Source organism: Thamnophis elegans, chromosome 9 (assembly GCF_009769535.1).
Source record: "Thamnophis elegans isolate rThaEle1 chromosome 9, rThaEle1.pri, whole genome shotgun sequence".
Classification (NCBI taxonomy): Eukaryota; Metazoa; Chordata; class Lepidosauria; order Squamata; family Colubridae; genus Thamnophis; species Thamnophis elegans.
The window spans coordinates 43511712-43800069 of NC_045549.1; the positions used below are offsets into that span (position 1 = coordinate 43511712).

The window sequence follows — 288358 nt, forward strand, 5'->3', positions numbered from 1 at the left end:
ACAGTCAAGGACCATCGAGGGGGAATCACAGGGTCCGCTATTCCTAACCCAGCCATTCTCCCAGGTAATCATGGGTCAGTGGTTTCCCTTTCAATTTCTTCATCGCTTGCTTGCAAAGAAATCTCCCTCATTTCTTCTTGTTTGAATGAATGTTTGAATGTTTATTTCATTTATATGCTGCCCTTTTCCCCCGAAGGGGGACTCAGGGCGGCTCACAACTCAAACCAGGGAAGGGGGGATACAGACAAATTAACAACAACACAAAAACAATACATGATTTAAAAACACACAACAATCATACCATTCGAGGCAGGGGCAACGGTTCTTTAGCCCCAGGCCTGTTGGAACAGCCAGGTTTTAAGGGCTTTGCGGAAGGCCTGGAGAGTGGTGAGGGTGCGAATCTCCACGGGGAGTTCGTTCCAGAGGGTCGGAGCAGTACACCCCCCACGGAAGGTTGAAATCTCCTGGTGGGGTGCGAGTGAGATTTCGCTTACTGTCAGCACCTCTCCATTAGATAATTAGGAAAGAAGACCACAAGACTCCATGTGTAGAAATCAAGTGTACTTTTACTAATTATAAATGATTAAAGGCATAGCGAAGCGAAATCTGATTATTTAGGCGTGAAAGCGATTGATATATAGAATAGCCCATTCCCCACCCCTTGGCATCATAGTTACAGTCCAATCATAATTCTCTCAAGTATCAGGTGTTAGATAACTTCAAAAGGCATCATGAAGATGGAATGTCGGTGCCGTTAGTCCTGGCGGGAATCTCCCATGCATGCGTAGTCCGACCAGCAGCTGAACTCCAGAACCTTCCTCCAGCACAATGAGTAACCCCTCCCAAATACCATGCCCTCCCTCCCCGTTTCATGGCAGCCGAAGCAACAGCAAAGCAGAGGCTGACAGGTGCAGAATCAAGTTAGTCTCTACCACTGTAAAGTCAGTACTTATACCTAGTAAAAATAACTGAGGAGTAAACTTTATCCACCATATTTTTATCCAAAATGCCTTAACCTTTTGGCAGGTCCACCATATATGAAAATATGTAGCATCGAGAGAACCACATCTCCAACATTTAGGCTGTACATTCGGATACATAGAAGCCAGCTTTTTAGGATCTAAATGCCATCTATAGAACATCTTATAAAAATTTTCTCTCAGGTTTTGAGCTTGTGTAAATTTCACATTTCTTACCCAGATTCTTTCCCACGTATCCAACATTATTGGTTCTTCAATATTTTGAGCCCACTTTATCATACAATCTTTAACTAATTCTGTTTCCGAGTCCATCTGTATTAATACATTATATATCCTCTTTATATGCATTAAGCTTTGATCTCTTATTTGTTTAAACAGATTATCCGCAACTGCTTTGCTTCTGCTTCGGCTGCCATTAAAACGGGGAGGGGGGCATGGTATTTGGGAGGGGACTACTAATTGTGCTGGAGGAAGAATTTGGAGTTTCTGCTGCCTGTCTTACTGCGCATGCAGAGGAGGTTTCCCGCCAAGGCCAACGGCACCGACATTCCATCTTGGTGATGCCTTTTGAAGTTATCTCACACCTGACATTTGGGAGAATTATGATTGGACTGTGACTGGGATGCCAAGGGGTGGGGAATGGGTTATTCTATATATCATTTGCTTTTGCGCCTAAATAATCAGTCTTCGCTTTGCTACGGTTCTGTTCATTTATAATTAGTAAAAGTACACTTGATTTCTATCAATGGAGTCTTGTGGTTTTCTTTCCTGATTATCAAATGAAGGAATGCTGACACCAATTTTTTGATCTATTTTCCACCTGGCCTGTAATTGCCCATACTGGAACCATGTTTGAACTACCTTCTCCTCTTTTAATACCTCTAAAGATTTTAGTTGTAGTACCCCCCTTTCCAAAATGAGAAGCTGTCTGTAGGTAATTCTATCCTGTTTTTGTGCTATATTCATATTTTCAATTGTGTGTCTAGGAATTGCCCACATGGGTATCTTGTCATTTAATTTATATTGGTATTTTTTCCAGACCCGCAGTAAAGCATTTCTTAAAATATGACTTTTAAACTTCTTGTCCAATTTTTTGTTGAATAACAGGTAAGCATGCCAACCATATACCAGATCGTGTCCCTCGATATTCAATATTCTATCATTAGTTAAATGAGTCCAATCACTAATTACAGATAGCGCCACTGCATCATAATATAGTTTTAGGTTAGGTAATTTCAAGCCTCCTCTCTCGCGTACATCTTGCATTATTTTCATCTTTACCCTCGGCTTCTTTCCTGCCCATACAAATTTGTTGATACCCTTCTGCCATTCTAAAAGATTCGCATCTTTTTTAAGTATAGGTAACATTTGGAAGAGAAATAAAAATTTTGGTAAGATGTTCATTTTCACTGCCGCTATCCTACCCAGCAAAGATAAGTGCAATTTCTCCCATTTTTTCATCTCTATCTGTATACTATGCCAAAGTGGTTCATAATTATGCTTATATAGTTTCCCATTTGAAGTTAAAATATTAACTCCAAGATATTTGACTTTTTTGACTACCTCACATCCTAGTATCCCTCCTAGTTCTTCCTTTTGTTTAGTATTCATATTTATAGCTAATATTTTTGTTTTTCCTAAATTTATTTTAAAACCAGACACTTGACCATATTGATTAATCGTATTCATTAAAACCATACTGGATTCCTGCGGTTGTTCCAATATTATGACCAAATCATCCGCAAAAGCGCGCACTCTGTATTCCAAGGTTATGTTGAGCCCTGCTACTGTGGATGACCCGATGGATTTTACAATGGACATGCACCCCCGGGAGGTGTTGAAGAAGGACAGGCAGCTCATCCTGATCCAGGACGGCAGGCGCGACAGCAGCTTACAGACAGAGAGAGAGGGTGAGAGAGATAGAGACAGACAGACACACACACACACAGAGGGAGGGAGGAGATACAGAGAGAGAGAGACAAAGAGAGACAGACACACAGACACATGGACAGACACACAGAGAGAATGACAGAGAGAGACACAGAGGGAGGGAGGGAGGGACGGAGGGAGGGAGGGAGATAGAGGCAAAGAGCCACACTAAGAGTGAGAGACAAACAGACAGAGAGAGAGACAGAAAGAGAAAGAGAGAAAGAGAAAGAAAAAAGAAAGAAAAAGAAAGTGGGAGAGGGAGATGAAAGAAAGATAGATAAAGGGAGAGAGAGACAAAAGGAAGGAAGGAAAGAGAGAGAAAGAAAGAAAGAAAGAAAGAAAGAAAGAAAGAAAGAAAGAAAGAAAGAAAGAAAGAAAAAGAGAGAGTCCAAAATTTTGGTTACTAAGCAAAAGTGTTGTTAAGTGGGTTTCAGCACATTTTTCAAATTGGCCATGCTTACATGGTCACATGACCGTTGAGCCACTCCCACAAAACAAGCCACACCTACAGAATAGGTTCTAAAAAAATTTGAAACCCACCACTGCATCAGTGGTTCCATATTAAATGGAGACACTGAGCAGGTACTGCAATGCTCTTTACTATTTTTTTAATGGCATGAATGAAGAGATAGAGGGACTATTTACCAAATCTGTCAATGACACAAAATTGGGTAAGATAGACGATACCTTAGAACAGGGGTGTCAAACTTGATTTTATTGAGGGCCACTCAGGGTTATGTTTGACCTTGAGGACCCAGGGTGGGCATGGCCAGGTCAATGTCACACATGTCTGGGGTGCCTGTGCTGGCTTGAGCACTCTGCCAGTGAAAATAGGCTCTCAACCTCTGTTTCCGGCTGTGATGGTCTCCTGCAACCCTCTTCTAATGAAAACAGAACTCCCCCGTCCCGCATGCGGCCCTCCCAAGCTCTGATTTGGCTGACAGAAGCACCAGTTCTTTGCTGTTTCCAGGGCAGCCCTGCAGCCCAAATCTAAGCACCCCACAGGCTGGATTGGGCCTCTGGGTCTTGAGCTTGACACCCCTGCTTAGAAGATTAAAAAAATAAAAACAAAAACAATCTTGATTAAGAAATGAGACAAAGGTGTTTAAGAGGAACAAAAGCAACAAAATGAAATAGAATATAGAATGGGAGTAGGGATGATCCTGGCTAGGTATATATTCCTGAAAAAGTCTTGGAATACTTGTGGGATTGTGAAGTCAGAAATTCAGTGGTGCAGCTGATTGCAAAAACGTGAACACCAGTATAGTTTCCAAATCACATTAAGTAATGCTTCTACTTTATTCTACACTGGCCAAACCTGACCTTGGCTATTTTCTCCAGTTTTCAGCATCCATTTTTTAAAATAATCCAGATAAAGTGGAACAGTTTCAGAGAAGAATAATGAGGTTGATGACAGGACCAGAAACTAAAGCTTGTGAAAACAGAGGGGAAAAAATGGGAATGTCAAACCTTCTCAGTCTTGAGAAAAGAAGAGGAAAAATATAAATATCTGAAGAAATGTCATATTAGAAAGTCAAGACTTTCTATTATTTCATAATGGAGGAGACAAAATAATTGTTTTAAGCTACAGGATAGCAATTCTGATAAATATTAGGAAAAATCATCCCAACAGGTGATGGGTACAAATTGTGAGTACAAATCAGTGGTGGGTTTCAAAATTTTTTAGAACTTCTTCTGTAGGTGTGGCCTGCTTTGTGGGAGTGGCTTGCCGGTCATGTGACTGGGTGAGAGTGGCTTGCTGGCCATGTGACCGGGTGGGAGTGGCTTGCCGGCCATGTGACTGAGTGGGCGTGGCCAACTTGTAAAATGTGGTGAAACTCACTTAACAACGCTCTTGCTTAGCAATCAAAATGTTGGCTCAGAAATTCTAGCATTTGAAGCACACAAGTCTTAAAGCTGTCAAGTTACAAGATCCTTGCACTCCTAACCCTTTAGAAAAAATATCCCAGGGGTGTTCAAACTTGAAAGCTTTAAGACTTGTGGACTTCAACTCCCAGAATTCCTCCTCTCGCTCTTTATCTTGATGATGTGCAGACAGACGAGGGGAGGGAACTGGAACCGGTTCTAAACAGCACTGTAGATTTGTGGAACCTCTTCTACAGAAGAGGTTAGAACTGGCAGGAACCCACCCCTGGTACAAATTCACTGGATATACTGAAGGGGAGGCTGGACAAATATGCTGGGGATACCGTAATTTGGATATCTGCACTGAACAGTTTAGATTCAAGGGGGCCTAAATGACTTCTTCCAACTCTAACTCTTCCAACTTCTAACTCTTCCAATTCTAAGACAGCTGCTGCTTCCTGCTGTTAATACACGTAAAATGGGAGAAAACTTAAACACTGAACATAACAACATTAATATCTTATCTTAGAAGATATTCCTTACTTTAAAATAATCTCTTGTACTAAATTAAGCTAGCATTCTGGTCATTACCAAGTCAAAAAACTACAGGAACTGAAGGAATGTCCTCTGAAATATGACAAGCAACAGTAAAAAAATCAGTAGAGATTCTAACCAAGTTAGTCAGCAAATCTGGAGAATGACACAGCGATCTGCAGATTGGAAGAGGTCAATCTACATTATCAATACAAAAAAAAAGACAGAGAGTCTTAACATATTGTGCAAATTATCATAAAATATCCTTAATTTCAAATTCTAGCAAAATAATGCTTAGCCCATTCAACACAATTTAGAGCCCTACATGGAAAAGAGATGCCAGATGTTTCAGCTGGCTTTAGAAAAGGCAGAGGAACACAGACATAGCAGATGCATGCTGGATAATTTAAAAAGTCAAAATAATGTCCAAAATAAAGCGCTTCATTGATTGTCTTTGACACTGTCAACTGCATCAAGCTGTGGAATATATTCAAAAAAAATGGGAATCCCAGGAACATCTGATTGTTTTCATGAGAAACCTATATACCATGTTTCCCTGAAAATATGACTGGTCTTTTCTTTTGTGCCCCAAAATAAACACTAGGGCTTATTTTCTGGGGGTTCTCCCCCTCCCCACATATGGGAGACCCACTTTTTCTGCTTGCTCCTGTCGGGGCAGGAGGTCATGCAGCATGTTAGTGCTGCCACTGTGAGGCAATGGGGTGGACCTGCCCACAAGCCCCACATTGGCTTACCTCAGGGCCCCTGCAGCCAGGCCATCCATGCCCCAACATCTGCCTTGCCTCATGGCTGTGGCACCAATATACCACTCAGCCTCCTGCTCCGATATAACTGTGAGCAAGCAGAAGAAGTGGGCCAGCAGCCACATGGGCTTTTGCTGCATATGGTTATTAGTGCTGCCGCCGCGAGCAGGTGTCCAGCCATGGATAGCCTGGCTGTGGGGCCCTGAGGTAAGCCTATGTGGGCATGTGAGGCAGCTTCAATCCCTCACCTCGCCTCGTGGCTATGGCACCATAAGCAACCAGACAGAATGGGCTTATTAAGATCTCTTAAATAGGGTTTATTTGGGGGATAGAGCTTATATTAGGCAAACTCATAAAACATACTAAGTCTTATTTTTGGGATAGGTCTTATTTTTGGGGAAATAGGTTATATGTCAGGAAGTTACAGTATGAACATGTAGTTCCAGGTTTGCAAAGGAATGCATCATGGCTATTTGAACACCCCTTATTCATTCAAACAACATGCTGAATATATATTAAGAGAAGCTGGATTAGGAAAATATATGTGATTTTAAAACTGGAGGAAGAAGCATCAATAATCTGAACCTAATGATGTACCCTGATAGTGGAAAATGCAAAGGAACTGCAAGTGTTAGTAACAAAAGTCAAGGAGCAGAGTGAAAAAAATGGGACTGCAATTAAATATAAAAAAGACCAAACTAATGATAAGAACAACCAACCTTAGAATTGGTAGTGAAGTTATCAAAGTTATGGCCAGTTTCTGCCTTTTATGATCAACCATAAACAGTAAAGAAACAAGGAGTCAAGAAATAAGCCAGAGACTAACACTTGGTAGAGCAGTTATGACTGCCTTGGAAAAGATGTTCAAATGTTGTGAGATGTCTATATTATAAAGATCAAAATCATGTACTGTATGGCATGAGGTTCCTTGTGATGCTCTATATAAATGAAAATTGGGCTTTAAAGAAGCAGGGTAGAAAAGTATTGATGCCTTTGAATGTTAGTTTGGAAGAAGACTTGGGCAGCAAAACAAACAAACTAATCCCCAAGCAAACCATTCATTGAACAATTCAACTCAGAGTTCTCAATTGAGGCACAAATGACCAGGCCCAAATTTTCTTGCTTCAGATATATATGCAAAGACTTAACTCCCTAGTGAAGGCTCTAGTACTGGGAAAGGAAAGAGAAAAAGAGAACAGCAGCAGCAAAGTGTATGGAACCAACTATAGTGGTGATGAGTTTACAACTGGGATACTTTGAAGATTAGGTTAGGAACGAATCTATAGTATGTGGTTACTGGGAGTGGGAAATGGCTTTTTGCACATAATCAATTTTTTGCCTTGGCACATACATACATAATATGCATCTAGCTCAATTAATATATGATTCAATATATTATGTGACTTCTGGTTAAGTCAGCAAGCAGGTTATGCTAATGGCAGAAAGTGAAGAGAAACTAAAGAGCATCTTGATTCGAGTGAAGAAGGAGAGTGCAAAAGTTGGCTTGAAACTCAACATTAAGAAAAGATCATGAAATCCAGCCCTCTCAATTCCTGGCAAATAGTTGGGGAAGAAATGGAGGTAGTGACAGATTTTATTTTCCTGGGCTCCAAGATCACCACAGATGAGGACTGCAGCCAAGAAATTAAAAGATGCTTGCTCCTGAGGAGGAAAGCTATGCCAAGTCTAGACAGCATACTAAAAAGCAGAGACATCACCCTGCCAACAAAAGTGTGTATAGTTAAGGCTATGGTTTTCCTAGTTGCAATGTATGGCGTGAAAGTTGGACCATAAGAAAGGCTGAGCGCCAGAGAAAGCGGGGCTTAGCAGTGAGAAGATGGACTTTCAGGCTACTCCTGAAACTCCTTCTATTCCGAAGCATTTGGACGGTCCCTTTTTGGACCCAAGCTGTCCTGGAGAGACAGTGAAAGGTAGGGGGAGACCCAGTGGTCCCAGAGACGTTCGCAAAGTCTCTGGGGGAGACCCAGACCCAGAGACGTTCGCAAAGTCTCTGGGGACCTGGAAAAAACCTCCTTTGCCAGTGACTTCCAGATTAGCCATAAGGCTAACTGAAACTGCAGACAGCCCTAAAGAAATTTGAAAATGTTTCCAGCTGGTAAGATTATTTTATTATTCAGAGAAAAACAGACCGCCTAAAAATTCAAGCTAATTTAAATTAAAGAACAGAAGAATCTAGCGGCGATTTTGATCTTTTTACTGGTTTTTGGACTGTGGTTATCCTACCTTTTAAATGTTTTAAATGTTATTCACACAGACAAAGGATAGATTACTCCAACATCTCCTCTGATCTTCTGCAAGCGGGCTGTAAACCAATTCACTTTAATTTGGTTGTTTACAACTTGACACTTTTATTGCTTGGCTGTATTGGCTTAAGATCTGATAAGATTGCACAGCTTTCAGCCTGCCTTTATTTGCAAATACCTCAGAGCTCTCAAGAAAAAATACTAACTGTGTACAAACATGGCGTCTATTCAAGCGTCTATTCAAATGATTTTTTCAGCACTACAGAAATTGTCTGACACACAAGATAGAATTCAGAGAAAATTGGATTATTTGGTGTTTTTGGCAACAAAGTATGAGGAAAAAACTGAGAATGTTTTTCAAATACAAAATAAGAATTTCGGAAATAAAGAGCCTGATATTCGTGAAAATTGGTTTACTTCTGAGGGAGGAAAGAATGAAATGTTTGAAGAGGAATCAAGCGGACTGAAAGTTTACTTCAAAAGATGGGGCATGAGAGGAATGGGAAGCATCAAAGAACTCACAGTTTATGAAATACCATCTGCAAAACATTTGATACCACCACTGAGAATTAAAGACAAATTGATAAAGGAAATAAAGAGGGGGCGGCAACGTTATATGAGAGGCATTACAGACAAAAAAGTGCAAAGATTTCTTTGTATGAACTTGCTCATAAAGATGTTTGGTGAACTGGACCCACAAAAGGCAGCAGATATAAGACTGTTCTGTTATTGGAGAGACACAGGTTGATAGATAGAAGAGTATAACTTAAAATTAGCTAAACTTAGTTAAATTCATTTGCAATAGGTATAGATGAATAAAAATTGATAATGATAGTAATGTTGAGTTGATATGATAAGTAATAATTGGATATGAGAAGGGAAGGCTAGAAATATATTTGGACTATATATAAAGATTATTAATAACAACAATAATTATTATAAAAAATAAAATAAAACTATATACAGTTAAATCTTAACTAATAGGGGGAAATGCTATGATATAGGATATAATTAAAGAAAGGAGAATGATAATAAATTATATAGATCGAGGATGAAATTTTTGGTATTAAATATTATGGAAGTTTAGCTAAAACAGGATATGAGGACTTAATGTTAATGGAGGATTTTATAAATAAGTAAATGAAATGCCAGCATGTGATTATGGATTAAATCTTTGGTATAGTTAAGGATGAAGGATGTTTAAATAACTGTAGTCAACTAAAAGTGGAAGTATGATGATGTTAATATAGTAAACATTTGAGTTAAGACATTTGAATTAATATGAATTAATGGAAGAGATGCACAAAAACTTGTAACCATCTGATATACTTTTTTATAACATATACTTGTGTTTTGTGTGTGTGTGTGTTTTTTTTAATTGTTATAGATAAATGCATATACAATAGAGAGATACAAAGTGTGTCTGTGGGGGGGACTATAGTTAGGATAGACTACTAATGGTAAGGGAATAAGAAATGATACTAAATTATATCTGGGTTGGCGGAAGTACCATCTCAAGGAAACATAAACTGAGATTTAAAATAGAAACACCAATAATAGTAGAAAAAGAAAGGGAAAAAGAGGGAGAGAATGAAAGGAAGATGGGGGAAAAGAAAGAGGTAAGGAGAGGAGGATGGAAAGGAGAGAAAGAGGAGGAGAGAGAGTAGAAAGGGGAAGAGGAAGAGTAGGAGTAGGAGAAAGGTACGGGAAGAAGGAAGGGGAAAGAGAGGAGGAAGGAGGAATGTAGAGAAGGGAGAGAGGGAGAAAGGAAAGGGAAAGGAAAAGAAGATGGAAGGGAGAGAAATGGAAGGAAAGAGGGTAGGAAGGGAAAAAGGAAGAGTAGGAGCGAAGGAGAGGCAAGGGAAGAAGGAAGGGGAAGGAGAGGAGGAAGGAAGAAAGTAGAGAAGGGAGAGAGGGTGAAAAGAAAGAGGTAAGGAGAGGAGGATGGAAAGGAGAGAAAGAGGAGGAGAGAGGGTAGGAAGGGGATGAGGAACAGCAGGAGTAGGAGAAAGGTACAGGAAGAAGGAAGGGAAAGGAGGGCAGGAAGGAAAAAAGTAGAGAAGGGAGGAAGGGAGAAAAGAAAGGGAAAATAAGGTGGTGTTATAACAGGAGGAAGGGATGGTAAACAAAGCAACCCAAACCTATTATATTATACCTATTAAATGAATATTATATTATATATATATATATATATATATATATATATATATATATATATATATATATATATATATATATATATATATATATATATAAAATACCTATTAATATATATATATATATATATATATATATATATATATATATATATATATATATATATTATACCTATTAAATGAAATAATAAATGTATAAGAATGATAAATGTTAAAACACCTGTAACCAAATGACATGCTATATGTGATGATGGTTTTTTTTCTCTGTTTTGTTTTTTGTTCTTTTTTGTTTTTGTTTTTTTCAATGTTGTGGGTATGTGTTGTTTATGTAACAAAAAAATAAAATAATTTAAAAAAGAAAAAAGAAAGGCTGAGCACCAAATAATTGAGGACTTTGAACTCTGGTGCTGGAAAAGACTCCTGCGAGTCTCTTGGACTGCAAGGCGATCAAACCGGTCAGTCCTAGAGGAGATCAACCCTACTGCTCTTTAGAAGGCCAGATCCTGAAGATGAAACTCAAATACCTTGGCCACCTAACGAGAAGGAATGACTCACTGGAGAGGAGCCTAATGTTGGGAAAGATTGAGGGCAGAAGAAGAAGGGGACGACAGAGAATGAGGTGGCTGGATGGAGTCACTGAAGCAGTTGGTGTGAGCTTAAATGGTAGAGGGATGGTAGAGAGGTAGAGGGGGATGGTATAGGACAGGAAGGCCTGGAGGAGCATAGTCCATGAGGTCATGATGGGTTGGATATGACTTTGCAACTAACAACAACAAATCAGTGCAGTAACTGTGTAGGTCCAACAGGTAGTAAAATAAAGTATCATTTAAGTCCCAATGATTTCAGTAAGAACTGCTACAAAATCTGTCTGCATCCAATATTTCTAAAAAAATATTGTTCATAATTATACTTTCTACATAAAAAGCTTTCATAATTTTAGTTACGTAACATATTCTGGGATTGTTCAAAACAGAGGGATCATCTAAAAAAATACCAATTCAAATAACAAAATATATAAGAAAATATAAAAGCCCTAAAGAGAACATGACAAGATCAAGCTGCTACAATGATGGAAGCAATTCTTGGTTTTTGGTTCACTGTTTCTCCAGGATCCCTTTTTGGGTTTTATTTTAATTTACTCAGAGGCTGAGAAGATCATTCCTTTCATGACGGCCTTGGCATACAATTTCTTGCTCCCTTCCTTCAGGTGTTCTGCAGTCTTTTTCAAAAACAAACTCTTTTCTAGCACAAGGGAATGGGGCAGGATAACCTGATTTGTATGTGACCCAGTGCATGCATCTGCCACTTGTGAAAATGTAAATTGGGGAAATCAGTTCCACCACAAAACCGCGGTCGACTAAAGCGCGCTCGACGAAACCGCGTACCTGACGTCATCACAGCGCGACAAAAACAGCACACTGTGAGGGGTAAAGCTAAAATTAACGCGTAAACCTAAACCTAACCCCCCCAAACCTAACCCTAAACCTAACCCTAAACCTTAACCCTAACCCTTAACCTAACCCTAAACCTAATGCTAACCCTTAACCTAACCCTAAACCTAACCCTAACGCTTAACGTAACCCTAAACCTAACCCTAACCCTTAACCTAACCCTAACCCTAAACCTAACCCTTACCTTTACCTTTACGTGAATCGGCTTGCTTTAAAAGTGCTTTTTAAAGCGCCCTTTTTTCTCCGCGGTCATTGTTGTCGCGCTGCTGATGACGTCAGTGACGCGCTTTAATCGGGCACGCTTTAGTGGACCGCGGTTTTGTCGTGCCACGGGGGAAATCAGCTTCAGAGAATACATACTGGATGAGGAATATCTGAGTCGGCTACATATCTGAGGTTCCATTCACACTAGTGATGCTTGCTTTTAAAGGTTAGTTTACATTTTCATATATCTTTGCATGTTTTGGGATTTCTGCATTATAATTTACTTTAATAAATTGTCATTTGTCTTTTTGTGAAAATAACTAAGGCCAAAATGTGTGTTAACTACATTAATATGATGTAGTTTAATATAGTATTAAACTATAGGATGGGTGCAGGCTACACAGCCTTTACTTAAAGCCCATTTTGCTCCTAGCTCCTTTAATATTGTTTTTCTTATCTTATTTTAAAGTAAAATAAAATAGCAACCAGGAATTTTACAAAACCATCCTCCTCTAGCACAGGGCTGTCAAACTCCTGGCTTGCAGGCTGGATGCATCAGACTGTTGGAAGATATGTCCATCTGGGTTTAGTTCCAAGTGAGGAAAAAGAAACTGAAAATATGGAGGCTGCTTCAAAAGACGGTTTTAACGGTGGACAGGACCACATGGTTTGAGGTCCTGGAGAAAAAGTTGATCACATGCTCCAAGATGTTGGGTGAAGAAGAAAAAAGGGCCAAGATGCTGAAAGTCCCTGGTTTTATGCCCTCCCTGGCCTTTGATCTTGATCTTATATTTTGATGGTTGTCCGACCCCCTTAAGGCCATGCAAGGGCAACTCTGTAGGCTGTGCTTTGAGTCCAAGTTTGGTTGCCTTGCTGGCTGATGTAATTTTCCCGGGGGGCCTTGTGGTGAGTTTCTGTAGAAGACTAATCTTACCTTTGTTATGTAGAATAGACTGACCCAGGCCTTTAACAGCCCATTGACAAAGATGGGGGCTATTAAGAGTGAGTCTGTTTCCTGCCTTCTTATCAAGGGAAATATAATATTCTGCCTTTTTAATATTTCCTAGGATATTTCATTCTTCTAAGGGAGGAGTGGGTGCTAACTTCCTACAACACACTGGCTACGCCCACTCCTGGTTTGGCAAAGGAAAAAAAACTCCCAATACGTCACATGATGCCGCTGTGATGACTTGAGTTTTACACCCCTGCTCTAGCATCATCTCTGTGTTAGAAAAAAGCATTTATGCCCTTCACAGACCCACCAAGGAACTGGAGTCAACTATATAAAAGAATAAGCTTAACATCTCTAAGTCAATCTTGTTTTACTATGTTTAAAATTTTTTTTTTTTTTTTTTGTATTTATTGCACATTTATAGGCCGCCCTTTTCCCTGAGGGGACTCAGGGTGGCTTACAATAAAAAAGGAAAGGGAGTGTAGGACAAATACAAAAAGAAATGTGAACAAGAGTAAATTAAACAGTAAAACACAACATTCACTCGACATTCGGGAGGGGCGAAAGTAAAACTTATCCCCAGGCCTGACGGGCTAACCAGATCTTGAGGGCTGCGCGGAAGGCCTGGACGGTGGTGAGGGTACGGATCTCCACGGGGAGCTTATTCCATAGCGTCGGAGCCGCAACAGAGAAGGCTCTCCTCCGAGTAGTCGCCAGTCGGCACTGACTGGCGGATGGAATACGGAGGAGGCCAACTCTATGCGATCTGATGGGACGCAGGGAGGTAATTGGCAGAAGGCGGTCTCTCAAATAGCCAGATCCACTACCATGGAGCGCTTTATAGGTGGTGAGTAGGACCTTGAAGTGCACCCGGAGATCGACAGGTAGCCAGTGCAGCTCACGGAGGATCGGTGTTATGTGGGCGAACCGTGGTGCGCCCACGATCACTCGTGCGGCCGCATTCTGGACTAGCTGAAGTCTCCGGGTGCTCTTCAAGGGCAGCCCCATGTAGAGCACATTGCAGTATTCCAGCCTGGAGATCACAAGGGCTCGAGTGACTGTTGTGAGGGCCTCCCGATTCAGGTAGGGCCGCAACTGGCGCACCAGGCGAACCTGGGCAAATGCCCCCCTGGTCACAGCTGAAAGATGGTGGTCAAAAGTCAGCTGTGGGTCCAGGAGGACTCCCAAGTTGCGGGCCCTTTCTGAGGGGTATAAATTTTGTCCCCCCAGCCTGAGTGATGGTACGTCGGTCAAATTTTTGGGAGGAAAACACAACAGCCACTCGGTCTTGTCTGGGTTGAGTATCAGCTTGTTTGCTCTCATCCAGTCTTTAACGGCCTCAAGACCCCGGTTCATCACGTCCACCGCTTCATTGAGTTGGCACGGGGCGGACAGATACAGCTGTGTATCGTCCGCATATTGGTGGTATTTTATCCCGTGCCTCCGAATGATCTCGCCCAGCGGTTTCATGTATATGTTAAATAGTAGGGGGGATAAGACCAACCCCTGCAGCACCCCATAAGTTAGGGGCCTCAGGGACGATCTCTGCCCCCCCACCAACACCGACTGCGACCTGTCCGAGAGATAGGAGGAGAACCACTGCAAAACAGTGCCGCCCACCCCTATCTCCCGCAGTCGTCGCAGAAGGATACCATGGTCGATGGTATCGAAAGCTGCTGAGAGGTCAAGGAGAACTAGGATGGAGGCATGGCCTCCATCCCTAGCTCTCCAGAGATCATCGGTCAATGCGACCAAAGCGGTTTCTGTGCTGTAACCGGGCCTGAAGCCAGACTGGAAGGGGTCAAGATAGTTAGCTTCCTCCAAGGTACGCTGAAGCTGGAGAGCCACCACCTTCTCAACAACCTTCCCCACAAAGGGGAGGTTGGAGACTGGACGGTAGTTATTAAGGACAGCTGGATCCAAGGATGGTTTCTTCAGGAGGGGTCTCACCACCGCTGTCTTAAGCGCGGTGGGGAAGTACCCCTCCCAAAGAGAGGCGGTAACAACCGCCTGGATCCAGCCTCGTGTCACCTCACTGCTGCTGGCAACCAGCCAGGAGGGACACGGGTCCAGTATACAGGTGGAGGCACTCACAGCTCGCATAGCCTTGTCCACATCCCCAGAGGCAACTTCCTGAAACTCAACCCAGAGATGGTTTGCCAAGTCTTCCCCTTGTGTCCCGGCTGGATCTACTGGCGTGGAGTCCAGGTCCGCTCGAAACCGGGCAACTTTGTCCGCCAAGAACTGGACATACTCCTCAGCCTTACCCTGTAAGGGGTCCCCCGTCTCCCTCCTATTTAGGAGGGAGTGGGTTATCCTAAACAGGGCGGCTGGGCGGGACTCGGCGGACGCTACCACGGAGGCAATATATGTTCTTTTTGCTGTTCTTAGAGTCCGAATATACTCTTTGGTGCATGCTGTTAAAAGTGCCCGCTTCGACTCGGACCTATCGGACCTCCACGAGTGCTCTAGGCGTCTCCTCCGGCGCTTTATCTCCCGGAGCTCCTCAGTGAACCAAGGAGGCCTCCGGGGGCCGCTGACCCGGAGGGGCCGTAGTGGCGCAATCCGGTCTAGAGACCCCAAAGCTGCCGAGTGCCAGGCAGCGACGAGGGTCTCCACCGAACTGTGGGCGAGGGTATCAGGAATAACCCCAAGCTCCGTCTGGAACCTAACAGGATCCATAAGTTGCTTGGGGCGGAACCAGCTGGTCGGTTCCTCCTCCCTACGGTGGGGGTTTGGCCTCTGGAAGTCTAGCCTCAGTAGGTAGTGGTCTGACCACGACAGGGGTATGATCTCATTACCCCTCAGACCAAGATCGTAACTCCACTGCTCCGAGAGGAATACGAGGTCAAGTGTGTGACCCGTTGAGTGAGTTGGGCCTCGAATTACCTGAGTCAAGCCCATGGCTGTCATGGAAGCCATGAACTCCTGCGCTCCATCAGAGTGTTCACCGAGCGAAGGCAAGTTGAAGTTCCCCAGAACCATAAGTCTAGGGAACTCAACTGCTAGCTCGGCTACTGACTCGAGGAGCGAGGGGAGGGCTGCTGCAACGCAGTTGGGAGGCAGGTACGTAAGCAGCAGACCCACTTGACCCTTGAGGTCCAGCTTCACCAGCAGGGACTCACACCTGACAAGTTCCGGAGCAGGGATCCTACGAGGTACTAAAGACTCCCGGACTACGATAGCCACACCGCCACCCCTTCCCTGGGCTCTCGGCTGATGCAGCACCTGAAATCCGGCTGGGCACATCTCAACGAGGGGGACTCCTCCCTCCGTGCCCAGCCATGTTTCAGTAATACATGCCAGGTCTGCGCCCTCATCAGTTATCAAGTCCCAGATGAGGGGGGCCTTATGAACAACAGACCTGGCATTTAGCGACAGCAGCCTGAGACCAGGGTCCTGATCACTCGCGCCATCTGACCTTGGAGTGGGACTCCTAGGGCCGGAAGGAGGGATCTCTATGACACAGCGAGCCCTCCTTCCCCGATGATGGCCTGCCCTAAAGTCCCCGCCATATCTGCCTCTCCCTGTTATGACCGCGACGCTCCGACCCTCTCCCGTGGATATAGCTCCCCCAACCACCTCAATGGCCCCCGCATACCCCGCCAGGTCCTCCGAATCACTCATACCCAAACTCTCACACAAACAGTCCTCACTGGAAAAGTTAAAACACCAATACAACTATATAATAATAAAAACTGAGATCATTCATATCATCTCAAGCAATCCCATGCACTCAACATACCGATTAAAAGAAATATAAGAAAAAGCTGCGCAGGTTCACAGCGTCTGTGTTAAGTTCGTAATAGTCCAAAGGTGCCCTCCACCTCTCCTGAGGGGGGTAGCACCTTAATGGGGGCTCCTCTAAGGAGACCGATATCGTCCAGGGGGGGGGAGAATGGGGGACAAGGTGGATCTGGGCAGCAGCTGTAACAGAGGGAGTCAGGGGGCTAACCATGGCGAAGAAAATATTAAACAAAGAAAGCATACTTAGACTTTCACATTGCCTTTGAGAAAAATTCTTTAATAAGGCTTAGTTGTACTGTAGAATAAGAGATTTAATGCTCTAATGAATTGGTAACTGATTAATAAAAAGAACAAAATAAATAGATTTGTTTTACTTATGAAAGATGTAAGATAAAATGGAATCATATAAGGATTTATACTGTATAGAAGACCTGTATACAAGAGAGCCACTTTTATGTAATGATTAAGGTATCAGGCTAGAAAGCAGGAGACCATGAGTTAAGGTCCCTCTTTAGGAATTAAGTCAGCTGGAAGAAGGAAATGGCAAACTACATCTGTAATCTTGCTAAGAAAACTGCAGGGAGTTGCATGGACAGTCACCAGGAGTCAACATTGAGGGAGTCCCCCCGCCCCAAAGATTTGTATAGAGAGCAGCACTGTTTAACTTATCCATTCAGTTAGAGAAGTTAGAGAAAAGCCAGGTTTGCTGAAAACATCAATATAAATGTAGAAAAAGAGTTTACGAAGACCTGCAGTAGAGATGGGACACTGCAAAATTGGATGAATCAGTTTAAATATGGCAAAGTCCAATGGAAGAGAATCCAGCAATTTGGGTTTTTTCTGAAGATTTCATGGAGTAAATTCAAGATTTACTGAAGATTTCAATAAATTTTGAAGATTTGAAGATTTCATGGAGTAAATTCAAGATTTACTCAAAGAGGCTACTAGAAATTGATGAGGAATGGGATCTTGAAATCACAATAGTGGATCACTACCGGTTCAGACCAGTTTGGCTGAACTGGTAGTAGTTTGGCGGCCTGGGTCGCTGGAACTGGCAGCAACCCAGGCCTGCCATGCCCCTGAATTGGTTCTCTGGGCAGCACCATAGGCGCCACCATCTTGTTTTTCGCTTCTCTGCATCTGCAGAACAATTTTTATTGCGCTGTGCATGCGCGTCTGGTGCACATATGAGCAAACAGGTAGTAGTGCCTGCCAGAACCCACCCCTGCAATGAACGGCTCAGTGAAAATATCAAATCAAAATGCCACTGCTGCAAAAACCAAAAGTGAATTCAATGCTTGCTTGAAATATTTAAGAAAATGTTTGAAAATAAAAATGCCAATATAGCATGGCCTTGAATAGTATAAGTATAATCTTTATTGTCATTGTACTTAAATACAATGAAATTGGTTTTAACCTCACTGGGGTAAAATTATAACAGAAACGAAAAAAGAAAGAAAAAGGAAAAAACTAGCGTGTGCATGGAGTGATTGTGGTTGTATTTAAAAATCTCACAGCCCAAGGATAGAAACTATCTTTAAACCTGTTAGTTCGGCTGGCTATACTTTTATGTCTTCTGCCTGATGGTAGAAGTGCAAAGAGACACTGACCAGGGTGTGAATCATCTCTGAGTAACTTCCTTACTCTGCTAAAGCAGCGAGATCTGGTGATGTTATCCAGTGGCATCAGAGGGAAACCAATAGTTTCTTGTGCCGAATTGATCACTCTCTGTAGGGCCTTCCTGTCCGCAGTAGTTAAACCAGCATACCATACTGTAATGCAATAGACCTATGGCATGTTCATATTTGCAATAGTTATGATCACTTCACTTCAGGAGGATTCCATACTTTCTAAAAAACTGGAAAATGAAGCTAAAATAATTAAAAGTTATTATGTTCCCTGATATTACATGTAGTGATAGCACCAATTTAGATGTTTTTGTTGGAAACTAGACAATTCTAAAAATTATATTTTTTTATGCATATAAATACATTGTTTGAGTTTAGTGGCCTCATAAACCTTGAAAACTGACTAGTAGCCAATTAGTTTGATAGTTACCTCTTGTAATATAAGCAATTACTGAGAAACAATTATCCCATATGCCTCTTGTGAGCTGTCTAGATGTATTGGCTACTGTTAAACAAAATGTTGAATTAGGTCAATTTTTTTCTGATCCTGTTAGATTCCTCTTAAACTTTAACCTAGACAGTAAAATTAATAGACACTTACCTGATTCACAGGTTAAATAAAATCTATCATACTAATTCAGTTCAACTTGGTAAATAGATGTTTTTCAACATCCCAGTCTAGACTGAGAGAGAGTGACTAACCCAGCGTCACTGAAATCCGTTGTCTCCTACCTTATCCTCCCAAATCAATCACCACATTGATTTGTCTCTATTCTACACACGCACATACTGTTATATTTACATACTTTCTCATTCTGCTCTTTTCCATTATCATTTAAAAGTGGAGGTAGTTGTCGCTGGATCTTGGTTAAATATTCAGTTTAAGCAGCCAGCTTCCATAATTAACATTCTCTTTTATATATTCATGGCAAAAGGTATTATTAAAGAAACAGGACCTATGTAGGTTAACTAATTGTAACTATATAGGATACACACGGTGGCTGTATTTTTCAAGCAGATGAAAGGTAAAGAAATTTAAACATTAAACTAATTTCTGTAGTGAGCTCTATAATATAGGCAGGTTAGTATTTTAAAAATAATTTTCCTATAGCTAATCAAGGATGAGCAACCTATATAAGTGATGGGAAATCACAAGTTGCAGCCCCAGTTTTCTAGGCTTATCACAAACTTCAAAACATTTAATAAATAGGATCTATGCATCATTTAATAAATAGGATGTATGGATCAGTGAATCATTCTCTGATCATTTCACTTTCTGCTCATTGTCTATTTGAGCCTGCATATCTTTCTTTGGATTAGGTTCTACTTTTAATAGGACTTACATCCACATATATCTGCATGGAGTTAGGGATCCTGGCTAGAATACTGGCCACACTTACATTAGCGTAATGCCCATTACTTATTCCTTTGTTAAAGGAACTGACATGCAAAACAAATAAATGGATTGTTTAGAATGCATGCTTACAGTGATTTAAATCATTTACTTATTTTTCTTTATAAATGTGCTTGAAAAATTAATTGTAAGCCACCTTACATAGGCAAAAGGGCAGCATATGCATTCCAAAATAATAAATGTCATGATGCAGATTAAAATACCATCTGAATAAAAATGGTTGAGAACCACTGTGCAGCTCGCTGATCTAGGTACAAGTAGCACTACCAGATCTGAACTATAGAATCTAGAAACTTTCTGCTGCTATCTAGTGACTGACTGGATTTTTGTAGCTCTTTCTGTTTAATTGATGCAGATTGAAAAAACCAGTTTGGATTAATAGTCATTCTAAATTTATATCAATTGGCCATTTGAATAAGATAATTTGTTAAACTTCCATACATTACAGTATAGAAGCCAGAGGCATAACTATGAGAATGCTAAAAAAGCCTTGGAAATGGAACCATGACACCTCCTAAAATTGCCACCAAATTGTAAGTTTTAATGTCAGAGGAGGAAATATTAAAACACAAAGAAATGCATTCAGCACAACATTTGCTATTATTATCAGACTTTATCAGTACTACCCCTTTTCCTGGTTCCTAAAAACAATACCAGTATAGTAAGTCAGCAAAAGTTTTGTTTTTTCCATTAGGTTTTTAAAAAAAAATATTTTATAATCAAAAGTCTCCTCACTAGGCCAAATCAAATTACCAGTCTCATTCCGTATCTTAAGTCAATTCTTTGCGTAAATCCTGTGCATTTTGATTTTTCATTCCCTCCTGCACAGGCAATTTCTTATTGTCCCAGACATCCAGCAATCTTCTCAGTGGAGAAGTTGGGAGAACATGCAAAGCCAAAGTTTCCATTTCCTTTTCCCTACCTGATATGTGTGCCTGTCAGTTTGGGGTGTACGCAAACACCTGAGGAGACCGCCTAGGTGCGATGCGTACCAGTAGCTCCCCTATCTTTAGCCACCATTCAGTTTTCAAGCACCTCACTTGGGAGGACTGCTAAATTTGAAACAAAATCAATACCTCCCTAATGGTTTTCACGATCTTTCCTCACTAGGAAATATCTTTTTATTAAAAATACTCCTCTTTATACATAGAGGCTCGAGTTAGTCATTATATGATTCCTTATACAACATTTGAATACAATTTATAAAAAAGTATAGACCTTTCCCAGAATTTAAAGGAAAAGCAGAAAATAGATAACATGGAATACTGGTATGATGGAAAATCAAGCCGCTCATTAAGCTGTACTGGATGCTGCTCATTTGGGATCTTTCTTGTTACCGAGAGTTACAGGGGAGGCAAATGTTCAAAAGAAAGGTGCTACTATGAAGACACTGTGGATTATAGACATAGGAGGATCACTTAGAGACTATGCATTATGGTACTTTCTGTGTGGGCCAAAACAGAAATATCATTCTTCAGGTTACAGTATTGTGAAATTTACCAGCACAATTTTTGTGAGAGTTGTATGTTGTCATTCTGGCTGACATTTTGGCTGAAGCGGGGCTGTAGGCCTCACAATAATCTTTCTTCCATTAAGTAGACATAGGACTACTTAAAACACTCTGGACCCCTCCCCCCACCATGTTCATTAGAATGTTTCAGCATTTTTAAATCTCTTCTTGGCATAGCAGTTTAAAACATTGAACAAACAAAACAATAAAACAAATAGAAATATATAGACTGAGTTTACATATTACACCAAATTATAGTTTAGTTAATGTGCTTTGTTGAATCAGACAGAACTGGTTCAAACAATACACTAAGCCAAAACCTCTCAAATCACATTATGATGAAATGCCAAGAAACTAACAAGTACCATATCTAATGAAACCCATACACATGAGTAATTGGAGATATAAGAGCTTTCTGGGAACCACATAATAGAAGTTTAACAACTAAAAGGAAGTTACACCTGATTTTATTGTCAGCTGAACTGTGGCCAAATTCACACATCATAATCAGTCATAATATTGTTTGTTTGCTTGTGTCTTAGTTCATGACTATGATAGGTGTTTGAAATATAATATCATTAACATCTTAATATCATTGTGCAAATATGAATTATTTTGATGCTACTAAAAATTAAGGTTCTACATTTAAGCAAGAAAAATAAAATGTACAGGTATAGTATAGGTGGTACCTTGCTCAATAGTAGTAACTGTGAGGATTGTGGAGTCCTAGTGGACAATCATTTAAATATGAGCCAGCAGTGTGCAACAGTTGCCAAAAAAGTCAACACAGTTCTAGGCTGCATAAACAGAGGGATAGAATCAAGATCACGTGAAACATATAAAGAACAGTTGCTAGAACTGGGTATGTCTAGTCTGATGAAAAGAAGGACTAGGGGTGACATGTATTCCAATGTATTCCAATATCTCAGGGGTTGCCACAAAGAAGAGGGAGTCAAGCTATCTCCAAAGCACCTGGGGGCAGGACAAGAAGCAATGGGTGGAGACTAATCAAGGAAAGAAGCAACTTAGAACTAAGGATAAATATCCTGACAGTCAGAAAAATTAATCAGTGGAACAGCTTGCCTCCAGAAGTTGTAAATGCTTCAACACTGGAAGTTTTAAAGCAGAGATTGGATAACCATTTGTCTGAAGTGGTGTAGGATATCATGCCTAAGCAGGGAGTTGGACTAGAGGACCTCCAAGGTGCCTTCAAACTCTGTTATTCTATTTCTATTTGTATAATCATTCAAGTATTCTTGCTTGCTTGACTTGAAGAAATTGCATCCCACCTTTCTTCTAGCAAAGATGAGCTTCTGAACTGCTTCTTCGGTATTAAAAAAAACAATGATTGATGGGCCTTAATTTCTAATTTTGTCTGGTATATCCAATTCAACTTGGACCAATCAATGAAAGCTGTAGTGTATCAAATAATTAGAACAGTTGAAGTATTTCAACTTTAATTGAATTTAAATTTGTTTTTAAACTATACCATATAGTTAACTATAATTGGATCAGGTATTATTTTACTTGATTATGTAGTAAGTCAGACAGTAATCTGAAGTGTATGTATCTTTTCTGGTACCAGCTGTTTCTATTTCCATTCATTAGCTGTATTCTTATTCAACAAGTATTCCTCCCCCAAAGTAACCTCCAGAGATACACATTAGTCTATTAAAAAGGCAGACCATATTTGGTGCAATGTTTGTTAATTGAATGCACTCTAAACTTTAGGATGGTACATTTGTTCACTCCATTGAAACAAAAAACACTCGACCACATTTAACATATCACTTGGTTAAATCCATCCTGTGTGATTAAGATATAGTTCCATTCATGTGACATGTAAATCCATAAAAATGGGGTAAACCATGATGGTTTAAACATGTCCTATTCAAATGGTGGAATTTAATTTCCCTGTCAATCTTGCATTCCTTGTTAAAACCTAGGTGCTTTACCTTTTTCTCTTTTGTATGCTATTTTTATAAGATGCGATTACTGGAACGCAACCTAAGGGCGAAATGCTTCGCCACAGGCAATACGCATGCTCTCCTCCTTCCTGCCTCTTTCTTTCGGGTTGGGTTGTTTGTTTTTTTTTTTTTTTTTGGCATGCTCGCAGCCCGACTGGCAGTTTAGAGCAAAGCACAGCTTGCGTGGCGGCGGCAATGCGCGCTTCAAGGCCAGCTGTGGCCTCGGCGCGCGCTCCCGCGAGCACTGTTACACGTGGCAGTTCTCTGAGCGCTCCCGGGTAGGGAGAGCCTGAAGGCAGCCGGCTCGTCGCGCGGCTCTCTGACGAGCGCCTGCAGGACCGGCTTACAGCAGGGCGAGGTAGCGAATTGAAAGGTAAGGGGACCCCAGGTAAAGGAAACGATCTTCGTCAGATATTGGGGAGCCAAGAGAAATTAGAAGCCCCATGGGACGTGCAGTCTGAACACGAGAGCGCCTTTGAACGCAGCCTGTATTGGTTAGGTAGGGCAGTCAGAGATGATAGCATCCCTTTGAACCAAGGGGCATCTAGGGCTGGAGGGGGGGGGGCTTTTGAATTCGCATAGAAGAGGAGGGAGAAGATTTATCTCAGCGCAAGAGATGCACAGAATCTTCTTCGTTATCAAATTTGGTGTCTCATAGAGAACATTGCGAATGCAGTACCTGATCCACATCTGGCCCATCTGTCTAGCCTGCTTAGGAGGACTGGCTGGATTTGCTTTAAAGGCATGGAATGATTTAGTCTGCGACCTGCTCAGTTATCTTGAAGCTGTTCAGGTTCTAAACGTGCTTAATTATTTTAGAAAGTTATTCTCAAAACAATTAAAGCCCCATTCCCTCAGCTTGGGTGCAACTGGCCCTAATTTTATTGCAAGACTGAAGGATTTGTAACATATTCAAAAACAGTGAAAAATGGGCTGATTGCATGCCATACAAGCTTTTCATACTTAATGTTGAGATAATTTTCCATAGTAATTTTCTGTAAATACTATATAATAAAGATATTGGCATTGCTTTCTGGATTGGGATGAATCTTCACCGTACACACAAGCTACCTGAATCCACATTGTGTTGTGGGGAAGGGAGAGTGACCCTGCCATATTGTATACAAGAATGGGGAAATAGTTATTTTGGCATATTTTGGCTGCATATTGATGGCTGTTTTATCTGCTATCAATACAGAAGCATTTACTTTCTCTGTTGATTTGGTATAATTTAGTGATTATTTTTATTTTATATCTTCTTCGGTTTTAATAACTAGGTACATAAAATGTGCATATTCACTGTTAGTTATGATTCTCTTTGTCATTAATGTGGGAACCTTAAACATGTAGTCTGACTCGCAATCAAATCTTGGTTGACATTATGGACCATGCTCCGGGTTTACAGTCTCCAATTTCATGCCAATGTTTCCTGATGGCAGTGATCATTATTTGTTGGGGTGTTTAGATTGGGCAAGCTGTCACAAGCTATAGATTACTTCCAAACTAGACTTGGGGACTATGACTGGATTTTCAAACCAGTTCTGTCATATATCATGCAGCAAATAAGAAAGGAAGAGGTCAAGAGTACTGCATAATGGGACAAAAAGAGGTTGTAGCAAGACAGAAGAGGAAGTGATCAGCTCTATTAGAGAAATTAAGGTCCTCCCTCCATCTGTTGTTACCTAGCATCAGGTATATAGCCATTTGGCTATATATTAGAGTGCAAAAAGGAAAAATAAGGAGACATTCTGCTGACTTAGTTAAGAAAGTGTTTGTTATTTGGATAGTTTTCTATGTAGGTAGAAATTAATAACTATATAACTAAGACTTAAAATCTGAATTACTTTTTTTGCTTCTTACCTAAAAATTGTTTTCTTTGTTGTCTTGCTGGAAATCCTGATTGCAGGAATGTTTTAAACTAATATGTAAACTACTATGGAAGCTTTTTTTGGTATAATGTAATTATGATTGATGGATTATCTTCTTAGTATTGAGATGCTTTATAAAACGGGTTTTAATTTGCATCTTGTTGATACATTGTTGGAAGGAAAGGAAAGAAGGCAGGGAGACACATTTGTTAGGTTACTTTGTTTATCATGAAACTGAAAGTAGATTGAAGTCACTTAAGCAGTTATGTTTGTATTTCTTTCCTGGCCTTTGGTTTGACGTGGCACATTTTTTTTTCTGTCTCAACTGTGCAGGAAATTGTTTTATTGGCTCAGAATATTATCAACCGTAACTGTTTAGAATGAAATTCTTTATATTGACTACCAGCATGGCTTTAATATCAAGCAGTTAAATGCACCTGTTGAGATGAGTACAGTTCTAAACTGCCACGTTTCTATCCTGATAGAAAAAGGAAGTATGTGTCTGCTGGGGGGGGGGGGTAATCACTGGCAGAAATCTGATTCTTTCATAGAATGCATTTAATTAACTAGTGCCGCCTCACCAAAAATATTTTTTCCCATTTTATGTTCATGGCACTTGAAAAATCACAATTTTAAAAGTTTGAATTTAAATTACAAAAATATTTGTCTTCAAAATCTGAAAGAAATAACAGGAAAATCAATTAACGATACAGATCAGTTGTACGTGTTGGCATTCAGAATGTAGAATACTGCTGATTGGTTATTATTTTTTCAGTGTCTACTGTACAGTTTTAGTAAACAATAAGTTGTGAGTAAGTAGTCATGAATACCTTTCCTTCTCTATAAATGTCATTGTAATCAACAAAGCTTATGTTGTGTGTGTGTGTAATCATGTTTGTCCTTATGACGTACAAGATATATATATATTTAATTTTTATATACCTTTCATGCATTTCATATTTTTGCATAAATTTATTTCTAGAAATTTGATAACTTTATTTAGTACATCCACATTGCAAACTACAAATATACCACTTTGCTAGACATGCTGATGTAGGGCCCACAGCGGTCTGTCAGAGAAGAGAGTAAGGTCTGTGTAAGCCTTTCCTTAGTAATTTTGCACATACCAATTAATGGTAAAGAAAGAAAAAATTGTAATTATTCTAACTGAACCTGATTACAGGTCTACAGTAATTTTTTGTCACTCTGTCCTAATTTTTTTCTCCTGTTGTTTTTGATTTGGCACTGAAAAGGTGAAAAGTGACTGGGAGAAAGTTTGAGACAGATGCTCCTTTAACTGCATTTTTGTACATATTTACTTAGGCATTAGCCTCTTTGAAATTTGTGGGACTTGCTTCTCAGTAAATTTTTATAGGATCTAAATTTGCATTTGTGAAGGTAGAGTGGTAGATACAATTTTTTTTATCTTTCCCCCTTCTTTCTAGTTGTCTCACCTGGACTCATACCTTCTACTTGAAGAACAGGTGGCAGCTGTAGCCAGAAGGGCTCGTTACAACTGTTTATTGTGCAATAATTGTTCCCATACAAGTAGCAGCTAATGGTTGCTCATACCTCGTCACCTCCTAATTGTACCATTGCAATACACTGTATGTGGGGCTGAAAGAAAGCATAGGAAAGATTCAGTTGGTCCAGAATGCAGTGGTATGGGTGCACTTCAATAAGTCCTGTAACACTGCTGTAATGTTGGTCCAGAATGCACTGCTTCTGTTAGATTTCTGGATATGATTCAAAGTGTTGCTTATCGCCTTTAAAGCCATACATGGCACAGGGCCAAGATTTTTTGAAGGACACCTTCCAAGAACATCTGCCTGTCCCAAATGCTCCCACAGGTGACATGCTCCAGGCTTCTTTTAAATCTTGAAATCTTCTGGACCTAGAAAGCATGCCTTTTCTGCAGTTGCTTCTGTTCTCTGGAATGAAACTACCTCCGTATACTGTATGATAGGCCCCAATTTTGCTTGACTTTAAGAAAACCATTAAGACTTGGCTCCCCCCCCCCACCCCAAGCATTAGTGGAGTCCTCTTAATATATATTTTTTGGTGCTTGGTGGTAGTTTATGTTTGTATTTTATATTTTTATATCACATAGCTTTTAATGTTACTGATAGATATGTGTAGTGGTCTTGTTGTTATTGTTGTTGCTGTTGTTGTACAACCCAAAGTCACATTGTTTGATTTGGATGATGTTATAAATCTAATAAACAGAAAAACATACTGCACAGAAATTTGGGAACCCTTATGAATCGAAAACTTTCCTCTTTCAAAGTTGAAAGTTCCTAAATGTCTCTTTGCTATTTAAATACTTATTTGTTGCTACATACTCCTCTATTGTGGCAGGTGAGGGGATGTTGGGGAATTCTTGTTTTCTTGGAAAGCATATGCATTTCAGTTACTGTTGCAACACTATAGAGATAGAGATACTGTACAGAGATAGATAGAGTATTGCGTGGTATATGTATGTATGTATGAATACAAAATGATATACATAATGATATATATGACTGTATTTGCGTCTTTTGACAAAAGTAGGTATAAAAGTACATAACACTTCAATGAGACAGGGAGATAGTGAAAGGGCAGAAGAAATTGAGGAATGGGTCAGAAGAGGGATGGATATTATGTCAGTTGCACATAATTGTCCTACTTAAATAAGGTACAGAGTCTAAGTTAGGATGAATTCCTTGTGTCCTGTAAGCAACAGGTGGCCTCCAATCTTTTTCTTTATACTCTTGGGTAGTATCCTAAGACTGTGCTCCTGAATTGTAGTCACATAGTTTTACAAATTCAAAGGAAACATGTTTGAAGGTGCATTATCTGCAGTGGCTTAATGTACCAATTTTTTTAACCCATTGCAGAGAGAGTGTAAAACTGTAAATTTAATTCCTACTCTTTCAGATAATGTTGCTGTTTAAAATTCCTCATAAGAAAATGTATATTTCCAGGCACCAAAGCGATGTCTGCTCCTGAACTTTATCCAGAAAAAGTAGATTTTGAAGAGAATTTCCATGAAGGTGTTCTGGCAAAAATTCCATATTTTATAAAAGGAAATGTATATTATCCAGTTGTGTGATAAAACCACAAATTTACATCTCTATCCCTGATAAAGAAAAACTACCATGTGCTTTGTCCATATCAAAATCATCATTCTTAAGAGAGTTATCAGACTATGGACCACTTCCTTGGGTCTGATCTGCCAAAAATCTGATTCTGTTTCTTACTATTATAATATAATAGTAATAATTCAATTCACATTTTTAGTGTGTGAAAATTATAATTTTCCTATTTATTCACATTTTTATAAGGAAAAAATACCGCTGAAATGAATCACCAAGGATATGTTGCAGCACCTCCATATTCCCAGGCCCAGCCAGGAATGGGAGGATTTTCTTCTGGCTTTGGACAAACAGTTTCTTCACCTCTGCATGGACATTATAATGATCCAAATCCAGCACCTTTTACATCTCAGTCAGGTATAGTTACTTCATGTTGTATTTTGGATCTTTCTAAAAACAATGGGTTGTGATTTTCCAGATTCTCAGCCAGGACAAAGTTTGAGGGGAATTCTGGACGTAACGAGTTGGGGAAAAAGTGTTCATTATCATTAAACCAACTAAAAATAGAATAGATAAAGGTTTATCATGGTCTGTGGACTCAGATTCCATGTGATTCAGCATTTTAAACCCTGGGGAAAAAACCCAATACTTATGGATTTCTTTCACTGAGGTCTTTGTCCCTTTTTTGTTTAGTTTCCCCCTGGCCTTCCTGTCCCCTCCTCAGGCTGGCTGAGCCCCTAACTCCCAAAGCCAGACCTGGACGGAGGAGGTTCTCCCCTCCAATCCTCTCCTGGGTCTCCAGAGGGCTGGTGGGGAGAAACTAGAGGGGGAGGGTCACAGAGGGAGGGGGCAGCAGAAGGAGACCCAATGGGCTTTTCCCCCACAGACGGAGGTCATATTTCCTATAAAGTTAACTTTTTAAAAGCTTAATGCTTTCTCTTCTTTCCTAATACTGATATAAATGGAAGACACTGAATAATTTGGATTTTATTTAATTAAGTTTATTAATGTATTTCTTTGACATACATTATTTACGCTTTGTCTTTTTCCATTGTTATCAATATGTTTACTTTTCCTTTAGGTATATTGAAAACAAATGTGCCTTTTGGAGTTCCTTCGGTCATGGGATCTCCACCTCAGAGCCTCCACCCACCTAAGCAGAGTAATTTCCGGAATGGACCCAGCACTGCAGCAGCTCAACAGCCACACAGGTGATTTAAAACAAAGTAGAATAAAGCATTAGGAATATTCCCAAAGGTGCTTTTTCAAGAGGCAAGTGGACTTTCTTGTTTTTCTTTTAATATGTTTCGCTTCTCATCCAAGAAGCTTTTTCAGTACTGAACTGACGAAGCTTCTTGGATGAGAAGCGAAACATCTTCAAAGAAAAACAAGAAAGTCCACTTGCCTCTTGAAAAAGCACCTTTGGGACAAACATTAACCTGAATAACTGAGAATCTCCATAGACATTAGGAATATTTTTTATGCTTTTGAGGGCTGCATGGAGCCTTTAATGAAATTCTTTGCTCATGTGACATGAAGCTGGCTTAGAAGTTCCAGGATGCGCCTTCATTAGAGTTTTGGTTTATGCCAGCTGTCCTTCCAGAAATGCCTTTTGTGCAGAGACATACATGTTCAGAAAATTATGGGGTGGTTGGGCTGCAGAGTAGGGTACACTAAGCCTTCAAAGGGCTGGTGGTTGCTTTGTGTTTTTGCACGGTAGATCCAAAAATACTTTTAAAAGATTGGAGTTCTATGATACATCCATTCCTGAAAGCATTTTGTTAATATTTATCAGAAACCTGTTTTGTAAATTCAGCAGGCCGTGCTCAGTCCATGATGTGATGTAAGCAGTATCTACCTTCCTTTGGCAGTATGATCTTGCACAATTTTACATGCTCTTTGGTCTGGCAAAAGCTCTATTTCTCATATGCTGTGTAAGCAGCATGGAAGGAACCAAACTATTCTCTGTGCAGAATTCCAACTTAAAGAAGCACCCCCAAAGGGTAATTCATCCCTGGTTCAGCATATAGAGGAACTTACCACCTCCTTTAAGAGAGCAGTGGCTCAGTGGCTAAGATGCTGAGCTTTCGATCAGAAAGGTCGCCAGCTCGGTGGTTCGAATCCCTAGCACTGCATATTGGAGTGAGCTCCCATTATTGTCCAAGCTTCTGCCAACCTAGCAATTCAAAAGCAGGTAAAAATGCAAGTAGAAAAATAGGAATCATCTTTGGTGGGAAGGTAACAGGGTTCCGTGTGCCTTCGGCATTTAGTCATGCCAGCCACATGATCACGGAGATATCTTTGGATACGGCTGGCTCTTCGGCTTTGAAATGGAGATGAGCACCGCCTCCTAGAGTCAGGAACAACTGGCACATATGTGTGAGGGAACCTTTACCTTTATCACCTCCTTAACAATTGATTCCACTATAAAACTGCTCTAATTGTTATGAAGATTTTCTTAATATTCATCTGGAATCTGCTTAAAAACATTATTCCAAATGCAGGAACAATAGAGTATAAGTCTTTTACTTGTATGATATGACTTTCTCGATTAGAAGATTACCATCGTATTTGTTCAAGTACTTCTCTTCTCAAGGCTAAATATAAACAACTCTTGTCAATATTTTCAGATTGGATTTGCCATCTAACTTTTTCACCATATTATTACTGTTTTAAGAGTTTACGCCAGTTTATCTCAGTCTTAAAGTAGGAAGACACAAATGGAATAGAATACTTGAAGTAATATCTAACTGATGAGAACACAATGGAACCAATACTTTCTGTCAATTGGAAGCATACTTATGTTGGGTATCACTAAACTTTGATTTTACAAACTTTAATACAATGAAATTTGAATTTAACAGTGATATTGTGTTAGAATTTATGTTGTATAATATTATGTATCTAACATATATGGTAAAGTCAATATAAATACAACATTTGTGCCAATTGATATCAGTTGCATAATGACAATGTAATGCGAATAATGTAATCTGCATCACTATAATGACATACCCATTGATTTACTGAACTTTGGGGAAAAACAGAGACTCTTCTCCCCAATTTGTTTACTAAAATGAGATTTTTTATTATATTACATATGCTAAGGACACATGGTAAGATAGTCTTTTTGAAAAATATATCATTTTTGTACTTCTAGTATATTGATAAAGAAGTGCCTCTATAAATTGGATTAACCAAAAGGAAAAGCCTAATTCTTTTACTATTGTATCAAGCAGTTATTTTAATTAGAATCCAAGGCCTAATTTAATCCATATGTTTTGAGCAGCCATAATGCAGAACATATTCTGTGGGCAGAGAATCGCCTTTGACCTTTATGTTCAACTTAAAAGATCAAAGCTGAAGGTCTGTGAGCCATGAGATGAGATTTAATCTATTTCAATTCCTTTTTGTTTCTTAGTCATTAAATGAGCAGTGTATGCAAGAATTAATAATGTCGTATTTTGCAGAAGTTGTTAAGTTACTTATGCATGACTTTGATAAATCATTTTTGAATAAGGCAAATTATTCTAATTGAGCTGCCTACTAATTGAAATTCTTCTTCTCTGACCCTATTACTTTTTGCTTTGTTTAAGCCAGTTTTAAGTTTTAAGGAAAAATACGCTTAGTATTTATGTTGTATTTCATTATTAATTATTTCACTTATTTTTGTTTCAAGATTTGAAACCAAAGGGAGAGAAAATTCTCTTTATTAAGATAACTTAATAAAACATGTTTGCTAATATTGATTAAAAGAGAGAAGGAAAGATTTTTAGACTTAAGTCGTACTTTTTAGAAAGTAAAATTCACGCTAACCACAGTGTTCTTCATATTGGGATTCTGCATCATGCAAAGTTACAATGAGAATGTTTGGTCTTAGTTTAGCAAATTCTATAAATCCTGTCATTATGATTTGTAAACTATAGCTTAGGGCAGGGATGGTGAACCTTTTAGACACTGAGTGCCCAAACTGCACACATGCACATGCCCAATCTGTAAGGTGTGCACATGTGCAAACATGCACATGCATGCACGGACATGTGCACATAGTCAGCAGAGACCTGAAGACTAGCTGGCCGGCGGGAGGTGGGGCATCCCAACACCAGCAGTGTGGCAAGAGGTAAGATCTTTTTCTTTTGTGAGTTCTGTTTCATTGTTTGCAGGCAAACAGAAGCTTACGAAAAAAAAATGCTACAGTAATCTGACCTGTGGCAATGGCACGTGTGCCAGCAGAGAGGGCTCTACTGTGGTACACGTGCCCTAGGTTCATCATCACGGGCTAGGGCTTAGTCCAGTCTTAAACTAATCAAGTTGTGCCTGACTTATGTGAAATAGTTTTCACTTTGCACAGTCTACTGCATTCTGTATACATAAGGTTGTATGTTTTGCCTTTATAAATTAGAAAAAAAATTGCAAAGGAAAATGATGACCAAAAATGAAGGAGCAGAAAGAATAAGGCAAAAAGAGAACTTTAAATATAGAATTATTCATAATGTTTGTAGTTCATGGTTGTGTTTCATAGGGAATATTAACTTTTTGCAAATGGAGATCATTTGCATTAGATTGGATTTAATTGCAAAGCACCCATTTCAATTTAAGTGTTTTGCAATGTGAAAAAAGTATTCCAAGTATTCTCTTCCCGGCTGTTTAGGTTGGAAATGAATTTTGGTAAGACTGCTTCCAACTATTCAGTCTCCTAATAAAAATGGTTCTAATCATCTCAGCTCATCTCTATTGTGTTTGTAAAGAATAATGTAGTAATGGAAGCCCTTTTTTAGGAAATAAATTTCAGTTGTGCAAAATGATTCTAGCAATTGACTGTGCCTGGGTATTCATAAATTGTATTTTATTTTCCGGAGAATGAGCCTTGATGAACTTAGGACTTAAACTCTATTACTGCTGAGCAGTCAAACCTTGACATTTGATTAGCTGCAGCTTAGTATTAAGTGATTTTTAAAAACCTGATTAATATCAATGAGTGTTTTATTGAAACAACCCAGCTGTATCTAATTTTGTTTCCCAGTAAGCCACAGTAAAGGTTAACCATAGTTTATATGGGTTCAGTCATAATGATAAACTGTTATTACTAGAAGGGGAAGAAAACCTCTTATTTTGAAAGTGCCTAGAAAAAAAATAAAAGGGACAAATAATATATCTGAGGATGGCTCATCTAGAATTGTTCCCCTATAAATAATAATTAGGAAGTTGCTGTACAGCATGTGATGAGTAACCTGCTACAGACAAAGCCTCTTTTTAGTTTCCTAGACATTTTATGTGTGGTATTTTCTCTGCATAATCTACAGGAATGATTCATGCGCATCTTGGCTGATACGTTTTATGAGCAAAATAATATACTGTATTGTGATTTCCTGACTTTCTATAATGTTATTTTTTGTTTTCAGATTGCCAGGTCCCCCAGCTTCTTATCCTTCCTACCATCATTCTTTACAGTCTGGTCCTAACAACCCCCCTGTGCCTGCAGTACAGCTGACAAATCAGCTTGGTAACATGCAAATAAGTAGTTATGGTATGAATTGCATAATCCATAAAAGGTTTTTATTTTTTTTATTTTTTTTATTCAGTATAAAAACTAGAAGGAGGAAAGTCAAAATAAAATAAAATCTTTTAAAAAGAATATATATTACATATATTTATTTATTCATATTCATATTTATACATATATAAAACATTATATATTAGCATTTCAGTGAATGATGATCTTATTTCATTATAAGTATCCATAATCTATCTATTCCTTTATAAATTGCCAAAACATCAACTTTGCAAATCACTGGATAGTTACTGACTATGTATTGGTTTGTTTTAATATGAATTGGATTTAAATAAGCCTAGCATAGAAACACTAATTCCATGGAGTTCCATAGATCTCAATGGTTAGATCCAGATTGAATTGGCTAGAAACAAAGTTAATTCAATGTGGATCTAACCATTGGGTCCAATTGTTGCAAGTGGATTTTTGCTTATATTAAGGGCTTTCAATTGGACATTCCTGCACCATCACAAAAAGAGCAAGGAGATGGGATGAGTGTATAATAACACAGGGAATTTGTGATCAGAAGCCTGGAAATGAGCATTTTACATTGCACAGATTTTACATCGACTGGTTATCATATACATGTCATCTACAGGTGGTATGAAAATACTTAGAGAGACAAACCATATAGTATGGTTAAGTCAATATAGTTTTTCTGGGATTATAACTTTTCCTGCCTTAAAAATACTTAAAAGAATTAAGATGATTTATTCTACTGTTCATTTAAACATATTTTTGGTGAAGGCAAAGATCTGATAGTTCGAAAGCTTATTGGATGCTTCCAAATAATATCAATTCCCAGTACTAATGGCATGTGTAATATGAGTAAATGAATAAATACCTGGATCATGGATTTTAAAGTTACCTTCATAATCTTACTTTGATACAAGATTCCTAATACAAATTTTAACCAATTGTAAATCTATTTTAAGCAATTTTGTCAAAATCAGAGTTATTTATTCATTGGATAAAAGGGTGCTCATTTTTACAAATTTCATAAAGCAGTGACGTGCAGTCAGGGGAGGCAGAGCCTCACCACTGTCATCATGAAAAAAAAATGTAAAAGGAAAAAGGCTGAGGTAGTTGCTGCCACAGTGGATGACTCTGCTTAGTGCTTACCTGTTTAAAAAAGCCTCTAAAAAGTGCCCTCTGTAGAAGGAGGCGGGAGAACCACGTGCCTCATTTAGTCTGACTTTCTGATCACTCGAGCAGAGTTAAGCAAGGGTTAAAAGCCGAAAAATTCCTTATGTAGATGAGGCACGTGGTTCTCTTGCCTCCTCCTGTAGAGGGCGTTTTTAGAGGCTTTTTTAAACAGTTAAGCAGGTCTTCCATTGGGGACTCTAGCAGCAGCTAACCCAGCCTAACCTCAGCAGCTCTTGCCTTTTTCCTTTTATATTTTTACATTTTCATCATGGCAGGCAAGAGCAGAGTTGAAATCCTCTGTGATTGTGAAACAGCTGGAAAAGGTATGTGAGTCAAAGGGAGGGGGAGGAATTCAAAATTAATGTAATTTGTAAGTAATTGTAAGTAATTTGTGTGTGTGTGTGTGTGTGTGTGTGTGTGTTTGTTTCTTCACTCCATTCAAACAATTTGAGAGAGAGTTTGTTTGAGAAGAGAGGGAAGGGGGTAGGAGAGGCAGGGAGGGTAGCCTGCCAGCTTTCTTTCTCTGTGTCGGGGTAGCCCGCCAACAGAGGCAGATGTTTTACCTGCCTCTGCTGGTGGGCTGGCGCTTTCTTTCTTTTGCGGCAAAAGGCCCCCTGAAGGCTGCGAAGGGCTAAACCCGGCCCTACGAGCAAACCAGAAATTTGTTCCTAAACTTCCAGTTTGCCCATAGGACCAGTTTTTCGCTCTCTGGAGGCTTCAAGGAAGTCTCCGGAGGGCCAAAAATGGTCTCAAAAGAAGTCAGAAGTCAGCGCACTGGCCAGCTGACAGGGCAACGCCTTGCGTGCCCTGACAAATGGCTCAGTGTGCCACCTGTGGCATGCATGTCACAGGTTCGCCATCACGGATCTAGACTAAGGATGAAAAAAAAAGGAAAAAGTAATGGCAAACCACTTCTTTATTGTTGCCAACAGTGCTATATAAATATGTCCATGAAATCACAAGGACTCTAGTTTGAATTGAGGTGCACTATGCCTCTGTGCAGACTTTAAATATAATTAAACATGTATGTAATTCATTGTAATTTCAAAGTAATATATCATTAACAAAAATATGTATTATACATGTCTAGAAGACTAAATTACTCAGATGTGACTGCATGACAATTTTGAGTTTTAGATGCATACTTCATGATTGTATTCTTGTATAGGTCCCAGTAATGCTCAGAATCCACCTTCGTATGGACCTTCGGGCCAACCATCATGTTTGCAAGGTCCACCTCTTCAGCCACATCAAATGGCTTTGCCAACAAGTCCTCCTGTTTCTCCACCAAATAACTTGAATAGTCACTGCGCTCCACCTTTACCGCCTTCAATGGCCAGGCAGGAGGGGTTCCCTGGCCCAAATCCATTGAACACCAACTTGCCACAGCAATTTGCAGGTGAACCCCCAGGTCCTGGGTTTCCTTCTCAGCATGGTAGGTGTAGATGCCTACATTTTATTTCATGTGTTTATTATTAAATTTCTACACTGTCCATCTCACCTAAGCAACATAGAATTAGCAGGCTGTAATTTCTGTTTTGAAGATGGGGAAGGGAGTAGCATCTAATGAAAAATGAGAAAAGCATCTAAGGTTTATTTTTTTCCTGTCCATAGATTCTTTGCTGTATGTGGCATAGTGAACAGAAATTGGCTAAGTATGACCTATAGAGCTAACTCTAGACCTAATGTGTTGACTAGACTGCAGTATAGATCAAACTTATCCCTATTGCTGTTTTACTTGAGATGTGTTCCTTTTGGCCTTGAAACATTGGGACCTTTTATGAGTTCTGAACCCAGAGACAAAATGCTTGAGTGATGCAAAATGGGACATGATTTCCCCCCCACCTTTTTATAGGCCTGGCAGAAGAGGAATTAAAAAAAAATAGGTATATGTATCCAAGGCGTAACTGGAACATCACAGAACGTGTAGAACTGTTTAAATTGGACCTGTGAGATGGATTTGTTATCCGTAAATAATTTATGTTGTCTTTGAATGCCACCATTTACATGCCTTAACAGTTAGTATATTTGAGCTTTTAAGTCTATATGATCCACCTAGAGTTGCTCTTGCAGGATGAACCCCCCATACAGATTAGTTAAAATTAGTGGTGGGTTCCTACCAATTCAGACTGGTTCGGCTGAACCCGTAGTGGTTTGGCAGCTTGGGTTGCTGGAACAGGCAGCGACCCAGGCCTGCCGCGCCTCTGAACCAGTTCCCCGGGCGGCGGCGCTAGTGCCACCATCTGGTTTTTCAGTTCTGCATATGTGCAGAATAATTTTAATTGCATATGAGCGAACCGGCAGTAATGCCTGCTGGAACCCACCCCTGGTTAAAATAATATGTTTAACAGTATTACAGGAAAAATAATTGTTAGGGAGATAGCAGTTGGCTGGTTACCAGAATATTGTTGATCATACACTAAGAAAATGACCTTTGTTTGCTGGATTATCTAAATCAGATGTCCATAGGATGAATAGTTTACTGATAGGTAGCATGCATGTCGAGCAAACACACTCATCAGCACAAAGGAGAGAAAACAACTTTGAAATAGAAAATTCAATAGTCAGCAAGATTATCCCATGTTTTCATATTTGGATAACATCTCCTCCTCACTGTTTTTAAAGAAAATAATAGAAATATTGGAAAGCATTTTAGTTTACATATGTTAAACCATTCTCTCCTTTGTTTTTCAACATATTCCATGAAATATTCCCAAGAGATCTTTATTTATAAAGATCTCTCTTTATCCTTCCCCATCAGATAAGAGAGAAAATAGCCATGTCTTGTTTGGAGTATAGATTTTAAACAGGGAATAGCTTTATCACTTTTTTAAAAAAAACCTCCTTAACAAAAGTCAAAACAGATAGAAACACAGGTTATAAAATAAAGTTATGAATATTGGTGAAATTATTACATTTTCACATTTTTTGCAGGAAATTATGGTCCTCCAATGGCAGGGGGACAACTGTCTTATCCAGGTGGTCTTCCCTCAGGTCCAGCACAATTAGCTGGACCACAGCAAAGAAAACTTGATCCAGATTCCATTCCAAGTCCAGTGAGTAAGAATTTCATCCTTTTGGTTCTCTGGATGTGGCATGCAAGTTGTATCACTGTATCATGTCCCAAAACTTCTAAACCTGGAATTTTCATTGAAGTGCTTAGAGCAGGAGTGTCAAACTGGCAGCCCTCAGGCTGGATGTGTCACGTGCAGGTCACCCCCACCCAAGCTCTGTGAAGGGGAAAAACGTCGCGCAATGTCACATGATGGCAAAGTGACACAGTGAGTTTGACGCCAGTGATTTAGAGTAGCCGAAAACAAAATTCCATATTATTTTGAATATTCTACTCAACAAGCTCTTGCTTCCTTGGTTTTTTTTATCCTAGGACCACAGATGTAATTTGAGTGCTGATACTTATCAACTGACCGACTATATTTTAAAAGCACAGGGGGTAATTTAATAAATAAATAAATAAATAAATAATTCAAACAACTATGCAGGCAGACTACAAAAAACATTACTAAATTTCCTCTGGAATTTGGTTGGTATAATTCCCATTTATTTTCAAGATGTATGAATGAAAAACAAAGCAGCAAGCATTTTTACTAGCTTCTGAGATAAGACATTAAAAATAGTGGAGTTTTGTTCTGTTGGCATGCTCCCACTCACTTAAAATGTTCAGATGAGATCTTTGCATTAACCTAGAAGAATTTTCTTGGTTTATTTCATTCTAAACTTGGAAATGTACGTAATTCTTATTATCCTTTTTTAAAAAAAAAAACAAAGTTCCAACTTTCTTCTTTTACCTTGTGTTAAACTTTTTTGGTGTCATTTAACTGCTCATTTTATTTTGTTTATTGTAATTTTGTGATTAGCTGCAGAAAATCCCTATGATTGTCCATACTTTGTAGAGCTGAGGAGAACAACAAAAACTGTTCTTGAATATATGCTTGAATCTTAGTATCATGGGTGAAAGACGGGTGGGAGTTTGAATCAATTACTGTACTATTATAATGCTTAAAGAAATTTTTGAAATATATAACGTTCTTCATTTTTTTGAAATTGCATTGTAAGGTTTCTTCCAAGCAGCATCAAAACCTATTGTTTTCTTGATCTATAAAACCTGCCTTGATTTTTGAACTGTGGTAACATGTCTGTAAACATTAATTTTAAAAAATTAAAGTCTGCTTCCAATGCTTATATTGTTTATTTTATTATTTATTTTATCCCTAAGATTCAAGTAATTGAAAATGATAAAGTTTCCAGAGGAGGTCAGACCTATGCTACCAATATCAGAGGTCAAGTTCCTCCTCTTGTTACAACTGATTGCCTGATCCAAGATCAAGGTAAATAGATAATATCAGTGAACTTGAATTACAATTTGTATTGATTTGAATATTCATATTTAATTTCTCTAATATTTGTTAAATTGATCTAGAAGTCAAAATGACAGTACAATGTGTTAAAGTTTTTTTAAAAAATGGTGAACTCATGTTAATGTAGCTTCTTCTGGAAATAACTTAATGTAGTTGCATAGTAACTTGGTTAAAACTAAGCTTTAGTGAGAGAGAATTCATTTTTTTTCACATTCCTTTAGGGATTTAATATTTTTGCAACTGATTCCAAACTTCATGGTATAAAACGTAGTGTTTTCTTGGTTGCTTCTATCTTGGAAAGGAGCTCTTGGGCAATTCTTCACTCCTATGAGTGTTCAAATCTTCTCTGTGAGACTGAAAAATTTCTTTAGCTTATTGTAAGGTGACCAGACGTCCTGATTATGGCGGGACGGTCACACTTTATAACAATTTTTCCCATTTCCCGCTGCGTTTTTAAAAAGTCCCGATTTTCTGGCTTCATGTTGAAAGCCCAGTGGATTTGCTTAAGAAATCCTAACCAGGGCAAGACAAAAGACATCCTGTCTAATCCCTCTCTCTGTCTCAGTACTTTCATTGAATATATTAAAACGTTAAAGCAAAAAAATGGAAAAAAACCCGCCCCTTTTACTCACTTTTATAAGAAAAAATGACCAAGCACCATAGAGCTGAAGGAAACAGAGCTGCCTAGAGTAGTAGCAACTGTTCCTTCCTGGATTTCCCGGATGGGAGGGGCACAGAGTTTGGAGGTTTGCTTGTGTGGGAAAAAATGGTGGCTTCTATTTTTCTTTGAAAAATATTTCCCTGGGACTATTTCACCATTTTAATTTGCTCAGTTCTTTGTATTAACATCTATATCATTCTGGGTTGACTTGGAATGTCTGCCTGCTGGTAAGTGAGCTGGCTTTTTTTCTTTTATTTTTTTTAATGTATTTTAAAATAATATTTTATTTATTGTGCATAGGATTTTTTAAAATAGTATTATTCTGTGTGGATTTAAGTTAAGAACTCCCTGTTATTAAGCTTTCCTCAATTAATCTCTGAGTAGATTCCCACCAACTTCAAGATCCCAAGGGCACATCTTGGAAGCTACACCTTTGCTTAGTTTATAGATGATGCCTTTCCTTAAATATGAAAATGAATACATTGTTCAAATGTGTACATCTCAATAGAAATGACTCTCAGGGGTGTACAACAATCCACTAAAATAATAATATAAAACAGTAATTACAAAAACAGGAGCAACTGTTATGAAAATTATTATTAAAAAATAAAGAATAAAAATGGAGTTATTAAGTCTATTAATTGCAGCAACCACAATACAATACCTCGGTCCTTCTTTTCATTAAACTAGACAAAGCCAATTCCAAGGAATTAAAAGACGCTTGCTCCTGGGGAGGAAAGCTATGGCAAATCTAGACAGCATCCTAAAAAGCAGAGACGTCACCCTGCCAACAAAAGTGCATCTAGTCAAGGCTGTGGTTTTCCCATTTGCAATGGATGGATGTGAAGGTTGGACCAGAAGGAAGGCTGAGTACCAAAGAATGTGAAAAATGGTCATCAGTCACTTTTTTCAATGCCATTGTAACTTTGGTCACTATACCACCTTTCTTGCCACAGTTCTTAAGTGAATAACTGCAGCTGATAAGTTAGTAACATAAGTGAATCTGATTTCCCCAACTGACTTTGACTTTTGACTTTGTCAAAAGGTGATTATATGACCCCAGGACACTGAAACCATCATAAATACGAATCTGTTGCCAAACATCAAAATTTTGATCATGTGACCATGAGGATGCTGCAACGGTCACTAAGTGTGAAAATGGTTGCTAAGTGTGAAAAATGGTAATCAGTCACTTTTTTCAATGCCATTGTAACTTTGGTCACTATACCACCTTTCTTGCCACAGTTCTTAAGTGAATAATTGCAGCTGGTATTTTGTATTTTGGATAGAATCTTTTTTTAAATTTGTCTAAGACAATTTAAAAAAAGATTCTATCCAAAATAAATTGAAGTGAAACTATTTTTAAAAATTCTATGCACAATACTTTGAAATATATTGTGCATAGAATTTTTAAAAATAGTTTTACTTCAATTTATTCTGTGTGGAATAGTTTGAAATGTTTTACTGTATATACTCGAGTATAAGCCTAGTTTTTCAGCCCACTTTTTGGGCTGAAAAAAGCCGCCTCGGCTTATACTCAAGTCAGTGAAAAATTTGCCCGAAATGGAGGAGAAAAAGGGGCGGGGCCATGCCGCTGGGTGACACTCGTGAATGGCCCAGTGCCCCTGTGAGTTTCCCCTCCCTCTGTGTCAGTTTGCCGTGCAGCGCGCACCGCACCATCCCCCCTCCTCACGTTCTTATGTAATGCAGGGCTGTCTTACGATTCCCCTTCCTCCCCCTCCTGCCGCTCTGCAACGATGTCCCACCTCCTCCTTGTTATGGCAAGCAGCCAAATAGCGATGTCCCACCTCCTCTGGTACAGTGATCCAATGATAGGAATCACTGTGCCGTGTGTCATAGGAGGCGGGACATCGCTCCCGCGGCTGCACGGGACATCATCATCACAGCGGGACATCAGCATCATGAGGTGAGTGAAGTATTTCATTGAATACACCGCTAGTTTACTGTTTTTCTTTGAAATAAATATTCAAAAACATTATTGGTATCTATTTTTATTTTTGAAATTTACCGGTAGCTGCTGCATTTCCCACCCTAGGCTTATACTCGAGTCAATAACTTTTCCAGTTTTTTGTGGTAAAATTAGGTGCCTCGGCTTATATTCGGGTCGGCCTATACTCGAGTATATACGGTACTTCAATTTATTCTGTGTGGATTCTTTTTTTAAATTGTCTTAGACTATTTAAAAAAAGATTCTATCCAAAATACAAAATACCAGCTGCAGTTATTCACTTAAGAACTGTGGCAAGAAAGGTGGTATAGTGACCAAAGTTACAATGGCATTGAAAAAAGTGACCATTTTTCACACTTAGCGATCATTTTCATACTTAGCGACCATTGCAGCATCCTCATGGTCACGAAATCAAAAGTTTGATGTTTGGCAACAGATTTGTATTTATGATGGTTTCAGTGTCCTGGGGTCATATAATCACCTTTTGACAAAGTCAAATGGGGAAACCAGATTCACTTATGTTACTAACTTATCAGCTGCAGTTATTCACTTAAGAACTGTGGCAAGAAAGATGGTATAGGGACCAAAGTTACAATGGCATTGAAAAAAGTTACTGATGACCATTTTTCACACTTAGCGACCATTTTCACACTTAGCGACTATTGCAGCATCCTCATGGTCACATGATCAAAATTTTGATGTTTGGCAACAGTTACAATTTATATTTGTAAATTGTAGTTGTGTTGAAATAAAAAAAATTACAATACTATTTTTGCGTTGTATTAAATTTTTTGTTGCTCCGTATAAAATTTTTAATCAAGCCCCCCCCCCCCCGGTCAAAGGTGTCCCTCTTTACCAATCTGAAAATCTGGTCACCTTAGCTTATTGAGAGAAACTGTACTAGGCTTGGAAAAGAGGAGAAACCACACTGGAGGAAAAAAGGAATTTTTACTTACATAGTTCTGAATTTCACCCTATTAGGGTTTTGTTTTTTTGTAGAGAAGCACTAGAAATTTCAACAGAACCTAAGTGGTTTTATTGTTAGGTTGAACTCAGTCAAAAGATATTTATTTTGCATTCTTTGTGAAGGAATATTCTGATTTTAAGGTCAAAACATAACTGTTTTTATTATCTAACATTGTCACTATTTGAATTATTCAGGTAATTCCAGTCCTCGTTATATTCGATGTACCTCTTATTGCTTTCCTTCAACTTCAGACCTAGCAAAACAGGCTCAAATTCCATTAGCTGCTATCATCAAGCCTTTTGCCAATATTCCAGCAAATGAGGTAAGTGAGAAAGCTGATTAAAAAAAAACCCCATTGCTTCATAAATTACCTTTTTAGTGATTTTACATGTAAAGATTATGCATCTGTTTATAGCAAATCAGTATTACAGGAATGAATCAATAAAACCAGTTGTCAAGCCCAGTGATTGTTTATCATGGAGCAGCTGCAGGAGTTTGTGAAAATCTCATGAATTCTTCCATTAGCACTGTGGAGTTGATTCACTATTCAGGATTTCCACCTACTGATTGTGTAAATTTAATGTAAAGCTTTACATCTATGGCCTTTATTTGTGTGTGTGTGTGTGTGTGTGAGAGAGAGAGAGTGTGTGTGTGTGTGTGTGTGTGTGAGAGAGAGAGAGAGAGAGAGAGAGAGAGAGAGAGAGAGAGAGAGAGAGAGAGAGAACGAGAACATCCATAATAGTTACTTCTTTTATGCATAGTTCTTGGTTCTTTTGTATAATCTGATCAATCTGGCATGTATTCAAAGAGCTGTTTTACCAACCGTTAAGTTTTTATTTAGCTGATTAATATTCAGCATGAATCTTACATATGTGAAATACTACAATACATATATTATTTGTAGAAAAATCTATATTATTAGAATGATATGAAAGTTCTATATCTTTACTCCAAAGATATAGAATTTTTAGAGTTTTTAAAAATTTTATTTTTAATATATTGGAGAATGTATAAGTATTTAGGTAGTTACAGATGTTCATGAAGATTTTTGATAAGTTATGTTGTTTTATTTATTCAATTTGAATGTGCACACATCTCACTTAAGTGATTCTGAGTGGCTCACAGCTATTAAAAACAAAAATCAGATCAAGTTAAACAAGCATATAAAAATCATCAATATACACATTTTACAAAAATAACCATGATAAGTGGCAAAATCCATCCCTGTATCTCACAATATTGCAAAAACTGTAAAGTGTAAAATGGCAGATCACCAGGCACAGCTAAAGAGCCACGTGTTCCTAAGGACTGGGAGGGTTGGGATCAATCTATGGCCAAGGAGATGAAATCTTGCATGAGTACCGTGGAAGAAAAGGCTTACTTCTTACATCTCTCCCCTCCCCCCGGCCACTGTTTTATAGACAGGATCCATAACTTGCTTCTCCTGGCAATCTTGATGGAATGGGTAGATGTAAATGTAGAGAACGATCCCTCAAATAAATCAGTCCCACATCATATAAAGCCATATATTACCAGAATCTTGAACTGAACCAGGAAGCATAATGACAAGTAATGCTGCATGAAAACAAAGGTGTAATATGCATTGATTAAAGAGTACACATCTGCCACATTTTATGCTAGTTGCAGCATTTGGAAGTTCACTAAGGGCAGCACCATGCATTACATTAATTCAAGAGTTGACCAGGATAAGAGCGAATATGAGCAGGGCCTCCTAATCCAGGAATGGGCACAACTGACACACAACACAAAGTTGTGCAAAGATTCTTCCAGTCACAGCAGCTATCTGCTCTCTGAGCAGGAGCTGTGAGTCCAGGAAAACCCAGATTGCATATGCTATTCCATTAATTGCAGTGAAGACAGTTAGGATTTTTTTGGCAGAAATTCTTCATATTCACATCCTTGTGAGTTTAGGCAGATACATGCATAATCCACAATTGGTCTAAAGAATCATTTCACTGTTACGTGACATGTATTCCAAAGGGTTATATATTTTGGGATTATATTTAAATTTATCTCAATTTAGCAAGAAATAAATTCATTAAAGACTCATAAGCATTGAATAACTGTTAAAACATCCTCACATTCAGAAGAAACGGAGGAGGAATGTTTTACTCAAATATTAAGATTTTCAGTGTATAAAGAAATCAGTGAATACCATGCTCTTTCTTTTACTTCTGGGTTTACAAACTAATTATAAATATTTGAACATAGGTTGGAGTAGGCAAGCTAAACAGAAATAATTTTTTAGGAGATGATGTTATGGCAACCATCAGAACTGCTACACATAAAGATATATAACTCTGTATTTGGGAAACTGTTTTTGCCCTTAGGAAATGTGATCTATGATATTGCTTGTTTCCATCCAAGGATATAAAAGTCTAGGGATTGCTGAGGTTTTTATAAGTGTATGAAGAAAAAAAAAATCAGGAACTGATTAGTTCTGGATATTTTGGACAAGATTTTGTCCCAGATGTTACTTATGCAGATGGTTTCAACCTTTGGAGGGGCTATGCGAATGATAACAAATTTAATCAATAGCCAGATTCAAGACAAGAGAATCTTAATGGGACAACTCCACCCATAGTAAGGTCATCCAAAGGAATCTATTGAAGAGATACAGATGGAAAACCCAAGTAGGACAAAAAAGTTTGGTATCAAGCCTCAAGATTTATTAGCTGTGGAAAGGACTCTTTCTTCCAAGAGTTCAGGTATCTTGGGATCTCATAAATGGATGTGGAATGAGTCCAGAACCAACCACAGTGGAGCTTATTTTAGAAATTCACTTTCTCAAATCTGTAGTTCCCCAAAGGTATTTTTGGGGCTTGGAATAGCACTACCTTTATTCTATGTACTGATAGAGGTCCTTTAAAAAAATTTTTAATAATATTTTTTATTTATATATAAATATTTTGAAAACAGTGTATTGTCCAGGCATTTCATTTTACCAAAAAAAAACAATAAACATAGTAATAATGATAATATATATAGTAATTATAGAAATATTAATAGTTGTATTAGCTTATTTATACCGTATTTTCACCCATATAACCCGCCCACGCAAATAACCCGCCCACGCGAATAACCCGCAGGTTTTCGGGATCGCGTAAAATATTTTCCGTATACCCCACCCACGCATATAACCCGCGACGAGTAAGGGAGAAGGGAAACAGCTGAGATCGGTGGGGGCAAAAGAAACGGAGGAGGAAGCCTGCGCAAGCTGGGGGAGAGTTGGAGGAACGGAGAAGGGAAACAGCTGAGATCGGGGGGGGGCAAAAGAAACGGAGGAGGAAGCCTGCGCAAGCTGGGGGAGGGTTGGAGGAACGGAGAAGGGAAACAGCTGAGATCGGGGGGGCTAAAGAAACGGAGGAGGAAGCCTGCTCAAGCTGGGGGAGAGTTGGAGGAACGGAGAAGGGAAACAGCTGAGATCGGTGGGGGCTAAAGAAACGGAGGAGGAAGCCTGCTCAAGCTGGGGGAGAGTTGGAGGAACGGAGAAGGGAAACAGCTGAGATCGGGGGGGCAAAAGAAACGGAGGAGGAAGCCTGCGCAAGCTGGGGGAGGGTTGGAGGAACAGAGAAGGGAAACAGCTGAGATCGGGGGGGCTAAAGAAACGGAGGAGGAAGCCTGCTCAAGCTGGGGGAGGGTTGGAGGAACGGAGAAGGGAAACAGCTGAGATCGGGGGGGCTAAAGAAACGGAGGAGGAAGCCTGCTCAAGCTGGGGGAGAGTTGGAGGAACGGAGAAGGGAAACAGCTGAGATCGGTGGGGGCTAAAGAAACGGAGGAGGAAGCCTGCTCAAGCTGGGGGAGAGTTGGAGGAACGGAGAAGGGAAACAGCTGAGATCGGTGGGGGCAAAAGAAACGGAGGAGGAAGCCTGCGCAAGCTGGGGGAGGGTTGGAGGAACGGAGAAGGGAAACAGCTGAGATCGGTGGGGGCAAAAGAAACGGAGGAGGAAGCCTGCTCAAGCTGGGGGAGGGTTGGAGGAAGGGAATATCTTCCCGATTCCCCCATCTCCTCGCCCGTAGAACTGAAACGAGAGCTGCCCAAATATCTCCCGGCCCTTCAGGGCTGCCGTAGCGTGGAAGAATGTACTCCTTCACTTCAGAGCAGGGCTAGGAGAGCTTTTCCTCCCATGGAGTTCAATAAAATAAAATAAGGTAGATGGAAGGGAGGGAGGAAGGGTCCCTCCCTCTTACTTTCTGCCCATTGAGATGAACCAGAGCCCTTCTCCCCGTAAAATCCCCCATTTCTCCCACGATCCTTGCAGGCAAAGCGTTGAATTCCCTGGCAAAGAACAAATGGCAGGAAGGGAGAATCCGGCTCCTTTATCGTAGGGAGAAGAAAAACCAACCAACCCCCCAACTTCTCCCTTCGTTTTCATTCCTTGCCCTTTCCAATTGTCAAGCTTTTTGCCTCATTCTTCCTACTTCCCACGGAGAAGTAAAACTCCTTAACTGCTCAGGTTGGGAGCTCAAAAGGGAAAAATTATATGCTGGACCTTTCCCCCTCCTTTATCGTAGGAAACGTTTCTGAGGTTTATGGAGCTTAAAGGTTCAAGTGCTTTTTGCCTCATTCTTCCTACTTCCCACGGAGAAGTAAAACTCCTTAACTGCTCAGGTTGGGAGCTCAAAAGGGAAAAATTATATGCTGGACCTTTCCCCCTCCTCCCCATCAGGGCCCTTTACACATTTCCCCCTCTGTTTATGGAGCTATTGGCAAAAGGGGATCCCTCTGCGTTCTGCTGGGCAGATTTCGCACCGGTGCGTTTTTACGCATACAGCATACCCTCCCCCAGCTTGCGCAGGCTTCCTCCTCCGTTTCTTTTGCCCCCACCGATCTCAGCTGTTTCCCTTCTCCGTTCCTCCAACCCTCCCCCAGCTTGCGCAGGCTTCCTCCTCCGTTTCTTTTGCCCCCCCGATCTCAGCTGTTTCCCTTCTCCGTTCCTCCAACCCTCCCCCAGCTTGCGCAGGCTTCCTCCTCCGTTTCTTTTGCCCCCCCGATCTCAGCTGTTTCCCTTCTCCGTTCCTCCAACTCTCCCCCAGCTTGAGCAGGCTTCCTCCTCCGTTTCTTTTGCCCCCCCCGATCTCAGCTGTTTCCCTTCTCCGTTCCTCCAACCCTCCCCCAGCTTGCGCAGGCTTCCTCCTCCGTTTCTTTTGCCCCCCCGATCTCAGCTGTTTCCCTTCTCCGTTCCTCCAACTCTCCCCCAGCTTGCGCAGGCTTCCTCCTCCGTTTCTTTTGCCCCCACCGATCTCAGCTCTTTCCCTTCTCCGTTCCTCCAACCCTCCCCCAGCTTGAGCAGGCTTCCTCCTCCGTTTCTTTTGCCCCCCCGATCTCAGCTGTTTCCCTTCTCCGTTCCTCCAACTCTCCCCCAGCTTGCGCAGGCTTCCTCCTCCGTTTCTTTAGCCCCCCCGATCTCAGCTGTTTCCCTTCTCTGTTCCTCCAACCCTCCCCCAGCCTGCGCAGGCTTCCTCCTCCGTTTCTTTTGCCCCCACCGATCTCAGCTCTTTCCCTTCTCCGTTCCTCCAACCCTCCCCCAGCTTGAGCAGGCTTCCTCCTCCGTTTCTTTTGCCCCCCCGATCTCAGCTGTTTCCCTTCTCCGTTCCTCCAACCCTCCCCCAGCTTGCGCAGGCTTCCTCCTCCGTTTCTTTTGTCCCCACCGATCTCAGCTGTTTCCCTTCTCCGTTCCTCCAACCCTCCCCCAGCTTGCGCAGGCTTCCTCCTCCGTTTCTTTTGCCCCCCCCGATCTCAGCTGTTTCCCTTCTCCGTTCCTCCAACCCTCCCCCAGCTTGCGCAGGCTTCCTCCTCCGTTTCTTTAGCTCCCACCGATCTCAGCTGTTTCCCTTCTCCGTTCCTCCAACCCTCCCCCAGCTTGCGCAGGCTTCCTCCTCCGTTTCTTTTGCCCCCACCGATCTCAGCTGTTTCCCTTCTCCGTTCCTCCAACCCTCCCTCAGCTTGCGCAGGCTTCCTCCTCCGTTTCTTTAGCCCCCACCGATCTCAGCTGTTTCCCTTCTCCGTTCCTCCAACCCTCCCCCAGCTTGCGCAGGCTTCCTCCTCCGTTTCTTTTGCCCCCACCGATCTCAGCTGTTTCCCTTCTCCGTTCCTCCAACTCTCCCCCAGCTTGAGCAGGCTTCCTCCTCCGTTTCTTTTGCCCCCCCGATCTCAGCTGTTTCCCTTCTCCGTTCCTCCAACCCTCCCCCAGCTTGCGCAGGCTTCCTCCTCCGTTTCTTTTGCCCCCCCGATCTCAGCTGTTTCCCTTCTCCGTTCCTCCAACTCTCCCCCAGCTTGCGCAGGCTTCCTCCTCCGTTTCTTTTGCCCCCCCAATCTCAGCTGTTTCCCTTCTCCGTTCCTCCAACCCTCCCCCAGCTTGCGCAGGCTTCCTCCTCCGTTTCTTTTGCCCCCACCGATCTCAGCTCTTTCCCTTCTCCGTTCCTCCAACCCTCCCCCAGCTTGAGCAGGCTTCCTCCTCCGTTTCTTTTCCCCCCCCGATCTCAGCTGTTTCCCTTCTCCGTTCCTCCAACTCTCCCCCAGCTTGCGCAGGCTTCCTCCTCCGTTTCTTTAGCCCCCCCCGATCTCAGCTGTTTCCCTTCTCCGTTCCTCCAACCCTCCCCCAGCCTGCGCAGGCTTCCTCCTCCATTTCTTTTGCCCCCACCGATCTCAGCTCTTTCCCTTCTCCGTTCCTCCAACCCTCCCCCAGCTTGAGCAGGCTTCCTCCTCCGTTTCTTTTGCCCCCCCGATCTCAGCTGTTTCCCTTCTCCGTTCCTCCAACTCTCCCCCAGCTTGCGCAGGCTTCCTCCTCCGTTTCTTTTGCCCCCCCCGATCTCAGCTGTTTCCCTTCTCCGTTCCTCCAATCCTCCCCCAGCTTGCGCAGGCTTCCTCCTCCGTTTCTTTTGCCCCCCCGATCTCAGCTGTGTTTTTTTTTTTTAAACCAAAATGCTTCGGCAGTGAAGCCCTTTCACAGAGCAAAGCAGAAGAAGGGAGGTGTGTGTGTGTGTGTGAAAACGGAGCCACAGCCGCGCTGCCGCCTCCTCCCCTTCCCTTTCTGCCGGACTTCCAAGCCCAGAGAAGGCGAGGAGCTGCAGAATCCGGGCTTCCTCTCACCTCCTGCTTCTTCCTGGTCGCTTCGCCCATAGCCAGGGGTGGGGTTTTCACGAAGGCGTCCCGAAACCCAAGCAGGGAGAAAAGGGAGAAAAGGAGCCCGAGCCGCCGAGCCAGCCCACTGCCCCGAGGAAAGTGGTGGTCCCAAGCTCTCCCTTTACCGGTAGTTAATCTGTGTAAAATATTTTACGTATACCCCGCCCACTTTTATACCCCCGCAGGGGGGCGCTGTGCATGTAAAAAACGCATATAACCCGCGGGTTATATGGGTGAAAATACGGTAATCATGTTCATTATACTAGCTGACTTATACTCATAGACAAGTTCATATTTTACGTGCACTTAGCAATAATCTTTTTTCATCTAACCTCTTATGTCTAACCATTGATCAAAGCTATCCCATGTTGAGTAGTACTCTGTATCTCCTTCATCTTTTATTTTAAATCTTTTTTTAGAGAAGATTTTTCAGGAGTATCAAACCACTAACTGAAATCCTGGTGTTGACATTTAGTGATGTCAGTAACACACTATACTGTTGTGACTGCTGATTGTAGCAAATATAAAAAAGGCAGAGTTTTGCTTCAGGATCATGAAGGGATGTTGATGCCAATAGTTCACAGTTTCAGAATAGTCCGAGATTCAGATGTATATGACCAAACTCTTAGAAAATATATTGCAAATATTCTCAAAGTATCTTAATGGACTGGAATAGTAGCCACAATATACAGACCACCTTTTCCAGGTAACATTGTAGAAGTTTGAACTATTTAGTAATAAAATATAGACATATAATGATTAAAAACAACCTTCACAATTAATATCATCCAGGCAAAACATTCAATCTTAAAACATTAAGTTTCAGTAAGTAAGACCAACTGGCTCCCATCTCCACCCACATCTTTAATAAATCTCTAGAGATGTGCTATGTTCCTTCTTGCTTCAAATGCTCTACTATCATCCCAGTGCCGAAGAAACCCTCTATCAAGGAACTGAATGACTTCAGACCAATTGCTCTGACATCTGTTGTTATGAAGATCTTTGAAAGGCTGGTGCTGGCCCATCTGAAAAACATCACGGATCCGCTGTTAGACCCCTTACAATTTGCCTACCGAGAAAATAGATCAACAGATGATGCTGTTAATATGACTCTGCACTACATCCTACAACATTTTGAATCTTCAAAGACCTATGCAAGGGTCCTCTTTGTAGACTTCAACTCAGCATTCAATACCATCATTCCAGATATTCTTCTAACTAAACTAAATCAGCTAGCTGTACCTGACTACACTTGTAAATGGATCATAAGCTTCCTAACAGACAGGAAGCAGCAGGGGAAGCTAGGCAAAATCACATCTGATACCTGTACAATTAGCACAGGAGCCCCACAAGTCTGTGTGCTCTCTCCACTTCTCCTATCTCTCTGTACATATGACTGCATCTCAAAAGATCCCTCTGTTAAAGTACTGAAGTTTGCAGATGATACAACAGAGATTGGTCTCATTGGAGACAACGATGAATCTGCATACAGACAGGAGATTGAACAACTAGCCTTGTGGTGCAACCAGAACAATCTTGAACTAAATATACTCAAAAATGTAGAAATGGTGGTAGATTTTAGGAGAAATCCTCCTATACTACCACCTCTTATAATACTAGACAAATACAGTATCAACAGTAGAGTCCTTCAGGTTTCTAGGTTCTATCATATTTCAAGACTTAAAATGAACGCCTAACATCAAAAACGTCATCAAAAAAGCACAACTCGGAAAGCTCAAACTGCCCAAAGAGCTGCTGATTCAGTTCTACAGAGAAATTATTGAGTCTGTTATCTGCACCTCTATAATTGTCTGGTTTGGCTCTGCAACCAAGCAAGACAGACACAGACTTAAGCAGATAATTAGAATTGGGGGGAAAAAACCAATTACTATCAACCTGCCTTCCATTGAGGACACTATACAGCTCTGCACACCAGAACAACAAGACACAAGAACAGTTTTCCCCCGAATGCCATCACTCTGCAAATAACTAATTCCTACAACACTGTCAGATTATCTACTAAGACTGTATTACTATTCTTCTTCTCATTCTTACTAGTACCTATCTCTTACCACTTATGGCTATATCCTTGTGGCTTGTATCTTTACAACTTATATTGTTTTTATTGTTTCCTAGTATGATTTGATTGCTTATTAGTATCCTATGACTATCACTAAGTGTTGTATCTTATGATTCTTGATGAATATATTTTATTTTTCCTTTTATGTACACTGCGAGCATATGCATCAAAGACAAAGTCCTTGTGTGTCCAATCACACTTGGCCAAAAAAGAATTCTATTCTATTCTATTCTATTCCATTCCATTCCATTCCATTCTGACTGGCATCTAGTAGTCCACCAAAATTTAGAACTGGAGTCTCCTTATTTTAATTGCTCAGTGCCTACTCAGTATCTTAACTGCTTTTCTTTCCATTCATCACCAATCAGCTGGTTAGAACAGACCTTATTTATTTATCCAGTACCGACGATAATTGTTAAATAATGTGTTTTTCCTAAGAAATATTTAAAAGACTTTGAAATGAAATGATATGGGAAGGCAAGAACAAATAATTGTCATTTAACATAGTTATATTATTTGCTGTAAGGAAAACAAACAGGAATTTTAATGCTTTTAAAAATAAACATGTAGGGTGGAGATGTTAGTTTAATTGGATAGTCCCACATTTGTTAAAGTTTTATTTAGTAATCTATGACTGTGGAAAGTTTGAAAAACACTGCTTTAGAAGAAGTGGAAAGGTACTAAGCATAAAAAATATTGTAGGCTTTACCATGTTTCTAATAGATTTCTTCAGTGTGTACACACATTATTGCTTCTTATCCAAGACTATAAACAATGTTCAACTTTATACACATTAGTTGGCTGTCACATGCAAACATCTTGCCTACCACACTCAATCTATTACTGTTTCTTTGAAGAGAGAAGATTTATGGTATCACAGGGACTAATTCTCTATGGTAACAGAGTTGTTATTCCAGCTGAGATGCAACAAGAAGTACTGGGGGGGGGGAATCATTTAGGCAGCTCCAAATGCACAGAATGGGCAAGAATATCTCTTTTTGGCCATAGATGAGTCAAAATTTTGAACAGATTATAGTAGGTTTTGTTTTTCCCCACAAAACTAACTTTCTCACCAGAAGAAAAATGTGATAATTACAACAATGCCAGATAGAACCTGGAAGATAATTAGAGCTGATGTTTTTGATATAGGAGGTTGTAATTATTTAGTTGTCATGGGTTATATTTTTCATGTATCTATAGATTGCAAGTACTAGCAGGTTTAAAAACCAGAACTATAGGCAACGAACAAGAATAAAAATAATGGAATTATAAAAATAAACTTTTAGACGATAAGTGGATGAGATTATTCTGAGGGATAGAAGACATTTGTGCCTAGTCCACAAGAACTTCTAGAGATGGCTTGTGAAATAAGGTAACCAACTGACAAAAATTCCAAGACCGAGTTATACCTTCACCCGCTAGAACAGTTATTGTTCTCAAGTGAATTCTAGAACAGAATGATCTGAAACTCTACACATTGTAGAAACCAGTTTATGTATATTATTTATTAGGTAAGAATGCTGCTCAAATACCATTAGAGATGATTGGAGATCTGTACTGCAGATTAAGATTTATTTTTGGGGGTTACATATAATTCATGTCTTAAACAAAGGAAAGTAAGAGCTGAGAAATACAGCCTTCTACTAGGAAAAGCAGACTGAGGATTGGATGCAATTGTTTGTCACTGTAAATAAACTAAATGTTGCTTAAACCATAGAGCAGTTTATAAAGAGCAAGGGAAACTGAAAAAATGAAGCTGTCCATTACAGAATTTACTGTAGAGTTCTGGTAGCCAATAAACACACCTTTTTCCTGATGGTTGACTGCATTGTCAAAGCCTTACCCTCTGCTGCCTGTTTGACTACTGATGCAATAAACCTCACCTGGGACAATGGTTTTAGAATACATGCATAGGCCTGGGGGAAATAAGTGAGCATTCTATTCCCCAAAACAGCAGGTTTCAAAGCAGTTATCAAAATTGTTTTGTTACTAGAACCCACTAAGAAGGAACTGCCACCAGGATAATGGCTGATTAGCTTAAACATATTATACCAACAGAACCATGAAATAGTAATCAAAACCTTTAGTATTTAGCAGTTGTACTGACTCTCAGTTGTGATATGTTTAGGATAAATTGCAAATCATCCATTTTATTGGCAATGCAAAGAAAACATAAGACAATAGAATACACATTAAGAGATACATGTGATCTAACAGTCATCAAGTAACATAAATTCATGCAGCCAGGCATGCAGAGACTCTTCCTTGAATTGGGTAGAAATAATGTATAGAATTTTAGGGAGAAATTGAAGTTTGTAATTTTATATTTCATTGTTTTGTCCCTGTTGATTTCTTCTCCATTTTGGCAATTCAAGCTGTTTTTCTTTTCTGTGATCTGTGAGGAATATTCATAAGTTCCTTTCCTCTTTCTTTTCCTCTTATCTTTCCCCTCCTTTCCTTTCTTTTCCTTCCAGTCTCCTTTCCCCTCCCCTTTCCTTTCCCCTATCCTTTCCCCTTTTTCTTCCTCTCCTCTCCGCTCCCCTCCCCTGCCCTCCCCTCCCCTCTCCTATCTTCCTGTCCCATCCCCTCTCCTCTGCTTAAAGCAATGTAATTGTTTGACAGAATATATTTTTAGCAAATTATTGCTTTAGCAACAGATCATAGAAACAAAAGCCAACAGCTAACATGTTTGTCCAAGCACTTTGCACGTTGCTTTTTGGAATGTATTAATAATAGCCAGAGTTGGATAAACCAGATGATCTTTGTTTAACATTAAATTTGCTTGTTATTATTACCTTGGATAGATGATTTCTTTTTATAGTTTAGAAATTTCCCTGTCTTCTCCGTCTTTTTAATCTTTGCAATATCTAGAAAAATTATGTTATTTCAATAAGTGCTCTGTAGTAAATTAATATATTTTGTAATTCTCTAATAGTTTTTAGAATTACTAATACGGATTGTAGAAAATTTAAGCAGATGCTTGACTTTTAAAAGCTTCTTCAAAAATGTGGCTATAGTAAAGAATATGGTTGCAGTTGGAGGTGTGCAACCATTTTTAACTTTTTTCAGTGGGAACTGCAGGGAATTGGCAAATTTCCCACTGGGAAAAAAATGAAAAGTTAAATACATGGAGTAGAAATACCTAATTTTAAATGGGTTTTGTTTTGTTCTAAATATGTTAGACAATGGGACTTTTTTGGGGTAGGCTAGATTTGTTTGGGAAGAAGAATTAATATTATTGAAAATTACAGTAGCAATTGAGGAGCATTGTGAGATGGGGGAAGTAGACAGATCACTGTTATTATGGGTCAGAGTTGACACAGTGTGGGATAGTAGGCAGACTGTTCTAGGGAAAGGAGGGTCAATATTATACTGTCAGTTCCTATTTCCATGTGGTGGATCCAACCCCGCATCCTTATTGTCAAGTTGTTGGTGACCTTAGCCTTAGATTTTAGATTAACAGACTTCTGATAGAAGTATGACAAACTAAAATTGGCTCTGCAAAAGCGGAACCAATAGCCTCAACCAACACCATGGAACTGGTGAGCAGACTGGTTCCTGGGAACCATTCTGGAAAGAGAGAAAATGGGAGATCACACACACCCACGAGGAGATGCAAGACTATAGTTTTCCTCAAGTTTAAGCACCAGAAACAATGAGATTAGCCATCTTCTAACTCTGGCAAGCAATTTTAAAGGACTGTCAAATAGACACTTAAATTTGGATCGTCTATACCAGGCATCTCATAGATCTGGATAGTTTGCTGTGGTGAATTTCCAAGTGACTTGGCAAGAAATTGTATTGATTGCATTGTAGCAACTGTCAACAGGAGAAAACTTGGCTTCTTTCTATGGAAATGGGAGCAGCATATCATTCTCTAGTTGCCAAAATTCAGTAATCATAATCGTTATGAATTCAAGAACATGGCACAGTGCAAACTTTGACTTATAACCTTAAGGGACGTGATGCAATTTCTTAAGTAGAGTTCATTGAGTTTGAATAAAATTGAATTTTTTGATTTTTCAGAAATCATGACATTGTTGTTTTAATAAACAAAAACTATCTCAATTATTTTATACACTGTATATATTGTACCTTAAAAATTTAAATTAACTCTCGCTACTTCAATAGTTTGGCTTTAAAAAGCCATTTTAATGAATTTTTATAAAACTTAAATTGATTCTGTAGAAGTGATACTTTTAAAAAAACCAATAATTTTTAAGAAAATTGATTCCCGCCTCCTGTTATGGCAGGACTGGGCATTTCACAAGTCTCATGCAGTCCCTAGCATGTCTTGGTGCTCTATTAAGTGTCATCTTGTCATAGAAATTTATAATGTGCATGAACTAACCATTTGTCTGAAATGATGCAGGGTCTCTCCTACTTGAGCAGGGTGTTGGACTGGAGGACCTCTAAGGCCCCTTCCAACTCTTGTCACTCTGTTATGTCACTAAATTGGCATTCTTATTAGTAAAAATAATTGTATTTATATTTTCAGTGAGGGAAAACACAATTGCATCTGCTCTTTTTTGCTGAGCAGAAAATGCCGATTCACAACATGTCACTGTCAGGTTCCTCATTAGAGCTTGGCAGTAAATCACAGGTTTTCCATCACTTTTTAGTTAACTTGCCAGTTTGACTTGGATAAATCTTAATCATCTTCCATAAATCATATTACTGTCTTCTTTTCACTAACAAGGAACAAAGGAGAATATGATTGTAGAATTTTAAAGCTTTGTAGTCTAAAAATAACACTAGAATGATTTCTAGAATGGATCAATGAAGCACAGAAAAGTTTCCCTTTTCTCCTCTTTCATTCTTGGAAATTAGCCAATATGGTGCATTCAGCAGAAACTAAATACTTATTTTCCAGGACTCACAAAAACCGTTATAAAAGAAGCGATGACCAGATACATCAGATACTATTTCTATGTATGGTCTTCTAAATGTCAGTAATCTAAATGTCAGTTCAGTGCTAAGTGGAAGCTATGAAAGGCAGAAGACAAGCATGAAAAAAGCACTTTGCAGTCAATTATTTTCATGACCTTCTGACAACAAAGTTAAAACTGCTTCTCTGATATTATGGCAGTTTACCATATGTTTTGCATATTAGTTTGTTAATTTTTTCTTTCCAGTTCCTTTGTTCTGATTGCTTCTGGTCCCTGACATTTTGCAGATCCATTGTCAAGTAGAGTATTTTGATTACCATGCTGTGTTCTGATTTGATATTTGTGTTTTTATCATTGGTTAATCCTGACTGCTGACCTTCCCTTGATAAACAGCACCACCCAACTTCCATATAACAACACTTTCAAAGTAAAGAATGTCATTGGTATTCTAATATGAGCACACCCTGCTTGGTTACTATGGTTATTAGAATGGGTGGGACTCTGAATATGTCATACTTTGGCGGAAGGAGACTGGAACTAGAACTAGTACTCTTGAAATTAATGAATCCCTATAGGATGTCAGGATAATTGTTGAAAACAAACTTTATTGTTTATTTATTAAATGTCTATGTGCCCATCTTCCCTACAAGGTGCTACAGGCAATTTGTAGAATTCTTTGGTCATCATGATTTGTGGAGAGGAAAGAAAAGATTAAAGTGAGCAATGTAGTCTTTCAGAATTTCAGAAGCCAGATAATCCATGCAGGTACAATGCTGGGTTTTTATTTTTAAGTTTAGATTAAAGTTAGTTGTGGTTATGCTTTGGTATTATCTGTTTCATTCCACAAATTTTGGTAACTTAATATAATTCTTGGTCATGTAATATACTGTGCATTAGCGATCTACCAATAAAGACCAGCCTTGTAATTGCTATTGACTAGAACCAAGTACATTCCTTACTTTGTCACAAGATAAAGCAGCCATTAAATACTTAAGTCTATTATTTGGCTCTATTATGTAAAACTTGCTGAATTCAGAATTTGGATATTTTACTGTGAAAATCTTTTTAAAAATAATGGCATCATATCTATCTATCTATCTTTCTTTCTTTCTTTCTTTCTTTCTTTCTTTCTTTCTTCTATGCTATGCATCCCCCTTGACGATTTTGGATGGGTTACCTATTTAGGTAGAGTACTACAAACGAACCACTGCTGAAAGTGACTATCAATACATTCACATTCACAGGTGTATTTTGTTCCTCTAGCATTAATTTGTAGCAATTAATAACAGGTAACTATAGTCAAAATAGTGTTAACTGGTAATGGAATGTATAAAATTTTCATTTTAGCTAATGGCTAATGTCTTGATTGGTTTGGCTTAGGAGAACCTGTTTTTTCTACCTTTCTGATTTTATGATATGTCGGTAAATATTGCACTCCTTGACAACTGCAAATGTATTGACTTCCCTGGTTTGTACCTTGTTACCTGTTGAATGATACAAAAGCAGAGAACGGAAATTTATTTAACAGTGTTTAATACATACAAAGACAGACACACACATAGATATATACCACATATATTATATATATTTTATATATCCCACATATATTGTATTGTGCTACATACAGCACCTGGTTCCTGATACAATTTTCACAAATTTCATTGGATTTGCATAATATATACGGTATCACACAGAAGAGATCTTAAATTCCCATAAACTGGTAACATAACTCTATCAAAAGAATATTTGATAAATAATGCATCTAAAATCAACTCAGATCTTGGTCTGCCAAGAGTCAAACACTACTTATTTGCCCCAGAGTTAACAAAATATTTGCTTCCACTAGATCATTCTAATTAACATGTCAACATTTTAAACAATACACTAAATAACTTCATGAAACAACATCATCACCCACACTTTTTCTCTAACAACAGTCTAGAGAAATCACAAAATGGGCAATGGAAAATCTGGGATAGCAACATTATATATCATATTGACAGTTGCTTTATTATTACTTTTGGACTTCATTAGGAACAAATTTGAATTAATTAATGTTAATACTGAATGTGTTTTTCAGTTATTAACCTTAGTACATTATTTTCTTGTAAGGCAAATGAATAACATTTATTTGGTCTTTCTCAGCCTCATTGGATTTGTATTTTAGCATTTAGGGCGATTGTTCTGGTACTGCAGTCAGCACAAATCTGTTGCTTATTATGAGTGTTTTATCTCTTTGGGGCACAGTGACCGCTACAGATAGCATGGAGCACAAAGAAGGTTTTGCTTAGCTGACTCATTGCCTTTTCTTATCGTAGGCAATTATAGATGAAATCATACTTATATGACCTTCTCAGTTTTATTTTAAATAAATTGAATAAAATATTGCATTTAAAAATAATAAAATTAGTGCATATAATCTAATGTTAGATCAGGCATAAAAAAAACCCTGCCAATCTCTGTGGTGTTTTCACTTTGAAATGAATTAGCAAGCATGTTTAGAAAATGAATTGCCATAAATATAAATAAGTGAAATTGTTGGAAAAATTATAGTAAACAGTGCTAATTTAAAACTATAGAGGCATTGGAATTTTTTTTAGAAAGGAATGACATTTCAGGCAACAAGAATTTTTTAGTAATTTTTTGAAGAATGTGGATTTGATATGAATAGGAGTTTTCCAGAGGAAGCAGTATGCAACAGAATGCATTTCCTTTGAAATGTATTGTTCTTGGGAGAAATAGATGATTTCTGTAATGTTTGGTCTTTGGGTTAATTTGTATATATAAAGTAAATAAAATCATTGATGAAGTAGTTCTGATGTCCCCCCTCCCCGCAAAAAATATTAGTTTTAATTATATTTCAATTATAATATTTCTTTGCAATAGCTGTATTTAAATTCGGTACTGCTGACAATTAAAAAGGCAATACCATTCTTAAAAACATTCATTTGGTAAAACCAAAATGTTATGTTGCTAACTTGACATCAGAGTAAGTATAAAGATATCTTTTCCACTTCTAATAAGAAATCATTAGAAAAATCTATTTTGTTTTGATTTTATTCAATCTGTCTGTAGTGGCATATTAGACACAGGCAAGCAGATTAATATATCTGCAGCCTGTTAACCTTAACCAATGACTTTTATGAGTATTTCTTTGCTGATTTGAAGAAATAATTCATGAAAGATAAATTGCTCACAAATTATTTTTCTTAACATAGCCATGTTTCAATGCAAAACAATTTCATTGAAAGAAAAGGTAGATTAAATAATATAATGTTCATAAATCAAAGCAAATAAATAATTGTGTTAATGACAACACCATTTAACATTCTTTGACCAAACTACTGGCTTATTGGACACAATCCAGCTCAAACAGTCCAGTTTCATGTATTTTTATTCAAAATAATTCTTGCTGAGTTTAGAAGACTTTATTCCTTACCCTGTGAGTTTCAGTAGAAGGAATTGTGCATGTTTATCTCTTTTGTTAATTGCTATAGATTTTGAAGTGGAAAATGTTCAAAATTGACTATTCAAACCAATTTAAAAATCAGCTTTATATCTCCTGCTTTGAGATAATAACTTGTAGTTGCTGCTGCATCAGTTATCTGTTGTGGTCACCTCAGTTGGTACCCTTATTCTTACTCTGGCATGTGAGAAAGAGACACTTCCCCTTCATACAGAAATGTGCTGTATGTCTAGTGATTAACAGTCTAAATGAGCGGGGGGGGGGGAAGAATTTTAATACTCCATCCCTTGGCTTTCTCTAATCTATTGAAGTAAATTTTTTAGTGTTCCTTGTGCATGTAATGTACTAAAGTTCTGATAAAAAAATCAGGAGCCACTGTGATACAGTGGTTAGAATGCAGTATTGCAGGTTAACTCTACCCATTGCCAGGAGTTCAATCCTGACTGGTACAAGGTTGACTCAGCTTTCCATCCTTCCAAGATCGTAAAAAGATCCAAATTTGTGATGGCAATATGCTGAGATTTGTCAACTTCTCAGAAAGTGCTGTAAAACTCTATCAAGTGGTATATAAATGTAAGTGCAATGGCTATTGCTATTTATATATTCATAAGTGCATTGCACATTCTTAGTTGAAACCTTGTCATTACTTTGGCAATTATTTCCAAATGAATGTTGTCACTATGTTATACTATGCAATTATATACAATTAGTTGCTCTAATTTTTATTTACAATGATTCACCCCAAAATTAAGTACTTTCAAATCACATTCATTTTAGTGGGAAAGATTTGTACTGAACTCTCCCATAAGAAAAGCTTGAGTGATATATGATTAGTGAACTAGTTTGTGTTAGTTAAGGATAATGTAATTTTTAAAAGCTTTTTTTTTTTGCATTGTGAAATATTGATGGATGCACTTATATTTCATATTGATTCAATTAATCAACAAGAACAGTACGGTAAATTACAAAATATTAAAAGTACTATGAGGAAAGCCCACAGGATTCAAATTCAGTAAGAAAACTGGCAGTTTAAAAGCTCCCTCATATCAACATGAAACCAGTGATCCTTCAGGTGTAACTATCTATAGTTGGGACACTGACCTATTCAAGTTGCATCACCATTTTTTTAAAAATCTCTGCAGACTCCACTTTATTTGGTAAACCATGGGGAAAATGGACCAATTCGATGCAATCGATGCAAAGCTTACATGTGTCCTTTCATGCAGTTCATTGAGGGAGGAAGAAAATATCAGTGTGGATTTTGTAACTGTGTGAATGATGGTAAGTAACATTGGTTTTCTGGTTGTTTTTGAAATGATAGAAAACTCATTCTCCAAAGAAATTTTAAAATAGTTAATTTAAAAAAAAGATACCTAGAACATTTTTCTTTCACTTTATTCCAACTGGAAATACTGTTTCTTAAAAAATGTGTCACTTATGTATAAATTTCATCTAATGTAGATGAATGTGTATATCTCAGTTCTTACAAATTATGACTAGTTCTGAGTTTTGCAATTGTTAAAATGGAGCACCCCAGACCAAAAAATTGATTTGCATTCATTATTTGTTCAAATATAGGCTAGACAATATATTTCAGGGATTCTTAATTTGGATTCATGAACTGAGTACATGTTGGACATGATGACATAATAGGCCCTTTCCAACTCAGTGGTTCCAAATCAGGGGTGTCAAACTCAAGGCTCACAGGCCAGATCCGGGCCACAATGTGGTCGGATCCGACCTGCAGGGTCATCCTGGAAAGTGTAAGGAGCCGTCCTGCGTCGCTTTGGCCCTGTCTACCCACATCGCTTTGGCCCAGTTTACTTGCATTGCTTTGGCCCGGTCTACCCAATGCAAAGAGGAAACATGCCAGCAGTTTGGGGAGTGATGTCAAGCTGGCCATGCCCCCCCAGTCAGCCACGACTGCCCAGCCCCCAAGGTCAACCACAACCATGATGTGCCCTCAATGAAATTGAGTTCCAGAGAATGAAGGAATAATTACTTTTAAAAGACCAAAGAAAATGACGATTCATGCTAATCGTCTACTCATGTAAGAGCCATTGGAAAACTCTGCTGAGCTTTCTTCAGTCTCTGCCCTATTCTCTTCTCAGCATCTTTTTATTTCTATTCTAATATGAAAATACACATTACAGTCAAATTTTATGCCTGATTTTCCAAATGTGTATTTTTTGTCCATTACCACAAGACATGTAGGTATAAAATTGCAATCCTGAAGTAAGAGTCTGCATCCTACCAGGTGGAATTGGTATTTTGCTTAAACATTTTATTTCATATGAACTGAAATTTTGAATTTGTCTATTGAAAAGATTCCAGCATGCTCCTTCATCATTGCCTGATTGAAAGTAGAATTCTCAAAGCCTCGTATTATCCTGGCAATTGAAAATGTGCAATAGAGTCGCTCAGCCTTTGCTTTAGGAATTATGTGGAAATATTTCATATTGAAAAGACATAACACAAAACAGCCTATCTACAACCAAAGCTAGAAATCTTTGTAGTAAGGCTTCCCCTAAGATGTATAGATACTGGGTATGCTCAACAAAGATGAACAGTAAGAACAGTTAATCTTTTTTTAGAAAAGTACTTGATTTTTTCTGTAAGACCACATCCGTAAATAATAGCTGTGAATTTTATACTGTGTAAAATAGGCAAGCAGGAAAGGAAAGATATTATAATTAAATCAAACTGTTTTCTATATAGATTTAAATACATTTTGAACCTCTTAGAAAAGAATAAATAAGGACTTTGCCTCACTTTATGTCAGAGTACTACCATGGTTAAAATATCCATTAATTTTACTAGGCTTGGAGTTGCTTTGAACAGTAGATGCCATGCCATATTTGTCCAAGTACAATTGCATGTGACTCATAAATACAAGTTCCTGAACTTCTGGCTGAGTCCCAAAGCTTTGCCAGAATGCCTTTTTCAAGAGGCTTGCATCTAGTTGGATTTCCTCAGCTGGATCAAAGTGTCACAGAGCTTTCCCTAATACAGTAATCTTTTCAGCTGTGAAACATGAACCTTAAAAGAATTATGCCAACTCTTATTTGCCTCAAAGCTTAATCTGTGGAAAGAAAGAGAAGGCAGTTGGCTGCTGGGACTGTTTATTCAGCAGAACGTTCTCACAAATGTAGCAATGAGCTATCAAACATTTAGATTGATATTGCCATTTACAAACAGTCGCTTGCCTGCCTGCAATATTCTTTTTATTGTGCTATTTTTTTGCACTCTGATTTTCATCATAAGCAGGAGAACAATGTCCAGTCTTGTGGAGAAATTGATGGCCAAAGTAAAATAATAGAGATCTTAGTTCCAGGTTCACAGTAGCCTCCCACTCAGCTGCTAAGAAGTGAGATACAGATGATATATTTGTTTTTGTAGCCTAAAGTGTGGTTCTGAGTTAGAACTGAAACTTTGCATGTGCAAAGTGTTTGCTGGGTTCATAACACAAAGATATATTGTGCACTAATGTGTATTGTTTGAATGTTGGAAGAGGTCAGATGTTTCCACAGAGAACAGTTGTTTTCACAGCCATTATTTATCTATGTTATTTACACATATGAAATAATACAGTGTAAGATATATTGTTCCAGTATATTTTTTGTATCTTGGCTGGTGATTTTTTTTTTCAATTGCTGTCTACTGCCAGCAAGCTGCTTTTCCTCAAGGACAGATCTAAGGAAAGCCCTTTTTCTTTTCAAATCTTTAAACTCTTAATTGTACCAGATAAGCAAAAATGTAGAGGCAGACCCTCTTTACTTTTCCTACAGAGAACAAAAATCTCTTGGGTTCTTTTGAGGTGCAGGATCAGTCCTTTTCCAATACTTTTAAAGGCAATCCAAGCCCTCTTTTTTTCCTTCCCTTCCTTTGCATTTTAGCATACACTAAAGGAAATGCACTTACCATATTGAAAGCTCTGCAATGGCTATTGCAAGTGTGTAACATGCAAATGCTGGCGTAACCAGTAAGAAACTTCATGTAAGTGGTCAGAAGGAAAACAATATGAAGAAAAGTAACATCAAAGGTAAAGGTTTACTTGTGTGATGTGTACCTCACTGCCAGTCAGCATATTGACAGACTGAAACTCTCTTAAATCATAAAACTGAAAGATGTGTCTGAATTAGATTGGCAGAAAGAATAGAGATGAGATAAGTAAAATAAGTCTTTTTAAGGTGGATGTATTTGGTTGGAAATGTGAACTTTTATTACAAGTGGTTTCATCTTTGCCAACAATTGTAAAGCAAAACCAATACAAAGAGTTCCATCCCTTGCAACACTGTTCCTTTCATGTAAAATCTATTGCATATCAGGTATTAGCACTTTCAGAACAATGGTTCTGTTGAACAAAAGGAGAAAATAATCCTCTCTCTTTTTTTAGTTCCTCCATTTTATTTTCAACATCTGGATCACATTGGTAGAAGAATAGACCACTATGAAAGACCAGAGCTATCACTTGGATCATATGAGTATGTTGCTACTTTAGATTATTGCAAGGTAAGTGGAAAAAATTGTAACACGTGCTAAATCAGAGATTTACAGATTATATCTATAGAAAGAGTACAGCCTTATCTGTATGTTTAAAATTAAAATCTATACCCAGAGCAATATGAAATATAATCCAAATAAATACATGGTAAATTATATTAATACAATAAAATTTTCCTATTTTTCCCTTAAGAAATTTCTTTTGAGGAAAAAAAAATCCATATTTTTAGTTTTTACAGTTGTATAATTCATCTGGTCATGTTGCATGCTTAATATGATTGCCAAATTGGTTCTTTTGATTTTTTTATATTTGCACAGAACACTATTATAAATTGTCTCCCTTCACAGAATGCACTAAGTATCATACAATTAATTGGGCATAAAACTAACCAGGTTTATCCATTTTTATTGAATATAGCCACTATACTTGCAACCAGATAACCTGGTAAGATCAGTTCCCCCAATGATATGACTTGGAATCTCTGATGTTTCAAAGCCCATCTGTAAAGGGTCTGGTTCTCCTTTTTGACCACATGAGTAAAAAAGTATGAACCACCTGCGTGATATGACTGCTAAGAGCCAAATGCTAGGTTGGGTGCCCTAAACAGGAACCATACAATCAAGATCAATGTAACTGATTGTTCTGCTCTGCTCAGTTTTCAGTTCTGAGCACCTCAGTTCAAAAAGGACTGTGGTTAATTGGAGAAAGTGTAGAGTAGAGCTGCTAAGATAGTGAAGATTCTACAGGGAGGCATTAAACAAGGTCAATTCAAAAGTATAGGGCAATAGCCATATCGTTTGATGGTGCCACCTCCCACTGATGTGAAAATTTGGATTTTTAGAATGGTTGGAAGAATGGATGTCATTGTCCCATTGTCCCATGTTTTATAATCCTGAGCCAGTCCCTACAGTCCTTAGCCTTAGTCTAAAACCAGCCCAGCCCATTAGGAACAGTTAAAGGATGTGGATATGTTTAACCTATAAAAGAGAAATTGAGGAGAGATACAATAGCAATCTTCAAATCTTTTCAAATCCCCATCACATGAAAGAGAGAATAAGCATGTTATCTGTTGCCCTAGATAGCTGAAACTGGACCAAGATCAGGACAAGCACCTGAATCAATGGGTTAAAGGTACAAGGAAGGTACATCAGCAGGAAATTCCGAAATACAGTAGTGTCAGTCAGTGGAACTGGCTGTCACATGAAGTGGAATGTTATCATTTGCTAGAAGTCTTCAAACAAAGCCTGGGTAGTTTTCTCTTAGAGATGCTGTAATGAATCCTCCACTGAGCAATGAGTGGATCAGATGACCTCTAAATCCTCTTCAACTATAATTTTACAGTCTACGTGTTCTTCTTGACCTTGCATGAATTTCTAGATAATCCTCATGGATAAAGTGTTGTAGGATTGTTTTTTTTTCTGTCCAGTTTGTAAAATATTCATAATTAAGCTAAATGACTAACTGTCCATGCTTCTTTTATAACTGGCATTCATGTTGAAACTTTCTCACTAGTGTAGAGCATGTATAATTTGCAGGAAGATGTTTGAATTCTCCACCTCAATATCTGAGGAAAAGAGAACTTTCTATTGTGTTTATTGATGATAAATATATAGAAATATTAACCACGATGATAAATATCTAGATAGAATTTAATATACAGATATGCGTTTTGTGGTAGTATTTGGGGATTGATTAGAAAAGTTTTTAAAAACTCAGGCCTCCTCATAAAATTTGCAGTTCCTTATTTCTCTGAGGCATATGCTGACATCGTTTCTTCTACAACTGAAAAAAGAAGAAACAGTCAATATTGTTAACATAATGGCTTATGTTGCAATTACTTGGAGTTCCATTCCTAATTGAATTGTTGTTTGTTTTCAGCAAGTAACCTATGAATGTAAAGAGGAGCTTTATGAGTTTCTTATGGCACATAAGAAACCATTATCATAAACCATTCTACTCCTGCTGAGAGTTCAGGCTCATTATTTGAAAGAGGAAATAAGGGAGTCTTTTCTAACTTTATGTTTGACTTCAATTATTGATTAATATTATTACTACCTTAAATTCATGATACCTGATCATTCTGCTGTCAGAGGGAAGTAAAATTGTGGAATATCAGAACATTCCACAACTCCAGAATGTAGGGAACATATATACATGCACTTGTAAAACATATAAAAGTGAATAAATATATGAGAACATTCCACGTGGAGGAGGAGGAGGAACAGAAGATTATTATAAATATATTTTTCACCCTTCAGTCTCTTGGGCCTTGTAGCTTAAACAAGGTGTTATTAGGGAAGTGCAAAAGGGATGCAGTGAAAATTACATCTCTTTTTAAGTAAGCACATATTCTGCATCCCCATGTTACACAGCGGTGTTTATGTCTTTTCACTTTGCACCATCATCTTGATGAAAATCTCCCACTTTTTTTTCTTCTGTATTAGTCACTTGGCAGTCAAAGGATATGCCTGACTTTTAATGATGTCACAGTACAGTTTGAAATGACTATATTGTGTTATGTGGTTAGATCATATTTTCATGCATTGGCTGCATAATTATAAATTTCATGCCAGAATAATTAACAAAAGATAGATTATTAGTAGAAAATTAGCCCAATATATATTGCTAAGATTTTACAATTTTGCAATACTTTCACTGAAATGAATCTTAATACCAAAAGAGATTCAGTCTTAATTTAGCAATAAATACTGTATGTAATAGTAATAGTAGTAGTATACTAGTAGTAGTATAGTATTTGTAGTATTTCATGGTTGGTTTGAGAACCTTGGAAAAATAATCTAATTTGTCATATTACTGTTGTTTTTTCCCCTTCTTCTTCATAGAACAACAAGCCTCCTCAGCCACCAGCCTATATTTTTATGATTGATGTGTCTTACAATAACATAAAAAGTGGTCTTGTTAAACTGATTTGTGAAGAACTAAAAACTGTACTGAACAGACTTCCAAAGTAAGAAAAAAGTATTATAAACATTCAGCAAAACTAGTTATATTTTTAATTTAGAAACAACTAAGGGGTAACCGTCTTGATCAATGGATGGGTTGTTTGCTTTCCTTCTGCTTTCATTTCTGTAATGATGCATAATGATTCACATCATGTTGTCATCTTCAATCCTCTACCCTCAGTTTCAAGAAGATATTTAATGTAATAAAAAAGACCAAAACTGCCATATGTTTGTAATTTGTTTAGATTCTGCCCCCCTCCTTCTCACTCTCTTTCTTAAGCCAACTTAATAGGATCAAGTTCACCTTTGCCAAACTCCAAAATCAAAGCAGGGTTCCACCTGAATATAGTTGGGTTGGAAGCTAACAGTGAAGTCCAGGTCTAAAAGCAAATAATTTCCATATTATCAGCAAGAAAGCTGCATGGCACTCCCCATTAAGTCACTAGAGTTTTGAGTCTGAATTAAGGAGATTCTACTCCTATTTTTTTTTTTTTTTTGTCAGTAGGAGCATTGTTTAGAAGGTAGTAAGGGATTTTTATAACAACAATCCAGAATAGTTCCTAGAGGTATTAGTGTTTATCTCTTTGGTATCCACCAGGCTACTTATCCAATCTAACTTGGTTTTTTAAAGGTAGTTTTAATTAAAACAAAATAATTAAAAATACTTTTGAGGTGTACATGATTTATATAGTTACTCCTAGAAAAAAAAAATTGGGTGTCTGTAACCCAATGCTTGCTTTAAAAGGCAGTCAGTGTTCTCCATAGTTGACTTATTCTTTCTAACTCAGACCCAGATTCTACCTCATACTGTATATCCAGAAATTGATTCATTGAAAGATTCTATGAATATGTGTGGATGTAGTCTTTTATCTAATATGTGCAGATAAAATCCAAGTGTTTGGGTAAGATGAATAAAGGGGTAAAAAATTTCCTGCAACTGTATTTGCTAAAACTATTTCTCTTCAAGAGAGGAGCAAGACGTTTCGACAATTCGGGTTGGATTTGTCACTTACAATAAAATCCTTCACTTCTTCAATGTAAAAAGTACTCTTGCACAACCTCAAATGATGGTAGTCACTGACGTCAGTGAAGTATTCGTACCTTTGTTGGATGGCTTCCTTGTCAACTTCCAAGAATCACAATCTGTTATAAATAAGTAAGCAAATATTTATACATTTTTCTCATATTAATATCTACGTAGGGATTCTATTTATAAAAAAAAGCCCCATCCACTAGTTTTGAAAACCGATAATGGGGAAAATGGATGTTCATAATTTCCTGGCCTTCATAAACACTTTAATTGAAAATAAGTCCCATAATAGACAAGCTGCATTTTTATTATGGGGGTTGCAGTTTAAGAGCACCAGAGCTGGAGAATGACTATTTCTTCTGTCTAGTCCAGTCTTTTGAACAACCTGTGTTTTTTTCCTTCCTTTCTCTAGCTTGCTGGACCAGATTCCTGAGATGTTTGGAGATACAAATGAGAGTGAGACAGTCTTTGCTCCTGTGATTCAAGCAGGCATGGAAGCACTCAAGGTTAGACTCCTTTTCACCATAGAGCCTCACTAAGCTAAGAAAAGCTGTCCTTGAAAAATATTAATTACTATAAAACTTACTGCTGTTTTCTGTCAGTAGAATTTTGTACTATACCTGGGTGCTGCTTCATACATGCTATTTTTCCTAATAGAAGCCAAAAAGTAAATATAGGTAAATATTTAAAATTTATTTGAAAAGGGATAAAATCTCATTTGAATTGAGTAGAGCATCCGCTGATAGACTACTGGGCTTCCTTTTGCAGTTGGTTGGCCGCTGTAAAAACAGACTACTGGACTTAATAGGATTGAGGTCCAGTCCAATGGCATTACTGATGTTCTTATAATTCCCACACAAAATCTATAAAATATTCCATCCAGCATTCTCTTAAGTTATATTCCACTTTATCTCATCACTTTTATTTTTAATGCCATTTATATGCAGGAGGTCTCTTGTTTAGCTCTCTTCACCCATTTTCAAAACATGCTTATATACATAAGAAAATTAAAACCAAATTCCATACACTGAATACACCATAACTTCAAAGGGGATCCATCTGGAATGGTGTGTATATGTATATATTTACCATGAAAGTGATATCAGTGGCTCAGCAGACTTCTAGTCTCTCAATTTATTTTCTTTTGGTTTTTTGCTCATAATGCCAACTGTGAACAAATTCAGTAACACACGCTTTGCTACATAAATCAAATGATCACAGCATTTTTGTACTTTACCATCTTCCCATGAAGAGGAAATTGATGTTTGAATAATAATAATAAGGTCTGTTTGAAAAGGTGTGGTGGTGGAATGAAAAATTACAATTTAAAGTGCTCATAAAAATACTAAATAAGAGAAAGGCTTCCTCTCATAAAAAATTATTGAAACTTGTGTGTGGGTGGATAAAGTAATGGTCTGTGTATACAAACACACACAATAATCATACTACTTCTGTGACAAATGCAGAATTGAATCTAACAAATCTGAGAAGGATTGCAGAAGGATGCAAATTTAACTGCTTTCTTTCCAATATATGATTATGTATGTATGTATGTATGTATGTATGTATGTATGTATGTATGTATGTATGTATATTTCATGATAGCTCTTTTTCTTTTGTTTTTCTGATATGAAATATTTTATTACTTTATAATTTATACATTTTCATGCTTTACACTAGGGAACATTTGTGGTTCGCTATTTCAGTGTGAATGATTTGGGTGCTAATTTGTCTTAAATATGGTGAAACGATTATGAAAACTTAGTATTTTTAATGCTAACTTCACTTGATTCCCAATAATTATTTGGTATGCAATTTACTTATGAAGGATAGCCAATGAACCATCTACTTTGAAAGATTGCATTCAAACTCAGTAGAGTGTAATTATGATTTAGGCAAAAACATATCATACATTTTTTGGATTTTTCATATTTAAACAATATTTCAGTCCTTGATAAGATTCAGTGGTCATTTATATTTAAATAAATACATATTTCTTTAAGTATAAGCTTCTTCATTGTTCTGTGAATAACATGAAAGAACCAAGTAAACCACAATAATCAGTGATGGATAGTATATATCTATTATGTATTCCAGGTACATTAGGAAAATAACTCTGAAGTAAAATAAATGTGATTTATTTTGCTTCTTTATTTAATTCAAGTGTGGCAATCTGTAGAGAGAGTCAGAGTTAACATTGGTGAAGGAATTCAAGAGCTATTACGGTAACTGATAAAAGAGACTACATAAGAAATCTTAGCCCTGGGAAAGTAGGAAGCATAGAAACTAGTTTAAAGTCTGTAATTCTGAGTAGTATATGAGAAGACAGAGGAAAAATTGGGAAAGCTTTCAAGAAGATTCTGTTTATTACATTTACAACAACAGAACCCCACTAACTCTTGTCAATTTTCTTCCCTGACTTGGTTTGTACAGGCACCCATAAAGCTTTGGTGCAGTTGAATAAACGTTGTTATTATAGTGATGTACTTCAGCTAATTTCATTATAAAGATGTTTAAACTTCTACATTCACTCTAACAGTTTTAAGATAAGCACATATTGTTTTTCCAGACTCAAGTAAACCCTGTGTTCTATACTGAATCAATAAAGGAAAATATTTGCAGCACAGGGTTGAAATGAGGGAATTTTGGGGCCTCTCTGAGCTTGGTTGTTTTCTTACAGAATGCACTGAGGATGTTACCCAAACTAGGTAACATCCTCAGTGCATTCTAAGGCATTCAAGTTTAACTGAATTAAATTTTGCACCTGGACAGTCTCAGCTTTCCCGGTGTGCCTGTTAATGCACAGAGACATGTATCTACACACAGATGCACACAGAGAGAAAGTTTTAACTGCATAAATAACCCAGATAATACTATAGTGATTTTTTGTGTGAATACTATATCTTTTCTTTTCTCGTTTCTCTTTTCCTTTCCTTTCCTTTCTTTTCCTTTCTTTTCTTTCTTTCTTTCTTTCTTTCTTTCTTTCTTTCTTTCTTGTGGTAGTAGAGGTGAAGTTTTAGGGTATCAAATGAAGTTCAAACTATAAACAAATGGACTATTTAGTTTATAAAGTCGCTGAGAGTTTATACTGGAATAACAAAACTGTATAAGGCTCTATCTCAGAAGTTTATATCTGCAGGAGAATAAAGGTCATTTTTGTTTTTTTGCTTTTTTTCTATTTTTGTTACAGGCAGCAGAGTGCCCTGGAAAACTGTTTATCTTCCACTCTTCATTGCCAACTGCAGAGGCACCAGGGAAACTGAAGAACAGAGATGATAGGAAATTGGTCAATACAGAGAAAGAGAAGGTATTCATTAAAAAAGGAATTATTCTACAAATTGCTGTATAAAAGAGTAAACATGTTTCTGCATTTCATTTTTATCAAGTTTACAGAAATCATACAAATAGAATTTAGCATAATATAGTCAGTTTAATTCTCAGTATAGCAGAGATGGTTGCAATCAAGATGCCTTCATTATTGAATTCTAACTCAATAGCAATGACACAAACTCCAAGGGAAGCTTGCAAGGTATGGAATTCATCCAGTTAGCAATGATAACAAACTGTGAAAACAACTCTGGATAAATGTTGCATTGTAGTAGTTAGATAGTAGTAATGAATATAAAACTTAACAACTGTGATATGAATTAGTAACCTTTGGTAAGCAAAGACTACTTATTCCTGTTAATGAACATATTTGTGTTCAAAGTACATAATTTTTTCTTAATACATTTATATATTTATATATTTGATTCGTATCTGAAATAGTATATTCTTGTCAAGAAAACCTGCAACTGCCTTTTTGGTTAATGCTTGTTAAAATTGTTTAGCTCTTAAAATTATATTTTAATTTCATGTATATTTTTGTTTGCCTCCTTATTTTTTGCAACATCTTGTTCTTTTGTTTGCTGCTTACTTAACATGCTTCATTATTTTATATTCTTCTCCAGACGCTGTTTCAGGCCCAGACAAATATTTATGAGGCCTTGGCCAAAGACTGTGTTGCCAGTGGTTGCTGTGTAAATCTGTTTCTTTTCCCAAACCAGTATGCAGATATCGCTTCTATGGGCTTTGTGACTTTTCATACTGGAGGAACATTGTACAAGTACAATAATTTTCAGGTAACTGACAAAAGCTTCTTTTTTTCTTTCAGTAGTTTGCAACCTGAGGTATGTAGATTACTCAGATGATATTGTAGATGGAGCCAGTCATCCCATTGGCATATGCAACAAAAGAAACTCCTGGAATATTATTTTACCAAGAGTATAACTTTACTGATAGATTCATACAGATGTAGAAAAAGCGAAGCTAGCTCTTGAGATTTTTGTGCGAAAAACAGCATAATTAATTGCCCCCTTTCCCCATTTGGGCCACCCATTGTCCATTGCCCACCAATCCAACACATTTTTTTTGTGGGGGGGAACAGTCTGCACCTTCAGTAGGTTCCCATTGCATGGCCTTGAAGTATCAGAAGCTTCTCAGGCTGCCAACAGGTCACATATATTCCTCACCTCCCTCCCAACTGCCAATACATTCCAAGCATTTTCCTCCCTTCGATTTTCTTGTCAGTTTGCAAGTAGAGTTGCGTTAGGAGTCAGCCTTGACCATCTGGTTTATGTAACAGCTGCAAAAATAAAGTAAAACATGCAAGTGGCAAAAAAATGATTCTTTCTTGCAATCTCATTAGATTTTGCCAGGTTAAGATTTCAATACATTAGAATATCGTGCAAAAGTTCATTTATGTCAGTAATTCAACTTAAAAGGTGAAACTAATATATGAGACAGACTCATTACATGCAAAGTAAGATAGTTCAAGCCACAATTTGTCATAATTGTGATGATTGCAGATCATGAATCAGCATCGGGACATTAATTTGAAAAGGCAAACATTGGAAAATCTTATGATAAGACCTCTGAAAATGTGATGCAGTAATTAAGGTGTTGAACAAGGACCAAAGAGATAAAGGTCCAGGTTCATTTGCAGAAGAGGATTAGAGTTGAAAATTTGACAGGACAGTCACTGCCCAAACTGTTTCCCAATGTTGTGTGGAAAAATATGGGAAATCTCAAGCAATTATAGGAACAAATAAAGAAGAATGCAATACATATTTCTATAAGTAGTGAGTAAATTTTTTGTCTTGCAACCTTCTATACAACTGGAACTACATTTTTAATCTGATTTTCTTCTCCATTCCAAATAGGATAAAGAAATATATGGATTATGTCCCCTCTCTGTTTATTAGTGCTAGACTCCTACGGGAACCATTTATGTTTAGTGGCATTTCTGTCCTTTTCCTGACATTAAATAATTATAAATCACACTGTTCTTGCATTCCTATACATTCCTTAGGCTTATGATGACAATGTACAACATAATCTTGTAAGATTATGAAAAAATTACAATTATTTTATTAAACTGGGAATATAATATGTAACAAATTTCTAAATAAAGTATACGCTTACTCTAATGTTGGCTTGTTTTTAAAATGATAAAAATATTTTCCAAATATCTGTTATTTTCATCAATCTATTTTAAAAGTATAGATTTTCTTTACTAATATTGTATTTTTTTTCTATGTATAACAAGCAGTTTGATTTTTCTCTTAATCTGCATGACCATGTGAGAATGTGAAAGGCCTGCAAGTATTAACTAAATAAATTCTTATATAGGAGTGATTTAGTACTATTAATTCCTAACAATTTACAGTATAGCCTGAAACAATTTACGATATGTTGCGCTGCTGCCATCCAGTGGTAGTCATTATTTAGTCAAGTTTTTCCCAATTTTTTTTTTTTTTTTGTTCAGATACAGTCTGACAGCCATCAATTTCTCAATGACCTGAGAAAGGATATAGAAAAAAAAGTGGGTTTTGATGCTATTATGAGAGTTCGAACTAGCACAGGTAATAATGATTACTATAAAAGGTTTTTATTTGCTTTTTTTACATGGTTTAAAAGATAGCCTTAATATGTCTTTTCTTTTTTCCTGGAACAAAATGCGAAGTATTGGGAATTAGTAAACCTCAATGTAAAATCTGTCAAATCTTTCCAAATGCATGCTGGATTTGGCTTGGTTTTTAGATGATAAACCACCCAGGTTTCTTCCTGAAACATTCAATTACATAGTACAGAATAAATCCAACATTGTTGGCATAATTATAGTGAATAATTTGAAAAAAATGTCATGATCATCAGTCTTAATTTCAAGCACCTTTTTCTTTTTGAAAGTAAGGTTCCAGATTGCTGCTTCAGACTTTTTGCTGGTTTCAGGTTAATGTTTCTGATGAGAAAGGTGACTGTAGTATTTATTTTTTAACAAATCAACTTCATTAAAGAGGATAGAGACTGTTACTAAGATTAGCACTGGGTGGGTGAATAGGAGAATATGTCCTTTGAAGCTATCAGCTGTCTTACCTATTACAAAAATGATGCTGCTTGTTTTTATTAACTGTACAACTTACTCTTTTCTAATCCTGACTTAGGTTTTAGAGCAACAGACTTCCTTGGAGCTATTTACATGAACAATACCACAGATGTTGAACTGGCAGCAATAGATTGTGACAAAGCTGTGACTGTGGAGTTCAAGCATGATGATAAATTGAGTGAAGATGGTGGGGCTTTAATCCAGGTAAGAAGGTCCTGGGTCACATGCCTCTTTGATATCTTTCTGGATGATCATTACTATACATCGCTATGCATAATTGGTACATACAGGCAGTATTGCGCAACCTGCGCTACCATATGACTTCCCTAACATATGAGCAGTGGTTAAATGCAGCACTGCAGGCTACTTCAGCTGATTGCAGTTCTGCAGTTCGGCTGTTCAAATCTCACCGGCTCAGGTTGACTCAGCCTTCCATCCTTCCGAGGTGGGTAAAATGAGGACCCGGATTGTTGTTGGGGGCAATATGCTGACTCTGTAAACTGCCTAGAGAGGGCTGAAAGCCCTATGAAGCGGTATATAAGTCTAACTGCTATTGCTATTGCTATTGCTATTGCTATTGCTATTATCTCAGGGAAAATGCTATCATTCTGGCTACCTTTACTGTAATTGACATATGCAAATGCAGCATTGGAATGTTTATCATTGTGTGTTGCTAACCACAGTTAACACAACTAGCTGTTTTGTTCATGCAGCACTCTTCTGTTTTCCTGGTAGAGTGCTGAAGCTTCACTGCTTATGACAGGACTATGTATCTTTATCACAGTAGAGAAACCCCCATCCACCTTCAGTAAACTCCTGCTTCAGATGAGCACATGTTGTCTTAGCTTATTTCTTAGTATCTTTACCATATTTGCTGCTTCAGCTGCTATCATAATAGGGGAACACAGCAGCATTGAAAGCGGGCCTTTTTTAGGTCCTGATTTGTCATAGTTATGGTTTATGGCCTTTTTTATTTTAAGTGATGAAGATATCCTTTAGTTTAAGAGATAGGTAAACTGTAAACCTTCATTTGTAGCGAAGACTTACTATTATAGTTATTCACATACCTTGAAATATCAGAAGTCCTCATGTAAGAGTGGTAACTCTACCTGAATTTTTCTACTTGTAATATTTCACATCTTACTGTTACAGTGTCAACCTTGGTTGCTTTTAACCCTGTGTGTGTGATTTAAAGTTGCAATGGTGAGATAGGTGGCTGCATAAATAAATAAATAAATAAATAAATAAATAAATATAATAAATAACACCTTTTGAGTCAATGTCCCAAATTTTAAAAAGTTGAAATACTTTAGTAGAAAATGCAAGTGACTTAACCATTTTAAATTATCTATCATCTTGACTTTGTTATTGCAGTGTGCAGTTCTTTATACAGCCATGACTGGTCAAAGAAGACTGCGCATACATAACATTGGACTCAGCTGTAGTTCCCAGTTGGCTGATATCTACAAGAGCTGTGAGACTGATGCACTAGTAAATTTTTTTGCAAAATCAGGTCAGCTTATAATATGTGATTTGGGAGTGGGGAGGGAGGCTGGAAAGTGATGGTGGACATTTAAAATATGATAAAACATATGGCATTAAAAATCAGAAATAAACAATTCCTGTCTCATATACAGTATATATATACTGTATATATATATATATATATATATATATATATATATATATATATATATATATATATATATATATATATATATATATATATACTGTATGTATGTATGTATGTATGTATGTATGTATGTATGTATATGTGTGTGTGTGTGTGTGTGTGTGTGTATACGTACGTACACATACACACACCATATTTTTTGGAGTAAGACGTACCTCTTTTCCTCAAAAAAAAGGCTGAAAATCTGGGTGTGTCTTATACACTGAATATAGAATTTTATGCCTCCCGAAATCCCGCCCCTTTACCAAAGTGGCCGTGCATACCCTTATGGAGGCTTTCAGAGAGCTCCTAGGGGCTGGGGAGGGCAGAAATGAGCAAAAAACAGACCTTTTTTGCCCCCCCCCAGCCCCCAGCAGCACTCTATAAGCCTCTATAAGGCTATGCATGCAATTTTTTTTGACAAAAAAATGGCTCGTTTTTGCGAAAAACGGGCCGGTTTTTGCTTGTTTCCCCCCCTCAAACCCACAAGAGCACTCTGCAAGCCCACCCCCCAAGGCTATTCATGCCTTTTTTTAAAAAATGGGCCTGTTTTCATGAAAAACGGGCCATTTTTGGGAGGTTTGCAGTGTGCAAAAAAAATTTTTTCCTCCTGGAAAGCTCTTTAACTGATTGATGAGAATTACATTGATCAAGTGCTGTGCCAGCAGAAACAAAGTCTTAGGTGCTGCAGATTGTCAGCAATTTCCTTCCCCAGCACATGGATAAATACACCTGGAAACATCTACCTACCTACCTTTTCTCTCTCTCTCCCTCCCTACCTACTGTATTTTCTCCCCCCCCCTCTCTTTCTCTCTTTCTATCTCTTTCTCTCTATCCCTCTATCTACCTACCTACCTACCAGTGGTGGGTTGCAGGTGGTACGCCCCAGTACAGGTGTACCGGAGCCTGCCCGGAGCACCGGATACCATTCCGTTCCGGTGCTCTGGAGGGCCCGCCCATCCGCCTGAGCTCCTTACCTGTCTTTTAAGGCTTCCGCGCTTCTGCGCACGTGCATGGCGCATACAGCGCCTGGGTGACGCTCCGCAGAGCAGCTGGAGAATCGCAGAGGCTTGTGGAGATGCTAAGGTGATACACGTGCTATGTATGTATGTGCATGCACTGCACGCATCCATGTGAACGCCACCGGGCCCATTCTAACCATACCAGTTGGAACGGGTTCCGGAACCCACCACTGCTACCTACCGACCTACTCTCTCTCTCTCCCTACCTATCTACTGTATTTCTCTCTCTTTCTATTTCTCTCTCTATATCCCTCTACCTACCAACCTACCTACTCTCTCTCTCTTTCTCCCTACCTATCTACTGTATTTCTCTCTCTCTTTCTATTTCTCTCTATATATCCCTCTATCTACCTACCTACCTACCTACACTTACTCTCTCTCCCCCAGCTACCTACTGTATCTCTCTCTCTCTCTATTTTTCTCTCTCTCTCTATCCCTTTATCTACCTACCTACCTACCTAACTACTCCCTCTCTCTCCCTACCTACCTACCTACCGTATTTCTCTCTCTTTCTCTCCCTCTCTATCCCTCTATCTACCTACCTACTTTTTTAAAAAATTGCCTCTTCAAAACCTTGGTGTGTCTTATACTTCGAAAAATACGGTATATTAAATTAGTATAAGACAGTGATGTAAATTGGCAATAGTTGCTGGATGTTTTTAATATATCTAATTTAAGTTCCTGGATAAGTCACAAATTCATACTTCAGACTTTCTGTGTATTATAGTAATATTAATAGAGCACTATTGTTAAGTCACTATGATAGCATTGGAACAAGAGTATAGGCCATTTTTTTGTTGTGGCTGACCATGAGTGCAAGGTGAACAATTTTCACACAGTTTATAATTTAAACCTAATATACATAATATATAAGTTTTATACTCTGTTTAGAAAGAGTAGATTAGATGAAACTTTTTAAAATATCTGAAGTCTGGTTCTTTTCTGTGAAAAGATAATAGTGGTTAACATAACATATTTTATCACTTCTTTATATAATGATAGCTTATAAAGCCATTCTCAGCCAGCCCTTAAAGACTGTTCGTGAGATCCTGGTGAATCAAACAGCTCGCATGTTGGCATGTTACAGAAAGAACTGTGCTAGTCCATCTGCAGTGAGCCAGGTATTTTGTATTTCCAGCTATATAAGTTTGGTTTGAGCATTATTTGGGTATTATTTTAACATGTAAGCAAAAATATGTGATATCAAGTTCAGAAATATTGCATCTCCATAGGGTTTAATATGCATTTTTAATTTCCCCCCCCTTATGTAGACTAGGTGCTTGTGAACATTAATGAGCCTTCTACCACACTCCCTATAGTTAAATTAGTTTAGAGACTGCAAGCCAATATGCTGCAGAAGCCAATTATAGAATATAAGCTCTATTTCAAGAATCTGGTGCTACATTTTCAGAATGATGCTGTCAAGTCTTATCTCAGCAAATAAAGAGGCTGTTGAGGTCTGGATGGGGGGAAAATGGGCTCAGGCTTAACTCTAACAAGACCAAGTATTCAGTGGTGGGTTCCTACCAGTTTGGCTGAACTGGTAGTCGTTTGGTGGTCTGGGTCACTGGAACTGGCGGCGACTCAGGCCTGACACGCCCCCAAAATGGTTTTTCCAAACAATTTTTATTGTACTGCACAAGTGCGCACAGCGCGCCCATGAGTGAACCGGCAGTAGTGCTCCAAGTATTAGCAGATCTCTTAGTTGTGGGGTTTTCATTCTTTTTTTTCAATACAAAGAACAAAATGTTTAGAATCTGTCAAGATTGTGAGATTTTGTGCTTTGTTTACTCCAAATGTTAACTGATTTACAGTTAACATGTTTTCTTATGCTGATTTTTAATAAGCTTACAAAGACATAAATTGCAATCTGAAATAAACATCCTTTTGTGCTTACATTTTCACTTAATTATTTTTGTGGCCAGGACTGTAAATTATGCAATATAAACCACAATACAAAAATAGCACTTGCCTAAAACCTAATTATTCAGTGAAGAATTACTGCAAAGAATTCTCGTTAAAGCTTTATATTCCAGCTTTAGCTAGCACCTTTTATGGTCAGAATTTGCCCACACTGACTATGAGGAAAGATCTAAATGTTGTATTTATCATTCCTGTATGTGCTACACAATTGTGCTGCATTTTCATTAGATTTTGTAGCAACTGCTTACTTAAAATCTTGGCCTTCAACAGTCTTGGCATCTCTGTATGTGCAGGATAAGAAAATCTCTAAATGTCATTGTGCTATAAATAATGCAATACAGTTTTTAACTACATGTAATTTAGTATATAAATCTCAGAACAATTTTTGCTTTGTATGGTATATGGTTAACAGAATGTTCTTTCATAAAAGAAAAATATTTTATTATCCTATAACTGAACTGCAATTTTGAGCTTATACTTCTGTATTTTTTAAAAAAGTACAACTTTTGAAAATTATAAAGACTTTGTTCAGGCTCAAATCACTTGATAAATTTTGTAATTACCAAGATCCGACCATAAGAGCAGTTATGATTGGGCAGGCTAGATTAAGTCCTAAGTCATGTGATTCCTGATGTGTAATGTATGTATATGATACCAAAAAGCAGATTTCACCTTTATATTATAGATATAAAATGAGAATGTTTAGGCAGAGAGAACAAAATCAGAAATTGAATATATTCTCAGAGATTTTCATATTTGTTTTATTTTAATTATTGAATATACTTTTTCTCGTAACACTGATTTATGGATTGAAATATAAATTGAGTTGTGACATTTGAAGAAAGGAAAGCCATTTAAATTAAACTTCCATTTGTTTATAGAAATCTGTCAGACAAAAGCAGTTGATTGTGGAACTAATAAGATGCAAATTCTGCTGGAGAAAACTTGGAGTACATGAATGACAAGATATTTTAGCTGATACCTTTTCTTCTTTTTCAGCTTATTCTTCCTGATTCAATGAAGGTACTTCCTGTCTACATAAATAGCCTTCTGAAAAGCTGTGTGCTGTTGGGCAAGTCAGAGATTCCCATGGATGAAAGAACTTTTCATAGACAGCTGGTCATGTCAATGGATGTAGCTAGCACCCAACTTTTATTCTACCCACAGCTTCTGCCAATTGTAAGTGTTTTGCTATTAGCAGATATTGGATAATGTCACAGGGCAGTTGCTGTGACATGGAGAATATGGTAGGCTAGGGCACAAGGCTACCTCTAGTGTAGTCTTGTGGATGCTAATTAGTCCATCTGGTCTGAATTAGTGGTTCTAGCATTATAATTTCTTCAGCCCAAGGGATTGTAAAAAGCCAAGATAAGTATGATAGTGTCATGGCACTGATGAAGCACAGTTCATGTTGCCCAACCACACTAGATTAACTAGTAGCTATTGCCAGTAGGCAAGTAGTTGATGACACTCCCACCGCCTGCCAGTGACAAAAACAGACAGACAATAGTAAGTTGTGTAATATTGTTCAGTACTATTGAGTAGCTTTGGCAATTTGTACCCTTGCATAAACCTGAAAGTGATAATGGCAGTTAGATTTTCATCCAAAAATAAATTATTTTGCAAAATTTATTAATCTTATGAATATTGCACATGAGCGTGCGCACACAAACACATATTCAGAAAAGGTTAAATATAAATTTAGAACGGTATCTATAAAGAGTTAATAAAGATACCTTTATTTTCCCATAATTTCCCCATATCTTATGTTGATCTTAATCTGTTTATCTGAGTGTAGTCTGTAGGCTACTGCTGACCTGTTCAACCCTCAATCCTCCTTTGGTTGTGTCTCATTGCTTTGTGTCTTAATATCTTTCCTACATACTAGTACAAGATGGCCTATTCCAAAACTAATCACAGTGGTTTTTATGTGTACATGTGGCTTCAGGTTGCTGGCAACTATCTGGACAAGTCCATACAATGTAATTGGTATGCCATTGCCTGCTTCTTAGGGCTGAGAGATAGTAAGTGGCCTAAAGGCATCCAGCCAGCTCTGTGTACAAGGCAGGATTGGAACCCAGGGTTTCCCACTTTTGACCCTCATGCTTTAAATTGCTACATCAAATTTACCCTCATAGTTATTCAGATTTTTTTTAATGCAATGAATCTAAGAACTTAAATTTTATCTCTCAGCATTCCATGGATGTAAGTAAAGACACAATTCCTCATGCTGTTCGCTGCTCAGAAGAACGTCTCTGTGAAGGAGGAGTATTCCTATTGGCAAATTCTCTACATATGTTTCTATGGCTTGGAGTCAGTGCCCCACCAGATCTTATCCAAGGGATATTTAATGTGCCTTCCTTTGCGCATGTCAACACTGAGGCTGTGAGTATAGTCTTGTGCATTTGAGAAAGAGAGTTGAATGCTTATTTTTTTAATATGTACTTCATTTCTGAACTATGATGCAAGTGCTGGATGACATGATATGAACAATGCAGCCTTGAATCACTGCCCCTTTATAAAGATGAGTGCAGATGTGTAGAAACAGGCATAGAAAAAGTGGGTAGGTTTATATACCTAAGTTATTTCACAATGCTATTGATTTCCCAAAACAATACCTCTACTACCTTCTCCTTGAAACCAGTCCGAATTGCAAAGATGCAATATGCCAGGATTGATTAATGTGTAGGCAGGTTTTCAGAATGAAGCACACAAATTACAGTCCTGAAAGTAATGTGAATTGGATGTGCGTCATTCCATTTTTAAAAAAGTTTTATAGAGTAACAAGGGTTGGAAGGGATCTCAAAGATTGCCTAGTTCTATCATCTGCTTATTAAGAGCTGCTGAAACATTCTAGACATATAGCTAGTATTCAACCTCTGAATATTCCAGCAAAGGGAAGGGGGGGGGCATGTGGAGAGGGTGGCCTCTTAAATTCTTGGGAGTGCTCATTAGTCAAGACCTCACCTGGGAAAACAACACATCCCTGGTGGTTAGTAAGGCTCAACAGAGACTTCATTTCCTTAGAGTCCTGCAGAAAAATCAGGTGGAACAGAAGATGACTTCTTTCTATCAGTCCATAATAGAAAGTGTCCACACATACTGTATAACAGTATGTTACACTGGTCTAACAGTTGCGGACAGGAAGGCACTTCAGAGAGTGATCAACTTGGCACAAGAAACCATTGGTTGCCCCCTAACACCACCGGTTGACATCTGCAGGTCTTGCTATTTCAGCAGAGTAAGGAAGATATTTAGGGATGATTCACACCCTGGCCAGTGTCTCTTTTCACTTTCACCATCGGGCAGAAGACACAGAAGTATAGCCAGACGGACAAACAGGTTTAAAACCAGCTTCTATCCATGGGCTGTGAGACTCCTAAACACAATATAACACCACAAACAGATTAATATGATGAATTTCACTGGTGCCTGTGTAGTGTGCAATATGTATATACGATGATATAAGATACAACAGAATAATATACATGTTGCACAGAATATGACATACATATGGAAATGTATGATTCATAGGACTTGGTTTCCAGATCCTTCATTATCTTGATAACCTTCCACTGAACTGGCTTCTGTTTGTTAACATCTGTCTTATATTTGCCTTCTTATCTGGCCTGGCACATTGATCTAATAATGTCTTTATTAATGGCTGTGTCAAATTGTATGTGACTATTGTCCTATTAATCAATAGGTCGTAGATTGCCTCCAGATTTGCTAAATACTATTCAATTTTCATTGCTTTTGGTGGTTCAACTACATTAAATAGTTGCTTTGATGAAATTCTATTTTAGCTTCCAAATCTTCCTTGTAATTTATTTCATTTTTGATCACAAATAAAATATTTATCAATCGTCTTGATGAATTTGTCAATAAAATTACATTCACAGAGAATTTTAAGGAATTTTTTTCCATACCAAAAAATTTGGTTGTTTCATTGTACAAGTCAGCAACTTTTAGCTTTTCAAATCCATTGCAAGTATCCATGCGACATAGAATCTATTTTACCAGAATAGCCATTTTCATGTGTGCTAATTCTGTGTGTGTATTTATTCATTACATATAGTCACGTCTTCCAGAACTGGATAATCCCTATTCTTCAAACCTGAGGTCCATAATAGATCAGCTCCAAAGCAGAACACCCTATTCCATGAAGGTAAAAGATTACTTAAAAAGTTACTCTTATGAATGCCTATTTCCCTCCTTTGAATTTTTTTTTAATAACCTTAACATTTTTTGCTCTTCAATTAAGCTGAAAAATAACACTCAAAGCAGCATTTGTACATTTTGTTCATACTATTTGTACATTTTGTTCAACTATTTTTTTAAAGATTCTGATTGTGAAGCAACGAGAGCAAACGGAGATGGTTTTCAAGCAGTTTTTGATTGAAGACAAGAACATCTACGGAGGAACTTCTTATATGGACTTCTTATGTTGCATTCATAAAGAAATATGTCAGCTTCTCAACTAATGGATTTTGATGTTTGTTCTCTGTGCTTTTGTTCAGAACCTATTCAAGAACGGCCACCCACCATCACAAGGTGCTTTATATTGCTACCTTATTGTACAGTTTCTAATTTTGTAGATTAGTGCTTTGTTTCATAATAATGTAGCCATCTATAATTACGGTATGTAAACTAGGCTAATATTTGCTCAGGTATAACTCCTATGGGAGAGCCTTTTATCCTTCTTTAAAAGGAAGTTTTCTAATGGCAAGGTTTGAAATCCTGGAATTTGTGTAAAACATGCAATTCTCATTTCACATATTTTAATAAACTGCAAAGCATTTAATTTAATGTTCTTGTGCTTTTTATTATTTTGCTGTGGTGCTGTGACATAGTTCAAAATAGTGGACTCTTCAGCCCCAGCAAAACATCCAAAGATTGGAGCTATGGAAATTGTGGCTCTCCAGATATAACTGACCTATCTGTGCCTCCCAATCACCTGTTGATTTTGTAAATATTTTTAAAACTAATTATTTCTTGGGTTGATAAGAGGAATGAGGAATGAAGTCATTTGGGGAGGGGGGGGTTAATTCTTTTACATACAATTTATATTTAGGACCAAAAAATAAATCTTTTTGTATTGACTATGTCCAAATGCAATCTCAACATATTCACATGGCCTTTCAGTTTCCGCCAAAGGTTTGTTTAACATACTCCAAACTCCTGTTACTGTACACGAGGCAAAACAATTGAATTGTAACACTTTCTCTATGAGACAGTATTAAGGAATATGGGATAGTTTTGTTTAGGACATAGCAAAATTTAATGCCTTGCAAAAAGCAAAGTAGAAATTGCTATTACTGGAATTTACCTAAAGGATAACTATTGCAGTAAATTAACATTTAAACATTAAAACTTGTTCAACGTATTAACTTCCCAGACCTGGAAAGTGTACTATTACTTGAAAGATACTATTGTTAACTTTATTCCTAAAATAAAAGTTCTTTATTTGACTAAAACTGCATGTTTATATATAACTCTCTTTAGAATCATTAGACCATTATGTTTTTTCAGGTTTTATACTGTCATATTGGGAATCATATGATCTGGGGGTTAATGCCTGGGTTCACACTTTATTAAGCCATTATATAGTTTGACTTACAACCATTTCTTTAGTGACTGTTGGAAGTTATGACACTGAAAAAAGTGACTTACAGTTTTTAGTTACACTTACACACCATTGTAGTATTCCCTTCATCATGTGATCAAAATTCAGATGCTTGGCAACTGACATGTATTTATGACTGTTGCAGTGCCTCCGATGTCATGTGATCACCTTTTGCAAGTGTGGCCAATGGGGAAGCCAGAACCACGTAACAACCATGTTACTAACTCGATTCCCTTATTAACTGTGGCAAGGAAGGTTGTAAAAGGGGCAAAACTCACTTATCTTGCTTAGTAATGGAAATGTTGGGCTCAATTGTAGTCATCAGTCAAGGATTACCTGGTTTTCCCATATGTCCGTGGTTGGACATAGATATTGGGTATCTATTAGGATTGGCTTTCAATCAATCATGACTAAAATTCTGGCTTAAATGATTTAAATTTTTTAATCTATCTCACATCTAGGTTTCTGGTTTTCTACCATAAGTTTCTTGGACAAGCTATATAGAATTACAATATAATATACTTTTCAAAAGAAAAGTGCTTTACTTAAAGCCCTGGTTTCTTTTAAAAAAACCCTATATTGTTAATGTTACTGAAATTGATCTGATTTACTTAATGTTGTTTTATACATACATACATGCGTGTGTTTTTGCATTTTTTGTGGTTTTCGAAAATTACTATGAGATTTCCCTTAATAGGAGCACTAATTTTCAGTTATTGGAATCTAAGTTGAAATATAATTCAGTCACCGGAAAAGAAACAGAAATAGCAATATTTGTCTTAGAAATTTGTCCTAAAATGATTAATATCCAATTAAAAGGGTTTCAAAAATATTGGAAAATAAAGAAAGCATATGACTATGTTTTTGAACTATGAAACAACTTAAAATTAAAACTAAAGCTATCATGTGCTAAGTCAATTTTGATAGTAAATGTGCTTGATAGTAAATACACTCATGAAGCTACCAGTGAGGTAATGAAACAACTGCAACAAAACAACCAAGGTCAGAGAGTTCCACTGTAAATGTGCTTTATTGTAAGATCTGGATTATTATACAAGACTGGTTCATAATAGGTACAAAAATATTTTTGTGAGTAGTTCTAGAGTGAGCTGCTAATAAAGGTAACTGGAGAACTATGACAGTATTTTTTTAAACAAAAACTCAGTGGGATAAAGGCAGGAAAAAAGATGAAGATTCTCATTGCTCAGCGAGGGGGAAAGCCACCCCGATGAGTACCTCCCCGTCCCCCTCTGAATCCACCTCTTTCCCCCCTGAAATTAGTTCGGTTTCTCTCTCTGCCTCTTTCTCCTCGACCAGCTGAAGTCCCGCCTCTTCCTCCACCTCTTGGTGCACCACCTCCTCGATCTTTTGGTGGTGGTGATTTTGGTCTGAGTCTCTCAATCTCTTCTGTACAGCCAGTCAGGTGGGAGTTGGGAGCTGTGAAATATGATGTATATGTTTCGGCATTGAAGTTACTATTTGTGAGTGTGGGTCCAACAGTTAACCAGCCTAAGGGGAGGGGAGGGAACAAAAGGGCAGAGTGAGCCACATACAAAATTGAACCCCTTAATCCTTTCCTGATTGGTTCTTCAATACTACTTAAATTTAGCATAATTTGTATTGTCAAAGTAGGAGCAGAAGCAACTATTCCCATAAAATAAGAGCAAGTAGAATTACCAATAAAACTCTACATGATGTAGCTGAATGGCCTTTTCAAAAACCACAGGTGCTTAAAATTAATCCACTAGGACAGTATTTCAATGATATGAGACATTCCCCTCCTTAGCTTGCTAGTAAGACTTTTTAAAAACACAATTCAATTATTAATAAAATTATTGAAAATCAGGTATCACACCTAAAAGTCATACATTTATTTCTGCCTTTCATGTTTATTTCAACTTAGATGTCAGTTTCATACCTGTATTTTGGCCTTAGTATCTAAATACTGTAATATACAAATGGGAAATTAGTTTTGTTTGGAGTTCTGAGTGAAACAACTCTGGGGTGGCTAGTTTCAAGGATCCATTCTATGATTAGAATGGCTGAACTACTACAATATGAAATGACACAGTTGAGGATAAAGAAACATTCTAGAACGTTAGGAATACTCAGCAACAATTCTGAGCAAAAAAAAAAAAAAAACCAAATATGCCTGTCTGCTGAATGCCTATATCCCCATTATGTCTATAGTCATTTAGTTAAGAAAATGAGCTTGGTAAAGTTGTCCTTTATGCTCAACTAGACCACTATACTGCACTGGAAGCCATAACTACTCCTCTAAATTTGTAAAGCATACAAATTAATTTTATGAAATTTTCATATTTAGGTTTTGAAATGATTTAGTACAAAGCAAGACTGAGAATAACCTGGACGGATGGTACTGTCACGTCCAAAAAGATGAAGCCGCCTTCTTCCAAGACAAAAATGTTCAATAATGTGAAATATTTCCACAGGTTTTTCTATGTTACCAATTTCTGGCTCTTCTGTGATAATTAAATCAATGTCAACATTAGCATGGATAAAATCACCATCTGTACTACGGCGGACAGTTCCTTTAATGCCCATAAGGCAATGTTCCTAAAGAGAAAACAGAAACATTTTTTTCTTTTATATCAAAAAAGATGGGAGGGATAGAAGAAATTAAAACAGAACGTGACTTTTTTGTAAGTTCAGTTATGTAATTCATCAAAAATCATCATGGACCAAGATGTTCTATGGCTTTTGTACACCTCCATAAAATATTAAAACAATTAAAATCATTAAGCAGCAGTAAGAACATGAAAATCCCTATCTGAAAAGTATCACCCTAGAAAAATGTTCTGAAACAAAATATTTGCTGTAAAATCAGTAATGCCACACTCCAAGGTAAGAAAGAAGTCTACAATAAAACTACATTACATTGATGTTATTATGGTAGATACATATTTTGCCTGTCAGGTTTCCAAATAGCATCCTCTATGAAATAGCTCGAGGCAAGAAGTTCCTCAAAACACCAATTTATAAAGAAGCCATTTTGGCACATCTAGGAAAACCCAAATCTGAAAGCTTCCAGGTTTTCCCCACCCAGTTGAAAATTCAAGGCCCTGCTTCAACACCCACAAATCCATCAAATGGTCAAATCATTCACTGCCGTGAATGAAGATTCCTCCCATCCACATCCATCCAGATGCAGGGATAAGGCGACCTTGACTTTCTAAGAAGGAATGTTGTTATGGCTACACATCTCCCAAGCTCCATGCCATCCCCCCTCCCAGTTTCCCATAGTAACTTGTTGTGACTCAGCAGATGTTTGCTGTGAGTTGAGTCAGGATGAAGGAATAACAATGCAGCTGGGGCTCGTTAGTGTGGTCTTCTGGAGATAAAAGGACAGATGGTGCCACGCCCTGGTTGCAGAAGTCAACGTTCGTCGTTCGTTCATGGTTCATTGATCATCGGTCGTGGTTTGTGAGAGACACTTGGAGAAGTGATTTGCTTTCTGTAACCCTGATTCAAAGAGACGCTTAGAGAAGTGAATTGCTTTGTAAGAGATCTTTGTTTTTGCATTCTGTTATCTTCTTGCCAAAGACTTTATTTTTGGGCTCGCAGCCAGCGTGAGCCGAGGCTGATAAAGTTCTTTCCTTTTAAGTCTGTCTGACTGTCGTCTGTTAATGAGCGAAGAAGGGGGGACAGAACAGTAACTATGTTTGAATATGTGGCAGGCTTGAGGCCCTATTCCCTCCCCCCCCCCCTCAATGGCTTCCAAGCCTGACATTGCCTTTTCTCTAAAGCTCAAGAAAGTATACACAACATTCCTACAATTTTTTTCCACAATCACAAATGCATGTGGCAGGTTAAAAAAAAAAAGATCCAAAGTGGCTTGTTTTACCACCCAAATTATTGCCCTGAATAGAGTTGAGCTAAATGTTATGATAAATTTTATTGATCAAATTACTCACATCTCTGTCAAAGAACACATTACTCAACACATTACCCACCCTCAGCATTTTTTGTGTGTGTCTGTGTGTGTGTCTATACAAATTTTAGTGTAATATATATTATCTCTAACAACTCCAGAAGCAATAGAAAACACTAAATCTGCAAAATGTTTTATGAGCTACTTCAAACCCATCTTGATTTAATACAGTTTCATGCTTATATGCTGATTTGCAAATAGGCTTTTTAAACTATAATGAATACTTTCTTATAAACTATTTTCAAAACTCTGTATATTCCTTGTATATACTCATAAATCACAATTTAATGGAAGTAAACATTGAGTATAAAACAAGTATGATTGTGTTTTATTTATCACAACATGGATACAACATAAAGTTTGAACAAACAGGTTTTAACACCTCCTCCCCCACCCTGAAAAAGGAAAAGAAACAGACAATGATATTGTATATCTTCTTTTTAAAGATGATATTGGAATGCAATTGTATAAGAGGCCTTTATGTGGGAAGTCTACAGAGTTATATTTAGGGTGGATAGATTTATCTTGTTTCAGAAGAATGTGATCCAAAAGGGCAATTTCCCACAAATTATTAAATGCTGCTTTACTGAAGCCACCAGATGGTTTTTACAAAATTATGAGTAAAGATGAATAATAATTTCCAGAACTCTCCCAAAAGCTATGTTAAGTTCCAAATTCTGAAAAACCAGGGAAGGAAAGATGTCCCTTCACATATAGAAAACAGTTCACTTTTACTATCTCTGGCAAGCAACATTACTTGGATTAGGCAAGATACTGTCTTAAAACAACTTTTTCTCACATGGCAACTTCCAGATGGATTGAACTCCAATTCTCATAATCCCTAAACATCATGGTAATACATCTGGAATCACCTAGTTTGCAGAACATTGATATTGTATGTCAGTGCTAATATTTGTAGACCTTGATTTTAAAAAAAGACTAAACCACTGTGGAAGTAACTGATTAAAAAAAAGAAAAAGAAAAAAACACACAAATATATAGTGATTACTTTTTCTTTATGTTTTGAGACTTGCAGTCTCAAAAAAACCCATAAAAAGTAACAAATAATTTTAAGACATACATAATTATTTATTACTATAGAATACTTCTTTAAAATTTCTATGACAAATCCTGATATATTTAAAAATGTTAAATTTTGTTTAGTGACATAGAATTTACTATTACCAAAAATGATACTGAGTATTTCAGGAACCTAATTTTTCTTTTTTCCTCTAGGGAAAAGGTATTTTAGGAGGCAGCTTAGAATAGTCTTGAGGAAGATGCTCAAATAGCCCCCTGAAACTATTTCTAGGGCAGTGATTTTCTAAGTGTGGTTGTGGATCATCACTTACCAGGGTGGATAAAAATCAATGATTAAAAAAAAAGTCAGATATTTTTAATTTAAATCAACTTTTTTGATTTAAAACAGATTTTTTAAATTTTGTATTAAATTTATTTTAATAAAATGCTTTTGAAGTAAAAAAATCTATCTAAGATAGTTTTCTATTTAAGATATATTAATAATTTAGTTTATTCAGCATGAAATGGAGCTTAGTTATATAGCATGGTGTGCATGCTGCAATATTGGGACTCTCAGTAAGTCAACAGCTGGTTCAGAGTAGGAGGCACTGTGGGGCAGAGATGACAGCTGCTCTTTAAAAATTATGATTTAAATTGAGTTGATTTAAACCAAGCCTTTTTACTAGTGATTTAAATCATGATTTAAATCGATTTGATTTAAATCAAATCCATCCTGTCACTTACTGCAGCCTTCTCACACTCGTGGTCCACAGCCTATTTGCCATCTTAATCCTCCCCACAAATGCTGATATTTAGGCACTGAGAGCTTGCATACTTACTGCCTCAGCCATGAATCCATTTTACATTGTCCAAATAATTCTATAAACATTAGCACTAGCATTCAGAAAACTGACAATAATAAACAAGGCTCAAATGAAGTTACCAGCTGCAAGACCATATGTGTTCTGCCAAGTGGAATTGTGATTTCACCCAAGCAGTCCCCCCGCCCCAAAATGCAAATAGGAACTTAGATGAATGTCTAACATTGGAATTTCATTAGAGTAAAGATCAATTCACTCTCCCATCCACCTTGTTGTGCTAAACATATCTGACCAGCTAGTTTGTGTTTATGAATTATTATGGCACAAGATATATACAAATTTTAAATAATACTCATAATTCCATATTAAATGTTGTGATAAGTAATAGTTTGAAAATGCTTTAGAAATAGCAGAATAAAGGGACATACACAAATATAGATAGTTCTTACTTAATGACAACTTGATCAGAAACCGTTTGTAGTTACGTCAGCACTGAACAAATGCTACTTAAACTATCACCAAAAAGGCAGTGATGGGAAACATAGGTGGGTGGAGTTTGAGAGGAGCTTGAGAGTTTGCAATCAAATGTTGATCATATGACTACGGAAAGAGTACATGCATGTGAGACCCAGTAAGAAGTCACTTTTTTCAGCACTGTTGTAACTTCAAACATTTGCTAAAGAAATGGTCATATGTCAAGGACTATCTGTATTTTATTTTATGGTCCATGATTAGATAAAGGGTGAGGAAGATTCATGAATTTCTGTCAAACATATAGAAGTATCTCAACATCTGCTCTTCTTACAAAACAATTGCTCAAGCAGTAAGTATAGTTGTCAGAGCAATAGGTAAGGGTCCAAATATTGCTGAAGTACTGAATACTGGAAAGAAGTTAAACACAGCCCCACACTATCAGAAGAATTCTCCCTTGCCTCCATTTAATTTATATCTCAACATAGAACAAAATGAAAGCTAACCACATTGAACTCCTAACTACAGCAACTGTTCAGCAAAAAAGAAAACTATAAAAGATATTCCACACCTCTTCTGAAAGGTGAAAAAAGCCTAATTTTTCCATAATATTTTCATTTGCATTTCAATAAAATAAGCGAATAAGTATTTCCCAGAATTTTCCAGAGTTTCATGCTGTAGACAGAAGTTCAATACTCACTCTTAAACACATTTTAAGTAGTAAGTGAAGCCACTTGTTCTGCAAGTATTTTTGTAACACTAAAATTATCACCAATAGCTACAGAGCACTTAAAAAGCATCCACTGACATTCCATAACAGGGAGAGGACAAAGAGAAATTCAAAGATGTACCTTCGTTCTTTGAAAAACAGCTTTGGGATCCAAAGTCTTGGTCTTCCCAGGATTATTTTTATTTGTTTTAATCCAACATATATCTTCACATCTTCTGTATCCCCATTTGCGTAAACACTACCAGAGTTCAACAAAACAGAATTTTTGTACAATACAGCAAAAAATAAGAACAATGCATTGGAGACAAATTTAGACAAAGGTAACAAGGCTGCTGAAAACAAATTTCTTCTTTTCATTTTTCACTAATTTTTCCTAAAAAGAATGTTGGCAGATCCTATTGAATGGGATAGTGCATCACTAATGTACCTCTGGGCTCAAGATGAGATCACCTTTTTCCTGAACTATCTCATTCAGTAGGAACTGTGATCCTCTTTTACAGGAGGACTGAAATACAAGTACAGGGAGGATGAAGCTCCACTATTGTTAACCAACTAAGTAGGCTTAACTCTGGATATTGTCCAATTTATTAATTCAAATTTTTTAAAAGAAAAATCTGATTTCTTCTGTAATTTTCCTAGAGACCAGATTGCAATTAACAGGTTTTCAAGCAATGTCTCTATTATAGTATATATTTATTTGAATCCTTTCAACATTTTAAAAATATGCTTCATATTACCTCATATGGGTGATTTATACATTATTATCTATGGCATTAAACATACTGGTGGCACAATTTTATGTATGTATGCAATGTACAGAAGACGGTGTGATGGTTCAGCAGTTAAGATGCTGGGCTTGTCAGCTGGAAAGCCAACAGCCCAGGTTTGAGACCCGTACATCATGTGATAGGGTGAGCACCTGTCCTCACCCTAGCTCCTGCTAATCTGGTTTGAAAGCATGGAAAAGCAAGTAGATAAATAGGTACCACTTCGATGGAAAAGTAAGAGCACTCCATGACATTATCCTGGCCACATGATCTCAGAAAGTGCTCATTCAAGAGTCCTTGAAACGGAAATGAAACCCACCCACTATACTCAGCAATTAGTGGAATAAAATCCTCAGGGACAAAAATGGACCCTACAAATATATGTAGAACTTGGCTTTCAAGACTTCCTGTAGTTGATTCTTAGTCAGAATCTCTAGTCAGTGACTCTAGACTTTAGATATTTTTTATATGCTGGCCTTATCTGAAAGCCTCATTGAACCAGTTATTATTAATGTCAATGACAAAGAATTACATCATCTTACCACCCTGCCGAGATCCAGGCCCTCACCAGAACCACACCAAAGAAAGACAAATGATCGTGGGGCAGCAATTTCTTCAATGTCCAGCTTCATAATCTACAAAAAGTAGAAAATGTGTAATGTTTTAAGCAAAAGCATTTGCACAGCAGAGTTCAGTAAACACCCTACACCTGAGGGAAAGCACCAGGAAGGAATTATATAATAAATAAATGGTTTTTCTTAAATAATATACCAGTTTTATCTACTTCTTTAGATGTGTCAAAGTATCAAAAATAAAAGGCAAAGAAAATACAACTATGCAGACATTCATGTTTGATATCAGTAGTGCATAAATAGCTCCAATATAGAGGCAAAGATACTTGCCTATATAATAATAATACCACCGTGTTTCCCCAAATAGGGGCTTGGCCTTATTTTCGGGGAGGTCTTATTATTTTCCAGGTGCAGGAGGCAGCAAGCCCACCAGCCTCACCCTCTCCGTCCCACCACCTGCTTGCCTGTGGCCACAATGACCCAAGTTCTCCTTGCATCCTGGCCTTGCCTGCCCTGCTTATTGGACACTGAACAGCTGACTGTGCTGCTCTGGCCTTCCTGGGGGGGGGGGGGGGGGGGGGCTCTTCCTGGCAGAACACACACAACCTCTCCCTCCAAGGCAGTCGTATCCCTTTACTAACTTGCTTTCCAGCTCCATTCTCCGTTCCATGTGCAGGACAAGAAAAGTAGACTGTGCACCTATGGTTAAAAAAAAATACCAGAAAATACCTTCCACGTTCTCGCAAAAAAGAAAAAAAAAGAACGGAGCAGGAAAGACGGTTAGTGGAAGGATGTGGCTGCCTGGGGGGGGGGGGATCTCTCTCTCTCTCACACACACACCATCCTTTCCTTGGGAACTCTGAGGAGGCTTCGGATAGAGCATTTGGGGGATGTGCGTCTGCGCTGAGATCCCAAGGAAAGAACAATTGTCAGGAAAGGGGAGGGGGATTTTGCCTCTTATCCTGTTCTGAGTCTGTGCTGAGCTTCAGAACAGGGTAAGAGGAAGTAAAATCTTCCCTCCCCATTTCCAAGCCGTTTGCAAAAATGCCCCATTCCGAGCTTTCAATCTTGCAATCCTTGAATATGCTGAAGGTTCAAAATGGGACGTTTCTGCAAACGGCTTGAAAATGGCAGTTGGACTTACCTGAACTGCATGTTTCGAAGAAAGGTGTGGGAGGAGTAACCAATGGGTATTAACCCAGCCCCTTTGCCTAGGAGACTGAGGTAATCTTTTGAGGCCACACCTACGTTCCTCCTCTGACCTCCCCAGATTAACCGATGGTTCGTAGCAGAGCACCTGAAAGGAAGGACAGACAAAGAACAGCACAACACACATCCTTCCTGTCTGCTATTGCTTGACCCTTGAACTAACTTAGCCCCCCTTGGCGCTGGGCGCCCTACACCGGGGGGGGGGAAGTGACTCCTCCCACACCTTTCTTTGAAACATGCAGTTCAGGTAAGTCCAACTGCCAGTTTCCGAAGTGAAGGTGTGGGAGGAGTAACCAATGGGACATACCAAAGCTAGATGTCCTGGGAGGGATTAGATGGGCCTGAGCCCCCCGGAGAGTCAAGGACTCCCTGCAATACCCTCCTGCTGAAGGCAGCCTCCGCGGAGGCGTAAGCGTTCAGCCGGTAATGCCTGATGAAAGGCGAGGGAGAAGACCAGACGGCGGCCCGGCATATCTCCTCTATGGGTGCCTGGGTGGACCAGGCTGCTGAGGTGGCCGCACTTCTGGTAGAGTGCGCTGTGATGCCCTCTGGAACCTGGAGTCCCCGTGCCCCGTAGGCCTGAGATATGGCCGCTCTAATCCACCTGCTAATGGTGGCCGGGGAGACCCTGGCCCCTCGGGTGGATGGCTGATAGGATACGAAGAGGGCTTCCGACCGCCTAAAGGGGGCCGTGCGCTTCAGGTAAATGCGCAAGGCTCTTCTGACGTCCAATTTGTGCCAGGATTTCTCCCTCTCCCTGGAGGGTTGGGGACAGAAATCCGACAGAACTATCTCTAGTGCCCTGTGGAATGGGGAATTGACCTTGGGCATGAACGCAGGGTCCAGTCTGAGGATGACCCGGTTCTCTAGAAAGGTGCAGAGATCCGCTCTGCTTGAGAGAGCGTTGATCTCAGACACTCTCCTGGCTGAGGTGATGGCAACCAGGAAGACGACCTTAAGGGTCAGAAACTGGAGGGAAACCTCCCTCAAAGTTTCAAATGGTGCCTCCATTAAGGCCTGGAGGACCGTGGGTAGGTCCCAGGTGAGGAATCGATGGACCACTGGGGGTTTCAGATTCGCTGCCCCCTTAAGGAAGCGCCTTAGGACCGGTTGTTGGGACAAGGGAGCAGCATTCACCCCCCCCCCCCAGGACCGTAGAGAGGGCGGAGACCTGTCTTCTTAGGGTGCTAGTGGCCAGACTCTTCTCTAGTCCCTCCTGGAGGAAATCCAGAACCTGTGGGACAGAGGTCAAAGCTGGGTGGAGACCTTTAGCTCGGCACCAGTCCATGAAGGCCACCCAGGAGGCGTTGTAAATATACGTGGTGGACTGTCTCCTGGACGCCTCCACTGTCTTGATGACGCTCTCGGAAAACTGAGCCTCTCTCAGCTGTTCCCGCTCAATCGCCAGATGGTCAGATGAAGCCACTCCGGAGCCGGATGCTCCAGGGACCCCTGGTGCAGAGTCACCTCCCCCGCTGGGATCCTCCAGTGAGGGGCTGAGGACAGATCCACTAGGTCTACCAGCCAGGGGCAGTGAGGCCAGAAGGGAGCCACCAGAATTACCTCCGCTCCCTCTGCCACCACCCTCCTCAGGACCCCGGGAATGAGGGGAAGGGGGGAAAAGGCGTAGAGAAGACCTGGTGGCCATCTGCATCGAAGGGCGTCCATGTCCATGGCTCCCCTGGCCGGGAACCTCGATATGAATTCCGGCAGCTGGGCGTTCTCTGGGGTCGCGAAGAGATTCACTGTCAGATGTCCGAACCTCTTGCGGATCTGTCGGAAGATCGAGGGATGAAGCTGCCACTCCCTATTGTCGATCGTGTCCCTGCTGAGCCAATCTGCCTGCTGGTTCTCTGTTCCGGAGATGTGCTTCCCTCTGATGGACTGCAGGTGTCTCTCTGCCCAGTTCCCCAGTCGCAGGGCCTCGTCGCGAAGAGCCTTGGAATGGGTGCCGCCCTGCCTGTTCACATGAGCCTTGGCCGCCACGTTGTCCGTCAGGACGAGGACATGATGCCCGGTCACCGTGCTCTTGAAGTGACGAAGGGCCAGGTGGATGGCCCTGAGCTCCAACCAGTTTATGTTGTTGCGCAGGTCTGTTGGAGTCCAGTGGCCCTGGGCAATCTGGGTCTCCAGGTGGGCACCCCAGCTGAAGAGACTTATGTCTGTGGTGAGGATCCTTCTTGCTGGTTCTCTGAAGAGGCATACCCTGTTCAAAGCTGGGGACAGCCGCCAACGGAACAAGAGCAGCACCTGGGGTGACACCCGAACCTTGAAGCTGGTGTCGTTTGTCTCGGCTCTCTGGTATGGGAGTAGGAACCACTGAAGCTCCCTGGCATGTAGTCGGGCCCACGGCACAATCCCTATGCAAGAGATGAATTTCCCCAGGAGCCTGGAAAGAAGAACTACAGGGACAGAGCGTAACTTGCGAATTTCATGAACCAGTTTTACAATGCTGTCCTTTCGATCTTGGGAAAGGAAAACCTCTCCAGCCACTGAATTTATAATGGATCCTAGGTGCTGGAGCCTGGTGTGTGGGACCAGGTGGCTCTTCTCCAAATTAATGGAGAATCCAAGGGCCCTGAGGGTGTCGATGGTAGTCCCCAAGTCCTGCTTGGCAGATTCTGGGGACCTAGCTAAGATGAGGATGTCGTCCAAATAACAGAACAAACGGACTGGGAGGGAGCGCAGGTGGCCTGCGGCTGCAGCCAGCACCTTGGTGAATGTCCTGGGGGCTGAGGCCAGCCCAAAGGGGAGAGCCCTGTATTGGAAGTGGTTGCCCTCGTGGGAAATCCTAAGGAATTTGTGGTGTTCCGGGGTGATTCTGATGTGCAGGTATGCCTCTGTGAGATCAATGGAGGCCAGGAAATCGCCCGGACGGATGCCCTCTAAGATGGACTTTAAGGAGGCCATCTTAAACTTGCGGTAGACCACCCTGGAATTGAGGAGTTTAACATCCAGGATGGCTCTCCACCCCCTCTGAACTCTTGGAGACTAGGAATAGGTTTGAGTAGAAACTGGAGCCCTTCTCCCCCTCTGGGACCCTTTCAATGGCCCTGATCTCTAACAGGTGCTTGATGGCCTTGGCCTTAAGGGCCCGCTTGGTTGGATCTGTGGAGGAGGCGAAGGTGCGGAACCTACTAGGGGGGAGTGAGCGAAACTCCAACTGCAGCCCGAGCCTTACAGTCTGGAGAACCCACTCATCCGAGGTGACTCGTTCCCAAGCATCCGCGAAAAGGGAGAGGCGACCGCCAATAGGGTGATCCGTGGATGGATCACTTGAACCTGCGGAAGGGGCGACCGCCTCCTACTCGAAAGGGCCGCTTGCCCTGCTGCTGGCCTCTGAACGTGTCTCTATGGAACTGCCTATCCCCCTGCCTGTGGAACCTGGGGTTCTGGTACCTCTGGTTCTGGGTCTCCACGTCAGGCAGTCTGTACGAAGTTCTCCTGGGATATGGCGCATGCCGGAAGTCTGAGTGCCTGGAAGTCATTGGGAAGACTTTCCGCTTGTTCTTATCCTCCACCAGGATAGGATTCAGCGCAGTTCTAAACAGCTTCTCACCGGTGTAGTCTGCTCCTGTTAGGTGCCACTTCATCCAGGACTCTGCCTGCCAATGGCGTAGCCACAACAGGCGCCTAGAAGCCACTGAGGATGACATTGCCCGAGACGCATACTTAACTGCGTCCAGTGTAGCGTCCGCCGAGAACTGTGTGGTTGCCAGGGTCTTGGAGATGTCCTGCAACAAGCGAACCTCTGAGGCCGGAGTCCTGTCCCTCAGCTGTTCCAACCACAGCATCGTGGACCTGTTAAAGAAAGAAGCCGAAGCCGCCGCCCTAATGGCCCTGTTATAGCCTGGAACGTCTTGCGCAGCACAATGTCTGCCTTCTTGTCTTCAGCCTTGAGGCAGCTGGCGATGTCCCCTGTGATCACTGCTGACGCTGAAGCTAGGACCTGGAGAGCTTGAGCAAAGGTCGGGTTAAGGTTATAAAATTTCCTCTCATTTCCCCGTGGAGTGGGGAAAGACCCTGGCTTCACCCACTGAGATTTGAGCACCTCCAGAAACATCTCTGGCGTGGGAATCTCCTCCTTAGCCATGGGTGGTCTATGGAAGGGCCCCTTCTTCCTCTTGCCCTTGCTAGTGGTAGTCGTTTCGGACACAGGCTTAGGATCTGTGGGGGGGGGGGTCCAGATCCGCTGTGGCACTTGCCTTGCGGAGCAAGGAGCTAAACAAGGAAGGGGGAAAAAGACCAGCAACGGTGGAGTCGCCTTCTGCCTGGGGTTCCTCATCCTCAGAGAACCCCACCTCCTTCAACTCTCCCTCCTCTAAATCGGAAGCCTCACTTGCAATAGAGGGAGAGGGAGACCTGGCTTCTCTGGCAGCCGATGTACTGGGGCGATCCTGGTGGCCCCTGGAGTGCTCCTGGGGGGGCCCTGCTCCTGGAGCTCTGAGGCTGCTGACCCAGAGGCCATCACTTGGGCTAAGGCCCTAGCTAACATATCCTGGAAACTATTAGTGAGCTCAGGTAAGGCAGGCTGGAGCTCAGGTGGCTGGAGAGATTCCCTGGAGTCAGGGGATAGAGGAGCCAACCTCTGCCTAGCTGGACTGGAGGTTCTGTGCCCAAATGGATCAGCCCTTGACTCCGCTGGAGGAACAGGCGATGGGGGGTTGATAAGGAACTGTGCCCTCTACCTGAGCCCCTTGGGGAACCAGGGGATGCTGCCCAGGCCTCATCCAGGGCTGGAAGCCTGTGGGGAGATCGGGACCTGGAGGGGGAAGGGCTGATGGTAGCCCTGAATCTTCTGGCCGAGGCCCTGGTCGTCCTAGCCTCCTTCCTAGGGACTGCTTTCTTGGAGGCCTTGGCTTTGTCCCTCCTAGCTGGGGATCTCCACCTGGGAGCTGGGGAGACTCCCCCAGAGGTCCCCTCATCCGGATCCACACCCCCTGGGGCTCTAGGCCTAGCCTCCCTGGTCCTTGCCACCTCCACCATTTACTTACAGTTGCGGTGCCACCAACCTCCTCCTTGCTCAGCCGGCTTTAAAATGGTCGGATTCAGTCTTCTGTCCCTGAATCCGCTCTCTTCGTTCTTCTGCCGCTGATCTGCGGCCTGGACTGCCGGCAGGTACCACTCTGGAGCCCCGGATCACCTGCGGATAGGTCCTAAAGGAAGCCTCTTCTGGCTTCCCTGGTACCTTTTGAGTGCTTTCTGCATCCGTAGAACGCCGATCATGCGCTCACTCACGTGCTCAAGATGGTGGCGGCAAGATGGCGACTGCCGATCTGCGGTCCGAGCCTCCTCCTGGAGCTGGGGAGCGTTGTGTTGATCTCCGCTGGATCCCCGGGCCTCACTGGTCTTCGTCGGCCCCTTCGGAGGCCGCGCAGTCGCTCCCTGCAATGTGGAGGCTTCCTCCCCCTTTTACGCGACCGTCCGGTCGCTTGGGGTGCGCGCAGACACTGGCAAGCAGCAAGGCTTGTAATCCAGCAGTGCTGAGCACGGCAGAGGAGGGGTGAAACGCAGCTGAAGAACTCTAAGGTAAAAACTCTTTGCTGTAGAAGAAATCCTGTGGAAAAAAACTCCTGAGTCTTCGAAGTGAAGGGAGAGTCAGAGTAACACTCCTTTCAGGCCGGAGACTGAGGTTAATCTGGGGAGGTCAGAGGAGGAACGTAGGTGTGGCCTCAAAAGATTACCTCAGTCTCCTAGGCAAAAGGGCTGGGTTAATACCCATTGGTTACTCCTCCCACACCTTCACTTTGGAAACTGGGGAGGGGGATATTTCTGCCTCTCACCCTCTTCTGAAGGTCAGCACAGACCAAAAATAGGATAAGAGACAAAATCCCCCTCCTGATTTTCAAGCCGTTTGCAAAAATGCTCCATTCCGATCCTTCAATCCTCGCAATCCTAGATAATGTGAAGGCTTGGAATGGGGCGTTTTTGCAAACCACTTGAAAATGGGGAGGGGGGATTTTGTCTCTTATCCTGTTCTCAGTCTGTGCTGACCTTCAGAACAGGGTGAGAGGCAGGAATATCCTCCTCCACATTTTCAACTGGTTTGCAAAAACGTCCCATTTCAAGCCTTCAATGTGAATATGCAGGTGAGAAGCATCCTCCTGTATGCATGGAAATCCATACACTTGAGATATCGGAAAAAGCCTTGCGAGGAGACGCTGCTGCTGAAGTGCAGGAAATCTCCCCCACCCAGCCTGCAGATCGACCTTTCAAAGAGAAATTTCACCAGAACAAAGAGGGGGCTGAAGGCGACGTTTGTGTCGCCTTCATCCTAGTGAAACTCCTCTTTGAAAGGAAGATCTGCAGGTAGTGGTGGTGGGAATTCCTGCACATCAGCAGCAGCGTCTCCTCGCAGGGCTTCTTCTGATGTCACAGGTGTATTGATTTCCATGCCTTCCTTTCCTGTTCTGTGGACAAAATTGCCTGCTATGACTATCACTGTTAGGTAAGGAGGGCATGAGGCATTTGAGTTGTGTGGCTTGGCCTCTGGCTTCTTTTGCAGCTGCAATTTGCCGCAAAAGCGACCTGCATTTGCTGTAGGCAGAGGTCTGAGCGGCACCCGGGAATCAGCTGTTTTGTGAATGGAGCGGCTCAGCTGATCTGATTAAGGGGCCGAGAAGCCCTGCGGTGACTGAGGAAGGGCTGTCCCCTGTTCTGGCTAAACCCACCCCTTTCACTAGGGCTTATTTTCAGGGGAGGGCGTATATTTTTGCCCACCCCGAAAATCTGATATGGACTTATTTTCAGGACATGTCTTATTTTCGGGAAAACACAGCAATAACTTTATAACTTATTTCTGTATTACTTTTGTAATTATTAAAGATAAATGATTTTAACATATTAAATTCAGAGATTTAATATTAAAAAATCATGATCAAAGGCTACAATGCTGTTTTTATTATGAAATTCAACCAATACTTCAAATGCAAAATTTTAGTTGCTTTTTTTTCTATTATCTTAATTGTTCTCCGTAACAACTTAGAGAGCTATTTATCTGGCACATGTTATTTAGCAAACCTTGATTTTTTTTTTAAAAAGTCTTATAATTACCACCAAATATTCAAAGTTTATTTCTTTACATATTTTGTTCTAAGAAAACTAAATGAAGGATTCTTATGGCTCATATTATTTTTATGCAACAGTTCTTACTTTGTTGCTTCGTAACTGCATATTGTATAAATTGTTTCTAAATCTACCAATATAGATGATGGTAGACAGCAGCCTACTGCAGCTGCAATTTTAAAATTAGCTAAATGTTAAGACAGAATTACTAATGATAAATGGTTTTAAAAATGAAGGTATTGCTTATCTTTCATATTTTAAAAGGGTGATGAAAGAGCATTCACAGAAAATCTGAAAAGCAGTTAGATAAAAGGCATTTCAAAAGTCAATTCATGTAAAATAGTAACAAAACAAGACAGTCTTAATTTTTCTTTTGTTTGTTTTCTATAGCAAACTCACATCATCCCATGTCCAGCATTTCTCATTAGCAGTAATGCCAGTCTCTCTATAGTATTCTTCCAACGGTGGTTCTAAAAGGATCACATCAAACTTAGACTTGAGTTCACGAAGGTCAAAAGCTTCCAGTTCAGCTTGTAAATACCTATCATACAAATGAGAAATACATTAATATTATTTGATTAGTTTTCTAGGTTGACAACTTCAGTGTCCATTTTCCAACTCTGATATTTAAAACAAGTTATGCAATTGTCTTAGATTTAGATGTGCTATTTACACATGCAACACACATAGTTGTGCAGAAAAACAATTTTCTTGCTTTGAGAAAGCAATTCACATTTGTAGAATAAATAATTTGTAAATAAAATCTGATAACTGTTTAGGTTAATACTCAGAAATTAAATTCTGAAAGCTAATCTGGCTACCATTACCTTATTAAAATATACGAATACTGCTATAAAATTACTATTCTAATTAAATAAAAATTAATGTGGGATAAGCAACTTCTGAAATAAGCACAAAATTAAATTTAAAAACCCATTTTCCAAAATTAATTAAAATGGGCTGTATCCAATAATTTAGCAATCTATCACTGTTGAAACAGCATCCATTAGTTTAACAGATTCTTCCTGCTTCACTTCTACCCCATCATCTTTAAAATATTTTCTGAAGCAGTTCGGAACTTTCAAAACAAATGAGAACCAAGCATGAGGGCTGCACAAGACGAATTCTAGCTATGGAAATGCAACCTTGCTGTTTAATATGGGAGACAGTCCAATGGTTTGTAAAGTCTCTTTACATCAAGAAAGTTGTTTAGACTATGGTGGTAATCTGCGGGGTAATTGATATTGCTGAACTACATCTCCCTATCTTATTAGTATTGATTCCAAAGAATGAGGGAGTGCCACAAGTTATCTATTCCTGATTTATTAACAAGGAGCCCTTACGCCAAGAAAATTATTCTTATTTTAATCCATTGATGTAGTAAATTTGTATTATTTACACATTTCAAACTAAGGCTTATGAACTGGAGATATTTGCAAACAGCAGAAGAAAAAAAGAAAATCTGAGAAAATGGTCAAGAGCAAAAATTCATTAAGAAAGCACACCAAATAAAATAGATTAATAATTTTGAAGTTTATATATACAACTTGAAATATTCCCTTTGTCAACAGGTGTTCATAGAAAAATCTTAATTCGGAGTCAACTAAAGATAAGCCTGTCTAGACAAAAGAATCCAGTTTATTCAAAATATTTACATTGGAGGGGTGTTAGATTTAGATATTAGCTCATCCTTCAGCCTAATGAGTTCCCGGAGTTTTGGATATTCTTCAAATCTATCTGCTAAACCTAAGAGAAAAACACATATATGTTATACTACAGAAACAACTTTCAAATACATGTATCACAAAATAGGCACCCTAACATATTTGATTTAGATCACAGCTCTATTGTTTCTTTTCATTATGATTTAAGCTCAGCGCAAATTAGCCAAACATTTAATAAGAATATTTATCCAGAGTGTTAGCCATTTCAGTGCACATCTTCTAAACCCATTTATTATTTTGTATAATGTGCTTAAATTACTATGAAATGCAATGCATAGACAACGTAACATAAAATAAAATTCTTTGTATTAGTTTTTGGAGTTTAACTTGTCTCAATACAAATTAATGTCAATGTCTCTGGATTTTCAAAGAGTAATAAGAGCTCTTACTTATTTGAAACTATTTATGGCATGATTGGTATATTACAGGAACAGACCTTTCTTCTAAAACTAGGAAACTTGAACATGCAATAATCACAGCTATTAAAATCCAATTATTACTCACATTTGTCTAAGCATAATTCCCAATTCCACTGTTACTTTTCATTTGACTGATAGTTCAAATACATCTATGAATAGAAAATTGAAAGCCTGTACTTTTCTAAGAATAAATAAAACTTCTTATACCCTGTACACAGAAATCTTCTATTATAAATTCTTCTGACATACCCACATCTCTGATGAAATTTTGAGGTCTGTGTCCAGTGTCCACAAAATGCTGACAGTAATCATTATGAGGATTTAAGCTCTGTGTCCCCTAAGAGAAGAAAATCACCTAAGAATAAACATTAGCAAAATAAAGCATATCACTTATACACTGATTTGATATTATCACCTGCATATGGTTATCCATGTCTCCTAGACTCTTAACTATTATTCCAGATTGCTGATATAATAATTTATTTTAATAATGACTCTGGACAATATATTCCATTTCTCCTTTATCAACAGACTGCATTAATTATATACTCAAGATAATGTATTTTTCTTTAGCACATAAATGCCCAAAATGAGGAACAGCTATTTTTGAGTGAAATGTTTTCTCTGATTTCCATCAAACCATCATTTGGTACAGAGATGCTTCTGTATTGAGGGCAACTCTGAAATATTGTTTAAGTTAGCTACATTGAAATAGATGCATCTGTAATCAGTTTTATTGAACTTAAAAGCATATTCAAATCCTAAATTTGTGTAACCAGAGATCTCAATAATAATATTCAAGTGGAAAGTAGAACAATAAAGTTGAAATATTTTGTAAATTTATTTTCAACCCTTTTTGGTCATATAAAAACTAAAGACCTCTGAATGTAAAAATAAGATATAACATGCAATACAATACAAATTTAAAAAGTAAATATAAAAATGTAATACCTTTAAAAATCATAACCGCTATTTACCTTAAGAAATGTACTGGAATCTTTGTAAATTTCTTCTTCGTATGGTAGATTCTCTTCATCTTGTTGAAGCTCCACTTCATCCTTTGGAATAAAGCACATTTTATGTGTGTGTAGAAACAGGATGTTTCTCTTCTCATTAGCATTCCGCTTCTTAATGAAGAAAGAAGACGGCTGTCTATGAATACTGCCTCCCTGAAACAGCAGATCATGAGTAGTCCCAGTGTAAGTCTGGGAAACCAGTCAATGAACCAATTACATTTTCCCAAAAAACACTCTTTAACCAAGAAAAATAAAATTTAAAATGATTTTAAAAAACCAAATGTTTTAGTATCATATACTTTGTCTTTTCAAAGTTGGTTAATAATGCACCTAACTATTGCTACTTAAGAAGGATTTACTTATTTATTTAGATTCATCCCCTGCCCTTTCTTCAGGAGCTCAAGGCAGCATGTGTTGCGCTCCATCCTATTTATCCATACAATTTCGCAGAACTGAGTGAGAATAACAAGCCTAAAGTGCTCTGTTTAACTTCTGGAGCTGAGAGTGAGCTTCCCTAGTGACAATCCAATATCTCAACCACAATACTACACTGGAACTCATGGAGAGCGTATCAGAAGGCAAGTGGATCTTTCTAACTCTTCATGTATTTTAGATGATCACATCATCTTGTGATTTGGTGCCATAGCTGGTTGGTGTTTGTTTGTTTTTCTTCATAGTTCTATTACAGGTAGTCTTTGACTTACAACCACAATGGAGCCATCTGTTAAATGAATTTTGCCCCATTTTACGACCTGTCTTGCCAGAATTGTTAAGTGAATCACTGAAGTTAACAACACAGTTGTTACGTGACTCTGGCTTCCACATTGATTTTTCTTATAAGGAGATTGCAAAAAGTGATCACATGACCATTAATCAGTTGCCAAGCATCTGAATTTCAATCATGTGACCATGGGAATACTGTAATAGCCATAAATGTGAAAAATGGCTATAAGTCACTTTTTTCAGTGCTATTGTAATTTTGCAGCAGCTCACTACATGAGCTGTTGCAAATCAAGGATTTCCTGTATTTAAATCACCTAGAACAGGGGCCTGCAACCTTGACAACTTTAAGACTTGTGGACTTCAACTCCCAGAATTCCTCAGCCAGCAAAACTGGGTGTTGAAGTCCACAAGTCTAAGTTGCCAAGGTTGCAGGACCCTGACCTAGAATCTCTATTGTGAATGGGTGCTAATTTTTTCTATGTATGTATGCATGTACATATGTATATTCCTATAAATCAATAAATTTTATTTGTTCCTTATGAAGAATACATCATACCTATTTATAAGATTCAAAAATAATGTCCTTTCTAAAGAGAAAACCAACAAAAATGTTTATAAAGCTTTGCTAAAATACTTTTAAATATTTACAATAAGATCTTTTAATGTAAGTATTTAAGATTTTGGGCATGTAAGATGATTCTTATAAGAAAGATTCAAATCATGTGTTTCTATTTTTGAAACAGATTTGTCTTTTTTCTTTTTTAAAGTCACTTTCTTACTTTATATTCTTCTATTTCTTCTTCATCAGCTTCTCCCTCATCAGGATATCTACGTTTAGAATTTGGAGCAGATGTATCATAAGCAGCCCTAGAAATATGAATATTGTATGTTAGTTTAAAACAAATTTCATAAGATGCTATGAAAAGTTAATTTAAGATGTGCTGATCCTTGTTGTACTGCCTCTAGGACTATATTTTTTATAAAAGTATTGTAGGCAAACTGCCAACAGATTGGAGTTTAGTCTTGAAAGGACTCAAAGATCTTTACATCCTTCTGAGGTCGGTAAAACGAAGACACAGATTGTTGCGGGCAATAGTGCTATAAAGCACTATAGGGCCTTATATAAGCCTTAATGCTATTGCTATAAAAAGAATTATGGGATTCAGTAGCCTTTTAGCAAATAAAAAAGGATTGAAGTAAGGCAGTCCCTTCAAAGAACTCATAGTCCTGAAAACATTCTCCCTTATTTCACTAAGATTTCAAGATAATTGATTTCAGGAATTGAAATCATAACTCTGAAAACAAAATGACATTTTAAACTCTTTATATTATACATACATACATACATACATACATACATACATACATACATACATATATACATACACACACACACACACACACACATATACTACACACATATGAATGAATTTTCAACATATAATCTTTTCTTCTGTGTTGTTATATATTTATGATATTAACTATTGTAATTCTCTTCTGAGTAACTTTTCATTGCATGTCTGATGATACAATGGTATCCCTACATAAAGCCTTATCACAGATTTACTAAATATTTAGCTAGATATACATAAATGTCTACATTTTACTGGGGACTCAGATTGCTGGGGGCAATATGCTGACTGTGTAAACCGCTTAGAGAGAGCTGTAAAGCACTGTGAAGTGGTATTTAAGTCTAGGTGCTATTGCTATATAAAATTAATAAGATTCATATCACTATGCATTACTAGAGGCACAAATATATCAAATAAAGTAAATAGAATAGAACAGAACAGAATTCTTTATTGACCAAGTGTGATTGGACACCCAAGAAATTTGTCTTTGGTCCATATGCTCTCACTGTACATAAAAGATACATTTGTCACAAAACATAATGTACAACACTTAATGATAGTCATAGGGTACAAATAAGCAATCAGGAAACAATATCAATATAAATCATAAGGATACAAGCAACAAAGTTACAGTCTTGCAATCATAACTGGGAGGAGATGGGTGATAGGAACGATGAGAAGACTAATAGTAATACTGACTTAGCGAATGGTTTGACAGTGTTGAGGGATAAATACTCAAATTCTAGGACAGAATCTGTGTTCAAATATTTGGTTGGAAATTAAAAACTCAACTTGTGTTAAAATAATAACAAGCAAAATTAACTAAAGTTTCTTAGCAGAAACTTCCATTCTCCCTGTGATGTTTGCATGATTTAAAAAAAACAATGCAAACCTGCATGTTTCTCTGGTTTCAGCAATTTCCCTTTGCTCATCCTTGCTGTTGAGTACTGCACCGATACTATCCGCATTTTCAGCTCCCAGCTAAAATAAGGAGAAGAAAATAAAATGGAACAGAGGATGATTTACAGGGACAATATTCTACTAACTATTAGCATTATATAATATTATTAGGGTTACTATATCTACGCAGCCGCAGTAGGTCTTTACATCAAGGGTCTCCAACCTTGGCCTGGAGGACTTCAACTCCCAGAATTCCCCAGCCAGCTTTGCTTAAAGTGGCCAAGGTTGGAGACCCCTGCTTTGCATCACAATTCTGCACTAATAGACCCCCGGAGAGGCGTTTCCCCGCCCTCCTTTTAAGTCTGAGCCACGGGGCTCGCAAGGGCGGCCTTTCCTCCCAAGGACGATCTCTCGGTCACCGGGCGGCAGTTACCTGCTGAGCCAGAAGCTGCCGGCGTAGTTTCTGCCGCTCCCTGATCTCCTGCAAGCGGCTGTTCATCCTCCTCCGCCAGCGCCGTCTGCTGAGAAGTCGCCGCCTCGCTGACGCTCACTTCACGCGACACTTGCAAGTGTCGCCGACCGGTAATAGAGTATTCCAAACGTCATAACCCAGCGCTGACGCTACTTCTGCGCTCCTGGCGGAAGACTGGAAGTTCTGCCTATTAGAAGAAAGTAAGGTTCCCAGGAAGTATGTAAATATTGCAGAGTTCTTACAAATTAAGATACTATGCACAATATTTTATTTATTAAAAGCATGGGTTCTTCGTTCTTCCCAGACGAGGATGGACAACATTGTAGCCTAGGCTAATACTGTGGCGTATAATATCAGCTAATCATTCTATTTTCAAATTTTTTTGACTATTATTATTTATTTAAACACGGAAGGGAGGGGAACGGATCGCACATTCTTAGCATACCGTACCGATTTTTTGTGCACAAAAGTTATACTACGCCTATTTCTGACGGTTGAGGCATTTGTATTGTTTCGTCATTCAGCTTACAATAGATAAAATTTTCATGTACCTGTTGCAAAAATTAGGGGGGGAAATAATGAACAGTAAACTTATTGTGAAAAATAAAATATACGGTAGTGATACATCTCTGCAGAAACTGTATGATTTATAACAATTTTAGCAAGCTTGTGCAAGAAAAAAAATGCAATTTTGAAGGCCCTAAAATGAATATTACCTTAGGCTTCTCTGTAGGTAATAGAATAAGAGATATTTCTTAGAAAGATTAATAGCTTTAAAAGGAGAGCATAAGAAGAACGTACTTTAGAAGTAGAATTTCCAGGGCCCAAAGGAGGACACTGAATCAGAAAGAAGGGCACACTTATTGGACTATTAATATTTGCTATATTCATTGGAGAGGAATGGATTATAAGTGAGTACACAGGCACACAATGGAGAATGCACAGTGAGAGGAATAGGCTAGTGCCACTGATTGCCTAGCATGCTAGCTGCCAGCTGGTTAAGAAGCAAAAGCCTCCAGCATTTAACCAATTAAGGTGTTTTCAATATCTGATGGCAGTGCAAGATAGGAGGATACTAATAGACTAATTAATTAAGATTACAGAGCTGAGTTTGTTAACTTGTGGTAAGCACATATTAGGGAAGCACTGCATGTTGGAGAAAAGCTATTCAGCAATCTTGTTACTAAGGGATGCAGTGGCTCAGTGGACAAGATGCTGAGCTTGTCGATCAGAAAGGTTGGCACTTCAGCAATTTGAATCACTAGTGCCATGTAACGGAGTGAGCTCCCATTACTTGTCCCAGCTTCTGCCAACCTTGCACTTCAAAAGCACGTAAAAATGCAACTAGAAAAATAGGGACCACTTTGGTGGGAAGGTAACAGCGTTCCATGCTCCTTTGGCGTTTAGTCATGCTGGCTGCATGACCATGGAGAAGTCTTCGGTCAGCGTTGGTTCTTCAGCTTTGAAACGGAGATGAGCACCACCCCCTATAGTCGGGAATGACTACCACATATATGCAAGGGGAACCTTTACCTTTAATCTTGTTATATGCTTGAAAAGCCAGGCAATATTTGATTTTAAGGCTATGTTTGCCAGAGAGAGGACATGGAGACGAAAAAGGATATGTCCTCTTTTTGCTGTCTCATAATCCTATTTCGAAGCAGAATCTTCAAAAATTAACTTCCATGAATTTGATGTGGGTATTGACAATTTATATGTAAATAGTATACACCAAAGATACATCCTGCAAAATTTCAGAACTGGTATATTGTCGTATATTCCCAATAGTAGTTTAAAGAGCCAACCATTTTGTTTTGTTTTTTGTAAGCAGAAAGTATTGGTATCATAAATTTAGGATTTTAGATTGTTAGTTCTGTTCTATTATCCTTATCATCTGCAACAGCTTGGTGGTGAACAATTTTCATTGGTAAGTATATCAGTATATCTCCGTGATGGCAAACCTATGGCATATGGAGCCATTTGTTAGGGCAGATGAGATGTTGCCCTGTCAGCTCCAGTGCACGCTGACTTCAGCCTTCTTTTTCGGCCATTTTTCACCCTCCGAAGGCTTCCCTGAAGACTCCGGAGGGTGAAAAAAACCCAACGTGCAAACCGGAAGTTCAGGAACGTCCTTCTGGTTTGCGCTTTGGGCCATTTTTCGCCCTCCGGAGGCTTCAGGGAAGCCTCCAGAGGGCCTCTGGGGGGGGCTGTTTTTCCCCTCCCCAGGCTCCTAGAAAGCCTCTGGAGACTGGGGATGGTGAAAAAAGGTGATGTCAAAAGCAGAAGAAGGGAGGGCAGGGGTTGCGCATGCATGTGCGTGGGGGGGGTCACACACATAGCATTATGGGTGTGGGCACCCCTGCGCATGACCCCCCTATGCTACCCTCATTTTTGGCATGCGATGGGAAAAAGGTTAGCCATCACTGGTATACCTCCTTTCCTCTGGTGTGGTTAGTCTTCCCTTTGCCAATATCATGGGGTGTTGGAAAACAACTGGGTCCTTTTACCTGGACAAGCAAAGTTACTGCATTCAAGGGTAACTCTAACTTAAGATTCTAACTTAAAGGTCAGACACAAAGACAAATGACAGTAGTGAATACTGTCATTGATCAACAGAAATAATATGTGATTATATTTATGGCAGTAAACATTTGAGTAATCCAACCTACTTCCTTCAAAAAGAAGCTGTGTAGATTTATTTAATACATTGCATAACTTTCAGTTATTCAACATTTTTATTGGATGTAAACATGATAATTTTTGAACTGACAGCTAGACCACATTACTTTTAAATTATAAAGCTTTATTGTCATGGACCACTATAAAACTTGGGTTTCAGTCATTAAAAAAAAGCTGGTCATTGACTGCATGGAGGCTCTAAAACATATAGTCAAAATGTAAATTGACAAAACATGATACAAAATTAATAAAGTATATATAAATTTAAAGTGTGAATCTAAAAAGATATTTAAGTGTTATCCGAGAATAGAGAGTATTTGAGAAGTTAATATGTAGAATATTTGAGAAGTTAATATGTAGAAAACTATTATTTATATCCAATTACAGAGCACTCTAATACTGGGTGCACATTAAATCTAGTTTACAAAGCTGAGACCCAAGGACTGGTCATCATCTGATGTGTTTTTAGTATTGCTTCACAAAACCTGGGATCACTGTATGTGCAGCGGGGCTAATATCTGAAGGTGACAAGGTGGTATAAAATTGTCCTGTGTGCCCTGGGTATTTATGTAATAATGGTAAAAATAAGACTACTGCAAATTTCTCTATAATATAGACACTGATGAAGTCCATGTTTCTGTGTATTCATTCAGAGTTGTGGGGACATTGTTGCTCCAAATGGAGTGCTCCTATAAGTGCCTTCAGAGACTGCTAAGGAGAGGGCCTGACACAGTGCCACAGTAAAGCCCTGAATTTAGGTTCTTCAACCTAAACTGACGGCTGCCATGTCAGCAAATATGGCTTCATGTGCCACAGGTTCCCCATCATGGTCCTAGGGTTATTCAATCAGATGTTCAGCAAACTCTCCAACTATCTCCTTATGTCTCCTCTATAAGTTTAATAGCATTCTAAAATTGCTTTACTGAGATATCTTCCTTGTTCTCACTGTCGAACCTCCCATAGTCATAAGGTAGATAAGTATAGAACAGTAAATATCACCACAGTTCTCCAAATAAAAGTTCTTTACTTTTCTAATCAAAAATTTTCCCAGAGTTGTAGAGTATATTTTCCTTCATCAGTAGATGATGCTCTCAGCTTAGGTTTCAGCGTTGTCTCAGTTCTAATAGTATTAAATCCAATTTAAATTCAATTTATAAGAGCAAAGTCAATTAATAAAGTAGATAGATCCAGCATTACGAAATGCCTTTCCAAAATAACATCTACCCAATTTAGCCACCCAAATTTCTGTGCTTTGAAATGTTTAACTTTTCTTCTTTTAGTTCTTTTCTTTTGGGTCCGTTGTTTCCTCTATGTGATTATTTGCTGCTTTCATAAATAGTTAAGAGTCTCTTTTGAATTTTCCCCCACTTTTCTTTTTAAGTTTAGGTTTTGAGTAAAAAAGGAATAATCTCACCCAGTTCCGTTCATTTACACTGCTCCTGCACTTTCTTTGTTGCCTCAGCTTTCTCAGCTTCATGGCAGCCATTTCTGTCTGCCTCTTCTCCATGTCCTGAAGGAGAAGGAAAGAAAACCCTGGAACAAGGGGGAGAGATTGCAACTCTCCGCAACCTGCAGGGCAGTCCTCTTTTTTTCACCACCCCTCCAGGGTGGCTTTCAGAGCCTTCTAACGTGAAGAACTTGGTGTGGGAGCACGGAGACCTGTTCCTAACTTATTGTATTTCACTTTTTTGTATAAATATATACATTTAGGATTAAAATTTCAGTTCAACTAATATTTAACCATATTGTTTTTGAAAGTACTAATCTTACAGTTACTGCAGAATCAGCTCTTAAGAACTGCATAACATTATTTAAACTACGAAGATAAGTAATGCAAGAATGCCTTTTAATCAGGAATCCTGATGAAGATTAGCAGAACATCTGTTTTCAGCAAATATGAAATTATTTATATTTTTGCAAGTATACTATTATATTCTCTGTGGTAGTGATAAACGACTGAGGCGATTCTGCATTCAACTGTCTTTATTAACTCAGAATATTACTGTAACAGAACAGAACAGCTATTTATATGGTAGCTGTCAAACCATTAACCATTTAGAATGCTGCCATTCTCCCGCCAGAATGCCTCCATGCGCTAGCCAATAAATACCCTCATCCAGCTTGAGTGACACTGGCTGAGTACACAACACTTGAGCCAAGGAGAGGCTAAAGTACGAGAAATTTATAAGGGTGCTGGTGCCGGCAGTGGATAGGAGAGATATTCCTCTCCAAGGCTGCCGTTTGCAATAGACGCTGACACCGCTTGGAAGACGCCACGGAAGATGCCACGGCCCAGCTGTTCCGGGAGAGCCTCGAGCCTTGCCAATGCCGCTTTGTGAATCCCGCGCCTCAGCTGTTGGAGGACGCCGCGGCCCACGGCCCAGCTGTTCTGCTCTGTTCTGCTCTGGGGGAGCCCTGACTGCTGTGGTTGCCTGGAGAGCCTGAGCGCTGCTGCCCTGACCTTCCTGCGGCTGCTGTTTCGTTGTTGGCTGACACGACCACTGTTGTCTTGCTGGCTGGCTTGCTGGCCTGCTGGTTCGCCGATGCCGCTAGGAGAACACCGCGGCTGGGAGAACGCTGCGGTCTCAGCTGTTCGGAGGCCCGTTTTGGGGCAGCCCCAACCCTGCTACTGCTGCCCGACCGCTACAACCGCTGTTTGTGCTATTACTGGGTTGGGGCTAGGGTCAGAGTCAGGGTTAGGGTTGGGGCTAGGGTCAGGGTCAGGGTTAGAGTTAGGATTAGGGTTAGAGTTAGAGTTAGGGTTAGGGTTAGGCTTAAGTTCAGTGCTAGGGTCAGGGTTAGGGTTAGGGTCAGGGTTAGGGTTAGGATTAGGGCTAGGGTGGGGGTTGGGGTTGCTAGCCCGATGTCCCGATGGCTTGCTGATGCCGCTTTGGGAACGCCGCGGCTCAGCTGTTGAGAGGGGTGCCCCCCCTTCCATCCCCCCTCCCCTTCCATCGTGGACGCAGTTCTTTTCAGTTTGGATTCGGACTGCCGGGGGGTTGTGTTCCGACTGCTGCAATCCCAGCCGTTGACGACCATGACCGGCCTTTTGGCTCTCGCTGTTGTAGCCATTGCCACCTACGGCTATTTTGTCTTCCGACTACCTCTCCGCCTGCTTTCGTCCTCCGGCCCACCATCTTGGAGTGAGCTGGGACTTCTGAATCCATCTTCGGCCTCGCTGAGACTCCCATATATCATCCTTCATACTATTCTGCGCCTCAATCTCTGCAGAAAGAGAAAGCAGGGGACGAAGAGGACGTGGGCAGGGAGCTTGTTTTCGCACCTCCCTCCAACCGACATTAACTCTCCAACCGTTCCAGACTTTTGGACCTTGCCCTCTCTGCTGGACTTCGCAGAGGAGAAGATTAGGAACATTAGACTCCCTCTTCCACATTACTACAAGCTTTGTACCAATTTTTGCACAGTTGCGCAATTTTTAACTTGTATGGGGAGTGCATGTGATATGTGCATGATTGAATGAATGAGCCCACTCTCTTATTAACCTATTGTTGTACTCTGTGTTTTTTAACTATTACGTGGGGATTGCTTGGGTGAATTTATGTGTATGTTTGAGAGGACTGGGACTACAGCCTGGTACCTCCTTCACTGAGTGCTATTGCAGAAGTGTTAGGTGGCCCAGGGTCAATCCAGTCTTAGAATGTCTGACTTAAATGGCCTGCCGGAGAGAGTGGTGGCGACGGGGGGGGAAAGGGGGCTACAGATACGGTGGTGGGCCTGAACATTATGGTCTTGACAAGGAGGGGCAGGTACGGTGGGAATTTTAGGGCTAGCCATTAGCGGGGAAGGAGGGTTTGCTACGTCACAGCGATCCCTCCTTCCGGCCCTATTAGTTCCACTCCAAGGCCAGATGGCGAGAGTTGTCAGGGCCCTGGTCTCAGGCTGTTGTTGCTAAATGCCAGGTCTGTGGTTCACAAGGCTCCCCTTGTCCGGGACCTAATATTAGACGAGGGGGCAGACCTGGCATGTATTACTGAAACCTGGCTGGGCCCGGAGGGAGGAGTCCCCCTCACTGAAATGTGCCCAGAAGGATTTCAGGTGCTTCATCAGCCGTGACCTCAGGGAAGGGGTGGGGGAGTGGCTATCATCATCCGACGGTCTTTAGTTTCTCGTAGGCTCCCTGCTCTGGAGCTTGTCGCGTGTGAGTCCTTGCTAGTGAAGTTGGACCTTGAGGGTCAGGTGGGCTTGTTGTTAACGTACCTTCATCCCAACAGCGTTGCAACAGCCCTCCCCTTACTCCTTGAGTCAGTAGCCGAGCTGGCGGTCGAGTTCCCCAGGCTTATGGTACTGGGGGATTTCAACCTGCCTTCGCTTGGTGAGCACTCTGATGGGGCGCAGGAGTTCATGGCTTCCATGACAGCCATGGACTTGACCCAAGTAATCCGGGGTTCGACCCACTCAGCGGGCCACACACTTGACCTGGTATTCCTCTCGGAGCAGTGGAGACGTGATCTAGATTTGAGGGGTATTAAGATCTTGCCCCTGTCATGGTCTGATCACTTCCTACTGAGGCTCGACTTTCGGAAACCAATCCCCCACTGTAGGGAGGAGGAACCAATTAGGTGGTTCCGCCCCAGGCGCCTGATGGACCCTATGGGATTTCAGACGGCACTTGGAGAAATACCTGACGCTCTTGTCCACAGTCCGGTGGAGTCCTTGGTCGCTGCCTGGAATACAGCAGCGGCAAGGGCTCTAAACCAGATTGCGCCTTTACGGCCTCTCCAAGGCAGCGGATCCAGGAGGGCTCCTTGGTTTACCGAGGAACTCCGGGAGATGAAGCGCCAAAAGAGACGTCTAGAGTGCCGCTGGAGGGCCAGTAACTCTGAGTCAGACTGAGCACTGATGAGAGCCTATGTCAGAGCCTATCTCGTGGCAATACGGGTGGTAAAATGTGCGCATTTTGCCGCTCTTATTGCATCCGCTGAATCGCGCCCAGCCACCTTGTTTAGAATAACCCGCTCCCTCTTGAAAGGGAGGGATGCGGATGACCCTTTACAAGGTAGAGCTGAGGAATTTGTTCAATTTTTAGCGGATAAAGTCGCTCGGATTCGGACAGACCTGGACTCCAATTGCTCGGTGCCAGCTGAGGTACCGGGGGAAGGTCTTGAGTGGAGTTTATGGACTGAGTTTCAACTTGTCGCTCCTGTGGAAGTGGACAAGGCCATGGGAGCGGTGAGTGCCTCCACTTGTATACTGGACCCATGTCCCTCCTGGCTGACTTCGACCAGCAGGGAGGTGACACGTGGCTGGATCCGGGCGATAGTTAACACCTCTCTCCGGGAGGGATCCTTCCCGCTCCTCCTAAAGGAAGCGGTGGTGAGACCCCTCCTGAAGAAACCGTCTCTGGATCCAGCCATCTTGAGTAACTATCGTCCAGTCTCCAACCTCCCCTTTGTTGGGAAGGTTGTTGAGAAAGTGGTGGCCTTTCAACTCCGGCGGTCCTTGGATGAAACCGATTATCTGGATTCCTTTCAGTCTGGATTCAGGCCTGGCTACAGCATGGAAACTGCTTTGGTCGCGCTAATCGATGATCTCTTGAGAGCCAGGGATAGGGACCTTCCCTGGACCCAGCTATCCTTAATAACTACCGTCCAGTCTCCAACCTCCCTTTTGTAGGGAAGGTTGTAGAGAAGATGGTGGACTTTCAACTCCGACGGACCTTGGATGAAGCAGACTATCTAGATCCCTTTCAGTCGGGTTTCAGGCCTGGTTACTGCACCGAAACTGCTTTGGTCGCGCTGACCAATGATCTCTGGCGGGCCGGGGATAGAGGACATTCCTCTATCCTAGTGCTCCTTGACCTCTCAGCGGCCTTTGATACCATCGACCATGGTATCCTTCTGCGATGGTTGCGAGAGGTGGGAGTGGGAGGCACCGTTCTTCGGTTGTTCTCCTCCTACCTCTCGGACAGGTCACAGTCGGTGTTGGTCGGAGGGCAGAGATCGACCCCTAGGCCCCTCAAGTATGGGGTGCCGCAGGGTTCAGTCATGTCCCCCCTCCTATTTAACATCTACATGAAGCCGCTGGGTGAGATCATATGGCGGCACGGGATTAAATACCACCAATACGCGGACAATACACAGTTGTATCTGTCCACCCCGTGCCAACTCAGTGAAGCTGTTGAAGTGATGTCCCAGTGCCTGGAGGCTGTCAGGGTCTGGATGGGGACGAACAAGCTTGCACTCAATCCCGACAAGACCGAGTGGCTATTGATGCTCCCTCCCAAAGTTGGTCCAGTTATTCCATCTCTCAGTCTAGGGGGTGAAATTAAACGCCCCTCAGAAAGGGTTTGCAATTTGGGAGTCCTCCTGGATCCGCAGCTGACTTTAGAACACCATTTGTCCGCTGTGACCAGGTGGGCCTTTGCCCAGGTTCACCTGGTGCACCAATTGCGACGCTACCTGGACCGGGAGTCCCTTCGAATAGTCACTCATGCCCTCGTGACCTCAAGACTGGACTACTGTTACACGCTCTACATGGGGCTGCCCTTGAAGAATATTTGGAGACTTCAGCTTGTCCAGAATGCAGCCGCGCGAGCGATTGTGGGTGCACCTCGGTACACCCACGTCACACCTATCCTCCGTGAGCTGCACTGGCTGCCTATTGGTCTCCGGACACGCTTCAAGGTGCTAGTCATTACTTTTAAAGCCCTACATGGTATCGGACCTGGGTACTTGAGAGACTGCCTCCTGCCAATTACCTCCCTAAGACCCATCAGATCCCACAGACTAGGCCTCCTCCGAATTCCATCTGCCGGCCAGTGTCGACTGGCAACTCCCCGGGGGAGGGCCTTCTCTGTGGCTGCTCCAGCACTCTTGAACGATCTCCCCATGGAGATCCGGACGCTCACCACCCTTCCGGCTTTCCGCAAAGCTATTAAGACCTGGCTGTTCCGGCAGGCTTGGGGCTGTTGAAGTTTCCAGCCCCATCCGAGGTTATGATTGTTGTGTTTTTAAATGTGTTTGTCTTTTTATTTTTATTTTGTACCCCCCTCCCTTTTTGATTGTGAGCCGCCCTGAGTCTCTCGGGAATAGGGCGGCATACAATCTGAATCAATTAATCAAATCAACACTTCTTTCCCCCCGAGTTTGCACAAGTGTAGTCGGAAAGGTAGACGGATCGGCACCTGACCCTTCTGGAGTGACGCAGTTCCGGCGCCGGCAGGAGGAAGGACCAGACCCTCCTCCCCGGCAGAAGCATGACAGTCCTCGGATGGCCTCGGAGACTCCGTCCCACGTGGATCCACAGGTAAGTCAGCCGACGATCATTCAATGGGCAGAGCTTGGGAGGGGTTTGGCATTGCAAGATGGCTTGGCTGGCAGGCGGCTTCGGTTCTTTCCTTGTTGGGCTGGTCCATCTCCTCTCCCCGGTCTCCAGATGCACAGCGGTGACACAAATGGTCAATGTGGCGCCGCCACAGACCATCACTCAGAAGGACCCTGTAAGAACAGGATCCTGTTATTTCAGTTATTATGCCGGAAACCCATTTAGGTGCTCCCGCAAAGTTTTGTGCATACATAGGGTCCCCTTTTTCAAACACCCTAGCTAGGACAGGCCTTAATGGGTTTTGTGAAATACCATAATTTGGGTGCAGCCTGTCAAGTGTGGTCCGGAGTTTCCTTCCCATCAATAACTCGGCAGGGCTCCGGTTAGTTATTGGGCAGGGGGTAGAATGTTGGAACAGCAAATACCGGGTTATTTTGTCATGCAAAGATCCTGACCCCAATCTCCCTAATGCCTCTTTGGCAGAACGGACAGCCCATTCTGCTTGGCCGTTGCTCGCAGGATTGAATGGGGCTGTTAAAGCCTGGTGGACCCTCAGAGAAGCCAGGAATGCCTGGAAAATGGCTGCAGTTCACTGTGGTCTGTTGTCGGAAACTACAACATCAGGCAACCCATGACAAGCGAACAATTTTTGTAGGACCCTTATAGACGCTTCAGCAGTTGTAGATAGTGGGCAAGGATAATTGACGCGCAAAATATAGCCTCTCATTATCAAGACAACCCCTGCCTTCTCGAGGTGCCCACCGTTTTCCAACAGAAGGGGCTCTGTCAACTCTTGGGCCCAGCAAGCTCAAGTAGTACTCAGCCTAGAATCATGGATCCCGTTGATTCGGGATGCATGCGACTCTACAGCGAAGGGATTGGCGATGCCGTACCGACGCTAAAGACTTAAGTCAAGTCAAGTTGTAGATGCCATGGGTATAATTTTGACCCATTTAGAAAATGTGTCTACTACGATCATAATACAAGTCCCTTGTATAGGGCCTGCGAAATCGAGATGCAGTTGTGACCAAGGGGCGGACGGCTGCTCCCATTCCCTCGGTAATGCAGCAGGGGGAGCAGGCCTGGAAATATGGCAATCTGCACATTGTCCTACCCACTGTTTGATTTCGTCATCTAACCCTGGCCACCATACGCAGCTGCGGCCCAGGGCCTTCATGCGGCATATGCCCAGATGGCCCTCGTGCAACCTTTGTAACACCTGAGAACGGAGTGCTGTGGGAATTGCAACTCAGCTGCCCCCAGCACACACACCCTTAAGGCAGATAACTCCGTTCTCCTTCAGTTATAGGGCAGAAAATTTTCAGTCAGAGGTTCCACTGGCCACCCCCTAAGGGTCCAGTCTAAAACTCGAGAGAGCACTTTATCCCTGCTAGTACAAGTTGCTATATCCGTGGTGGTGAGTGGCAGTTCCGTGTCCTCTACCGCTAACACAAGGGAAGTAGGTGCTGGATCCTGTATCTGCAAAGGCAGCAAGCAGCGACTTAATGCATCTGCATGCCCTACCTGTTTCCCAGGATGATATTCCAATTGATAAGAGTACCCCGCTAGGAAATCAGACCATCGGAGCATGCGGGGTGACAGTATGGGCGGTGTCGACCAATCCCCCGCAAGAATTCCTAGAAGGGGCTTGTGATCTGTAATCAGGAGAAAGTGGCGGCTGTAGAGGTATTCATGAAACCTTTTTACGCCTGCGACGGCCGCCATGCCTCTTTATCAACTTGACTATAGTTATGTTCAGTGGTTGATAAGGTTCTCGAAAAATACGCTTTAGGGGCTTCTTGACCTGAGGGCAGTAAGTGAGCTGGCACAGCCCCTATACCGTGTGGGGAGGCATCACAGATCAAGGTCAAGGGCAGCCGCTCGTCATATTGAATGAGAATTGCTGATGATATCAGTAAACATTTGACAGCAGTGAAGGCATGTGCCTCCCATGGCCCCCACTGCCATACAGCCTCACCGTCCAGAAGTCTGTGCAGTGGCTCCGCTATAGTGGCCTTATGTGGTAAGAAAACTGCATGAAAATTCAGGAGACTCAGGAAAGCCTGTAACACACCTTTAGATTTAGGCATGGGTGCCTTATGAATGGCCTCAACCTTAGCCATCAATTAGAAACCCAAGGAATTCCACAGAGGGAACCCCTAATTGACGCTTGCTTCTCTTGAGTCTCAGCCCCGCTTTTCTAAAACGACGCAAGACGGCCCATATTTTGACAATTATATCAGATTGGCCATTAGTAGCAATCAACATTTCGTCAAAATAGAGGACCATCCCTTCAAGTCCTTGGAGCAGCCAAGGGGCAACACAAACCCCAAATTGCAATCTTTTGTAGCGAAAAGCTCCTTTGTGCATTACAATAGTTTGAACATTGGCAGAGGCATCATCAACAGGCAACTGTTGATACACCTGTGCCATGTCCAACTTGGCAAAAATTTTGCCGTGTCCCAACGAATGCAGAAGATATTGTACCACTGGTACAGGGTACAGGTTGACTTGCAACGCCTTATTAATTGTTGAGCGGTAATCCGCACAAATCCTGATCGACCCGTCGGCCTTCACAGGGGTGACAATTGGAGTCTCCCACTGTGCATGGTCGACAGGCTCTAAAATCCCTTATGCAATTAATTTGTTTAATTCTACCTCTACCTTGGCTTTTAAAGAAAAAGGGACCTCCTAGCCTTTAGTTGAATTGGAGCTACCCCTGGATCCAAATTAAGGGTGATGGGGGTTCCCTTATAATTACCCAAAGAGCTAGAAAACACATCAGAGAACTCAGAAATGAGGTCATCAAAGTCATCAGTCACAGTGGAATGGATGCCATCAATGGTGAGCCCTAGGGGCTGGAACCAGTCAATGCCCAGCAAGGTGGCAAGTGGTTTGGCAACTATGACTAAAGGCAGATGACCCTTGAAGGCGTGTTCAACCAGGACTGAAGCCATTCCGACGTTTGTCTCTGCTCCTCGTCGCTAGTATTATATTCTCTGTGGTAGTGATAAACGACTGAGGTGATTCTGCATTCAACTGTCTTTATTAACTCAGGACATTATCGTAACAGAACAGAACCCCTTGGTTTGACAGCTATTTATATGGTAGCTGTCAAACCATTAACCAATTAGAATGCTTCCATTCTCCGCCAGAACACCTCCGCGTGCAAGCCAATAAAAACCCTCATCCTGCTTGAGTGACACTGCCCGGTCGTAACTCGAGTATACAACATATAAAACAGCTTTTCTAAGATGAAAATGATTTGTTTACATAAAAGCTGAAGATATAGCAAAAACCATAGCATTTAAAGTAAAATAAAATATGAAAAAGCAAAGCTTTTTCAGAAATGAATATGTATAGTGATATCAGGAATAGCTAAACACAAGTATTTGATTACTTATATACTAGAAAATGTTTGATATTCCTGCTATGTGAAACACTAAACTTCACCCCTGTTTTAAGTACTTTAGTGCAAGCTGTCCTTTCTTTTTTTATTCAAATGTATTTGGCTTACTGAAATAGAACAAAGTTATCTCAAGATTGTCTTCAAAAAGTTGAAATGCCACAGCCATGAAAGAACAGTTTTCTATTCCTCGGGTTTTGGTGATTTCACTGGTCAACTCCTACTGTAATTAAGTTTGAACTAAGTCAAAGATGGAAAAGCTGTGGCTCCAGGGATGCATGCAAATCCCAATCATTCCCCCCCTGCTATTTCAAGATAATGTAAACCCTATTGTAAACTTAACACAGATTACAAAATCAAAAACCTCTCTCCGACTAAAATATTCCTGACAGTTCTGACCAAACCCATCTGAGTGCTTTTGTATTGGCCATTCTGTATCATCTGTCCCCTCACTGTGTTATTCTTTCTTCACAAAAAGGAGCCTTTAAGCTATCAAAAAACCTATTCTGTCATTCTCCTTCTCCCTCTCCTACTCTTCCAAAATGTCTTCAAGAACTAGTGTTAGGAGGCAGAAGAAAATGCTGAGGAAAAATGTAATCCTTTTCTTCTGCTGTCAGCGACATAGATTTGTGGTCCTGTTTGTGAGACCATTGAGATCAAAATCCCAAACACTAATGGACACTAATGGAACTTTTCTATTTTCATGTTTTTATACATACTGTTCTATGGTTTAATCCTTCCTCCATAACAGATGTATTACTTTTTAACAATAAAAATGTGAAGCGCCATGTAGCGAATGTTCATCTCAAACTGCATCTCTTGTGTTCTTTTGCTGTAATTAATAAGGTAGAAACACAATTGCAGTAATTTGGATAACTTCATTTTAGATTTTTTTAATAAACCAATGGACAAGAGATTTTATGTGGAAGTCTTCTGTGTTAGGACTATTGTTCACAACAATAGAAAATGTGAACTCAAGACATTTCTCCTAACAAATCTGCACTGAATTATTTTTGGCCCAGATAAACATTAAACCCCCTAGCCATAAATAGACATGAACATATTTTAATTTTCTTTTCTTAAAACTAACCAGATTTAATTTTACTTCTAAGAATAGAGCATATAAAGTTCAAAATTGTTTGACAGCAAACATACATACTGTAGTATTGTCATTAATGTCTTGTATATTAGGAGAAAGTTCCATCATATTTCCTGGAACATATTTTCTGATAAATATCTAGGGTTGCAGGATAAGATCCCATTCCTAAGTTATCTTAATATTTGAAGCAGTTGTTGGAAGAAATGTCCTTCTGGGTTCAGCTCCAAGTGGGGAAAAAGACACTGGAGACATAGAGGCTGCTTGGAAAGATGGTTTATTGGTGGACAGGACCACGTGGCTTGAGCCCTGAACAGAAAAGGTCATCACATGCTTCAATGTTGGTGGAGAAAAGAAGGGAAGGGGAAGCAAGGGAGGAAGAGAAGCTAAGTCCCTGGTTTTATGCCCTCTCTGGCCTTTGATCTTGAGCTTGTATTCTGATTGGTTGTCAGACTTCCATGGGCCCATGCACAGGCAACTCTCTAGGCTGCGTTTTGAATCCAGGTTTGGCTGAGTTCTCAGATGCCATGTGGCGAGTTGGGTAAAGGGCCAATATTATCATGCCTTAATCCCATCACTCTGGAGCTGAAGGGGAGAACTCTTTTATTATGTAAAGGGACTGGCTTGGCCTTCTTAATGGCCCATTGACAAAAAGGGAGGAGGCAGGAAACTGCAGGCAACTATTCTGTCTTTTAAAACATGTTTCTTTCTTTTCACATCCAGAGAAATATTCTGCCTTTTCAATATTTCCTAGGATATTTCATTTTTCTGGGAGAGGGCTGGGTGATAACTTCCTACACAGTATAAACATGTTTAGGATTGCACAATTGTAATTGTAACTTTGAAGTTACTATATACCCTCTGGTTGGGGACAGCAAACATAAGATCTGGTCTCTTTCAGTAACTTTCATAGCAGCTTGACCCATACGTATAGTGTTGCTGGGAAGAAAGAAAAAGCAATTCACCACGGAGAATGGTAGAAAGGGATTCAGAAGGCTTCCAAAATTAACATTTCTTTTATTCCTTTACACTAAATAATTGAGTGTTAAAGAGACAAAATTTTACTTTAGGAAGAAAAAGATTTTTCCTATTCCCTTGAAAATAGCTGAATTAGCTGGATTCAGTGGAAGTACCAAAACAAAATCTGTGAATGTGTGTTGCTTGTCAAAATATTTTTAAAAAAATCCATGCCCCCCTCTCACTTAAAGGGCTAAACTTAAAAACACTGGTGGGTAGGATTTACTTCAGAGTAAATGCATTAAAGAAAAGTTCAGACACACAATGGAAACTACTAAAACATTCTATACCCAAAGCAAAAAGACTATGAGTTGTTTCATATTAGATGTGATAGATTCTCTAAGCACTTCAGGACTTTATATAATATCAGGGGATTTAGATCAGGGCTGTCAAGCTCCAGACCCACAGACCAGATACATCACGCACTGGCCACACCCATGCCCAGTTTAGCAAAGGGGGGGGGAGTCCTGATATGTTACGTGATGCACCGTGACAACATGAGTTCAACACCTCTGATTTAGATGGTGGTAGATTAATTATATCATGTATCTCTCCCATGATTATTGCTAAATTGCTAAATAAATAGCATACAGGTCTCCTATTTATTTGTGAAAAATTTATGAACTGATGAATTGAAGACAGTTCTGCTAAAAGTGGAGTGAGGAGTCAGTGAATGGGCAGGTTCTTTGTGATACCTCTGCAGATATGGAGAGGACATAAAATTGACCAGAAGTGTTCCAGACGGTCGCTCCTTGTGTTTCATTAAAAAAAAGTGATGGAATGGGACTTTTTGAAGATTTAACATTGAGGAAACCAGAAGAATATAAAATTTACAATTAGAGGAGAACACTTAAATTTCATTTATTAATACATAATGGAGACAAATATTTTAACATTGGACATATTGAAGAATGTTTGTGAACAATGGACTCAAAAGATAATTTTAAGGATGTCTGGTATTATAGACAGACTGAGTTTATTATGGAAGAAGAACAATTCTGCTCTATTGGACAGTACTGAGACTGATCTGAAAGTAGATTTTAAAATGACAGGCTAATAAAAGTGGTGGCTAACCTTTTTGGCATGGAGTGCCAAAACAGTAGCATGTGTGTGTGTGCATCAGGGGTGGGTTTCAAAAATTGTTTGAACCTATTCTGTAGGCGTGGCCTCCTTTGTGGGAGTGGCTTGCCACCCATGTGACCGGATGGGAGTGGCTTGCCACCCATGTGACCAGATGGGAGTGGTCTGCCAGGCTGCCACCCATGTGGCCTGGTGGGCGTGGCCAAGATGATGTTATTACTAGATATTACTAATTACTAGATATTATTAATATTACTAGATCATTATTAATGCGTAGATAACTGTGGGACATTACATACACACACACACACACACACACACACAAACTATGACAGTGCCAGGAAAACACCAAAAAATAAGAATCCGCCCTCCCAAAAGACTGCCAATGAAACCAGTTTTTTTTTTCCCTAAGCCTAAGCACAGGAAAGACAAAGACACTGGAATAAAAACCATCAAGGCAATGTGGAAAATTATAAAGGACAGGCGCTCACAGAACCATCAACCACCTCAGAATTACCTAAACAATGAGGGTGAAACACACTAAATCTGGCAAAGCTGCCTTGCAAGAAACATAGCCTGCCCATAGAAAAGCAGCCACTTTGAGACACATAAACCTGGTCTGAACACTTAAAAGCAACATATTACATCACAAAGAAAACATTTGCAAAAAGGAATAACATTTCTTGTAGTAAATATATTTTATAAACACTGCTGAGAATTAAAGATAAGCTGACAAAGGAAACAGAAGGAGGGCGTCAACATTATATGAGAGATACTACAAACAAGAAGGTGCAAAGAGGACTCCATACAGACTTGTTTAAAAAGATGTTTGGAGAATTTGATCCACAAATGGCAGTAGATATAAGATTGTTTTGCTATTGGAGAGATACAGGTTGATAGATGGAAGAGTATAATTCAAAATTAGCTAAATTTAGTTAAATCCAGTGATAATAGATATAGTTAAATAAAAATTGATAATGATAGTAATGTATATAATGTTGAGTTGTTATGATAAGTAATAATTGGATATGAGAAGGGAAGGTTAGAAATATTTTTGGACTATATGTAAAGATTATTAATAACAATAATAAAAAACAAAATTAGACACAGTTAAGTTTTAACTAATAGGGGGAAATGTTATGATATAGGATATAGTTAAATAAAGAAAGGATAATGATAATAAATTATATACATGGAGGATTAGAAAATTTTGGTATTAAATATTATGGATGTTTAGCTAAAACAGGGCATGAGGATTTAATGTTAATGGAGGATTTTATAAATAAGTAAATGAAATGCCAGCATGTGGTTATGTATTAGATCTTGGTAGGCTGAAGGACATTTAAATAACTATAGTCAAATAAAAGTGGAGGCATGATAATGGTAATATAATAAATATTTGAGTTAAGATATTTGAATTAATATGAATTGTATTTGATGACGGTGGAAGAGATGCACAAAAGCCTTTTGTAACCAACTGACACACTTTCTACAGTATGTAAAGAAGGAGGATTTGTATGTTTGTTTTGAAAATAAAAAAAAATTACAAAAAAAAAGAAAAAGAAAAGGCTAGGGACACTAAGCAGGTCTCCTGGCAGGCTTAGCCAGCCAGGCGAGGCTGGAGAGGGTGGGCGGGGGGCTTTGCGGCATTCGTGAAGTCCACGGCGTTCACGAGGGAAAGGACTGAAGGCCTTCCCTTGGGAAAGGTAGGCCGCCCCCCCGCCTTCGGCCGCATAGCATACGTGAGCCCGAGGCTTTCGCGAGGAAAGGCCTGGAGGCCTTCTCTTGCAAAAGCTAGGCCACCACACCCCCACCTGCCTTCGGCCACATAGCGTACGCGAGCCTGCGGCTTTCACGAGGGAAGGCCTGGAGGCCTTCCCTTGTGAAAGCTAGGCTGCCGCCCCCCACCCGCCTTCGGCCGCATAGTGTACGTGAGCCCGCGGCTTTCGTGAGGGAAGGCCTGGAGGCCTTCCCTTGCGAAAGCTATGCCGCCCCCCCCGCCTTCAGCCGCTACCGCCCCCACCGCCTCTACCGCCCCCCACCTGGCTTTGGCTGCATGGCGTGCACCAGCCTGTGGCTTTTGCGAGGGAAGGCCTTCCCTCGCGAAAGCTGGGCTGCCGCCACCCACCCGAAGCCTCCCGAGTCCTGCTGCTGGGGCTTAGTTGCTTACCTGAGGGGGAAGCAGCAAGCTCCTGGAAGGCAAAGGCTGAAGGGAATTTTCAAATGGAGGTCAAGCACGAAAAAACTTCTCTTCACCTCCAGCCTGCTCACTGATTGGCTGGACTCCAACCAATCAGTGAGCCGCAGGCTGGGCTTAGTGCGGACAGGCGGGGGAGCGAGCAAGCTGCAGATGGGCGGGGGAGCGAGCGAGTGAACTGTGACGCGCCGGCAAAAGGGTGCTTTGCAGCGACAGGGGCCAGGACCGGTACCGGCGTTCCCAGAAGTTAATTACTTCTGGGTTCACCGACCAACCGATACGTGCGAACCGGGGCAAACCGGGAGGAACCCATCCCTGGTGTGCATGTAAGTTAGCATGCATGTGTCAGAGCACCAAAACCCAGAAGAGAGCAGCTGGCCGGTGTGCATGCTGCACTTCCAGGTTCCATCATGTGCATGCGTGCCAGCCAGCCAGCCACTCTCTTCCGGGTTATGTCACACGCATGCACGCCAGTGATGGGATTCAAAAAGTTTTACTACCGGTTCTGTGGACGTGGCTTGGTGGGCGTGACAGGAGAAGGAAACTGTAAAATCTCCATTCCCTCCACACTCCAGGGGAAGGTTACTGAAAAATCCCCATTTCCTCTCGATCAGGAACTCGGGAGGCAGAGAATAGATGGGTTGGGGCCAGTCAGAGGTGGTATTTATCGGTTCACCAAACTACTCAAAATTTCTGCTACCGGTTCTCCAGAACTGGTCAGAACCTGCTGAATACCATCTCTGATGCACACTGGCCAGCTGGTGTTCACACATGTGCGCGATGGAAACCGGAAGTGCAGCTGGCAATGCCGTGCTCATGCGTGCCATAGGTTCACCATCATGGGGCTATCAGAATGAAATGGAAAAAAGATGCTATACTAGTTATACAAATGAAACCAGCTAATGTTTTAATTATTAAAGGAATAATTTAAAAAATGATCTAACTTTCCTATATTGGATTTATAAAAGAGATTTCTTAATCTTTTGAAGAAAGGTGTGTAAGAAAGACAAAGAAAAAATGAAGAATTAACTTCTAGGACATTATTTGAAGGGATTAAAGGTAAAAATGTTTAATAGTAAAAAAAAATATGAAGTTGGTTTATTTGATTAAGATTAAATTAGATATGTTGTCTCTGGTAACCCTTAATAGTCTTTTGCTAATCAAGACTGAACAATGAAGTTTCAAATTTATTCTTATAGACAATTCTTATCTATTTGTTTATAGGTAAAAGATATGGGAAGATCACTTATTTTAAGAGACGATAATATGTTACTAAAATTGTTTATATTTGTGATGAAGGGGAAAGTCATTTTCTATATTTTTTTTACTATGTTGCTTGTTTTCTTTCTTTTCTATTTTTTATACTGTTACTTTTTAAATTTGCATTAGTTTTATTGTTTTGATTGTAAAGCTTAATAAAATTACAATTAAAAAAAATTCTGGCATTTATCAGGATGGAAATTTGTTTTATGGCACGTCTAATAAGAAAGGCTGTATCTCTTCTCCCAGAGATTTTTGGTTTTATGTCTAACCTTCCCTGTTTACTACCATCTGTTACAGGAAATGTTTCATCTGTCACCTTTTTCTAATTCCTGTCTGTAAGAGACAGAGAGCTCCCACAATTTGAACTTCCCGTCTGGTAGATAAATGCATAAAAAATTAGAAAATGAAAATTAAGGTAGTATAGCTTCAAACTTTTCTTGGTATATAGACCAATCTCATTTAGTAATTACCAATATCAAATTTTATTTCTCAAAAGAAAAAAAATACTAAAACCACTAAGAACAATGGGGAAGGGGGAGGAACTGCAATGCTCCATTCAGACCAGAAGATGGTGATGACCTATTACAGTCGGTTCTTTCTATTAAAAAATAAAAGGAGATGGACTGGAGAGTTTTGAAAGTGTATCTGAATGAACATGAACAACTTAAAAGATCTCCATAAAAGTTGCTTGCAAGTTGTGAACATTTTTACAAAAAAAATTTTATGGATGATGATAGCTTGCAAATGCTGAAGAGGTTCCATTTATGTCAACTGACCTTTGAAGCTTCTTTCAAAGGAACACGGAATCAACGCTAAATGAAAAACAGAATTGTTTGAAATAAATGAAGATTACAGTCTCAATTTAAAAAGAAGAACTGTAAGAAGTACATTGTGTTCACTGACACTGGCTTTACTCAGAACTATATGGCCTATGTTAGGAGTCAGCAATTTAAAACACAAAAAGAGAGATAACTGGAAAAATAAGAAAAATGGAACAATCATCATGTCTTAAACTTACAACAGTGATAGTTCATTTTTCAGTTTTTTAACCCTCTGAATATTTAAAATGTTCTGTGGCATTTGGCAATGCTAGTTTTTAATAGTGAACTTTCTTCCCATCTAATCCATACAGTAACATACACACAATTACACAATTATTTAACAGAATAACAGAGTTGGAAGGGTCCTTGAAGGTCTTCTAGTCCAAACCCCTGTTCAAGATTGGACAAATGGTTAACCAATTTCTTCTTTAAAACCCACCAGTGTTGGAGCATGACTTTTGGAAGCAAATCATTCCACTAATTAATTATTCTAAAAGTGAGGAGATTTCTCCAAATGCTAGGTTGGTTCTTTATAACAGAGTTGGAAGGGTCCTTGAAGGTCTTCTAGTCCAAACCCAAATGGTTGGGTTTGTCCAAATGGTTAACCAATTTAATAATAAATAGAATTTGATTAGTTTTCATCCATTACTTCTTGTTCTACTTTCAGATGCTTTGAAGAATAGGTTGATCCCCTTTTCTTGTGGCAGTCTTTCAGATATCGGGACACTATCATGTCTCCTCCCCTAGTCCTTCTTTTCATTAAACTAGACATACCCAGTTCCTGCAACCGTTCTTCATATATTTTAACCTCCAGTTTCCTAATCATCTTTGTTGCTCTTCTCTGTATTTTTTCTAGACTCTCAACATCTTTTTATATCATAGTGATGAGCACTGGATGCAATATTCCAAATGTGGTCAGCATGGTTGTTTCATTTTAAGTATTTGAAAACAAATATGCTCACCATGCACAAGAGGAAAATGTTTTACCTACATGTATCTGCAAAAACATACTCAGAAAAAGCTTTTCTCATTATAAATTCAATGTACATATTTAGTATAGATTGCAATTTTTCCTCGTGTCTGTAGTATTTTTGGTTCATAATTATCTTTATAGATCAGTTATAATTTTGTGTAAATGAATGTTAGCATGTGGGTGAAAGCATATAGAGTTATTGGTGTTCTGTGAGCTTGGTTATTTGCTTGCAGATTTCAGTATATAACTGCTGTAAATAACATCAGGGTGTGTGCGTCATTTGCTGCCTATTTATATGTACGTATATAGTAAAGTGTCCTGCTATTTTTGGTGGGGTATGGCTTTTCTCCTTGAAGAGAAGAAAGGAAGGGAAAGGAATAGAGGTTGCTTACAGGTAGATGTTCTTCAACCCTTAATGATTGCAATCTCTACTGACCTAGGGAAATGTACCTGTGACATGCCAATACTTGAATATTTGAACTATTGCAAATCCTTAAAAGAAATTCAGATGGTTCCATCTATAGAACTCCTCATTCTTAGAATCCATTCTTATCTTTGGAGTACCTACAGCATCTTCAGAGGGTATTTTTTTAATTGTAAAATTATTCCTGATTTTGTGAACTGACCATATTGTGGACTAAAAACTGATATACTGGATTCACTTTCATTTTTTGGCACATCTGATTTTGTTAAGACAGTTTCATGTTCATATAGAAATCTGGAATTGTTGCACATTTTAAATATTTTGGAGTATAAATTCTTGAGATTTTTGGTAGGATCTTATTCTGAAAATATGATACAGTAACTAAGGGACCAGGCTGGAACCCGGGAGACTGAATTCTAGTTATACCTTAAGCACAAAGTCAGCTTGAAACACTTGGCCAATCACTCTCTGTCTCTCAGTCTAGGAAGGAGACATTGGCACTTCTGAAAAATATTGCCAAGAAAACTGCAAGGACTTGTCCTGGTAGTTGCCTGGAGTAAACACTAATTTTAAAGGTGAACAAGCACATAAACAAATATTTGGAAGACTGCTGACATGACCTGGATGCCGCTGGACCTTATATTAATATTTTATACAGTGAAAATAAAAGGTAAATATTGATAATTCATGAATATGTATGTGAAACAATCTGAATTAAAGATAACAGTCCTCAAAAAGTCAACTAGATTCCTCAGGACATAAGTGATTTAACATCATGGTGATTTACTGTGCCTGCAGGGTTAAAACAGGAAGATCTGAGATTTCTAATGCATCAGCTCTTGGTATGCCATTAGGGACTACCATATATGATCAAGGAGCAAGGGTAAGTTTGCAGCAGCATGTAAGGAAAGACACAGAAGAAACAACAAGGAACAATTACTGGGGCAGCATTTTCTACTGCAATGTCTGTCAAGAGTATGGAAGCAGACAGTAGCAATAACCACTTTACCACAGTTAGAAAATATGTTTGAAAGTACGGGTAATCTTTGTTTAGTGACCACAATTGGGATGGCAACTTGGTTGTTAAGCAAAGAGGTTGCTAAGTGAAATCATGATTGTGCTTATAATCTTACTTTAGACCTATGGACTGATGAAGGTCATAACTGTGATTAAAGTTATGTTTAATCTCTGTCATAACTGATTAGTTACTAAAGAGGCAGTTGCTAAATGAGGACTGTCTCTATGGAGAAAAAAATAAAAGCTTGTCTATGAATATTTAAAATTTTTGTAATTGCTGGTCCAGTGAAAGTAGCCACGAATAAAGCAAAAGCTATGAAACTTTTTGGAATTTCCCCACTTCAACTTACACACAGTACAAACATGCCCAGGCAACATTTTTCTGCTGTGTCCTCACAATGTAGCCTTTCCTCTCACATACCCAACTTATGATTCTATTAGGTATGCTGCCCATTACCCTGGAGGAAAGTCATGTGAATGAACAGATGCAGGATCAAAGTTCTGTGCAGACAGCACATGTCAGGCCAGTTGTTTTCTGCTGATTCAGCCTTGGAGGAAAGATGGCACTATTCCATTAATTGCAATAGCTTTGCCACTTAACTCCTCTTAGGTCAAGTTGTCTATTTCTAGTTCCTGGATACTGGATGGATGAACTTCCCCAACTTCATCAGTACCCATATTTTATTGAATCAACTTTGTTCTGAGTTCCCAGGGCACTCTAAACCCAATTCACCAGAAGTTGCCTCCAACATCTTTCCCTGACTGGCTTTGGGGGTTCAAGATCTTTGAATGTAATCACAGAAAGACACAGAAAAGCAGAACAGGTCTTCATTCAAAATCCTGGTTCAGCAGAGTTTCTTATGAATGGCCGTCAACTTACACTTGTTGAAGTGTAAGCGACAAGCACAACCACTTCATAAATGCATAGCACAACATAGGAGAACAAGCCCATCAGGACAAGATTCAACCAGTCCATCTGCATTTAAAAGATGCAGGCCACTTTTTTGAAGACAGAAAGGTCCACATTTGGGACAGAGAGGGCAGCTGGTTTGAAAGGAGGGAGGTCAAAGAGGACATCTATGTCAAAATTGAACAACCCACTCTCAACAGAGGGAGGAGGGATATATCACCTATCTCAAGTCTACAACACAGTCCTTTCAACAGTTCCAAGAAGGAATCAACACCCATTTGCACTACTCAGGTGACCCTGAGGACACAGACAAACCCCCAAGTGGCCTCAACGCCTCTCTAAAACGAATGCAAATTAGAGATAGTGTTTAGCAGGTTCTGCACAGTTCTGGAAAACCGGTAAATACCACCTCTGACTGGCCCCATCTCATCCATTCTCTGCCTCCCCAGTCCCAGCTGCTTGGGAGGGAAGGGGGATTTTGCAGTATCCTTCCCACGCCATGCCCACCACGCCTACCAAGCCACGCCCACAGAACGGTAGTAAAAAAATTTGAATCCCACCACTGATGCAAATGACTAGCTTTCTCCAAGGAATATAAATCCTTCCATACCACAACAACCAGCCAGAGCCGAAGCAGCTTCTTGGATGAGAAGGGAAACGTCTTCAAAGAAAACCCAGAAAGTCGGGCTAGTTCTTGAAAAAAAAAAAAAACACCTTTGGCACAAGCGGGGAGCGCCCCGCTGGCAAAAACTCGCAACGCTCCTAGATCGGTTGCCGCGAAAAGCTCTCGCTGCATCAGAGAATGAATCCTGCCTGTCGTGTGCCAAAAATGCAGCTTCTAAGGAACTGAAACACGCGCCGCTTTTGCCGGTTCGCGGCGCGCTGGCGCTCCAATTCCAAGTTCGTGTGGCGCCAGCTGGTATCCCCGGAGGCCACGCAGATTCTCCCCTCGGGTTCTGTGTTTGTTGCCTTTCACCCTCGGCTTCAGCGGGGCCCCGAAGAGTCCTCAGAAGGACCTCATTTCTGCTCCGCTGCCGGGTTCACGACGCCTAGTCACTGAGCGTGTGTGCAATGCATTTGCTTCCTCTCTTAGGTAGCTTCGTACCTAACCCAGCTTCCCAGTGTCCCAAAAGTGCTTTTTGAAGAGGCAAGTGAACTTTCGGGTTTTTCTTTGAAGACGTTCCGCTTCTTCAGCTTCTTGTGCGAATGAGAAGCGAAATGTCTTCAAAGAAAAAACCAGAAAGTCCACTTGCCACTTGAAAAAAAAAGCACCTCTGGGACAACCATGATCTGGAGGGCTGAGAATCTCCACAGACAAATTATCCCAATCGCATTTCCCAAACCGCGTAATGATTTTAAGAGAAAGGGTGGCTGGGCTAACAGAGGGTAGGACGCCAGCCTCCCTGGTACGGGCAAATATGAGGTGTTTCCCCTCCCCCCTTATTCTTCTGAGCGCAAAGCAGCGGTTACAGAGAAACAGAACTGTGCCGGCTAAGTTTCTACCGGTCGTGGGCAGCTGCGAAAACCTCCTTCTCAACTGGGCTGCGAAAGGGAACGGAAAGAGCGGGGGAGAAAGGCAACAAATGTAAGGCGAATAGGGCTCGCCCACAGTTCACTCAATCTAATCCTAAAGCAATCCGGAAAATCTGAATAAAAAGTACCCCCCCGGCGAGTTGAGCGGGGGGGGGTGGTCATCTTCCCCGGCGCACAAGCCTGGGTGGTGGTGGGAGTGCTGCCAACGCCCCTCAAGCGCAGACGCCTTAGGGATGGAGAGCCCCATGCGCTGAAAGTGAAGCGCCACCTCTTTTTCGGCTGCAGCGAAAAAGACGGGTGTCAAAAGAGGGCCGCGAGCGAGGGGGGGGGGAGCGAAGGCGGGGGCGAGGAGCTGCGCGTCCACCCGGCGGGAGGTGGGAAAAGTTTGGCGGGCGCCGCGCGCGGCTCCGCCCTCCGCCTTCCCGGTCGGGCTCCGCAGCTGAGGGGCGATGGAGCAAACCGCGCGCGGCTGGCAGCATGACTTTCGCCCGTCTCTTTCTGGCCGCGGCGCTTCTATTTCTCGGGCCGCTTCCCGAAGCCGGCAGCTCCGCGGCCAGCCGCTTCGCTTCTCCGTCCTCTCGGGGTCCGGGCTCGGCGCCGCCGCCGCGCTCCCCGCCGTTCCACCCCCACCAGCCGGCCGGCGGGGGCGCCTGCCCGAGAAACGGCGGACGCTTCGTCAATGTGACGGAGTTGGGCACGGGATGTTTGCCGTGGGCGGAGGTGCCCACCTTCCTGGACCGGACGCCGCAGGGCAAAGGGCTGCGCGGGCAGCGCAATTTTTGCAGAAACCCGGACGGCAGGAACAGGCCCTGGTGCTTCTACCGAAACAACGGCGGCAGGGTGGACTGGGGCTATTGTGACTGCAGACAAGGTGAGGCGGGATCTCCGCGCCTGCTGTCATTTCTTGCCGGGATCGCCCTTGGCCACACATATCCGGGCGCCGAAGGGACGCTCAGGCGAAGCAATATTTCACACGCTCCCCCCACCCCCACTACTTTGTCCCTGATGTATTTTATCAAAAGTATTTTATTCGAAACCGTGCGGCGTCATCCATGCCTATCGGGTTAGCGCGTCTTAAGTTAACGCTTGCAATTAATTCTGCAGACTTTATAAAACAAAATAAAGTTAGAAATAAATGAAGCAAGAGAACTCAAGCAGACGCAAACTTACCCGTTAAATGAGGACAGCCTTTAGTGTGCGTGACTGTTTTAAAGCCCCAGTCTGATCAGTGAGATGAAAACAAAAGTTTGCTGCAATAGTCCATAAGAATGTCCTCCTTTTCATCTGTAAAATGTTGCAGGATTATGAGTTTTATCAAGAGCAGAATTATGCTTGCTTGCCCTCTTAATAGTTGCCTATGTCCGCATTGCTAAACACTTGCGTTAGAATAAACTGCAAGGAAAGGTAAGACAGTAATTCCTTCATTGTAATTTTTTCTTTTGCTTGCTTATTTCCAGTATGTGTTTGAATGTGATTCTGTTTAATCTCGCTGGCTGTCGTGTGTATGTTGGCTAATGAGCAAATATAAAGATACAAAGCTCTGCTCATAAACTCTGAAGTGTCCTTTGTGCTGATGAATTATGTACATCAGGGATGGAGAAACTATGATCTGCCTAATAATGTTTAACTATAACCCACAGTTTTCTCAGCCAGATTAGTGAGAGATATCTGGAACTTGCTTTATCAGTATCTGTAGAATTGGCCTCTGATTTACAATACTTGACTATTGCAGGCAGTGTTTGCTTGTGATACATTCTACTATCATGTATTTGGTAAAGTATGAGTAACATTTTTGTCTGTTTCATATGTCAGTGGTTCACTATTTTATAGTTCAATGCCACTTGCATGTCTGCCACATTTGTGAATTTGGGTTTAAATTTGGTGTAGAGAATTGTTTGGTTCCAGCATAGTGGAAGAAGATACACACTGGTAGTGTGACCAACACCCCTCTTCCCAGTTGGTTCAGTTACATTCAATCACTAGATTGGGGGGACAGATTTTTTTTAAAGTATTTAATTACCTAAGTCAAGAGTATATATCATGTTTGAATCCAATTCTTCCAAAGATTATGTGATGCAATGTAGTTATGTTTAAAATTTCACAGCTTGAAGATGGGTTGAACATTAGCCATTCCACATAGACACAACCATATTTTTTTAAACTACAAAGCCTGAATGGGGTAAAAATAATTTTGGAGAACCCCAAAATCTTTCTTCCTTTGGCCAGCAGGTTTGTTAGATCCTTTCTGCTCAAGATCAAGAGGTCTAGTTGTGTCTTTTGCCACACTATAGATTTGCCTCCTAGGTCCTAATCAGCACTTTGTTGATTTAAAAGCCCATTCCAGATTGAGACTTTTATATGAGATTCTATGCATCACGAAATGTCTGAAAGATATAAGTGACTATTTACTTGCTCCCCTATCTTCTTGGCAGCATCTGGTTTCATTTGGTCTTGCAACAGCATCAACATACCCTGAAATTATTGCTTGTTGAGGCTTGTTTATTTATTACTTCTGGTACAATAAGATACCAGAGGGAGGATGAGTGAGCAGGAGGGACAACAGTGATTTGATTTTAGTTATTATGGTCAGCTGGTGATCTGTTGCCATGTAAAGCCAGTTCTTTAAGTATTTAGAGTTCAACACAAATAGACTAGTTGTACATTTTGTCAGCTGAATTGTGTTCAGTGCCGTCTCAATTATTTTTAATAAACATGGTCATTTCATTCTTTACAAGGTTGAAGAAAAGTGTGTCTCCATATGCATTTTGATGTAAACCTGTAAGTCCCTTGTACATCATAAGTAAATGCTAAGGTTATTGGTCTCATATCACTTATCTCTGATATTTTACAAACACATTTCCAATAAAAGAGAATATATGTAGCTCAGTGTTAAACAGTCCTTGGTGCTTTCTGAGCTCCTTGTTTGCTTGCAGATCTATCCAATTGGGTAACATTATTAGTGCTAATTAGCATGGAGTTTACTCTCTGTTTATACATAGTAGCTTGCCTTACCAGTTTTGGTAGGGATGTGGTTTTCTCCTTGGTAGTTCCTTGACTAGGGTATTGTTTTCTGGTCATTCATCTGATGTTAATCCCTACTTTTCTGGGTGTTGACTACTGGAAAGGATGTGTTGTTTTCTTTTGGCTCCCCCCCCTTTGAATGGTACGTAAATGTGGTTTATCACTATGTGTCTATTGAGGGTTAGTTTGTCTAAATGTCAAGCTTTTGGGATTTTCTAGTTTTCTGGATTTATATCTTGCCATTATTATTTTACCTTGGAAAAGATGCTCAGTTTCTCACTTGAAATTATGGTTGAATCTGTTTATGTGTTGTGATTTCAAATAAATCTGATTGATCAACAAAATTATATGTGAACACTATGAAGATGCCATTTAAAATAAGGGTATAATTGAAATGTATAATGCTTGGAGATTTCCATGTTTTAGAAGACATGAATGTGTAGTAATTCTGATGTTTTCATTCTGGAGGGAATCAATAGCTGTGTCATAAATAAACACCAGTGGTTTCATCATACTTAGAAAATATCAGAACTGGCTGCAAATTTCTTGTTGTACATCTTCTCTTTCCTATACATAAGTATCTCATATTGCCTCATCCAGAACACTTGGCACTTAAGTGTTAACAGAATAAATCTCATTTACGTTAGTCTGAATTCCCCTTCCAGCTTTCAGTGGAAAGTGTAATAAGAGCTTCTCCAAAAGGTAACAGAAGGCATCAGATGCTTCTATTTGGGGTTGATCCAAAGGAGCTCTTATTGCAAGGCTGAATATATATACTACACAAATTGCCTCTTAATCACTTCAAGTTTCAGTTTGGGTGAAGTCCAAAGAAAGACACATGCAAATCAGATATATAGAAACATGGTTACTTGAAGCAACTTATGTAGCAATTTCTTTCCACAAACACAACTCCTTATTCCAATATTCTGCTGAAACAAAACTGAAGTAGAAGTCATTTCTTTCTTTAAGCTACTTCAGTCCCCTCCCATCCATTTTGTTCCTCATCATTTTGTTTTTCATGTTTCCCCCCCATATTGTGTGAATATTAACCAGATAAGTAAAATTCTTGTCCGCCTTTCACTGGGCTTCCTTTGCATCAGCACTATCAAAGTATTTTTTCCCCAAACATAACTGCTACTTGATGAGCATGCATTTATATTGTAGTATATTTTATTGGCTTATAATGCATAATATAATTAAGGAATATGTGTTCACATATTCATAGAGTTGACATGTATTCTATAATCAGTGATTGCAGAAGGAACATAATGCTGTAAGTGGCAACATAGCAGTAGAAATGTGGGATATAGCTTTGCAGTTTCATTTTAAAATTGGTAACTTCAATTATTTAAAACTATATTGTCATTCATAGCTACGTATCATGTAAGTAACAATAATAACAATGTTCAAATATTTCCTTCCATGTGGCATTTATTTCTAGGCTACCGTATATACTCGAGTATAGGCCGACCCGAATATAAGCCGAGGCACCTAATTTTACCACAAAAACCTGGAAAAGTTATTGACTCGAGTATAAGCCTAGGATGGGAAATGCAGCAGCTACCGGTAAATTTCAAAAATAAAAATAGATACCAATAATGTTTTTGAATATTTATTTCCTCCCCTGGAGTGGGGAGGAATTGGGGATTTCATAGTATCCTTCCCCTGGAGTGGGGAGGAATTGGGGATTTTGCAGTATCCTACCCCTGGAGTGGGGAGGGAATGTGGCTTTCATAGTATCCTATCCCTGGAGTGGGGAGGATTTGGGGGATTTCATAGTATCCTTCCCCTGGAGTGGGGAGGAAATGTGGATTTCATAGTATCCTTCCCCTGGAGTGGGGAGGATTTGGGGGATTTCATAGTATCCTACCCCTGTAGTGGGGAGGGAATGTGGATTTCATAGTATCCTACCCCTGGAGTGGGGAGGACTTGGGGGATTTCATAGTATCCTACCCCTGTAGTGGGGAGGAAATGTGGATTTCATAGTATCCTTCCCCTGGAGTGGGGAGGATTTGGGGGATTTCATAGTATCCTACCCCTGTAGTGGGGAGGGAATGTAGATTTCATAGTATCCTACCCCTGGAGTGGGGAGGATTTGGGGGATTTCATAGTATCCTTCCCCTGGAGTGGGGAGGAAATGTGGATTTCATAGTATCCTACCCCTGGAGTGGGGAGGATTTGGGGGATTTCATAGTATCCTACCCCTGTAGTGGGGAGGGAATGTAGATTTCATAGTATCCTATCCCTGGAGTGGGGAGGATTTGGGGGATTTCATAGTATCCTTCCCCTGGAGTGGGGAGGAAATGTAGATTTCATAGTATCCTTCCCCTGGAGTGGGGAGGATTTGGGGGATTTCATAGTATCCTTCCCCTGGAGTGGGGAGGATTTGGGGGATTTCATAGTATCCTACCCCTGTAGTGGGGAGGAAATGTGGATTTCATAGTATCCTACCCCTGGAGTGGGGAGGATTTGGGGGATTTCATAGTATCCTATCCCTGGAGTGGGGAGGATTTGGGGGATTTCATAGTATCCTACCCCTGTAGTGGGGAGGAAATGTGGATTTCATAGTATCCTACCCCTGGAGTGGGGAGGATTTGGGGGATTTCATAGTATCCTACCCCTGTAGTGGGGAGGGAATGTGGATTTCATAGTATCCTTCCCCTGGAGTGGGGAGGATTTGGGGGATTTCATAGTATCCTTCCCCTGGAGTGGGGAGGAAATGTAGATTTCATAGTATCCTTCCCCTGGAGTGGGGAGGATTTGGGGGATTTCATAGTATCCTTCCCCTGGAGTGGGGAGGAAATGTAGATTTCATAGTATCCTTCCCCTGGAGTGGGGAGGATTTGGGGGATTTCATAGTATCCTTCCCCTGGAGTGGGGAGGAAATGTAGATTTCATAGTATCCTTCCCCTGGAGTGGGGAGGATTTGGGGGATTTCATAGTATCCTTCCCCTGGAGTGGGGAGGATTTGGGGGATTTCATAGTATACTAAGTCAGAAATAACATTGCTGCGTAGCCAGGAGTGTGTCTCAGTCACTTAAACCTCATACATAAATCATTGTACGAGGCGCTCGACGGCGCCTCTTACCTGCCGCGGGTCCCACCAGGACCGGCCAGAGGCACAGCAAGCTCCGAAACCAGAGCGGGAGCCTCCGCCGCATGGCTCAGCTCCGCCAGGGACGCATCCGGCAAGGGGAAAGCGGGGTCCCCTCTCGCGCAGCGGGTGGAGGGCGCGGGGCGGCGGCAGGGCTGGGCTGCCTCCGGGTCCTGCCTCCCGGAGCCCTGGGGCGGCCGCGGGAGTCCGTGGGCGGCGGGGCTCGCTCGGCTTCCAGCAGGGAGGAGAAGGGGGGCTTCCCGGAGCCGCGCGCTCGGCAAGCTCGCCGCTCAACTCAGCGCCAGCGCGCCTTCATCTCCGAGCGCCCAGCGGAAGGGCCAAGCCACTCGCCTCGGAGCCGCTGGCGCTGGGACGCCGCCTCCGCCGCGGAATTTGCTCCAACTCAGCCGCTCCGGCCCATTGTCAGCCGGCTGGTCCCTGCCTTCCCTCCCCTCCTCTCTCTAGCTTAAAGAGACACCGACTTGCCTCGGCTGGAGGCCGGGCACGGGGAGGAGTTGGCGCCAGCCCGGGGAGGGGGCTGCGAGCGGGCGGGCGGGGGGACGGGAGGTAAAAGGCTGGATGGGTTTGGTTGCCAAACCGAGGCGGCTCGCTCGGGGCTCTTCCCTCTCTCCCCACGGGTGGGCAGCGGCCGGAGTTCCCACCGAGGAACTTCGCCGGGCAACTCTCGGTTCGGACGCCAGGGGCGACTGGAACCCGGCATCCTCGGGTTCCGATTCTAACCCCGAAGGAGAGCAAAGCCGGGAAGGGCGTCAAACTCTTCCACCCAAGCTGGGAGCCTGTCACGTTTGGGAGGCTTGCAGCGGCTCACCTGCGTGGAAGTCAGCGGACTACACGCGCATACACAGACACATCCAGACAAACATCCAGACAGACAGACAGACCTCTGGCCCATCAGGAGGTCCAGCAGCCACCGGCCGTCCTTTGACTCGGACGTGGAATGGAAGGGAGTTAACAGAGGAGAGGGAATGGCTGGCGCAGACTGCCCAGCAAGACAAGAGATCCTGGGGCTTTCATAGTATCCTATCCCTGGAGTGGGGAGGATTTGGGGGATTTCATAGTATCCTTCCCCTGGCAGGCTAGGAAATGGAATGAACGAGGGGGCAGGCAGGGGAGGGAAACGAAATGAATAAGTGGCCAGGCAGGCTAGGAAACGGAATGAATGAGCGGGCGGGCGGGCAGGCAGGCAAGGAAACAGTCCAGCGGATGGAGCAGAAGCAGCCCCGGGGCTCCGCTGCCGCTCCCCGCATTTTTCTGGACGGGGTCTCGCAGGAAGGAATCCCCTCCTCCTCCAACAGGCAACAGCACTGCCGGATCCAGTTGTAGACTCGAGTATAAGCCGAGCCGGCTTTTTTCAGCCCAAAAAGTGGGCTGAAAAACTCGGCTTATACTCGAGTATATACGGTATGTATTTGCCAAAGAACATGATATTTTCTACTTTTTTTTTCAATCCACACAATCCAATGAGGTAGGCTGGGCTGAGCAACATCACTCAGTGAGCTTCTATGATTAAGAACCTAGATTTTCTTGTTATCCTCTCTCCTCTGCAGACTTTTTTTTGCCTTTGGAAAACAGAAACTATACATTTGAAACCATTCTCACAGACAAAAGAGATGTTTCTTTCTTAGACATGATCACTACTGAGTTCAAAGAAATGGTAGCTTCTGGGAAATAAACCGTAGAAGCAGTCTGCAAAAATTTGAATATTTTGAAAGAAAATATCAACGTGAAAATAGGAATGAGTGGATCAAAGTGCCAGTGTTAAATGGTTAAATGGCACAGGTGATACTGTGAATATAAATAAATGGTAAATATAGAATTTTGATAAGTTTGATAAGTATTTCACTGAACAATTTCATTGCTCCTTCTGAAATCTGATGTTTATAAATCATGTCAATGTATTACATATAGATTATTTACTTTGAAATGGTTGTACCCCTAGAAATATGCTTTGCACTATTTACATTAGGTGAAATTCCTTTAAAGAATTGAAGGCAAGCATAAATTGCAGCAGGCAGGGCTGTGAATGTACCATTCTGTATCTTGTATAAGGAACATGCAGCTGTCCTAGCTAAAAGTCATTTTGTATGTAAGAAATTGCAATCAAGGCAACATTCATGCTTTTCATGCACCGAAGTACCTTTTCCTCTTCATGTCCAGTGCACAGTTGTGCAATTGAGTATATTTTAAAACTCATTTTGCCACAACTAAAATGGAGCTGAAAATCAACTGAAAAATAATTTTGATAGGGATTTTTTTCTTCATCTTGCTTTCATTATGGCATCAAGGGATGATATTATCCACAAATTATCTGTTGTGAATAGAATGTACAATTGCATATGGCAGACTTACATTCTTTAGATAAGTCAGGAAGGGGATGTAGTAAAAAGTATTCTGAAATTTCTTGTTTGCATAGTTAGGAGCTTGTTAAATCAGTTTAATCTAATGACCTACAATAATCTCTAAATCTTCATTGTACAAGCAAGGCCTAAGGGCTGGAATAAAGTAGTCTGGAATTCTTTGTATTGCAACTTTATCATATTGTTATATTTCTTCAAATTCCAAAAGTCAGCATGACTTTTTAAAAAAACATATCAGATCTCACCAGTACTGGCCAACACAGCCAGCATTAATCATGAAAATAGTTGTCTAGTAACATCTGAAGGGCTACATCTTGCCTATATTTTATATAAAGGAAATACAACATTGGTCCATCTCTGAACTATAGGAAAATGCTGCTTCTAGAAACACCTTCTACCTCTAATTAGTATATTATGAGCAAAACAGAGCTAAAAGTTAAAAGTGGCCATAGATTGATGGGTGTAGTAGGTCTTGAAAAAAAAAGTACTGGTTACCAATCAGAAAAGAAACAAAGTTAATGAAATGTACTAGCTATGAGATACTTGATGTTTTAGGTATAAAAAATAATTCTATTGGTATCAGTTATGACAATATCATGGCCCAAGGTTAGGAAGGTGTTAATGAAAACCATAACTCACATAAACTGTAGCTGTCCCATTTCAGATCTCACACTCTCACACACAGCTACTAGGTGAAGAAAACAATTTAATCAAGGCGGAGCAAATAATAGACAAGGGAAGAAATGTAAAGTTTCTTGGAAAGAAAGCTTGCCTGGGTGGTTTTGCTGTCAACAGAAGCCCACAGAAAAATAGTCAAAATCTATGCCAAAATTCAGAGAGATAACTCAGATTTCTTAGCCAATCCAGGGTCAGAGTTTCATGAGCGTGATTCACAGTAATAACACGCCAGAGCAGGAAATCAGAAAATCCAATTGAGGAACATGAGTCGGGGCTGACTCTTAAAGCAGGCTACCATCAGCTGTAGATCTACTTCCTTGCTTGGCAAGGAGCAGCACCAAGCACCTTTGCTGTGCTCTGCACTGTATTTGTAGGAGAGCTTGGAGCCCATACATCATAATCTGACTAGTTCAAGTGTTCTAATAAGTGCCTGTGTTTGATCAGCCAGTTTGACTGCTGGCTTTGTGTCTGACATTTCATTTGTTCATTTGGAGCAGCTTCTTCAGAGTCATAGTCTGAGTCCTGGGCCTTGACATTAGCCAATTATATGTGTCCAGTTTGCAGCTATCTTAGAGAGAGAAGGCTAAATATCATCAGCCTTTTTCTCAGTTTACTCTGATAATTGTTAATATTGATAAATGATATATAAAGCTAAATCTTCGAAAGAAGAGGTATTCATATTTTATCTGTCATACAATATTCTGAAAAATAATAGTGCTGCCCATTCCACATCAGACTGGTGGGAAAAACATGCCTATGCTGGACAAAATCTTGACAAGAAAAGCATATTTAAAAACATAAAAATGTTAATTTAAAAATTATCCCACAATGTCAGACTGAAATATTAAGAACTTCTTATTTGAATGTACTGTATTTGCAGCTTTCCATATTTGACAATTGTTTACTCAGTAGTATAAATTTTCCATTGTTAAGCACTTGCTTGCTTCATTCCAAGAATTTATAAATTCCATAAATTCACATGGTCTGAGTAAAGTGGTGATTGTTTGGGGTCAGACATGAATAAATACATTGTTTTGCTAGTATCTTTGTTATGTAAAATTTTGAGTCACTGAAAAGGTTTTGTAAACTGTTTGTTTTCTAATTCTTTGAAATCTAATGGAAACAAATGAGAGGCAAAGTAATCATACAGAGTCAGACTTTTAAAATGTTTATAAGAAAGGAATAGTTTTATGAATTTGGTATTTCTTTGCCTGTATGCCTTAATCACAATTACTAGACAGGGACTAGAGAGAAATGCCATCAAGGATAAATCTGTTACTACTTGAAATCCCTAGTCCAGTGATGGCTAACCTTTTGGTTGTTGTGTGCCGAAAGCTCACAATCCGTGTTCCCACGCCCATAATGCAGTGCATGTGCGACACCCCCTATGTGCCCCACCCCTTGTGCATGTGTGTATGACCCTATGCACTTCCCCCCTCTCCCCTCCCCCTACACATGCATGCATATCCCCCATGGCCTGTTTTGAGCCTAGAAGGCCTCCCTGCAGCCTCCTAGGACCAAAACACAGTGTGTGGGGGGGACACACACTCCCATGGCCCGTTTTGAAGCCTCCTGGGACCAAAAACTCCCTCATGCCCCTGCGTATGCATGCATGACCCCCGCACATGCTTGCATGTTTCCCGCCTGTGCCCTGCTCCTGCTCATGCATGGCAGAGCCCCAATAATCAGGTGGTCGGCAGGAGGCATAAGTGTATGCATATGCATGGTGGAGCTGAGTTGGGGCAATGGCTTGGGTGCCCGCAGAGAAGGCTCCATGTGCCATCTGTGCCATAGGTTTGCCATCACAGCCCTAGGCTGAACTTTAGTCTAGCTAATAGAAACCATAAAGTAGCTATATTATAAACAATGCATTTTCTGCAATAAGGCTATATTTCAATAGTGGTTAATCTAATTTATGGAAAAACTATATAATATTTTTATTCCATAATACATTTAATAATTTTATTAAGTATTGTATGTTATAATATTGTTATGCTGTTTTATGTGTAAGTGACTGTAATGAATGTTTTGAGCTTTGAGGAAGTAATTGCATTCAGCAGGAATAGTAATGTTGTGCCTGTCAGATGTTTGTAATCTTAGAACTATCCTTGACAGTTTCAGCTATTTCCTGCAGCTGACTTTACCTTTCTAAAAGGTTCTGCTAAATGAACAAAAAATAGAAATTGACATATAATAATGAAAAATACCAGTCTTTACCATCATCTGTATTTTAGAATGCTTCTGGAGTTTTTGCTCTGGGCTATGTTCTTGTGATATATTCTTGGGAATATATCCATCTGCTCAAAAGAATGAAAGAAATAAGAGGGAAATTTGAGTCTAGAGGGGTAATAGGAGTGTCTTCAGTTTGCTTTCTGATAAATTGGTATTATTTGATTGACCTACTCATTTTGGCATCCATTTGTGGAATAGGCAAGTTTCATAATAATAGCAATATTTTTGGTAGTGCCTACAACAATGATGTGGTACTAATTTTGTTACTGCTCCCCAAATTTGGGGAAAAAAATATGTCCATAGTGAACACATTAACTCCAGTTGTATTAAAATATTTCTATTGGATAGATTGATTATAAAACATACCTTAAGTGATTGTATCACTCCAATAACCTGACAAGGAAATGATAAAAGTGCTTTTTTGAAATGGACTAGAACATATGTGTTAAATTTGATCGTGCCATGTCATGTGACTTATTGCAACATTTCTTTTACCTTTGTGGAGCAGGGGGGCATGGTCTGTGCGTGGCCTGTGCGTGACGTATCCAGCCCATGGGCCGCCACTTTGACACCCCTGGACTAGAAGAATCTTGATGAACTTAACTGATTGACCTTTGATGCTCAAGGAGTTCTAATGACAAACTACTGGACCAGAAAAGAAACCTAGTTTGACCACTTCAAAAAGTGACAAAAACCATTTTAGGGCAAGGGAATGGCTTATATTGTTTATATACATGCCTCTTCCAGATCACTCCAAAAATAAATGCCACACAGAAGCTATTACTTTCTAATGGAAAATGTGTCATACGTTTTTCTTCATTGTTTTTAATATAGTAATTAAATATAAAATATAAATATAATTACCATTATATAATGTCTGAAATAAATTTATCTTTTTTGACAAAAATAAACAGGATCAGTAAGACTTAAAGGTGGCAGAAATGAGTTTGAAGGAACAGTTGAAATATATCTAAATGGAATATGGGGAACAATCTGCAGTGACCACTGGGATAATACTGATGCTTCAGTGATATGTCAACAACTTGAACTTGGGTAAGTAAATTAATGTTGACTAAATAACATTATTCTTGGAAGTTTTTCATGTCATTTGTAAATACAGTGGCAGTTACTTCCAAATTTCTCATCTGTTACAGTGCATGAAATATAGCTTGCATGATTATTTTAAATAAATGGACTAATGGATAAATGGATTATTTCTTTTCTAGAATGCTAATGATTAATATTAAATTGATTACTTTAAATTCATTAAAATAATTATTACTGTACTTTTAACAAAATAATATGCTACATACGATCATTACAAAGAAAGGTTAAAATGTGATTCAGTATTTCTTCAGAAACAGAATATTTATTTGAACATTACATTTTTTAGTTAGGGTTAGCCTGTGCAGTTCTACGAAAGATAATGAGTGTGATTGCAAGCTTGCTTTATAGTTTTTAATCTTTTCTTTTTATTTGGTAAAGGGGATAAACTGCTTAATATTTAATCCTGAAGATTTATATATGTATCATAAACTTTGCTTCTTGGAAAGGGAATATTTATCTAGATGAAAGTAGACAATTAACATTTTCTGTATCTATTTGTTTTCAACAAATGGTATTCCAGATTTTTGGAGCCCAGTTTTTATATATATTATAAATATATATAAACTTATATATATATGTTGCATTTGTGCTTTCTGCCTGGATGGCTCCCAGAGTGAGTCGATAGACAGAAAAGGGAAGCAGTATGCTCCCTCCCATATTTGGGCATATCAGGGGTTGTGACACAATGCACACGCACGCGCGCACGCACACACACACACGTACATGGTACAGGCCAATCCCAGTGGGAGGAGATGGTCCCTCAAGTAGCCTCGACCCATGCCATTAAGGACTTTAAAATTGATCACTAACACCTTGAATTGCACCTCGAAGTAGACTGGTAACCAATCAGCTCGCAGAGCAGTGGTGTTAGAGGGCCATTCTTGGGGGACCCAAAACTACCCACACTGCTGCACTCTGCACCAGCTGTAGATTCCAAATGTTCTTTAAGGGTAGCCTTATAATAGTCCAGCCTTGAGATGACTTGGGACTAAATGACTAAATGCAAGGAATTCTGCATTTTGTATTTTGATGAAACACATGTTTGAATTATCTTCAGTTCCTTGTAAATACCCTTCCTTTTTTTCTGGATCTTCTTGCTGGCACATTTCATTTTCATTTTATCTACATTGCATTGATTTTAGTTTCCTTTAACATAGATTATACTTAAAGCAAAAATATTGAAATGCTTATCTGGATCTTAGGGATTAGGGAAAAGGTGCAGTCTTGCATGCACGGCTAATTTGCCACATGGACAAATTTCTATACAATAGCATGAATCCTGTACAAATTAATCTTCAACAGAATATAATAGCCTTTTTTGATCCACATATATGAAGTTAAATGTTGTTCTATATGAAGCACAGCAATATATACTTGCCATTTTCTGCGTGAATATGATTCCCATGAAAGAATTTGTAATTTAGTAAATAGACAAGGCTGTTCATATTCAGATACCATTTTAATTCATGTTACTAGTCATATAAAATAAGGCAAAATAGTATAAACACAGTTCTATAATTTTCCTTTATGATCTTGAGTGGCAGATTGTGTCTTTTAGAGCTAAACTGGTTATCTCTAGAATAACGCTAATTCTTGCCTTATCTGCATAGAGAATGTTTCATACAAGAAGTCCAGTGCTTTGAGAACAAGAAAACTTAAGATATTATATATTTTTTATTTTTTAAATTTTTTAAAAAAGATTTTTATTAACAAACATGTAAAATACACACACACACAAATTAGACATACACCACATTTATACAATACAGTGCGAACAGGAACTTCCTGTTTTTTATCTTAGCAATCATCAATCGATATCGCTCACATTATATTATTTCCCCTTCTATTGTATTTCATTTAGGTTTCACCATTCTTAACCCTCTTATTTTACTCATAACTATTATTTTTGAGTGTTGTTATATTCTTTCATTGATTTTTGTTTCTTTCCTCCATCCACCTATACCATTTATCCCATATCTGGTAGAATTCTGATTCTTCCTTTCCCTGTATTTCTTTTGTTAATTTATCCATTTCGGCACAGTCCATAATCTTTCTTATTATTTCATTTTCATTTGGGGTTAGTTTGTTTTTCCATTTCTGTGCAAAGGCGATCCTTGCCGCTGTAAGTATATGTAGTATTAAATATTGGATTTCTTTTTTGTATTTCACCGACATAATTCCTAATAAAAAACCTTCAGGTTTCCAATCTATTTTAACCCTTGTTATTGCCTCCAGCAATTTTTGATTCTTTTCCAAAAAATTTTTTGCCTCCTCCCAGGTCCACCATAAATGATAATATGTTCCATGTACTGATTCACATTTCCAGCATTTTGGGGAGGTATTTGTTGAGATTTTAGCTAACCTTGATGGTGCCAGGTGCCATCTGTAAAACATTTTGTACTGGTTTTCCTTGTATGGAACTGATAGTGTCATTTTTAAATTTATTCCCAAATTTTTTCCCCATTTGTCTAATTCAATATTATAGCCAAAGTTCTGTGCCCATTTTATCATTTGTTCTTTCACAATTTCCTCTTCCATTTTATACTTCAGGAGGAATTTATATATTCTCCCTATCTTTCTATCTGGGCTTTGAATAATTTTATCCAATTCGTGTGGTTCTGTTTCGATGCCATATATTTTAGTATCTTTATTGTATTTAGTTTTGATTTGGAGGTAAGTTAGCCGATCAACTTTCATGTTCTGATCTGCCAATTCTTCAATTGTTTTTAAATTTCCCTGTCTATCAATTAAATCTCTGTATCTTAGAATTTTGTTCCAATCTGTAAAATTTGGGTGAGTCGTCCTTTCTGTTGGTGATAGCCAATTTGGGATTTTCACATAGTGGATTTTTTGATTTTGAACTATTGTTGCAGTAAGGCTCTTCTGATTAAATGATTTTGAAAGTATTTGTGCATTTTATTTTTATCATCCCATAGAAAAGTATGCCAGCCTGCCTGCAGGTCATAGCCTTCTAAGGTCAGAATTCTTTTATTCTTTAACTCTATCAAGTCCTTCACCAATGTTATTGTTACTGCTGATGTGTATAAATCCCAATTTGGTAATGCTAAGCCTCCCCTCTCCTTACTGTCTTGAATTGACTTTAGTTTAATCCTCGGTTTTCGTCCCTGACAAATGAACCTAGTGGTTATATTCTTTAATTCTTGAAAGAATTTTTTACCTGGATTAATAGGTGCGGCTTGCAACATAAGGTGACCAGATTTTCAGATTGGTAAAGAGGGACACCATTGACGGGGGGGGGGGGGGGGTTTGATTAAAAATTTTATATTTTGTCAAAAGGTCACCCCAGGACACTGAAACCAGCATAAATACGAATCTGTTGCCAAACAAAATTTTGATCACGTGACCATGAGGATGCTGCAACGGTTGCTAAGTGTTAAAAATGGTCATCAGTCACTTTTTTCAATGCCATTGTAACTTTGGTCACTAAATGTTTTCCCCCTCCTCGAGACACCTCACTTCTTCCTTCATTCCTCTTGCTTATCTACCTTCACCTTATCCGTCTTCTGCTGTTTCCCTCTCTTCCTTCCTTTCTCCTTCCATCCTCTCTTCTTTCCTCACTCACTTCCTTCCTCCTTTTCTCTTCCTTCCTCCTTCCATTCTTTCAGCTTCATTTCTTTTGCCTATCTACCTTCTCTGTCTTTCTGCTCTTTCCATTTCTCTCTTCCTCTTCGCTTCTGTTCCTTCCTCCTTCCATCCTTTCCTATTTCTTCCTTCTTCCTTCCTTCTGCCTATCTACCTTCACCTTCTCTGTCTTTCTGCTCTTTCCCTGTCTTCCCTCCCTCTCTTCTTTCCTTTCCTTTCTAGTTCCATCTTTTCTTCTTTCCTCTCTCCCTCCCTTTTTATTTCTTCCTTCCTTCCTCCTTCCTCTTGCCTATCAACTTCATCCTCTTTGTCTTTCTGCTCTTTCCCTCTCTTCCCTCTCTACCCCTTTTCTTCCTACCTCCTTCCCTCTTTTCTCCCTCCCTTCTTCTTTTTCTTCCTTTCTTCTTCCACGTTCCTCCTTCTCCTTCCATTCTTTCTCCTTCCATCCATCTTTTCTCCTTCTATCTTCTCCTCCATCCCTTCTTCTTTTCCTTCCCCCCTCCCTCCTTCCTTCCTCTCCTTCCCTTTCTTGCACACAGGAAGGAGAGGGGGGCGGCTTTCTAGTCGCTTTCACAGCATAATTTCTTTATCTAACTTTTAAAAAACAGTGTGCAAATCAAACTTGAGATTTTCATAACCTGCGAAGCACCAAGTTATTATCTTCTGTTGTTGTTACAAATTCACAGCTACTCCATTCTTTCCGATAGGGAACTGCATTTCCCAAGATGCCTCAGGTCTTCAAAGCACTGAACGTGGTTTTGCAATTGATTCCAGCGAGGCCTTGTAGCCGCCGGCGGGGGTGGCTGTCAGGGCGCTGACGGTGGAGCGGATGCGCCCAGTTTGTTACTGCTTCCAGTGATCGAGATCGGATGTCAGACATTGGCAGCGACTGTAACAACCTCTTGGGTGAGGTGCGGAGGAAGAACGGAAGGTCCCTCCCTCCCGCGATGACGGCTCCAGCCATGGACGAGCAGGCTGGCCCTGGCGTCTTCTTCTTCAACAACAACAACAACACGCTGCTCTTGCCACCACCTCCAGGTGGGAAGCAACCACGCCTCGGCGCCTGTGCTGCAGTGGGAAGCGAGTCCGTGAGGCGTGGTTGCTTCCCACCTGGAGGTGGTGGCAAGAGCAGCGTGTTGTTGTTGTTGGGGCCAGCCTGCTCTTCCATGGCTGGAGCCATCGTCGCGGGCAGGAGCGACCTTCCGTTCTTCCTCCGCACCTCGCCTGAGCGGTCGTTACAGTCCCTGCTGACATCCGACGTCCGCCACCGCCACTTCCCTCGTCTGGCTCGATCACTGGAAGCAGTAACAAACTGGGCACGTCCGCTCCGCCGTCAGTGCCCTGACAGCCACCCTGGGCTCTGGAAGAGGCGGAGGTAAAGAAGGCGGCGGCGTGGGGACCCGCAGCTTGCTTCCCACCACAGCACAGGCGCCGCCAGTGGGCTTGCTTTGTGGAACACGGGGGCGACTGACACTAGTTTGAGTGGCTGCGGCCGCACAAACTACCGTCAGTCGCTCCGTGCTCATCAAAACAAGTCTGGGGAGGTCCTTTGCTAAAAGGGCCACAGTTCCCCATTCCTGTTCTAAAAAAGCATCAAGGAGCGAGACCACATGGAGGTACTGCTCAGCACATGCTCAGCCCCGCTAGCTAGTCCCAGCGAGTAACATTAGGCAAAGGGGCAGAATAGCCTGACTTTAACTTGCTTCTTTGACAACTCTTCTGTCCCGAAGAACAGGAGAAAAGAGTCTGGAATTTAGCCCGGCCACCATCCTTCTGCATTACAGACATACGAATCCGCAGGAAAGCGATAATAACACACTGAGCATTAATCTCGTGGAGCCTCCAGAGAACACCAGGGCTACGGAAGGAGGCAAAAGACGCTCCGAAGCAAATTGCCTTTCTCCTCTCGGCACTCACCATTGCTGCACTCAATATTAATCGGTAAGCCAGGCTGAAGGCACTTGTAAATGTTGGAATCCATACTAAACTGCCAGAGAAATCTCAAGACGCCTGCAAACTAGCCCGCTACCGCACAAGAGCACTCAACCAACTGCCGCCATTTTGAATGGGGCACGCCGAAAAGGCTGCTGGGAAATGACGTCCATCCAGAGACTTCGATGTTTGCAGAACTACATCTCCCAGCATGCAGTGGGAGCTCCTCGCATTGTCCACTTTAAAATTACATTTCCGAGAGGCTTGGGAGCAGAAGATGGTAAAATCGATTCAAATCTGATGCAGACAGTTCAGAAAGTGGTAGTCCTTCTCAGGGCGACCCCCCCAACTCCGCAAAGGGGGAGAAGGAGAGGAGGGCCGTCTCCTCCCCCCAGCCGCCCTACTGTGGAGGGGCAAAGGCTAGTGGAGGAGGCGGGGCAGGGGGAAAAGCCAGACCGCGGCGGCTACTGCCAGCCTGCGGCCTCCCTAGGCAAGAGGTCCGTCTCCGCGTCCACATGTGGAATTCGCTTCGCCTGGGCAGCCGCGGGAGGCACAGCTGGCGGCTATGCACTGGGCCGGGCGGCAGAACCGGGAGGGGCCGGCAATGTTTCTCTGCTGCTGGTCTCTGCATTTTCCTTCCTCCCCCCCACCCCCGCCTTCCACACACACCCAGCTTCCAAAATCTGGGGAGTTGCGGGGAGGGATGATCTTCTTCCCCTCTCTCAGGTTGCCCGGTCCACCCCCCGAGTTCCTCTCATGGGTAGCTCGCAAAGGAAGGCCTTCCCTTCCCTTGCTAAAGGCCGCTGCTGCCCACCCGAAGCGGCAAAGCCTCCCGATTCCCACCGGCACTGCCGGAGTTACTCACCAGGGCAGTGCAGCAAAAGCAAACGGCGAAGGCGAAATGAAATGGAGACTCGTGAGAGTCGTGACTCGCGTGGCGTGCTTAAGTGGACTCCAGCCAATCAGTGAGCTGGCTAGGATGGAAAATTTTAAGCACGCCATCCCAGCCAGCTCACTGATTGGCTGGAGTCCAGGCCAATCAGTGAGCGGCAGGCTGGGCTGGCTTAGATTTTTAATGTAGATAGTATAGATGGGGGAACGGAACGAGCGAGCTAGCGGCAGCTGATGGGCGGGGGAGCCAGCGAGCGCCAAAATATAGCGGGGTTTTTTGAGAACGGCCCGGGACGCGGGAAAAATTATGAAAAGGTGTGCCTGTCCCACCAGATGCAGGACGTCTGGTCACCCTATTGCAACAGGAATAGGATTCTTGGTAAGATATTCATTTTAATTGTTGCTATACGTCCCATAAGTGATAACTGAATATTCTTCCAATTTTCTAAATCTTTCTTTATTTGTATCACTAATTTATTATGATTATCGTCTTTAATTGTGGAACATTTTGCTGACAACCAGATCCCCAAGTATTTCACTTTCTTAGTTAAATGCAATCTGGTTGCTACTTCCAATTCCTCTTCTTGCTTTTTTGTCATGTTCTTGGTTATCATTTTTGTTTTGTCTTTATTGATCTTTAGTCCTGCCACTTCGCAATATTCTTCTAATTTTTGAATTAACTTCAAGCTGGATTCTAATGGGTCCTCTAGAACAAATACTAAGTCATCGGCATAGGCTTGGACCTTATATTCTTCATTTTTGAGTATTAAACCTTTTATTCCCTGGTCTTTCCAAATTTCCTTTAGTAAAATTTCCAAAGTCAATATAAACAGCAAAGAAGAGAGGGAGCATCCCTGTCTGACACCTTTTTTTTATTTCAATCTTTTCTGTTGGATCGCCATTCATCAGAACTTTGGCTGTCTGAGTGTTATAAAATCCTTCTATCATTTTTATAAATTTTTCTCCGAATTTCATCTCATCCAATAGTGTTGTTATAAATTTCCAGATTACGTTGTCAAATGCTTTTTGTGCATCAAAGAAAACCAGTACCATTCGCTTTTCTGGATGGGCCTCGTAATACTCTATTATGTCTAGAATGACTCTTGTATTATTTTTAATATATTTGTGCGGTAAAAATCCATTTTGTTCTGGGTGTATTCGTTCATTTAAAACCTTTTTAATTCTTCCTGATGTAATTGCTGCAAATATTTTATAATCGGAGTTTAATAATGAAATTGGTCTGTAATTTTGAATTTCTTGTAGATTGGTTTCTTCTTTTGAGATTAGGGATATTATTGCTTCAGTCCATGATTCAGGTATCTTGGCATTTCCTAAAAGCTCATTAAACATTTCCACTCCTAGCTCTTCCAATATTATTTTGTTATATTTGTATAGTTCCACCGGTATTCCATCTGGTCCTGGGGTTTTATTATTTATTATTATTTTTCTGATTTTTCAGAACTAATTCCACTTCGGCTAACGTTATTGGCCTGTTTATCGCCTCCCTTTGTTCTTTTGAGATTGGTGTTATCTTTTCTATATTTAAATATTGTTTTATTTTGATTTCCTCCATACACATCTTGTGTGTATGGTTTTGTGAAGTATTTATGAATGATATGTTTCTTTTCTTCCGCTTTGTAGTGGATTCTTCCCTCATCATCCTTTAATTGATATATCATCCTTTTTTCTCTTTCTTTCTTCAGTCTATATGCCAGCCATCATCCTGGTTTGTTGGCTTGTTCAAAGTAATTCTGTCTGATTACTTTAATTTTCTGTGCTAATTCCTTTTGAGTTATTAAATTGATCTTATGTTTTATCACCTCTATTTTTTCCTTTTTAATTTTATTCTTTAGATCTTTCTGTAGTTCTTCATCGGCTTCCCTAAGTTCTTTTTGTATGCCTTCTTGTTGCTCTTTTTGTTTTCTACTTTTTCTTGCCATGTAGGCAATCGTAAGGCCTCTTGTATATGCTTTCATAGTATCCCAGAGATTTTGAATTGAGGTGTCTTCTTTTTTATTTATTTTAAAAAACAATTTTAATTCTTTCTCTAACATTTCAGTGTATTCTATTTCATTTACAATACTTGAATTCACCATCCATCTTTTTCTTCTTCTTTGACCTTTCCATCTTATTTTTATTGGATTATGATCTTCCCACTCATTTGGTTCTATTTCAATTTTGTCTACTTGGTTACATAGCCCAGATGAGATCCAAGCCATGTCGATTCTTGATAGAGATTGATGGGAGTTCGAATAAAAGGTATATTGCTTTCTTGTTTTGTGCCTTTCTCTTCAAATATCCTGTAATTTATATTCCATTGCCATCTCAAAAAAGGATTTGGGTAACGTATTTTTCTTTGTTTTATTTTATTTTTTGCTTTCATAGTCCATTTTTTAATCCACTATTGCGTTATAATCCCCAATTAAGCAAATTCTAATTCATATTCTAATTCATTTATTTTGTCGTGTAATTTCCTATAAAATTCCTCTTGTTTCTGGTTTGGTGCATATATGACTATTAGTAATATCGGTTTTTCTGTTTTCTCTAATTCAATCATTAGCATTCTGCCTTCTTCATCTGAGTAGACTTCTTTGGAGTTTATTTTTTTCCTTTATATAGATTGCTATCCCTCTTTTTTTTATCTGCCAATGCTGTATATAATTTCCCTAGTTTTTTATTTTCCAGTAAGTTCCTATGTTCCCTTTTAATATGTACTTCCTGTATACAGGCTATATCTACTTTCAATTTCTTAAGTTTATTAAACATCTGGGCTCTTTTTTTTGGTGCATTCAGTCCATTCAGATTTATCGAAATAATTGTTATTTCTTGATCCATCTTTAGCTGGGGTTGTTTTTTTTAACTTCTAGTTTGTATCTGACTTTTCCCTCTCGCGCCTTCCTTCTCTGCTCTCTCTCTTTCTTGCCTCTGTTCTTCTCTCCTGTTTCTTTCGTTGTCTCCTAATGTTTCTTCCTCTTGACCTCTACTTTCTAGTTCCTCTTTGCTTCCTTGTTCTTCTTCCCCCTTGCAGTATTCTTCATAGAATTTCTGTGCTTCATCTATATTCTCTATCTTATATCTTTTTCCTTGCCAAGATACCAGAACCGCTTCTGGTACCAACCATCTGTACATTATTCTGTTTTTATTTAACTGGTTTGTTAAAAATTGGTACTGCCTACATTGTTCCCGAATTCTCCGTGGAATCTGTTTAAGCATGATCAACTCTTTTCCCTGTAGTGTAATCGTCTCTTCTCTGGTTTTTTTGTACACTTCATCTCTCATTGTTTTTTTAGCAAATCTTACATGCACTTCTCTCGGGAGTCTATGTCTTCTGGCATAGTTAGTATGCATTCTATATGCTTCATTGATGTCTCCTCTCAACTCTTGTTCTTTTCTTTGTAGAATTTCAGTGAAGATTTCAATCATTTTTCCTTTCAGGTCTTCCTCCTTCTCTTCCGGTATGTTTTGGAATCTTAGGTAGAATGCAGCTCTTTCATTTTCAAGTCGGATTATTGATAGTTCTAATTCTTTATTAAGTTGTTTATATTCCAATTCCATTTTTCCCATCTTCTGATCTGATTGTTCTATTTTTTCTTCCATACTCTGGATTTTCTGTTCATTGATTGCTAAGGCATTCTGCATCCTTTCAATTTTATCATCTACATTTTTGATAATTCCTTTCAATTCTCCCATTTCATTTTTCATTTCTTCATGATTCCTCCTTGTCTCTTCATGATTAGTAGTTGTCACTTCTTGGCTTTTCGCCAATGTCTCTTGTATCATCTGGAGCATCAATTGCATACTCTGCATCGTTGGAATTGGTCCCGCTGTTCCTGCCATCTTTTCATCTTTCTCCAACCCCAACGCACTCTCAATTGATCTTTGATTTGAGGAGGGCGGTGTTGCTGAAATCACATTGGGTGTAGTTTTTTTCACTAATTTTACTGAAATTGCCATTTTTATTCCCCTATTTATCCTTGCCCACAATTGCATATAAGTTTTACTTTACTTCTACTTTATCAGTAATATCAATGATATAAATAATTGTATATTTCAATATTTAACAATAATTAACTTTCCTTAATATCACGTTTCAATACCTAAACATTCTTTGTAGTATTCTAGTCTATTAGATTTTTGGTCTTTAATTAATATACCCCTGTCGTGGTCAGACCACTACCTACTGAGGCTAGACTTCCGGAGGCCAAACCTCCACCGTAGGGAGGCGGAACCGACCAGCTGGTTCCGCCCCAAGCGACTGATGGATCCTGTTAGGTTCCAGACGGAGCTTGGGGTTATTCCTGATACCCTCGCCCACAGTTCGGCGGAGACTCTCGTCGCTGCCTGGCACTCGGCAGCTTCGGAGTCTCTCGACCGGATTGCGCCGCTACGGCCCCTCCGGGTCAGCGGCCCCCGGAGGCCTCCTTGGTTTACTGAGGAGCTCCGGGAGGTAAAGCGCCGGAGGAGACGCCTAGAGCACTCGTGGAGGTCCGATAGGTCCGAGTCGAAATGGGCACTTTTGACAGCATGCACCAAGGAGTATATTCGGACCCTAAGAACAACAAAAAGAACATACATTGCCTCCTTGGTAGTGTCCGCCGAGTCCCGCCCAGCCGCCCTGTTTAGGATAACCCGCTCCCTCCTAAAAAGGAGGGAGAAGGGGGACTCCTTACAGGGTAAGGCTGAGGAATATGTCCAGTTCTTGGCGGACAAAGTTGCCCGGTTTCAAGCGGACCTGGACTCCACCCCAGTAGATCCAGCCGAGACACAAGGAGAAAACTTGGCAAACCATCTCTGGGTTGAGTTTCAGGAAGTTGCCTCTGGGGATGTGGACAAGGCTATGCGAGCTGTGAGTGCCTCCACCTGCATACTGGACCCGTGTCCCTCCTGGCTGGTTGCCAACAGCAGTGAGGTGACACGAGGCTGGATCCAGGCGGTTGTTACCGCTTCTCTTCGGGAGGGGTACTTTCCCACCGCGCTTAAGACAGCGGTGGTGAGACCCCTCCTGAAGAAGCCGTCTCTGGATCCAGCTATTCTTAATAACTATCGTCCAGTCTCCAACCTTCCCTTTGTAGGGAAGGTTGTTGAGAAGGTGGTGGCTCTCCAGCTTCAGCGTACCTTGGAGGAAGCTAACTATCTTGACCCCTTCCAGTCTGGCTTCAGACCCGGTTATAGCACAGAAACCGCTTTGGTCGCATTGACTGATGATCTCTGGAGAGCTAGGGATGGAGGCCATGCTTCCATCCTAGTTCTCCTGGACCTCTCAGCGGCTTTCGATACCATCGACCATGGTATCCTTCTGTGACGACTGCGGGAGATAGGGGTGGGCGGCACTGTCTTGCAGTGGTTCTCCTCCTATCTCTCGGACAGGTCGCAGTCGGTGTTAGTGGGGGGGCAGAGATCGTCCCTGAGGCCCCTAACCTATGGGGTGCCGCAGGGGTCGGTCCTATCCCCCCTACTATTTAACCTTTACATGAAACCGCTGGGCGAGATCATCCGAAGGCACGGGATAAAATATCACCAATATGCGGACGATACACAGTTGTATCTGTCCGCCCCGTGCCAACTCAATGAAGCGGTGGACGTGATGAACCGGGGACTGGAAGCCGTTAAAGACTGGATGAGAGCGAACAAGCTGATACTCAACCCAGACAAGACCGAGTGGCTGTTGTGTTTCCCTCCCAAAAATTTGACCACCATACCATCACTCAGGCTGGGGGGACAAAATTTAAACCCCTCAGAAAGGGCCCGCAACTTGGGAGTCCTCCTGGATTCACAGCTAACTTTTGACCACCATCTCTCAGCTGTGACCAGGGGGGCATTTGCCCAGGTTCGCCTGGTGCGCCAGTTGCGGCCCTACCTGAATCGGGAGGCCCTCACAACAGTCACTCGAGCCCTTGTGATCTCTAGGCTGGAATACTGTAATGTGCTCTACATGGGGCTGCCCTTGAAGAGCATCCGAAGACTTCAGCTAGTCCAGAATGCGGCCGCGCGAGTGATCGTGGGCGCACCACGGTTCGCCCACATAACACCGATCCTCCGTGAGCTGCACTGGCTACCTGTTGGTCCCCGGGTGCACTTCAAGGTCTTACTCACCACCTATAAAGCGCTCCATGGTAGTGGATCTGGCTATTTGAGAGACCGCCTTCTGCCAATTACCTCCCTGCGTCCCATCCGATCGCATAGAGTTGGCCTCCTCCGTATTCCATCCGCCAGTCAGTGCCGACTGGCGACTACTCGGAGGAGAGCCTTCTCTGTTGCGGCTCCGACACTATGGAACAATCTCCCCGTGGAGATTCGTACCCTCACCACCGTCCAGGCCTTCCGTACAGCCCTCAAGAACTGGCTAACCCGTCAGGCCTGGGGATAATCTTATTTCGCCCCTCCCGAATGCTGAGTGAATGTTGAGTTTTATTGTCTAATTTACTTTGTGCACATTTCTTTTTTTGTATTGTCCTACACTCCCCTTCCTTTTTTGATTGTAAGCCTCCCTGAGTCCCCTCAGGGAAAAGGGCAGCCTATAAATAAAAAAAAACTAATAAACTAAACTAAACTAATATCATAGATTTATATATCACACTATTATCTTATACCAATAGATGTCTCTCAATTTTATCAATTATACAGGTATTCAATTCTAGTAATTAGTCTCCCTATGTATATATATGTATCAGCTTATGACACCATTGGTTTTCTTGCATCAGACTTCACAGTTCAAATTTACAGTCCACTAGGTGTCACTCTCTCCTCAGTGTCACTGTTAGTATCCAAGCAAAGGTCTCCTTCCAAAACAGCCCTCTCTCTATTGTCTCTAACACTGTTCCAAGTTCCGAGGCAAATAAATATCAAGTACTTATAAGTTCAACTATTCTTTGAGGAAAACAAAGCAGCAGAAGGAAGAGCAAGGAAAAAGAAAAACTCAACTACTAACCCGACTGTTAAACAATCTCTTTGTGCTTTCCAAATCTTCTCGGCAAATATTATTTTCTACTCCTGTTGTCCATGCTGGGTTTTCATTCTCACTGTGGCCAATTCCTTCAACTTATTCCGGCTGTCCCTTCCAACTCAGTGTCTCTGCTTCACTTCTTTTCGGCAAAATTGAACTGCAAAAACAGTCTCCTTCCTGGCGCCTCCTTCTTTCCAGCTCACCCTCTCTGCCAATTTCACGTTGTCGTCCTCTTTGGGTTTTCAGTAATAGTAACAGGTATCCCGATTTCAACTGCTTCTCTCTCTGCTCCCTTCCTTCTTATGTGGTCGCTATCACTCCGGTCCTAACCAGATGGCAGGATAGTTCCTTGTCCATTTAGAGGGTTTCTCCTATCTGCTGGGGGATTTGCCTTATCACCCCAGCGTCTACAGAGTATCCCCCTTAATCTGCTGGCCTCTTCAGGAACAACAGCGTTCAAAAATGAGCCCAAACGAAGAAGTTAGAGTTAGAGGTTAGGAGAGCTCCCTTTCCTCCGCTCTAAGCACGGTGACTCACCACAGGAAGTCTAAGATATTATAAATCTTTGAAGTGAAACAGAACAAAAAAAATCTTGCAGGGGATATTAAACAAAATCTGTTCAGACTTCTGCACATGCCCAAGATGGGGTCCTGTCATGTTTGAGGAGAGCTTCGGGGAGATGATTGTCCTTCTCGGGGGCTTGCTGGGGTACCCTATTCCATCGTTGGTTCCAGGTCTAGCTATGAGAACTTCCTGGGACCTCGGGGATACCCTTGAGCTGCAATTTACTGCTTCGTAGCCGGAACATCGTGAGTGAAAGGGGGCGGTTGGTGGTGAGAGAATGAAGATCATCAGCGGCTTCCGATGTGGGTGCGGTCAGCGGCAGCGGTGGGGCACCCGGCTTGGGATCTCTGCAGCCGGCATGGATGGGAACACCCAGCTTGGGGTTTCTGAAGCCAAATGGACAAGGATGGGCTCAGCGCGAGCTTCCTGCTACCCCATCTTGAACACATCTGGCGTGGGTGTGGTCATCAGAACGCCCAGCCTGGGGTCTCTGAAGCCGGCATGGGTGTGCTCAGCGGCAGCGGTGGTGGGTCGCCCAGCTTGGGATCTTTGCAGCCGGCGTGGGTGTGCCCAGCAGCAGCTTCCTGCTACCCCCCTTAAACACTGTCGGCTCCCCCCCGTGGTCATCTCCTCGTTCCATCTCCCCGTATGTCATCCCATTTGGTTGATGCCACATTCTCCTCTATGCTATACTGCAACAGAACTTTATTCCCTTCGGGAACTCCCCCTTTCCCAGGGATGGCCTTCTTACCTATCCAGACACTTCCTTAATGACGGATTTTGGGATCTCGAGAGGTGGCATGCCAAGAAGAGACTGCTTAGGGGTTTCTTACAGGGGTTTTTAAATCAAATTTTAAGGGGAGGGCGGGGGGTTGATACGGATTGCTCAGACAGGCTCGGGGGGGGGGGGAGTCTGCCAGGGCACAGGCCAGAGCTAACTAAGGGATGTGGGTCAGGAGTGCTGGGAAGGGTTGGGATTCCGGGGGAGACATTAAGCCATTCCATTGGGGGGTCCACCATCTCTACTGTTTGTGGGAGAGGCAGATATTATGTTAGGGGGACGCGGGTCTGCTGCTTAAGAGCGATCGCGCGTTCCGACCCTCATCACCCTTCTCACACCCTTGGGTGCTCGGGATTACAGGACCCTGGTCTCCAGCTGGTGTCGCTTAACACCAGGTCCGTGGTACATAAGGTTCCCCTCATTTACGACCTCATACAAGAGGGTAGAGAGGACCTGGCATGCACTATGGAGATCTGGTTGGGCCAAGAGGGGGGTGTTCCCCTTAGTGAATTATGCCCACCAGGCTTCCGGGCGTTTCACCAGCCGAGAGCCCAGGGCAGGGGTGGGGTGTGTGTGGCGGTGGTTATTAGGGAAAGTCTCAGACCTCAGGAGGTCACTGTGCCTCAGATAGGTGGGTGTGAGTCCCTTTTTGTGAAATGGGGCCTTGGAGTTCAGGTGGGCCTTTTTGTTACGTACCTGTCTCCCTGCTATGTTTCATCGGCCCTGCCGGAGCTGCTGGATATATTAGCTGGATTGGTGGTTGATTTCCCCAGGCTTATGATCCTGGGGGATTTCAATCTGCCTTCCATTGGCGAGACATCTGAGTCAGCTCGGGAGTTCATGGCTTCCATGATGGCTATGGACCTAACTCAGTTAATTCAAGACCCCACTCATAACAGGGGACACACGCTCAACCTGATTTTTGTCTCTGGGCAGTGGATGAATGATCTAGATTTAGGGGATATTTCTATCCAACCCTTGTCATGGTCAGATCATTTCCTCATCAGGCTTGACTTCCATACTGCTACCCCTCACCGCAGGGAGGCGGAACCGACTAGATGGTTCTGCCTCAGGCGCCTGATGGACCCTGAAAGGTTCCTGATGGAGCTTGGGACTTTTCCTGAATCCCTTGCTCACAACTTGACCGAAGCCCTAGTGGAAGCCTGGGCCACTGGGGCTTTGGATTGTGTTGTGCCTTTGTGGCCTCTGACCCAGTGTCGATCCTGGGTAGTTCCCTGGTTTACCGAGGAGCTCCAGGAGATGAAACGCCAGAAAAGACGCCTAGAGAGTGGTTGGAGGGCCAGCCGGTCCGAATCTGATCGAACACTAGTAAGGATTCATATTAAATCCTACTTAGTAGCGATAAAAGCGGCAAAATGGCAATATTTTTCCGCTCTTATCACGTCCGCAGATAACTGTCCAGCCGCCCTGTTTAGGGTGACCCATTCCTTACTTAACCAAGGAGTTGGGAAAGACCCAGGGTAGGGCTGAAGAATTTGTTCAGTATCTGCAGGATAAAATCGCTCAGATCCGGACAGGCTTGGACTCTGATTGGGTAGATTTGGGCGAGTCAATGGGGATGAATCTTGTGGAGACCATCTGGGATGAGTTTGATCCTGTGACCCCCGAGGGCATGGACAGGATTATGGGGAGACTCAGTGCTGCCACTTGTGTGCTGGACCCGTGTCCCTCTGGGTTAGTCTCAGCTTCCTGGGAGGTGACTTGTGGCTGGCTCCAGGCGATTACCAACGCTTCATTGAGAGAGGGGTTCTTTCCCACCGCCTTGAAGGAGGTGGTGGTGAGGCCCCTCCTTAAGAAGCCTTCCCTGGACCCAGCTTCTTTAGCCAACTATCGTCCAGTCTCCAACCTTCGCTTTGTAGCAAAGGTTGTTGAGAATGCGGTAGCACATCAGCTTCCCCAGTCCCTGGATGAAGCTGTCTACCTGGATCCGTTTCAGTCGGGTTTCAGGCCCGGATACAGCATGGAGTCGGCATTGGTTGCGTTGGTCGATGATCTCTGGTGGGCCCAGGATAGGGGTTGTTCTTCTGTCCTGGTCCTATTAGACCTCTCAGCGACTTTTGATACCATCAACCATGGTATCCTACTGCGACGACTCGAGGGGTTGGGAGTGGGGGGCACCGTTTTACGGTGGTTCACCTCCTACCTGTCGGATTGGTTGCAGTTTGTGTTGATTGGAGGGCAGGGATCGATCCCGAGGCGCGTCACTTGTGCGGTGCCCCAGGTGTCGGTTCTCTCAAACCTCCTGTTCAACATATATATGAAACCACTGGGTGAGATCATACATGGTTTTGGGGTACGGTATCATCAATATGCTGATGATACCCAACTTTTTATCTCTACCCCAAACCACCCAAACTATGCCCTCGACATGATGTCCCGATGCCTGGAGGCTGTGTGGATCTGGATGGGGAGGAACAGGCTCAAGCTCAATCCCTCCAAGACGGAGTGGCTGTGGTTTCCGTCATCCCGATTTGTGCATCTTGTTCCATCTTTGATGATAGGGGGAGAAATTTTAGCCCCCTCAGAGAGGGCCCGCAATCTGGGCGTCCTCCTGGATACGCGGCTTAGTTTAGAAGAACACCTGATGGCCATGACAAGGGGGGCCTTTTACCAGGTTCACCTGGTACGTCAGTTGCGCCCCTTTCTGGATTGGGATGCTCTGTGCACAGTCACCCATGCCCTCATCCTTTCTCTCCTGGACTACTGTAACACTCTCTACATGGGACTGCCCTAGAAGAGCACCCGGAAGCTTCAACTGGTCCAGAATGCGGCTACGTGGGTTGTCATGGGGGCACCCAGGTACTCCCATGTTACACCCCTTTTAGGCGGCCTGCACTGGTTGCCGGTTGTCTTCCAGGTGCGATTCAAGGTGCTAATTATGACCTTTAAAGCGCTCCATGGCTTAGGCCCAGGGTACCTGCGAGATCACCTACTGCCACCGGTAGCCTCCCATCGTCCAGTGCAATCCCACAGAGTTGGCCTCCTCAGGGTGCCGTCGGCCAGACAGTGTCTGCTAGTGACCCCCAGGGGGAGAATCTTCTCTGTGGGAGCGCCTTCCCTCTGGAATGAGCTGCCCTTGGAGCTTCGTATAATCCCTGACCTCCAGTCCTTCCGACGCGGCCTAAAAAATTGGCTTTTCCAGCAAGCCAGCCTGGCCTGAACAAAACAAAATAAATTATTGATTACTGTTAATTTTAATTCCTTTTAAAAAAATGTGTCATTGTCAATTTTAATTGGGTTTGGGTTATCCTATTTAATTTCTTTTTAACTTTTGTATTATGTGTTTCTTTTAATGTTGTACGCCGCCCTGAGTCCTTGGGAGAAGGGCGGCATATAAATCGAATAAACCTAAACCTTAAGGGCTGTTATTTAAAGGGATAGCTCAATACTTGCTAAGCTCAGCCCAGATCCAATCTCTATGAAGACACTTCCTGTTACTGAAATTTAGCTACTATCATCCTAAACTTTAACAGTTTTGTTACACCATTTTGTTAGTTTAACTTACAAATGTTTTAAAGCCTTCCTAACTTATGTAGCAAATCTATTATGTGTTACTCAGATAATTTATTTTTTATATTTATTTATTTAGGCATAATTTTAAATAATTCTAAAATTTAAATTTTTAGTCAATTACTTAACATTAAAAGCTGAATTAATTTATAGCATAAAAAGATAAACATTGTTATACTAGTGTTATAGATGCTCATCAAAAAGTAAGTTTTGAAAAGTATACAATTGCTGGATTTAATAGGCAGATACTTGTATGTACAGTATGTTATGAGGATATGTACACTGCTCTTGTATAATTCTCTAAAGCAATTAGTTGTAGATTTTCACTGGGTCTATCCACCTTGCTTATGGTGATACCTCCTTTCTCCCATCTTTCCCTGTGTTAGACCCTTCTCCAGAGAGCTAGGTCTTCACATAATGTGTCTAAAGTAGGATAATTTTAGTCTAATCATTTGTGTCTTGAGCGAGAATTCTGGATATGTTTGTTCAATAATACATTTAATTGTCTTCTCAGCTGTCAATGGTATTCACAAAGAGCAACTAAATTGTTTCCAGAATTTCACCAAACAGTAATTTCTTTAGTGAGCTCCAAAACTCCAAAACAGTTTTGGAGCTCACTAAAGAAATTACTGTTTGGTGAAATTCTGAAAACAATTTAGTGCCCTTTGATCCTATATTTTGGTTTGCATTGGTCCCATAGTTACTTGATGTTTCTCTGATATTTTGTGCATCAGGAAAAAACATGTCATATTTAGCATGCAATAAAATACTAACAAAGAGTCTGTAATTATCTTGGCTTTTTTCTTCATTATATTTGTTGTTCTTTCCGTAGGCAGAGAGGTACAGCAAGGCACACCCTATTTTCTGTATCAGGCCTTATTCCTGTACACTGGAGCAATGTGCATTGCCATGGCAATGAAGAAAACATCATGCTGTGTGAAAAAACTACTTGGCAAGGTCGAATGTGTCCCCAGAATATGGCAGCTGCTGTCACGTGCAGCTTTTCCCATGGTAAAAGAAAAAAGAAACATAATTTAGTCTTATACCATGCAAACAGCAGTTTCATACAAGAAGATGTGATAGAAGATTACATAGTAGAAAACTATTGATAATAAAATGATTTAGTTAGTCTTTTTGAGTATGGTGCCCTCTAGATATGTTGGGGTAAATAATTGTGGAATTTTGGGGAATGCCACACTAATGTCTAAAATAAGTTAATTCTGAATGATACCATGGGCAGACACTCCATGCTTAAATGCAGTTCTGCTACAGTGATATAAACAGTGATGGGGATCAAAAAGAGAGGAGCACAAAATTCTTACCTTGTCTGTAAATTCCATTCCAAGAGCAATGAATTGAGAATTACCGTCTCTTGCCTCATATCTTATTTCGCTCTTTAAAAAAAAATTATCTGCTATCTGAAATTTCTCCTTCAGACTGGTTTTGAAGACTTCCCGTTGGATTTATGCAACCGGTTAAGGAATAAGAAAATTTTCTTTGGGAGTGCTCTTGTTTTTGAAATTCAAGGCAGGCTTCCTCTCCCAGTAATTTTTATGCTTCAGTATTCAGTTTGATTTTGAGTGTCCATTCTATTAAAAAATAATGGGCTTTATGTTTTGCGTGGTATTTGCTTTTAATGTTTTCCCCATCTGGAGAATTTTGAACTTTATTGTTATTGTTAATGAAAAATGTTACTATTGTGCAGAAGTTGGTGCTTTTCACTTTCTGTCCATCAACATATTGGATTACCTGCATTCCTCCCTCACATTTTTATCATGACGTTTTAGGGGGGAAATGTCTCACTAGTTGACATTGCCTAGGTACAGTGATTCAGTATAGATTACAATGAGCCTCCTAATTACCCATGGATTTTAGAAAAACAAATTGTGATTATTAGCAGTTTTTATTTTTTGATATATAAAGGAAAGAGGTTCAAATCAGAATTCTATGGGATCTCTTAGAAACAAAACCTAGAACTTACAAAGAAGTAGGATTTCCCAAAGAATTCTGAATTTACACACTATTATTTAATAAAAGGTGGAATTCTTGTGAAGCTGATTAAAGTATGAGATCATGTTTCCCTGAGCAGCTGCTAGAAAGGCATGCCTATCATTTGAGAATGATGCCTTGATAGTCAAGGCATGTAATACGGTATGTATGTATATATATTTGCGTAAGGCAAAAATACGTACTTGCTTGGTGTGGTAATTTGTCACCTTTTGCAAAAGTGCAAGCCATGCTTCTTCCTAGCTCCAAAATGGAGCATGTTTTGTCTACTAGTTGATTGTTAATATTTAAAATATCCAGTTGGGGTTTTCATTACTCTCATGCTTAAATCATATTTTTGTACAGACATTGCACAGAGATTAGAAATGTTATGGCTTTGCTTATATTCCTTTCCTTTTTAATAAAATAATGCTACAGAGGCTCTTTTTTAAAGCTCCTTTTATGTGTATGTAGAACTGGAAAAACATATTTCAAAAAGGCTCCATTGTTCTTTTTAAGAGGGCTCCTTTAATAGAGTGGAATTAAAAGGTCACTTGAGGTGGGCTAGAGTGAAATATACATAGAGCCCTGTAGACAACTTTATTGAGTTGTTTTTTCCAACCTGTTAGCTATCTTAAAATCTTGCTTATTCTCAGATGTAGCTAGCAATTAATTCCATCATATTAAAACATGCTCCTATTAGAGATTAGAGCTGCTTGAATGCAAGGAGGGGGAATTGCATGAAAATTGTTTGATACATGACAGTGTTACTAATGCCTATATTACAATGTATATATATTAATCCAACCTTTTCCTCTCAATTTATTGGCCTTGTCATTGGCTATGGCAACTGAGAACACTATATGTTTTAGTCCCAACCCATTTGCATTCTAATTCCTGGCCAGCATTGTACACAGCTAGGTAAGTTTGTCTGGGCAAGAGAATTTTATTTAAGATGTGGTCAGTATGGACCAGGAACTAGGATCATTGCAGTAATAGCAATAGCAATAGTACTTAGACTAATATACTGCCCCAAAGTGCTTTACAAAACTCTCTGGGCAGTTTACAATGTCAGGGTATTCCAACCAACAATCTGACTCTTCATTTTACCGACCTAAAATACTGCATTTTAACCACTCACCACTAGAGCTCCCTAATCTAATAGTTATTAGAATGAGAAAAGCAACAAATTAATTAATTGATTAATTAATTAATACTTTTTTTCTATTCTGTTCCATGATTTGGTAATGCAAACTGATTTTTCTCTTCATATTTTTATTTTTAGCCTCTGATTTTATTCCAATCCGGCTGGTGGATGGGAGGAGCACTTATGAAGGAAGAGTTGAAGTCTACCATGCTGGCCAATGGGGAACTATCTGTGATGACCAGTGGGATGATGCTGATGCTGAGGTAGTCTGCAGGCAGCTTGGCTTTGGGTTAGTTTGTACTAGATATGTTATTTTCATTCAAAAAACTAAAAGCACTCAAAATGTTTAAGAAACTTCAAAATGCTTGTTGTCCTTCATGGAATATAGCTAATCAGTTTTGAAATCCAATAGCATTGTTTTTAAAAATAAACTTCCTGAAAATTTTGGAGGATTGGTTCTCATTCTTCCATATCTTAACTCTCAACAGTCACTTTGTTAAATAATCTTCTTTCCCAAAAATAGAAACAAAAGGCACTTTTTTCTTTAGAAGGATGCATATATCTTTTCAAACATTTTGTTATAGTATTCATTAGTTACAATATGTTTAAAGTTATAAAAAGGGCAGTAATATTGATGACACTATTTTAAATTAAAGCTAATTACAGTTCAAGTGTTATTTGACACTTTGAGAATAGTTTTCCATATTCCCGATCCAATAACTGCATTCAAATAATGATAGAGAAAATTGACTCTTGTAAAATTCTCTACCCCAAGATAATTAGTCCCCTTGGCAAAAGAATCTTGGTGGGAAACTGGTGGCTCTGCACTTTCTTTTTATCCCCTTCTCTTTCTATTGTGGATTTTCTGCCTAATTTGAGGAGGAAAGTCAAACTCACTTTGTCTACTCCTGTTTACTTGGTACATATACCACAGCTTCAGAAACTGTTTTAGAAATGGGTCAGTGGTTTGGGAAACGCTTAAGTAAAAAAGGACTTTATATGACATAATATGCTCAAATGGGAACCATTTTATTGTTTATTATTGTTTATTATTGAATATAGCAGAATACAACCATTTGTTTAGTTGATGGTTTTTAAGCAGTTATTTGACTATGAACATTATCTTTGTTACGTAAGTATCCATAAGTGTCCATAAGTCATCCTTCTCCAAGTGGTGCTCTCCAAATTTATGAGATCATTGCTTTAAAAAATCCAGGCTAGTTATAGTCTCAGTAGATCTGGAGGCATTCGTATTAGAACCAGGGAAATTCAGAAGCTCCTTGTGATTTGTATTTGTCCCAAAGGAAGCTAAGCCTGAATTTACTGCAAGCTAATTTTCACAAAAAGGAAGAACAAACCAAAAACAAAAGACCCCCTCCACCGCAACTCAACCCAATACATATAAAGTCCTGCACAATGTCCAGATCTTTCATCCTATCATCAGAGGGTCCTGAATAAAAATGTAGATTTATCTCTCTGTGTCAGTGTCTCTGCCTGCTTGCCAGCCTGCCCACTGCCTTCCTCTCCCTCTCTCCCTGCCCCCACTCTCTCACAAACACAGACAGACACACCTCTGCCAGAAGCTGCACTATAAAGAAAGAGGTTCAGGACAAAAGATTGAATAACTCCCAATTCAAATGAATTACTTATAAAATAAGATACAGAATTTATAAAATTAATGTTATTTGTTTACTGTGCTGGTCATTGACCAAATAAAAATTACTTGAAAAAAACATTCCTACCCAAATGTACAAATCATCATTCTTATTTAGATAAACTGTGTGACACAATGTGGTGGAAAAGGTCCTCCCTCCAAATCTGGAGAAGATCCAAATTATCATTTCATAGCATGTCACAGTGAATCACTTGGTTGTTGCACTCAGACAAGTCAGAGCAAGAGTTCCAAGGTCACATAGTTCCCATATAGGATGTTCATCATAGATAGCTTGGATACGGCATGTCCATTAGCAAAAAGTCCCAAATACAGACAAAATTGCTTTACACTGATAAAGAAGCAAGATCATCACAAAGGGAGATGGGAGTTTCCCTTCACAATGTGAAATCACTACTAGAAAGGAAACACAGAAGGCTTGAGCCAATTGCTACTCTAGAAGCTGACAATGGAAGAAGGGAGAGATAAAGAGGCATGGTAGAATGTATCTTTGAATCATTCCTCCTCTTAAGCCATGAACTCTTCAACCAATTAGTCACTATCAGGCACAAGCTGGTACAAGAATTCCATTCCTAAATATGCTACTAGAGCTACACAGTAAAGAAAGTAGAAATAAACACATGTGTAATGCTATACTTATATAAGTCAAATATGATTACATCATTGAAACATCCTGAGGTCTTATTTCCGCACTACATACTCACATGGAAACACATGAGTATACAAATATACACATTCCCCCTTTCATCTTTGTAGCAGAAACTACAAAATGGGTGAAGAGCAACAGATAGATGATGAGGAAAAGAAAAGAGCACAGTTTTGATTATGTCTTTCAGAGAGGGTTAATCTAACTCAGCAAGATTTCAAATGTTAAACTTCAAATTAATTCTAAAATTCTTTCAAGGATGTATCAGTTTGGAATCACCCACCACCTAAATTATGTCCATTCCTTTATTTTCAAAAATTTCTTCTATACTTATCAGCTAATTCAGGGGTGTCAAACTCATGGCCTGCAGGCTGCATGCGTCACATGCTGGTCACTCCCACCCCCATTTTAGTGAAGAGGAAAAAAGTTGCAATACGTCAGGTGACAACAATGTGCTGTTGCGAGTTTGACACCCCTGAGCTAATATATGACCCATTCAGTTAACACAATTGTTGAGGCAGCAGGAAATCATCTTTTTACCAGTCAAATACTTGGGATGCCTCTGGTGGATAAAGTTAGTAAGATTTATTTCATCACATATTTTATAGGTCCTGAACTGATAAACATCTATTATCTCTTGCTAGTATACATTTTTCTTGAATGACTTTTAGCTAGCAATCTGAATACATGGTATTCGGGTAGATGTCTGCCTTACCTCATGACCCTTGTCCCACTTGTCTAATTAAGGGTCTTGGCTTAATAAGACCTGACAACATTATTTGGATGGTCTAATTTGAGTTTGTATTTGAAATTGCAAGCCAGCAGTTGAAGAGTAAAAATAGCAGTATAAAAGTTATTAACTTAAGATTTAATTAAAACAAATTGATTTATGGAAAGGCCATACCTGTAAATAGTATTGTCTTCATACAGTATAGGAAATATTAGTGGCATTAACATCAAAATATATACAGTAAATTTGAACAGTTTTGAAAACTTTGTGACAAGCTTCAAAAAATACACTCGTGTGAAGTAGCAAAACACACTGATGGGCCTCACTAGAAAACTAGTTCTACTTTCATTGTTTCCCAAAAATGTTGATGTCAATTTTTTCTTTCTCTTCTGTCTGATAGTTGTGGATTCTCTGTACTAACCTCAAGTATTGGTAATAAATAGGATAAGGTTAATAGGCTGCTTAAGTGTCACTTTGCTTTAACTCTTAACATTGTTTTTAGTGGAAACTGCTTTGTAGACCTGCAAGAGGAAATATTTATGTTAGGGAGAGGGGCTTGACTTTAGTAGTGTGTAAAAAGAATTTTCCAGAAAAAGGCAAGCTGCTGTAGAAAGAAGGTTGATCCATTTATTTCCCCACAAGAAGGTTTGTTCTTGATGGCAGCAATTAGATGGCACATCCATCAAGTTTTTATAGGATTTTGAGCCTTTTATGGTAAATGTGTGGAGTAGGGTTGTGTATGTCTGTGTCTTTGTGTGTGTGACTGGTGCTTCCATTTCTAGAGGAAACATTGTAATTCTTATTTTCTATACCTGTAAGTTCTCTTTTTGTTATATATATGGATTTTGTAGTTGCCCCTTAAGGGTGTAGGAAGTGTGGGCATAAGTGCTTTTGTCTTTTTAATTTGGATTGCATGGGATCAGCTTCTGTCTATTTCAGTTCTTTGCATAATCGGCTTGTCTCAGGCTAAAACCAGTGATGAGCAATTCAGGAAGGTGAGGGGGTTTCTTTTATTCTTATGGGATATCTCTTATTATTCTTTGGGAATTTATTTCTAATGAGGAATTTCCTTCCATTCTTGAGAGATCACTTCCAGAAGTGTTTTGGTAATGGCTCTTTTCAAGGGCTGAGAGAGAATAAATGGCCCAGCCCCAGTCATTTGGCTGGTTTAATTTGTTAGCTAAGGCAGAACTGAAAGTCATGTTTTTCTGGGTTCTAGCCTAGTTCCTTAACATTACATCAAACTGACTAAAATATTCAGCTAACTGGTTATAAACAAATTAATTGAATGAATGAACGAACAAGTATTACAAAGGAGAATCTATCTATCTATTTGTCTGTCTGTCTGTCTGTCTGTCTGTCTATCTGTCTGTCTATCTATCTATCTATCTATCTATCTATCTATCTATCATCTATCTATATCATCATCATCTACTATTTTGGGCTATTGGAAGCAGACATGCAAATAATGTTCAAAAGAAAACACAGATTGAAGAATGGATGCTCAGATATTAGTTTTTTGAGGAGATTATCCTGCTAAGGAAAGCAGGATCTCTTCAACCGGCGGGCCAAATCACGATTCCAATCCTAGACAGTTTTTCCCAATAAGACACGAAGGCAACGTCTGGATGAATTGGCTACTCTGTCTTTCCAGAGAGCTATATTTATTAGAAAAGTCAGTTTACATTGCCATACATCAAGAAAGTAACAAATGACACAAAGGAATTCACAATCCTCTACTTATCTTATCAAAGAAGTTTACAGTATACCCTTAATCAACATCTTGTCAAAGGGAGGGTAGAAAAGAGGGACAGAAGGTTTACAATAGAAGATTTACAATTGAATAGTAAGTGGTATAGCTGGAGAATGTTTGAAAGGAAGATAAAGGCTATATATCACAGCAGGGAGTAACTGGGAGTTATAATTCAACATAGACAGTTTGGAAGTAACTGGCCCTTGTTACATGGCTGCATTTTTATGAGTTAGGTCACAAAGGTGTATGTTTGGAATAAGGTTTCTTCATCTCTGTGCTGATAATGGAAGGTAAACATTCGAGATGAATTACCAACACCTTTTTATCTAGATCTTTCCCAAGAAATGCCTTTGGGCTCTGGCAAATGTCCACTAAGGATGTTTTGATGTCTTTTGATTCCTTAGCTAATTTACCAGCCTTGTTATAAAGGTACAATCTGGGATTCCCACATCTCCCCTTTTTTTATTTTTTTAAAAAGAGGGATCAATTTGCCATGGGGAGCTTTTTTCTTATGAATTCCCCATTCATCGGATATCCAGGAATTATTAATTCTGATGTGTTGGCAGCCACTAGTAGAGCATGCTTCTGGACCGTAGCCTCAACTATGCTTTGTATAGTGGAACGTAACAAGGGTATTAAGCAAGGCAACATGATTAGTCCCAATATTATCATTCCAATGAAAAATATTCCTTGTTTCCAATTGTTAAAAATACCTCCAAGCCATCCATCAGTGTCCAACATGCCTTTCCAAGTTTGTACTGGCACATGCGCAGTTTGTATCATTGTTCGAGTAATTTTTTCTATTACAATTCCAGAATCATCAATCTGTATACAACAATTGCTAAGATTAAATTTTCCACAAACTCCGCCTTCGGCTGCAAGCAAATAGTCTAAGGCTAAACGATTTTGCATAATATAAGTTCTTGACAATACACTTTCTTTTGCAAGTTTGGTTAACGCCAATGCAGTTTCATTTGTAATTATTTCTAATACAGCTTGTAATCTAATAATTCTATTAATCATAGATATGGGGGTTCTATAACCCCATGAACCATCTTGTGCCCACGTGGCGGGATCATAATATGCAATAATTCTCTCTGGGGGCCATTCGTCATCCTTCCAATTTCCTATCTTTATCCCTTTAGAGAGATCTACTGAACGTTTACGTCTTCCAAGAGTATCATATACAGGGACTCCCAATTTTTGTTTTTTCTCTATAGGAATTAGGAAGAATGAGGGTTGAATGGCCCCTAAAATACATGAACCGTACCATCCTACAGGTAACATATTATAGGCAAAGTTACCACATATCCAGTATAACCCATCAGGTGAATTCCACACAATAGTATCATTTTCAGGATCTGAAAGTCCTTGCAATTTAGTCACTTTCAGCAATGAGTTTTCAGGTTGGGTCATATTAATTTGTGAAACCCAAGTATTATTTTCCCATTCATTAGAACATTTTAGAAATCCCATAGGTTTGTTTCTTTTGATCCGATTGTTTTTATTTCTGGTATAACATATATGACCTATTATATGGGAAGTAACTTGCCAGGTTTCATTGAAGTTATTATTAAAGGTAAAATTCCCTTGCCATAGTGCTATCTCCGTATAATTTGCTTCCTGAACGTGCCACGGCCAACGGTCTCCCATAGTAGTACCTCCACATACAAAACAATTTTTTAACATAAGTTCTGTGGCAACTTCCTGGGCCAAATTAATAAACATATATTTTGCTCGTGGAGGTGTAGGTAGATCATTAAGTTTAGCAATTTCCTGTTCATAACTCCAAAAAAACTTTACAGGTTGATTAGTTAATCTTGTTGCTTCAGTCTTTATAATAATATATCCATAAGGGTCCTTTCCTGTTTTATCTATACCAATACCATAATGATAATATCGGGTACCCAAGGTACCTGCTATCTGTGCGGAAAGGCAGAGTGGGGTACAGTGATGGGATCGACAATTAGTAGTGGTTGGAGTAACAGAAAGATTGAAATTATTAGGTCCATAACCACTTGTATACCAATACACACTTGGTTGGGTATAGCCTCCATACGATGAAAGCGTTGAGCGAGTAAATAAATATCTACGATTTTTGATATATGATTGTTCCCATGACTGTCCTCCACAGAGTACCCCTGCGGATCCCCCTCCTTGCCCTTTTTCAATTGCTAAACATGTATCAAAACAAACAGTAATAGGTGCTATCCCCCTTGAAACATTATGGGCTATGTACCCTGATAATCTTTGTGCTGTATGAAATTCATGTTTTAAACCAGATCCTCCTTTATAGCCATAAACATAGATACTACTTGTTACAGGTCCTACCGCCTTTGGTTCATAACATTGTATCCCATTTGGTGTATAGCACTGATTGTATTGTGTATTGTTATGTGTGCATGGTGGTATTATAGTTCCATTACATTCAGGCTTCATAGTATAATATATTAAGGTCATAGAAATTCTTGTGCCTTGTTTGGTTTTTTGTAAACAGGCTGTGCAAATGTCCTCTTTTATCTCTCTTTTTTGTAAATGACTATGTAAACCTCTTCCCCTCTCTTGTTGATAACTCAATAATGCTAAAAACCATTCACTAACTGGGGGAAATTTTATACTTGCCCTTGAAGTTACTTCTGTTTTTATTATTTTATTAGGTAACCCTTTTTGATATTGTATACATTGATACCAACCTATAGAATTTTCTGTGATGATTATTCTAATTTGTGATAAACAACCATTCTCTTTCGGGTGGGAAATACCTCTCACATACCTGGAAGCCTTTTTGTATTTTGCAGGCAAAAATCGCCATGTAATCAAGCATGGTGCTTCTGGATTTTTCAAATGACAAGTTAAAGTAACTTGTGTATTGGCTTTTCCATATGTATTGTGAGGGTAAATACACATTCCTTGAGAATTGCAGTTTTCCCTAGCAGAATACGGAATCATTGCTCTTTTTGAGCGGTTGTGTAGGAAAGGAATCTCTTGGATATCCCCTATTATTCCCTTCTTAGTTTTACGTTCGTATTTACATGCTCCCCAAACTATTAAGAGTAAAATGCCCATCCCCAATACCATACCCAAAAGGTGCAATATAAAATGCTTAAAAGACATAGGAATAACCCAGAAATCCCAAAAACCCATTTCTTGTCCAGGCAAAGGTCCTCTGATAAATGGGCATCGGGGTTGTCGCACCCTTGGGACATAGGGATGGCCAATGACTTGTTCTGGGCGGATCTTCATCTTAGGTATCAAAAGAGGGGTCAAGAGATCCTTGGTGATAATGGTTATAAAAAGGATTGTCAATAGCTTGTTGCACCGTTGGTGTGATACGAAGTTCAGTGTGAGATGGATTGGTGTAGGAAAAATATTCCTCAAGATATTGTTCAATTATCACAATGTCACACGGAATCTTGCAGTGGGTGCAAAGCACACAGTAAATGCAGTGAGAGCAACAGCAGGCCTCACAGGGACAGAGGCAAAACCAGCACATTGAGTGCAATAGCAGGTCAGTCGTCTGTCGTTTGGAACAGAAGAGACAGGCTTGCTTCTGGATTCTTTTTGTTATCCGTTCCTACCGCTTTCTCATGGAACGGTCGCACGCATCTTCCAGGAACCCACAAAACCTTATCTGGAAGTTGTACGGCAGCGTAACCTCGTCCCCAGGTCACGAGCTCCACTGGTCCTTTCCACTGAGGGTCTGGTAATTGCCTGTAATAAACAAGAGGGCGGGGAGAGACTACGCTATTGCTATTCTGAAAATGTCTCTCTGCCGCTGTGGAGGCTATAGGCGAGCCTGTAAGATTTAAAAAATTCTGAGTGTACAAAGCTTTACTCAGACGGTTTTGAATTTCAGGCAGCCCTATCTTAAAGGTATCTTTTTGCTTCTCAAGCATCATTTTTAAGGTTAAATTTGCTCTTTCTACTATTCCTTGTCCTTGGGAATTGTATGGAATGCCAAACTTATGAATAATCTTCCACTGATTGCAAAAGGTAGCGAAAGCAGAACTGCTATACGCAGATCCGTTGTCTGTCTTAATTTCCAAGGGATTTCCTAGGACTGAAAAGGAACGTATACAATGGTTAATCACCTGCTTTGCTGTTTCCCCTCTCTGTGGAGTTGCAAAAATAAAACCTGAAAAGGTATCCACTGTGACGTGAATATATTTCCAGGGTGCGAAGGGAGGGTATTGTGTAACGTCCATTTGCCATATCTCACATCGTTTAATTCCTCGGGGGTTTACCCCCATGGGAATCGCTGTTCCCTGCTTGCTGCAGGTTGAGCATTGCTGGATAATCGCCACAGCTTCTGTTTTTGAAATTCCAAACATTTTCATCAAGGCTTTTGCATTTTGATGAAAATATTCATGGCTTTCCCATGGGGTTGCAAATCCAACAAAACTTTCCCTAGCAGCTTTATCTGCATAATCATTCCCTTCTGTTAATATCCCAGGAAATGGTTGATGACTCCTGATATGAGCCACAAAATATTGAAATTGTCTTTCTACTATTAATTGCTGTAACTGTAAAAACATATCTAATAATTGCTTATCTAACGCTGGTGAAAGATAGGCATCAAACAAATTATTAATTACTTGATAAACATACAAAGAGTCCACAATTAAATTAATTTCTTGGTCTTTAAGCTTCTCAAAGGCCAAAATGGAAGCAGCTAATTCAGAACGTTGTGCTGAACTCTGGGGGGCAGTGTGATAAGTTATCCACTGTCCTGAGATCTGATACACACAAGCTTCCCTATTTTTTGTTCCATCAGCAAAAAACTGTAACTGCTCCTTTAATAGGTAATTTACTTTGGTAGCGAAGCCAATTGCAGGTGTTGTTGATTCAGCAACAAAAACCTGTAATCTGTGGGAAGGTGGTATTTAATTGTCCCTAAATAGTCACTTAAGGCCAATTGAAGTGCATCTGATATTTGAAAATACTTCTCCCACCAAGGTAATGGGAATGGGACATAAATGATTTCTGGATCCATCCCCACTACAGCTCGAGCTCTCTCTCTTAACTTTATAATTATCTGGGATAACAATAAAGGTTTTGTTGAAACCGTCCTCCCTTGGGTGTTTGATAAATGTATCCATTCTATGATAAAAACCCTTTGTTGTTGTGTTTGCAATAAACATCCTGTGGGCAAGTTCTTAGTATTGAAAATAGCTGCTGAAAGAGGAACGTGTGAAATCATTCTATCTACCCACTTCTTTGCTAGGGCCCTTTCAATGACCTGAATACACTGTTTTTCTCTCTCCCCTATTGTTAGTATTGAAGCAGGCTCTTTCCTCCCTGCCAGTAATGCAAATAAAGGTTGTAACTGACTTGTGGTTAAACCCATGTAAGAACGTGCCCAATTAATTGAACCCAAGTATTGTTGTAATTGCACCAAACTACATTTATCCATTTCAGGCAATTTTGGAATTACTGGTGAGGCATAAGTTGTCATTAACTTGTGTCCTAAGTACAAATACGGTGGCATTGTTTGAATTTTTTTCTGAAGCAATTTTAAAACCTTTATTATTAAGTTCTTGCATAATTTCTTTATCACTTGTGAGTGTGTATCTTGTGCATTCTTTCCTGTTGCCAATAAGATATCATCCATGTAGTGGTAGAATAAAGTACCCCTATATTTGGCTCTAAAATGTTTTAAAATTTTATTTATATAATATTGACAAAGAGTTGGGCTATTCAGCATTCCCTGAGGTAAAACTCTCCACTGATATCTTATTGTAGGTTCACTGTAATTTAAAACAGGAATAGTGAAAGCGAATAATATTCTGTCCTTTTTATGCAGAGGGATAGAGAAGAAAGCATCTTTTAAATCAATAATTGTTAATTCATAATTCTGAGGAATTATGTTAGGATTGGGTAAACCACATTGCAGAGGTCCCATGGGAGTTATCACTTCATTTATTTTTCTTAAATCCTGAAGCATCCTCCACCTTCCTGATTTTTTCTTTATTAAAAATACAGGAGTATTATAAGGGCTATTTGATAATTCTATCTTTTGATCCAATAACAACTGTTGAACAATTTCTTTTAAAGCCTCTAATTTAACAATAGGAAGTGGCCATTGAGCAATCCAAATGGGTGTGCTATTCTTTAATGTAAGCTTCATTAGGGGATCCATTTACAAGCAATTAATGGTCTTTGGATTTCTTTGTTAGTTTATCCCTTTCTGGGGCACACACTCATCCAGAAAAAACACTCTGCTTTTCTCTCAGGTCCCTCCCCTTCTCTACTCTGCACTCTCTCAATTAATCTGGAAACAATAGCACACACACGTACCTTTAAACAACCTTGCAATTTGCTGTTTCTTTAAAAAAGAAACCCAAGTACCTTCGTACCAACTTCTACCACCAATACACATTTGCACTGCAACTGAAACGCCCGTGCAAATTGATTTCACATTCAAAAATCCCTTTTTTCTTCAAGCCCAGCAACTATCACCACCGTTTCAAAAATTCATTAGCATCATTTCAAGGAGCTATACGTAAGCCAATGAGCTCCGTTTTCCACTGTTATACACACTCCCCCCGCTACTTCTGTTCCCTTCCAGAGAACAGCTTAGGGGGAAGAGAAAGGGGGGAAAAAACTCACGCAGGCGATCACTTACACAGGCACGTAGCACAAAGCAGCACCTTTCAGACTTTGTCACTTTAAATCTTTAAATCTCTTTCCTTGAAAAGCTTATGAGTCATTCTCCAAGCAGCCGGGGAAACTCAAAAAGCAGTTTAAATCCTAACTGCTCTTTCACAGCTTCAAACCCAAATGAACTTATTTATTTAGTTAGCTGGCCAAACATATCACCATCAATTCAATTCAATTTTACACATTATTAAAGCACCTAAAAGTTTTTTAACAGACATCACATCAGGCAATCAGTCCAATTACCTAGGTCTTCCCATTCAGTCAGGCTTACCTCGTAAAAACCACTATTAACAGCTTTTCAACACATCCCTTTCTTTCCTACTAAGCAAAACAAAGGGAAGGAAGGAAGGAGGAAAAAACACTTCCCCGTGCTCCTTCGTGGAGGGGGGAAACAAACTGAGCGAAGGCAATTTCTGCCAATTTACTACAATTACCTTGAGGGTGTACAAAAACTTAGGCACACATTTACACAAAAATAAGGAAAAAATAAGAATAAGAAGTGAAAGAGGCAAAACTCTCAGGTTTCCACATCCTACATTCCCAGTACAATTTATTAAATTAGGGAAGGTACACATTCATGCACGCACAAAAACATTTTTCTCCATTCCAATTCAAATCCCATAAATCAATTACTCTATGAACATCTGTGAAAAAATTTAGGTACTCAGGATGAGAAAAAAACTTAAGAAAGACATCGTAAGAGGGACATCGTGGGGGGTAATAGAAGAGAGGCAGCCGAGATCATTGAATATAAAAAGGAAGATAGAAGCAGCCTGTTGTGAGAAGCAGAATGCCCCCAGGCTATTCCCCCCCCCTTTCCTGACAGTGAGTCAGGTTAAGAAGCAGGCAGAAACTTTCTCTAAAGAGAAATGCTCTGATGCTGAGGAGTTTTACGGACTGGACTGCGGGGGGACAAAGAAATGCATATAAGGAGAAAGGAAGCCTCGAATTCAAAGTGTGAATTTAATAAAGAGGGTTTCCAAATATGGCAGGGGGGTGCACACAAGCAATAAACAGTCTCTAGATCTCTTTAGTTACTACAATCACGCCTATCCTTAAGGGAAAAAATCCTTAAGTTAACAATCAACTTAAACAAATTAGCTCAAGGTTTTAATGGGCAGGAAATTTTAGACAGAAAATTATCCTGCTTTTTCCATACATGGAGGCAATCTCATTCCAATGTTAAGGTTGCCCCAAATTGGGAAAGCAAATCCCTTCCCCAAAGATTAACATGCAATTTTAAAACAACCGGGGGGATACGTGCCTTAGTTGCTGAACCTGGAATTGAAGCCTCTAACCACTCTGCACTGGACTGGGCCAACTGGACCCCGCCTACTCCTTTAACAGCAGCGGCTGATTTAAGGGCCAAGAAGAGGGCCATTGAGCAGAACTTATCACTGAAACGTCAGCGCCCGTGTCTAAGATACCAGAAAAGGGAATGCCATTAAGAATTATGGTCAAAAAAGGTTTTTGAGCTTTTACTCCTGTGGTAAAGTAATTTTCATGTGTAGTAATCAATTCTCCCAAAGGCACCTTTTCACAATGCCTCAGAGGATTATATCCATAGGGATTAACTTCTAAAGAGACAGGGATAACAATAGCAGCATTTTCCCCCCCTTTTATTGTGAGCGGGCTGTCACAGATGCATGCCAAAGCTAGAGAAGAGATGTCTGTACCTCTAGCAGGAAGGGTGAGGCTAGGACCTTACGGGATATAAGGTCCCTGTGGGGTACATAATTAAGGGGGTTGCTGGTGGAAAATGGGCTGCTGACATATTTAATGGCAAAAAAATATACTAATCCAGGAGTAAACATTTCAACTGTTCTGAAGCTTTGAATTATTACTGATTGCACAATTGCATCTTTTTCTGCAAAATCCACTGATTTTCTTGGGAGGTAACGATAGCAATGGGTTCAGGTTTATCAGATGGTAGTGAAACTATGGATTTATGATTTTTGAAATAAATTCTGGACAGTTACGTTAAAAGTGGCTCCTTTGATTAGCGGGCTGGAGTCACGCCCGCTGTTTAGTTTTCCCGAAAACTGTTGTCTATTTTCACTTTCTTTCTGACTGTTTTTTTCCCCTACACTCCCTTGCCATGGCCATTTTTCCCACATTTGGGACAAGGGGTCTTAGGTCCTGGCCCCCTCATTTTTAATGGTGATCCTGCCTCCCCCCTGGGGCCCTGCACTGATTTTTAAAATGACCTGTCCTTTCCACAATTAAAACAATTTCCCATCCTTGGTCCTCTAGGTTTTTGATTATTTTGACTTATTACAAACGCATCGGCCATCAATTGTGCCTGATACGTAGCAGACCCTACCACTGAGGCTTTGCGTAAATAGTCTACCAGCCTCTTTGTTGAATCCCCTCTTAACGGCTCTAAAAACCCTTTTACAGTCTTCATTAGCGTTTTCAAATGCTAGCTTCATCATTAGTTCCTTTCTGGCTACAGCATTATCATCTCTCTATTTATTACAGTCTGCAATCTCTCTACAAAGGTACTAGTAGGGCTCCTCCATTTTCCTGTCTGATAGAAATAAAATTAGAAGTGCTAGCAGATTTCATATCATCTAGATGACCAAAGGCAAAAACTTGCAGCTCTTCCGGTCACTTTTAAAGAATCCCTAGGGATGGCCATCTGTTGAGCCTGTGTTTTAAAATTGCTGATCCCTGCAGTTGTGCGACAGGAAAATTGGCATTGGTGCCGTGTAACACCATGCATTGTTCTCAGGAAAATGGCTTTCCAAAGATGGCTTGCGTCATGCTGAGAACTGCCTTTGCCATCGAATACCATTCTATTGGTAACATAACATAGTTATCAGCTACATTTGCAAATAACCTTGAACATATGGAGAACATAAGCCGTAAGTTGTTATGGCTGATTTTAGATCTTTTAAAACACTAGGTGGCAAGGGAGTGTGCACAGGATTTCGTCCTGTAAAATCAACGGGGAAAGCAGCCAACATTTTTAAGTCCTCCAATGTCACATTATCCCCACTTCTTGCTTTCCTCCATTCCTGTGGTGAGGGTCCATATGGACGCTCATATATTTAAAACTGAGTAAATTTGAGATTTCTCTTCCTGATGAGCTTGCTGTATAATTTCCTCTTTTATTTTTCTATAATCTCTGTTGTAATCTCCTGCTTTACCTTCTCTACAATCTCTGTTGTTCCTTTTTCATATTTTTGAGGGATATTAGACCCTTCTTCTGGAGGAGTGTGCGGCAAAATTTCCTTTTTGATTTCTCTTTCTACTCTCCCTCCAGCTTTTATTGTTACGTCCTCATATTTGGGAGGGGCGGTTGGTGTTAAAGTTGTTGATTCACCCGCCTGCTTTTTTTGAAAGAGTAACTGTGTCTCCGTGATGGAGACAGAGGGCAGTTAAAACTTTTTTCCAATTTATTAATATAATTGGGAGTGCCCTGGGCTCCTCGTGCAAATAGGAGCCTATTTCCGCCCATGTGTCTATATTAAGAGATCCAAAAGCTGGATAACACGGACAGTTTTGCCAAATATATCTCATTAATTCCTGAATCCCTGTTTTGGTAGGAAATTCACTTTTCTCCTTTAATATAATTCATGAGCCATAACAATCTGTCTAAGCTCCTTAAGGTGAGCCTTCTGCTCTTTAGACCAACCTGTCCCCCTAAGGTGGCCTTCTGCCCTTTAGACAAATTTCCTCCCATACTCACGGATTTTGCGCTGAGTGAGCGTTGGAAGTTGTTAGGCACGCCAGAGACTGGAAGTCCCTTTCTGCGTCACACCTCGACGGATGTTTCGTTGTGAAAGTAGATTCACGTCGGGGTCACCAATTGAGGAGATTATCCTGCTAAGGAAAGCAGGATCTCTTCAACCGGCGGCCAAATCACGATTCCAATCCTAGACAGTTTTTCCCAATAAGACACGAAGGCAACGTCTGGATGAATTGGCTACTCTGTCTTTCCAGAGAGCTATATTTATTAGAAAAGTCAGTTTACATTGCCATACATCAAGAAAGTAACAAATGACACAAAGGAATTCACAATCCTCTACTTATCTTATCAAAGAAGTTTACAGTATACCCTTAATCAACATCTTGTCAAAGGGAGGGTAGAAAAGAGGGACAGAAGGTTTACAATAGAAGATTTACAATTGAATAGTAAGTGGTATAGCTGGAGAATGTTTGAAAGGAAGATAAAGGCTATATATCACAGCAGGGAGTAACTGGGAGTTATAATTCAACATAGACAGTTTGGAAGTAACTGGCCCTTGTTACATGGCTGCATTTTTATGAGTTAGGTCACAAAGGTGTATGTTTGGAATAAGGTTTCTTCATCTCTGTGCTGATAATGGAAGGTAAACATTCGAGATGAATTACCAACACCTTTTATCTAGATCTTTCCCAAGAAATGCCTTTGGGCTCTGGCAAATGTCCACTAAGGATGTTTTGATGTCTTTTGATTCCTTAGCTAATTTACCAGCCTTGTTATAAAGGTACAATCTGGGATTCCCACAGTTTTTAACTAAATTGATATAGGTATTCCTTTGCAGTAATCTTAATGTGTGTGCATTCAAAATATGTATGCTTTTGTTCCTTGCATTTATAATATTCATATCTCATGAAAACCAAAACTAAGTATTTCAAACTCTACAATTCTATGGATTTCCACCCAAGCTTATGTCCAAACAGAATGGCAGAGACTGGCTATGAGCTTTTGTTACTCAATGAAGTTTCTGAATCTCTTTTCTAAATCTTTCTTCTTAATTTGCTGCTCAGCATGTTACTTTAAATATTGGATGAGACTGGGAGTGGTTTCAGTGTTGTGAATGGATCTCTCCTAGAAACTAAGTGTGGAATGCAAGCTTAGTATAGATGCAAGCACTTGTATGTAATTCAAATATTTTTTTGATCCCAATTTAAATTGCAAATTTGCAGTTTCAAAAACATTCCACAAGTTGAATGGAAGTTCCACTTGCCTTAAACTCATACTATTACTCATTTTTTATTTAAAAATATGCAAAGCTGTAATGTAAAACAAGAATGATGCTTTGACAATAGACTCATTTTCTAAGAATTGAAATCTACCAAGAAATGAGAGATAAGAGATATAGTAGCTGGGCATGGGATGACATGAGAAAGAGATACTTAACTACCGTATTTTCATGACCAAAAGCCGCACCGTATTATAAGCCGCAGTATCATTAACGTAATTTTTCCAAACTTTTTCCACATATAAAGCGCACCGTGTTATAAGCCGCAACGTTTTCCCGACTCACTGATCTCAGTGTTTTTTCGCATCGGGTGTGCTGCAAGAGCATGCCCCGATGCGAAAAAACACAGAGATCGGTGCGCTTGGGGCTGGCTGCCTGCGACGTCCAGGAGGATAAACCAAGCCGCGCGCCTCTCCCAGCTGCTTTCGCGGCTTCCTGGAGCGCCAAGAACCTTCGCGCTCTTCTCCACACTCTCCTCGGCTCCTCACAACTGCAATAGACGTCCAGAAGCGGCAGGGGCTATCGAGCTGGAAATCCCATCCCCATTATCCCCAAAAGCCGCTTCTGGACATCTATTGCAGTCGCGAGGAGCGGAGAAGAGCGCGAAGGTTCTTGGCGCTCCAGGAAGCCGCGAAAGCAGCTGGAGAATCTTTTTCCACATATAAAGCGCACCGGGTTATAAGCCGCACTGCCGGTTTTGGATCAAATTTTAGATTTTCAGTGCGGCTTATAGTCGTGAAAATACGGTATGTGGATCTTCTCCAGTTAATCCAGCTGCAGATTGTAAACTAAACCTCTTGGCAATAACCTTCCCTGCTTGTCATAGATTGTCTTTGGTATTACTATGCAATATGCTTTCCAGATTCACAACAGAGAACATGAAGTCTCTGTTCAAGACTTCAAATAAAGTCTTATTTTATTTGAATTCCTAACCTCCCGGCATTTGAAATTAGTCTCAGCATTGTAAGCCTATAAGAGATCTTTTCATATAATTCTTTGCAGTATAATAACTCTTTTGCAAACCATGTATTTCCTTGCATTTTTGATCTTTTCCTCTTTTACTTACTGGATAATGAATAAAAGGATTATCAAGAGATTAGGAACATTAAAAAATGTTGTGTTTATTATGAAGTGTGCTTGCTTAAAAATTCAGTGATGTGAATGATATTAATGTTATGAAATATATTTAGAAAGTGTATAAATTAGAAATGAAAAGTATGAATGGAGAGACACTTCTATTTTTAAATAGAATCCCTCATGTATATTAATCTCTTCCAACCCCTAAGAAAGCTTCTTGGTAACTAGTCCAAAGAACATAGCTAGGGCAAAAAAATGGATACAGCATTAAACATGGATTTGCATTTGACATATAATCATTTAATGCATATTCATGCTTTTGTGAATCTCAGTGCGCATGGAAAAGAGTTTAATCCCCCCTTAGTAGTTTCAGCAACGAATAGAATAGCTTGACAGAAATCCAAACCTCCAGTGGACAGCAACAAAGAATGAGTGTTTTTGTGCTTTTTTGCTGCCGTTTGATTTTGCAATCCTTACTCTTAAAGCATCCACACTCACTAGATTGCTCTTTGTATTGAAAAAATATCAATGGTATAAATAGCACTTTAGGAGAACAATTATAACCGATTATATTTTACTTTCTACTTGATATTCTCTGATGATTATTAACCCCCAACCCAACAGCTATTAAAACTGTATATTAAACATACACATAGAACCATTTATGCAGTTCCACAAGTTTAATTGATAATTCCAGTTTCCATGATTAGACTTAAAACCACTTAGACAGCCATAAGAATTGGCTGGTGACTGGTATTGCACGTAAGGATTTGCACAGAACATACTGTGAAAACAGAACAAGCATAAGAATTGCCTTCTGTAAACTAAATCCAGTCCATCGTCTTTATTTCTTCAAGGTCACTTTTCCTCTGCTACATTGAAATTTTTAATCAGTTGAATGAATTGCTGAGCACAGGGGCAGAGGGTTAAGGTTTGTGGGAAGATGGTTCTAAGGTGGAAACGTAGCATGGAAACATAGTTTGACAGCCCTGAGTGGCCATTTAAGTATCTACCTTGGTAACACACAGATGAATGCCCACAATGTTCCCTGCTGGGATATGTCCCTGATATCTGTGTCTGAATGCCAAATTTATCTTTTTGATGATAAAGGCTGATGATGATGTCTTGGGTGACCAAAAAAGACAAATATTCCTGTATTTGATAGATTTCTTAAAGAATCATGTCCTAAAACAGTAGCCATCCTTCTATCATTTATTTTTGGTCAATTGTCAAGAGACTTTTAAATATTATTTATAAGTAACTATCATAAGAAAATATTCCTTTCTCACCCTAGTCTATAATTTATTTCTGCTTCACTATGTTCTGTTTCTTCATAGCTGGCAGCCATCCTGATTATAAAATTCGGTTATAAATTCACTCTGATCTAGGACAAAGAAACATTTTTTTTAAAAAAGATTATTAGTCATGAAGAACACTGCGATTTATCTTGGGAAAATGTGTTGAAAATAACCAGGATGCATAAATCATTTTAAATATAAGCCTGGATTTTCAACTGTATATACTATAACTGTCTGGCTTTGTATCCAAAATGGGGCCTTATTTCAGATTTTACTGCCCCTTCCTTCTCTACTTATTGTTACATTTTCTCTTGAGGGTCCCCCCTCCCATATATCTCTTGTGCCAGTTTATTGCATTTTGAAAACAATAGCATTTGAATTTATATTTTTCCTCTCCTAAGCCATTTTAATATGGTCATTTAAATAAAAAATAACAGGTCTCTAGTTTAAGGATTGTATATTGTATTTCCCAAATGAAATATATTTACTTAAAAGGCTATAGAAAATCAGCAGAAGGTCTCTTCATTGATGTATGTCCTTAGTATCATTTTGAATGCTAGAATTTGCATAAGTAGTATAGATCATTTATGCAGTTAAATTGCACAGTGGCTTGTCTTGCCATCAGTTTTCCTCTGTTTATTATGTTTGGACAGTGGAGTTGCCAAGTCATGGAGCGAGGATCATTTGGAGAGGGCTCAGGTCCCGTGGCTACTGGGATGAAGTACGTTGTACAGGAAATGAGTTGTCTATAGAACAGTGCCTAAAGAGTTCCTGGCAAGAACACAACTGTGGCCATAAAGAAGATGCAGGGTTTCATGCACACCTCTGGCAGGTATGCAACCAAGGAATCACTTTTCTGAACCAGAATCACTGCATGGGTTAAGATTAATTGGCAAAAAGTGGTTGAATATTTTTTAAACATCTTTTAACAATGGAGAAGATAACATTTCTTGATGCAGACCAAAGGCCCATTTTGGCTTCCAGAATGTATTGGCCACATTTAAAAACAAGGGTGAAAGGAAATGCCTATGGCTGATGAGGGAAGAACTTGTTATGCACATAATTGCAGGAAGGATTGAATGTAAGTTAAGTATCAACATCTATAAACAGTTGTGCAACTTCTGTTTATCTTCTCTTTAGCATATCCTGTATTTAACCTAAACATTTTCAAGTACCTATTGATTTTTTTAAAGGATGATTTGCTTCCCTAGAAGGTTTTCCATTGAAATGACTTAGTAATGGAGTAGCTCTGGTTCTGTGAACTTTGAAGAATGCCAATGATTCAGAAACTCCATGTTCCACATGAAGACGTTCCTGCCATTTATTCTAAAAATATTCTGGTTTTCCCTGACTGTTTTGTGTCTAATTTAACTTAATTACAGTCCTTAGGCAGTGTAGATTAGTGAGTGAAAGGACATTTGTTTGTGTGGGATTTAACAGAAAGGCACAAGTTAAGGATATAAATTATCCTCTCTTTTATTTTTGTCTATACAGTTTTGTCTCATAAATTATGAGCATCTGGGTTGAGGAATTACACAACAACAACAACAACAACAACAACAGCATGCAGAGGTGCTTGGGTAGACACAATACAAATAAAACCAATGCACTCCAATTTTATTAAAATATTTTAGTAGGAAATTCAATATCAGTGTTCCTCTAACATTGTTTTTCATTTAAATGATGCAAAAAGTTATTATCTAGCCTATAATTGTTCTATTTTGTAGTGCAGTTTCTTTTCTGTAATAGCAACATAACTAAAATACACTCTAATTTTGAATGCCACAGATGGTGCAGTTCGACTAGTTGCTGGAAAAAGCAATCATGAGGGACGGCTGGAGGTGCTTTATAATGGGCAATGGGGCACAGTCTGTGATGATGGATGGACTGAATGGAATACGCAGGTGGTTTGTCGACAACTGGGCTTTAAGTAAGCTGCATTTATGTGAAGCTACTAATGATTATGCTGAGCAATACTGATAATAGTTCAGGGAATTGCACCAGCTTTGCTTCTTTGCTTTCTGATCAAAATCTACTTGTTTAATACTGTGGCCTTGAAATGATACAACAAAGAAGAGTGAAATTAATTTTTTAAAACCTAACTCTGGTTGGAAAAAAGGGCAAGAATTATTATCTTTATTTACTTATTTTTGCAACGTGAACCATAATTCAGCTTGACTCTTCTGTATTGGAAATTGTAATGAATGAACAATTTGTTATGAGAATATTCAGATTCTAATATTAACACAGAAATTGAGACCATAATTGAGGAAATACTGAGCTCAGGATTGCTATGCTTTGGGCAAGCAACCTGGACATTTGTAAGATCATTTTATTTTTATGTAATTATTAATCCAGTGTTTTTCAACCTTTTTTGTGCAAAGGCACACTTTTTTCATGAAAAAAATCACGAGGCACACCACCATTAGAAAATGTTAAAAAAATTTAACTCTGTGCCTATATTGACTATATATAAAGTAATTCTCCCACGGCACACCTTACACTATGTCACGGCACACTAGTGTGCCACGGCACAGTGGTTGAAAAACACTGTATTAATCAACTATACGGCAAATCCATTTTACAGAAAGTGACTTTGGGTTGCCTACCGCAATCCAGTAAAACTGTAAAACAGTTATCTAAAACCATTAAAAACCAATAAAGACAAATGAAGAAAGGAATTAATAGGCAGAGGTATATTAACAATAAAGGAGCTACCTCAATAATTCACCCATCCCTTGGGGTTCCCAGGCCTGCTGGTATAACCAGGTCTTGATGATCTTCAAAATGATCATCCACAGTGATGAGACTTTCTTTGCAGGGGAAAAAATTCACATTGTGGGCACCATAGTAGAAATTGCCAAATGAAGCTTGGAACCCATAACATGCCCATTCTATTGGATCTGGTGAGCTGGGCAGATTGAATCCAAAAGAGACAAAAAAAACCATGTCATCTCCATATTTTTTGGAGTATAAGACGGACCGGAGTATAAGATTTGCACCAAGATTTTGAAGAGGCAAATTAAAAAAGGTTTTGCACTTTGCAGACCTCCCAAAAATGGCTCGTTTTTCACAAAAATGGGTCCATGTTTTTGTCAACAAAGTGGCATCCATATCCTTTAAGAGACTTGTAGAGTGCTTCTGGGGGTTGGGAAGGGCAAAATGAGCAAGAAATGGCCCATTTCTCGCAAAATGAGCCTGTTTTTAGTCAAAAAAGGGCATGAATGGCCTTTAGGAGGCTTATAGAGTGCTGCAGGGGGCTGAGTGGGGCAAAAACGAGAAAAAAAATGGCCCATTTTTTGTTCATTTCTGCCCTCCCCAGCCCCCAGTAGCACTCTGGACGCCTCCTAAAGGCTATGCATAGCCATTTTTGCAAAGGGGGTGGGGCTTCGGAAGGCCCAAAATGCTGTATTTAGTGTATAAGATGCACCCAGATTTTCAGCCTCTTTTTTGAGGGAAAAAGGTGTGTCTTATACTCCGAAAAATACGTTAAGTCTTTAAAGACCAATACCAGCACCTTGAACTGAATCTGGAAACAAAATTCATACAATCCAGACTTCATATTATATATATTCCAAAATGTTGAACTCTCATTCACCCTCTCACAGTATTCATACATTGCTCTAAAGCATAATTTGATTGATTTCATTTTGGCTTAGAAGCATAGTATGCAATCCCAGCTATTTTCATTTGAAAGTTCTGGTTTATGGCTTTGCATGATGTATGATCCGAGCCAACTGCAGTTTATTCAATAGATTGTTGTTAGCAGTTTGACTTCTGGCTACCTAAGGTCACTGATTTAATGCTATGTCTTATTAGACCCTGCAGAGAAATTCACAGTGCAGAAGAAAGGGAATGAGGAGAGAATATATATGGGTTTAATATATTACATTTATGAACATAGTTTAAAGGAATAGTTAAACAACATTACATTTATAGCAGATATCAATGATGAAATATGTCAGAATAATATATTGAGTTTGAGCATTAATAAATATAGCCATGGATTCTACCAACAAGCCTAATTTAAAAGTGGGGGAAAAAAGAAAAATTCTTATTCAAAATACAATAGATATCAATGAAATCAAGACTGATCATGGAATATATTTATGGTATGTATTATAACTGTGCAAGTGCTAATGTCTATGTAAACAGGAATGGGAAAATTGTTTCAGAACGCTTCTTAGAAGAAAATACAGGACCCATCTGGCTCGATGACATTACCTGCTCTGGAAAAGAGTTTAACATTCTACAATGTTCTAAGGGGGACTGGGGACAGCATGATTGCAGCCACCAGGAAGATATTAGTATAAATTGCTATCGACATAATGACAGCCACAAAGCCTTGTTAGGTAAATTACCTTTTATTGTATTTATTTATTCATCATATATGTAGAGCTGCCCATCTCACAAGAAAGGAATTCTTTTTTACATGGACGTCTGATTCCAAAACATTAAATGGTGTTTTGTAGTCTCTGGGAGGAGAGACTGGAAAATTAGTCTGAAAATTAGATATCCCTCAACTGTATTGAAACTATTGGGCTTAGAATTCTCATTCATCATGAAGTTTCTTGTCCTATTGCATTTGGAAAGCACCAGTTGGAGAAGCAAATGATTAGCAATCAGAGATCTCCATTTCTATTGCTGGATTTTCCAGTTAAACAAGAAACTTATTATCAAGTCTATTGAAGATATTGTTTGATAAAATAATCCCAGGCAGAATGGATTCAACAGCCTGGGTTTGATAAAAAGAATATATGTTTTCCTTGCATTAGGAGGTATTAAAAATATTACATGCAGGCAAAAACAGCAGAGTCTTCCTTCAAAATAAGAAACTCTAATCTTAACATGACTTCTGTGCAGAACAATTGCTCTATTAGAGAAATGTTTTCGTAAAAATGTTTATTTTTAGTCTTTTTAAAAGTTGGCAATAATGGTACCTTACAAGCTTCAATGCCCAAGCATTGCAAAAAACAAAGGGGGGGGGGGAGAGACACTGAAAGCCACTGTGATGTGATAATCAAGTGCTGGACTGTAAACAGGAAGGAACCATGTTTGAGTCTACTCTTATACACAGAATCTTGATGACTTTAAGCAGTCATTGTAGCTGAGTCCAGCCTATGTCTCAGGGTAATTATTTGGGGAAAAATAAGGAGAGAGTACTGTGTATTGGATATTGAACCCCTGAATGAAACCTGATATGAATCAAATATAATATAGAGTAGGTTTTCTAGTTTGTTCTAACTACCTTGAAATATAGCAAAAGATTAGAATTTAAAAATGTACACAAACATTTTTAAACAGTTAAGGCAATTTAGAGTGAGCATCTCTTATCCTAATAAAACATCTGTTGAATATTTGCTAACCCCCATAGCTAATATCTTCAAGCATATTGTTAAACAATTAAGTCTACTATAAGATTAAAAACCTGAACTAAAACTTCCAATTTATTTCCATAGCTGTGTTCTTTGTCTGCTCCTGACTCTCTTCACTGCTTTCTTTTTAAACTTTCTAATATCCCAAATGTGTTATTATCCAATAGCATGTCTATGTAGGGGAGACAAAGTATATTTCTAAGAATGGAATTCACATTTTGGTGCCAGTTTACATAAACACATGGATTTGTGTTGCAGTGCTCATAATGCATAAAACTGAATCTGTCTGGAAATAAAAATGGTATGTTATCTTTTGGTTAAATAGATCCATATGGTAAAATTCCTTTTTCAGTATTGAGACTTATATTACTTTTATAGTTTTCAAACAATATTCCAAGTAGTAAAAGTCAGTTCACCAAAAATGAACTTTTCTATATTTTATGCCCTGTGTCTTTTCACAAGAAATATGCACTTATATTTACATTATACATCATTATTTTCTTAAAGCGAGCCCTTTACTGATGTGCAAATAAATTAACCAAGATTGCAGAAATCAGAGTTTCATTTAATTTGATTTCTATTACAAATGTTTTGAATGAATTAAACCTTGACAGATATATTGTCACATTGTTTCTTCTTTTTCTGAATCAGGTTTTCTAGAAATAGTCCCATTAAACAGAATTCAGTTGGGTAAAAATAAATAAAACATTTTAAGAGCATAAAGATTTCCAGAATTAAATTGAGAATATTCACCCACTACTTCACTCTTCCATAAAGGCTGATCAGTTTTGCTCCGGCTTAACATTATGAACTAGGTAAACAGTTCATTACTTATTAGAGCTGATTGACATGGTTACTTTATGATTGCAAATCTATTTTTGCACTAAAAAGTTATGTATAACCATAACTGAGGCCACATTCACTTCATGGTGCCATATGTTGTATATATCAAAACATAATAATACTGTACTATAAACAGTGGAGTATCATCATGAGCAGTCAGTAAAGACATTTTAATATTCCAGGAGTGAGAAGCTTGGACACTCAAAGATTATTGGAATCCAAATATCAAATCAGTCAGCACTAGGAATAATGGTCAGGAGAGCTGAAATCCAGCAGTCTCTGAAATGTACCTATTCACAGTCTTGACTATATGTATTTATCAAAGAATATTCACTAAGAATCATTTTTAGTATATGTGTATAAAATTATATGTATTAGGTTTCGGAGAAAAAGAAAAGATTAAAAGGTGAGAACTGTATATCATTGAATCTCCGTAGATAGAAAATTCTTGGTTGTTTTTGTTCGTTAATGTTCTGTTTAAAAAGTTAAATTTTTAATTTTCTAAATATAATAAAATCTTAGTACTCGTGGTCTTTCCTATAATACTTCTGCTAGATTTTGGAGGAAAAGTATAGTATAGTATAATGCATTCATTATGTTTAATAGGTCCTTGTATAACATTGATAACTTTGACTATTAAAGTTCTCTGAAAGAGTAGTGAAGAAATAATACATTTCTGAAAGCCCATTTTGTAAAATTCCCATTGAAGGCTGAAAAGTTTTGTGAGTGAATGTTCAAGGCCATTTAGATGATGTGGCAAAATGCAAAATAAAACAACTTCACCAAATCATAGATATGAAAGTGTTCTGGTTAAGAGTAAATGATCACAGCATGCACATATTTGCCTGACATTGTGATTATACTCATGAAAACTGGTTTTGATATGTGTTATCTGAAAAATAAATTTTATGTGTTCAATTGCTGATCATACATTGGGGTTTTTTTGTTTGGGTTTCCCAAGACTTTACATTTAAAATGTTTTCTTTGTGTACGTTAGTTTGCAACCTTGATGTTTTTTTTAAAAAAAATAAAGGTTAATTCAGATTTCAAGTCCCCCCCCCCCCCCATAGATTCAGAAAACATATTTTTCTCAAATTGGAATGTTTATTCCTAGTTAACAACTTTCCTTGAATGTTTTGAGAGTGTTGCTACTGGTGCTGCCATGTCAATAGTTATTAATCTATTCCCAGGGCCTCCTATCAGATTGATGGATGGTGAGAATAAGAAAGAGGGCCGAGTGGAGATCTATATTAATGGCCAGTGGGGCACAATTTGTGATGATGGATGGTCTGATAAGGATGCAGCTGTGGTATGTCGACAATTAGGCTACAAGTAAGATCAGTTTTCAGAGATCAGAGCATAATCTATCATTTGTGCCAGATTAACAGTTTAACATATTGATATTATCATATATTAAGATAACTGCTGTTTTCCCTTTACTGTTTTGTCATTTTAATATTGTCTTAATAGTAAAAATAAGAAATATAGATTGTTTGAATGTATGTATGTCTACTCTGCCTATCACTACACAAAATCATCAGCAATCCTTTTATCTCTCACCCATTTATGCCGTTCACATTTGTACATACATACATTTAGTATGTGTGTGTGTCCAGAATTAAATTAAATATGCACAGAGGAACTTAATTACAGTTCAGTCAATTCCCAAAGAGTGTGGTCCAAGTGAGGTCTAAACTCCTATCAACTAGTAATTTCTTCATCTGATATATTATGCATTAATTTCATGAAAATGTTATTTAAAAGGGATTGCTACAACAAGGATTACACCCCCATACCCCCAGTGGTGGGATTCAATTTTTTTTACTACTGGTTCTGTGGGGGTGGCTTGGTTGTCATGTGAGTGGGTGGGCATGGCTGAGTGGTCATGTGAGTGGGTGGGCATGACCAACTCAATGTCACTCCCACTGAGTCACACCTACCCCAGCCACACCTACCCAGGTTTTGTGGCTCCCTTTCTGTGGGAAATGGGTGATGTGACTGGTTGGCCGTGGCCAACTTGCTTGGTCTCATCCTTAGGAAATTTCTCCTTAGTCCAACTCACAATAAAATAGTACAATGAAATAGCATTGTTCCAATATTTAGAATAAAATAGAATACAGAGTTGGAAAGGACTTTGGAGGTCTTTTAGTTCAACCCCCTGCTTAGGCAGGAAACCCTACACCACTTCAGACAAATGGTTTTCCAATCACTTCTTAAAAACTTCCAATGTTGGAGCATTTACAACTTCTGGAGAAAGTTGTTTCATGGATTAATTGTTCTGTCAGGAAATTTGAGGGGCTCCTACAAAGATGAGGGAATGAATCTATTTTCCAAAGCACCAAAAGGCACAAGAAACAATGGAATCTAACCAAAGAGGGAAGCAACCTAGGACTAAGGAGAAATTTCCTAAGGGTGAGATCATTCAACCAATGGAATAGCGTGCCTTCAGAAATTGTGGGTGCTCCATCACTAGAGGCTTTAAAAAAGAGTGAGGGAATTACACCCCAAAAGGTTAGTGCCAGGCACCACTAAAACAATGCAAAAAACTTAAAACAGCCATTCCTCTTTTTTTTAAAAAAAGTCAACCCCAAAGCAAACACACAGCAACTAAGAGAAGCTGCATCATTGTCCCTCTTGTATCTTTTCCCCCAGGAAGAAACAAGAAGTAGTGAACACTGCAGCAGCTATAAAAGGTCTTAGGAAACTCCAGGGAGTATCAGTTGATCACAGAAGTGTTACTTAATACTCTTTATAATGAAAATGTTTGTAATCTTGTCCTTCTTCCTGAAGACAAGAGGTTAATCCCATCCCTAGATAGGTGATTGATGGATTTCCCTGCCCAAATCCTGGCAGTTTCTATTGTTTATTAACTTCAGTGTGTATTGGCTGCATTCCAGCTGCAACTGTTAAGTGAAGCTATTAACTGAAGGGAGGGAGGGAGAGAGGAGTGGGGTGGGGATGTGGAAACCTCTCGCACTTTACTTTTAACCGGTTCTCCGAACTGCATAAGCAATTAACTAATTCAGGCAAACCCCGATGAGAACCAGTTGAATCCCACTTGTGCACACCATATGAATGTTTAAGCTTCTTAATTTTTTTTAACAGCTTCTATAATAGATGGTTTAATAGAGAGATCGGCAGCATAGAAATTAAATTAATAATTAATATTTCTTTGGGTTAAAGTTTTTTTTCTACCAAGAAGGTAGAAAACATATCTAAATTAAACAAGACAAAAACAATTATGCAAATAAACACCTTTTTTTTTTTTTAAAAAAAAAAAGACTTCTCCCAAACTATGTTGCTTGTTTTCTGTGCTTGATCTATAAAATTAATTCCTTACTGTACTAATTTCACATTCTAATGTTTCTTAAATGTGATTCGGCTGACTCAAAACTGAATCCAACTTTCCTCCCAAAGTGCTTTAATCATTTTTTAAAACAATAGCTTCTCCTGTTTCTAAAAGTGTCATTTAATTTCAAGACACTATTGTCAACATAGTATAATCTATGTTGAAATAAAACAAAAATATTTTATTTACACACTTTTTGTTGTATGTCCAGCTGGCTAAAGAAGAAGCATTCATCTCTAGCAGGCAACAATAATTGCACATGGTTTTGCGATCACAGTTGAGTTTTAGACAAATTGGCCCAGATGGCCAGCATAGATAAATATTTTATGTGGAAGCTAACCCTGGTCACATCACCTGCTGAAAGCTTTTCTTTTCAGTACATAAGGCCTTTGAGATAACTATGTTCAGACAAATGGGAAAGGGGGCAGTGTGTCATGAGAAAAATGTTTGGTTAGTAGGAAAAATTAGCCATATGTGATCTAATAAGAGTCAGAAGAAATACATATAATGTATAACAGAGTGATTTAATGTATATACTATTTCCTTCGGGGCTGTTGTTTATATGATAATTCTATTAATGAAAATTCACATAGTTTATTAACCACAATTTTAAGAATTAAAGATATATTGCAGAGTTTGTGATTTTGAATTTTTTGGGGGAATAGGGGATTGAGACACATGGCCAAGTAAGAGATTTCTGTTGCGTATTGACTAAGCCATATGAGATACCAGGTGGAAGTTCAAGAACATTACCTTTAAAATATTGATTTTTGTATCATTTTTTGTTGCTTATTGAAAAATATTGAAGCAATGAATGAAAGGAAAGTGGGAGACCTGTGAATCTATTTTGCTTATAGTAAGTATTTAAAAGTAACATAAGCAATGCCTGTTCAGAGTGAATAACTTCCCTTTAGAAAACTGAGTAATTGAAGCTTATAAATGCATAAAATTATTTAGTTGCTCACACAAACTCTTACATTGCTGCCTGCATTTATTTATATATATATATATATATATATATATATATATATATATATATATATATATATATATATATATATATATATATATATATATATATATATATATATATATATATAGGTCTCTAGTTGTTCGGGTTTTCTCCCGCGTAGAATTGGAGATGTCTTGGCGACGTTTCGACAAAGTCTCATTCGTCATCTTCAGGCGGCTTCAGACTACTTCAGGTTTGGTGTTTCCAGGAGTAGTGTGAGATCTCGGCCGAGATCTCCCACTACTCCTGGAAACACCAAACCTGAAGTAGTCTGAAGCCGCCTGAAGATGACGAATGAGACTTCGTCAAAACATCGCCAAGACATCTCCAATTCTACGCGGGAGAAAACCCGAACAACTAGAGACCTACATACTAACACCCGCGAAAACCTCAGAAAACACACACACACACACACACACACACATATATATATGTGTATATATATATATATGTATATATATATATATATATGTATATGTATATATATATGTATATATATATATATATGTATGTATATATATATATATATATATATATGTATATATATATATATATATATGTATGTATGTATATGTATGTATGTATGTATGTATGTATGTATGTATATATATACACACACACACACACACACACACACACACACTTGAACAGTTGTAGGGGAATTATACAGTTGTATTCAATTATACAATCCTTTGAATATCTGCAAACAGTCAAAGGTTAAATGTGAAGAGAGAATTTTCCAAACAAGAAAAGATCTGCTATGTATTTGTCTTAGAGTCTATAAATGCAAATCATGCCGATCAACATTTGTGGGCAATTTAGTTCTGGGCACTGGACTACTGGAATTTTACTGAACACTTTTTTCTTTATTGCTTCTATAACACCAGTTATAACTAGTTAACTAAATTGCATAAAATATCCATTTTAGTAAAAATATTTGAATTATAAAGCATTTTAATACCTAAAATGTTAACATTATAATACTTACTAAGTTACTAATTATTTTCTATTTTACTGTGGCATCTTCATTTCCTTCACTAGGATTAAGACACAATAAAAGGGCTAAAGCTATGAGATGCTTAATTCTTTTTTATTTTAGTAAAATGCAGCTATATGCTTAAAAAGTTTCTTAGAAAAATCCTCAATTAGAATGCTTTGTACATTTATACAACCTCTCATGAGATGTGCTTAGTTTGTAAAAGATAGGTAGTATTATTTCATAATAGTGATTACATAGATAAATAGTGATTAAACTTCATTTACAAATAGTATTACTGACTTGATCTTATTGAATAAATAAATTTCTGCAGATTTGAGATACAGTCTAATACAAATATTATATTGGATCAAATGACTAACATAGTATTGAAGAACCATACCATGTTATCAGATTATTTATAGCTTAGTTCTTATGTATAGCAAGTAAAGTGATGACTATTTTTCAAATCTACAAATAACATAAACTATTATTATTCCTTGCAAAATAAAATGATTAAGTTTATTAATTAGGCATGTATCCTTTTTTTAAAACAAAACCTCTGATCTAATAAAGGTAGCAAGAATGGGAAAGAGCACGTTTTGCTTCTTTCTCTTTCCCATTCCCTTATTAGATCAGAGTTTTGAGGTATGTAGTACAAACTGAGTCTTGAGATGAGAACATCTACAAGATATATTTATTAATTATCTGTCAGATTTTTGTCAGATGAAGAATTCAGAAGTTTTGTTTGGGTTAGTATATAATATGATCTGCTTTCTTTCTGATGGATGGATGGAAATAGTTGCTCTCAGTGAAAATTGCTACTAATTTTGATAGTCTTAGATTATTTTTAAAATGAAGCTATTAGCAACAAAATTATTAAAAATTAATTGTTAAGTAAAACTTTGTATAATCACGCAAATAACAAAAGAAATCATTATATCATTATTCTCTAGTATTAAATCAATCTGGTGAAAAATTCTTTATAGAAACATGGTTACCTATAGTCTTTGAAAATTATTAATATGTTAAATAAAATGACCATTTGAAAAATAATGTAATAAATCTTTCTCATCTAATGGACAGTGCTAGCAGAGATGGTGGAGAAAAATTACAGATGTTTAGTGATTCATGGGAAATAAGAATTATGTATCTGTTGTTGCCATTATGATTTATCTTAAAAGTTGCCCATTTTTTTGCCCTCCAGAGGTTTATCACGAGCAAGGACTATGGCATATTTTGGGGAAGGAAAAGGTCCCATTCATGTGGATAATGTGAAATGCACAGGAAATGAAAGATCCCTTGCTGATTGCATTAAACAGGATATTGGCAAACATAATTGTCGTCACAGTGAAGATGCTGGTGTCATCTGTGACTATCTTATCAATAAATCATCCAGTAGTAAAGGTGAAATGAACATAAAGTTCAATAATTCTCTTTTCTGTAAATTGTAAAGAAATATTGGGGAGTTTTTGAGTTGTTTTTAGGAGGAAATTGTTTGATCACTTTGCTTGCCCTTTGAAGTACTCTCTGTATCTACTGGTTGGAAAATTTAACTTCTCTGCTTTGAGCCCTATTCAGATTCTCTTGCTTCAGTATGTGGTTTAAGAATATTGCATCGTCGCCAAAAAAGGATTATTGGTGGAAAAAACTCCTTAAGGTAAATTACAGATACCAAATTAAAATCACAAAGCCATGCTTCCCTTTCCCTGGCTCCCCTACATTTGTGTAGCACCACACTATGATTGCATCAGGCCTACCTATGGCAGATTCCCATGGCATAGTTGCCCGGTTAAAGGGCATGGCTTCCAAGGAGTGCAGAAAATGTGTTCAAACCATCAAGATCTGAGCTCTGTTTCTCCATCCAGTTGAAGGAGTGCATCTCCCCTCAAGAGACAGTTCTTTCTGCCAGTCCCCAGAGACGAGAGATAATCCTCTCAGCAGGCAGCAGCAGCTTGCAATCTTTCTTGCTGTTTCCACACTGAGTTTCTGGAGAAGTCAGCAGAGAATGTTGTAAATATCTATCATGATTGCAGGGCATTTGGGACCAGTCTTAAATGTGAATAGGTTGCAATGCTCCTAGATGACCACAAGTGTGTGTGGCTTGACATTTTGCAATGGCCAAAAGTGCTTATAAGCCATAAGAAATGTTTCTGAGGGAGCCATAACTTTGAATAGTTAAACGTTAAACAACTAATTGAAAGTCAAGGACTACATGTACATCAGTGATGGACACACTGTTGGAAGACCAGAAGGATCAGGTTAGGGACAGATGATCTCAGAAAAAATCTAGGTGATGTGTTGACACCAACTTGGTGATACAAAACCAATCAAATATAAAAGAAGAATCTAATTCATTAACCGAAGATGCACCTGGCTTACCTGTGAAAATCTGAGTCTGTGGAGTGAGAACATACCATTGCTAGCTAAATACTTACTAGGCATCTTCTATAATTGCTAAAAATGAAATTTTCATATTTGGAAGAAACAGTCATGTATGCAGTACCTTAATTTAATTTTAAAATGGTATGTTGGGTTGCAATTTCTCTAACACATGGCTGCAGAGAGTCCCCAATTTTTGGTAAAACATTAGATGCAATGGAAGAATTGCAGAGGCAAACAGATATGAAGTCTCTCTTGTGTGAGCAGAATTCCATAAAGTATTTTTGGTTTTTTTAAAATGCAAATCCTTCAGAAGTATACCTTTGATTTTAAAAAAAAGTGGAGCATGGAGAAGCTAAAATTAACAAGGTATACCTTGAATATGATGACAGCTGTGCTTTCAATGTCTATTCTTATGCATTATATTAATGATGATAAAAACCTGTATAATTGTTCACTTTTCTATGTGGAGCATTCTCAATTTAAATGAATGTGTCATATATTAAAATAATATTTTTAATTTATTTATAAAATTAGCAAGTGTTTTCACATGCCTCAGTATTTGTCACTCATTATTTCCACTAATCTAAATCCCCAAAGGACCATAACATTGCAAACCTAACTTGCTAAAATGCTTGTTTGCTTCCCTCCACCCCCAATAAGTATGGAGGTGTAGAAAGAATGCTTTGATAAATTCAGAATAAAGTGGTTGGACAAGTTTGTTTGTCCTGTTTGTTGCGAGATGGACTACAACACTATTTTTTTTGCACTCAGACAAATACATAAATATATTTCTATTTTTAACTTTGGAACTTTCATATTAATTACATATCTATATCTATATCTATATATATATCTGTTATTTAGGGGTGGTTGGCCCTGGCAAATAGCATTGCGCATTAAATCATCCCATGGAGATGGAAGACTTCTATGTGGTGCCACTCTTATCAGCAGTTGCTGGGTGCTTACTGCAGCACATTGTTTTAAGAGGTATTGTTGCAAAATTTACAGAGTGTGTTAGCATGATAATGCAGAAAGACAAAAATAATAAAATATATGGATTCTGTATTTGCTCTGAAACTGTGCTGTAAGAAACATTAGCTAAATTCTTAAAACACATACAATTTATTAGCATTCCACATATTTTTACATTGCTTCTGTAATCTGGAATGCCTTCATTATTCTGAAAAGCTTGGATTGACTTAAATATATGAAAATGAAGGAATGGAAATTGAGAGGGAAATCAATAAGTTTGTCCGTAGATATAAGTCAGCTTCCCCCAACTAGGCACTTTCCAAATGTCTTGTGAATACAATTAACAGATGGAAATTTGATGGAACAAACATATGATGTAAATCTGTAACTCTGCAAACAAGCAGAAAAAAAGAGATAAAACGTTCAAGCTTTCCCAAGCTATGTTACTTGTTCCTGAACCTGAAGGTCAATATGCTGCATAGTGGTGCAGTGGCTTTTATTACTAAACGTACTTTTAAGTTTCCAAAAACTATATATAGTCAAGGCATTAATGATACCTTACAGAATTTTGCTGCCATTTAATCAGTTGGTTGAATCTAAGAATTGTTAGCAAAAGGTAAGTGAACCTGACATTGTCTACATGTAGCAAGCAAGTGTTAAAGAAATAACTGTATCGGATATATTGAACAATTGTCCAGCACAAATGGTCAGTTTTTGAAATTTTCCCCACATGATGCCTTAGGTGTAAAATAATTTTATTTTATGCGAAGATGCATTCTTTATGAAGAAATGTGGAGCAAACATTATGGAAAAAAATCTGTCAATTAAACAGCTATAAACAGTATATATATATTACCCTGACATTGTTCTTTTGGTAAATTCATGATCTCTTATCTTCATTAGCATGAGAATCTGTTTATTAGGATATTTCAACATAGGTAAAAAGGAAGATATTATTTAATATGGATTACATATGTTCATACTACACAAGGACATTTTTTAAAATGTACGTTAGGTAAGTTATTGAAATGATTGTTATTTTTGCCTTTTTAGGTATGGCAACAATACTCGAAACTATGTGGTACGTGTTGGAGACTACCACACATTGGTACCTGAGGAGTATGAAGAAGAAATTAGAGTACAAGAAATTGTACAACACCCAGAATATAGGCCTGATAACAGTGACTATGACATTGCACTAGTAAAGTTGCAAGGGCTTCACGAACAATGTACTCGTTTTAGTGCTCATGTTTTACCTGCCTGTTTGCCATTCAGGCGGGAGAGGCCACATAAAGCTTCTAATTGTTACATCACTGGTTGGGGTGATACAGGTAAGATTGTGGGTTGTGTGTGTGGTTTTTTTTTTTACTTTTATATATATGTGTGTGTGTGTGTATATATATATATATATATATATATATATATATATATATATATATATATATGTGTGTGTGTGTGTGTGTGTGTGTGTGTGTGTGTGTGTGTGTATATATTTATATATATATGTGTGTGTGTGTGTATATTTATTTATATATATATAAATAAATACACACACACACACACACATATATATAGAATTATATATCTTTTAGCCGCTTCTTCAGTCCCTGCCATCCCCAGCTATCAATTCTTCCTCCCGAGTTGAAGCACATTTAATCTTGCACTTGCAAGGCAGCTGCTAACAGGCCACCTTCCCAAGGCCACATGGACCCCTTATCCAATTTGACAAAAAGGCAGAGATGGAAGAGGGATAAGCAGGAGTGAATTGCAGAGGAGACAGTCCCTTACATTGCAAGGCTCCGAGCTGGGAAGGACAAAATTGGAATGGCTTGGATTGGAAGAAGTCCTCAATTAATGACAGTTGGGATTTGGTTAATGAAGGACTGCTAGGATTGTAGTTGCTAATTGTTCGTGTAACATCACACTTTATGACATTGCATAGTGATATAAATTCCAGCCTGAATTACTATCATTAATCAATGATTGCTTGTATGGTCAAACTGAAACCTGGCTAGTTTAAAATTACCTATTTTCCTCTACCACCCCTGTTTCATCGCATTCTGCTGCAAAATTAAACACCATCAGGCATTTTGAAACTTCTTTATAATCCATGCATTCTTCAAATTAAGACTTGAAATGGAAATATTTCCTAAATTGTGAAGATACGTGTTCCTACTAAAAAGGCATGCAAAGTTTAAATGCAAGACTATAAAAGTACAACTTCCTATTAAGCTTATTTCCGTTACTGTAGCATATAAGAAACACCAGAAACTTTTTATCTTTCAAGCCGTTTTAAAATATTCAGTAAGCATCTAATTGTTTTTGCAGGATTGTGTATTACTGTGTTCTTGATATAAACAGAGACCTTACTGATGTTTGAGCTGTTTGCTAATATTTCAGTTATTTGATAAAACAAAATTTTAAGAATAAGGATTTCTTTAATATTCAGTATTTTAATTTCAATATTTTCCTATCAGGTAGAGCATACTCAAGAACATTACAACAAGCTGCTATTCCTCTTATTCCTAAAAGAATTTGTGAAGAACGGTATCACACAAAATTCACAGGGAGAATGCTATGTGCTGGTAGCCTCCATGCACAAAAACAGGTAGACAGCTGTCAGGGAGACAGTGGTGGACCATTAATGTGTGAACAACCAGGAAATATCTGGGTTGTGTATGGTGTGACTTCCTGGGGGTATGGGTGTGGAGTCAAAGACTCTCCAGGTGTCTATACCAAAGTTTCCTTTTTTATACCTTGGATAAGAAGCATAACCAAACTATGAATGTCCTTTGTCGCACTGGAGAAATACATTTTTTTAATGAATATAACTTTTTGGACATTAAAATAGTTCATCCTAGAAGTAATTTTGATTGAACATGTAATTCTACCAAGACAAAACAGTAGATTACAGCTGTACAAATCAGCTCATTCTACATAGAAGATTCTCACATATAGTATTTTGTATTGTGATAAATTTTCTACAATGAACTGTACCCCTACTAGTTTCAAATAATGAATTTTTAACTGACTTTATACTGTTTTATCTTTATGGTGAAGTTATCCTGCCCCCATTTCATTATACATGAAAACAGTTAAATAAAATATCTTGTAAAATGTAAAGATTGTGTAATATTTATTAAATTATGGTTTTTAATGTGATGGGTAAAGGTAGGGTATAAACAGGTTAAATATGTCCTTTATCACAATTCATTTTAAGTATATACTAAAATTTTATTATCATATAGCAGACTTTACTTTTATGCTGTCATCCTATAGTTTTCTATAGCTTGTTCTCTGCTCTGGAATAAAAATCCTATACTTTTCAGCCACACTTTCAAGTTATTTCTCAGTGCTAACAAACAATACTTACGTTTTAATAGTTGCATTCTACTACCGCAGCTTTTTACAATTGTTGTAAATTTCTTGGTCAATTTTGAATTACCAGAACTATGCCCAAATTAAATGTATCAAATATTTAACGTATCTACAAATTAATTTTAGAAAGTATATTTAACCTTGCAATTAATGGATTCTTTTCATTATTTTTTGTGAATATGATTAATTTGTCTAATATTGTTTAAAACTAAGTAAGACCTTAAAAAAAACCCTGCTCCTAAGGTAGCAAGTACTTCATTAAGTACATGCTAATATTATGAAAGTTTACCATCAGCATGCTGAATTGTTAGGAAAAAGCTGTTAGTTTTGACATAAATACCCCAAATGATGTCTAGTTTACACTACTACTGAATGTAATATCATACCATAGTGGTTAGGATATAAAATATTTAATGTAATGAAATGTGCTACTTATGGATTTTTTTCAGTTCTGTAGATACTGAGTTTTTTGTATCTCAATATTATTGAATTATTTTAATGATATATGCAACAAGACAATCAGCGCACTGGTACCGTATATACTCGAGTATAGGCCGACCCGAATATAAGCCGAGGCACCTAATTTTACCACAAAAAAACTGGAAAGTTATTGACTCGAGTATAAGCCTAGGGTGGGAAATGCAGCAGCTACCGATAAATTTCAAAAATAAAAATAGATACCAATAATGCCATTGCCCATTGAATAACATATACAGCCTGCCTGTGCCCATTAAATATACAGTAGCCATTGTAAAAATTTGCTCTGCATAACAAATTATTATCACACAATACCGGTGTATTCAATGAAATACTTCACTCACCTCATGATGCTGATGTCCCGCTGTGATGATGATGTCCCGCCTCCTATGACACACGGCACAGTGATTCCTATCATTGGATCACTGTACCAGAGGAGGTGGGACATCGCTATCTGGCTGCTTGCCATAACAAGGAGGAGGTGGGACATCGTTGCAGAGTGGCAGGAGGGGGAGGAAGGGGAATCGTAAGACAGCCCTGCATTACATTAGAACGTGAGGAGGGGGATGGTGCGGTGCACGCTGCGCAGCAAACTGACACAGAGGGAGGGGAAACTCAGGGGCGCTGGGCCATTCACGAGCGTCACCCAGCGGCATGGCCCCGCCCCTTTTCTCCTCCATTTCGGGCAAATTTTTTCACTGACTCGAGTATAAGCCGAGGCGGCTTTTTTCAGCTCAAAAAGTGGGCTGAAAAACTAGGCTTATACTTGAGTATATACAGTAGGTAGTTTTTCACTAGATAGATGTTCCTGAAAATAGTTGAGGCAATTTGTGAACTTAACCAAGTCAGAATGTATGTATTTTGTAAGACATATAATAAAACCAAGGACATATTTCTTTTAGGAGGTTAACTGTTCTATCTCACAGCCTTTATATACAGTAATCTGCTCATGGTAGAAGACAATTTATAATTAATTTAATATTTCAGTTTTGCTAACCTGGTCTTAGATAATGATTACAATTTTTTTGTCTTGAAATGTATCACCAACAGGTAGGTGACTATAGAATGCATTTTGATATAAGGGATTTTTCCTATCTTTTTCATTAGAAATTATTATGAGAAACATTTTATTATGCATACAATAACTTTATTGTCATTTTGAATGTACACTAATCGGCATACATTAAAATGAAATTTCATTGAATACAGCTCTCAAAGGGCCACCACCTGCAATACACATTACATAAAAAGGACAAAATAAATAAATAAAATACCCACATATATGATAGAGGAACAACAGTCTAGTTCATATGTACACATGTACATGGTGAGAAAATTGAATCTTGCGGGTTTACCAGATGGATGGCATAGCTGTTACAGAAATACTTTGAAACCTCCCCCCAAAGGGGAACAAAAACAGACCATAAAGTGTGTGTGTGTGGGGTCTCTAACAAAGCTTTGAGCTCTAAGCACATAGTGCTTATAAGCAATATCCTGAGTAACAGGAAGTGAGTTCCTATAAACTTCTCAACTGTCCTTACCACTCTTTGAATGGACCAAACCAAAGTGATGCTGATTAAAATGCTCTCAATTGCTCTGCAAAAAATGGGTAGGATAAAAGGAGAAAGATGTGCTCGCTTCATCTCACGCAGGAAATGCAGATGCTGGTTTACATGCTTCACTAAGGATAACACGTGGAGACACCAGTTCAAATTGTTAGTTATCTGCATGCCCCAGATATTTAGTACTATTGACCACCTCTACAGTTGCATTCTTGATACTGAGTGGAGTATGACTATGCCTTTCTAAAATTTACCATGACCTCCTTTTATTAACATTTAGAATTATAATCAGGTTACTTTTATTGCATCAGTCCACCAGAGCCTTCACCTCTTCCCTATAAACATCTTCATTGTTGTCTCAGATAAGACTCACCACTGCTGTGGTTTCATTTTATACTTTGAGCTATTATGAAAATATGGGAGTTCACAAAGTAGTTAATTCAAGTAAACCAGGGAAATACTTGTTACTATTTATAATTCCCACCTACCTAATGATCAACATAGCTTTCCTGACTAACCACACAACCCTTTTTGCTCTTCTTCCATTTTAGTTTTTACAGTTCAGGGTAACTTGTATTTTCCTTTCTGTTTGTCAGGTAAGAATATGGGCAGATAAAACTTACATTTAATACCTTCTAAATATTTAGAAATCTTAAAATGTTAATCCTTTTCCTTAATGACAGTTTGTACATTACAGTAACATTTCTAGCATTAACAAAGTGTAATCTTTGAAAAACTCAATTTGTTTTTAATTTCACTGAAAAACAAACTATATAGGTTTTTTAAGGGCAACAAACCTCAGTGCTTCCTCATCTACTTGTGGCATTTATTTTGGATTTCCTGTCTTCTTCTCATTCTTTAATTTTTCACCATTAGCCAGTGTTGGCTAGATGCTGCCAAATGGAGCTTCCATATTAATATACTGTGATAATGTAACAAGCTAAATAAATTTGCAGCTTCTCAATTTACTTATGCCATCAGTAGCCTTCCTTTGCTTTCAGCTATTTGAAAACATCTGACTTGTCTAATTGATTAATATATGCAGAGTTTTGGCTCAACATTAATCTTTTTAGATGCTGCCCATCAAGGTGTCTCTGGGGTAAAAATTAATTTTTCCAAGAAAATACCAAGAATTCAAATGTCTGGAATACTTTTCCGCTTATATTTAGCGAGTCTTTGTATCTCATTGTCTTGCTGCTTTTGCCTTTTGACTAGTTGTTTCTGCTCAGGCACATCTGGCAAACCAATCTTGTGAGATCCAAAAGAGCCAATCTTGTCTCTCTGACTTTTAACAAAAGCAAGTTCCTTCAATGGTATCTTCGTCTCCTTAGGGCAAGTACAGTTAATGTGAGCTTCTTTTTTACAGCTAGCAGGGCAGCCAAATTTGGCACACAGAACAATTTGACACTTGCAGTTGAGAATGTCAAAGAGTTTGTCAAGTTTCACAGTGAAAGTTTCTTTGACATCTAACTTTCCCCTACCAAGAGATATATTTTTGGCTCGATCCCAGCTCTCGGATCTTGTTCAAGACTGTCACTCTTGAATTTACAACAGGGGTCACAAAAGAACTGTTTGCTTGTTCCCACTTTTCAAGCACTTTTAAGTATATGTCTCTTGCAAGAACAGCTGCTGGTAGTTTCTAGCGTCATCACTACTTTGTTCTCTTAACAGTAGGCCATATCTGAGAATGTCTCGCAGTGTTGGGAGTTCAGACGGCAAGTCTCTGCCAGGCCCAATTAGGTTGCTCATATGAGTGAATGTTCCCAGTCTTTTTCTTTTTTTAGATGCCATTACAGATCAGTTATCTCACTCACAGGAAATGAGGCCAGCAGTATTACAAAATAGGTTTTAACAAAGAGAAAGCAGCTGAACCTGTGAAATGAAATAAATAAAATGTTAAAACGTTATTGTATTTATGTAGTTATTTGCCAAGAACATCTAAATTATATTGAAGTAACCAAAATACCCTTATAATCCTCAAGACATGTCACAACTTTTGAGCACCCCAAATGTTTGGAAATTAAAAGTTGAAAATTTTGACATGCCATAAAAAAATCTGGGAGGCATCAAACCCATACAATACCTTTAGCAAAATTATTGCTTTCTCTTCACAAGCCCCATATAACATGATCTATTGGAATATACAATCCCCAGAAAGATCAAGACAACTTTACAGGTTAACCCAGGAGGTCCCACTTAACAACCCACCTAGAAGGGTTTAGGAATAATTCTCAACTCTTTGCCTACCTATGCTGAACAAACCTATTCATATTAGATGAGAAATGAAACCAACAAAATTACACCATCACTGAAAAGTGACACTACCATTTTTCACACTTCTGATTATTGCATCATCCCCAGGGTCACATGAACAAAATTTGGACAGTTGGCAACCAATTCACATTTAAGATGGTTGCAATGTCCTGGGATCATGTGGTCATCTTTTGCGACCTTCTGACAAGCAGAGTCAATGGATAAACAGACTCACTTAACTGTAATTCACTTAATAATTGTGGCAAGAAATGCTGTGAAATGGAGCAAAACTCAACAAACATCTTGCTTAACAATATAAATTTTGGGGATAGATGTTCCTAGGGTAAGAGGGTTCTTAAAATAACCTGAGTCCTATGCCTTTCTAACTCTGAAGATGTTGCTCAATTGGACACTGGTCTACAAGGAGAAAGCTTTGGAAATTAAAGTAGCTAAATTTACCAGAATTGGGTCAATAGTAGAAAATTAAGTCCTGAGTATTGTTTGGCTCCAGTTTCCAAGATACAGCTTCAGGTCAAAATTTCATTAATTCAAAATTACTAGGGGGACTGAGATTATGCTCCATAACCTTTCTGCAAAATGTAATATAGCAATGAGAACAGTGCCACACCAATTATTATAAATTTATATTTTGATACCAATAACATAACTTTCTATTCATTTATAGGTTTTTCATGTAACATTTTCATACTTTATGTATGAAAAACTGACAAGTTCTAACATCAGATTAAAAGACAAGGTTCTATATTTATTTTGTATCTAAACTGCAGTTTTAGGCTTTTCTCTTATGAACTGCAGTAGGATCATCCCTGGGGAAATCCAGCAGTAATCAGCAAGTATGGATGGACTCAATTTCCCTTGCTATCTTTTTCCATGCCTACAGTATCCTGGTGGAATCTCTTCCCATGCTCATCATTCATTGTCCCACAGTTCAAAGGGAAATAGTCTAAATGCCAAGTGTAAGAAGTGAATTTTCAGTGACATGTTTGTACCAAGTGCTTTATAGGATCTAAACAAATTTTCCACCTTGTTTTTCATAGTTCACAACAGAGGTTCCTGTTGTAATCTGGAGCCCAGTAGCTCTGCATTACTCTCAGGCAATTCCAAATCCTGACCAGGTCAATTAGTTCACTCTTTGAAATTAGATGTGGTTCAGGAAGAGCATATGTTGGTCTAAAGTTTGGGTCCAGACATTGATGGCCCCTGATTAGTTGCATCCTGCTCATCTTTATCATCAATTGAGGTGATTTGGAGGAATCTGAAATTGGCCGTGGGGTACATGACAGTGTGGATGGAATGTTTGAATATTCTATGGTCCACTTCTTTCTTGAGATCCCTTTTGCAACTGGGGCAACCATGCAAACACAACAGTCACTATGACTGGTGGGCTTTCTCCACACCATTAGGACTGAGAAAGGCCTTTTCCTTGTTTAGCCAAATACACAGATAAGTTGCATTTGTAATGCAGAGTCCTGATCGCCTATTTGGCATCCAAAATATAGGTGCTATACCTATATGTATTTAAAAAAAATATGGCCAAGATAAGGTTAATCATGCCTATCTGGGCTGATACATTGCTTTAATTATATCAGGTTTATTTCTGAGAAGATATACAGCAAGCTCTTATTTCTAGGAATCATTACTGGGAATCCAGTCATACAAATTGGTATCTTCAGAATCAGAGCAGCATGTATATCTATCCCGCAAAACGGGGAAAATCATTTTTACAGTCCAAGTTATTATCCGTTTAATTTACAAACATTAAAATTATTTTTCATAAATCCAAGATGCCAACTAGCATAAGGTGTTAGCACTCTCCCCCAGTACCTTTCTCAATAGTTAAAATGCTTTTCAAACTCTTGGCAAACTGCCAATTAAAATTCCCAAAACTCGTTTTAAAACATCAGTTTCCTATTACAGATCTGCAGGAAGTCCCTCGAAACATTTGCCTAAGTTTAACCTCATACGGGTTCATGCTATTGTTACAACCACTTTTCAAAGTTAAAACGGCACACACGCGCGCACACAGCGAAGCTGCATAGGATTATACGTAAGGATGTGACTTGCCCAAGTCAGAGTCTCCCCCCAATGCAGTGAGGGGAGCTATGCCAAAAAGCAAGGCGATGGTTGCTCTGCCATGAGTAGGAAGGGAGGCTGCCACTCTGGCAGGTCCCATGGAAGCATGGCGTCTCGAGACACGCGCGCGCAACAGCGAGGTGTGGGGGAGGGGAAGGAGGCGGAGACTCCCGCCCTTCACACCGTATGGGGGGACACGTGTGGCCTTCGCTGCTTCCTGAGGAACCGACCGTTAATCTGCTTTGCCAGTGCGAAAGCAAGCGGCTCCTCCCAATTCCTTCAGTCCTCTAGTCCCACGTCTCCGCTCTCTCGTGACCGTCCTCGGGCGCCTCTCCGTTCTCCACTTTACATTTCCTCATTCGTCCGTTGGGAAGGGGTTCTTAATAATCGCCCGCCATTTTACCCAAGGGTTTCGCCGCCGCCGCCTCCCACTCCAGTGCGCTCTCCTCGCTGAAGCTCAACCTCAGAAATCGAAAAACCGGCAGGGCGCAAGCGCCGAAACTGTTCAGCTTTCCCCGCCTTCGTAACAACTCTAAAAAGTTCCAGCAAATGACTGGTATATTTTACAACGGCGTGGGGCGCTTATTCAAATGTTGAAGCGAACAGCCTTACCCGCGTCAGACTCATTCTTCCAGGGCAGGACATTCCCTTATTGCCCCAACACCAGCCACGCTCTTCCTACAATCGAAAAGAACGAGCCAACCGCCGTCTTCGCTCTTTTATCCTTAGAGAGAGGCCACGCCCATTGGACGGCGTGGTGGAAAGAGGGCGGGGCTGCAGGTGCTTGCTCGCGTTCTAACTCTGCGACCGCGTGACCTGTTCCAACTGCCCTTCTATGCGTCGCCTTTGCGGTACCGCTGTTGGTTTCTGCTCGTCTGCTTTTCCCAAAGCTTGTAATCGTAGATTTAGTACCCTGCCAGTCTTCTCTATTTATTGTACTTTTGCAACCCTCCTAGTATTCCTTTCTCTCTCTCAGCTCTTAGCTAATTAAAATGATGCACAACACTACTTTAAATTTATTGATTCAAGTATTTAACAATTGAATTTAAAGCTTTTAATCACAAGAGAAAGATGACTTCATATGGCACAAGTACAAGTACTTAGCCTTGATCTTCATTCTGTAATGTTTACAAATTTGCCAGGAATGAGATACAATCAATTTCGTTGTATTTAAGTACAATGACAATAAAGATTATACATACATTAAATAAATTAACCAATTTTTGACAATAATTGGATTCAAAAAGTGATTAAAAGTATTCCATAATTTTACTATATTTATTAATTTAAACCACTGTTATATTTTTAGCTTTTTTACATTTCACATTAATATGCAATGAAATGTATTGCAACATGTAAATAAAATATTCTTTGTTGTATAGTGTCTGGTCACTGAGGTGCATCAACAATTACACAGAACTCTTAGTTTTTGCTGCCCCTACCTGTCATGGATTTTAAGTCAAAATTTTGTCTTATTATCACCATATTTGTATTTCCTCTTTGTTACTGTATAGCCTCTGGATTTTTTGCTGTTAAAATTGGAATGCCTTAAGTAATGACATTAAGTTTCATTTGTTACAAATGTCCAAGACATATTTCTAGGAATAAGAAGATTCTGAGTTCAAGACATTCGAACTATAGTTCAAAACATGTGAACTATTATATTGATTGACTCTGGCTAAAATTAGTATCATATTGAGAAAAGGCAGTTATTTCCTTAGGCACCACCTCCTCCACAATAAACGCAAGTATATTTACTTCTACAGGAGAAAATTATCATGCAGAAGGATGAGCAAGATTTAACTGTTATTTCACTAAGTATAGTGTTATAAAGTATCTAAGTATTTCATATTAAAATTTAAATTATTAATTAAAAATGTTTAAATAGTTTTAGAAAGAATCAAATGGATTAAAGTCTATAGAAATTGATTCAAATCACACCATTTACTCTCCCCAAGAAATGGGTTAAAATAATAAGAACAAGTATATTTAAAACATTTGCAACATATTTTACACTTATACAGATGGGAAAAAAACCCACAGCATCTAATTTGCATGAATATTTGTAATAAAGCCCCAGAAGGAGGGATTCTGAAGATGATTCATAAGACTTCGTAAATTCTTAAAGGTATAGTCAACTTAACATTTGGTATCAAATATCTATCTGCTTCTTATAATATCATTTTGCTTTAGAATATAGAATGCATTTTTTCTAGGGAATTTTGAGAGTTGCAATTCCCTATCAAGATCTCACATAGAAAATTTGATTCCCCCTGCCTCCCCAGATTTTTTAGAGTGATCTCGTCTACAGAATAACAGAATTGGAAGAGATCTTGGAGATCTTATAAATGTAGTCCACCCCCTGCTCAAGCAGTAGATCCTATAACATTTTGGATAAATGGCTGTCAAATCTCTTAAAAACCTCCAGTGACAGAGCACTCACAATTTCTGGAAGCAAGCCTCCTTTGTTCTAGTTTGTATCTCCTTTTTTAAAAAATAAATTTTTTATTTTCAGACAAACACAAACACAACACATATAACATAAAAGCCTCTTCAATTTCACACAGTGTATCGATTGGTTACAAAGTCTTTCTGTGTCCTTTCCGTGGTCCTCACTTGAATTTTATCAAAATTCACATATTGACAATCAAGATATTTTTGTATACATTGTTATTATGCTTCCTCCTGTTCTAAGTCATTCAATCGTTTTAGCATTGATAACATTCTCTAATATTCAGTATACTCCAATTCCATGTTTTTCCCCCATTATTAGTATCATCAATCTAATATACATGTATACAAATTGTTATACTTATTAAGCATCCATTAAGCCCAACTATTATTACATTCTTTCAACATAAGGCATATTAAATTTGAAATAAATTTATAACATTTTATTACATTATCCTGAAATCATCCAATGATATTACATCTTTCTAATCTATTCTATATAGAATTGTTTATCTTTTATAAAAAGGCTTTTCAACATCGTCTCCATAATCCGCACTTACAATTTGTATAAGATTTCATATTATCAATCTAGTATATATAAATGCTTTGTTATCATTGTTAATCATTTATTTGACTATAGTTGTTATTACTTTGTGCATTACACTCAAAATTTAACTATATTTAACTAAATTTATTGTGACATCATTCTATTATTTTAGCATTGATAACATTATCTAGTAATGTTATCAATCAGTGTCAACAATTCCACGTTTTTCCCCATTATTAGTATCATCAATCTAATATACTTGTATACAAATTTATATAATTATTAAACATCCATTAAGCCTAGCTATTATTACATCCTTTCAACTTAAAGCATATTAAATTTAAAGTAAATTTATATTATGACATTTTGTTACATCACCCACTGAAATCATCCAATGATATTACATCTTTATATTCTATTCTATATAAAATTGTTTAACTTTTATAAAAAGGCTTTTCAACATCATCTCCATATCCTCACTTACAGTATTGTATAAAATTTCATATTATCAATCCAGTATATATATATACATGCTTTGTTATCATTATTAATAATTTATTTGACTATAGCTATTATTACGTTGTATATAGCACTCAAAATTTAACTACATTTAACTAAATTTATTGTGACATTTCATTTCCTCATCCTGTATCCTTCCAAAGATAGTGTAGTCCAATATCTCTTGCCATTTGTAAAGTCTGTATTCTAAATGTTTTCTTGATAAGTATTATGTGGACGTCTCTTAAGAACTTCTTGTTCATTATAAGAATTCAAAACCCTTTATCTGCTCTGTTTATCAGCTTCACTTTTGTTATCATTAGTGCTTTTGCTGAGATTACTTTCATTATTTCTGCCAAATTTTCTCTCCTTCCTTCATCTATTTTCTGACATCCGAAATGAAGATCCGGTTCATCAATTTCTCCTTTCCGTATTTCACACCTGTCATTTCCCTCCACTCTCAGTTTGCTGTCAGTGTCAACAATTTTCTTATCACTTTCATATGTCTCTGTTATTTTTTCAGCTCTGTCCTCAAACTTCATCGCTGTCCCCATACTTTTTGTATTTTGATCTATAATTTCAAATCTCTCTTCAATTCTCTCGGTAATTATTAAAACTTTTTGAATTTCTAACAAAATTCTTTGCAAAGTTAGTGCCTTTTCTTCTTCACGTTGTGCCATTTTCCAGGTTATAAACACTGCATTTGTATCTCCTTGATAAACTTTTATTCATTACTTCTTATCCTGCCCTCAGGTACTTTGGAGTATAGGTTGACCCCTCTTCTCTATGGCAATCTCTCAATTATTGGAAGACTGCTATAATGAATAATATAATGTAATTATAATGTAATTAAGACTGCTCAATTGTAAGGGATGTAAATTTAGGAAAGGATACAGAAGTTTTGAAAGAGGGCCAGGTGTCTACCAGTGCATGTAACATAGATGTTTGCGCGGGTAAGATTATCAGTCCTTCTGTCAAGCAAAACCAAGCATTTAATAGTGAGTGCCATACCATGTGCATGATTCATACAAGTGCAAGAAAATAGAGGTAGTTAGGCATAACACAGGTTATGTAGACAGTAAACACAGGGTCAATCAAAATGGACTCAAATGTCTATACACCAATGCACAGTATGAGGAATAAACAGGGTGAATTAGAAATTCAAGTAAATGATATTGTTGCCATTACAGAAACTTGGTGGGATGAAACCCACAATTAGAACATACAGCTAGAAGGATTTAAATTATTTAAAAGAAATAGACCAAATAAAAGAGGAGGTGGAGTTGTACTATATATAAGAAATAACTACACCTCTACAGAAATAGAGCACAACAATGATGAGAACTATCTTGAATGCATTTGGGTCAATATTAAAGTGGGGGAAATGACATTGCCATAGGTCTATACCCAACCAAGCAGAGAAAGTAGATGAACTTATGCTAGTCAGCTAACTAAGGTATGTGGGAAGCACACCACAATAGTAATGAGGGATTTTAACTACCCTGACATCAACTGGGAAACAAACTCTGCAAGTGGAAGATCCAACAGGTTCCTAACAAACTTAGCAGACAACTTTGTTTCCCAAAAGGTAGAGAAGGGAACAAGGGGATCGGCCATATTGGACTTAATTCTCACTAACAGAGAGGAAATGATAGAAGGTGTTGAAGCTACAGGAACCTTGGGTGCAAGCGATCATGCAATACTGGAATTCAACATTATGCAAACACAAGTAGAAGAAAGTCAAACTAGAGTATTGAACTTTAAGAGAGCTAATTTCAATAAACTTAGAGAGAGCTTGAGAAGGATTCCATGGATGAGAATCCTCAAGGGGAAAACAACTCAAGAGGCTTGGGAAATTTTGAAAAATGAGGTTATAAAATCCCAGTCTAGCACAATACCAATGAAGAAGAAAAATAAAAGCTCCCAAAAGAAACCAGCATAGCTGCATAAAGCACTCTCTGACAAATTAAAAGACAAAAAATGATAAATATAAAAAGTGGAAAGGGGGGGACATAACTAAGGCAGAATATCAGCAAACAGCCTGAGCCTGTAAAGATGAAGTGAGGAAAGCTAAGGCTCACAATGAAGAAAGGCCACAAAAGTAAAAAAATAACAAGAAAAGTTTCTTCCAACATGTTAAAAACAAGAAAAAGGTTAAGGAAACAATTGGTCCATTGCTGGGAGAAAATGGCAAGAAGGTGATAAGCAATAGGGAGACAGCAGAACTATTTAACTCATTTTTTTGCATCTGTCTTTACACAAAGGGAAAAAACAGTCCAACCTACCAAAAACAGCACCATAAAAATCAGATTAGGAACACAAATTGAAATAGGGAAGAAAATGGGAAGTAAGCACCTGTCTACCCTAGACGAGTTCAAATCACCAGGACCGGATAGATTACACCCCAGGGTTCTGAAGGAACTGGCAGACGAGAGCTCAGAACCACTGAACTATATCTTTCAGAGATCCTGGAGCACCGGGGAACTGCCAGAGGACTGGAAAAGAGCTGATGTGGTTCCCATCTTCAAAAAAGGGGAAAAAATAGATTCAGGAAACCATACACCTATCAGCCTGACCTCAATGCCAGGAAAGATTCTGGAAAAGATAATCAAGCAACGAATTAGCGAACACCTAGAAGTAAACAAAGTAATAGCCAAAAGCCAAAATGGGCTTGTCAAAAACAGATCATGCCAGACTAATCTTATTGCATTCTTCAACAAAGACAAAATTAGTGGACCAGAGGAATGCTGTTGATATAATTTACCGTATATACTCGAGTATAAGCCGAGTTTTTCAGCCCACTTTTTGGGCTGAAAAAAGCCGGCTCGGCTTATACTCGAGTCTACAACTGGATCCGGCAGTGCTGTTGCCTGTTGGAGGAGGAGGGGATTCCTTCCTGCGAGACCCCGTCCAGAAAAATGCGGGGAGCGGCAGCGGAGCCCCGGGGCTGCTTCTGCTCCATCCGCTGGACTGTTTCCTCGCCTGCCCGCCCGCCCGCTCATTCATTCCGTTTCCTAGCCTGCCTGGCCACTTATTCATTTCGTTTCCCTCCCCTGCCTGCCCCCTCGTTCATTCCATTTCCTAGCCTGCCAGGGGAAGGATACTATGAAATCCCCCAAATCCTCCCCACTCCAGGGATAGGATACTATGAAAGCCCCAGGATCTCTTGTCTTGCTGGGCAGTCTGCGCCAGCCATTCCCTCTCCTCTGTTAACTCCCTTCCATTCCACGTCCGAGTCAAAGGACGGCCGGTGGCTGCTGGACCTCCTGATGGGCCAGAGGTCTGTCTGTCTGTCTGGATGTTTGTCTGGATGTGTCTGTGTATGCGCGTGTAGTCCGCTGACTTCCACGCAGGTGAGCCGCTGCAAGCCTCCCAAACGTGACAGGCTCCCAGCTTGGGTGGAAGAGTTTGATGCCCTTCCCGGCTTTGCTCTCCTTCGGGGTTAGAATCGGAACCCGAGGATGCCGGGTTCCAGTCACCCCTGGCGTCCGAACCGAGAGTTGCCCGGCGAAGTTCCTCGGTGGGAACTCCGGCCGCTGCCCACCCGTGGGGAGAGAGGGAAGAGCCCCGAGCGAGCCGCCTCGGTTTGGCAACCAAACCCATCCAGCCTTTTACCTCCCGTCCCCCCGCCCGCCCGCTCGCAGCCCCCTCCCCGGGCTGGCGCCAACTCCTCCCCATGCCCGGCCTCCAGCCGAGGCAAGTCGGTGTCTCTTTAAGCTAGAGAGAGGAGGGGAGGGAAGGCAGGGACCAGCCGGCTGACAATGGGCCGGAGCGGCTGAGTTGGAGCAAATTCCGCGGCGGAGGCGGCGTCCCAGCGCCAGCGGCTCCGAGGCGAGCGGCTTGGCCCTTCCGCTGGGCGCTCGGAGATGAAGGCACGCTGGCGCTGAGTTGAGCGGCGAGCTTGCCGAGCGCGCGGCTCCGGGAAGCCCCCCTTCTCCTCCCTGCTGGAAGCCGAGCGAGCCCCGCCGCCCACAGACTCCCGCGGCCGCCCCAGGGCTCCGGGAGGCAGGACCCGGAGGCAGCCCAGCCCTGCCGCCGCCCCGCGCCCTCCACCCGCTGCGCGAGAGGGGACCCCGCTTTCCCCTTGCCGGATGCGTCCCTGGCGGAGCAGAGCCATGCGGCGGAGGCTCCCGCTCTGGTTCCGGAGCTTGCTATGCCTCTGGCCGGTCCTGGTGGGACCCGCGGCAGGTAAGAGGCGCCGTCGAGCGCCTCGTACAATGATTTATGTATGAGGTTTAAGTGACTGAGACACACTCCTGGCTACGCAGCAATGTTATTTCTGACTTAGTATACTATGAAATCCCCCAAATCCTCCCCACTCCAGGGGAAGGATACTATGAAATCCCCCAAATCCTCCCCACTCCAGGGGAAGGATACTATGAAATCTACATTTCCTCCCCACTCCAGGGGAAGGATACTATGAAATCCCCCAAATCCTCCCCACTCCAGGGGAAGGATACTATGAAATCTACATTTCCTCCCCACTCCAGGGGAAGGATACTATGAAATCCCCCAAATCCTCCCCACTCCAGGGGAAGGATACTATGAAATCTACATTTCCTCCCCACTCCAGGGGAAGGATACTATGAAATCCCCCAAATCCTCCCCACTCCAGGGGTAGGATACTATGAAATCCACATTCCCTCCCCACTACAGGGGTAGGATACTATGAAATCCCCCAAATCCTCCCCACTCCAGGGGTAGGATACTATGAAATCCACATTTCCTCCCCACTACAGGGGTAGGATACTATGAGCCAAGGTGGCGCAGTGGTTAAATGCAGCACTGCAGGCTACTGCTAGATCAGCAGGTCAGCGGTTCAAATCTCACCGGCTCAGGGTTGACTCAGCCTTCCATCCTTCCGAGGTGGGTAAAATGAGGACCCAGATTGTTGGGGGCAATATGCTGACTCTCTGTAAACCGCTTAGAGAGGCCTGAAAGGCCTATGAAGCGGTATATAAGTCTACTGCTATTGCTATTGCTATGAAATCCCCCAAATCCTCCCCACTCCAGGGGTAGGATACTATGAAATCCCCCAAATCCTCCCCACTCCAGGGGTAGGATACTATGAAATCCACATTTCCTCCCCACTACAGGGGTAGGATACTATGAAATCCCCCAAATCCTCCCCACTCCAGGGGTAGGATACTATGAAATCCCCCAAATCCTCCCCACTCCAGGGGAAGGATACTATGAAATCTACATTTCCTCCCCACTCTAGGGGTAGGATACTATGAAATCCCCCAAATCCTCCCCACTCCAGGGGAAGGATACTATGAAATCTACATTTCCTCCCCACTCCAGGGGTAGGATACTATGAAATCTACATTCCCTCCCCACTACAGGGGTAGGATACTATGAAATCCCCCAAATCCTCCCCACTCCAGGGGAAGGATACTATGAAATCCACATTTCCTCCCCACTACAGGGGTAGGATACTATGAAATCCACATTTCCTCCCCACTCCAGGGGTAGGATACTATGAAATCCACATTCCCTCCCCACTACAGGGGTAGGATACTATGAAATCCCCCAAATCCTCCCCACTCCAGGGGAAGGATACTATGAAATCCACATTTCCTCCCCACTCCAGGGGAAGGATACTATGAAATCCCCCAAATCCTCCCCACTCCAGGGATAGGATACTATGAAAGCCACATTCCCTCCCCACTCCAGGGGTAGGATACTGCAAAATCCCCAATTCCTCCCCACTCCAGGGGAAGGATACTATGAAATCCCCAATTCCTCCCCACTCCAGGGGAGGAAATAAATATTCAAAAACATTATTGGTATCTATTTTTATTTTTGAAATTTACCGGTAGCTGCTGCATTTCCCATCCTAGGCTTATACTCGAGTCAATAACTTTTCCAGGTTTTTGTGGTAAAATTAGGTGCCTCGGCTTATATTCGGGTTGGCCTATACTCGAGTATATACAGTACTTGGACTTCAGCAACACATTTGATAAAGTAGACCATAACCTACTATTAGACAGCAGAAAAATGTGGGTTAGACAGCATCACCACCAGATGGATTCGTAACTGGCTGACCAACTGCACTCAATGTGTAGTCCTCAATGGAACTGCATCTACATGGAGGGAGGTATGCAGTGGAGTACCCCAAGTCTTTGTTTTAGGCCCAGTACTCTTCAACATCTTCATTGATTATCTGGATGGGGGGATAAATGGGGAACTCATCAAATTTGACACCAAGATGGCAGGAATAGCTAACACTCCAGAAGATAGGCTTAAGATACAGAAGGATCTTGACAAACTTGAACATTGGGCACTAACAAAATGAAATTCAATGGTACATTTAGGCAAGAAAAATGAAATGCACAGGTACAGTATAGGTGGTATAATAGTAACTGTGAGAGGGATCTTGGAGTCCTAGTGGACAACCATTTAAATATGAGCCAGCAGTGTGCAGCAGCTGCCAAAAAAGCCAACACAGTCTAGGCTGCATAAACAGAGGGATAGAATCAAGATCACGTGAAGTGTTAATACCATTTTATGATGCCTTGGTAAGGCCACACTTGGAATACTGCATTCAGTTTTGGTCGCTACAATGTAAAAAGGATGTGGAAAGAGTGCAGAGAAGAGCAACAAAGATGATTACGGGACTGGAGACTAAAACATATGAGGAATGGTTGCAGGAACTGGGTATGTCTAGTTTAATGAAAAGAAGGGGGAGACATGATAGTAGTGTTCCAATATCTCAGGGGTTGCCACAAAGAAGAGGGAGTCAAACTATTCTCCAATGCACCTGAGGGCAGAACAAGAAGCAATGGGTGGAAACTAATTAAGGAGAAAAGTAACTTAGAATCGAGGAGAAATTTCCTGACAGTTAGAACAATTAATCAGTGGAATGGCTTGCCTCCCGAAGTTGTGAATGCCCCAACATTGGAAGTCTTTAAGAAGATGTTGGATAGCCATTTGTCTGAAATGGTATAGGGTTTCCTGCCTAGGCAGGGAGTTGGACTAGAAGACCTCCAAGGTCCCTTCCAACTCTGCTATTGTATTGTATAAGTGCTACTGCCAGCAGAGACAAGAGGCATATTTTGAAGAGAGTCAAGAATGTCAGTGAGGACTGATGTTGATGCTACTATACATCTTGGCACAAATGATCTGTCCCCAAAAGATGTACTCTCTGTGCAGAATGATTTCCAAAACTTGGGGCAGGGACCTAGTAGGATAGGGTTACTTTTTTTCAGAGGTTTTACCAGTATACAAGAGGTGGTGGTGGGAAAGGCCAGCATATAGTGGAGTTAAATGTGTGGACGAAGGAATGATATAAAGGGGAAGGCTTTGGTTATATTACTCATGATGTTTGCAGCTGATCCAACAAAAAACTATAAACGAGATGGTTTGCATCCTTCGAAGAAAAGGACCGAGTTTCTTGGCATTAAATTTACAGATTTTCTGGCGAAACATTTAAACTAAACAATAAGGACAATGAGTTAATCGATATAGAACATTTCTGTCCCCAGCAATCCAAAACTAATAGGGTTATCAGTGCATGTAACATAGATGTTTATGCAGGTAAGAATATCAACCTTGCAATCAAGCAAAATCAAGCTTTTAATAGTGAGTGCCATACTAAGTGTACTAATCAAACAGGAGATAAGGAAGTAGGGGAACTCAGGCACACAGGTTATGTAGAATGTAAACACAGGGTCCATCAAAAAGAACTCAAATGTCTATATACCACAGAGTGTACAGACTATGAGCAATAGACAGGGTGAATTAGAAATTCAAGTAAATGAGGGTGAAAATGATATTGTTGCCATTACGGAAACTTCATGGGATGAAACCCCAAAAACTGATTGGGTTAGCAAGCCCTGGGACCCTATCTACTTTTTAAGGATGGATAATACATATGGTATTGTACATGGCTGAGACCCCCCTCTCCAAGGGAGATGTCTGATTAAAAAATATGAAAAATAAAAAAATAAAATAAAAACATGCAAACAGATTTGAGAATTTTTTCCCCCTTGGTACAAGAAGATTGCCACAATAAAATGCTTCGCAATCTCCAATTTCTATTTTTATTTATTTCAGTTTGCTTGGTATATTATCTATGAAAGGTTAAATATATTAGTTTATCTGCTGCTTACCAAAGCTACCAATCCATTACTCTAGAGAGTGCCATAAAAGCATGATATAATAAGTATAAATAGATATGTTTCAGTTAAATTGTTATATAGTATGAAGAGAACAGTAATTCTGTGTTAGTGCAAATACAGATTAGATATATCAGCAGTTTATTGAGTTGCAAATAAATTCTAGTAAAAGCAATCTAACTGTTGAAGAAGCACATTTGTTAATCATTAGGAAAGCAATTCAGAACTAAATTGCTGATATAACAACATACTCATATTAATTTATGGTTAAAATTACATTTGGAGTGTTGTGTAATGTTCTGGTCACTAACTTTTGGGAAAGATATCAAAATATGAGGAACCAAAATTAGGAGACGGTGAATTTACAGCATATGAATTATTATTTTTAGCTTAAAACAAAGGAAAAAATGGGAGGAATAAAAACATATAAAACAATGGACATAATAGATAACAGGGAGAGTTTTTTTCTTCCTAATTCACAATCGTACAATTAAGTCATTTCTGGGAACTAAATATGGAGGGGGGAATTCAGGATCAGCAGAAGGAAATCCCTCACCATGGGGCATAAGAGTAGAATGGTGGCAATGGCAGCAAATTCAGATTGTTTTAAAAAAAGAAATTGTAGAGGGTTATTGAGAGTCAGTTTATCAGTGGCTACTTATATTATTGGCTGTTTACCATCTCTTGAATCACAAACAGTATGTATTCTATTCTGATTTCTGAGAACTAACAATGGAAGGGATTTGTCATCTTCCAGCACAGGGAAGATGGCCATTATGTGACACAAAACCACCACCTATGGACCTATGGTATATCTAACAAGACTTTTTTTGTGTTGTTATGCTCTTAAACCTTTCTTGACCCCTCCCAGATAGCAGCTAGAGTAATAAAAGAAAGTTTATATTAGCAAGTGAAGAGCAAAGCATTGAGAAAAGAAGACCTAGTAATTTGCTGGTGTTATATTATCAAAATAATGCTGTGCTTTCCAAAATAAAATATTTTTGCTGAAATATCCTGTTGATTTGAGGATCCAGTGTGGCTTCTCATCTCAAACAATTTCTGCTACCTACAATTGAAAAATAAAACTTTTACTAATTGCTTGGTGGTGTTCTTTCTCTAATGAATTTTTAAAATATTTTTCTTGGCAATCCTTGGTCTTCATTTGGTATTTTTAAATGGAATAGCCTCCCTCATACTTTGCTTACCAAGTCTTTGTCTCTCTTTCACATGACCTCTTCCTTTCCACCTTCCTAACCCAACATTTTTCTCAGATTAACTCTTTATGCTGACTAATAAGAATGTTGGGAGTTTCACAGCAGCTGCATATTTGAAAAATAATATGGTGGAGATTTAAGTAAAAAAAAGATCATTCATAGCTTTTATATCTGGTAAAACTAGATATAAAAGTCAGTCTTATACGGCAACAATAGGCTTTTGGTTTTAATACAACAGATGAGACCCCTTCTAGGGTTTGTTTCATCCCATTACCTATTTGCTTTTCATTGAAAATGATTCTAACAAATTAAATGGCTGTGCATTTGCAAACCTAATCCACACATTTCTATGGGTGTGTGTGAATGCAACAACACATATGGATGAACAATTCTGTCCACTTTGTAATCCTAATCATCCGCATGAGTGGTGGGTTTCAATTTTTTTAGAACCTATTCTGTAGGTGTGGCCTGTTTTGTGGGAGTGGCTAGGCAGTCATGTGACTGGGTGGGAGTGGCTTGACAGTCATGTGACCAGGTGGGCATGGCCAAGTTGGAAAATGTGGTGAAACTCACTTAACAATGCTCTTGCTTAACAACCAAAACTTACTTTGGGCTCAATTGTGATCATAAGTTCCCTCCCTCCCTCCCTCCCTCCCTCCCTCCCTTCCTTCCTTCCTTCCTTCCTTCCTTCCTTCCTTCCTTTCTTCCTGCTCTCCCCACCTCCCAGAGGAAGGGCGATTGATGAGCGGTGGGCCGGGAAAGCATGGTGCAGACAGACGGGGCAAGTGAGCGAGTGGCGACCAGATGGGCGTGGGGAGTGAGTGGCGACCGGACAGGCAGGGGGAGCGAGCAAGGGGGTGCAGGTGGGAGGGAATGTTCTGATACTGTCCCACCAGATGAACGGGTTCTAAAAGGTACAGTAAATTTGACGAACCCCTTCTGGTGTACGGGTGTGAACTGGGAGCAACCCACCGCTGCGATATAGTTTTTGATGCAAAGCTCTTGCATCTTGGTAGTAAGCAGAACTATATATTCTTTACACTGCATTAGAGACTTATATCATTTTTCATTTCAAAAGATTTTACCTGCACAGAGGTCTAAGTCTGTATAGTTGGTTAGTTTGATTTAGCACTAACAAACAGGTTTTGCAAGAAGAAGATCCCTAATTAAAACTGTGGGATTCCGCTATGGAATTTAAAACACTGTTCAGTTTGGCTTACTGTAAGTTCCTTCATATGTCCTAATAATGAATGTTTATGTTAGGGGACACTTATATGAGGAATTTGTATCACTTTCTTTATTGAAGATATGTGCTGTTCCCAAAAGGCTTTTTCTGGGAACTAAAAAGTAATGTAAAAACTAAAAAGTCAATTTAATATTTCATTCACATTTCAGAGAAAATGCCATTTTATATTTATAAAAAAGCTGACTAGAATGTCAAAATCAGTCCAGCTATTGTTTATTCCCATGTAGAAATTTTATATAACATGGACTTTTTTCAAAGAATATTGGCTATGTTTACATTCCATTAATTTCAACTGGCTTAAAACTCAGTTTCAACACACTTCCAACCTTCCCTCTTTACTTGGAACAATAAGTTTCAGATAAACATATAATGAACCTTAAAACTGTTCTATTCCTCTTATCCAATAGATTAGGCACAATGAATTCCATGTCCTCCTTGCTTAAAAATGTTGTTTTTAATTGTTCTGGGATATATTTTTTTCTTAAGCGGTTATTCCTTGAAATCCTAGATACCCAAATAAAACTGACATAGAACATTTTTAAAAACTGGATTTAGAGGGAAAGCAAAAATATTTGGCACGGAGAAATCAGAATTTCTGGCAGCTTACCATGAATAATTGTCTGGCATTTTCATCATATACTCCATATCTGCACAATTCTTAGAAGGTTATGTTAGTGCCAAGTATTGAATATTGTATTTATAAATAGTTAAAAAGTTGAATCTAGATAACAACTTTGTTGTTGATATGAGAAGCAGGGAAAGAAAAAAAAAGCCATACCGAACTCTCTAGTATCAATCCAGGAAGAATTATCCCAGGAATTCTTGGGCAACAGCTTCCTTGGGTTTGTGCCAATTTATCTTAACTCTTGGATGGAGTTTTCCTTTTAGTAGAGGAAAGACAAAAACATGTCCTGATTATTTCTTTACACAACTAAAAGGAAAATTTGGATCAGGGATGGATTTAATACCTGGATGCCAAAGATAAAAACATTCCAAGATTAGATGAAAATGAAGTAAAACCGCACTATTCATGGAAGCACTAAAATGTATCTCTTCAAGATGGGTTTCAAGGACAACTAGCTGCGAATGGAATGCAGTTGCATACCAAACATACGCCTGAAATAAATGTTCTGAAAACATCTTGTTTGAATTTGATTGGGGTCTCCATGATGGGAGGCAACTAAGAGAGGGAAAAGTTAGACATGGAGATTTTGGTGCATGATTGCCAGTTCTGGTTATGCATTACTGTAATTCACTTGACTTCTAGCAAACTATACCTTTCTTGATAAATAGTGTTAAGGATCAGTCTTACTTAGAGGTTCAATAGAGTTAGCGACATCTTCAGCAAATGTAAATGATGCCAAATGATAATAATCATAGAAATTCTATGATGGTGTTCTTGTCTTATATCTTGCCAGATATAAATGCATACATTACAGCATGTGAAGACTGATTGAAGTAATCCACTTGTAATGTTATTAAGATACATACTCTTCACCCTGGGCTAGAGTTGTAGCTGAGAATGGAGAATGGGCCTTCTTATCATACTATGGAATTAGGGAGTGCCCTTAAGTTATATATCTATTCCTTTAGAGATAATGTTCTAGCTTTCAAAGCAAGTCCTAGTTCTTAGGCTGGGCAATCTTCTATCACTATCGTATTTGAATTGAGGTTTAATTTGCCAACTCTCTTCTAGTCAATCAGTGCCTGTTGGTCAAAAAGAAAGAGAGGCTTCAATTTATGTGTCAGAAACTGTCAGTATTTCTTTAATATAGGAAGGCTCTTGCTTCTAGCTCAGCATGAAGGAACAAAATACTAGGGAGAAAATTCTAGCTATAGGCATTATTATTTAAAAAATACTGTTTTCTTCCGTACTATCTGATTTCTAAAGCTCCTGGTTTGGACATCAGTATGCACAAGGCCTCTGGGTAAAAATACCTCTTATGCAAATTAGCAAGGAGAAACAGCATGCCTTTTTTTAGCGGAGTATACAACTGAAGATCTAGGAAACATATTTTATTCTAGGACATAGAGTCATATTAAATAAATGGTTAGATGATTAAATAAACAGTGAGAACAATCAAACCAATATTAAGAACATCTTTCTGTGTCCTGTTGATTTTAGTAGGAATAAACTTTTATTGTTGGAGCTTAATTTTGATTGTGACTCTGAGATTATAAGCTACCAATTATTGTACTAAACTGAATAACTGCATAAAAGCATGTTTTAGCTACAGCATTTTCAGTTCATCTCAAAGGTTGAAAATTATAAAATTGACTGCTTAGGTAATTGCAGTTTTAATAGGGAAATCAGATTAATTAAAGTGACATAAATTGCTGTTTTTGACAGATGACATAAATTAAGTTAGAAAATAAAATTGGAGAATGATGTGTGATAGATATCTAGGATTCACACCATATAAAGATTTAAGATAATAACCAGCATCTAAATTGTACTTGGAAGCCAACTGGCAAGGAAGCGCCCACAGCAGAGGTATTATCTATACCAAATAGACAAAATCTGTCAGCACATAAGTTGCTGTATTTTGAATCAGTTGTAACTCCCAGAGAACTAAGGTAGATATAAAGTGCATGAAAAACTGTCAATAAAACCTTTTGCTCCAAAAGCAGTAGAAATTGGAGCACAACTGGAACTGTGCAAAGGCTCTACTAGCCACCCACTCATCCAAGGTTACATGTCTGGTAGTGAAAAACTACTTTTAACTGCCTGTAAAATTTCCCAAACATATATTTCCTTGATCTGGGGTCATTGCTGGTTTAAATTGCATAACCCAGGGTGTTTTAGAAAGGGGAACATTTCAACCTCTTAGATTTTGGTAGCACAAGGCATTATAATTGTCCTTAACCACAATTACAGATAGACTTGGCATACTGTAGCACCAGCCAGAATTTGATGGCCAGCTTTCTGGATCCTGAGATTAAGCAGCTGAACCCAGTAAGGAGATTTTGTTCCTTGTAAAGCCCCATTGCATGCTTCTCATTGTCTATCATCATCCCTTCCTTTCCATTCCCTGCATGCCATTATTGGCAGAGTACATTTCAAAGCTAACCATATCTTCCCTAGCAAATTCCAAAATCACAACCTCAATATCAGTCTCTTTATAGATGCACTTATCAAATACAAAAGGAAAAGAAGACAGCAGAGGATGAGGTGGTTAGATAGTGTAGTCAATGCAGTGGGTGAGAGTTTGGGAAGGCTCAGGGAGATAGTGGAGGACAGGGGGTCTGGTGCAGCGGTGAAATTCAGTAGGTTCTGGAGAACCGGTAGGGGAAATTTTGAGTAGTTCAGAGAATCGGCAAATACCACCTCTAGCTGGCCCCAGAGTGGGGTGGGAATGGAGATTTTGCAATATCCTTCACCTGTCACGCCCACCAAGCCAAATCTCAAAAAGTCAGACATAACTTGTGACTGAACAACAACAAATAGGTGTACTAAATGACATACCTCAACAGCCCCTAAATCAAAATGCCCAGTTCCTTTCATCTGCTTTAATCTTATGCTATAATCATCCCTGTCTCTACCTCTCAACCCCATCATGCCCACTCTTATATGGAGTCAGTGGGAGGGTTATGGCATCATGGTGTTTGAGAATCCTCAGCTTATATTCTACTTCTAGGTGTCATGTATTCCCCAGCTCAAAATGACAGGAAACTACAACAGCCATTTTCAAGAATTGTGGCCAGTGGTGTCTCCAAGAGCTGCCAAAACTGGGCAATTGTCCTTTTCATTGCCCATCATGTCAGGGAAGCAGCCAATACAGCCAAGATGATGGGTACAAATGCTTGATCAAAGCCCTGTTCTGACATTTCACACAAAAGGCTAGTCTTCAATGACGCTGTGGAACCTACCATTTTGCTCTTCTGGTCATCTCTTGCAGATTCCCCCTTCTGCACGCTAAACATGTCTCATATATTCCTATGCAATGCCAATTCCAGAATAGTATGGTATAACCTAAGCAACATGATATCTCTCTAGCTATTGAAAGTTGAATGAGACTATTATAGCTAGAATAGATATATTTACCTATATTTTTTTTTGTATTATTCTGGGGAAAAACTCCTTTTTAATTATTCAAGCAGGTTAATGGGCTTTACTTTCAGTATCTCAAACCATTAAAATAGATCTGTTCCAATAATCTTAAGTTTTAAAAATCAACTGTACAATTCTAATGTGGGATTTTATTTTACTGTTCTCCTAAATGGTAGTAAATAGCTTTATCCGTGACATATTGGTTGCACTTGTATTAAATTATTGTTTAGCTGTCCCTTTGACTCCTCTCTACTTTCCACATTGCTGTAAGAGGTAACAACATTACAGCTAGAGATCATTTTCCTATATTAAATCTGTTATAGTGTGTTCCATTCCAAAGTACTCTGAAAAGATACTGAACTTGCTGTCCATTTCTTCTTTCTCATTTAAGAGCAGTTCGGGCTGTTAGTTAACTTTAGTCAGTATATACCTTATTTTGGGTGTACTGATTTTAAAATGAAAAGTTCTAAAATAAAAATGAATTACAGAGTTTGTTGCCCAAAATTAGAAATATGCTGAGTTTCTTCTGAAGGATAAATGTATATTGTGGAAATTTGGCAATCATAACTGTAGGTGAACATTAAAGATAAAGGTGAAGGTTCCCTTCGTACATATGTGCTAGTCGTTTCCAACTCTAGGGGATGGTGCTCATCTCTGTTTCAAAGCCAAAGAGCCAGCACTGTCCAAAGACGTCTCCGTGGTCATGTGGCCAGCATAACTAAATGACAAAGGTGCACAGAACACTGTTACCTTCCCACCAAAGGTGGTTCCTATTTTTCTACTTGCATTTTTTACATGCTTTCAAACTGCTAGGTTGGCAGAAGTTGGGACAAGTAACGGGAGCTCACTCCATTATGCGGCGTGAGGGATTTGAACAGCCGAACTGCTGACCTTTCTGATTGACAAGTTCAGTGTCTTAGCCACTGAGCCACTGTATCCCTCCGAGGCGTACTTTAGGAAGGGACAAATGATGAAATGAGTCATGCATCATAATTTAAGCTCCACCTCTTGTGCTACCACTTTCTATATTATGTAGGGAGAAAAGTGTGTGATGTCATGATACTTATTACTTTGATTCTGAGTTGACTTTTGATTGTAGCATTGATACTCATAAAGGCTCATCTCTCATGTGCCTTTCAAACCACTGCCTTGGTTTGTAACAATAACAGAACAAAAGAGGTTAAACTGAACTAAGCTAAAGAACAGAGATTATTTTTCTCAATAGAATTTACAAAAACAGTCAACTAAGGCTTTAAAAAAGCAAGCATAGCATTGCATGCTTAAAATAAAATCCCAGTATTAAGACATCAAGAAATAGAAAAATACTACCCCCCTCAAAAATCATATCATCAGACAATTGTTATAAAGCTAAAACTATCCTCGATTACTTCATGAATTGATGTGTCAGACATAATTAAGCATCTGGTGCCTTTCTGGTTTTATAAAACTATGCGAGTTCAAATGACACAATATATATAAAACAACCCTGATCTTCAAGAGGATGGGTTACTCTTGGTCATGTTAGATCTCCTGAACAAAGGAGTAGAGAGCTTGAACTTTATACATAGGAAATACAAGAGTGAACTCCTATGACAAAATGTCTTGGGTTTCATTCATTCATAGTTTCTGGCATGTTTGTTTCATTGTGAGATGCAAATGAGAAAGATTCTTAATGCAATGAGGATTGTGCTTTATACAATCTTCTTGACTTGAATAGAAGTGGAAAATTAATTACATGAAGAAAAAAGGAGTTTTTCATGAAGATTTCTGAGTTAGCCTAGGGCTAAAAATGAAGGGGCATAAAGGTGCATTTATCACGTTTTTCTTAGAACAATTAGCTGAACTCTGCCTTGTTTATCATCATTTTAGGTAGCATCGGAAACAGGAAGGGCAGCCTCCTGGTGCACATGCACACACCAAGAAGAGGAGCTTCCGGTTTCAGATATGCATGCTAGCTGGTCTTCATACATGCATGGACATGCCAAAAACCAGAAAACCATCTTCTTGGTGTGCGCATGTGCACCGGGAGGCTGCTCTTCCGGTTTCTGGTGCTCCCATGTGTGTGAAGACCAGTTGGCAGGGGTGCCAAAACCCTGAAGAGCAACAGGCAACAGCTTGTATGCCCGGAGAGATGGCTTTGCATGCCATTTCTGGCACATGTGCCATAGGTTTGCCATCACTATATATGATGTATAATTGAGCAGTTGGTGATTAAATTTACCATATGCTTGAAGTAGATCTGAAAGGAAAGATGTGAATCTATAGATGTATGTATATACATAAATCCACAATCTCACCAAAGGCATAAAATAATGGAGAATTCTATATTTCAGAAAAAAGTGTGTAATATGTATGTTTGGCATATAATCAATGTTTATAAGATTTGTGTAATAACAGATGTTAAAGCTTAGTTAGGCTATGAGCAGACATCTGGAATTTGTCCAGCCGTCTGCTATTTTAATTTTGCCTTTTTATTTGTGGTTGTGTATGCCAAATTGATTTTCACATAAGACTCTAGATTTCTTCAATTCCATATTCTTTCTGCCAGATGGTATGAGCAAGCATGTATCATATTTTGCTTTCGGCAGTTTTTCCAGATATATAGCTGAATTTAAGAAATATTAAAATGATCTGAGAAAAGCTTGATATTATTTCTTAGGATTTGTAAAATGCTAATTGTTTAAGAGAAGAGGGAGAATAAGAGATTTCCAAGAGTAAAGGCATGTTAATACATTAGTGCTGGATTTTGAATGGCTGTAAGTATTGATTAAATATAGTGTTGGTGTTTTTAAGGAGTATTAGCAAGATCTGGCATTCCTAATAGAAACGATGTTTTGAGGGATAGGAGTTGGGATTTCATTAGACCAGTGGTGGGTTCCTACTGGTTCGGCCTGGTTCGGCTGAACCATTAGTGGTTTGGCAGCCTGGGTCACTGGAACCGGCAGTGACCAAGGCCTGCCATGCCCCCGAACCTGTTCCCTGTGTGGTGTGAGAGGCACTGCCATTTTATCTTTCAGTTCTGCGCATGCGCAGAACAATTTGAATTGCACAAATTTAATTTTTTTTCATTTTTTAAATGTTGTTTGCATGCACAGACATATTTATGGTCAACTGCGAATATGCACAGAGCAGTTGACCATAAAAATTGCACACGCACCAAACTGGCAATAATTCCGGCAGCAACTAACCCCTGCATTAGACATAGGTGTACTTCCCCAGAAGCAGTCACCAACTGACATTTCTGATTAATTCATACTCTGAAGCAAGCTCTGATAAAAAAGTTTGTTCCATAAGATTCATTTCCTTAAATGTCCAATCAGATCCTTTTGTTGATCTCCAACAGTGGGCATTAAAAGTAGCCTTAGACCAGGGGTGGGCTTCAAAAGTTTTAGCAAGGGGTTTGCTGCCCGGTTGCTGGATGGGTTTGGCCATGGTGGGCATGGCCTAGTGTATGTTAATTGTTGCTTTTGCGGTGTGTATTCCCTTTGCATTATATTTTTCCACCACAAAAATTATCGGCAATAATTTCCTGAGTTGTTTTTAGTGAAAAAAGGCATAAAAGAAACTCTATTCTCTTTTCCCAAGTTGGTTATCTCCAGATAACTTTCCTTATCCCAACTAAGATGACTTCTGCATGTTATTTATTTCTTCTGCTTCATATAGAAACCAGGTGAAAAGGTTACTATAAAGCAAAGCTCTATAACCTCTTAATGGACTTATTTATCTATTTATCTTTTAATATATATCCCATCTTTCATGCCAAAGCTTAAACCTGCTCTTTACTTTCATCATGCCACAGGGCAGTCTTTGCCAAAATGGGGCAGCTACTGCTTTAGTTTATTATCTTCACCTTGCACAGACAATGTTGGTGCCCATGCTACCAGAGGATGGTATTCTTTTTAGTTTCTAAAAGCAAAATACCTGTTACAGCTATCAGGTAGGAATGATGGTCCCTAGATTTTTATTGCTTGACATTAATCACATTGATGGGGATATTTTATAAGTCTTTATAGCAATTACTATCTGTTGTAACAATCAGAACACAAATGGAGAAGATATTGTGTGGTCTGGGATAATAGATAATTGCCATGAAAGCTATGGAAGAGAAATGTATGTTTTCGAAATGAACCAATCAAAAAAGGTGTTAGGATGTTTCATCTACAGTTTTTGTATTTTATAGTCAGTTTTAAATCCCCTGAACCAAATAAAACTTCGGATCCAAACAGTAGGCGACAAAAAGAAGTGACTGAAGAAATGGAGACATCTTGTGGCAATAGCCTATATTGCATATACAAAAAAAATTGAAGGAGATGAAACAAAAACTAAAGATTACAGGTTTCTGGAAATAATGGCCTTTCTCTCTAAGAATGTGACCTTTCTTCAGTTTGCAATTTTTTTACATAGGGTCTAAGACATGATACATGATGGTGACCCATGACTCTCAAATTAACATGTGCTAATTCTTCTTTAGCTTTGTGACAGTTTGAGAACTTCCCTCAGTAATATCAACATTCTTCATTTCTTGAAATCCTTCAAAGTTTCCTCAAAAGAAGGTTTTTCAAAGATACTTTGACCATTTAAATATTTCAAAGCTAGAACTGACTTTAGACCATATAAACGATGTTGCGCTTCAGTGGTTAGATGATCTAGATCCATGATGGCGAACCTATGGCATGTGGGGTGACCAACTGGTCTTCCAGTTTCTGGTGCACATGGACACCTGAAGACCAGCTGGCCAGTGTGCATGCATGTATTTGAGTATTTTGAGTATTTATTAATACTTATAGGCCGCCCTTTTCCCTGAGGGGACTCAGGGCGGCTTACATAAAATGACGGGAGGGGGTATACAAACAATAAACACACACAATGCATAAAAGTAAAATAATAAGCAACATTCATTCATCATTCGGGTGGGGGCAATTATCTTTGTCCCCAGGCCTGATGGGCTAGACAGGTCTTGAGGGCTGTGCGGAAGGCCTGGACGGTGGTGAGGGTACGAATCTCCACGGGGAGATCGTTCCAAAGGGTCGGAGCTACTACTGAGAAGGCTCTCCTCCTTGTAGTTGCCAGTCGGCACTGACTGGCAGATGGAACTCGGAGGAGGCCTAATCTATGTGATCTAATTGGTCGCAGGGAGGTAATTGGCAGGAGGCGGTCTCTCAAGTACGCAGACCCACTACCATGAAGGGCTTTATGAGTGACAAGTAGCACCTTGAAGCGCACCCGGAGATCAACAGGTAGCCAGCGCAGCTCGCGGAGGATAGGTGTTATGTGGGTGAACCGAGGTGCACCCACAATCACTCGCGCGGCTGCGTTCTGGACTAGCTGAAGTCGCCGGATGCTCTTCAAGGGCAGCCCCATGTAGAGCACATTGCAGTATGTGCTGGAAACTGGAAGATCATCTTCCCGGTGTGCAGATCAGGGGTGGGTTCCTGCCAGTTCTAACCTCTTCTATATAAGAGGTTCCACAAATCTACAGTGCCATTTAGAAACGGTTCCAGCTCCCTCCCCCCTCCCATACGCACATCATCAAGATGAAGAGCGAGAGGAGGAATTCTGGGAATTGAAGTCTACAAGTCTTAAAGCTGTCAAGTTTGAACACCCCTGGGTTTTTTTTCTAAAGGGTTAGGGGTGCAAGGGTCTTGTAACTTGACAGCTTTAAGACTTGTGTGCTTCAATGCCAGAGTTCCTGAGCCAACATGACTAGAGGAGGAATTCTGGGAGTTGAAGTCCATAAGTCTTAAAGCTGTCAAGTTTGAACACCCCTGGGTTTTTTTTCTAAAGGATTAGGGGTGCAAGGGTCTTGTAATGTGACAGCTTTAAGACTTGCACACTTCAATGCCAGAGTTCCAACATGACTAGAGGAGGAATTCTGGGAGTTGAAGTCCACAAGTCTTAAAGCTGTCAAGTTTGAACAACCCTGAGGTTTTTTTCTAAAGGGTTAGGGTGCAAGGGTCTTGTAACATGACAGCTTTAAGACTTGTGTGCTTCAATGCCAGAGTTCCTGAGCCAACATGACTGGAGGAAGAATTCTGGGAGTTGAAGTCCATAAGTCTTAAAGCTGTCAAGTTTGAACATCCCTGGGTTTTTTTTCTAAATGATTAGGCGTGCAAGGGTCTTGTAACTTGACAGCTTTAAGACTTGTGTGCTTCAATGTCAGAGTTCCTGAGCCAACGTGACTAGAGGAGGAATTCTGGGAGTTGAAGTCCACAAGTCTTAAAGCTGTCAAGTTTGAACAACCCTGAGGTTTTTTTCTAAAGGGTTAGGGGTGGAAGGATCTTGTAACTTGACAGCTTTAAGACTTGCGTACTTCAAATGCCAGAGTTTCTGAGCCAACATTTTGGTTGCTAAGCAAGAACGTTGTTAAGTGAGTTTCACCACATTTTACAAGTTGGCCACACCCACCCTCTCACACGACTGCCAAGCCACTCCCACCCAGTCAAATGGCTGGCAAGCCACTCCCACAAAGCAGGCCACACCTACAGAAGAGGTTCTAAAAGTTTTTGAAACCCACCACTGGTGCACATGTACACTGGAAGGCTGCTGCTCTTCCAGTTTCTGGTGCTTCCACACACGTGGAGACCAGCTGGCTGGTGTGCCACAACCTGGAAGATCAATGGGTGATGGCTCGCCTGCCCAAACACGTGGAGAGGGGATCCCAGCGGTGTCTTACTACAGGAGCAAAATTGTTGGCCAGAATGGGTGGGGCGGGGCTTCCCTCCCTCCCTGCCTGAGTGGGCTTCTTGCGTGGCTCCAGCCCTCCAGCCCGTAGCACCAACACACACAGTCCGGAACACCTGGATGGCTTGGGTGCATGGGACAGTAGGCAGCGGAGTAGCATTTGCTGACTGGCTTGCTGGACACCTCGTCCGTTGCTCCTGTCACCTCTGGGGGTGAGGGTGAAGGGGCGGTGGTGGTTCTTGTGCTGCCACTTCTGGCCGTGATGCTGGAGCTGCTGTCAGGGAGGTGAGCTGTCCCAGGAGGGCCAGAGGAAAGCACAGCTCTTCATGCATGGGGATGCTGCTGAGGGCCCAGCTCACCGGCAGTGGTGCATCTGCGGGGGCTGGACAGTGGCTCCTGTCCTTTGCCCTGTGGCTGCTGTTGCTCTTCTGGGGTGACGGGGCTGCGTAGGAGCTGAGTCTGCACAGGAGGAATGTCTGTCTGGTCCAGAGGTAAGAGGTACACTGGCTGGGAAGCGGTTGCACTCCCTTGGCAGAGGTGGTGGTGGGGGCTGCATTGGCTTTTTCTCAGTGGCGGGCTAGGGGAGCTGCTTCATTGACACTTTTCCAATTTCTGGTACACACGTGCATTGGCCAGCTGGTCTTCATGCATGCATGTGCTCCAGAAACCGGAAGACCCAGTGGCCAGTGTGCATGCGTACACTGGAAACCAGAAAATTACCTTCCCTGCATGCATATGTGTACCGAGCAGCTGCTCTTCCAGTTTCTGGCATGTGGGTGCGCTTGCTCGCTCCGTTTCACCACGTGGTGCCAAAACGGTTCGCCAACAGTAGATATTGATATTTGAACATAGATCTTTTTAACATTTATATTTTATCGGATTTTACTAATCTGGTTGAAATGTTAGTATATATTGCATTTCCATGTATGATATGACACATGCCAAATAAATAAATAAATAAACAAACCATTGACTCCTTCTCACAATAACATTTTCAGTTTACTATTTTTCCTGAGTATTACACCAATGGAGGAAGGATTACATTCATTACTATCATCATGGCTGCTATTTAGTTTTCCCTACTTATGCTTATTAGTTACATTTGACTATGTGTCTTAATTACCTTGAAGAGACATATTCTATGTGTTGTGATAGGAATGGGGAGAGAATATGTAATAAAAGATCCTAAGGTTGCTTCTTGAAAAAGCACTTTTGGACAACCAGGACCTGGATGACTGAGAATCTCTGTAGACATGTATTAAAAGAGATTATATTACATTTAAAAGCTTTCTCCAACTTCATACTATTTCTAGATATATTTGGTTACAATACCTCTTTTATGTTTGAAAAAGGAAATGTAAACACAGCAGACATTCATACATAACATTCCCAGAGACTTAAGCCAATTCCAATGAGCTTCCAATAAGGATTTTTAATATCAGGGATTTGAAGTTAAATAGATAATTTATTCAAGTACCAACCAAAAGAAATTAAAGCTGCAGCAATAAATCTGGCCTGTGTTTATGCTCACTTCAACAAATTGATGTTAATTTCAGTTGAACATATATGATTCTCTCTCTTGATCTATACATATAGTACTCAGCCCCACATAATTTATGTAAGGAGTGGCTAGACTGAGTGAAATGCATATATAAAATGTCTAAACAAAATGAACTTTAATAAGTAGCTATTCAAAATATTGCCTTTGGCCATTTTGCTTCGTTTTTAAAATTTTCTGAACTTCAGGCTTTGGTTTCAAAAACAAAAGATTATTACAAGTGTTTGTTGGTTCAATGAACAGTCTTAGGTAAACAATTCAATCTTGCATTAGCAATTCTTAATTTATGGTATCTGTTAGTTGTAGATGTTAACTATTGTAGCAATCAAGAAAAAAAAGAGAAAGGTCTTAAATCAAGAGTTATCAAATCTGCTTGCAATTACCTAGTCAGACACATTCCTCAGTTTAGGAAGTCTATTTTAAGTAATTAGGTGTTCTTAAAAATGAGATCTCCATCAATGTTGCCTCCTAGTAACTTCATGGAACTCTCAATGTAGTTTTCATAGCCAAAATATGACAATAGTTTACAACTGAACAAGCAAAATTGTCAGTTCTGATCCACTATAATAAGATCAAAAGGCTCTCAAAGGGCTGAAGACCAGTAATTTTAGGGTTGCAGAAGGGCTAAGGTTGCTTTAAAGCATATTGGAGGTCCAAGAAACAAAGCTGGAAGCAAGCCTGTTAGAAGCCCAGGATTAGAAAAACAGTAGCTTCATGTTTATTCTGTACTGGTAAACAAACAGCTTTGCTTTGTAGAGACCTTCAAATTTCTAGGTTCTATCACATCTCAAGATCTAAAATGGACACCTAACATCAAAAACATCATCAAAAAAGCACAACAAAGAATACTCTTTCTGCGCCAACTCAGGAAGCTCAAACTGCCCAAGGAGCTGCTGATACAGTTCTACAGAGGAATTATTGAGTCTGTCATTTGCACCTATATAACTGTCTGGTTTGGCTCTGCAACCAAACAATAAAGACACAGACTTCAATGGATAATTAGAACTGCAGAAAAAATAATTACTACCAACCTGCTTTCCATTGAGGACCTGTACACTGCACGAGTAAAAAAGAGGGCTGTGAAAATATTTACAGACCCCTCGCATCCTGGACATAAATTGTTTCAACTCCTATCCTCAAAACAATGCTATAAAGCACTGCACACCAAGACAACTAGACACAAGAACAGTTTTTTCCCCCAAAGCCACCACTGCTAAACAAATAATTCCCTCACCACTGTCAAACTATTTGCTAAAGCTGCATTACTATTACTATTAGTCTTCTCATCGTTCCTATCACCTATCTCCTCCCACTTATTACTGCGGGACTGTAACTTTGTTGCTTGTATTCTTAGGATTTATATTGATATTGATTGTTTCCTGATTTCTTATTTCTATCCTATGACTATCATTAAGTGTTGTACCTTATGATTCTGGATGAATGTATCTCGTCTTTTTATGTACATTGAGAGCATATACAACAAAAACAAATTCCTTGTGTGCCCAATCACACTTGGCCAACAATGAATTCAATTCAATTCAATTCAATTCAGTTCAGTTCAATTCAGTTCAATTCAGTTCAATTCCATTCCATTCCATTCCATTCCATTCCATTCTATTCTATTCTATTCTATTCTATTCTATTCTATTCTATTCTATTCTATTCTATTCTATTCTATTCTATTCTATTCTATTTGCTGAATGACCATGCTCCAGTTTATGTTCTGATCTAATCTGCTTTCAATACATACTGTTAATATTGGCATCTAAAGTGAAGTTAACATTCAGTGCAGTTTTGTATCTGTAAGGTAATCTTAGCTCAGTATGAACTATAGCCGTGATGGAGAGCCTATGGCACACGTGCCAGACGTGGCACACAAAGCCCTCTCTGTGGGCACGTGCACCATCGCCAGCTGGTCTCCGAGCACCGCAGCTCTGGAAAATGGACTGAAAACAGCTCAAGAAATGCCTGAAAACCAGCCTGTGTTTGGAGCAGTTTTGGTCCTTTTTGGGGCTGTTTCAGGCCAAAAATGCCCAGGAAATGGTCAGAAAATGGTCCCAAAATGACCTGAAAAGGAGCCAAATTGATCCCAAAACAGACCATTTTCCAGGCTGTTTTTCAAGCCAAAAACAGCCCCGCAAATGGCCAAAATGCAGGCATGCATGCACCGGCCAGCTGATCTTCAGGTTTCCGGCACGTGCACATGCACACAAATGCACATGTGTTCTGCTTTCGCCACTCGGTGCTGAAAAGGTTCGCCATCACTGAACTATTGAGACACCCGGCAAATAAATAAGGCTCTGTTAAACTAAAAAAAATGTCTTGTTCCTTATATTTAGCATCTTGTGGCATCACTCCTAGAATGTAGCAAATAAAGCTCCTTCTTCCCATATTGATTTTTTTATTTACTAAAGGCAACAGTTTCTGCCAGTCGAATTTAAAACCCACCTAAAGGCCTTACTCCACCAAATGCCAAATTCCTTCAGCTCACAGTTTAATCAACTGCATTGCTAACTTTCCTGTAACCCTGAACAATCAGGCATCAGCCACGCTCAAACTGATGCTTATGAATATTCCTGAGATGTCAGCAGGAATCCTTCCACTAAAAGAAGTTGTCTTCAGGACGAAATAAATACTGTACTGTATATGTAGAAGCAACATCTTGGATATTATGCTACATCTCATCAATTTTGCTTGGGATGGCAAATTGGTTGTGCCTACACTGCATTAAAGATTCCATGTTCAATTCTCAACATTGGTAGGTAGATTAAAAAAAAAATCCATGTTAACTCTCAGAATGCCTCTCAGTTTTCCTGTCGTTGCTGCATCACCTTTGCTGGCTACACTAGCTGGTGACTTTAGTGTATTCTTGTTTTAGCTAATGAACATCCAGATATCTAGCACCCAAATTTAATATAAGGAAGATTTTAATATTTTTAATGACATCTGGGATTATTTGAAATAAACAATTTCTTTGGAAAGAACTGGAGTTGACTCAAATGCAATGGCCATATGGATCTGTACTGTTTTGGGCAAGCTCTGCTGACTTTGGAGCAGTTAGTCTTGATTCAGGATAATTTGCCTATTGCCTATTCTCCAGCTAATCCCATTTGTAATTCATCTCAGCAATATCCCATCATCAATGATAGCAAGAAGAGACAGAATCATCCCAATATAATTTTCCCCAAAGGGCAACTTGATTTTTCTCTTTATTCCATACAAAGCTACCACTGAACTGTATTTCTTCAACATCAGGGACTGGACACACTGAAGAAGTTTAAGAGGCCCAAGAGAGGAAATTGGCAGAATGAAGATCAGGAAAAGCTGAGAATCTGCCATAACTGCTCTCCAGACTGACTGAGAATAAAAACATAAATTGATTCCAATTTTTAAAGTCAAGTGAATGTTCTATTAACCTATTTAACATACACAAGTGAAGGCACATACATAAACCATATTTGACTCCCTGCCCAAGCAGTGTTGTTGGCAACCACTTGACAATAGTTTCCCATTACCTTCTTCTGGAATGTTTTTTTGACCTTCTTTTAGCTTACAGCTCTGGGTTGCCCAGATGGTTCCTAAGTATTCTCAACTTTAATTGAGCTTACAAACCTACATAAGGTTGGCCATGTAATGCTACCTGCTGACACCTGGTTAATGTGTCTTGTTGTCTTTATATCAAAATCCAACTGCTTTTAGCAAATAATATGTTATTACAGAGAAACTAAGGTGACCAGACGTCCCGCTTTTGGCGGGACACCCTGCTTTCCAATGCATTTTCCCGCGTCCCGCACGCTTTTTAAAAAAGCACGCTTTTTTTGGTGCTCGCAGCTTCCGCCCATCAGCTGCTAGCTTGCTGGGCTGGCTCATCGTTCTGTTCTCTATCCTACCAGATGAGCCAACCCAGCAAGCTAGCAGCTGATGGGCGGGAGCGGCGAGCGCCAAAAAAAGCATGCTTTTAGCCTTTTACCTCCTACAAATTTAAGCCAGCCCAGCCTGCCGCTCACTGATTGGATTGGCCTGGACTCCAGCCAATCAGTGAGCTGGCTGGGATGGGAAATTTTCAGCACGCCTGCGCGAGTCTCCATTTCCTTTGGCCAAAAGACGAAAGAGGTTGCAGCTGCACTGACTGGTGAGTAATCTAATTCTAATCGAATTTTCCACTCGCCGCGGCAGGAGGAGAGGGTTGGGGCACTGGCAGCCACCCGCAGACAACTTCCTCTCGCTTCCGGGGCTCCTGCCGCCCGGCAGGAGCCCCTGAACCGCTTGGAAGTTGTCTGCGGGCGGCTGCCAGTGCCCCAACCTCTCCTCCTGCCGCGGAGTCCGTTCGTGAATCAAAATGGATCGCCGCAGAAGTTGTCTGCGGGCGGCTGCCAGCGCCCCAACCTCTCCTCCTGCCGCGGAGTCCGTTCGTGAATCAAAATGGATCGCCGCGGCAGGAGGAGAGGTTGGGGCGCTGGCAGCCGCCCGCAGACAACTTCCAAGTGGTTCAGGGGTTTCTGCCGCCTGGCAGAAGCCCCTGAACTGCGTGGAGGTTATCTGTGGGTGGGCGGCTGCCGCTGCTGCCCCCACCCTGCCGCAGAGTCCGTTCGTGATTGGGATCGATCGCCGCCTCCGAGAGGGTATACAGAACACTATTTACCTAAATGTGCATATATACAGTTTAGTATTTTAGCATTTATTTTTGAAAAAAATCAAACTCCTAAATCATGGTGTATAGCTTATTGCTCCTATCTTGGACATATTTTTTCTGATCAAACATTTGTGTTTACTGGGGTGGTGCATAAAGCTGAAAAGAGTTATTGTTTGTAATTTTTCTACATTATTTTGCTGTGAAAGAAGAGTTTTCTTCTTGGGGATAGATATTGATGGAGATTTCTTGTGCCATTAGGAATTGTTGCAAAGAAAAGATAAAGAATCTTATGGTGTGATATTGGTGAATTTTTTTAAAAAAATAGTCTGTGTTGTCTTTCTGTCCCAAATAGTTAAATATAATTTCATTATGAACATCTGCAGGGCTTATGGGATTCCCATAATATGGGAGAGTCATGCCTTTCTAGATCATATTTGCCCATTTGTGGTTTTCTGTCTCATCTGTGAAATTCACAACCTTTTATTTGTTATGTTCTGAATTTTTCTCTTTTTAGAAAGTAATAAGAAATCTACCTGCAATTTAATCTTGACCAGGCATCCTGACTTTTAAGAAGTCACTGACATGCCAGTTTTAAAATTGTTTTTTTTCTTGATAGTTAAGGTCAAAAATTTAAACTTGCTGTCACAACTTTGATCAGAGTGTGAGATTGTTGATGTCCATTTTACTGTCTTTCAATAACTTCTGTATAATGTTCCAATCAAGCCTCAAATTAAGATGTTACCAACTAGTATGTGAACTACTGGAAAGATTGTGTGCCTATAGTCTGAGTTAAGAGTAAGAGTTTCATTTCATGCATCAGAAGGCTGTATAGTGTAGAGAGAAAAATATGTTCAAAACATTACAGTTGTATGTGTTAGCCGCCTGAATCTTGGCTGAGTTTTTAAATTAATAATAAATATTATAGCAATAAAATTGCAGGTTCATGTAGAATGCCTACTTAGCAGTAGTTATTAGCACTCTTGGTGAATGATTCCCTTTTCTCAAATTATCTTGAACAATAGTTTGCAGTGTTTTCATATCTTGCATCCAGCTTTAAATAGCCTGCAGCACAGATCTATTTATACAGTTTATACACATATTTACTTGAACTTTCCTTGTTCTATAAGATGTACCCCCCATCAAAAAGAGTACTCATATCCATAACTTTTTATTTTTGAGTAGGCATGTAGTCAAATATAGATCAAATAACATGCATGTTTACAATTGTTTATAGCAGCAGCATGCAGTAATTTGAGGTTCCTAGTGAGCACTGAATGGGATTCCAGAGATCGTTCTCCAAAAAAATAGGCAGAGCCAGGATGGACAGATGTAGGACAAAAAATAAATTTTAATTGAATTAATTTATACTAATTAATTAAACATAGCAAATAATATTCATCCCAATGGATTGAATCATTTCCCTTTTGTATCGCATCAAACTTTTTAATTTCTGACCTATAGGGAGCTGTGCTGGACCAAACTGAAGGCTTCCATGAGTCACATGTGGCCCTAGGCTTGTGTGATAGAAAAAAATGTGCGTAGCTCAGGGTTGAACTGGGTGGTCTTGCTGCCCTCTGAAAACAGCCAATCACAGAGAATATCAAGGACCCACAAATTCCGTATCTCTGGATTAAAGAACCAAGCCAAAAAGAGGAACTTCTGAAACAAATACAATCTATTGTATTCCATATTACTGTCTTTGTTTTAAAAAATTTCTCTCAGGATCCCAAAAGGGTGTTTGTTTGTATGGGTTATATTTATCAATATGTATTGCATTAAATATTGAAATCTAAGTATTCACTGCTACTGTGGATTCTCACAATTGTTTGATGGGATTTCAACATAGGCTGGCAAATTTGAATTTTGAGTACCCTTGATTGGGTCTGACCCTCTGGACTCCAAGGAGAGATTTTAAGAAACACTGATTTCTTTTGCCAGGTAATATGTAATAGGTTGCCACTGCAAGTGTATTTGAAAAAGATAGCTTACTCTATGGTGTTGTTTTTTTATTTTTATACTGGAATTCTTCATGAAAAAATCCAAAAGGATTTACAAAAGAATAATAAAATATCTCTTCAAGAAAACAATAAAACTAACAGTGTCAGTGAAGATAATATAGAAAAAGCAAGGCATAATTCATTTTTAAAAAGCAGTCTAAGAGGGAGGTTGTCCTGAAGCACATGTTACTCTAGAATTGCCTTGGGTGAACAGGCTTGATTTCAGCTGTTCAAACAAAACAATGTGTAGACAACAGCTACACATTTCCTAATTTATTATTAAATAATTTGTATTCTATCAGGGGCTTTCAGCAGTTTACAGCAACAAAAATGCCAAATAAAATTATATTATTATAAAATCATTGTAACAATTCCACAAAAACAATAAAAAGAAAATCCAGTGATAAAACCATATTAAATCCCAATGGCTCTAGAAGACAGAAGTTACAATGGCATTGAAAAAAGTGACTGATGACCATTTTTCACACTTAGCGACCATTTTCACACTTAGCGACCGTTGTGGCATCCTCATGGTTACGCGATCAAAATGTTGATGTTTGGCAACAGATTCGTATTTCTGATGGTCGCTAAGTGAGGAGTCTCGAGGAGGGGGAAAACATTTAGTGACCAAAGTTACAATGGCATTGAAAAAAGTGACTGATGACCATTTTTCACGCTTAGCGACCGTTGCGACCATTTTTCACACTTAGCGACTGTTGCAGCATCCTTATGGTCACGTGATCAAAATTTTGTTTGGCAACAGATTCGTATTTATGCTGGTTTCAGTGTCCTGGGGTGACCTTTTGACAAAAAATTTTTTAATCAAGCCCCCCCCCCCCCCCCCCCCCCCCCCCGGTCAAGGGCGTCCCTCTTTTCCAATCTGAAAATTTGGTCACCTTAAGAGAAACTCTTTTTGTAATTTCAGTTTTACGAAGCCAGGTTGGACTTTTTCATTTAAGTGAAAGCACCAGATATGGAAATGGAAATGATTTGAATCTGACCACCTGTATTAACCACCTAAAATAGAAAAAGTGATCCAGTTCAAATGTTCCAATAATTCAGTCCAATATTTTCATACTGCTGTGTAATCTATATGCCAGCTAATGCATTTAAGGATTTCTAAAACCTTTAATCCTTTTCTTCTTTCGTTCTGAGAATAGCTGATGGGACTCTTTTCACTCTGGATGCTCCTTGATATTATTTATTTATTGTGAATTTTGTTCATTCTGACTGTAACAATTAACATTAGTAACACATATCTTTTCAATTCAAAAAGCCATTTGGAATTACTTTGGGTTATATAGATAAAATAATTACTACAATTATATGCCTATATATGTAGTAAAATACATTTTAAAACTCTTCTTCCATAAAATTGTTGCCTTTCATCAAAGAGCACAGAAATGTAAAAAGTCAATTGCTTGTTTCATGACTCACCAAAAATAATCTCTTCTGACAAATAGATAATGAACTAGTTATAGATCTAGGCCTATGAGATCAGAACAGAAAAGCTTATAAATAAGCACAGCAAAAGTCAAACTTAAAGACAAACCACATTTTGCAGTTTGAAGCTGGGAAATAAAGGGGTACAGAAGAAGAACAGTCAAAAGGGCACTAGAGTGGATTATATACTGACTATCTAATAAATTATTCTAGGTGTCAGAGAGGGTACAGTTAGAAATTTCTGAAAGCTTAGGGCAAAGTTTTTCAGACTTATCAGCTATAAGATGTGTGATTGGGATATTCTGGAAACTGAACTCCACACATTTTAAAGTTGCCAAGTTGCAAAACACTGAACTAGGATAAAACAGCCTTTCTACTGTATATGGCGTAAACTTCCAGCAACTGGTAAACTTAAATATACTGTTGCTGACCATAGGTTTTAGGCTACCATATCTAGATAGAAAAAGTTTGAATTCATACTACCCAAAGATAGCAAAAGGAATCAGAAAACTGCTATCTAGTTGTTTGAGTTTTTATTGTAAATTATAGATGTTGTATGGGTTATGATGTTTCTAGAAGTAGTGGTGATCGTTCTGACTTTAGTCTTAAATTATTCACCACCATGACCACATTTGAGCACACTAGAAGTACAATTCAAGCATCTTCATCTTAATTTTCTCTGTTTTTGGGCGACCAGCCTATTCCCTCTCATTTAGGGATACCTTTCAGATGGTACCATCATTCTCGTCTGAAAGAGTAGCTGGGAAAAAGAAGTGTGTATGTGGGGGAGAGGAGGAATGTTAATCTATTTGTTATTTTGTATGCAAATACTTGTCTTGCTTCAACTACTTTTGGGGAGGCTTGGAAGAAGCTGGGGATCATTATTGTCTGAAAGTTTCTGGAAAACTGTGAAAATGCAATTTGAACAACAATGTGCAAATGAGAAGTCTGTTTTTTCCCTTGGAGAAATGGCTTGGTAGAGATGGGACCACTGTTGCCTGAAAAAAAAAACACCTGGTAAAAATATCTGGCTGAGGCTTTATGCTCTTGAAATAAAAACTCTGACTTCTAGAGTGCCTGGCCCTAAATCTATAAAAAGTTTAAATGTCCATACATGATGGGTTGGATGTAGTGGCTGGTTCTAAACAGAAATAACTAGGATGAAGGCGCAGTACAATCTTGCAATTCTTCATTATGCAAGCTTGTTTCTTAATTTAGCAGGCGTGTGTCCTGGACCTTGTTCTGTTATTCATATCTTGGCTTCTAGTATTATGGTTTTCTTTCCAAATCACTTGGAAATGCACTTTCATCATCCATGCTATTTTGATGGTCTGTCTTTAGAGGCTCACTGCAGCTGTACATTTTTAAAAAATTAAAAATAGAACAGAATCTACAAAGAACCCATGGCAGGTATTAAATGAGCGCTCAGTAAATGGATTGGCCCTTGGTTGCTAATGCATTCATTTAAGGCACTTTTGGGGGGTTATGATAATGAGTCTTGACAAGTGAACATTGATTTTAAGAAGTCAAATGTTACTGTTTTGGAATAAGGAACTATGCCTTAGCTAATAGCTATAACTAATATTAGGCCAGGCCCCAAAAGCTTGTTTTACACCTTTTGGGAATAGAGGATATAATTAAGATTGAGCTAGTTTGTTATACAATTTCTAAAAATAATAGGTCACAGCTAACATTATGCCTGATCCCACAGGTTTGTTTCATTCCTTCAGGGAACAAGGGACCTGGCAATTAGCATTTGATTTTTCTTTGATTTCTACTAAAAATATAAAATTAAATCTCAACATGGAGTAAAGGCGTTGACCCTGAATGTCCACTGATGCTGTTAATGCAGAGACATGGAAACAGGTGGGAATAACCTTAATTATTGCTGTTAGAAGACTATGGCTGTTGATTCTTCAAATGCAAAATATGATCATGGTTTTATCAAATGTAGACTACTTTTAGGAAATTAATTACTACTTAGAAATATAAAAGTTAATGGGTGGGATGAGAAAACCTGGTTTAGTTAATCACTCTGACTATCATAAACCCATGCTGCTAATTAGTATATTTAAGCCACCCCTACTAGAGCCCCTTTCTGTGGTCTTTATGGCCCATTTGTCTAACTGGATTGTTGATCATAATTGTACAGTACAATTATACAGTACATACTTTACAGGAATGCAGTTAATAACAAATTTCCTACTCCTCCTATGCCAACCAGCCTGTTTTGGCCCTAACGTCCTTCTTCCCTTGTGTCTGTAATCCTCCACTAACTGACCTTTGTCACAAGCTAACTGCCTGCCAATTACCACAGCTTGCACAACCTTTTCATTTTTCCACAACTTTTATTCTTTACTCTTCTCAGACTGCCTACCTTGCCAAAGCCTGCCAGCCTGCCATATTGTATCTATCTGCAATAAGTTTTACTAGGTGGATTAGACCTCTGAAGGGCAACCCTTTACATCACTAACACTGAATACTGCCAGCAAGTCACAACTTTGGTAGTTGATTTTAAAGACTGAAACATGTCCATGACCATCCATTTTGATCTTTTCCATATAAAACAGGGCTGTCAAACTCATGGGCCATGGGCCAGATGCGTCACACGCTGGCCACATCCATGCTCAGTTTAGTGAAGAGGGAAAAAGTTGTGATATGTCATGTGATGATGCCATGACAAGGCAAGTTTGACACCCCTGATATAGAACTATTTAAAGAAGACATGGCTAATCCAGCAGCCAATATGGCAGGATGTGAAAGAGTAGGCTTTTAATTTTAAAATATTAATTTTGGAAAATCCGGAGAGATTTCTCATTCCAAGCAGGTGTGCAAAATTGCCTTCCTGTCCATATAAGGCACTGACTCCAGGAGCTCGAATCCAGGACATTTGTAGGTTAGTTTTCACATCATAGTTGACATCATTTGAATTGGGCAAGCCCACATGGCTAAGCACATGACCTTTCTCAAAGCCTGTTAGAGTTAGAAAACAGATTTGCAAATGGATGCTTTCTTCACATTAGAGATTGGCATTTGCCAATTGTTTTAATTTAGGAAGCAATCTTGTTCTTCCTTACTTTTATTGTAAAGCAAGATTGCGAATGGCATGTCAAAAAGGTGACTACTGCTTTAACTTCAATCCCTTCCTTGCTCTGATTATCTTTAATGGGGTCATCTGCAAGTTTTCATTCTGCTTTCTCTTGTGCTAATGGGATATTACATTTCGATTCTGCTCCTGGAGATGCACGTCAGCTCTCAGTATTCTGAAGAAAAGTTCAATTCCAGGACACCCACTTGGATCAAACCGTATTTTTGATTTCTACATCAATATGAACAGATTTCAGGGTTTTGATGCCTCAGCATGGCTGTTCTCAGCTGACATTGACTCTTCTCATATGTTAAGCCATCTCTGCCCTGGTGAGTGTTTGGATAGGTGTTGGCTAGACTGGGAAGTGTTAAAAAAACTTGGAAGAAGGCTTTAGCAAGGTATTTTCATAATACTGCCAGAAATACTATACAGATTCATTCATCTGGAGTCAAGTTAAATTCAAAGGGTATGTTTAAAGCTCTTTACAATGAGTGAATGGTGCAAAGTCAAAACTGACACGTATTGTTCCAAAAATGTATTATGTGTGTATGTGTACAAACTACAAATCACACTTTCTCTGTGGTCTACCTGTCTTTGTGGCAGTGACTCTCACTCTGCTAACATGCTTCTTCTGCACCTGCTAATTTAACCAATTGATGTATAGTAGTGGCCACATGGCCCAACTTTGGTGATAACTGAATTCTGCCAGTACCAATGAAATTCTTTTCAGGAGGCTTACCAAACCAGATATGCCTTTAGGCATCTCCCACATTCAGCAATTAGAAAAAGCAAAACACTCCCTATAAGGAAAAGTCCTGTCAAGGAAATGTCAAGCTTTGCCAATGTGTGGCCTATAAAGTTTGGCACAACCAGTGATGCTGGTTGGCAACTCTCCTGGCACCCCAAAAAAGCAATCAATCAGAGGCAGCCTAGCACTCTGTGATGGAAAGGCAACGATCCTTCTTTAATATCATGTTCATTCTTGGCTTCCATAAAAGCAAGTGGCAAAGTAGGGCTTTCCTTTGAAACACAGCAGGGTGAATACCTGCAAAATGGTTTGTCATCCTTGTAATTTTCATCCTATTCTGCCGCAAACAATGGGGCAGCTTCAGACTATTTGATATCTCTCCCATTGCAGTTTATGGACAAATCTTCTTTTAATGGACTTTCACAGCAGCTTGAATTAAGTCAGTTCACTAAACTTGAACTAACTCATGCCCTCTTCAAATCATCAATCTCCAATCTGAACCAAATCCTTTCAAGTTTATTATCGCCCTTCCTCTGTTTCCTTGTTACTGTATTTAACTGGACTGAACTTCTTTAATAAGTTCTATTAATTCACAGATTTCAAGAGATATAAAAGAGGTCTTGATAATTAACTGGAATTAGCAACTTGAAATATATCCCTGTTACACTGTTAGAATAGTTCAGAAGAAGCAATTTATATCAAATCAAAAATCTATCACATTCAGCATTTCTATTCTTATAGTGGCCAACCAGATAACTAATGGAAATCTAATAAGCACTATTGTGACTCTTCCATGGTTTACTGAATACAATTTAAAGACTTTTTTTCCCATTTCAAATTTCCAATTATTATCTAGCCCTTGGTATCTGTCAGAACTTCTGCTATCACATAATTTATAAAGAACGTAATTTTCTTATTGATCCAGCCTCTGATAATCAATTAATGATGGGGGGGCTAGGTGTTGGAGGTGGGGGCACTGCCTTAGATATATATTCCCAGAAAAAATATAACGCCAACCCTGACAAGTAACATCAAGCTAAACCATGTATTTTCTCTCAAGTTTCTAATGCATTGAAGTTTGTTTTTCTGTTATTAAATTCTTAATAAATTCTTCCCAATCTTCTTTTTAATTGTTCTTTTCCTATGCGTCTTTTTGATTTATTCATTATTCATTTCCTTATTTTACTTTTCTTCCAAATATATAAAATATATTTAAACTGGAAGCCTTTAACACGATTTTTACTGAATTGAAAGGCAGGGAATTAATTACATTAAATCAACATGCAGGCAAAAAATGAACACTTTTTTTAAAATGAAAAGAAGAGGGGGAATATTGTCAGGTTACTTTTATTTATAGAAAAGCTTGACCCATATGGAGAGCACCGTGTTGAGAAAGAATGTATCTTATCTATTTTTAAAAATCCTTTTCTACCTTTAATAAACTAACATGGAATTCTGCTGCTGCTTCATGAATTGCAATGAATAATAGATGACATTATAACTTGCTGGCAACAAAATGTAACCATGTGTACCTTTTCTTTCTTCTTACTCAAGGGGGAGATCTGAGTTAAAATACTTTGCTCAATCATCAGTTAAATTTGACTGCATGAGAGTAGCAGTTTTTGACAATAATTTTTGCTTCCCTGCACACTTTATAAAATATTTGCAAGCTGCTTATTAAAACAACAACAGCCTGTTTCTAAATCTATGTAGCTTCAAAGGACAGAATTACTCTTTGTTTCTGGACAAAATATAAAATTCAGCATGAGCCCATTTCCCCCTGCAGGTGGCACACTAACACTATGTATGGTTTGTTCTTTCTGCAGATTTTAAACATTGGCGAAAGTAAAAAAGTGGTAACTTTTAATTTGACCTATTCAGGAGAGATATTATTAAACATAAATATTGTACACAATGCTTTCCTCCACAAAGAGCCTGTGCTTTGTCTGGCTGAGTTTCAGGGCCTGTAAATTTTTCATGGTGAAACGGTTCATGGCTTTTCATACCAACACCTCATTATTGATGTAAAGTCATGGCTTATAAAAAGTGTGCCATTCCTGTGGCTATTCCAAGCAGAAGGAAGCATACTGTAACTTGGTTAAATGGATGGACAACCCAGGAGGCTTAGAAACATGTGTGATCTACGAGTCCTTATTGCAGTCTGCTTTGTTCGTGATTGTTGAAAACTAGTTTCTTATTACTTTGATTTGGGTAATGGATGAAAACTAAAAGAAAAGCTTTAATCAAAGAACATCACTTTTAAGATATAAAGAAGCGCACTGCTCAAATTCCTTTCCTCCAAAAAAAAAAAAAAAAGCTCTTATCTTCATATAATATGGTTCACAAAAAGACATAGGGACTTCAACTTAAAACAGGAGCAGAACACCTAACACTCTAAGGCAATCTGCAAAGTTTAGCCTCATTTAATGAGACCATCAGCCTATTTTCATTAATTGTATTACATTTTCATATGCAAGTCACCAGCTGAGAGAGAGAGAGAGAGAGAGAGAGAGAGAGAGAGAGAGAGAGAGAGAGAGAGAGAGAGAGAGAGAGAGAGAGAGAGAGAGAGAGAGAGAGAGAGAGCAGGTGTGCTAGAAAGGAACAAAAAAGAAAGCCTCTTATTTTGGGCTTTGCAGCATTCTCCTGCTTGCTTTTATCCTGTCTCATCTCGGAACTCAATCTGAACTCCTGCAAGGGAATTCCACAGCAGGAGACAAAAAAAGTTTGTTCTGATCAAGAGAGTTATGAAAGAGGGAAGCAATTTAAAAAAAGATAAAACAGTTTTGGGAAGATAGGCAACATTGGGGCAGGAACACCATCTCAAAATTTTGAATTCCTTAATTGAAATATACATTTTGGGGGTGTCTATGGTGAGCTTGTCAATCAGAAGGTCAGCAGTTCAGTGGTTCGAATCCCTAGCACTGCATAACTTGTCCCAGCTTCTGCCAACCTAGCAGTCTGAAAGCACGTAAAATGCAAGTAGAAAAATAGGGACCACTTTGGTGGGAAGATAACAGTGCTCCATATGCCTTTGGCGTTTAGTCATGCTGCTGACCATGGAGACGTCTTTGGACAGCACTGGCTCTTTGGCTTAGAAACAGAGATAGCACCATCCCCTAGAGCTGGAAACAATTAGCACACATGTACGGAGGAACCTTCACCTTATGGATAACTAATGCTTAAAAAACTGTGGCGAACCATTAGATGGCAGCAAAAAGAAACTAGCTTTGTGCAACCAAGTTGGTTGCTTAGGTTTTACAGTTTAGATCTAGCAGTCCTACTTGATGAACAGGATTAAAAAAAATGTTTTCTGCTTCCCTGGTAGGAAGAGGCTTTTTACAGCCTGACCAGCATCCTTTCTTATAACTAGAATACTGCAGCAGCAAAGATTAAGTCCCCAGAGTTCTCCCTGGATGACATTTTTCCATGGCCTCCAGTGTTTTAGATACTTCTAACAGCAGGGAAAACAGAGGAGATAAAATTCTATTGGAGGCTGGCAGAGTAGTGTTCCTTCCAATGAATTAGCAGAAAGGTTTAAAAGTGCCATTCCAAGGTTGTTTTAGATTAGAAGAAATAGGATCAGATTTTTTTTTAAAAAAATGAAGTGAGTTTTCCCTGCTGCCTTTAAAAAAACCCTTCTATTAAAATCTGTTAACTCAACAATCCTAGGTGGGAAAAAGGGGAATTTATGGTGGATCTAAACCCACAATTAAATAAATTATGCATCTTATCAAGCAATATTTGAAATGCACCTCCTGAACTGTAAATGTGAAGCCTTCAAATACATATAAAAGTTAATATTACAGCAGTTTATTTCTTTTGTGCATTTTTCATCCAAATTAGGCAATTATCTTAGTCTAGTTATCAATATTATGGCACAGCCTCACAACGTCATATCCCACTCTGGTGCTCGGCCAGGTACAAATAAGACATAAATGCAAGACGGGAGGGAATTTAATTGCTGCCACATATTATCTAGATAGATTGCAAAACAATGTGGGGTACAAAAAAGAAGTAACTTCTTCATAAATGACTTAGACATGGGGACTGATGGGGGGCACATCATATTTGCAGATGACCCTGACATTCATAATCTTGATATACATGAGCATTAGGCCCTATCCAACAAGAAACAGTTCAGTCATGAGAAAAGTAAGGTCCTGCACTTAGGAAGGAAAAAGCAAATGTGCAGGTAGGTGTGATAATGATAGTGTCCTCTATACTGTACTAGTGAAAGCACACTTGGAATACTGTATCCACTTCTGGTCACCACAATACAAAAAAAGATGCCAAGGCCCTAGAAAGACTGCAGAGAAGAGCAGCAAAGATGATTAGTGGTCTGGAGGCTAAAGCATACAAGGAACAGCTAAGGGAGCTAGATATGGCTAGCCTAACGAAGAGAAGACTTAGGAGTCATGTAATAGCAATCTTTCAATATCTGAAGGGCAGTCACAGGGAAAAGGGGGTCAATTTATTCCCCCAAGCATCTGAGGGCAGGACAAGAAGCAATGGATGGCAGCTTGTTAAAGAGAGATCCAACTTGGAACTAAGGAGAAAGTTCGTGAAACTGAGAACAATTAGTCAATGGAACAGCTTGGAGTGTGGGTGCTGCATTGTTGGAAGTATTAAAGAAAAGGTCTGGGATGGAACAAAGACTCTTGCCTTAGGCAGGAGGTTGGACTAAAAAACTCCAAGATCCCTTCCAGCCCATAATTCTATTTTTATTTTCTAAATTACAGGAGAAACAAGAGAAAAAAATGATATGTGGGTAACTGATATTTTCAACTACACATTCACTGTAGCATCAATTTTTTCTTTCTTTGTAATTCATTGTTATTTCATATATGACTTCATACATTGATTGCATGCTTGCCTTTCTCAAATTTGAGATGTCATCAACTTCCCCAGCCACAACTTTTCTCAGTCATCCTCTTGACCAATTTCCTTTTTCTACATATTTAATATATAAATATATTTGCTTTGCAATATGATCTTCATTTATTTTCTCCCGTGGCAAATTAGTTAGAATGCAGTATTTCAGGCAAACTCTGCCTACCAACTGGAGTTTGATTTTGATGGGGCTCAATTTAGTTGATAAAATTAGGATCCAGATTGCTGGGGGCAAAATGCTGATATTGTAAACTGCTTCAGAGTGCTGTAAAACTATGGGACAGTATATGACTAAGTGCTATTTCTATATGATTAAATAACCTGACAGTATTTATTTCAAATGATCAAATGAACTCTCATATATAATCATTTTTTATGGCTTTCAACAAACTTTTATTCCTCACAATTGAAATATAGTGCTCACTACCTTTTTAAAATGTGTGTGCATCTAAATGTTTTTTCTACTTTATATTTTATGATAATCAAGGATGCACATCTTAATATTTGTCCAACTATTTCCTATCTATCATAAACATTCTATCAAGGCTTACAAATTATTCTACTTCATCTATTTTTTCTGCTATTTATTAATAATTTTCAATCCATTCAATTTTACTTGTCAAATACAGCTACTTTGATGTTTGACATATTAATTTTCAGGTATCTGCTATTCATTGCTCATAAAATCTAACATTTACTGCAAAGTAGCCAAGAATATAAAAAGGCACACTGATATTCCCAATTGAATCACCTCTGAAATAACTGCAAACATTCCTTCTTCATTTATGAATCAATACATTAAACAAAGAACATATTAACATTTTTACCTGCTCTGTTTACTAAGCATATCATTGATTTTCATATATTTACTTCTGTCACATACAACTGATTGCTTTCAACAACTAAACTTCATATTCATTTAAAGCATTCCACAATTAAACATTTGTTTATGAATAATAATAATGTTATAATTTAAATCTATTCACTTTATCAAATGCTTTATCTAAATCTCACACTCATAACTTTCTAAATAGTCTGTCAAAGAGCATAAGCATGGTGTCAGGCCTGCAATATATTCCTTTTAGAATTTTTGCCTGCCACACTTTCTCTTATTTCATTATGCTGTTTCATTAGTATAGTTGATGGGAGTGGGGAATAGACAGGAGTAGGATTGTGGAATGTATTGTTATCATTCTTTTCTAGAAGACCAAGGTCATCTTTTGTCTCCGCACTTTTACACCTGACCGGAAGCAGCTGGGTGGAGACACCAGCGTGGAAGAAGAAGATTGGACCATGTGATGGATTGTGGGTGTGGGGACAAGATCATGAACTTTTAACTGGGTGGGATTCTGATGTAATTTCCAGAATTGGGATTAACACAGATGTGCTAAAATGTCTGCTTTATTAAATTGGAACTTTAAGGATTGTTTTGCCTTGGACTCTGATTTAATTCTACATGATACTTGGAATGCTGACATATGGTTTATACACCCTCAACCTAAACTAAAACATCAACTGCAGTTTATTCATTGTCACCTCTCAGATATTTCTGAATTCTGAGATTGAAAGTTTTTCAGAATTCTGCTCAATACTTCCCAGGTTTTTATATAAGAGTAACAACAACTACATTCCTCTTAGTGCCAGGCACAGTCCTTACAAACACGTTAAAGCCATTTCATAAGCAAACCACATCTCTGATTACTCCATTATACTTTCAGCCTCACATTTTTAACCCTTTGCAACATTTACTTCCTTTTTATATTTTTTCCTTATATATGAATGTATATAGTATTTGTTTCAAAGCTATTGTTTAACAAACTATTATATCTGTATGCATTCCATCCTTTCAGTTTAATCCTAAATTATTCCATCACTTTTATTTTGAATACCATTCATTCAACAGGAGATATGTCCTTTAGTCCTCCTCATCCATTTTGAAACATTTAATATATTTTTTAAGTTGTGCATTTTTTTCTGATCCTTCTATTCTTAATCATTCTTCCTGAGTGCATTCTTTGCAACTATTTTTTTCTCTATGTACATATTGTATTTTATTTTCATTTTTTCAGCAGTTTTTCTTATATGCATTTTTTCTTATACACTACATCATTTACATCATAATTCCATCAGTCTTTTTTATATTTAATCATTAATTCTCCGGAAGATTATTCTGTCTTCTAATGCTTTTTCACATAATATTTGAACTTTCCCTTCCTGTTCTACTTTCATTTTCATTTTAAAGATTGCTTTTATTTTTTGCCATATTCATATACTCTTTAAAGTACCTAAAATGATCTGTACAAAATTAAGAGCCTCCTGTTGAGCTATTCCCCTCACTAATTTTCTCAATCTTCATAATCCAACTCATCATGTCTGATAGTCAATTCTTTGTTGTGTATGTATGTGCCTCTCGATTTCTATCAGTATTCACACATATACTGTATATATTTCCTAGGCAAATACAATTCTTTCTCATTATTATGTCTCTAAATGACACAATTACTTCTCTCTCTCTGTTTTTCCATTTAGTCATTCATGCCACTAAACAGTATAATTTTATCCTGCATCATATCCATTCAAAATCTGCATAATTTATTTGCAAACTTGTATCTCGTTCTTCCAATTATTACTGTTCACTGGAGTGTAACATGCTGTTATCAATTTCCTGGATTCCGACTGTCCTACACACCAACAATAGTTTATATGTTAACCGTTCATAGTTCCTGACATTTAATTATTATCACAATTTATATGGCCATCCCTCTCAGGTTCATGACTCTGGATGACTAGCAGTTAAAAGAAAACACTTCCCCTCCTAATTCTATTTTTTCATTTCCTTCATATATTCATTCAACTTGCAAAAGAGCATACTATTTTTTGTTAAGAGTCGGGGGAATGGTTCCAGATAACATTTCATGTGCCCATTAACCCTGGAAGATATGACTCACTCTGCTAGCGATAATAAAAGTATTAGATGTTTGTTTAATATTTAAGAGAAAATCATATCTTGACAAAAAAAAACCCAATATTGTTCTTTTGTTAAGCCTTTGTATTTGCTCTGAGCTCACTACTGGAAAAACCTGGGCTTTTTATTGCTTCAACGTTTATACAGATATCAACCTGATTTTTATTTTCTAGACAAAGATATGAAATTTTAATTTTGATTTTAACTTTAAAAAATGAAGATTCTGCCGATTACCTCCCATAGACCCATTCGATCCCACAGATTAGGCCTCCTCCGTATTCCATCTGCCAGCCAATGTTGGCTGGTGACCACTCGGAGGAGGGCCTTCTCTGTGGCTGCCCCGGCCCTTTGGAACAAGCTCCCCGGGGAGATTCGGACCCTCTCCACCCTTCAGGCCTTCCAGACGGCCGTGAAGACCTGGCTGTCCCAGCAAGCCTGGGGTTGAGTCCCCCCCCCTCGAATTTGCTGTGTCTGTTGTGCTTTTAAACTGTTTGTATTGTCTGATTGTCTTTGTCTTACTTTTTGTAATTTCCCCTCCCTTGGCTTTGTTCAGCCGCCCTGAGTCCCTTCGGGGAATAGGGCAGCCTACAAATTGAATAAAATCCAAATCCTAATCCAAGATCAATATGGGAAAAAGGAAGCAAGCACATGAAAAAGTATGCACAGAAAAAAAAAGTACAGCTTCTTGACAGTGGTGGGGTTCAAAATATTTTAACTACCGGTTCTGTGGGCATGGCTTGGTAGGTGTGGCATGGCTTGGTGGGTGTGGCTTGGTGGGCATGGCAGGGGAAGAATACTGTAAAATCTCTATTCCTTCCCTACTCCAGGGGAAAGTTACTGCAAAATCCCCATTTCTTCCTGATCAGCTGGGACTCAGGAGGCAGAGAATAGATGGTGGCAGGGCCAGCCAGAGGTGTATTTACCTGTTCTCCGAACTATTCCAAATTTCCACTACCCATTCTCCAGAACTGGTCAGAACCTGCTGAATATCACCTCTGGTTCTTGGTCAAAATGACAACTTGGCTCTATTAATAATATGCAATGCAAAATGATTTTCTTAGCATATTTGTCACAATTCTCCCTTTTGCCACCTCAGTAAAGTGTCTTTCCCTCCTTAGACAGTCACCTTCAAGGATGGAGTTGATTATGCACTTCATTTTAAGAAGGACATAAGTATCACAAAATACTGTCCTTCATTGGCCCCCTTGGCCTTATTTTTAATATGTCAAGCCTTTACAGTGACTACATTTTAAGTATCTAACAAAGAATCATTTGTGTCAGATTCCTTTGTTAACTCTATCAGAGTGCAGTGATGTTTTTACTGAGGTTGATAACTGATGAGGAAACAAATGGCCTAGCCTGCTTTTTAACCTTTAAAATCAGCTTTTCCTGCAGAAATTTTAATTTACATTATGGGCAGGCAATCTTTTTCTCCCTATGTGCTGCTCTTCTCCTTTCCTCCTATTCCCCCGTTTCTGTCCTGTCCTATACTGTTTCACAGGAACAGAATGGGACTATGGTAATATTACTACAAGAAAGAGTTAAATATGGTTTTTTTGGGGGGGGGTGTAATCTGCTAAATTCAAGCAGACCATAGCTTACAGCAGTGTTTGTCAGCCTTGGAAACTTTAAGATATATGGACTTCAACTTTCAGAATTCCCATCTGATCCATGCTGACTGAGAAATTCTGGGAATCAAAGTCCACATATCTTAAAGATCCCAAGGTTGAAATCACTGACTTACAGGTGAAACCCAATTCCTGAGACAGTGATTCCTACCCACTTCTCATCACCAAAAATAAATGAATATGCCACTTTCATGTTAGCCATTAGCCCATTTTATTTTCATGACATAAAAAACATTGTTTTCCTCATAGGATGCTATTCCAGCCCTCTAATTTTTATTATTATTATTGCTTTATCTTTGATTTTTGCTGGCCATTGACTGAATAAATAAATGTTTATAACTAACATGTCCTTTATAGCATGGTAACTCAAAGGGAAACTAAGATTGTTGTCTTATGGCATAGGAGATCAAAAATCTCTGAGAGATTCTCCCACAATTCTCACTTCTTATGTCAAAGCCCACTCTAAGCAACCAAAGAAAGGCAATAAATGCTCAGTAACAAAATTCTTCCAATTCTAATGAACACATTACAGAAATCCTACAACTAAGGCAGCATTGCCTGCAATGTTTACTCAGAATCCAAAAGGGATTGCTAAAGCATATGATCTGAAAGTCATTTTGTTAAAATTTCATTCACTAAATTGTCTTAGAGCCAGTTTGATGTAGTGCTTAAAGATACCAGGCTAGAAAATGGGAGGATGTGAATTGTGAAAATTCCCTCCTTAGACACAAAACCAGCTTCGTAACTAAGCCAGTGACAAGCTATATCGCAAAAATATTTAGAAGAAAACTGTATGAACTTGTACATACAGTTGACCAGTGTCAAATTTGACTGGAAGACACAACAAACAAACAAAATCCCCATAAACCTGTTTCAGATTGAAGCAAAAGATTTTGTTCCTTGCTCTTTTTTTGTTGATCAGTAGCTATGACTACTTCTTAGAGTAGATGCCAACTCCAAATCATTTTTAAAAACTACGATATTCTGTTTGCTTATGAAAACACTTCATTTATAACACAGTTCACTAGCATTTGTGTACCAATGATCATAAATAGAAGACAACATAAATTTTGCATCCCTTTTCTTCTTTCCTCCCTTCTATCCCCCTTTTTTAAAAATATCAAATATTTAAGCTGTCAGAGGCTGCAGAACTAGGTTTCTTTCCTGTCACTACCATTATTGGCTCTCTGCCCTATTTTATATCAGGTCTGAGCATCTATTCATTTTGGAAAAGCTTCCTCTCGCTGTTTGTTGCTGAATATAACCTGTCCCTGGTTTTGTTATTATTTTTTAAATATCTTCATTTCTTTCTGTAGAAGTGTTTGAAATTTAAAATGAAGATTTATTGATCACCATTGGAAGGCACATATTGAAGAAAATGTCAGCAATTAATTTATTATCAAATTAAATAACAGCAAGAAATATAGCAAATCATAATATGCTGACATAAAATTATCCTAATCCTATAGTAAAATGGAAATGATTACCCTTATTACAATTTTTGCTATGTACTATATTTTAGGCATGGTAATTTGAAATAATTGAATATATGCATTGTTTAGAAACCAAAAAGATAGAAGAAAACAAAAAAGATATTTTTGTATATTAACATTTCAAAGGACAATATAGTGGGTTTGACACCCTGTACTGACTTTGTCTGTATATATTGTCCCCCTAACTCTCTTGTCCTCCTCCATCTTCCCTGAGTCTTCACACCGCCCGCTGGCAGGTCAGCTCATGACCCTGGACAGCACCCCAAGGCTTCAGGGAGCTCGATCAAATTTTTAAAGCAGATTTGGGTTAATGTCAGGGTTTCAAATAGCATCCTCAATCAAATAAGAATTTGAGGCTAGAGATTCCTCAAAGTTAAATTTATTAAAGAAGCCATTTTGGCACATCTGGGAAAACCCGACTCTGATAGCTTCCAGGTTTTTCCACCCAGTTGAAAGTTCAATAACCTACCGCAGCATCCACATGTCCATCACATGGCCCAATCAACCACTATCACAAAGGAAGATTCCTCCCATGTCAGTCCAGGTGCAGAGACAAGACAACCTTGACTTTCTGAAAAGGAATGTTATTTTGGCTACGTATCTCCCTTGCTCCCTACAATCCCCACTCCCAGTTTCCCACAGTAGAATATGTTTGAATACATGGCAGGCTTGAGGCCCAATATAAAGATGGCTTCCAAGCTTGACAATAACATAAAAAGGGCTTCCCACCATATTGGCAACCAGATCATCTTCAGGAGATGGGCATCCATGATGGGAAAGGGGAGTTTAAAAAAAAAACCTTCAAGATGGCAGTCAGACAACCAAAAGTTTCTGTATATGCTACACACAAGTGGAGTGAGGTTTTGATTATACAGACATTTTTTTGACTTTTTAAGGTCCCCCTCATAATCTACAAAGAGATTCATGTTAACCATAATTGCTGGTAAGTTGGTTTGGAGGTGACCCCCCCATCATCTTTTTGATTTTCCCTTTTGAATGGTATGTAGATGTTATTTATCTCCATGCGCCCATTGATGGCTGATTTATATGAATACCTGGCTTCTAGGAATTCTGTAGAATTTTTGCACTTAACTTGGTTTAGGATACTTACAGTTCCCAGTTGAAATTATGGTGAAGTCTGCCCATATGTTGTGCCATACAACATATGTATGAGTGTAACAGCCACTATGTAGGACAGGCAGGCATAAGACTAGGAGAGCACTTCCATGAATATGAACTAGCAATCAGAGGTCATGATGAAAACTCCTTAATTGCAAAACAATGTCAAGTCTTTCCACTTTTGTTCACATAATAATCTCACTACAGCTGTCATATATAAAAACCAAATCCTAAGTCAAGGGCTATCTGAAGAATCGTAAAGTTTTTCATCTTTCAGATGCAGGGTTTATTTTTTTCCTGAGCTGAGCTATTAGGGATTTTGGAAATTCTACATATAGACCTTGACTTAGGACAGCAATTGAGCCTGTAGTTATAAGTTCATCTTAATACAATGCATTGATTCTACTGTTTTCTGTTTTTATTGTTTTCTATTTTATTGCTCAATGCAATCCTTTTCATAGAAAAATAAAACAGGGAATAGATTTTTCTAAAGTAAATATACTAAATAAACTGCTTTAGATTCACCAGAGAAGATGGTAAACATTGGCATACAATTTACATAATTTTTGAGTGTTAGAATTGGTTATTGTTTGCCATGAGGGACAATTTACCAGTTGTCTCCATAGCTCAGCAGTACCAATTTGCACTCATTATATCCTAAAGTTAACAGGAACAAGTTCACACACGAGATGCTGCAAGAAAAGGAACATAGTTAAGAAACCTATTTTAGTGGATGGAAGAAAATTTGTCTATAGTTACGTGCTTCTTCGTATATTTATCCTGTTTATGGATCTCATAATACACTTGGAGGTATTTTATGTAATATCATTTGCAAACATAAAACAACATTATATAGGTAAGAATGGCTTTTAAAATCAAGTTCATTATGCCTTAAGTCATTTCACGGAGACAGGCAACCGTCTGGACTTTTATCCCATCAGAACACAACTGCAATTCCTACATCTGTTGATGCAAAACAATGTCTTGTTAATCAGGCAGTTTTTTCCCAAATGAGATTCTGTGACAAGAAAAACTCCTTAGTGACATTTTTCTTTTCAGGTTGACAAATGTTCTTTTAGAGTGAGTTTATATTCAGAAATCCAAATGTTTGTATCAATAGTGTTGGAATGAAAAGCTGACAAATAGATTGTCTCTTCATAATTTCCGTCTAGACAAGGAAAGGACTGGAGATTGCCCACAAGTGCTCAAGACAATTGCTCCTCACAAGGAGACTGGAAGACAGTGGTCTTTGGCAGGTTTAGCGGTTGTGGAGAAGGGAATAATTAATTCATTCACACTGTAGTTAATGACTCTGAAATGACAATTTGCACACTTTTTAAATCACTTTAAGAAATAGTTTGTCAACTGCTTTTCAGTTATTAGGAATCTATTTTTTTATATCAGATAAGTTTACTTCAGTATCAGGTAAGTTTACTTCAATCATTAGTAAAACAAGTTTTAAATGTAAGTTTAAGGACTTACATTAAAAACAGCAAAAACATGATGAAAACTTTGAGTTTAAAAAGTTACAAATGGACTAAAGGGCCAGAAAAAAACCCTGAAATAACATTTTGGAATAAAAATCTAGATTGTCAAACATTCTTATAATTGTGTTCCTTTTGCAAAGTAATTTGGCAATGCTGTTTTTGGGGAAAGCAAAGGTGTGAAGTCCAAAGCTTTATATCTATCCTGTAGGCTTCATTGAAATAAACAAGTTTAACTATTTTGAGAACAGATTCTACTTAAAATACGTGGAGATGCTTTCAAACCTCAATATCCAAATTATATTGGCAAAATTTGACTACATTCATAAAGTCAACATTTAAGAGAACAAATGGACCTAAGCAAACAATTAGTATGCTCTATTTCCTATAAATGGATTTGTTATCTTTTCTGTCTCTCTTTCTCTCACATAATACAGATAGAGAATTGTCCAAATGAAGCACAGTGTGTCTTTTTTGATATTAATTTGGCAGATTTCATATACCTATTATCCCAGTTGTTGCACATCATTAAGAAAACTCTCATTCATTGATGAGAGTACCAAGCAGCTATGGCTTCCAAATATGTTGGCATTTTATTTTGCATACTTCATTTTAGCACATGAGCTATTTACAATTTAAATACACAGAATGCATTTGTTTTAAAACAAAGGGTCTTTGAGAAGGAAATATTAAATTGGATCAATATCAGGGGTGAAATTCAGCAGGTTCTGACAGGTTCTGGAGAACCAGTAGCAGAACCGGTAGCGGTAATTGGGAAAACTGGCAAATACCACCTCTGGCTGGCCCTAGAGTGGGGTGGGAATGGAGATTTTGCAATATCCTTCCCCCCAGGAATGGGGAGGAAATGGAGATTTTGCAGTATCCTTCCCCTGCCATGCCCACCAAGCCACACCCACAGAACCAGTAGTAAAAAAAATTGAATTTCACCACTGATCAATATACCTTCCTTTGAATTCATACTTTAGCTTTTTATTATCTGGTTTTTCTCTACAAAAGTGAGTTAGATGGGATTGGAAAAAGCAGAATCTCACACTTATGCTCTTTTGTTTTATCATTTATCTAACAAACTTTACAAGCAATGAATCTGTTAGTGTCTCTAAACTGTTCATAGGGCAATGTCATTCTCTAGCGAGTTTATATTCATCCTTTCCTGACTACCTGCTGACTCAAATCTATTTTTTATTCTAGATTCAATGACTATGGAAAATCTGGAAGTATTGGATTATGCAAAAATATTTGTTTGTTTTTAATCTTTGAGTGAAACTAGGGTGATACAGGTGATTACAAAACTCTTTTTGCCTCAAACCTCCCCTTAGCTGATGTTTGATGTGCAAATTGATGCTAACACTACAAACAGAAATCCAGTATTAAATGACCTTGAAAGGTCCTCTAGTTACAGTTCTCTTTGTTTACATCTTTTTAAATCAAGTAAACACACATGAAGAAGACAGAGAGATGTGTCCATCTCAACTTTGATTAAAGAGAACAATCAGATGGTCATCCAGAGTCAGTTTTTTGTAACTTCTTACTGCCATCTAGTGATTGCCCAGATTTTTATAGATCAGCCCTTAACACTGGAGGGCAGCAGAATGCTAAATTAATGACATCACTGAATTCAAGATGGAATTGCAATCAAATTATAGACATGTTAGAAAACTTATATTGTATGTATTTATGTATGTTTATAAGTATGTAAATATTAATTAATTCATCCATCCATCCATCCATTCACTCAAAAGCAGAGAAATCTGGGACCAACTGACCAGGGGTGGGTTTCTCGCCTCGTTCCAACCGGTTCGGTTGGAATGGGGCTGGCGGCGTCCTCATGCACGTGCGCAGTGCCTGCATGCGTACTAGCACCTGTGTGATGCTCCAGCTGCTCCTGGAGGATCGCGCAGGCGCTGTATGCATTCTGCGCATGCGTGGAAGTGCAGAACTCGTCAAAACTGGGTAAGAAACGCGGGCGGGTGGGTGGATCCTTCAGCGTTCCCAGAAATTACTTACTTCCGGGTTCGCTGACCAACTGGTTCGCGGGGACCGCCGCGAACCGCCTGAAACCCACCCCTGCAACTGACATATCAAAGAAAATCCACTGAAATTGATACTGCAGTACTGATTTCTTTCTTGCTAGACTTAAATGCAAATGGCAGGAAGGCAAAATACATAAATTAACATAATTATATCTAAATGAAACTGATACTAAGGGAATTTTCACTTGTCACTCTTCATTTTTCTTCCTGGGAAGGAGATTCCAAATCTGATATTTGCAGTGAGGATTTTAATCTTAGGCATTCCACACCAGGAGAATTTTAGCCTGTGGATATAAAGAAGCATTTTAGTCAGATCTTTTATTTAAAATTCCAGCATCATGCAATTAAACTCTTCAACATTTTACTGCTATGGAGACAAATCTGTGAGCTTGGCACACTCTTATTTATTCACCCAGAAGTCCTCTCTATTCCATATCATAATTACACATCATTCAAAGTCCTTCTTTACATTCCATATACACTGTGCTTTCATTTGATTTGGTATTTGAGATTTGCTGCCCCGAGTTCAAAAATAAAATAATTTTGTACTCACAGGAACAACTACTAGTAACTCAATGTACATGATCTTAAGCATCTCTCTAAATCTCTCATATCATTAGATAAAACAATCTCACACTGGAAATTATAGATTAGCTGCCTGCTATATCTGTCTATATGTCCAGTCATCCCTCCCTCCATATCCCTCCTTCCCTCCCTCCATATCTCTCCTTCCTTCCCTTCCTCCTTCCATTCAGCCAAATCAGCTTCAGTTCAAACATGTTATTGTAGTTTGTGGTTACAATACACAATTATAGAGTGAGGATAGAAGTGGTGTATTACCAGGTTGGGTTCATGGGACATACAAAGTACAGTATTAGCAACACATTATTAATCTGACCAAAGCTCCTCTCTGTATTGTTTTCCTTGTTGTTGTGTCTTTTGTTTGTCTGGTTGCTTCAAAAACTGTCCCAGGTCTATTTTTTACATGAGATCCAGTACTGGTCCAGCAGACCTGGATTTAGCTCTTGCATCATAATCAGCAGAACTGACTGGCAACTATTTCTAATGTTTACTCACTCTGAAAGCAACCCCCACCCATTTTTTCCTGCTTGGGTTCATTTTTCCTTCCTACTGCATCTTGATAGATCCTGTCTATTTGGGCTAGAGTGCTTTCAGTTGGCTGCAGTCTAACGTTGACAGTTTATTGGGTGCTTTGCAACAGGTAAACAATGACTTATTCAAGTGTACCCATGTTTAATTCTTATATCTCTTAGACTTCTGTTTTTGTCCTATTATCACAGGTCAGTCAGTAACACTATAGCAATGCAGCACTGATATTGTTGATTTTATGCACAGTAGGAATTTGCTCTATTTTAGTTGTTCATACTGCTTTCCCCCAAACTTCCACTTTTCCTTCTTTTTCTTTATTTCTTCTTTTTTCTTTTCCTAATAAGTGCAAATTCACCATTCATTGATTTTTTTCAGTCACTCCCAGTTTTCAAATAGGACAGCTTTGAGATATTTGAGGCAAGGGTGAAAACCTTGGTCCGTTAGCCTTGTAAATATACAGTATATTGAATTTAACTTGGCATGTTCATTATTATGATTATCAGCCCAAATCAATCTACTGCAGAATAAAGGCCTCTTCACTGAAGATGAATGAAAGATTAATGTACTCTATCATACCAATCCAGTGATGTCTACCTGCTCTTAATACAGCACTTTAACTACTAAATCACTTCACCACATTCTGTGTATGTCTCTATATGTCTCTGTCAATACCAGAAAAGAAAGGGATAGAAGAGCTAGAAATCAAGGGATTATGGCACATCTTTCCCATCATCTCAATCATTTGTTGACATGTAAAGAGATATACATTAAATATAAGAGATATAGAAAGGCTGTGGAGCTGCCAAATTCAAAATCTTCTTGACAACTCTCCCTTTTTATTAGAACAGCAAGAGTGATGGAGGGCTTGATCTGCAAAAGGAGGAATGTTCCTCTCTGTGTTCATGAGCCATTCTCTTCATAGAAAACAAAGAAGATTGTGACAGATCGTAGGGGCGGGGGGACCACAGAACTAAAGGGCAGCTTAAAATATAAACAGAAACCATGATAAGCAAAAGCAATTCTACGGTCAGAACCATATATGTAACCCAGGGTCAAGCAGGGAGATGCATTCAGTTTTGAGCTGTCACAGGCTACAGTAAAATTCTGACTGATCAAGAAATAAGTGGAGCCAGGAAAAAAAAGTGGAATTTGACTTAATTAGATTTAGATGAATAATGTATATATGTATATGTTATTATGTGCTCATCTCCATTTCAAAGCCGAAGAGTCAGCACTGTCTGAAGATATCTCATGTGGCCGGTATGACTAAATGCTCAAGGTGCACGGAACGCTGTTACTTTCCCACCAAAGATGGTTCCTATTTTTCTACTGCTAGGTTGGCAGAAGCTGGGACAAGTAATGGGAGTTAACTCCATTATACAGCGCTAGGGATTCAAACCGCTGAACTGCCGACCTTCTGATCGACAAGCTCAGCATCTTAGCCACTGAGCCACCATGTGTGTGTGTGTGTGTGTGTGTGTGTGTGTGTGTGTGTGTATGTACACACACACAAGCACACACACATCCTTCTGTATTCAGTTACTTTTCATTTCACATTAAGTATTATAGTTCAGAGGGAACTTGACAGAATTCTTTTGTTGGGCCCAAGGCTTGGAGAGGAATATGTTCTCTGGATTGCTTGTTGTATGCCAAAACCAATTATATTTTAACACCCCTTTGCGTTAGAGACAGTATCACACAGAATTATTTTCATAACAAAGAAAACAAAAGCTAAAAGTTTTTGGTCAGAAGCAAAAAAAATTGATTAAGAGAATGATTTAAAAAATGCAATGTTTTGTTAGATTCCTGTGCATCAGAATGGAAATATTGAAGTTTTAATGGCTTTTGAAACATAACTGTCTTATTACTGAAAATGACATTAGCAGTTCTCTTCTAATATTGAAAATGGATAGGCCCATCGATGTAATCATTGGTGCAGTTAATGGCTGCGATATTTTCCCAGCCCACAATAGGATTTCATTCTTTCTATAGTCTTTTTTAAATCTATCATTTCACCGTGCTATATTGTTTTATTTTTGTAGAAGGTTTGGAATTGGAGTTGGGGGGAGGGCAATTCTTCATATGGAAAAGTAATTCCTAGTTCAATGACATTTCTATTATCAGCAGTTGCAGATTATTATTTACTTTTCCTACATTTTCTGTCAACCCTTATCGGCTACAATATAGTCTCTCATTTGGCCTGACCTTGGGTTCTGTCAGCCAGTAAAATATAATATGAAAGAAAGGCGAAACAAATCACCTTACTTATTTCTACAACTAATTTGAATAATGCACAACACTGCTTCACATGTGTTGATTTGAATGTTTAATATTTTAATATAAAGCTTGTAATCACAAGAGGAAGTTGGCTTCATTCTTCATTCTTTGTTTACAAATTTGAAAAGATCAAGCTATTAAATAAATTCACCATAATTTTGACAATTACGGTATGGAGTTTATAAAGTGATTAAAACTACTCCATAACTTTTAATAGTATTTTTAAATTTAAAGCACTGTGTATCTTATCTTTGTTTAATTATAGTAATAAATATAATAATATATTGCAAAATATAAATAAAATATTCTTTGTTATATAGTGACTGGCCACTAAAGAGTATCAATAGTTATATAGATGTCTTAATTTTTGCTGTTACTAGCCATCATATGGATTTTTGAAGTCAAATTTTGAATCATCATTATTATTATATTTCACCTTTATTGCTATTTAGCTTCTGGATTCTTTGCTGTTAAAATTGAAATGCATTGTAATGACATTAAGTTTCCTTTATTAGAAATGTTCAGGATGTATATCTAGAAATAAGAAGATTCTGATTACCACAGTTGTACTATTCAGTGTAATGACTGTGCCTTAGATTAATACCATTGTGAGCAAATGCATAATGTCTTAAGGCATGCCTTCATCTGCAATAAACATTTTGGCATATTTACATCTAAAGGAGAAAATTATCATGCAGAAGTGTGAGCAAGATTATACCCACTGGCCTTTTCTATAGTTCTATTTCCCAAGAATTCTTAACCAAGTATGTGAACCAGAAAAGTACATATATGAAAACATAATGGATAACACTGAACAAAAATACAGTAATTTTTACAAGTATTTATATGAAAGCCCTTAGATGCAATCCTGAATTCAACAGATTAAACTTTCATGATTATAAAGTTGATAACTCTAGAATCTCCTGTTTAGCCAAGGCTAGTAAAAGGATTTATAGTCTTTGACTTACATTAATTCATTAATTAATTCACTCAGACTGTTTGAAGTTGCAGTGACACTGAAAAAGTGACTTATGACCAGTACTCATATGTATAATTGTTGCAGCATTCTCATGGTCATGTGATCAAAATTTGGATGCTTGGCAACTGACATGTATTTACAATGGTTGCAATCTCCTGGGGGGAGTCTTTTGATCTTCACTTGCTACCTTCCCAGCTGGTTTCTGACAAGCAAAATCAATGGGGGAAGCCAGATTTGCTTAACCACCATGTGATTCACTTAACTGCAGTGCTTTGCTTAAGAATTGTGGCAAAAAGGGCAAAACAATCAGGCACAACTCACTGAACAGCCAATATCTTTAGCAATGGCAATTGTGGTCCCAATTGTGGTGGTAAATCAAAGACTACCTGTATAGATTTGGGACAGATAAATGTTAGGTTTCTGTCAGCTGTCCCTACAAGGATCCATGACTAATGTGAGTGAAGGGTATTCTTCTCATCAAGATTATAACAGTGCTGGGATTAATTGCCCAACATTTGCCATCCGCTGAATACATAGCCTTAGTATTTCACCAATAAGTACTTTATTATAATAATGAATGCATGTAAACAGACTTGCTGCTAAGTGTATAACTGAGAAAAATTCATGGATCCTGTGCATTAATTCCTCTCAAGAGAAAGTCTGAAGAAAACTTTCCCCTCTTATGTAATTTCCTTAGAGAAAGAGAAGTGTAAATTCCTCAAGCACAAGGGCTCCTAAAATGGCACCTTCACATCAACAATCTGTCAATCTTACATTACAAAAGAAAAACTGTACAATTGTTTATACTTTCACTTTTTAATCTCAGATCTGTTGAAGTAAATGGCTTGATGGAGTATTTTGGGAGAATATATTGAAATGAGTGCTTATAAAGGAAGTAGTATATGACTGGTTAGCAAGTGGTCAGAATAAATTTATATCCAAGTCTATTAAAAAGTCAGTGGTATATTATTATTCTTTACAGAAATCAGTAGCTGGCCCATTTGAGGACAACATATTATTAATGTGGTACAGCTTCAATCAAATAAAAACCATAGAATCACTTTGTATACAAAATAACAGAGTTGGAAGAGATCTTGGAGGTCTTCCATTCCAACCCACTACTCAAATGGGAAACCCTATGCAAATGGCTGTCCAATCTCTTGAAAACCTCCAGGTAAAACTTTAAGATTAATTGTTCTCTCTGTCAGGAAATGTCTCCTTAGTTCTAGTTGGATCTTTTTTTTTTTTATCTTGAATCTTTTTTATTTCATTTTCATTTTTCATTTCATACAGTCACATGTATACTGTGCATGATTGAGGCTATATAACATTGAGCAATAAACACAACTCTCTTTGTATTCCCCATAATACAAAACCAACATAGCGCTTCAACCCTCCATACACCCTTTCTTTCTCCCCCCTCCAACTTTCCTTTCTCCCCTCCAACATTCCCCTCTTCTACTTCCCCTCCCCCTCTAACGCTCCTTTCTCCCCCTCCCTTCCAACTCACCCTCCTTCCATTCCCCTCTCGCTCCTTCTCCACCCCTGCAGGATTTCAAAATATATTAAAACCAAGTAAGTTAGCCAAGTAGAATTCTTCTCTAGCTAGGGGCCTTATCTCTTTATCTAAATATCTATCTGTTTCCAAACCCTTAATTTGTCCCCTTTATACCTTCTTCCTCTATAACACAATTTAGACACATCTCAAATTCTTCTCTCGGTTTCCTCTTCCAACTCTTCTCGTCCCTGCCTCTGTCTGTATCCATATATATATATATATATATATATATATATATATATATATATATATATATATATATATATATATATATATATATATATATATATATATATATATATATATACACACACACACACACACACACACACACACACATATATATATATATACATACACATACACATACACATACACATACACATACACATATTTTATATTCATCGATACTCCTCTCATATATGCCCCGCCAGATCTCCTACAAACTCCCTGGATATATCCTTATTCATGTTCCAAATAATGTGTTCAAATAACAATTTTTACAATCATCAATATGCTTTCTGTCTCAAAATAAGCTCCCCTTCGACCTCCACTACCCTCCTGTCTATACCACCCTCCCAACTCCATCCAAAATGGGCCGCGATCCAAGAGAACCCTCACCGCAATCTCCGCCCTCTTCACCCTGGAAAATAAATCATCAGTAATTTATATAAAAAATTCAAAGTTATCGATCAAGTCTTTTTAGATCCCATACAATATATCTTCCAAAGAGATCCACATCTGTTCATTCAGCCTTAATGTCTCTTCTTCAGTATACAACTATACCATTTTTTGCGAAGCGAAAGTCACAAAATATTAACCAAGTTCAAAATTAAGCAAATATTTTGGATCAGTTAATTTAATATAATTTTCTTACAGAAAAGTTATATCGTTTTGAGCTGTTTGAAATAGCAAAATATTTTCTTTCTCTTTTATAATGAGTTCAGACATAACTCCTTAATCAATGGCCTATGATCATTGATGTTGCTGCAATCCACCTTATTTTCCCATTCGTCTGGCAGACGCGCGGCTAGGTCCTTGTTCTCTGGTCTCCTGCCCTTCCGAAAGGGGAAAACGATGCTTCCTGTCTTGTGATTGAGTATTTTGTTGTTTCTCTTGTCCTTCTCTTTGTCTTTCTCCAAGTCCAGGTGATTCAGGATGTCCCGCCTTCAGGATCTTATGATAGAAATCTCGGGCTTCCCCTACGGAGTTGAGACAATATTTTTGCTCACTGAATGTAATTATAATACCAAATGGCACATCCCATCTATACTGTATCTGACGATTTCTGAGTTCTTTAACTAGAAAGGCGTAATCTCTCCTGGCTCTTAACATTTGGGGTGGTATTTCCTTGAAAACAATCAGGTCCTGTCCGTCAATTTGTAGTCTGGTATTATAAAATTCTTGTAGTATCGCATTTCTGGATTCTCTTGTAGCAAAGTATATAATTACATCTCTAGGAAGGTGTCTCTGTTTTGCCGCCCACGAATTATGACGATAAATTTTCTCAATCTGCCAATCAAAATTGATTCCCGGACTTCCCACCAGACAACTGAAGGCCTCTGAAAAAATCTGTTTCAAGTTCTCCTGTTCGTTTTCGCGCAGTCCCCTAACTCTTAATGCAAGCTCCATCTTTTTATAATTTATCATGACAAGTTGTTTTTCTGCATTTTCAACTTTTTGTTGCATCACTTCAATTTTGGATGTCAGGTTGGTGTTGGCTTCCTCCAGAAGCTCAAGCTTATCTTCCATTCCAGCAACGTAGTCTGTCAGTACAGTTACTAGTCCTACCATATCATCCTTTGTTTGAGCAATCCTGGTATCAAGCTTGTCACATAAGTCTGTAATAAGTTGCTTCATCTCCTCTCTAAATTCTTTAAGAGTCTCAAAAAGAAATTCTTTCGTTAACACATCTCCAGTAGGGGGCGTAGAAGGTAAGGGCTGCAACTTTGTGCCAAATGCCTGAGATGTATTGCTAAAAGGACGTCTCCCCGACTTTGATTTTGGTGCCATTATATCTTTTTCAAACAATTATTCAACAGTTATTCAAACTCAGCTGGCCCGTTATTTAGCTTGCGAGGGAAGAAAGTATTATGTCCCCCCTAATTTGTTCATAGAAGGTTTTCAAAAAATGTCAGAAAGGAAGCTAGTATTTTCCCTAGAAAAAACAAACAAAGTTCTCAAGTCCGGTCTCTACTCGCCTTGATTTCAGATAAATTAATTTCAGAAAACTTTTAGAGGTTGATAAGAAGAGATCTTCAAGGGAGTGGAGCTAATTAAATTGTGAGAAGTTATTCCTTTGATTCTGTGCCAGGAAGTTGGAGATATATCATTATAACAAATGCGGAAGCTATAAAATCGCCATCTTGAAAGCAATTAAACAAAGGAGTTTTTTTATAACATTGAAGCTAGTATTTTTGATAGAAAAAACAAATAAAGTTCTCAGGTTCGGTCTCTGCTCGTATTAATTTTCAATAACCTAGTTTCAAAAAATTGTCCTGAGGGGGGGATTCCTTGCCTTGTGCTGTGAAAAACAGCTGAGATATTCTGTCCGGAGTTAAATGACTCAGCCTTGGTTGATCCTCCCCTCCGTTCACAGCCAAAAAAACCCCTGCAAACTTCAAAGAAGGCTCTTACCAACTGGGTCCCTCTCTGCTTTTTTCTTGCCTGAAAAAAGAGATGTCTACTAGATATTAAGTAGATAACGAACCAGAAATCTGGGGGCAGCTCAGTTAAGCTGCCGGCGACGGCAAGTCCCTCCCCGGAAGTCTCCTAGTTGGATCTTTCTTGATTGCTCTTTCTTCCTTTACTTTTTTTTCCTGCCTCAGGTGCATTGGAGAATAGATTGACCCCCTCTTCTCTGTGGCAGCCGCTCAAATATTGGAATATATACTGCTCTTGTGTTTTTCTTTTTGTTAGGCTAGACATAACCAGTTCCTGCAACCGTTGATCATATCTTTTAGCCTCCAGACTCCTTATCATCTTTGTTGCTCTTCTCTGCACTGTCTCAACATCTTTTTTGTGTTGTGGTGACAAAAACCAGATGCAATATTACAAGTGAGGTTTCACTAGTACTAACACTTCATGAGATCTTGATACTATTCCTGGAATCTAGGACTGCACTGTTTTTTTGGCAGCTGCAGCACATTACTGGCTCATACTAGATCCCCTTTAAAGTTACTGCTGTTGAGCCACATACCACCTAGATAGTAATCTTGTATACAATCAATTATGTTTGTGCTTATTAAGAGAACTCCATGCTTCAGCAGTTACTTCCAAAAATTGATGAAAAAAAGAAAAATATAAAAGACTGTACCTTTTATATGGATGGAAAGGGAACTTCATACTTCGTCTAGGAGATCTAAGAATGAGTCCAGTCTTTTCCAAACTCTAGTAAATTATGTATGCAGTCACATATTAAATATCAACTCATTATTCTTACTATTTAAACTGTGAATCAGATGATCATTTATATTATTTATTTATTTATTTTAATCACCAGAGTTGCATTGTATTGCATTTAATTTATTCAGCTGCCTGTTATAGGTTTCAGGCAGCAGGCACATCACATCAAGAAATAGAGTAAACATAAAATGCAAAATAATATAGGTCAAGGTCAGAGTAGAGTTAAAAAGTTTCATACATCTATTATCTTGCTTTGATCAATTGGATCTTATTCCAGTGTCTTAATGTGCATACAATTTGACACAGTGGTAAAAATGATGGAAAGTATTTTGTAGGACATTTCTGCTTTTATTATTTACCTAGTTGTCCAGTGATTTATTGTCCAATATTATCCTCTAATGGTTAGCAGCTCTGAAACAGAGGCCTTTGTCGAGATCATATGCAACCCAAACTCACATATTAAGCTGAGAAAAAACAGAAAACTGTGGTATTAAGCTAAATGTGGGAGCTCTTGAGTGTGCCTCACCATCAAGACTTAGTACTATATATATCTAGTATGTATATGGAAGACCACAAGGAATCCTCTGCACTGCATACTATATTAAGCAGAAAAAAACATTCTGGAGGAAGATAGGGAAAAATGGTTGTATGGTTGTCAAGAAAATCAGTCTCATAGTTGACTATGTCTTTACTTAACTCTAAAACTATCACAACACAGCAGTAACTAAAAGCAAACAAATGAACCACAAAATCATCCATCTCTCTGTACCAGCACCTTTCTATTTTCCATATTATTAAGAGCAGTTTTGTGGCCACCAAAATTGTTTATCCTACCTGATATTAGAGGTTGAACTTGAGATATTTAATCCATGAAGAATGTGATTTATCACCATGCTTTTTTAAAGAGTTATGTCATGCATGCTCTAAATTTCAGGAGACTTGGTTAGCATTTGAAAGTTAAAGAATCGGGTTATAGAACAGGCATATTTTTGCTAAAGAATACCAAAAACAACAAAAACCCATTTTGATCTTAATCAGAGGGCCAAGACATTTTCTTCTATAGCCCTTTCTGGTCCATCAAATTCATTACAACATTCCATCTGCTACTCATAAGCGAAATGCTCACACTTGCAAGATTTAATGCCTTTCGTTAATCTTGATAGAGGGAAGATTTAATTAACTTTTACATAGAACATTTTTGTATTTGTTTTGATTCTGCCACTGAGTCAGCAGTACAACTTACTCTTACTTGTGTCCTTGTGCATTACCTGTGAAGTTTCCGCTGTTCGCCCATGAGGCCAATGTTGAGAAAAGACAGGACACGAATTTTCTCGAGATGGAGCGACCCAGATTGGGGGTCTGGTAGCCCCTTTTATTGAGACAGGACAAAGGCAGGAGGAGCAATAGCATGTGAGTAAAAACAGCCTGTAAAAGTACAATTTCTAATCTACTGCTTCAGGAAAGTTCTCTCTATATATGGTCAAATCCTGGACGTCAATGGTAGAGCACATCTCAGAATGTTATGTTATTCACTATCAGGTTGTTATGGCTTTCTCGGAGCCAGTTGTCTCCTGTGTGATTCAGCGTGACTCTGCAGGCCCTAGTGTGAACTAGGCCATGGAGGACACACACCTGCACAAGGAGCTATATTACAACATCTCCTACTTTTTTATTTTCTTTTTGTCAAAAAGACTTTTCCTCTTCATCTGACAGGGCTAATCACAGCATTCTACACATAAACCAATAGAAAATCACATCATGGCAAAGGGTGGGCAAAGGGGGAATAAAGAGTTACAACACAGCATAGGGGGGAGAAAGGGCAGGTGTGGGAGTAGCTGGCTCATAGTTCATGTTACATGAGGCTGCATAGTGAGTCCTGGCCGTTTAGGCCGGAAGGATGTTTCTGGTGCAATGTTTTTGCATCCCTGTGTATGTGTGTTTCAGACAGCAGAAACTGCCCTGCACACACACAGCCGGAATGTTTTTGTTTTAAAAGGCAGCGTCTCCTTCTTCGTCACTGGGCATGCGGAAGGGATCTTTCCCCATGAAGGGGTTGACTGTTCATGTAATTCCATGTGGTTGACAATGTGAATGTTCTTCTGTGGAGCCAAGCTAGAGAGTATATTCTTACACATAGTTAATAAAGAGGGTACACATTGAATACAGCAACACAACAGTATCAGCAAAGCAACAAGGGTTATAACGGTCTTGGAAACATTTCCCAACCAGATAAAATTAGGTAACCAAGAGGTCATCCAGTCCCACCAGGAGTCCAAGGCTTTGTATGTTTGTCTAACTGCTTGAACGGTATCATGTAATTTGTCCACACTGGTTTCAATTTCTCCGGACTGGTTCAAATAACGACAACAGGTAGCATTCAACCAAGCACATAGTAGGGGGATCTGCGGCGAAAGATGGGGCAGCCGGTCGGGGGAGTGTAGGGTGGAGGGTGCTCTGCTCTGTGTTCCAGGTCAGAGACAGAGACAGCCTCAAGCTGTGGTTCCTGTTGGTTGGTCATGGTCAGGGTGCTTCTGTGTTTGTGTAGGTGGTTGTATAGGTGGTTTTGGCAAATATGGTCTTACGTGCCATCCTGGAATCCAAAGAACTTTCTCTTTGAGTTGGATTGCAGTGTAGTTAATCAGGTCAGCAGGTCCAAGTCAGGCAAGCAGTGATAGTAGACAGGTGGACGGGAGGTGTCTGCAGTAGGTGGAGCTGCAAAATGACGAGTCGCTGCCGAGGATGGTGGGCTGCCGATGTGTTGCACTGCTGGGAGGCCAGGGGGCATTTTCCCCTATTGCCAATATATCTGTCCAGGGCATGTTTTAATGTCTGGTTGGCGCGCTCAGCCAACGCCTGACCCTGGCTGTTATAAGGAATGCCAAATTTATGCACAATGCCCCATTGGTTACAAAAGGCAGCAGGCTGCATCTATGTAAGCGGGGCCATTGTCTATTTTTAATTCTTTTGGGCGTCCCAGCGATGCAAAGGTCCGAATAGAATGATTAATAACATGTTTGGTGGCTTCACCCCTTTGTGGGGATGCCATAATGTAGCCTGAATACGTATCAATGGAAACATGTAAATATTTCCAAGGGGCAAATGGAGGATATTGGGTAACATTCATTTGCCAAATTTGGCAACACTCTGTCCCCCTGGGGTTTACCCCCATAGGGAGAGGGTTTGCCTGCTGGCTACAGGTGGGGCACTGCTGAACAATAGCAGAGCCTCATTTGTAGTAATGCCAAATGGTTTTATGAGCGCTTTTTTATTCTGGTGAAAGTAAGAGTGGCTATCCCAAGGTGTGATAGCAGAACAAACATTGACATGGGGGGAGGGCTGATGCTGCAGCGTCAGCAACATCATTGCCCTCCTGGAGAGGCCCAGGGAAAGGCTGATATGGGAGACATGGAAAAAATAACAGTGAGAGGAGACAAGACCTTGTAAAGTGAGAAACAGAGACAAAAGTTGTGAATCAATAGAAGAAGAGAGATAAGACTCACACAAAGAGGTTATAATCTGAGTCACATAAAGACTAGCAAGAATTAAGTTAAACGGTTGTTTGTCAAATAACTGAAAGGCCAAGATGAAAGCGGCCAATTCATCTGTTTGAGAGGATTTTTGTGGCTCTGTGAGCTGGGTGTGCCATGTACCATACTCCTGCCAGGCACATGCTCCCATCGGCAAAGGCAGTTATAGCGTCTTTGATAGAAAAAAGCTGTTGAAGGAGGCTTCCACTGGAGCGGAAGGGCTTTTGTAATTAGGGCTGCAAAAAGGGTGGGTATCTGAGAAATAGTGGACAAGTGTCATGAGATCACATTCTTGGGGAATCAAATTTGGATTGGGGAGGCCGCAGCGCTCCCACGGGTTGGAGAATTTTATTAACAGCCCGCAAATCATGCAAAAAATGCTACTTACCAGATTTCCTTCTCTGTCTCTCTCTTTCACTTTCTCTTTCCCTCTTTTCACTTTCTTCTGTCACTTTCTCCTTCTCCCTTCTCTCTCCTCTTCCCCCTCCCTCCTTCACTTTCATCACTTTCTCTTCACTCTCTACTGCCCAACCTGTCCCCATAAATTACCTACTTTTCTAGTTTCCTTACTGGAGCCCTCGCTCACTCAAACACATACACACACAAACTTACACATGCACAAAACCATTTTTCTCCATTCCAATTCAGATCCTATAAATCAATTGCTCTGTGAAACATCTGTGAAAAGAATTCCAAGGGCTTCCCGGGGGGCCGTGGCCTGCAGAGGCCCCGTATCAAACCCATCCCCTCCCTTTAGCTGAGGGGCGGTAACATTGTTAGGCAGACCCTTGACAATTTCCTTGTTAATCTCTTTAAGGTATTCGGAGGCCCAAATGGCATACTGAGAGGGGGTAAGAAGCATGCCGAGGAGAAGTTTCCAATCCTCCAGCACGTAGGGATCCCCTGACAAAAGGTTTCGGAACAGTCCGGAGAACTTCCGTCAGGGCTCGAGGTTACTTTAAGAGAGCCCTTCTCAGGGTAAATGGGACAATTCTTAGATGTAAGCCAATAGAGAGAGGAAATGTTTTTTCGGGGGAAAGGGAAGCAAGCGAACTGCTGCTTGAGAGATTGCAATGGAGAATTTAATGATTTCCCGAAGCTCCTGCAGGTGTGCAGTCTGAGCCTTTGAGAAACCTGAGCCCATACTCACGATTGGGAGGGTGCTCCGTTCGCTAACGGCAGGCCCTGGTTGCGAGACTTTGCCAAGTCGGGGATGAGTGAAAGGCTGGTGACACAGGAAGATCACGTCGATCACGTTGCATCACGTCGGTCATGTCAATCACGTCGGGGTCACCAAATGTGAAGTTTCCGCTGTTCGCCCATGAGGCCAATGTTGAGAAAAGACAGGACACGAATTTTCTCGAGATGGAGCGACCCAGATTGGGGGTCTGGTAGCCCCTTTTATTGAGACAGGACAAAGGCAGGAGGAGCAATAGCATGTGAGTAAAAACAGCCTGTAAAAGTACAATTTCTAATCTACTGCTTCAGGAAAGTTCTCTCTATATATGGTCAAATCCTGGACGTCAATGGTAGAGCACATCTCAGAATGTTATGTTATTCACTATCAGGTTGTTATGGCTTTCTCGGAGCCAGTTGTCTCCTGTGTGATTCAGCGTGACTCTGCAGGCCCTAGTGTGAACTAGGCCATGGAGGACACACACCTGCACAAGGAGCTATATTACAACATTACCTACTTACTGGCAGACCTATTTCCTGGAATCTCCAGAAAATAACTAAATTCTACTCCATTGCTATGTCCTCAAGAAGTACTGAACCCAGGCACAGTCTGCATAGGTTTACCTATAGCTAACTTAGCATCCTGTAATTAACTAGCCTTGCTATTTCTTTTATATATGCATTGCTGTGCTGTTTTATATATTCTTTATTTGGTCTCCAATTCTGAATCAATAAAGTATATTAAAATTATTCATAATCTGGGATGATAGAATTTTAATTGCTCAGTCCCATAATACAAATACATGTATATATGATAATGCAAATACAAATATACAAATAAATATAGATTCAGTGCCAAACGTCTGAGGTCAGATGGGTAATTTATAACTTCAGCTACAAAGTTTCATTTTGAATTGGATATATTGAAAATATTTGAAAGTAAAAGCACAGCTTGCTGTTTCTCCAGCTTTAGTCGGTTTATTAAGAGAGAGACCATTATATAAAATATCATGGCGGCATATCATTTTAATGCCTCATTTTGTTGCATTTACTTTTGCCTGTTTCTATCATTATTACTGTACTAGTTTCCATGTTTTCAGCTGTAAAGGAATAATCAGTAGAGGAACTACTGCTATGGAGAAGGTTTCTTCTGCAGTTTTTCTCCCCCATCTCACTGAGTCTGACTTGAAATAGCCTGTTTTCATTAGGAAGGCTGAAAGGATAACAAAAATGTGATGACATTTTCAGGGTAGGAGCATGCAAAGTGCTTGTTACTCATCTTCCTATAGATGGATTTGCAAAAAATACATGCATACATGCATTTATTTATTTGCTTATTTGCTTTTAAATCACGGTTATAGGCCACCCAAATTCACAATATCATAGGAACACCGTGCACAGAATATGTACTACAGAATATTAGACTGTCAGTTTGGGGCAATCCAAACTGATAAAATTGCTTGGATATAAAAATTTGCAGCTGATGCCATTAGAAACTACTGGAAACAACTGTACTAGCAAAATGATATAGCAGCATTTTGCAAATGCCTAGGAAGAGAAGAGAATGATGTCAAGACATCACTAATTAATTATTTTCAGTTGTACATACCATTGCCACAAATAATAATGTACTTTACTAGTGCACTACCCAACTCTCAAAGAAATTACAATCAAATAAAACACAAAAAGTAAAGATAAAAGATGGCAAGTGCAATGAAACGAGGGGTCTCACTCTCCCATGCCAATGGCTTGGGTGAAGAGCCAGATGTCAGCCTCTGTTTTGCTGCTTGCTTTCGGCTGCCATTGAAATGGGGAGGGGTGCATTGTTTGTGGGTGGGGAAGTGTCAGCACTGGCGAGACTGAATAAAGGGAGGTGTTCTCACCATCTACTGCACATGCTGCTGATAAAGGATTTGCCGCCCAGACCAACTGTCCGGCATACCAGCCTGATGATGTTTTTTGGAGATGTCTCCCACATGACACCTGTGGGGTGTACTGATTGGACTATGGACTAAGGTTACCAGGGGGAGGGGGTTGGGTCACATATTGATATCTATGATTACGTGCGCTTTTGCCTCAGACCTCGCTTTGCTTAGCTACTATCTACTCATGACCAGTAAAAGTACTCTTAATTCTGCAAAATGGAGTTGAGGGGTTTCTTTCTTGGTTACTGAGTGAAGCAGCCTTGACATTAAGCGAGGTCTCAGACATGCACTCATCCCGGAGCTGATAACTACCGAGGGGAGTGCACCCAATTCCTACACGCCCCCTGGAACATGTCCCAGCAAGGCAGCGACCAGGGGGAGAATGAGGAGAGCCTCGTGAAACAATTTGCAGAGGCTTGGAAAAGAAAACATTCCAGTTGTGACCCTGGAAAAGAAGCGGACAGATTTCTCTGCCTGAGAGAGGCCAGGGGACAATCCAATGATTTATGGTCCTTCCTCAGAGACTGAGATTGAGATTTGAGATTTGTTTTATTTATATGCCGCCCTATTCCCGGAGGGACTCAGGGTGGCAAACAACTCAAGGGGGGAAAGGGAACACAAAAGTACAAGACAAGCATTTAAAATAGCCAACAGTCACACAAGTCGAGAGGGGAAGGGAGCTCATCAACCCCAGGCCTGCCGACACAGCCAGGTTTTAACGGCTTTTCGGAAGGCCTGGAGAGAGGTGAGGGTCCGAATCTCTGCGGGGAGTTTGTTCCAAAGGGCCGGAGCTGCCACAGAGAAGGCCCTCCCCCGGGTCGTAGCCAGATGGCATTGGCTGGTAGACAGTGAAACAGCATGGGGTCCACCATTGAACCCCTCAATACTTAATCAGGCTACTTGTCTTCTTCTAACTCAAAACTTCAAAATTAAAAACTCTGCTTATGCTCTTTCACCTAAAGTCTTACCAAAGCTAAGGTGGGGCCTCGTACCATTGTTACAATGATCTACCACACTCAGGCCCCAGTGGACTGCACCCCTCAGAAAAAGACATGTGTATCTAACGGTACCATGTATAACTATTGCATCCAGAAAAACCAGCTTGTTTGTTATCAACCAACCACTCCAGTGCGCATAAAAGTCAGTGTATGGGCCGGCCTGGCCCTACTTGACAACCCCAAGGAATCTCAGCTTTACCACCTCACCACAGTTACTGCTTTAAAACAAGGACAGAAGCCCATCACCGTAGCATTTGGTGTATGTGCTGCAATGGATAGGGTGGCTTACAGAAGCTGTGGAAGTCAGGGATGGAGACAAACTTATTACCACAATCATAAGTATCTCTGTCCCCGATCCCATGTCTACTGCCAAGGATGTCAGAATCCAAGTCGGGATTTGTATTCTCCTTGTGCAGATCGCATGGACAAAAGAAACCCGTGCAGAGGATGGGATTGTGTCTGTCAACATACTGGAGGAGGTTATCCTACTTCTCCTCATCTGGGATGTCCCTATATTTCCAATTTTTGCAGCCTCCAAAATTCAAACTCAGTCGCTTTTGAAGTGTCCCGTGACCACCCAGAGGAAGAAAGCTATGGGATAGGCATTGATGGGGATGGGGCTGACCCACTGGCATACATTACAATAAGGGTGGAAACTTTGAAGGAAGGGGAGGAAAAGTCATTAGGATGGTCTGTATATGATAACCTTAGGAAGTTAGAGGAACCCCTTCCTCTTAGCCCTAAGGCTGTGAATTTGTTTGTAGAAATGGCTGAAGAAGTAGCAAAAGCCTTAACTGTTAAAAATTGCTTTGTTTGTGGAGGAACAAACATGGGAGAAAAATGGCCATGGGAAGCCCTCGAAGCAACCCCAGAGGTATATAACAATATGACCCTAAAAGGCAACCTCACTCAACGAACACAGCATACGGGTATTGTTTGGACCCTAACTACAAATTTGGTGGGCCACAGCTGTTTCTCTCGAAATGGATCATATCCTGTGGGTCATCTAATTTGTTTAGGGGAATGGGATGATACTTATACCAAGTGGTCATCACCATCTAATCTCTCTCAACCCCCCAAGTTTGATCTTTCACTCTTACCATACCTAAAGGAGCCACAGTATTCATCTGGCCCATGGGAAGCCCCTGAGAACATGTATTGGATTTGTGGCACACTTGCCTATGAAATTCTGCCTGCAGACTGGGCGGGCTCCTGTGTTCTTGGGTGGATAAAACCTTCTTTCTTTTTATTACCCATCCAATCATGACAGGTGCTAGGAATTCCGGTGTATGACTCAGTCGATCCCATTCGTCAGAAAAGAGAGATGAACACAGCCTTCTCTAACTTTCCTTGCAAGGAACTTACTGAATATGAGAAATCAGATACATGGAGTTCAGAGAGAATTGTATGCATGTATGGAAGAGCCACATGGGCTGAAGATGGGTCATGGGGTTACCGCACCCCGATTTACATGATAAACAGGATCATGAGATTACAGGCAGTGTTGGACCTGGCTGGGGAGAGAATTGACAAATCCTTGAATATTCTCTCCACTGCTACGGACAAACTTCGTACTGCAGTATACCAAAATCGATTGGCTCTTGATTACCTCCTCGCAAGAGAAGGAGGAGTATGTGGGAAGTTCAACTTATCAAATTGTTGCCTTCAAATTGATGAAACTGGGAGTGTTATTAAACAGCTGACCACGGAAATGAGACAGCTCACTCATTTCCCAGGACAGGAATGGAAGGGATTGAATCTTGCCTCATATTTTAGCTCTTGGTTGTCAAAATTGCCCGGATGGCAGGCTATCATTACTTTTATTGGCCTGATTGCAGCAGGATGTATAATCATCCCCTGCATTATGCCCCTTTTTGTCCGTGCTATCAGCAGTTCTTTATCTCTCCTGGTGGAAAAACGGGCCACTGCCAAGGTCCTGACGCTTATGGGACACACAGGAGAAGAACATGAGTATGTGGGGCTCATAGGAAATAGGGAGCCTGATACTTATGAAACTCCACAATAATCTTAGGATTGGGTGAAGTTTCAACAGGGGGGAATGAAACAGCATGGGGTCCACCATTGAACCCCTCAATACTTAATCAGGCTACTTGTCTTCTTCTAACTCAAAACTTCAAAATTAAAAACTCTGCTTATGCTCTTTCACCTAAAGAACAAAAATAAGGAACATATTTCTTTCTGCTTGAAACGCAGGAAGCCAGGCTTTTCGCAAGTAGGAGGAAACTGGGTGGGCAAGTTAACCACAGTATCTTAGTCATAGAGCGCAGTTTTATGAAAATCAAAGTTCACCTTGTAAACAAGCTATAGGTTAACCATATTTTTAGCAATATATCTGAGTGGCGTTCTGACTTTTCCTTTTTCTGCATGAGTAACCAAGATTCACTTCTCTTTTAGTTTCACTTTACTTCCCTATTGTGGTTTGGGAATCATGTATTGTAATTTTCCTTAAATATTTGTAATTTACCCAAAATAACCTTGTGCTGACTTAGGTGAGAAGTTATGACCTGGTTTAGTGCACGCCTATATGACGTCTATATGATTTGTAATAACCATTTCAAAGGTATAAAACCTCTGTCAAAATGTACCTAAAATCAGATCAGTTAGGTGGAAATCTACTGGTCTCTTGAATGCATTCAATAAACCTTTCTTCTCTGGGAAAAAAGGTATCGTCTCATGTTCTTACGTAAGTAGAAAGGCAGACCCTGATTTTGCCATTACAACAGGACCCAGAGGAGGCCAACCTTGTGTGATCTAATAGGTCTTTGGGAGGTAATTGGCAGCAGGCGGTCTCTCAAGTACCCAGGTGCAATACCATGAAGGGCTTTATAAGTGACAACTAGCACCTTGAAGCGTATCCGGAGACCGATCGGAAGCCAATGCAGCTCACGGAGGATAGGTGTAACGTGGGTGTACGTGAGGTGCACCCACAATCGCTCGCGCGGCTGCATTCTGGACGAGTTGAAGTCTCCAAATGCTCTTCAAGGGCTGCCCCATGTAGAACGCATTGCAGTAGTCCAGTCTTGAGGTCACGAGGGCATGAGTGACTGTTGCGAGTGCCTCCCGGTTCAGGTAGGGACGCAATTGGTGCACCAGGCGAACCTGGGCAAATGCCCCCCTGGTCACAGCCGACAAATGATGTTCTAAAGTCAGCTGTGGGTCCAGGAGGACTCCCAAGTTGCGAGCCCTCTCTGAGGGGTGTAAAATTTCACCCCCCAGCCTGAGTGATGGAATACTAACCAAATTTTTGGGAGGGAAACACAACAGCCACTCGGTCTTGTCTGGATTGAGAACAAGCTTGTTGGCCCCCATCCAGACCCTGACAGCCTCCAGGCACTGGCACATCACGTCGACCGCTTCACTGAGTTGGCACGGGGCGGACAGATACAGCTGGGTATCGTCCGCGTATTGATAGTATTTTATCCCGTGCCATCGAATGATCTCACCCAGTGGCAGCTGTGGAATTTCATGCAACAGTTTGGAAATGTATTTTTCATTGAAGAAGGCAAGGTAAGAAAACTTGCTACACCTTGGGGAAGTAAGGCAGCCATTGGGATGGAGGCCCTTCATAATGCTGACCCCCCCACTACCAAGAGAATATAAAAGATTTATGGCTGCTTTGAATAAATACTTTGATGATCCGCTCACGGAGCTACAAACAAAAGCTAAATTTACATCCCTTAACCAGGGAAACAAGAACTGTGTAAACAGGGGGACTCTCCCCAAATTACAGCTCTGCTATGACTTGGCTGTGGAGATGGGAAGTGATTTAGTCCATGACAATTATAGCGAAGATAGTGGGAGAGAGAAGGCTACCCCACCAAAATCTCCCAAGGAGCTCCAAATGAAGGGAAAAGTGGCTCTGCAAGCAAACCCAGATTTCTCATCCCCAAACTGAGCCCAAGGCCCTCTATTAGGGGGGAGAGGAGGCCAGAGAAACCACCTGGGGGGAAGAGGGAGACGGCCATGAAGGCATTGGAGGCTCGTCCCAAATCCCACCCTGCCCCAGGGGGAGAGGAATCACCCTCTTTGTTGGAGGAAAGTGAAACCGAAACACATGATGGTAAGCTCCTGATCGGGGCCCATGACTATCCCAGTGAAACTTAAAGTGCCCTTTACTGTAGCGCAAGAAAATATGCTGGCTCTTTTAGATTTGGGTTGCACACATTGCATTGTTAGCCCCGAAGTAGTGGAAAAATTGGGCCTAAGACTAAAAACCTTGAAGGTCCCTATTGCTTTGTGCCAGTTGGATGGCTCGATAGCTGGAGGGAGTCCGGCCCATTTTGTGACTGAGCCAATAGACATGTGGATGGGAACTCACCAAGAGTCAATAAGTTTTATTGTGGCCCCAGGAATGGATCGGCCTCTTATATTGGGCTTACCCTGGCTGCGTAAATGGAATCCACACATCAATTGGAGAAAGGGTGGATGCGCATCGGATCTGCTACACCCCCTGAAGGAGAGGGGGAGGCTCCCAAACAGAGTAAAGGAGAGGGGGAGGCTCCCAAGTGGAGTAACTGTTCTGCTACACCCCCTAAAGGAGACGGGGAGACTCCCAAACAGTGTAATGTTGACCCCAAACTAGCAGCCAGGGGGCAAGAAAAAATTGAAGGTGAGGAGAAAATCCCAAAAGAATATTGGGACCTGAAAGATGTTTTCAGTGAAAAATCATCTGATAAATTGCCCTCCCACTGTGCCACCGATTGCAGCATTGATATCCTTCCCGGAGTCAAACTTCCTAAACCTCAGATTTATTCAATGACCCCTCGTGAAATGGATGAGTTAAGAAAGTTTATTGACAAAAATTTGCAGAGAGGTTTCATTGAGCCTACTAGGCCCCGGGTGGCTCCCCCTGTTACGTTCAACAGCCTTGACACCAGGTCTTCACAGCTTTTCTAAGCAGTAACAGAAGGGGTATATGTGTATCATCCAGGTCTTAGGAGGACCCTCATTCCAGAGGAAAGGCACAACTACAAAGAGGAGACAGAGAGTCCCGAGTGATGACATTGTTTAAATAAAGGAGCCCGGACTGTGCCAACCCTGCAGAATTGAATTGGCTGGGCAGGTGTAATGGGATACTGGTACCAAGTAACCAGGCCATAACCAAGTGAACTGAGTGACTATTAAATGAATAGTTGAATGCATTGTTCTGACCCAGCTCTCCAAACATGACAAACCCTCTGCATTTAAATCAGCAGCCCTGGCAAAATGTTTCTCTGTCAATGCAGGCTAACAAATCTGTCCAGCAAGGAGATAGCAATAGCAGTTAGACTTATATACCACTTCATAGGGCTTTCAGCCCTCTCTAAGCGGTTTACAGAGTCAGCATATTGCCCCCAACAACAATCCGGGTCCTCATTTTACCCACCTCAGAAGGATGGAAGGCTGAGTCAACCCTGAGCCGGTGAGATTTGAACAGCCGAACTGCAGAACTGCAGTCAGCTGAAATAGCCTGCAGTGCTGCATTTAA

General features: G+C 39.6%; 3 protein-coding genes, 1 long non-coding RNA gene and 1 other non-coding gene across 5 annotated transcripts; 2 read left to right on the forward strand and 3 right to left on the reverse strand.

Moving 5' to 3' along the window:
* The first annotated feature begins 23609 nt into the window (after nucleotides 1–23609).
* Nucleotides 23610–85292, forward strand: SEC24D (SEC24 homolog D, COPII coat complex component). The gene is made up of 23 exons (XM_032223946.1): nucleotides 23610–23739; nucleotides 28558–28725; nucleotides 29390–29519; nucleotides 33711–33835; nucleotides 36174–36440; nucleotides 37940–38061; nucleotides 39240–39351; nucleotides 43173–43300; nucleotides 61703–61841; nucleotides 64957–65072; nucleotides 67908–68032; nucleotides 68995–69183; nucleotides 69470–69563; nucleotides 72248–72364; nucleotides 73008–73178; nucleotides 74864–74960; nucleotides 75540–75685; nucleotides 76856–76994; nucleotides 79178–79296; nucleotides 81098–81277; nucleotides 82292–82483; nucleotides 84177–84266; nucleotides 84442–85292. The coding sequence occupies exons 2-23, from the start codon at nucleotides 28575–28577 to the stop codon at nucleotides 84580–84582; spliced, it is 3090 nt and encodes a 1029-aa protein (XP_032079837.1). The 5' UTR covers nucleotides 23610–23739; nucleotides 28558–28574; the 3' UTR covers nucleotides 84583–85292.
* Nucleotides 85293–86738: 1446 nt separating this feature from the next.
* Nucleotides 86739–109010, reverse strand: METTL14 (methyltransferase like 14). The gene is made up of 11 exons (XM_032224234.1): nucleotides 108899–109010; nucleotides 108458–108546; nucleotides 106993–107080; nucleotides 105452–105532; nucleotides 104724–104811; nucleotides 103987–104077; nucleotides 102731–102872; nucleotides 94028–94120; nucleotides 92840–92956; nucleotides 88091–88301; nucleotides 86739–87233 (listed from the first exon to the last, which is right to left on the reverse strand). Exons 1-11 carry the CDS (start codon nucleotides 108962–108964, stop codon nucleotides 86929–86931), a joined length of 1371 nt encoding a protein of 456 aa, XP_032080125.1. The 5' UTR covers nucleotides 108965–109010; the 3' UTR covers nucleotides 86739–86928.
* A 26084-nt stretch (nucleotides 109011–135094) lies between these two features.
* PRSS12 (serine protease 12) lies at nucleotides 135095–205397 on the forward strand. The gene is given in 16 exon segments (XM_032224744.1): nucleotides 135095–135508; nucleotides 146955–147093; nucleotides 166225–166403; nucleotides 168664–168814; nucleotides 187988–188004; nucleotides 188007–188047; nucleotides 188050–188143; nucleotides 188146–188166; nucleotides 189123–189264; nucleotides 191490–191686; nucleotides 194743–194884; nucleotides 200097–200296; nucleotides 200471–200549; nucleotides 202139–202261; nucleotides 203300–203577; nucleotides 204724–205397. Coding segments are annotated over 16 exon segments (2505 nt in total). The 5' UTR covers nucleotides 135095–135114; the 3' UTR covers nucleotides 205032–205397.
* Nucleotides 205398–207937: 2540 nt separating this feature from the next.
* Nucleotides 207938–212727, reverse strand: LOC116513398. Its single transcript, XR_004255979.1, has 2 exons — nucleotides 212623–212727; nucleotides 207938–209535 (listed from the first exon to the last, which is right to left on the reverse strand). It is a non-coding gene; the product is annotated as an uncharacterized LOC116513398 (long non-coding RNA).
* Nucleotides 211989–212122, reverse strand: LOC116513611. Its single transcript, XR_004256016.1, has one exon. It is a non-coding gene; the product is annotated as a small nucleolar RNA SNORA24 (small nucleolar RNA).
* Nucleotides 212728–288358: the final 75631 nt, after the last annotated feature.

Coding starts and splice junctions, on each gene's coding strand:
- SEC24D (XM_032223946.1), top strand. CDS start 28,575: ATGAATCACCAAGGATATGTTGCAGCACCTCCATATTCCCAGGCCCAG. Junction 38,062..39,239: donor CAGATTCCATTCCAAGTCCA/GTGAGTAAGAAT, acceptor TTTATCCCTAAG/ATTCAAGTAATTGAAAATGA. Junction 75,686..76,855: donor ATGGTGGGGCTTTAATCCAG/GTAAGAAGGTCC, acceptor TTGTTATTGCAG/TGTGCAGTTCTTTATACAGC.
- METTL14 (XM_032224234.1), bottom strand. CDS start 108,964: ATGAACAGCCGCTTGCAGGAGATCAGGGAGCGGCAGAAACTACGCCGG. Junction 108,547..108,898: donor GGCAGCTTCTGGCTCAGCAG/GTAACTGCCGCC, acceptor TCCTTATTTTAG/CTGGGAGCTGAAAATGCGGA. Junction 104,078..104,723: donor AAATTTCATCAGAGATGTGG/GTATGTCAGAAG, acceptor TTTTTCTCTTAG/GTTTAGCAGATAGATTTGAA.